The sequence below is a fragment of the Schistocerca americana genome, chromosome 6 (assembly GCF_021461395.2).
Source record: "Schistocerca americana isolate TAMUIC-IGC-003095 chromosome 6, iqSchAmer2.1, whole genome shotgun sequence".
NCBI classification, from domain to species: Eukaryota; Metazoa; Arthropoda; class Insecta; order Orthoptera; family Acrididae; genus Schistocerca; species Schistocerca americana.
In genome coordinates, this window is record NC_060124.1 from 333441136 (window position 1) to 333671758 (window position 230623).

The 230623-nt window shown below is 41.9% G+C and overlaps 1 protein-coding gene across 1 annotated transcript; it reads left to right on the top strand.

The window, feature by feature from the left end:
- The first annotated feature begins 34249 nt into the window (after nt 1–34249).
- Nucleotides 34250–218315, top strand: LOC124619589 (acylphosphatase-2). The gene is made up of 3 exons (XM_047146090.1): nt 34250–34412; nt 121287–121413; nt 217840–218315. The coding sequence occupies exons 1-3, from the start codon at nt 34349–34351 to the stop codon at nt 217952–217954; spliced, it is 306 nt and encodes a 101-aa protein (XP_047002046.1). The 5' UTR covers nt 34250–34348; the 3' UTR covers nt 217955–218315.
- Nucleotides 218316–230623: the final 12308 nt, after the last annotated feature.

Sequence of the window (230623 nt, forward strand, 5' to 3'; positions counted from 1 at the left end):
CTCTGACGAGGCTTTCCCCATGACAAAAAGTTACATTCAAGCGTCTACTCAAGCACCTTAGTGAAAATAACATACTGTCAAAGTCACAGTTTGGGTTTCTTAAGGGTTCTGACATTGAGAAAGCTATTTACACTTACATAGTAAATGTCCTTAATTCATTGGACAACAAATTAGAGGCAACTGACGTATTCTGTGACCTGTCAAAGACGTTTGATTGTGTGAATCACAGCATTCTTTTAAGTAAATTAAAATATTATGGCATCACTGGTGGTGCTGCAAAGTGGTTTCAGTCATATCTTATTAACAGAAAACAAAGGGTGTCATTACATAACACTTCAGGAGTAGGCAATCAGACATCATCTGACTGGGAAGAAATTACATGTGGTGTTCCCCAAGGTTCTGTACTAGGTCCACCACTGTTTCTTGTGTATATTAATGACCTGTCATCTGTTACATTACCAGAAACCAAGTTTGTCTTATTTGAGGAAGAGACGAACATTGCAATACATAGTAAATCAAATATAAATTTTAAAAGGGCAGCTAATCAAATTTTTACTGAAATTAATAAGTGCTTCATAGCCAATTCACTGTCATTAAACTTTGAAAAGACCCACTATATGCAGTTCAGAACTTCCAAGAGACTTTCTTCTGATGTGTGTATAAAATATGACATGGAAATAGGAGAAGCTGAGAGTGTAAAATTCTTGGGATTACAACTTGATAATAAATTCAGTTGGGAGCAACATACTAACGAACTGCTAAAGCGCCTAAACAAGTCTGTGTTTGCAATGCGAATGATGTCAGACATAGGAGATATAAATACAAAAAACTGGCATATTTTGCTTATTTTACTCCATTAAGTAATGTGGTATCATATTTTGGGGCAACTCCACAAACAGAGAAAAAATTTTTAGAGTACAGAAGCGTATAATAAGAGTAATGAGTAGTGTAAATCCAAGAACATCATGTAGAAACCTATTTCAAGAATTGGGCATATTAACCACAACTTCTCAGTATATTTATTCCTTAATGAAGTTTGTTGTAAATAATACATCTCTTTTTCCAACATCTGCTTAGTACACAGTATCAATACTAGGAATAAGAACAATATACATAAAGATTTAAAATCACTTGCTCTTGCCCAGAAAGGAGTCCAGTATTCAGCAACGCATGTTTTCAGTAAGTTACCAGCAACCATTAAGAGTTTAGTTTCAGACAAGGCACAATTTAAACATAATTTAAAAGAATTGTAGGTGGCCAACTCCTTCTATTCCATCCACGAATTTCTCAACAAGTGCGGTAGACAATTTTAATGAAAATTTATTATACTTTAATTTTTGACAATACTTGGTTGTAACAGCCAAGTAACTACCTACTGCGTGAACGATGGATGTATGGAAAGCAGATGTAAGTCTTAAGTCTGTAAACAGTGGAAGTTTATTTTTAAATCTTGTACATAATCTGACTGTTCTTAACTGAGGATCACTGAAATGAATAATTTACTTTAATTTTTGTCTCTGCTTGGCTGTAATAGCCAAGAAACTAGCAAATGTCTGAATGATGGATTTAATGAAAGCAGATTTAAGTATTAAAACTGCAAATATTATAAGTTTAAATTTAATTCATGTACGTAATTTTACTGTTTATTGACTGAGGATCACTAAAATTAATGAAACTCAAGTTTTTCTAATTACATTTTTGTAATGTGTTTATCTGACATGTTCCACACCCAGGAGGATTCCCTCTTTTATGGGTCTATGGAATGATTAATTAATCTAATCTAATCTAAAGACCTGCCGTAAGGCAGAACACAAAGTTTAGTTTTGTAACATCCTGTATGTGTGGCTGTAGATTTAAAGATATTGAGTTGCAGAAACGAACAACAGCGAAGTCTCAGTACGGGATGTAGGCGTGAGAGGTAACGAACACTGCTGGCGCCCGCCACAGGCATTCGGGAAGCGGAAGGCGCCTAGTGTTAGTCCTGGCCAGCGCCGCTCAATTAATCCCAAACGACTTGGCAGCGTCCCGTGCGCTTCTTAGCAGCCCGCGACTGCAGCGCCTGGCGTTTATGCCCGCCTGTCACACACCTGACGTACCGCGGGTGGGTTAAGCGCCGTTAAGAACAGAACGAAGCGCCAGCTGTAGTGTTCGTGTACCAGCGCACTAGATTTACTCGTATAACCGACATGGAGTTATGCCATATATTCCTACGGTGATCTACAGTGGCATTGAATTCTGCGTCTAAAATATCGTTCGCACAAATGGATCATACAGGCATACCATAGTTTTACGGAACCTCGTTTTACCGCCGTGCAAACTCCTTTGCGGAATATTCATAAACAGGCATCCTTTTCGTTGAAAGCAGCTGAAAGAGTAAGTCGTCAGCTCCATTTCAGTTTTACGGAGAGTACTGTTCGGTGTTGGCCCCTTACATAGCTTGCATTTATCGTAAATCTTTCGTCCAGTGTAAAGTTCCGAGCGACTGGAAAAAAGTGCAGTGACTCCCGTATATTAGAAGGGTAAAAGAACAGACCCATAATATTACAGACCAATATCAATGTCAGTTCGCTGTCGGATTCTTGTACATATTCCAAGTTCGAATATAATAAATGTTCTTGAGAGAGAAAAGCTTCTGTCCAGAAATCAACACAGATTTTAAAAGTTTCCTTTTTTCTCCTCCGATATCCAGCGAGCCATGCCTGTGGGCAACAGGCACAAGCCTTATTCATACATTTCCAGAGAGAGTTTGATATAGTGCCACACTGCAGATTGTCAACGAAAGTCGGCGCGTACGGAATAGGTTCTCAGACATGACGCCCGGCTCGAAGACTTCTTAAGTAATAGAACCCAGAACGTTGTCCTGGATGGCGAGCGTTCATCAAAGAGAAAGGTATCGTCGGGAATGCCCTAGGGAAGTTTCATATGGTTCAAATGTCGCTGAGCACTATAGGACTTAACATCTGAGGTCATCGGTTCCCTAGAACTTAGAACTACTTAAGCCTAACTAACCTAAGAACATCACACACATCCATGCCCGACGCAGGATTCGAACCGGCGACCGTAGCGGTGGCGTGGTCCCAGACTTAAGCGGCTAGAACCGCTCGGCCACTACGGCCGGCCCTAGGGAAGTTTGATAGGAGCTTTCTCGCAATCTGTACATATAATTCTCCGTTAATTATTTTGAGTAAGTAATTCAGGAACCCAAACAGTATAAATAGTTGCAACAAAATATGATACCCCTAAGCAATAAACAGTCCTGAGCAAATAGGGAGACATACGAATTTACGACCACAAGGTAACCGTAGTGAGACAATACCGTAATGGCCACGTCCACAAAAAATAAACGTTAAATACATCTCTTTAAAAAATTAGGCAAAAATTTGCTTGACACCTTCCTAAGAGACAGTCTACATTCCTTCCATATTAAATATGTATTTTTCAAAGAGATGTGGCTTAAACTTAAAAAAAGTGTTGAAGACATTTGAGAGTTTCGTGCCAAATAGATTAATAAGAGACGGAACAGATCCACCACTGTACACAAAACAAGCCAGGACAATGTTCCAGACTAAAGGAAAAAAAGAAAAGCATACTAGATTAAATGAAAGCAAAGCCGCCAATATTTGTGATGTTTTGCAGAAACTCGAAACTTAGCACGGACTTCAAAGCGAGATGCTTTTAATAGTCTCCACAACGAAATTCTCATCTCGAAATACGGCATAAAATCAAAAGTGATTCCCATCGTATGTAAAGTATACTAGCAGAGAGAACAATCCGAAATTTCTTCACTGAAGAAAATGCAGTCCATATTGCAGAATTCCAAACAGAATTACTACCAAGAGGAGAAATTTAGACGTACACATCCTCGGTGGAGTCAAGAAATTTAAATCACCTAATAAAGACAAATCTTCTGGTCGAGATTGCATATCAGTATGCTGATGAAATAGCTCCATTTCAGGAAAAATAGATAACCGCTTGCTCTACTAAAACCAGGAAAGTTCCAGAGAAACACATGAGAGGCACCCACATGCCTTGCTCATACTGTGGCATCAAGCAGTCAGGTCTGCAAGATGAGTGGTCTGCCAAGCGAGTGGACTCATTCTTATTTATCGAGTAACATGAACTCTAGTACTCACAATTAAGTTACAAGTTATTCTCCTGTTTGAATATCACGCAACGGAAACGGATAACGCACATCTGACTATTAAAAATTTACACAACTCTGATTGTTCACTACGCACTGGCAATACCACATTTTCTTTATTATTCAACGGCTTCGATCAACACGTGGCCATCGCACTGAATGTGAATAGCGCACACATTATAAATTCTGGATATCATGACTACACACTATTCGAAGAACAAGGCCACCAATCTTTTTCTTTTCACTATCTTTTTTATTCCGATAAAATCTATTATGATTCAAAGAGAACCTAAACACACCATTACATTTTATACAATTACACATGAGAAACTCCGCCCAGTGGGCATGGCTTTACGTTGGTGATTCTCTATCTTATGGTCTCGTAATTATATAACGCTACAGTGCACTTTCTGGATAGGATGGTGGATCTTTTGCTATATCTCACACTTCGACTCTCACACCCATCATCACGAAAATTTACTCCAGAGCGAGCGGTAGAAAAAGAACCTGCATAACCCACTACCTCTGAACCTATCTTGCTACTCTCCCATGCAAACCGTACATACTTAAATTACATGAAATACGTCACACTGGCAACATATAATACATCACAAAGAATAGTCACAACGTTAGAATCACTTCACTTTCAGCTTTCCCACTTCAATTACTATTCATCCCAGTTTCACACGACACTGCCCCACTTCGTAACTTTTCTTTTCTACTACGAACTCTGGAGGATATGTGCACGCCTTCCTGTGCAATGCAAGCCAAGTGGCGTTGCTGGATAGACGGCTGACTCACCTTGCTTCTCTCTCAGAGTATTAGAGTTGGAATCTAGCGTCACATGGAAACATAACACGCAAAGTAATATTAAGATCATATTCGTCACACATGTGAGTCCTCAACTGATACCTTGGACGAGTATTTCCCTTTATCCTTTGTCTCATACATAGATTGAGACTCTCACAGTACTCACCACGTGGAAGTGCTCGTCTCTAATTTCAAGTCCGGCACACGCCATTTCTTAAATATTTCCAACTTATAGTACACACGCCAGTAATACAGCTTAACTTTAGCACTCGGAAGTATTTCAACTTAGTACTAGCACTCGCAAGTATTTCAACTTATTGGTACACGTGGTTTCATTGTGACCGTTGGTCATTTCCAAAGATTACTACGATCCCCTTAATATTACCTGCCTGTCATTTAATTCTCCCCCCAAAAGTTCCTGAAATAGAGAAATAATTATTCCAAACTACTCTTAAGTATTTCACATGCATACCATCTCTCCACTCTTTTGTCTTTAAGGAGCACACCTAAGACAGGTCTTACCAAAACAAGATCCAGCGGCAGAGTGCTGAAACATGGCCGTTCTTCAGGTCATCTCGCACCTCCGCCGACGTGGGGGAGCACCTTGCTACCGTATTGGTCAGCCACATTTCAGGCGCTCAAAGCTCAGGTAAATTTCATCTCTTTGGTTCTACCAAAGGTGACCAAAGGACCATCTCAAAGATGATCATATATTGCACATTCACTATCTGCGGTTAGCAGACGACCATACATTCATTCATATCACAGATCTCACCAAATTGGATGTAGGGATTTATTTTGTGGGAGTGCACATGTGATCAATTAAATAAATAAATTATCCTTCTTTCCTACACTGGTAACTGGCTTCGGTGTATTAAGTGAAATTGAGTTATTATTACAAAAAATATGTTGTTCTGACAAGAATAACAAAGAATGTTGTACCCATTTTCAATGTCGGGCGGGACTGTACCCTTTCACACAAAAAGGAAATAGAAGTAATCCGCTGAATTACACACCCGTATCAATGACATCGATTTGAGCTGGATTTTGAAGCATACTGTGTTTCACTTTATGAAACACCTCGAATAAACGATCTATTTACACATAAACAGCAGGAATACAAAACCCCATGGACTCAGTAAATGTCGTTCTTGTGAGAGACAATTGGCACGAAGTAATGAGTGCCATAGACAGAGGATCACTAGTTGATACTATTACGTCCAGCATAATTGATACTGAACCTAAACTGGAAAAATATTTGCTGTCACAACTGTGTTGAGTGCGCCTAATTCTATGCCTTTAGATAAATATTAACAACAATGCAGAAAACAAGTGTCCTCCAAAATTAATAAATTAATACAATATAAATTAAAATAGTTCTTCAGAAAATTTACTGTTTCAAGAAGAGCTATTCTTGAACACTGTAGTAAACAACACAGTCTTGCAAAACATCAATATGTGGAAAACAAATAATGAAGTCCATTGCTGAATGATGAAAAACGTAGAACAAAAGTTACAAGTTCCGACTAGCCACTAAGGAGCACACTCGTTGTGAATGCTAAGTCCGAGACAGAGTCGTCAAAGCAGAGGCAGGGTGCTGCGGTCTTGGTGACGTCCGAAGCTTCCAACCTCATGGGGGAAAGGTCCCATTGGGACTACTTCTGAGCTACTGGCGGTTGAATGGAGTCCTCCAAGGTTGGCGCCAGATCATTGTCAACTGCTGGCACCGTGGTTTCTGGAACAAATAGTGGTGTCAGATTTTATGCCGGTTGTGGCGTTCCCTGCCATGGGAAAATCTAGTGGCGCCTGTGTCTGGACCCATCAGTACACTATATTTCTACCATGGGCCTTCCTAGGAGGCGCTGTATGGTGGATGGGACCCATTGTGGTCAGCCTCAGGTACATAGATTTGACCAGATCAGATCTGGCAGGGCATATCCGTGACGTTGTGGGGATGAGGGTCGATGTGATGGAAGTGTTGGTTGGGAACATGATGGGTGTCCATGTAGTTCCTTGGCTCGTGACACCCGTTTGTGAAGGTGTTCCAAGTAGGACAGAAAAAGGGAGAGTGCGTCAGTTAATGACTGATGCTGGCAGATTTTAGACATTTGAGTTTTGAAAGTTCTTACAAAACGTTCCGCCAGGTAGTTGCTGAGTAGATGAGGCCGTATGGGTGAATGTGATTCTGTTAACTTTACAAAATTCCTGGAACTCTGTGAATGTAAATTGGCGACCGTCATCCACTGCTATAGTTTGCAGGAGGCTCTCTCAGAAAAACCTTCTGGCTAAAGTCTGGATGATTACAGTGGAAGTGATGGAGGGCATCCGTGAGACAAATGGGTATCTAGAGCCTGCATCTACCACAATGAGCCAAGAGGCTCACAGGAAGGGGCCAGCGAAATCCACATGAATCCTTGACAAAGGTTTGAGGTGGATGACCACAGGAAACATCAATGGGCAGGGGCTGCTTGCTTGTGTTGGCAGAAACCACGTTTGCGATGGCTGTATCCATTCTCCACCAGTTCACATGCTGTCTGGCTGTTTTGTGAGAACTGCCCCCGCCCCCTTCCCCAGCGCCTCTAGTGAAGGAGTTCCCGGACGATCTGTTGGAGCAAGTTGAGGATCATGACATGCGTTCACCCATTTTCCCCTTGTAGAACTACTACTGCCTGTAGTGTAGAGATGGTGACCCTAGAACGCCTAAAGTTGTGGGTTCTATAGTTCCCTTCTGTTGGCTGGCTATCCAAATTGCATACAACTGAAGACTTTGTCAAAGTCTGGGGAGTGAGCTGCATGGTACTTCATGGTGTTGACATCCAGAGGGAGGTTGTTGATAGTTTCCTCCACTGTTACATCCAGGTGGAAGCAGATCTCTGGACCCTCATCGAAGGCAGGATCCAATCCTACAGGTAAACGGGAGAGCATGGTGTGTTATCGAACAAAACTGGTTGTCGTATGGGTAACTTGATAAAAAGAAGGCCCAGCATTGCAAGTATCAAGCAGTGCTTGTGGGAAGAGCTGCCAAAGAGCGCAGGAACGGAAGGAGCAGCTCGTGGTTTGCGAGGTGTATGAACTAGCTGTCATAGATGTGGTCATGGAATTTCTTTACGGCGAATATGATGGCAAGGGCCTCCTTCCCGATATGGCTGTAATTTTTCTGTGTGTGACTCAGTGTCTTGGAAACGAATGATGTATGGCGATCAGCCCTGTTCACAATGTGTGAGAGCGTGGCTCCCACTATGTAATCAGATGCATCAATTGCGAGGATCAACAGCTTTCTTGGATCATACGCTGTTAGGCAGGTAGGTTTGAGGAGAGCTTACTTCAAACTGCGGAAAGTTCTATCACAATGGTTTAGTCATTTTCATGGTACATTTCTTTGTAAGAGCTGATGTAACTGTTCTGCTGTGGCTGCTGCCTGGTGAAAGAGTTGGCTGTAATAATTGATTTGACCTATGATCTACTTCAGTTGAGATATGTTCTGAGGGGTAGGCAGCTTTTGGACCACCTCCAAGTAAGTTGTGATGGGCGGATACCTGAATCACTGAATATTTGTCGCAAATACTTCACTTGATTTACAAAGAGCTAACACTTGTCCAAGTTGTAATGTAAATTACCTTTTTGAAAAATAGTAAATAATTCTTTTAAAATATCAGTGAGGTCTCTGTAGTTTTCTCCACCTTCAAAATATTATCCAGATACTTAGCCATGCTGGGAACTTGCCCATTTAACTGTTCTAGATATCTTTGGAATATGGATAGTGCACACGAAATGCCGAGAGGCAATCGATTATACCGGAAAAGTCCAGACAGCACATTGATCACTAATAATTTCTTAAAAACCATTGTCGAGGGGGGGGGGTTGCAGATAGACGTCCTTTAAGTCAGTCGTGGCAAACATTCTACCCCCAGTTATAAAATCTTCAACTTTGGGTATTGGATATGAGTCGGTGACTGCTTGTGCCTTGATGATGGCTTGGAAGTCCCCAAAAACATTGATCGCCTCTTTGGGTTTCTCGACAAAGACGATGGGGGTTGCCCATCTACTGCTGGGCACTGGGGACAGAAACTTGTCCTCTTGCAAGCGTTGAAGTTCGGCACGGAGCTTTTACCACAGAGCGAGAGGAGCATTTTGCGCTTTACAAAAGATGCGTATTGCCCTTGATAACATGGTAATGTGTGCCACAAAGCTTTTTACCCTCATGTCGTGGAGAACCATTGACTGAAATGTAGCACCTGCAGCGGTCTGTTCACTGTATGCACTGTTGGTGCTATGTCGTGTATCTCCAAACCCAGGGCATGAAAAGGTTCTATACCCAGAAAATTACAGGTGCGCGGGGTAGCATCAGCCAGGATGCGAGGCGTAATTGTTTTGTCCTTACAATATACATAGAAACGTCCCCTTTGAACAATTATACATGACTGTGCTTAAACTGACACACAATATTTTGTTAGCGCAACGCAATCTGACTTTCAAAATTCCCTACAAAAGAATGGCCCTGACTAACATTAAACTATACCTTTCACAAATCACTTACCTCACAAAAATCTTCGCTGCTCAAGCTACTGCAATACAGCGAGCGCCACTACTGCCAGCTAAATAAAAGATTCAAACTATGGAAGGCACTAACTACTGATAGGGATAGTTAGCAAATGAAAGATATTAATAGAGAACAAACAACGTATTTACCTTGATATCATCATATATAAATATAGCAGTTCATGACAAATTTCAAAACTCCGCCATCTCTCTCCCCACATCCACCACTGCTGGCGGCTCACCTACAACTGCGCAACGCTACGCGCTGTTCACATCCAGCTGCCGCTGCCCAACACTACAATGGCAGACAACAATGCAAACTAGCCACAGACTGCACACAGCACAGCCAGTGATTTTCATATTGAGCGCTACGTAACGTTGCCAATAAGAAAACATAAACAGCCTACTTACATAGCCCCCATGCTCCCCACAAAAAATTTTACAAATTTTTTTTGGGCAGTGGCCAATAATGATTTGAAAAATTTTTTCATAATTACAATAACAAAGCTATCAAATGCACACACTTATTTATACAATGTTGGTCAAAAGCTAAAATTTTCTCACAGTCCATAAAGACAGCCCAGATTGTTCATCACAGTAAAACTGCCGTTTCTTTTATCAAAGTCTGAGCAGTAAAAGACAATGCACACGGAAGTAGTGGATTTCCATGCAGTCTTGAAGAGGTAGTGTTGTCCTTCCAACGGAAAGACAGTGCTGACTCGACATGCAGACAGGTAATGGGCCACAACAGAGTAAACCCACAGCAGAGTCAGTCGACGTTTTGAAGAATATTGGTAGTTAGGTCATCACAGAGCAGACCCACTGTAGTCCTGGTAGAAATTACGGTGCTGGTGGGCCACCAGAGGTGCAGACCCACTGCAGTCCTTGTAGCAATTGGTGGGCCATCAAAGATGCTGACCCACTGTAGTCCTGGTAGAGACGGCCAGCAGCCATCTGTTGCAAATGTGCAGGTGCACAATCACCATCGAAGAGTCTTGCGGACAATATAGCAAGTCCATAAACCACCACTTGTGCACTCACAAAGTTTCTGGAATTGTCCTTAGATCCAGCAATGTTGTTATCCAGTCCCTTGCTGAATCATTAACACACGTGCAAACACTATCAGTCCCTACTTCTCACATATTGTCCATGTACTATGACCAACAGAAACGTGTGCAGTGAAATGTTACTTAATTTGAAGAACTGGTAACAATTACAATTTGGTAACATAAAAATACAATAACAAAGGTACAAAATACATCATTAAAGAACATAATAATACAGATAACATTTGTAGTACAGTCTTTACAAAAGAATCGAACTAACATATACATCAGTGGAATTATGACATGAGTACATACATAAAAGATCACAATAACTTTTGAAACATCAACTTCACACATGAGCATTAAACAGAACGGAATTAATAATGTCTAACATCTTTACAAAGTAAATAACATATTATTAATGCCAATTATATTCGAGGATAACAGTATTCCTCATCATAGTGAATGTAGCTTAATATTAAAAGAAGAAAAAATTCTATGAAACTACACAGAGACAGGAAGAAAACAAATACACAAGGGTACACAAACATATAGTGGGATAACACAAAAGGGAAAGGACAGGGTTTGTTTTACTGCAGTATTTTGCATGGAGATCTCCCTTTGTTCATCATTATTCCCAAAAAGTCCTATCTAAGCCTGCTTTCTGTATTCTGTTCATATCCTCTTTCAAAAATATTTTTCTCCACTATACACTACTTCTTTTATTTGGCCAAACCATTTTCCTATAGATTCTCAATGCACTTCTTCCAGTTCATCATAGTTAGTTTCTTATATAGTCTACCCCCTCTTAAGCTAACTTAAATCTACTGAGCTTAGATGCTAAACTAAGGGACGAGGCAATGCAGCAGCACAAAATAAGTAACACAAACAGCAATGACCAAAGAAATGGAAAATTGCAAAGCAAGCTACAGTAAATCTAAATTGCCAAGCAATTCAACATTACAACTAATATGAGGCAATGCGCAGCAAACAAAAAATAAATCTGGCTTAGCAGAGTAACACAAAGTAAAGTTCAGTAGCACTATGCCTGGCAAACAGCAGCTTATATCTAAACATGACATAGCTCAAGCAAAAAAAATAGCACACTAAAGATAACAATGCAGATAAGGGAAATGTATAATCACATCTTAATGTCTAAGTAATTAAAGTGGTGCACCACAACAACTTATTGTAAAAAAAATATTACCATGTACTTGAAAAGAAAATTATGTGTTCAGTTACTGTTACTAGTCCCTTCTTATTGTTCTTTCCTTTCGAAGTGCTCCTTTTTTAAAGAATGTGGATTACAAAATTATCATTTAATAGATCTGTTGACAGAAAGTGTTCACATTAGCAAATGCATCTAAGTTTATTTTATAAAACTAATGCTGTAACACAGCTGGAAAACAGGTATCAAATGAAATAAGCAATTACGCAAACCAAAGCATACAAATATCATTCAATAGTCATGTGACATTTCATAAGTCAGTAGCTCTCAACTCTCGTAGAAAGACACTTGTCATTATCAGGTTTGCAGATGTAAGAATATTTCCCATCAATTCATAAGCATTTCAGTAAATATCATAAATTACGAGCTCCACAGTATGCTTTCGACAAGGAAATGTCAATAGCGAGTATAATGGCTCCCCCTTTTGTTTTTTTTTTTTACCTGTGCCGCTGAAAGGCTAATGGCTTTTTTTTCGGGCGGCTGTCGCCCAGGTGGGTGCCGGCGACGCATTATGTGCAGGAGGTCACTTAACTTTCTTACGGAAATATTTACGACAGCAGTTTCCGCTACAGTGACAGTCATATATACAAAATTTCACAGGTCGAGAATTTACGTTGCAAATGTGTAGAAACAAAATCCTATGAATATAACAGTGTCCAAAAAAATTTTCAGTGGCATTGTGATACATTCACACATGATTCACACATGTACACACATTTCATAATTCTAAAGCATGATTCTTGGTTTCCAACATCCTTTTCCATAAGTCAGAGTCCCTAATCACTATTCATTACTCCTTACCTTATTACACATATACGTATCCATCGACACTCGTCAATATTTAGTCATTATAAATATGAAGCATAATCAAATAACTCATATAGCCTCAGCCTATTAATCATAAACATACCTCAGCAGCATAATACACATCGTCGTCGTAAAAATAACATCATAACACCTCAGTCAAATCTCAAAATCGTAGTAGCTTCCTCCAATAATTAAAAAAATTCTCTGCTCATGTCAAAAGTGTCATCTGCCACAAACGTACTTTAAAAATCATGAATCCATACCAAATACATCATTCAAAGCTCTCATAGTATCACAATGCTTCCGAAAAAATATGAAGAGTTCACACAGTACAGACAAAATACAATTTCATAAGTGTGAAGTTATCCAACTGTGTAATTGCGTAAACATCTGTCACTGATGTAATAAAAAAAGTTTATCTCTCAGTTAAATGATCAGATAGCTGTGTAATTTGTGTGTTAGAGAAATATGGTACCGATGTGTAAAGTTGTATAAGCAAATACCATATTAGCTAGGGTTCCTTGTGGTTGCCACACACATGGTACACAAAGTAAGCATGTACCCCCCTGAGGATTAATGTAATTATACCCTCAGGTGTTACAGATTACAGCAATGGAATGAAATGTATCACGGAAAACCTTTGTATCATTGTACTTCAAATATCTTTAAAAATTAATCTTTTAAGTACAAAATTAATCACTCAAATACGTGTACTGTAGCGCTAAACTGTGCGTCCTGTTGTAAGATAATCTCTGTGGAAGTGTCGTAGTTATTGTCCTCCGAAAGCTAAGTTCCGCAAAAGTCAACGTACTTACCTCATGATAAACAAAAGTGAAATGCTTTGCGTATAGATATCTTAGTTATTACGCTTATTGTCGTGATGAAGAAAGTACTGTGCTGTAACGTATTGTGGTGCTACGGAAAAGGTTGTCTCATTGTTGCTATACCACAAAAGTTACTACTAAAACCTGTTTTACTTTCCAGAATAATTCAGAAAAACTGTGCAGATATAAAACAGATATAGCGCAAAAGCAACATTGTAAATTGTCACTCATTAGTAGCGTCGTGATAAAATCGTGTATCTGTCACATAAACTAATCACTCTGTCGTCTGGTATATCACAGAAAGTACTTTAAACCCAGAATGTATTTTCAAGTAAACCAAAATGTTGCATTAGAATCTCATTAGCACTACTGGTAAATGTTCTAAGTATGTGAGCCTTATAGTCGTTATGTAATCGTGCAACTAACAAGCAAGAATGTACACACACAATAACACTGTGTCGTCTGTTCACAATAACAATGCATTCGTAATTTCTGTTTCAATAAGTTCTCTTGGTTCTTGACTGGATATTTAACTTCAAACATTGTTGCATGTTAACAGATTCTAAGTCTGACAAAGCATACTAGTAGCGTCAATTGAAAAGTTTTATGGCAAAGAAAAAATTAAAAAGCAGATTATCTTTCAATAATCGGTTTTACATGTGAAATGTGGTACAATCTTTTACTCTTCAAAGTACTCAGAATTTCAGCTTGAACGCAATTATCATGCAGTATACGTCAGTAATTTCCTGAATGAATATTTCGATGATCGTGTGATTGCTTTGGGCTATCCGAAACATACAGGAGGCGGCGTGGATTGGCCTCCCTATTCGCCAAACATGAACCCCTGTGGCTTCTTTCTGTGGGGACACTTGAAAGACCAGGTGTACCGCCAGAATCCAGAAACAATTGAACAGCTGAAGCAGTACATCTCATCTGCATGTGAAGCCATTCCGCCAGACACGTTGTCAAAGGTTTCGGGTAATTTCATTCAGAGACTACGCCATATTATTGCTACGCATGGTGGATAAGTGGAAAATATCGTACTATAGAGTTTCCCAGACCGCAGCGCCATCTGTTGTTGACAATTGTAACTACTGTAATTTCGAAAGTTTGTCTGCCTGAAAATGTACTGTTGTCCCAAGCATATTGCAACAATCGGTGTATTTCTATCGCTGCTCGTTTAGTTTTTATTGCCGTTTCAAATATACCGGTCATTTTTGAAACACCCTGTATATATATTTCAGATGCTGAAACTTTCCTTGAGTGGTCGTCGATTAACGATAATGCCACTTTGCAATACTAGTGTAATAAACAATATGCTGCTCGAATACCTCAAGCGCTGGACTGTAATATTTCGGCAGATACTATAGTCATGTGGTTTCTGTTAGTGCAGAACAACGTCTGAAAAGCGAAATCGTGTTGTGCTGACTTGTACAGCAGAAACTGGAAATAACACACGTACTCGAAGAAGGCAGTATTAATACGCAGAATTTGGCACTAATTTACAATGCGGATGAAACTACGATCCGTGATATTCGGAAAAACGAAGACAAAATAGTTCAATTTCCTAACAGATCTAATGCATCAAAAGGCTTGTCAAATCAAAAGGCTACAAAAATGCCTGCGTACGCAGGACTGGATAAAGCCACGTTGGAATGGCTTCAGCAGAAAAGAGCTGAGGGCACATAAGTATGGGATGTTTTACAACCTCTATGGCCTCTCTGTATAACCTTTCATGGTATCCACTTGTGGCTGCAGTACTTGAGTCCTACAAAAATAAATGTGGTGGTCTCCTGGCTGCAAAGAACATTCCGCAACAACTGATCTGTCAGTATCCCCTCTTCTGAGGCAGTAGAGATCTTAAAACACCCCAGGAATTTCAGTAGGAAGGAGGAGGGCGTGATATTGAATGACATGTGGATTCCGGTGCTAAAGAAGACGTGTGCTAATCTTCTACCATGGTGTGATAGCAACAGCGGACGACGGCAGTCGACAACGGCCAATTGCGCTAGCGCATTCAAAACGTGTGACGTCACACCGCTGCGCGGTAGCGAAATTTTGCCGTAGTCAGTAGCGACCCAGGGTGTGAATCGGACATTGAAAGAAGCTACGATACGCCTCGAAAATATCCTTCGCAGATGGAGTTTTCAGGTGAAATACATTCGACAACGGCATAATAACTCGGAACATTTTATTATTGTGAGTACTGTATTCCCACACATAATACGATGAATAAAGTAGAATTTTTTATAAATATTACCTAAGTGATTTTAATTAAGACATTTTAATTAATTTTTGCTTTTGAACAACTCTAGTACATTACCATTACAGCTGTTTAAGTCTTCAATTACCATGGGCATTACGTTGTAGTTTGAAACGCTAGCCTTGAGGGTATATCTATAATAGGGAAGGGTTTGGGGCTCTGCTTCAGGGCGTAATTGTTTCACTAACTGAAACAGGACAGGACCAGTATGACCCAGGAGGAAACCCCGACACTGCGTGTCACCTGTCACCTCATAGCTTCAGAAGTGTGGTCCCAGTCGGGTGACGTAGCCGTCCCATGGTTCCAACTTGCAATGGAAGATGGGGACAGTGAGCTCGCGTTGGTGCCATTGCTAGGTTGGGATCGTGTAATAGGGATAGTGGCGTCTCTTTTTCTTCTTGTGTTTACTGGCGCCGCTACGTTTGCTAGTGTTGTTGTCCACGAGTGGCGGCAGCAGCGTTTATCGATATCTAGTACCGTGGTACTATCTTTGGAAGGACGTCAAGTGTTTACCGGGTCGGGTGTGTCGGTAGTTCGGTTGGGACAGAACTGGAGGGAGGTCCGGCAGCACATGCTCGCACCGCTGGCGGCATGCAGGCACTGCCGGATCGGGGGGTTGTAGTTGCGAGGGTCACGACTTCGTTGTCCATCGGATCCAGGACGTTTGAGATGAGTGAGCGTCAACCCAGTAGTGAAACCTCCACTATTTTGAGATCACGCCGTTTGTTCGTGCATTGCTGCTTGCTGAGAGAAAGAGCAATGAGTGGAGTGTTTGAAGTTGGTGAAATTAATTAGCCATCCTCCACTTCTTATTATTAATCATTGAATTCTTTGTGTTTATTCATGAAGTTCAACTAGTGGTATTTTTCTGCCTAGTGGCCGTTAACGCCCCAGTTACCTGCCCTGGAGGTTAGCGTATTTTCGCGGCAGTGTATTTTTCCTTGTCTTGCCGCTGCTGCGCGCTAAGGCTTGTAGTTCGACAGCCTCCTTGATTGTGGTTCGGATGTTTTGTTCTTTTGGACTACTTTGGTCGTAGTGGTTCCTTCTGCTTCTGGATGTTCTAAACACTGGATTCTGAAGACGCAGTGCTGTCCGCCGGTTCCGCCTTGCCTGGGTTATTCCATCGTTGTGTTGGTTACCAGACATTAGGTAGATTTTGCAAGAGTGTTGGTAGGCGTTTAAACTGTCATTAGTTTGAGTTGCCATACGGTTAAGTGAATACAACTCTTGGCTGCCTGTCTCGTCGGTTACGAAGTTGAGCGACTTTTCCCAGGCCGATCCTTGGAGCACTGTCTGAGGCCCACTTCACTCTTGGTTTGATCACATTGTGATGCTTTTGCTTTTAAAAAAAAAAAATATTTTAGTGTCCCTTGTAGAAGTTTAACTGTTCTTAAGAAGTGCCATCTAGGCCTTCAGCCGTTAAATTGTTTTTTGAGTTATTACCATTGGGTTCGAATGGTTCAAATGGCTCTGAGCACTATGGGACTCAACTGCTGAGGTCATTAGTCCCCTAGAAGTTAGAACTAGTTAAACCTAACTAACCTAAGGACATCACAAACATCCATGCCCGAGGTCTTGCGGTTCCAGACTGCAGCGCCTTTAACCGCACGGCCACTTCGGCCGGCTTTACCATTGGGGCCTTCAGCCGGCAAATACTTGAATTTCTGGTCAATGAGGCATTCAGCCGTGAATGCAATTTGTCTAGAGAATTTTTAATTAGATATTGTCTCTTAATAGTGAAATTTTAAAGATTGTGTGTTTTTTTTAAATATTTTAATACCTCTTGGAAAAGTTGAACTGTTCTTAAGAATTGTGTATCCAGGGCTTCAGCCGCCAAATAATTTGAATTTCTGGTCAATAAGGCCTTCAACCGTGAGTGAAATTTGTTTAAGAATTTTTTATCAGACATTGTGTCTTAATAGTCAAATTTGATAATTGTTCCTTATTTTCAACCTCATTTGCAATTAGTTTCAAATAAAGTGTACATGACTTAATAAAAGAAAAACTGAGCACCCAATAATAACTGAGTAAGGCCCGCTCACACCAAATCCTGCCTTCCTTAAGTCCCATGTTTCAGACAGTTGCATGTATTCCGCAACGATGAATCTATCTGTGTTAGTTGGCCAGACACCAGTGGTGCAGACTAGGATATAACATCCAGCCTCACCATCAACATCTCTTTGGTCTGCTATTTCTGCTGGAGGAGCATCAGTACAGGGCGTGTGATGTCCACTGTTTCTGGTCGAGGTACCGTGGAGAATGGAAAATCACTAGGTCACTTTCTACAACAAGAAGTGTAAAACACAAACTCGTCGCCATTATTATGCCTGACATAACTGATGCATGGAGCCTATCCTGGAAAAAATATTTACTGACACAATGGTGTTGAATAGCACAGGTCTATGCCTTTAGCTAAATATTAACAACAAAGCAGAAAACAATGCTTCTTAAAGTTTTTACGTCCGTAGACCAAAGTGGCAAGTGAAAATTCGTACCAAGGCCGGGAATCGAAGCAGGGTCTTCTGCTTACTAAGCAGGTGCGTTCGCCACTAAGCTACCTTGGCACAGCGGTTCACACACCTGCACGGATTACCCTGACGCGCCTCCCTCCTTGGTTCAAATTCTTGCTGCAGCCTCAGTCTACTTTAGATTCCCCATTACACGCGAACAGAATTTCCGAGGCTCTGCATGTTCTGGAATAGTACCTCAGCATCGAACGTGAATGGGGAATCCAGCCTGAAACCCAGGATCAGGTACTTCCGCAAATGAAATAGGCTGTCAATTCAACTAAGTACCTGGGTGTTAAAATTACGAACTACTTCAGTTGGGAAGACCACATAGATAATATTGTGGGGAAGGCGAGCCAAAGGTTGCGTTTCATTGGCAGGACACTTAGAAGATGCAACAAGTCCACTAAAGAGACAGCTTACACTACACTCGTTCGTCTTCTGTTAGAATATTGCTGCGCAGTGTGGGATCCTTACCAGGTGGGATTGACGGAGGACATCGAAAGGGTGCAAAAAAGGGCAGCTCGTTTTGTATTATTACGTAGTAGGGGAGAGAGTGTGGCAGAAATGATACGCGAATTGGGATGGAAGTCATTACAGCAAAGACGTTTTTCGTCGCGGCGAGATCTATTTACGAAATTTCAGTCACCAACTTTCTCTTCCGAATGTTTTGTTGAGCCCAACCTACATAGGTAGGAATGATCATCAAAATAAAATAAGAGAAATCAGAGCTCGAACAGAAAGGTTTAGGTGTTCGTTTCTCCCGCGCGCTGTTCGGGAGTGGAATGGTAGAGAGATAGTATGATTGTGGTTCGACGAACCCTCTGCCAAGCACTTAAATGTGAATTGCAGAGTAGTCATGTAGATGTAGATGTAGATGTAGAAATGACACCATCTCATAGACTTCAGTGGTCTAGTACACGAGACCCGGGTTCGATTTCCGGCCTTGGCACAAAGTTTCACTCGACGCTTTGGCCTGTATACATAAAACATATCTGTATGAGAAAGTTTCTGAATTTGTATCATTTCATTTGTATAAGAACCTGCAACTGGGTTTCACGCTGGATCACCCATTTACGTTCGATGCTGAGGTTCTATTCCAGAAGATGGAGAGCCTCGGCAATTCTATTCGTGTGTAAGGGGAAATTTATAGCAGACTGGGGCGGCAGTGAGAATTTGAATAGAGGCGGGAGTTGTGCCAGGGTAATCCGTGCAGTTGTGTGAGTCGCTGTGCCAAGTGGCTGTCCAGTAAGCAGGAGACCCGAGTTCCACTCCCGGCCTTGGTACAAATTTTCACGCGCCGCTTTGTTCCACACACATAAAATCGTATCTGTATGAGATCAGTAAAGTCTCTGAATTTGTGTCATTTCATTTGCTTCTTCAGGTGTCTCCCAAAATTGATCAATTAACACCACAAAACTTAAATATCTCTTCAGAAAGTTTACTTTGGCAAAAAGAGCTATTCTTGAAGTAAACAACACAGTCTTGCAAAACTTCAATAATGGGAAACAAATAAGTCCATTGCTGGACGATATGACTAGTAAAACGAAAGTTAAAATTATGACAAGCCACTATGGAGCACACTCATCGTGAATGCTAAGTCCGTGCCGGTCACAAGTAATGAAAATGTTAATGTTGCTAATTACAGTCACTAAAATGATGACAACGTCTAGGTGCACCGTCCATCGGGGTGCGACGTCTTGTCTGAAGAACGGCGTGGACGGCACGCTGGACGGCTACAGTGGAGGCGGGTCTGGTGAAATTCATCCGTTCCGGGCTGCCGATGTCACTGCCTTTGCTGCCCCAGCGCGAGCTTAAATGCTCGATGTGCGGAGTACTATAGCTTTGTGATTGTCTGCTTGGCTGGGTCGCGGAAGCAGAATATAGTGCTGATCGGCGCACGCCGATGCTTGCTGCGCACGGTGGTTTTGGTGCAGCCGCCGGCGTCGACCTGTCATGGTCTACTCACTGACTTCTTGGCTCTGCCGCGGTTTGTCCACCGGCGCCCGGCGTTAGGCGCGCCACAGCATATTCCATATTTCTAGATTTTCAGAAGGGTAATGACTCCGTTTCTGACAAGCTCCTTCTAATCAGACTACGTGACTATGGAATATCGTCATCAGAAAAAACAAAACTGGCACTCTACTGATCGGACGTAGAATGTTAGATCAAATGGTTCAAATGGCTCTGAGCACTATGGGACTTAACTTCTGAGGTCAACAGTCCCCTAGAACTTAGAACTACTTAAACCTAACTAACCTAAGGACATCACACACACCCATGGCTGGTGCAGGATTCGAACCTGCGACCGTAGCAGTCGCGTGGTTCCGGACTGAAGCGCGTAGAACCGCTCGGCCACAGCGGCCGGCAATGTTAGATCCCTTAATTGGGTGAGGAGGTAGGAGAATTTAGAAAGCAAAATGTTGAAGGTGGATATAGCGGGAATTAGTGAAGTGTGATGGCAGGTAGGACAGGATTTTTGGTCAGGTTAGTATAGGGTAATCAATACTAAATCAAATAAGAGTAATGTAGAAGTTGGTTTATTAATGAATAATAAAATAGGAATGTAGGTAAGCTATAACGATTTTTTTTAGTCATAAGTCTTCTGACCGGTTTGACGTGGCCTGCCACGATTTCCACTCCTGTGCTAACCTCTTCATCTCAGAGTAGCACTTGGAACCTAAGCCCTCAATTATTCATTCGCTGGAAGTATTCCAATCTCTGCCCTTTACAGTTTTTTCTAGCATCATGCAAGTTATTCCCTAATGTCTTAACAGATGTCCTAACATCCCATCCCTTCTTCGCCCGGGTTCGATTCCCGGCTGGGTCGGAGATTTTCCCAGCTCAGAGACTGGTGTTGTCCTAATCATCATCATTTCATCCCCATCGACGCGCAAGTCGTCAAAGTGGCGTCAAATCGAAAGACTTGCACCCGGCGAATGGTCTACTCGACGGGAAGCTCTAGTCACACAATATTTACATTTATCCCTTCTTCTTGTCAGTGTTTCCCATATATTCCTTTCCTCTCCGATTCTTCACAGAATCTTCTCATTCCTTATTTTATCAAACCACCTAATTTTCATCATTCTTCTGTATCACCATATCTCAAGTGCTCCGATTCTCTTCTGCTACGGTATAAATATAGTGAACACGAAAGCAAATCAAGCGTAACGGAATGCAGTCGAATTAAGTTAGGTGATTCAGAAGGAATTACGTTAGGAAAGAAGATACTAAAAGTAGTATGTGTATTACGATTAGCCGGCCGCTGTGACCGAGCGGTTCTAGGCGCTGCAGTCGGGAACCACGCGGCTGCTACGGTCTCAGGTTCGAATCCTGCCTCGGGCATGGATGTGTGTGATGTCCTTAGGTTAGTTAGGTTTAGGTAGTTCTAAGTCTAGGGGACTGATGACCTCAGATATTAAGTCGCATAGTGCTTAGAACAATTTGAATTTCGTGTTACGATTTAGGCATCAAAATAACTGACGATGACTGAAATAGACACGATAGAAATTGCTAACTGGCAATAGCACGAAAAGCTTTTCTGAAAAAGAGGAGACCGTTAACATCCGTTATCAATTGAACTGTCAGGAAGTCTCTTCTTGGAAGTATTTATTTGGAGTGTAGCCAAATTTGAAAGTGAAATGTGGTCCATAACCAGTTCAGATAGTCGGAGAATAGAAGCTTTTGATATTGAACGGTACAGAAGGATGCCGAAGATTAGATGGCAGGATCTAATAAGAAATGATGAAGTGGATCTAACTGGAGAAAAAAGAAATTTATGTCACGACTTGAGTAAAAGAAGTAACTGGTTGATAGGATACACCTTTAGGCACCAAGGAATATTTAGTTTGATAATGGAAGGAAGTGTGGATGTGTGTTGTGGTGGGGGGGTGGGGGGGAGGGAGGAGGGGAGAGGGGAATTTAAAAGTTGCAGAGGGAGACCAAGATTTGAATGCAGTAAGCAGGTTGAAATGGATGAATGTTGCGCTTTTTATGAAGAGGCTTGCACGGAATAGACTAGCATACAGTGCTGCATCAAACTAGTCTTCGGATTAAAGACCACAGCAACAAATGGTGGGCTTGAGGGAACAGTTTTACAAATAACTGGACGTAAGATGTGAGTTGCCTACGGGCGGTCTGTCTTATCTTCTTAAGAACCGTACGGTAGTGGATCACTGTGTTACATGAGCAGACATTTCCCAAGACGAGATGAAATAAACTTATTTTCACGCACGGGATCGTAACGAACTGCATGCTGGAATCTGTGGAATGGACAAGCGTGCATTAACAAGCTTACTTGTCGCATTTCGTCATCGTGCCTTGGCTCGACGCTTCGTAAGTGATAAATAGTGTACTGGTATTTGGTGATGAGCGCAGAATCTGCTATGATGTAACAAACAGTCATTTTCGAATTTCAGGGACGTTGTGGAGAGGAGGTTGCAACACGATAATGCCCTGCAGTTGTCATGCGAGAGTGTTGTTGTTGTTGTGGTCTTCAGTCCTGAGACTGGTTTAATGCAGCTCTCCATGCTACTCTATCCTGTGCAAGCTTTTTCATCTCCCAGTACCTACTGCAACCTACATCCTTCTGAATCTGCTTAGTGTATTCATCTCTTGGTCTCCCTCTACGATTTTTACCCTCCACGCTGCCCTCCAATACTAAATTGGTGATCCCTTGATGCCTCAGAACATGTCCTACCAACCGATCCCTTCTTCTGGTCAAGTTGTGCCACAAACTTCTCTTCTCCCCAATCCTATTCAATACTTCCTCATTAGTTATGTGATCTACCCATCTAATCTTCAGCATTCTTCTGTAGCACCACATTTCGAAAGCTTCTATTCTCTTCTTGTCCAAACTATTTATCGTCCATGTTTCACTTCCATACATGGCTACACTCCATACGAATACTTTCAGAAATGACTTCCTGACACTTAAATCAATACTGGATGTTAACAAATTTCTCTTCTTCAGAAACGCTTTCCTTGCCATTGCCAGCCTACATTTTATATCCTCTCTACTTCGACCATCATCAGTTATTTTGCTCCCCAAATAGCAAAACTCCTTTACTACTTTAAGTGCCTCATTTCCTAATCCAATTCCCTCAGCATCACCCGACTTAATTAGACTACATTCCATTATCATTGTTTTGCTTTTGTTGATGTTCATCTTATATCCTCCTTTCAAGACACTGTCCATTCCATTCAACTGCTCTTCCAAGTCCTTTGCTGTCTCTGACAGAATTACAATGTCATCGGCGAACCTCAAAGTTTTTATTTCTTCTCCATGAATTTTAATACCTACTCCAAATTTTTCTTTTGTTTCCTTTACTGCTTGCTCAATATACAGATTGAACAACATCGGGGAGAGGCTACAACCCTGTCTTACTCCCTTCCCAATCACTGCTTCCCTTTCATGTCCCTCGACTCTTATAACTGCCATCTGGTTTCTGTACAAATTGTAAATAGCCTTTCGCTCCCTGTATTTTACCCCTGCCACCTTTAGAATTTGAAAGAGAGTATTCCAGTCAACATTGTCAAAAGCTTTCTGTAAGTCTACAAATGCTAGAAACGTAGTTTTGCCTTTCCTTAATCTTTCTTCTAAGATAAGTCGTAAGGTCAGTATTGCCTCACGTGTTCCAGTGTTTCTACGGAATCCAAACTGTTCTTCCCCGAGGTTGGCTTCTACTAGTTTTTCCATTCGTCTGTAAAGAATTCGTGTTAGTATTTTGCAGCTGTGACTTATTAAGCTGATAGTTCGGTAATTTTCACATCTGTCAACACCTGCTTTCTTTGGGATTGGAATTATTATATTCTTCCTGAAGTCGAGGGTATTTCGCCTGTTTCATACATCTTGCTCACCAGATGGTAGAGTTTTGTCATGACTGGCTCTCCCACGGCCGTCAGTAGTTCCAATGGAATATTGTCTACTCCGGGGGCCTTGTTTCGACTCAGGTCTTTCAGTGCTCCGTCAAACTCTTCACGCAGTATCATATCTCCCACTTCATCTTCATCTACATCCTCTTCCATTTCCATAATATTGTCCTCAAGTACATCGCCCTTGTATAGACCCTCTATATACTCCTTCCACCTTTCTGCTTTCCCTTATTTGCTTAGAACTGGGTTTCCATTTGAGCTGCGAGAGTATAATTACAAAATTAATTTCACATATGATGGCAAAACAGAGACAGTGACAATATCAAGTACGTCAGAAATATCACAGTGCACTAACAACCAGACAAGTAAAATGAAGATCGACAAACAGAGACAATAGCATAGCTAGAGTGGCCGTCATGAAATCAGACAGCTCAAGGTCGCACCCGCTACCCTGCGGTCCACAGGTGCTAAGCGCTGTGATTTGCCCACCTTACAGCTTTGTTGCGGCATGCACACTGTTAAGACTGCAGTAAGTCACCGCCAGCTGAATCCTCAATGTTTCCGTCGAGTATCGTGTGTCTACGTGTGGTTACAGTCTTTTGTCGGACGGTACTTTGACGTGTATTCGGTAGTGAGTGACATGCAGGAGCAAGGGCCTATGTGTAGTGCTACTCCCGTCGGTGTACGTTAAGGGCGAACAGGCATTCGAAAACGATCCAGAATTATAGTACCGAATGCACTGCAGTTTTGTTTTACTGATCTGGCCAAGAGTGAGGAAACCAGGAATAATATAAACTTTGCGCAATTTCACTAAATGACAACAAAACCTTGTGGTACTTCGGAACCTACTGCATTTCTTATTAAAAGTACAGTAACGTCGACAGTATGTATAGGTGTGACCATGTGTTTCGTTTCTACAAGAAAGAGATAGAAATTAAAACGGAAATTATGGAATCGGACGGTTGTTACAAAAAGTTAGTGTGTAGAACTGTGCTTAGATACTGCGACAGAAGAGAGTATCAGACCGCTAGAAAAATACATACTAATCACGTCTTTTTTTTTAAAAAAAAAAAAAAAGAACCTATTCTGGCTCAGGGACATCCGTCCTTTGTCTTCTCCGCTCACCTGATTTTTGATTCAGAAAGTCTAATGATGGACGAAAATTTTGAATGAAATGCAGAGACACTGCACCAACAAGAACTAAGTTTTGTGTACGATACACTTATTCCGTGCAGACGATACAGTATTGTAGTATATTTCGATAAAACTTGGGTTTCACAGAACTATACGCACAAATACACACCGAAGAGCCGAAACATTATCACCACCTGTTTAATAGCGTATTGTTCCACTTTTCAAACACAGTACAACAGAGACTCTGCTTGGCATTGATTACACAAGTCCTTTTCAGGATTCCAGACGATGTGGCATCAGATGTCTACACACGAGTCAAGCAGTTCCCGCAAATTAGAGGATGGTAGTTTACGGACGTGCAGGTAGCTCTCGATATGTGTTCCAATGGGTACAGATCAGGCATATTTGGTGTCAAAGACATAAATGTCAGTTCACTATAGTACTCCTAAAATGCTCTAGCATGATTCTGACCTTGCAACACGGATGTTATCCTACTGGAAGATGTCTTGGTCGTAGGAGGAGACTTCAAGCATGAAGCGATGCGGGTGATCCGCAATAATTTTCACGTCGTTCTCTGCTCTCATGATGTCTTCGATTACACTACGGATCCCATGGAAGCCCAACTCAATGCACCCCATATCATAATTCTGCCTCCTCCGGCCTGCATCTGTGGTGCGGTGCATGTTTCGTCCTTGCGATTCACCTGGATTTCGGCGTTTAAGGACCCTACCATCGACATGGCGTAGCAAGAAATGCGACAGGTGACAAGTTTCTGTTGATCGACAGTGAAAACTCAGTGATACTGTACGCACTGCGATCATAACTGATGATGTCCTTGGATCAACACAGGAACACGTAGGGTCGTGTGATATAGAGCTCCATGTTCAACAATGGCCTTTGAACGGAGTGCTCCGAAACAGCTGCGCCTATTCTGTCGTCAGATCTTCCACAAATCGCTGTCTATTCTGCTTTACACGTTGGGGAATCCTCCGACCTCTACGTTTTCTGATGAGATGTGGTCGTCCAATACCATACGCTCTACTCGTTATTTCACCATCCTTCAACCACTTTCCATATGTGCTCACGACAACAGTACGCGAATAACCGACATGCTTCGATATTTCAGAGATTCTCGTATCCAGTCGCAGATCCACAACAATGTGCCGTTTGTCAAAACCGCTTACATCAGTGGATTTCCGCATTTGCGACCCGTATCTTCGCTATAATGACTGCCCATCCGTCTCTTTTCCTCTTACATTCTTTCCTTATTGCGTCACGTGGGTGCAACACCACCAGGAGATATCCAGCCTCGCCGTGGGCAGTGGAATAATGTTTTGGCTCGTCAGTGTATTTTGTTCGACTTTAACGGAAATATAGCCTGAAGGTATCTACAGTTACTTTTTATAGGGTATATCCGCGATCTGGGTGATTGGTGCAGTGACGCACGGTCAGTAAGAGCTACAAATAAAAAAAAATTCGGGAGGTAGGGAGTATTCTGGGTCGTAGTAAGGAACTAAAATCCTGGCGGCGAAATAAAAGTACCCGCGAGCTGCCGCGCATGGAGTCTCTCGCAAATGAAATAATTTCATAGGTGACAAGATGTGATAAAGATGTCTCATACATTATTAAAATTCATTTTATATTTTTGGTAACAACTTTCTCTCGCTGGAAGTTTCTAGAAGGTCCAACAGAGCGAAAATTAATCAGCGATTACATTTTTCGTAGCCCAGGCGGAATAGTTTCACATCTCTTATGGTATTTTATTTTTTATCTCGGAATATTTTATGTTTTCACGATGAAATATGCATCACATACATCTATAAACTTTCAAAATATCCGTATTTTTTCCAGTGCAAATGTGTGAGTGGTTCTATTTTCTCAACATTTTGAAGTAAAAAAGTATTTTTCTTCAAAATTTCTTGTAACTTTAGTTTCATTTCTTAGCAGCTGTCAAGAATTACATTTTGTGAAATAATCCACCATATTCTAGATTGAAAATAGAGACATCTAATATTTTTTCGGAATTTTTACTAAGCCGGCCGCTGTGACCGAGCGGTACTAGGCGCTTCAGTCCGGAACCACGCTACTGCTACGATCGCAGGTTCGAATCCTGCCTCGGGCTTGGATGTGTGTATGTCCTTAGGTTAGTTAGGTTTAAGTAGTTGTAAGTTTTAGGGGACTGATGACCTCAGATGTTGAGTCCCATAGTGCTCAGAGCTATTTTGAACCACTAATTACAGACTTTTTCGATGAAAGAATACAGCTTTTAAGGGCCATCGATAGCTGGTGGAATGAGAAATGCTATGGGTTTTGGAATAACGTAAGATATCCAGCTTATCCAGCAACTTTCACATGCTGGATTTGGACGGGTTACTCCTGTAACTGAAATATCAGATCTGAAGATGGTTCTGAATGATCCGAAACCCGTCATATGAATAAAAAAATTTAGCAACCAAGACGGATTATAAGTAACATTTTCCAAAAGATATTGGAAATATTGGCGATAACTTTCTCACCGACATATCGATATCGAAATGACGATATCGAGTGACGATATTTTTATTTTATATTACATGTTTTCGCAATTTTTGATAAATATTTGAAACTGTTCTTTAGAAATTCTAGTAGAACATAAGTTTACTTTCACTGTGTGAAGGAGTGTTAACACTATGTGAGGCTTTCGTCACGTCCAGTCTTCTCTTTGACTGTATGAAGCAAGTATAGGTGTCACAAAGAAGAAGTCCAAATGCACTAGGGGATGGCAATGTGAATGGAATAACAATATATCCGATGTGAAGAAATAGCACCCAAGTTACGTTGTTGTTGTTGTTGTGGTCTTCAGTCCTGATACTGGTTTGATGCAGCTCTCCATGCTACTCTATCCTGTGCAAGCCTCTTCATCTCCCAGTACTTACTGCAAAATACATCTTTCTGAATCTGCTTAGTGTATTCATCTCTTGGTCTCCCTCTACGATTTTTACCCTCCACGCTGCCCTCCAATGCTAAATTTGTGATCCCTTGATGCCTCAGAACATGCTCTACCAACCGGTCCGTTCTTCTTGTCAAGTTGTGCCACAAACTCCTCTTTTCCCCTATTCTGTTCAGTACCTCCTCATTAGTTACGTGATCTACCCATCTAACCTTCAGCGTTCTTCTGTAGCACCACATTTCGAAAGCTTCTATTTTCATCTTGTCCAAACTATTTATCGTCCATGTTTCACTTCCATACATGGCTACACTCCACACGAATACTTTCAGAAACGATTTCCTGACACTTAAATCTATACTCGATGTTACCAAATTCCTCTTCTTCAGAAACGCTTTCCTTGCCATTGCCAGTCTACATTTTATATCCTCTCTACTTCGACCATCGTCAGTTATTTTGCTCCCCAAATAGCAAAACTCCTTTACTACTTTAAGTGTCTCATTTCCTAATCTAATTCCCTCAGCATCACCCGACTTAATTCGACTGCATTCCATTATCCTCGTTTTGCTTTTGTTGATGTTCATCTCATATCCTCCTTTCAAGACACTGTCCATTCCGTTCAACTGCTCTTCCAAGTCCTTTGCTGTCTCTGACAGAATTACAATGTCATCGGCGAACCTCAAGGTTTTTATTTCTTCTCCAAGGATTTTAATACCCACTCCGAATTTTTCTTTTGCTTCCTTAACTGCTTGCTGAATATACAGATTGAATAACATCGGGGAGAGGCTACAACCCTGTCTAACTCCCTTCCCAACCACAGCTTCCCTTTCATGTCCCTCGACTCTTATAACTGCCATCTGGTTTCTGTACAAATTGTAAATAGCCTTTCGCTCCCTGTATTTAACCCCTGCCACCTTTAGAATTTGAAAGAGAGTATACCAGTCAACATTGTCAAAAGCTTTCTCTAAGTCTACAAATCTTAGGAACGTAGGTTTGCCTTTCCTTAATCTTTCTTCTAAGATAAGGCGTAAGGTCAGTATTGCCTCACGTGTTCCAACATTTCTACGGAATCCAAACTAATCTTCCCCGAGGTCGGCTTCTACCAGTTTTTCCATTCGTCTGTAAAGAATTCGCGTTAGTATTTTGCAGCTGTGACTTATTAAACTGATAGTTCGGTAATTTTCACATCTGTCAACACGTGCATTCTTTGGGATTGGAATTATTATATTCTTCCTGAAGTCTGAGGGTATTTCGCCTGTTTCATACATCTTGCTCACCAGATGGTAGAGTTTTGTCATGACTGGCTCTCCCAAGGCCGTCAGTAGTTCTAACGGAATGTTGTCTACTCCCGGGCCCTTGTTTCGACTCAGGTCTTTCAGTGCTCTGTCAAACTCTTCACGCAGTATCGTATCTCCCATTTCATCTTCATCTACATCCTCTTCCATTTCCATAATATTGTTCTCAAGTACATCGCCCTTGTGTAGACCCTCTATATACTCCTTCCACCTTTCTGCTTTCCCTTCTTTGCTTAGAACTGGGTTTCCATCTGAGCTCTTGATATTCATACAAGTGGTTCTCTTTTCTCTAAAGGTATCTATCTTACCCCTAGTGAGATAAGCCTCTACATCCTTACATTTGTCCTCTAGCCATCCCTGCTTAGCAGTTTTGCACTTCCTGTCGATCTCATTTTTGAGACGTTTGTATTCCTTTTTGCGTGCTTCATTTACTGCATTTTTATATTTTCTCCTTTCATCAATTAAATTCAATATTTCTTCTGTTACCCAAGGATTTCTGCCAGGCCTCGTCTTTTTACCTACTTGATCCTCTGCTGGCTTCACTACTTCATCCCTCAAAGCTACCCATTCTTCTTCTACTGTATTTCTTTCCTCCATTATTGTCAATTGTTCCATTATGCTCTCCCTGAAACTCTCGACAACCTCTGGTTTAGTCACTTTATCCAGATCGTATCTCCTTAAATTTCCAACTTTTTGCAGTTTCTTCAGTTTTAATCTACAGTTCACAACCAATAGAATGTGGTCAGAGTCCACATATGCTCCTGGAAATGTCTTACAATTTAAAACCTGGTTCTAAATCTCTGTCTTACCATTATATAATCTATCTGATACCTTTTAGTATCTCCAGGGTTCTTCCATGTATACAACCTTCTTTCATGATTCTTGAACCAAGTGTTAGCTATGATTAATTTATGCTCTGTGCACAATTCTACCAGACGGCTTCCTCTTTCATTTCTTGCCCCCAATCCATATTCACCTACTATGTTTCCTTCTCTCCCTTTTCCTACTCTCGAATTCCAGTCACTCATGATTATTAAATTTTCGTCCCCCTTCACTATCTGAATAATTTCTTTTATCTCGTCATACACTTCATCAATTTCTTCATCATCTGGAGAGCTAGTTGGCATATAAACTTGTACTACTGTAGTAGGCGTGGGCTTCGTGTCTATCTTGGCCACAATAATGCGTTCACTATGCTGTTTGTAGTAGCTTACCCACATTCCTATTTTCCTATTCATTATTAAACCTACTCCTGCATTACCTCGTATTTGATTTTGTGTTTATAACCCTGTAGTCACCTGACCAGAAGTCTTGTTCCTCCCTCCACCGAAGTTCACTAATTCCCACTATTCTAACTTTAACCTATCCATTTCCCTTTTTAAATTTTCTAACCTACCTGCCCGATTAAGGGATCCGACATTCCACGTTCCGATCCGTTGAACGCCAGTTTTCTTTCACCTGATAACGACGTCCTCCTGAGTAGTCCCCGCCCGGAGATCCGAATGGGGGACTCTTTTACCTCCGTAATATTTTACCCAAGAGGACGCCATCATCATTTAACCATACAGTAAAGCTGCATGCCCTAGGGAAAAATTACGGCTGTAGTTTCCCCTTGCTTTCAGCCGTTCGCAGTACCACAACAGCAAGGCTGTTTTGGTTAGTGTTACAAGGCCAGATCAGTCAATCATCCAGAGTGTTGCCCCTGCAACTACTGAAAAGGCTGCTGCCCCTCTTCAGGAACCCCACGTTTTTCTGGCCTCTCAACAGATACCCCTCCGTTGTGGTTGCACCTACGGTACGGCTGAGGCACGCAAGCCTCCCCAACAACGGCAAGGTCCATGGTTCAATTTTCAACGCAACTAGTGTGCTAGGTATTAAAATTCATGGAGAAGAAATAAAAACTTTGAGGTTCGCCGATGACATTGTAATTCTGTCAGAGACAGCAAAGGACTTGGAAGAGCAGTTGAATGGAATGGACAGTGTCTTGAAAGGAGGATATAAGATGAACATCAACAAAAGCAAAACAAGGATAATGGAATGTGGTCGAATTAAGTCAGGTGATACTGAGGGAATTAGATTAGGAAATGAGGCACTTAAAGTAGTAAAGGAGTTTTGCTATTTGGGGAGCAAAATAACTGATGATGGTCGAAGTAGAGAGGATATAAAATGTAGGCTGGCAATGGCAAGGAAAGCGTTTCTGAAGAAGAGAAATTTGTTAACATCCAGTATTGATTTAAGTGTCACGAAGTCATTTCTGAAAGTATTCGTGTGGAGTGTAGCCATGTATGGAAGTGAAACATGGACGATAAATAGTTTGGACAAGAAGAGAATAGCAGCTTTCGAAATGTGGTGCTACAGAAGAATGCTGAAGATTAGATGGGTAGATCACATAACTAATGAGGAAGTATTGAATAGGATTGGGGAGAAGAGAAGTTTGTGGCACAACTTGACCAGAAGAAGGGATCGGTTGGTAGGACATGTTCTGAGGCATCAAGGGATCACCAATTTAGTATTGGAGGGCAGCGTGGAGGGTAAGAATCGTAGAGGGAGACCAAGAGATGAATACACTAAGCAGATTCAGAAGGATGTAGGTTGCAGTAGGTACTGGGAGATGAAAAAGCTTGCACAGGATAGAGTAGCATGGAGAGCTGCATCAAACCAGTCTCAGGACTGAAGACCACAACAACAACAACTAGTGTGCTATTTCTTTACATCGGCATTCTTCAAAAACAGTTGCTGAAACTGGTAAATAAAAATGGTAAGCTTGGTCTTAGCGGTGGGCGGAGACGTGTGAGGGGGTATGCTGACGTAATCGGCGCTCGGCGCTACCAACGGAAACTGCAACGTTCAACTGCACCACGCAGTTTTGACACTACGACTGCTAGGTCGCTGGCGTTTGCAGAAATGAAGAATACAGGGAACAAATCCGATATGTTACGAAACCGAACGGCGGACCTATCAGACACCTTTCATTGTGCCACTTACATGTAGTTACTATTGTTAGCAAAGTGGTTATCGTCAAGTTTGAACGTGCATCGTTTTCTTCTCAGTTCTTGCTCTGAGGGGGATAGGCAGGCTGCTAGCTTGTTGATGTACAGAATATTTAATAATAAATCAATACTTAAATATACAGCTCTAAAACAGGCGGTATATTTACAATGTGCAGCCGATATTTTTTTGGTCGGTACGTCGACATTTTTTCTGGAAATATAGCGATATATCAATTTTTTTTTCGATACATCTTCGGCCTGTAGATTTTTTAAATATCGATATATGCGATTCCCGATACTTTTAAAAGGTTGGAGCTATGGTTCCTTTCCAACATAGCTACGACAGGTTATAACTGTCATCCGATTTTTTGGTGGGTCTACTTTCGTGTGTTTGTCCTGCACCCTTTTAGACTGACACCCTTCCTGTAGTTTCCCGAAACCTCTAACCTAAGAAACCGCCCAGTAGCCTCACAGAGAGACCGCTATCCGTGTATCCGCTTCCTGTGTATGAAGTTTCCCTGTCTGTCATTCGAGATCAGTTTAACACGATGCCCAGCTCGGTTACAGCTGTTCTTAGTGCCAGAGATAATAACTCTATGTAATAAACTTTGCACTCTATACAGGGTGTTACAAAAAGGTACGGCCAAACTTTCAGGAAACATTCCTCACACACAAATAAAGAAAAGATGTTATGTGGACATGTGTCCGGAAACGCTTAATTTCCATGTTAGAGCTCATTTCAGTTTCGTCAGTATGTACTGTACTTCCTCGGTTCACCGCCAGTTGGCCCAATTGAAGGAAGGTAATGTTGACTTCGGTGCTTGTGTTGACATGCGACTCATTGCTCTACAGTACTAGCATCAAGCACATCAGTATGTAGCATCAACAGAGGCCCCATGTTCTTCCACCTACGCTCAATGGAGCACGTTATCATGATTTCATACGGGATACTCTACCTGTGCTGCTAGAACATGTGCCTTTACAAGTACGACACAACATGTGGTTCATGCACGATGGAGCTCCTGCATATTTCAGTCGAAGTGTTCGTACGCTTCTCAACAACAGATTCGGCGACCGATGGATTGGCAGAGGCGGACCAATTCCATGGCCTCCACGCTCTCCTGACCTCAACCCTCTTGACTTTCATTTATGGGGGCATTTGAAAGCTCTTGTCTACGCAACCCCGGTAACAAATGTAGAGACTCTCCGTGCTCGTATTGTGGACGGCTGTGATACAATACGCCATTCTCCAGGGCTGCATCAGCGCATCTGGGATTCCATGCGACGGAGGGTGGATGCATGTATCCTCGCTAACGGAGGACATTTTGAACATTTCCTGTAACAAAGTGTTTGAAGTCACGATGGTACGTTCTGTTGCTGTGTGTTTCCATTCCATGATTAATGTGATTTGAAGAGAAGTAATAAAATGAGCTCTAACATGGAAAGTAAGCGTTTCCGAATATATGTACACATAACATATTTTCTTTCTTTGTGTGTGAGGAATGTTTCCTGAAAGTTTGGCCGTACCTTTTGTAACAGCCTGTACACTCCCGAATTACCTACAAATATAATCGTGTGTTTGTCAACCTGCTTTGGTATCTACATGACTTAATTTTTCGTTAATCGCTGTCTGTCAGGCAACACGTTTACCATCGTCCGATAGTCGAGCAGTGCGCGTACTTGAGCCACGAAGTAGTGCAGTGTTGCAAAGTAAAGGTCCGGCCTTGCCTGCTGTTTACTGGGCAACGGCGACAGCCAAGGGTCAGCGTCTGTGGCAGGCGCAGAGCGTCTCGGCGCCAGGAATAGACCGTCGGACACGGCGGCGGCGGCGGCGGTGGCGGCGGAGACGACGGAGGCGGCGTCGGCGTGCAGCGAGGGCAGTACAGGCCGGGCGGCCGCCACGGGAAGACAAGCAGTCAGCGGCAGAAGCAGCAGTCAGCACGGCGAACCCGTACCCCATCAGCATGGGCGTGCAGGACGGACCAGCCATCGTGTCCGTCGAGTTTGAGGTCTTCGGACAGGTGCAAGGTACGCTGGCCGGAGGCTGGAGGACGTGACCCTCCCTGCGCCGCAGGTGACGCGACCAGCACGTGTCGTTCGCAACAGGTTACTTGCATTTAAAGTCAACTGACTTCGAAGTAGTCCAAAAAGTATCAAGCAGCTGACAAATACGAACGCAAAACGAGTATGGTGATAGTAGACGAATATCTTTATTTTATTTTATTTTCACGTCAAGTTCCGTAGGACCAAATTGAGGAGCAAATCTCCGAGGTCATGGAACGTGTTAGTACATGAAATTACAACATAAAAGTAATAACAGTTCAATGTTCATGAACCCGAAAAATGTCAGTCCATGACTTTAAGAAAACACTATCAGCAATACAATAAGAATCAGTTTAATTTTTCAAGGAACTCCTCGACAGAATAGAAGGAGTGACCCGTGAGGAAACTTTTCAGTTTCGATTTGAAAGCGCGTGGATTACTGCTAAGATTTTTGAATTCGAGTGGCAGCTTATTGAAAATGGGTGCAGCAGTATACTGTACACCTTTTTGCGCAAGAGTTAAGGAAGACCGATCCAAATGCGGGTTTGATTTCTGTCGAGTATTAACCGACTGAAAGCTGCTTATTCTTGGGAATAAACTAATATTGGTAACAAGAAGCGACAATAAGGAATATACATATTGAGAGGCCAATGTCAAAATATCCAGACTCGTGAACAGAGGTCGACAAGAGGTTCGTAAACTCACACCACTTATTGCCCCGAACCGCATCCTTTTAGAATGGGAAGAGTTACCCCAAAAAACCACACAACATAAGCGAATGAAAATAAGCGAAGCAGACTAATTTTTGTGTCGAACGATCACTCACTTCTGATAGTGTTCGAATAGTAACAATGGCAGTATTAAATCTTTGAACAAGGTCCTGAACGTGGGATTTCCGCGATAGCTTGTTATCTATCTGAACACCTAGACATTTGAACTGTTCAGTTTCACTAATCATATGCCCGTTCTGTGAAATCAAAACATCAGGTTTTGTTGAATTGTGTGTTAGAAACTGTAAAAACTGAGTCTTACTGTGATTTAGCGTTAGTTTATTTTCTACAAGCCATGAACTGAGGTCATGTACTGCACTTTTTGCAAACGAGCCAATGTTGCACACGACATCCTTTACTATCAAGCTAGTGTATCAGCAAACAGAAATATTTTAGAGTTACACATAATACTAGAGGGCATATCATTTATATAAATAAGTAACAGGAGTGGCCCCAACACTGATCCCTGGGGCACCCCCCCCCCACCCCCACTTGACAGTACCCCTATCAGACCCCACATCACAGCCATTCTCAAAATTGTGAATGATGTCCTTTTGCTGTCTGTTGCTAAACTAAGAGGTGAACCAATTGTGAGATACTCCCCGTATTCCGTAATGGTCCAATTTCTGGAGCAATATTTTGTGATGAACACAATCAAATGCCTTATTTAAATCAAAAAATATGCCAAGCGTTCGAAACCTTTTGTTTAGCCCATCAAGTACCTCACAGAGAAAAGAGAGTATAACATTTTCAGTTGTTAAGCGACTTCTAAAGCCGAACTGCACATCTGACAGCAAATCGTGTGATATAAAATGATCAATTAACCTTACATACACAGCCTTTCCAATAACTTTTGCAAACACTGATGGTGTAGAAATAGGTCTAAAATTATCTACATTATCCATTTCTCTCTTTTTATAAAGCGGCTTTACTGGTTCAAATGGCTCTAAGCACTATGGGACTTAACTTCTGAGGTCATTAGTTCCCTAGAACTTAGAACTACTTAAACCTAACTAACCTAAGGAGATCACACACATCCATACCAGAGGCAGGCTTCGAACCTGCGACCGTGGCGCGGCTTTACTACTGAGTACTTTAATCGCTCAGGAAAATGACCATTCCTAAAGGAAAAATTACAAATATGGCTAAATACAGGGCTAACATGTGCAGCACAGTACTTTAATATTCTGCTAGACACTCTCTGCTATGGATTTATGCAGCAATCGGAATTTACACCAGAAAGTAAGCTAGAAGCTGATGTCAAGGTCACCTGGACCGTGTCATGAGCTCGGATAGGACGAGGGTGATACAGAAAGTCGACAAATTTCAAGAAAATGAGAGAAACCCAAATCAAGAAGATAGGGCGGGAAAGCGAATCTTGCTCTTCCGGACTATGAGGCTTCTATAATAACTACTGTGCTATCCAACTATCTTAAAGTACGCTGCGCGACTAGCGCTATTCAGACTCCCAGCTGAAACTCAAATGCAGCTTCCTCTCTCTGGCGACCGATCTCCACACTAGGTCGTCCATAATGACTTCGTTGTCGACTGGACCGTAAACTCTAAATTTTCCGTCTCCCACACTAAGGTCAAGCCTTGCACCAAGAAAGAGCGACATCTCTAATCCACAGTCCGCGATTCAAATTAAGGTTTTCGTGGCTTCTCCATTTCAGTTTAAGCCAGCGCCTTCAACTTGTCCAAGGTCGTTTCAGTCTGATCGTTTCCGTCTCGATCAGTGTCCCGCTCGGCTAGCATTCCCTACCGAATTTTTCCATTGTCGACGAGGCATTTTATGCTGCCCACTCTCTCAGGGATCATGGCAGTGGAGCATGATATTTTTTAAAAAATTATCATACGAGTCATACAGGTTCAAGCTCGTCTCATGAAGTTAAATTATCGCACGAAAATAACTGCACAAAAGGTATATTTCGGAACGTAGCATGTCTTCAACTGGTGTGGACTTGACGTTTCCATCGGTGCCAGCGGCGAGTCTCCAGCGTAGAGGTGCGACGGCGGTCTAAGATATTCCAGTAGTCATATATCGTATGTATTTCTATTTGCATGTCACTGAAGCTTTTGAGGTGGTCCTCGTACAAGCAGTTAAACGCAGGGAAACATTTGGGGCGACAGAAGATCAAGCTCAGTGGAAAGCGCCAATGAATCCAAGCAGTGATGTATGTTAACTGCTTTATGCGTAACTTTCTCGATTAAATTTCATACATCTCAGGACAATGATCTCACTGAGAGAAAGATTTATTGTGAACTTTCCTGTCCAAATTAATGTTTTATCAAGTTTTCGAATGTGTTTTCTTTTTCATGTTGTAATTCTAACAGCAAGTTATGACTAGTTCTGAGGTGGCAGTCGACACAGGACCTGTTCGAGATGTCCTTGTATCAATGTACCTAACATTAACACACACACACACACACACACACACACACACACACACACACACACACACACACACAAACACACTTCCTTGTGTCATTAGTGGGTCAGTTTTTTTAACTGTGAGCTCTCCCTGTACAACTCTGTTCATCCATTTGAACCAGCTGACGGTAGCCAAGCCTCGCATTTCTCTTCAACTTTGATCCCCCATACTTCCCTGTGTCATTTGCCTGATTAATTCTGGGATCTCAGAGTTTCCAATAAACTACAAAATAGAAATCAACAAATTAGGTTCCGTTCGGGACGACTGAAACCTACGAGTCTGATTTACTGCAGTGGGTGCCATGTTGTTGTTGTGGTCTTCAGTCCAGAGACTGGTTTGATGCAGCTCTCCATGCTACTCTATCCTGTGCAAGCTTCTTCATCTCCCAGTAACTACTGCAACCTACATCCTTCTGAATCTGCTTAGTGTATTCATCTCTTGATCTCCGTCTACGATTTTTACCCTCCACGCTGCCCTCCAGTACTAAATTGGTGATCCCTTGATGCCTCAGAACATGTCCTACCAACCGATCCCTTCTTCTGGTCAAGTTGTGCCACAAACTCCTCTTCTCCCCAATTCTATTCAACACCTCCTCATTAGTTATGTGATCTAGCCATCCAATCTTCAGCATTCTTCTGTAGCACCACATTTCGAAAGCTTCTATTGTCTTCTTGTCTAAACTATTTATCGTCCATGTTTCACTTCCATACATGGCTACACTCCATACAAATATGTTCAGAAACGACTTCCTGACACTTAAATCTATACTCGATGTTAACAAATTTGTCTTTTTCAAAAACGCTTTCCTTGCCGTTGCCAGTCTACATTTTATATCCTCTCTACTTCAACCATCGTCAGTTATTTTGCTCCCCAAATAGCAAAACTTCTTTACTACTTTAAGTGTCTCATTTCCTAATCTAATTCCCTCAGCATCACCCGACTTAATTCGACTACATTCCATTATACTCGTTTTGCTTTTGTTGATGTTCATCTTATACGCTCCTTTCAAGGCACTGTCCATTCCGTTCAATTGCTTTTCCAAGTCCTTTGCTGTCTCTGACTGAATTACAATGTCATCGGCGAACCTCAAAGTTTTTATTTCTTCTCCATGGATTTTAGTACCTACTCCGAACTTTTCTTTTGTTTCCTTTACTGCTTGCTCAATATACAGATTGAATAGCACCGGGGAGAGGCTACAACCCTGTCTCACTCCCTTCCCAGCCACTGCTTCCCTTTCATGTCCCTCGACTCTTATAACTACCATCTGGTTTCTGTACAAATTGTAAATAGCCTTTCGCTCCTTGTATTTTACCCCTGCCACCTTCAGAATTTGAAAGAGAGTATTCCAGTCAACATTGTCAAAAACTTTCTCTAAGTCTACAAATGCTAGAAACGTAGGTTTGCCTTTCCTTAATCTTTCTTCTAAGATAAGTCATGGGGTCAGTATTGCCTCACGTGTTCCAACATTTCTACGGAATCCAAACTGCTCTTCCCCGAGGTCGGATTTTACCAGTTTTTCCATTCGTCTGTAAAGGATTCGCGTTAGTATTTTGCTGCTGTGACTTATTAAACTGATAGTTCGGTTGCCATAAGTCACTGAAAATAACCCACTGGTTAAGATACTCCCGTGAGGAGCACTGTTCAAATCAGCCACTGGTTCTTGACTGTTCCTCTAAATCAATCAAGGCGAATTCCGTGAAGATTACTGTCCAAAAGAAACACAGTCGGTTGCCTCCCTAGTCGCCACCTGACCCCTTGGTTGGACCTTCATATCTGTAGTGACCTCATTGTCGATAGTAGGTTTAACTCTAACCCTGTTTCTTTCATTTTTCTTGCAATAACGAGGTTGTACTGGAAATTTAGCACGTCCACGGATCGGGACCTGTAATTTTCTCGTGTTTTCTTGAAGCTGTTGCCAACGCTATCTGTACATTTCCTACGGCAGGTGACGAGGGGCTACCTGACAGCTGGCCGGAGCGGCCGAGCGGTTCTAGGCGCTACAGTCTGGAACCGCGCGACCACTACGGTCGCAGGTTCGAATCCTGCCTCGGGCATGGATGTGTGTGATATCCTTAGGTCGGTTAGGTTTAAGTAGTTCTTAATTATAGGGGACTGATGAGCTCGGAAGTAAAGTCCAATAGTGCTCAGAGCCATTTGAACCATTTTCTACCTGACACACTCAGTTTGCCTGGTATTCGAATATATGCAACAAAACAGTGCATAAATCTAACAGACAGATCTGTCTCAGTGCAAACTTTATTGCACGTACAGTTCTCACTTAATTTATTTACTCGTAGTGATTTACTTTTTTCACTGACAATTAAAAATCGGTCAGTTTTGAGGTCGTTAACAACGAGTCAAATTCCTTAGAAGCTTCCAACAAAAGAAACATATTCCACTAATTCACAATAACGATTGTACTTGTACATCTGCAGACAGAGCAGAGAGATTCGAAATCGGAGCCAGTTTAGCATTTCGTTGGAAGAATATCAATTGGCATGGCAATGTCTCAAATATGGAACAGATATGTCATAGCAATACCTTATGCTCTTGTACTCCATATGATCTGTTAAACATGATGATGTCTCCCGATGCAGACGAATTAAGAGAATTGGGGCACCACACACTTGGCTCGTTCCATCACCAATGCGTATCATGGTCGAAGAGGAGGAGACGAGTGAGTGACGCAACCGGAACTATACTTCTTCAAATAGTTATAAACGTGATGTAACTCACTTTAGTACCGCTATTAAGAATCACTTTTTTCACAGACCTATACAAAACTCCTTCCTAGAAAGAATTACTGTTTTAAACAACCTAAGACCAAATGTTCTTTCCGAAAATTTCTCACACCGAAGTCAATAATTTTTGTTCGAAATCTTCTTTTGACGAGTTTTTACATTTCTTCATAGATCTATAATCAAAAGAAAGTCAAATTTTCAGGATGTTGGCGCCATGAGATCCTTGCAATAATTTATTATGAAGATTCCTTGCACAAAGTATGCTGTTTATAAGCTATATATCTCACTGTAGTATTTTAGCACTATTCACTTTTGAGTAAAACGTGTACAAAGATTCCATGAATCAAAAGCGTGTCAATGTTCATAACAGTTCTAACCGTACTATTGCGAACTATGTAGACACTATCATGTATTCGGAACTGTCTATTATTGAGCTGAAGTATTCGAATAAACTTTTTCTACATTTAATAACTCCAGTCTGAGCTCAAAAAATTCGCGTACTGCTGATGTCACTCAATACTGAGAGTATGAAAGACCCAGGATGAAAGTATAACTTTTTTTAGAAAAGGTGAGAAAAGAATATTAGGTTCTAACACTTTATCGATGACGGGTTCATTAGAGATGGAGCAGAAGCTCAGGGAGTGAATCAGTCGAGCTATTTTCAAAGGAATCATCCCAGTATTTCCCTTGAGTAACTTAGGGAAATTTCGGAAAACTTTAATCTGGATGACTGGAGGAGGGTTTGAACCACCACTCCCCCTAAACGCGAGTCGAGTGTATAAATCTCTAGACGTCTTGTACGGAACCGTTATGGAAGTCTGCTACTGTCTACATTATTATAGTTAAAAACTTTAATCACCTTCATTACCTATTTTACAACTTCTTTTTAAAGAAGCTTTGGCTTGTAGCACTGTTTCAAAATCAAGAGTTTGTAACATTCATTTCGTGTTGTGTGCTCTTGTACCCTTGTTTAGAAGGAGTGAATGTGCTGAGTACCAGAATGTGGGCTTTATTATGTTCAATACAAGTGTCAGTATTCCCATCACTTTCGTCACTTCCCGATTTATGTCATGAGGTATTGTGCAATACACAAATCACGAAAATAAATAGACTACAATGTTTTTTTGAAACTCTCACAATCACCTACTATGAGCTTGTCATCACATATTTCTAAGGAAAAAATTCTCTGTATGTAAGTCTCCCAGAATCCCGAAACGCTTGGCATCCTATAAGTTTTGAGCCTTCATTTCATTCTTTTTAGTTTTAAACGATATCGTCCTTCCATGTATTCCAAAACCTGACCAACATTTCTCAGCTGACCCATACTAATTAGAACTATATGGTTTCCTCTTCAAAACGGCCTTAAATGAAACTGAGTTATCATCTATAAAATAGCTGTGGTACCTCACATTACACTGCTACTCCGTATTATAAAATTAAAAGAAATGGTTCAAATGGCTCTGAGCACTATGGGACTTCACTGCTGTGGTCATCAGTCCCCTAGAACTTAGAACTACTTAAACCTAACTAAGGACATCACACACATCCATGCCCGAGGCAGGATTCGAACCTGCGATCGTAGCGGTCGCGCGGTTCCAGACTGTAGCGCCTAGAACCGCTCGGCCACTCCGGCCGCCTATAAAAAAAAGCTTAAAGACTCAGGATACATTCTGGCACAAAAACTTGAATAATTTCTATATCTCACTATACTGTGTACAATAATTCATTGCCCTCTTTCCTTTCTGTCGCACACTTTTTCCTGAGTGCATAGACATGGAAGAACTTAGTAAATGAATCACTACTTTTTTCCAGGTTTCACACCAATAATGAAGGCCATGCATACGATGATGAATGGCCACACTGCGCCAACGTATCCTCACACAAAAAATGTTTGTCGTGTCTATTGTCTTATCCTCTTGTGTATTCCGTTCACTTCCTACGTTCACAGCATCGCTGAGATTTACAAATATTCTTCCGCTTCCTTTCGAAGACCAGTTCAACTCTATTATTTTTCTTGGTGTATTTAACAATTTTATGGGTAGCATGCATAAAATTTCTCAAAACAGTTTGATATCTTCCCTGCTCGCCTGCAACACACACATATTCGGTTTGGCCGTACAGTTATTTACTATTTCTGTTTGACACTTGTCACAAATAATTTGTATGGTAGACCCAGAGCGATTCATTTGTTGTATAGTAATTTTATTCACAGTCATAATATCGCATGATTTACTCTGCTGCATCTATATTTTGGACTTCTTCAAATAAACTTGTTCTATGGCACCTTATACAACCCATAAGTCAGCGAGTATATCTTCTGGCAAGGTATTCAAGAACTGACATTACAGCTGCTGGTCACATTCTGAATACATCCAGACAAGTTCTCCAGGCGAATTATGGAATGTATGAGGTGAGCTAAGATGTCGAAACTGATCATATCTGGATGTATCACCCTTTATGTTGACCGTAAACAGAGTTCCAATATTGTCTGAAAAAGATGAAACTTAAATATCTCAAAGTTCCCGCGCAAAAATTAACATAACAGTAGCAGAGGCATAACTGCGGATAGAGTTTTTAAATCAAAATATATATAACCACCTGCGTGTCAAAGACACAATCGTCAAGTAATACACAACCATCAATTTTCATCTTCGAAGCACTTAGACACAACGGTCACTCACTTATTCAGAGCGTTTTCATATGCGAAGGACTCCGTCAACGATAGGAACAAATCCTAGAATCGAGCACTGTATCTCTGGTAGTGTAGTCTGTCTCGCACTCACTCAGCCACCGAGAGAAATTACGGAGACGTTCACGGGCACACTGTCCAGTCCAGTGGCGGATACAGAAAAACCTCAAGGAGGGGGCGCTAATGATTTCCTGAACTACGTTTACTTTTACCGTAGTAAAAAATAATCAAGTCACATGCAAAGTTTTATTTAAACTGATTATACACATATACAAGACAATGCCTTCTTATGATATAAAACATTTACGATTGTGGTTCTCTTCCTTAAATGATGAATTCTACGCGCCTATTCTTCCTTGCAAATTGGTTAAATGCATCGTCAATAGTCAATCAATGTCAGGGTGAGTGTTCAACAGAGCTAATCCATTAAGTCGATCCTCCTTCATTGTCGACCTCAGCCATGCCCCCATGTCCTTGTACGCCGCAATGTTGAAAAGCTTATTTCTACTGTAGCAATAGATGTAGGTAGACATGCAAATATTTTGTACAGCGTGTGCAAACTAGGATAGTCAGATCTAGGACAAACAGACAACTCTTACGCAACAGAATCATCATCATTAAGGGCGTTTATGCTCGTTTGCTTGTGTTGAAGAATCTCTCCCATTAGTCTCTTTTTAATCACAAAGAGTGATTCTTCTTCAAAGAACGGTAGTTCGGTTAAGCACTGATTCAATTTATGTGGCAGATCATTACCGTCATGTTTCAGTAGTTGTGAGGGCAAACGTATGTTGAATTTAAGTGATAAATATTTTCTTCAGCAAAACGGTCTCTCATGTCAGTGGTAACTTGGTTCAGTGTTGGAATAAAAAGAGTTCTTTTCCAATATGCCAGAGTATCATCATTATGATCGCAGTTTTCCCTGTGTCTTTGCCTGCCTGTAAGACGAGGAACACTCATCTCCACGTATAACACTTCCATAACTGCCTTCGTCTCTTCACCAATACGAGCAAATTGGCTATCAGCATTAGCTCTCATGCCGTCGTACACCTTGAGCGTCGAACCTAACTTTGCTTTTGCCATCATTGCGTAAGATTTTGCTGACTGGATATGTTATGCTCATAATGTGCTTAATGTAAACAGAGTGACAATAAACGAGCGGACTGATTGGCGGGAAGGATGCGGGTGGTAATGCGGGCGGCCCCGCAAATGGGGCTTGTCTACCTGCATCTATTGCTACAGTAGAAAGAAGTTTTTCACCACTGCGGCGTACAAAGACATAGCTGAGGTCGACAATGAAAAGGAGGATCGACTTAATGACTTAGCTCTGTTGAACAACCCCCTTCCCCCGCCCGCCCCCCCCCCCCCCCCCCCCGCCTCGCCCATAGGTAACCGCCACTGATCCAGTGACATTAATGTGTAATGTGGCCACCTGTCAGAACCTTGAATAACCACCTATTGCAGCGTGGACGGTTGCGAGACGTGTAGGTAGAAAGTCAATGAGGTTTTGGAAGGTACCGACAGGCATGTGCAGCCATACCAACTCGTGCCGTGGCCATCTGCGCTGGGTTTCCCGGTTGAGGACCCATGGCGCGAATAGCTCGACCAAGGCGGTCCCACAGATTCTCCATTAGGTTTAAATCCGGGGAGTTTGGTGGCCAGGGGATTACAGTAAACTCATAATAGTGCTCTTCGAAGCATGCACGTACACTGCAAGTTGTGTTACACGTTGCATTGTCCTGCTGGTAGATGCCATAGTGTTGAGGAAAAAACAAACCGCATGTATGGGTGGGCAAGGTTCCCTAGGTTAGGTGCATACTTGTGTTGATCCATTGTGCCTTCTAGAATGCCGAGATCACGCAGAGAATGTCACAAAAACGTTCACCAGACCATAATGCTCCCTCCTGCGACCTGGAGCCTTACGACGATGGTTGCAGGGCTATACACACCAATGGCAATCGGTCCGATGGAGCATAAAACGTGATTCATCTGGAAAGGCCTCCTGTCGCCACTCAGTGGATGTCCAGATGCGGGCTGGCGTGCAAATTGTAGCCTCTGTCGTCGATGAACAGCAGTCAGCTTGGGTGCATGAACCAGGCACCGGCTGCGGAAGCCCATCCACAGCAACATCGCTCAACGGTCGTTGTCGAGACACTGTTGGTAGCCCCTTGGTTCATAGTGGCCGTCAGTTGCTCAGCAGTAGTAAGTCTAATAGCCCGTATATGTCTTCGCAGCCGTTTTTCACCCCCGTCATCTATGACCTATGGTGACCACAGTTGCCTCGGCGCCGGTTTTGGATAGCACCATTTTGCCATGCACAGTATACTTTAGCCACGGCCACACGCGAACAATTCACAAACTTAGCCGTTTCGAAAATGCTTCCACACTTGGCGCAGTGCCAATGATCATGCCCTTTTGAATGTCAGATAAACCACTCCACTTCCTGCCGGCCGCAGTGGCCGAGTGGTTCTAGGCGCTCCGGAACCGTGCGACTGCTTTGGTCGCAGGTTCGAATCCTGCCTCGGGCATGGATGTGTGTGATGTTCTTAGGTTAGTTAGGATTAAGTAGTTCTAAGTTCTAAGGGAATGATGACCTCAGATGCTTAAGTCCCATAGTGCTCAGAGCCATTTGAAACATTTTGAACTCCGCTTCCGCAATACGGCAACGACTACACTGTTTTCCGCGTCCTCCCAATACGCGCTATAGCGGGCGTCTCTCCTAGAAGTCGGAAGGCGCGTTTTCTTTGGTGTTTCAGCAGATATCTGCAATATCTTTTTTGCATTGTTTAACTGGAGTCAACCCAAACAATTAATGGTCGTCATGCGTTTCATGCGACGCTCAGTGTCAACAGGTAGCGTCGGTTTGTTTCCCTTTACAAACAAAATAATTTTAAATCGGAATTTTTCGTGCTCATTGCATAGAGCGCTCCCGAATTAGTAAAACACGAAGAATAAACAGCAAATCATCAGCGGCTCAGTCCGCCCCGATAGCTGAGTGGTCAGCGCGACGGACTGTCATGCCAAAGGCCCCGGGTTCGAATAGAGATTTTCTCCGTTCAGGGACTGGATGTTGTGTTGCCTCTACCATCATCATTTCATCCCCATCGACAAGCAAGTCGCCGAACTGGCGTACACTCTAAAGACTTGCGCCAGGCGACAGGTCTACCCAACGGGAGGCCCTAGACGCACGACATTTCCATTTCCATCAGCGACTCAATAGCGTTGCATGCTTGGCGGCAGCAGTCAGCTTGAGCCAGGGCAGTGCTGTCGCAACTGGAGTACTGATTGTTCTTCGAGTTTTACTGTCCCTGTTATATCGATAAATCAAATATAGCAGTAATTTGGGAGCGCTCTTAGAATGGACACGTGAACTTCCACTTTAAAAATCATTTTGTTTGTAATGGGAAACAGACCCACTATTTCTGTCGAAAATGGGCGTCGCACGAGAAACGCGATGAGCAGTACTGTTTACACTACTGGCCATTAAAATTGCTACACCAAGGAGAAATGCAGATGATAAACGGGTGTTCATTGGACAAATATATTACACTAGAACTGACATGTGATTACATTTTCACGCAATTTCGGTGCATAGATCCTGAGAAATCAGTACCCAGAACAACCACCTCTGGCAGTAATAACGGCCTTGATACGCCTGGGCATTGAGTCAAACGGAGCTTGGATGGCGTGTACAGGTACAGTTGCCCATGCAGCTTTAACACGATACCACAGTTCATCAGGAGTACTGACTGGCGTATTGCGACGAGCCAGTTGCTCGACCACCATTGACCAGACGTTTTCAATTGGTGAGAGATCTGGAGAATGTGCTGGCCAAGGCAGCAGTCGAACATTTTCTGTATCCAGAAAGGCCTCTTACAGGACCTGCAACATGCAGTCGTGCATTATCCTAATGGAATGTAGCGTTTTGCAGGGATCGAATGAAGGGTAGAGCCACGGGTCGTAACACATCTGAAATGTAAGATCCACTGTTCAAAGTGCCGTCAATGCGAACAAGAGGTGACCGAGACGTGTAACCAATGGCACCCCATACCATCACGCCATGGTCTCCGAACTGAAAGTCCATGCTGCTGCAAACGTGATCGAACTGTTCGTGCATATGGTTGTTGTCTTGCAAACGTCCCCATCTGTTGACTCAGGGATCGAGGCGTGGCTGCACGATCCGTTAGAGCCATGCGGATAACGTGCCTGTCATCTCGACCGCTAGTGATACGAGGCCGTTGGGATCCAGCACAGCGTTCCGTATTACCCTCCTGAACCCACTGATTCCGTATTCTGCTAAAAGTCATTGGATCTCGATCAACGCGAGCAGCAATGTCGCGATACGATAAACCGCAATCGCGATAGGCTACAATCCGACCTTTATCAAAGTCGGCAACGTGATGGTACGCATTTCTCCTCCTTACACGAGGCAACGCCGGTCAACTGCTGTTTGTGTATGAGAAATCGGTTGGAAGCTTTCCTCATGTCAGCACGTTGTAGGTGTCGCCACTGGCGCCAACCTTGTGTGAATGCTCTGAAAAGCTAATCATTTGCATATCACAGCATTCTTCTTCTTGTCGGTTAAATTTCGCGTCTGTAGCACGTCATCTTCGTGGTGTAGCAATTTTAATGGCCAGTAGTGAATATTTGGGTTGACTCCACCTGCACAATGCTAAAACGAAATATCACATTATCTGCTGAAACACCAAAGAAAATATACCTGACTACTGTTAGGAGAGACGCACTGCGTACCCTTCCACTGTTACTGCTACTACCTGCCGTCTGTGAATGGTTATTGCGCTTTGCCGTCGAACATGGACGATGGTCACATTGATGTGACTGGACCGCACGTAATGACATTACACATACGTTATATGCGCGCCAATGGCCAAGATGTCGAGCGAGCAAATAAAGCTGCATCACATTTTGACACAAAATCATGAGTCAAAACATTATGATCACTGTCTATCGCGAGCCTGAATGCTGCCTGGTGGCGTTGCGGGCGCTTGATGCCGTAAGGGAAGTATACAGGGTAGGTCACCAAAACTTGCACCGAAAAACCAGCCGGGTTGGCCAAGCGGTTCTAGGCGCAACAGTCTGGAAACGCGCGACCGCAACGGTCGCAGTTTCGAATCCTGCCTCGGGCATGGATGTGTGTGCTGTCCTTAGGTTAGTTAGTTTTAAGTAGTTCTAAGTTCTAGGGGACTGAAGGACTCATAAGTTAAGTCCCATAGTGCTCAGAGCCATTTGAACCACTTCTTTTTTTTTCTTTTTTTTTTTTGCACCGAAAATATTGCGGAAATGGAAAGTGCAATTGATGGCCGCTTTTCACAGAATGGATTGGTAGTCAGGGGCTCGTATTGTTATCCAGTAAACAGATTGCAGTAGCACTTAGAAAGGGTATTTCTTGCGCAAACATACATTATTTTATATGGGAGAATGCCCACTAATATTAACAAACTGAGCCGGCCGAAGTGGCCGTGCGGTTAAAGGCGCTGCAGTCTGGAACCGCAAGACCGCTACGGTCGCGGGTTCGAATCCTGCCTCGGGCATGGATGTTTGTGATGTCCTTAGGTTAGTTGGGTTTAACTAGTTCTAAGTTCTAGGGGACTGATGACCTCAGCAGTTGAGTCCCATAGTGCTCAGAGCCATTTGAACCATTAACAAACTGAAAGTACGATAAATTAGAATATCAGTGGTGATTGTTGCAAGATTCTAGTGGAGTCGTTTACGAGATATCGTATTGTGCAGTTTCCACACCGACTCTTGTTTGTTCCATTCAACCTGCGTAGTTCAAAAAATGGCTCTGAACACTATGGGACTTACCTTCTGAGGTCATCAGTCCCCTAGAACTTAGAATTACTTAAACCTAAGTAACCTAAGGACATCACACACATCCATGCCCGAGGCAGGATTCGAACCTGCGACCGTAGCGGTCGCGCGGTTCCAGACTGTAGCGCCTAGAACCGCTCGGCCATCCCAGCCGGCAAGCGTAGTTGATAGGATCAAAAATGCTTTGCTTAAGCATGATTGTCTGTTTCTTATGACCATTGGGACTTGCTAGTCAGTGTGCCACAGTCCAAGCAGTACGTAGTGAGTGGACGATGGGATTTACAAATACAGAAAACGCCGACATGCTTGTGGTGTATGCAGAGTTTCGGAAGAATGCAGTTCATTCTTGTATAGTGTATGAGGCAAGATATTCCAATAGACGTCAACCACCTTGGCAATTGTTTATCAACCAATTACGCGAAAGTGGTATAGTGTAACAGCTAGACAACGCTACAGAAGGGAAGAAGTGACGATGGAAGAAGGGGAAACTAATGTTCTTGTTGCTGTTGCAGTTGAACCACATATCAGCTTCTGCACAATCGCACGAGCAAGCGGCATGAGTCAGGCTAGTGCGCTACGCATTCTCCATCGACGTAGCTTCCATCCCTATCGTATCTCTTCATCAAGCGCTGCATGGAAACGATTATGACAATCGTGTTAGCTTCTGCACACAGACATTACGACAGGATACTCCAGATGTATCATGTATCTTGTTTAGTGATGAAGCCCTATTTACCAATAACGGTCAGGTGGAAATGAAATGAGCGTTTGGCGTCATTGACCGGGAGGCCCCTTGCGGGGCAGGTCCGGCCGCCTTGGTGCAGGTCTTATTACATTCGACGCCACATTGGGCGACCTGCACGCCGGATGGGGATGAAATGATGATGAAGACAGCGCATCACCCAGTCCCAAGCGGAGAAAATCCCCGACCCAGCCGCGAATCGAACCCGAGCCGTAGGACGGTAATCCGTCATACTGACCACTCTGCTATCGGGGCGGACAACGGTCTGGTAAACAGCCGAAACATGCACTGTCGGTGTGTGGACAATCCTCGTTGACCTCGTCAGGTAGAACGTCAGCGTGCAGTGAATGTAAGCGTCTTCTGTGGGATAATGAACCATCAGCTCATTGGCCCGACTTTCATAGGCGGAACACTAACGAGCACAACTATCGCAGCCTCCTAAGACACCATCTTCCACGGATGCTAGAAGACATTCCGCTGCAGACTAGGAGGAACCTGTGGTACCAATATGATAGTTGCCCAGCTCATAGTGCACAAAGTACTATAACGTGTCTTCACGAATTGTTTCCACATCATTGGACTGGACGCGGAGGACCTTACCTTGGCCGGTCCGTTCCCCGGATTTGACGCCTGTAGACTTTTTTCTGTGGGAAAAGCTGGGTCTCTGTCTACAAGGACATACCAACTACACCCGATGATATGCAACAACGTATTACTGTAGCCTGCTCTGACATCTCCGTTGAAATGCTGGCACGTGTACAGCAGTTGTTCCACACCAGACTGGAAGCATGAATTGCCGGTGATCATTTTGAACACAACCTGTGACAGTCAGTTGTCTTATTACTGATCAGAATCCACATAACTAACGTATGCACTTGTGTTGTTCTTTATTGTGTGCTACCGCAAGTATTGTGCAAGTGTCGGTGTGGGAACTTTCCAAAATACGATATCTCGTAAACGATTTGGACTAGAAGCCTGCAACAGCGTCATAAACGAACAGTTGCACATTACTGTTCACCCTATGCGTCAGATCATTTATGTATGGGAAACAAGAGAGAGAGAACAAAAGCGGTCCTCCAGGTTTACGCGGAACACAGTCTAACAACCGCTGATGTAGAAGACACAGTCTTGTGAAATCGGAGTTGCATCATCTGCCAAGAGAAATTGTGCACTTGGATGCAGTTTGCTTTAGCCTTTGGACTGGTAGGATAATTATATCGGTGCAGCAGATAAAAGATTCAAAACAATGCATGGGCTACCAGCTGGAAGGCCTCTCTACAAGGCACGAAAGAAGAAGCTATCACTGTTTCACATAGCTTACAGTCCAAGGACGAAGACAACCGCCTTGTTTGTCGTTCGTTGTAAAGGGAACGAAAACAAATGGAGCATTGTCGAAGTCTCTGGCAAGAGTTCAGCAGGTGCAAGGCCGTTACCTTTAAGAGGCGTCCAATTGTACTGCTGGCGGTAGTAACTCATGCTCCAAGTATCCACATCTACGTATACGTCTGTGCTAGGCACGGTACTTTGAGGCACTCGGCAGAGGGTGCTTGTTCATACTATCATTCCTCCCTTCCCTACCATAAGGGAAAAAATTATTGACGTCCTTCAAAAATGGTTCAAATGGCTCTGAGCACTATGGGACTTAACATCTGTGGTCATCAGTCCCCCAGAACTTAGAACTACTTAAACCTAACTAACCTAAGGACATCACACACATCCATGCCCGAGGCAGGATTCGACCCTGAGACCGTAGCGGTCACGCGCTTCCAGACTGAAGCGCCTAGAACCGCACGGCCACACCGGCCGGCTTCTTGACGTACTCATAAAGTTCTCGCAGCTAGAATTCACAACCCTATACAATGTTTTAGAGTACATCTGGGTCACCTTTGACTGTAAAATTGGTTGTTTATGAAACCCACTATTGCAGTTTCGGCCGTGTGACCATTATCGAGTAGAGTACTGAAAAAAATGGAGTACATATATCGAAAGCCACTCCCATCATGTCATCCATACGGCAGTTATATGCCGGAGCACAATGCGAGTAATACGTATTTTATTTTTATTCCATAACTGCCGCTTGCATGGCATGAGTGCCATTCTATAAGGGGCGATCAAAAAGTTTCTGTTCCAAGCCCACACTAACCCCTCGCATACATGTCGGCGCTTATGTAGGCTGGTCAGAAACAGTCTGAAAAGTATTTTAGGGTGTCGCAGGGTACGTTGTGCTGATAAATAATTCCTAAAAAAGTTCGATAAGTCGCGCCATTTCCGAGTTATTTAGCACTGAAATTAGCCAATAATGTCGAGCGTGCAAATTCAAGGAGCCTGCCAGAGACAGTGTTGCCAAATGCGTACTTCGTTTGGTTTTCTCAAACCGAACAGACGTAGCTTTTGTTCACCTAGCTTCCGGTTATCACCTCCGAAAAGGGCATATTTTAACTGGTAATGAGCATTTGAACAAGTGGTAACTCGCAGTTCCACATATGTCTGTGCATTACCGCATTTTAGCACCTGCAAGTGCTTGAATTTGTGCGCGCGACTACCTGATTGGAGAACTTCAGTGATAAAGGACTCGGAAAAGATGCAGCGTATCGAATTTTGTTCTTAAAAGTTATTTCTCAGTACATCCCTCCCCAGCATTCTTACAAGCTTCTCAGATACTTTTTGACCATCCAGTATAAACGCATCGGAGTCATGCTGAATGGGATATAAGCTGCAGCAACGCCCTCAAACGTCGACTATTTGGTCGCACCTAAGTGTATGCGCTCTGTTTTTGCACTTCACAATACTGCACTTAATAACTCCCACACGGCCGAAGTTGTAATACTGGGTTTTATGAATAAATAATTTTACAGTCAAAGGCGGTCATGACGTGCTTTAAAAGTGTCTGGCTGTACATTTCCGTAAACGTAAACAGTACATCACTCGGCGAGAAGCTTTAACTCCACGACGGTTTAGTAAAACTGCATAGGTAAAAATACTCTTAAAATCCCGGAAAGCTTTTAAAGGAATAAAGAATTAATTATTCCATCCAGATATATTCTGTGCAATGAGATATGCAATTAAAGTATAAAAATCAGTGCGAGTACGAAGTTTATTTATTACTTGCTTTATTACATACGACTAGAACTCTACTACTTAAACCTAACTAACCTATGGACATCACACACATCCATGCCCGAGGCAGGATTCTATCTACTACAGGCCTTGTCTCAGACTAATTATTATGCTATTATTATCACAGTTTCTACCATCTTCAGTTCATTAATAACATTTTTGCTCTTGTTTTAGGAATGTTTTACTGTCCAGTCCCAAAAGCCCCAACACGGCTTACACAATGTCGCACCGACAGTCATTCTTGCCGCCCCGTCTGCGAATGAAGCAGGCCGGGGGAGAAACTGATTCTCACGTCGAGCACTGTTTTGGAACACAGGCCCGCTTCACTGCAGCTTAGGAACGGTTTTTCACACGTTCAATAAAATCCTTGACCTCCAACTCAGTTTCCCTTTACATATACTGTAAGGTTTGGAGGTCAGAACAACAACTGTGTAATCTGTAAATATTTTTGGTTTAATGTTGCAATCTTATCACAGAAATACACGCATTTACACAGTTTACAATGTGACAATGTTACGACAGTTGTCAAACGAACGTATCTCGTCCTCAGAAAGTGAAATAATCCTAAACACAACAATGGTAAATTATAATTAGAAGTTTCTTTACATAATTATTTTTACAACTTCCGGTTCAAAGTTCGGTACTATTTAGGATGACAATCAAGTCTACGGAGGATGGTTAGTTTTGTGACAAGTTGAGCAAAAGATTACCCAAGGTCGCTCGAGTTTACAGTGGACGCAAGCTGGTGAAACAACAAGTTTACGGTTCTGCTAATGGTACTTACCTTAGCTGCGATGAGCTGTCATCTGCATGGCTGCTCTCGTCCTCTGAAATTCCTATAAAAACTAATTAAGCCTTTGCTGATTTTTCCAGCAGAAACTCTCCCTATGTTTCTCGTTATGAGAGAAAACATGTACTCATCCCTAGTCTTGGAATATGGCGACATGCACGCACATGGCTCGAGCAGCGTGCATATTAAAATGTCCTCTCAGTCCCTGCAAGGACAATTAACTAACTGGCTGGTTCGTTTCTCCACAGCTGGCGCTCAACAACGCTACAGCTGATATCTAGCTGAATGTGAGCCGCAGTGAACGCAGTGTTCACACAAATTACTCCTCCGCCTCGTACAAGTGTTATCTGCCCCGTTGTGCACTTGACGCCAGTTCAGAGAGAAGTCCGCGATAATTTCGCTCTTGTCTTTCTCGTAGCCGAACTGTCTCCCCAGCTGGGTTCTTTGGTTCTCCACGTCACGGCTTTTTTCGACCTATAGAAGCGTTCCTCTTATTTTGTGGAAACTTTCTCTGCCAATTGCAAGGGCCCTACCATTGAACTGCGTCGAAATCTCTGCACTTTACTCCTTCCTAGTTCGTTTCCGCTAATCGGACGTTTTGTACCCGCTCCAGACACCTAAAAGTTACGTGCATACATCACATGTGTACCATTCGTTGTTCACGTGATCAACTGCATCACTAGGTTTGTTCTCATCCATTTGAAATTCCGAAACACAGTTTTCTAAAGCTTCTTTCTGTCGTACTTCTGGTGGGCCATTACTTGCTCTCCAGTATGCGTCACCTGTCCAGTCGCTGACTCCCGCTGCGGGACACCCTGTAAGAGGTTTTCGTGGTGCCTCCCGTTGTGCGGCCTCTGCTTCTGCCCACGCTTGCTTCCACACAAAACGTTTCCTCTCACTGCTTGTTTCACCTTCTGCTCACTGACATGCATTATATAGGAGCGGTGCGTTAATACTGTCGATTGTCATCTGTTTTGCATTACATACTTATAGGCAAACCTGCTCATTACCGCCAAAGTAAATTATCTGTCATGCTCACTTTCCCATTACGATGTACAAAACTCTTATGTAAGGTGCGAAACTGACCTCCATTTATTCAGCCACCTTACAGTACTATACATAAACAGTTAAGATTTGATAACACAAACGACTTTACACGATTTTTCTTGAGTGTGGAATTCCACTGGATGTATTAATGGCTGTTGAAACATCTTAGCACCGTACTACATAACAGATGATTATAATTAAAGTGCAATTGCTCACGGGGGTCCAATGTGGGCTGTGATTATCGTACAGCAGTGAAACTCGGTAGATATACTAATGTGTTAATGTGGAAACGATTTGCGCAGGAAAAATATTAGTTCCAATTTTGGCCACCAGGTGCAAATCTGGCGCTGTACACTGTATGATATCCACGCTGTCTTTTGACAAGCCATCTTTTCTTTCTTCTTTCTTTCGCTTACGCCATAGTCCCACAGCGATGGCAGGGTCGGCGTGGTTACAACGTATTTGGCAGTGTTAATGTTAGGGAAGGCTGGATGCCCTTCCTGCCGCCACCCCATACCCTCCAGGGTGGAATCAGTCTACCCCAACTGTCTGCATCTAGCGTAAATCGTGAAATAGTGCGGACGTGTTTCACATGTCTGCGACGCGAGTAACTAAGGCGGAACGTGGGGACCAGCCCGGTATTCACCTAGCGCGATGTGGAAAACCGCCTAAAAACCACATCCAGGCTGGCCGGCACACCAGCCCTGTCGTTAATCCGTCGGGCGGATTCGATCTGGGGCCGGCGCGCCTACCCGAGTCCAGGAAGCAGCGCGTTAGCGCACTCGGCTATCCTGACGGGTTGTCTTTAGACACGCCATAACGTGGGTGAAGAGTATAGCTACGAGGAGAGGGAGAGTGCGCTGTTAGTGAAACTGTTTTATGCGAATGGCAGCAATTATAGAGCTGCAATGGTACAGTATTGCCGTCTGAAAGGTTTGAGGAGAAGCCCGATGTCATTAAATGGTTTAAAGAAGATGATAATGAAATTCGGAAACACAGGTGAACTTGGTGGTGCACACCTGGAACAGGAATGTTTCCAATGCCAGTGCAAGCTATTGACGAGGTTGCTGTTGCTGTAACTGACCCTGCAGCACGTAACCTTCACAGCGTTACTGCTCGCGCGGTGTCGCGTGTATGGTAAAAGCATGGAAAGTTTTGCGGTTTAGTGCTCGAACTACAGCCAGACGGTGCAGAAACTGAAACCTCACGATCCGTAGCAACGTTCTGAATTTATTTGGTTCCTGGCACGTCTGGAAGTTGGTGAGATTCGGCCAGACAATATTCTATGGAGTGAAGAGGTACAGCTTACATTACAGTGTACAGTGAACATACAGAACTGTTAAACCGTGTGTTCTGCACGAAGAGCCTTTTCACTGGCCGTTCTTCTTTGAAGAGAATACACCCAGAGGACCTCTTAGGCATACCGTGACGTCTACAATTTATCGAGACGTCCTTGTACAGCATGTGATACCTGCTCTGGAAGATCCGATCTGTGTGGAAATCAGTGTTTTCGTGCAAGATGGGGAACACTTTATGTCGCTCGCCCGGTGAAAAATCTGCTTAACTCAACCTTCAACTACATCTACATCTACCTCCAGAGGTTTTCCAGAAACATGGCCTGCAAGATCACCTGATCTGAATCTACGTGTTTATCAACTCCACGTTCGGCCTTTACCTCATCTGAAGGCTAGTATGCGGGAACGAGTTGCTTAGATTCCACTGTAACTGTTGAGCAACTGTTGATCATATAGTTTTTCGGCCTCATCGACGTCCCCGGCGCTCATATTGAACAAACTGTATTAGCAGCGGTTAACAATAAAATCAGCATTATGCCTTTCTCACTTGTTTGACGGTTTCTGCCCGCGTTCCATTACTAATCCATAACATACAGAAACATTATATTCTTTCTTGTGTTCACAGTGCCAGATTTGCACCTGGTGGCCAGAACTGGAACTAGTTTTTTTTTTCAAGGTTAATCGGTTCTGCGTTAACGCATTAGAATATCTACGTTTCGCTGCCATACGATAATCACAGCCAATTCTGAGCCTGTATGAAAAACTACAGTACAAAATTAATGTTAACAAAGGAAATTAATTTTCTGTATGGGGCCACGATCATTGTAAATGAAACCGTCGTCTAGATCGCTTAATAAATTTGAATATTACGCCGTTTCGGGTACAGTCATAATCAGATACCAAAAACTTAGAACTTGCAAAAGAGGGTTCCATGTCAGTATTAATTACCTGTACTTACCCTTACGTTCCTTTGCAAGTACTTAGTCATTTATATCTGATGATGGCAGAAGCCTAAACGGCGTATTAAAGAAACTTCTTAAGCAGTCTAGACGGTTTTATCCACAAAACATACCACAGTCAGCATGCGTAAATTGGGGCTAGTTATCAAACTTTCGAGCACCTTGCAGAAAGAAACTAATACATTGCGCTCCTAGAAATTGAGAATAAACTTCTTAAAACCAAAAAGCACCAGAAAGGAAAATATCATGTGGTTATAATAGTTTTAAGTGCATCTACTCGTAGAAGGCCAGTGTGGGCTGTAATTATCGAATGGCAACGAATCTTACCAGATATTCTAATGCGTTAAGGCGAAACCGATTTACGCTGAAAAAAAATTAGTTGCAATGCTGTGCACCAGGTGGAAACCTGGCGTTGTGAAAGCAAGAAAGGCATATAGAAATGCATCCATGTGTAATGGATTAGCAATGGGACGTGGGCAGAGAAGTTCAAACAGGTAAGAAAGGCATAATGATGATTTTATTATTAGCTGCCGCTTATACAGTTTGTTAGTTTGTTCAACATGATCAACGGAGACATCCACAAGATACTATACTGCACCAAATTTTCACCTGGTGGCCAAAATGGGAACTAATTTTTTTCTAGCGTATACCGGTTCAGCTGCGCCGAGTGGCTGTGCGGTTTGAGGCGCCATATCACAGACTGCGCGACCCCTCCCGCCGGAGGTTCGAGTCCTCCCTCGGGCATGGGTGTGTGTGTTGTTCTTAGCGTAAGTTAGTTTAAGGGAGCGAAAGGCTATTTACAACTTGTACAGAAACCAGATGGCAGTTATAAGAGTTGAGGGGCATGAAAGGGAAGCAGTGGTTGGGAAGGGAATGAGACAGGGTTGTAGCCTATCCCCGATGTTATTCAATCTGTACATTGAGCAAGCAGCAAAGGAAACAAAATAAAAATTCGGAGTAGGAATTAAAATCCACGGAGAAGAAATAAAAACTTTGAGGTTCGCCGATGACATTGTAATTCTGTCAGAGGCAGCAAAGGACTTGGAAGAGCAGCTGAACGGAATAGACAGTGTCTTCAAAGGAGGATATAAGATGAACATCAACAAAAGCAAAACGGGGATAATGGAATGTAGTCGAATTAAATCGGATGATGCTGCGGCAATTAGATTAGGAAATGAGACGCTTAAAGTAGTAAATAAGTTTTGCTACTTGGGGAGGAAAATTACTGATGATGGTCGGAGTAGAGAGGATATAAAATGTTGACTGGCAATGGCAAGGAAAGCGTTTCTGAAGAAGAGAAATTTGTTAACATCGAGTATATATTTAAGTGTCAGGAAGTCGTTTCTGAAAGTATCTGTATGGAGTGTAGCCATGTATGGAAGTGAAACATGGACGATAAATAGTTTAGACAAGAAGAGAATAGAAGCTTTCGAAATGTGGTGCTACAGAAGAATGCTGAAGATTAGATGGGTAGATCACATAACTAACGAGGAGGTATTGAATAGAACTGGAGAGAAGAGAAATTTGTGGCACAACTTGACTGGAAGAAGGGATCGGTTGGTAGGGCTATTCTGAGGCATCAAGGGATCGATCACCAATTTTGTATTGGAGGGCAGCGTGGAGGGTAAAAATCGTAGAGGGAAACCAAGAGATAAATACACTAAACAGATTCAGAAGGATGTAGGCTGCAGTAGTTGCTGGGAGATGAAGAAGCTTGCACAGGATAGAGCAGCATGGAGAGCTGCATCAAACCAGTCTCTGGACTGAAGACCACAACAACAACACAAGTTAGTTTAGGTAGTGAGTAAGTCTAGGCACCGATGAGCTCAGCAGTTTGGTCCCTTAAGAATTCACACACATTTGAACATTTATATCGATTCAGCATTAACGCCTTAGCATACCTACCAACGCTGTCATACGGTAATACAGCCGATACTGGATGTCTGTGAGTATCTGCACTTTAATAATAAACACGCAGTATAAACGAAATGTGCGTATCTGGAGTATAGGAGAAATGCAGTTGCGCGGCCGTGTGCGGGACAGGTGGAGCCCGTGACATTGACAGCAGGCCGTGAGCTGGTGTGGCCGGCGCCTTGTGCAACGGCGTGCCACGAGGATCAGCTGATGGGCACAACACTGCGGTGCAAATGTCACGCTCATGGCGCGCATAGTCTGGCAGCGGCGTCGCGTTGACCGCAATCCGATACATCGCCTCATCCTGCGACAGCGATAGCTGCTGCGCTCACCAATCGCTGCGACACTCCTACCTACCGTAAACACACGACGAGCGGTACAGAGGAACTTTCAAGGGTACCCTCCAAGAGTCAGAAACGGCATCGGGTCACAGAAATAAACTCGCGGGACAACAAATTAGTCACCCCAGTGCGCAAGCACGGATGAATCGTCAGGCCTTTACAGATGGCGCAGTGATCGAGTCACGTGCCCAAATTCACGCGCGATACCTCTACGTGAACATAAGGCAGCAACGCTGAGTGACACATTTAAACTGAGGTGACAGAAGTCATTGGATGGCGATATGCTCACATACAGATGGTGGTGATATCACGAACACGAGGTATTTGGCGGAGCTGTCGTTTGTACTCAGGTGATTCATGTGAGAAGATTTCCGCCGTGATTATGGCCGCAAGACGGGAATTAACAGACTTTGAGCGCGGAATGATAGTTGAAACTAGACGCGTGCGACATTCCATTTCGGAAATCGTTAGGGAATTCAATATTCCGCGATCAACAGTGTCAAGAGTGTGCCGAGAAACCAAATTCCAGGCATTAACTCTCACCACGGATAGCGAGTGACCGATGTACTTCACTTAACGACCAAGAAAAAAAGGAAGAAGCAAAATTGGGTTTAACGTCCCGTCGACAACAAGGTCATTAGAGACGGAGCACATGGTCAGATTGTAGCAGGAGAGGGGAATGAAATTGGCTGTGCTCTTTAAAAGAACCATCCCGCTATTTGCCTGGAGCGAATTAGGAAAATCTAAATCTGTATGGCCAGATGGGGATTTGAACCGTCGCCATGCCGAATGGGAATCCAGTGTGCTAACCACTGCGCCACCTTTAGCGAGCGAGAGCACCGGCCTTTGCGTAGAGTCGTCAGTGCTAACAGACAATACGTAAGATAATCACAGAAATTAATGTGGGACGTACGACGAACTTATACGTTAGAATAGTGTGACGAAATCTGGCGTTAATGGGCTCTGGCAGAGGATGACCGACGCGAGTGCCTTGGTTAACAGCACGACTTTGCCTGCAGCGCTTCTCCTGGGATGCTGACGACTTCAGTTGGATCCTAGACAACTGGAAAAGGTGGCCTGCTCAGATGAGTCCCGATTTCAATTGTTGAACGCTGATGGTAGGGTTCAAGTGTGGCGCAGATCCTACGTAGCCATGGAGCTAGGTTATCAACAAGGCACTGTGCAAGCTGGTGGTGGATCCATAATGGTGTAGGCCGTGTTTACATGGAATGGACTGGGTCCTCTGGTCCAATTGAACCGATTATTGACTGTAAATGGTTATGTTCGGCTGCTTGGAGACCATTTGCAGCCATTCATGGACTTCGTGTACCCAAATAACGACATTTTTTATGAATGACAATGCGCTAGATCTGTGAGAAACAACTGTTCGCATTTGATTAGGATATTTTGGACAATTCGAACGCTATGCATGAATCCCATCGAAAATTTATGGGAAGTAATAGAGAGATCAGTTCATGCACAAAACCCTGCACCGGCAACATTTCTGCTATTATGGAAGGCTATAGAGCCAGCACGGCTCAATATTACTGTAGGGGACTTCCAATGACTTGTTGAATCCATGGTATGTCGAGATGCTCCACTATACCGGACAAAAGAAGGTCCGACACGTAATTAAGAGATATCCCTCGATCTTTATCATCCATCGTATGTCTGAAGCGGACATCGTTCGTTCAAAATGGTTCAAATGGCGCTGAGCACTATGGAACTTAACATCTGAGGTCATCAGTCCCCTAGAACTTAGAACTACTTAAACCTAACTAACCTAAGGGCATCACACACATCCATACCCGAGGCAGGATTGGAACCTGCGACCGTAGCGATCACGCGGTTCCAGACTGAAGCACTAGAACTGCTCGATCACAGCGGCCGGCGACATCATACGTAAACATGGGTAAATGTAGGAACAGGACAAAGTGGAAAAATGAGGAAATCGTGTTTGGCGGAGCCAATGGCCATACGGTGCATGAAGTTGCTGGATTTATTGGTGATTCGCAGCGTACAGTTCAACATGCCTACAAGCAGTAGTGGTCACGAAATACGACGTCAGAACTGTGGTCGGAAGAAGATCCTCACTGAGAAGGACTGGAAACGCTTTTCATGGCCTTTAATACAATTTCGCTTTCAAACCAGACGATAACTGCTGCAGGCAGTGAATGAAGGTCCATTCCAGCATGTTAGCTAGAGAACATTGCACTGCATGCAATGGAGTCAGTCCCCTCGCAAGAGGCCACTGATACCCATATTTTTCAAAAGGACAACAGCAAAGTTCATCGGCCTGGAAGAATATATGAAATTTTGTTTTCTGGACACTCCTCCACCCTCTTACATCTCGACTGGCCTGTATAATCATGCGACTTGAACCTGTTAGAAAATCTGCTGAACATGTTGGAACAGTGGGTAAAACGCCGACATCAGCATTTCCGCAACTTGGCGGACTTGAGCAAGCAAATCCTCAGCGAGCGGCTTGACCTGAAAAGATGTACTTGTACAACATGGTGAACTTACACCCCAACCGAATCCAGTCGGCAATCAAGTCCAGAGGTGGAATTACACGATATTAGATTGTGCTTGTAATTGTTTGCCTGCGAACTTATGATAGTAATTCTGAATACAGGAATTCTGAATACCGTTCATGTACAGACCTCAATACTTGGGAAGAACTCCGCCAAAGAAGGAAGGAATGAATGAATATCTAATTTATTAACAAGTTTCAAGGCAGTAGACGTCAGATCTTATAGAGGAGCCCAGTGTGGATCAGACTACTATCTAGTAAAAATGAAGTCTTCTTGGCCATGGATGAATGCAAGGAATGAACAAGTAATATAAATAAAACGAACCAGATGGAGAAGGATGAAAATTCAGCTTTCATATTAACAGCCTACAAGACGAAAGTATCAGAACACTCTTTGCGGCCAGGATGGAAAGGAAACTGGTTGAATCATTTGAAGGAAGTACAGAGGAAATATATGGCTATATAAAAAGTAATATGAAAATCATAGCAACAGAGGTGTTGGGTAAAAAAGATAGCAACCACAACTGTGCAGCAGAGTTGTGGTCAGGGGAACTAGAGGTCCTCATTAGAGAAAAACGAAATGCGTTCCTTCAGTGGTGACTTTTACACATATTTTTTGCCAGTGGTGGCTTGCCCAAGCAGTCTTCTCATTGGGGCGTTCCAGGGCCCTCTTGGCCTTCTGTGTTCTGTCCCAGCAGGGATCTGCCACTCTGTGGTTCCGCTTAGCAGCAGATTTACTGCCCACTGCGGCTACAAGGGCCCTCTGTTGTCTTGCTGTCCTTTCCCTTCTCTCGCCGCTTCTGCCTAGTAGGAATCGGGTCTTGCTAATTACGTCCTTTTCTTTCTTGATACTTCTCACGTTGCAACTTGTGGGTCATTGCATCTGGTCCTTGCTGGAGTTTTTACAATGGTTCTTACAAAAAGTTTTACTTGTAATCATCTAACGTATGTCTAGTGCCTACATTGTTTTATGCCTTCTTAAAAAGCTTTACAAACTTTGGCGCCCTTTCCATGTTACAATTCTAAGATATTTTGAGTCTTAACTTCTACAAGAATCCTCAAATTCGTTTTTTATTTTTGTTTAGTGTCATGGTGTATAGCATTTTAGTATTTCATGCTGTTAGACTATCTACACTTTATCCCTTCACCTTAATCTATGGCACTATTGGTGTCATTTTTGTTTTTGTTTTTATTGAAACTACTTTGTTTTTCCCACCTTCCTCTCTCTTCATTCTTCTTTCTCCTGACGATCGTATCTGCAACATAAACTTGAAATATTGTGCTGATTATTTACCAGTAATAAAATTAATCTTCAAACTTTTTGATATGGCTCACATGGTGAAGTCCTAAGGTTTTGCGTGTTTTTGGGTTCATTAGTTCCACAGCATTATCATGAGCAATTCGACTAATTATGACAGGTCCTTTGTATGCAGCGTAAAACTTATGTATTTTGTGTTTCTGTTTGCTGGAGAGATGGTGTGTTTTTACAAATACTTTCAGACCTACTGAGAATGTTCTTTTAATTGCTGTTCTATCTCCTCTTTCTTTTCTTTTAATGGCTGCCTTTCTGATGATGGAGAGTGCTGTTGCTATGACTTGTTTGTGCTGTCTATGTGGTACAATAGGTTCAAAATGGTTCAAATGGCTCTGAGCACTATGGGACTTAACATCTATGGTCATCAGTCCCCTAGAACTTAGAACTACTTAAACCTAACTAACCTAAGGACAGCACATAACACCCAGCCATCACGAGGCAGAGAAAATCCCTGACCCCGCCGGGATTCGAACCCGGGAACCCGGGTACAATAGGAAATCTTAACATTTTCTCTGGTTAAGTTTGGGGGTTCAATATTTTTAAGTACAGTAACTGGAGGTAGTAGTGTAGTGTTATGTGGCATTTCATTTATTAGTTCTTGAAAATCTTTAAGGTATATATATCCCAAGTGTTGTGTCTTTTGCCTGCATATAATCAGCATAAAGTGCCTATGTCCTTCATAGATCGTTCTGCTGGATTTACGCTAGGTTTGTGCTTAGATATGTAGATGGGTTTTATTTTGTGTTGTTTTAACGTGTTCTGCCATCGCACTGATTTATATTGTGGGCCATTATCCGATATTATTCGTTCCACGCGACCTACTTGTCTGAGAAAATCTTGTCTAAATGCTTTACTTATATTAAGACCTGTTGCCCGTTTTAATGGTGACAAGGTAACATATTTAGAAGTAAGTTCCAAAACGACAAATATGAAAATATATCCACTTTTTGTGCGTGGGAGGGGCCCCATCAAACCTGTTGCAGCTATTTATTTTAATTTTTTAGGGATTATTGGAAACATAGGTGGTTTGGTTTGGAAAGTGACGTGTTTAGCCCTCATACATTTTTTTTTTTTTTTTTTGCATTTGACTAATACTGTTCTAATTCGTCTTTCCATATTAGGAAAATGGCTTGTTTGTTTTATTTTTAAAAAGCATTTCTTTGGTCCAAAGTGGCCATTACTTAAATGTGTATACCATATATACTTATTAATTAGTTCATCTGGGATATAAATTAACCATTCATTCGTTGCAACATTTCGTCTAAAAAATAAAACATTGTTTTTTACGAGATAGTGCTGTCGAATGTCTGGAAAATACTTACTTCTCCACTTGTGTTTGATTCCTAGTATTTCGGGATCCTTGTCCTGTTCTTTGCCTATGTTTTTCAATGCTGTCGTAATGTAGTTTTCGAAAGGTACTTGTTTCATATAGTACATTGTAAACTGGTCTTCTGCTGCTTCCAAACCTATGTTATTGGATGCACCCTGTGGACATCGTGATAAAGCATCTGCTAATACATTCGCTGGTCCTGGTATGTGTGTAATAGTGAAGTCAAATTCTTGTAGTATTAACATCCATCTGGCTAACCTCCCATGAGTTAGTTTGGCGGATAACAGAAATTCTAATGCTTTGTGGTCAGTGTATACTTTTGTTTTTCTTCCGAATAGGAAGTGTCGAAAACGTTGGAAGCCCCATACAATGGCCAATGCTTCCAGCTCCGTGACTGAATAGTTTTTCTCGCTTTTTGTGAGTACACGACTGGCAAATGCAATTGTTCTACATGATCTTAGCCCTGCCTGTTCATATTCTTGGAATAAAACAACTCCTAAACCTGTTTTCGTGCTATCAGTGGCCATACAAAAATTTTGTGTTAGATCAGGATGTGCTAAAATCGGTGCTGTTGTTATGCGTTTTTCACTTTTAAAAATTCTTCATTGGCTTGTTGATACCATACCCATGGCGTGTTTTTTCCAGTCAATGCACATAGGCATGGTGTTGTGAGAGAGTCGATCCAAATAAATTTTTATAGAATCCGGTGAGACCTAGGAATCCCCAGAGAGTTTTCTTACTATATGGAGTACAGAATTCTTTGATTGCCTTTAGTTTTTCTGGGTCGGGCATTACCCCTTTCTCTGAAATTATGTGTCCTAGAAATTTGACCTCTCGCCTTCCAAATTTGGATTTTGTTATATTTACTGTGACCCCATGCTCTTTCATGATCTGTAAAACCTGATTTAATCTGTCATTGTGATGTTCCCAAGAGGGTTCTGCTATAATCACATCATCAACATAACAAGTATTTTTTTGTAAAATTTCAGGACTGAGTATGGTATTAAATCCCCTAATAAACGCTGCTGATGATATGTTTAAACCAAATGTCAATCCTTTAAATTGGTAACATCTACCGAATACGATAAATGCTGTAAATTTTCTACATTCTGGGGCCAATTCTATTTGCCAGAAATTACTCCGTAAATCAATTGATGAAAATATCTTAGCACCGTGGAAGTTTTGTATCAATTCCTCTAATTGTTCTGGGCGATCTGTCTCAGTGATTATGATTGTGTTGATCTGTCTGGAATCAAGCACTAACCTGATGCCCCCATCTCGTTTTTGTACAATATGGAGCGGGCTGTTATATGTCGAGGTAACTGGTTCAATAATATCATCATCTAACATTTTAGATATCTCCTGGAATACTTTATTCCTGTAGCTTAATGGGATTGTATAGGGTGGCACTCTAAATGGTTTGTGCTGTTTTACTTCAAACTTGTACTGAAAGTGTTTAATACTGCCAGTCTTAGGTAAAAATAACTCTGCTTTATCTCGTAAAATACCCTCTAATTCTCTTTTACTGTGTTCCGAAATACCTTGAACTTCTTGCAATTTTTCGTTGATTTCTTTATGGACTTCTAACATGAGTTGAGGCGATTCCCCCTTTTGTGCATACCATTCTAATTCTTCATCCTCTTTATCTCGCATCATTCTTAATTGTTTGTTTATAACTGGTATTTCTTCTAATTTTAGCTTTTGCTCAAAGAGAAGTGTGACATTCCCGAATGTTACGCTACCTTTCCCCATATCTATTATCGCTCGTCTCTCATTTAAAAAATCTGCACCTATAATCAAATCTACAGTTAGTTTGGGTATAATCGCGAAGTTGGCTTCGATCTTTTGACCTTGACACGAAAGAGTTAGCCTTGTTTGTCTCGTAACTTCCGCAGCATTGTTTCTAATAGGACCTCTTACATTAATCTTGCGTGTTTTCAGAACTGGCAATTCCTCATTGGCATTACACTGCATGAATAAATTTCCTGAGATCGCGGTCAGTTCACTTCCGCTATGAATTACAATATTGACTGGGATATGCTTTAGCATGGCCTTCACAATTGGTTGAATTTGAAAGGGTTGGTTCTGTTCTTCTTCTTGCATCAACGAATCCTCCACTGAATCATACATGAGTCTTTTCCGGAATTTCCCTTGTGAATTCGAGCTTTCTGTAGGATAAGCTTCGACTGCTACTTCTCTCGCTTTTATTTCCTCTTCTCTATTTCTTCCTTCATTTACGCTTTCTTCAACATCCTCTACTTTTTCCTCATCCTCGTCTATCTTCTCCTTCTTCGTCGCTTCTTCCACATAATCGCATTTAAATGCTCTAATTATCGCTTCATAACTTCCTTCATTATATATGTTGGGTTGTGTGCCCACTAGTAACTTATTTTCAACTTCTGTCGGCTGTGCATTATCCTCATTGAATTTGCTTTCCCTGGTTTCCATTTAAAATTGCTCTGCAATACTCATTACTTCGTCCTTTCCTCCTACATTCGTTGTGCATGCCTCTGGTAACTCATCTTCCTCGTCAGTATTCTCCCAATTAATTTCGTCCCAACACGATATTGTTATTTTCCTGTCTTCGTTTTCATTTGGTACCTGCGGCTTTGTTTCTTCCTTCTTCTCTTCTCGTGATAAGGTATTTACTTCTCCGTTCAAGGTGCTGCAATTGTCCTGGGGCGGTGCGTCATTCTCTTTGGCATGGGCGCTTAGCTGTCAATTCGAACGTTTATCGGGGTTTGGTGGTCTTACCTCCACCTCTTCTATATGTATTCTCTTTTCTTGCTCCGCTTGTTGATATTGGTTTCTTTGTTAATAATTTGTCGGTCTATTGGTTCTTAAATACCCGTTCCGGTTGTCGTTATTCCCTCTGTAATAGTTGTTGCCGTTCCTGGGTGAATTATAGTTATTGCCATATTCTCTTCTAAATCCATAACCGTTTTTTTGTTGAAATCTGTTATCGTTTCTTGGTGCGAATTTATCACGTGGTTCGTAATTATTGTTTCTTCGTACTGTGTCTTGTGGATTCCACTGCTTTTTGCTTTCGTTTTCAAGTGCGCTTCGTCTTTTTCTTGCGTCATCTTCCGAAAATATGAACTCTAGTTCCCTTAGAATACCTTCAAATGCTTCGACGTCATTGCCTCCGCGACCTACTAATGACTGCTGGTATTTCAATGGTAACTTCATCGCGCATAATTTAATCAACTCTCCGTCACTGTATGGTACATCTAAGCATTGTTTTTCTTTGTCATTACTTCGAAAAATTTCACGGGACTCTTCTCTCCTGAAATCTTCGTACAATCGGCATGTCGCTGCAACATTCTGCATGGTTTCTGCAACTGTTCCTGACATGTGTGCACATATAAAATCTAATTTGTGTGCTAGCGTGCAGTGTTCTGGTAATCCTACTCGGAATTGATCAATAAAAGTTCGTGGATGTAATGAGTTTCCTTCTCGAAAGTGTTGAAATTTTCTGACTGTGAGGAAATGATCGTTGTCGTATTTCGTCATAGTTCCATATGAAATTCGCGATTCTTCGCCACTTTTGTTTCTGATCATTTCTCCCGTCGTTCTTTCCGGTTGTGGTAGATCCATTGGATATTGTCCACTGTAACTTTCGCCTACCCTTGCGTAGTATCGTTGGAGTGGTACGCAATAATTTTCTTCCATCGGTTGTGAACGTGTAGCTGAATGCATTGCACTGCACTCTTCGCGACCTGGCTTACCATTGTCAGGTATTGGTTCGGCATCTTGTCTGGCTAACCTTGCTGCTTCATTGCACGATCCAAACTGTCTTGAAACATACATTTGTGGTTCCGCATGTGTTTGTGGTGCCGTTTGTTCATCAAGAATTTCGAAACGTGTTTGTTGCTGTGCAGGCTGTCTGATTTCACGTATGTTACTTTGCGCCTGTGATTGGAATCGCAAATGCGTAATATCTTCGTTAATTGCTTGTTTTTCCGGTGCTCTTACAGATACGGATGTGGTTGCAGACTCGGTGCATGTTCGATCCTGTTCACTGCACTCTTCAATAGTTTGCAACAACTCTGCTCGCAATTTCTGAAATTGTTGCTTCGTTTGCGCTTCTATTTTGACTATGCGATTATCATATCTTTTCGGCGCTGCTTTTGTGATACGTTTGTGTAACACACTGTTTTCAACAATTTCACGCGCTGTACCTGCTGCTTGTCTAGTAATTACGTTTATCTGTTTCTCTAGTTTCTTGACTTCTCCCTGGATGTTGTTACGTAAAGTTTTGATCTCGTCCTGAGTGTCATTACGCAATGTTTATACGTCCGCTTGTACCTTGTCAATGTCTGTTCTCAACTGATTGTGACCTGTTATTAAGTTTCCTATCACTTCTCGAGATTATTTTGCCTCGTCTTCAATATGACTTAGGTGTAACTGAATTTTTTTGTTTAGTTCTTTAATCTCACGCATTTATCTCGTGGTTTCTGCATTCTGAATTTGAATTTGGTTCGCTATTTCTTTATTTTGCCTTGTCATGGTTTCCGTAATTTGTTGTAATAATTCAGCCAGATTGGTGGGTCCTATTGCGTTTTCTTCCGACGTCCTACGCTCTGTGTTTTCGCCCAAGTGTTGGTTTGCAACCGATTGCATTGAACTGTGCGGTGACACGTTTCTGCTCGCATTCCTTGTACTCTGTGGTGAGGGAGCTCTGATTACTTGCACTATGGGTTCTACGTATTCAAGACGCAAGTTAGAATCCTCATCGACTGTCTCTCTACTTTCCTGCTCCTCTGTCGTATGCTGACTTACGTTTTCTATGCCTTGGCGTGCATTATCCTCGTTATAGTGCGTTATCTGTCCTATTTCTCGCGATACTGCATCGTCTGTTGTACTGTCCTCTATTCTCTGTCCGTCTTCATGCTGGGTCTCTACCTCAATTCGGTCAATGTCTCGATCTGCCATTGCTAATCTTTCCGAATCCCTTATTTTCTGTTTTAAAAGCAATTCACGCGCCCTACTTCGCGTCAACATGCGCACATACGATCTCACGCGTTTCATAAACTTTTTGTTCACACGACTTGACGCTTATTATATCCAACACTGACAATCTATGCACTTACTTGTTGGGTCAGAACCAACTTGCCAACGATGTATCCACCTCCCGTGCGCTTGCATTGGAGAGAAAACTTAATTCTAACAATATTAAAATTCATAACTTAATTATGCTATTGTCTCTGCTAGAATGTCTCACTTTCTATTGAATACTTTCTTACTATCTATCACTGCAGCTACTGTTTCCAACTATTTATGCCTTTCAAGAAAAAATTTTATTACGAAAATTTTTTAACAGGATATTTTTCTGACCTAGTTGGGCATGTGGTCGACCTTCAATCATGGTATTTTACTATTCTGGCAGAGTCGCCATTCTCTAACATTCTGCGTGGTGTCTGTTTGTTCTAAGTCGTGTCTTCCTACCACTTTAGCACAACGACGCTCTGAGCGTGTTTTTTAGGGAATTGACTAGTTTGAATCTGGGACCTGTTGCTGGTAAGGAGACGCCAGACCACACATGACATGTAGAGTTCAGAAGAGTTCAGTGAGACTAGCGATGATATAACCAAATACTTAATGATTTCAGCGTCAGCTCCACTGCACTCCCTGTAAAAGAATCTTAATACTAACTAAATTTAGTGGAAGGGGTTCAAGGCTTTCCTATTTTTAGATAGCTGGTAAAATAACGTCGAAAAAGCAGTTAAGTTTACCATTGGAAATTTTATTCTACTCACAAAACATTGTTTATAAATTGCACTATTGATAAAAGGAAATGTTTTAATACAGTATGATAAAAACCAACTGTGTTCAACAAAAATGTGAACGAATATTCCCTGAATGGGTTTCCAAGTTCTACAATGGATCGAAGGATGACCTATGCCATATCACATCTATAATCTAGGTTTAAATTAAGTTTCACAAAAGAGGAAACTATCAAAATGGTCTACAGTGACCCTCAATTATCTTTAATTACTTATTTAACTTGTTGTAAATTACACTGGTGATGTGGCTTCTCAATAATTATATAACAGAAAAATCATCGCGTTTCAGATTTTTACTTCACGTAGCAAATGTGAATACCATGAGCTTTAATTGACGATCGACACTAGTATTACGCAAAACTGGGGTGTAACAGATGAGATTTCTGCAGTTCTGAGTGAAGTTTTATGCACTGTAATGCGGCATTGCGTGCATTCATTACCTTGTCGTTGGTTAGGCAGCGTCAGGGGGTGGCTGGCGGCGCAGCTCCATACAGCTCGCCGTCTCGGAAGCAACTCTCTCCTAACTTCTCCTTACTACAATTTACCGAAGTTGGTTTAAAAAAAAACTATGTGGCTGTGCTTTCATCTGACCAATCAGGGTCTCAATGTTAACCTTAAGCTCCACCTACAAAAATTCTGTCTATCCAATGAGAAACGTTATACTTTTCGTGGTGGGGCAATGTTTTTAACGTTTCCAACGTAACAGAGACGCGAAAAAGTCTCACGCTAAAACTTGCAGCTGGTGTGGCCCTTTTAGTGTTATCGTAAGATCTATACTGTTCTTCTGGAGGGCTCTATCTTTTAACATGGGCTGGAGGGTGGTCCTGGCGGTTGGCTGGCGACGTGGGTGTCCATCCTTTATCGTAGGGTCTTCTAGCTTAACACGGTTCTGCTCTCGGCTTCTGTTCTCGTTTCTCCCCTCGGAACTGCGTCTGTTTCACGGTGGGAAGGTATGACAAGCATTTAGGCATTCTTGTGTTAGTCTGTGGTATTCCATTTGCTCACTCGTTAATCGTATTACTTTGGTTAATTTAACATCACGATTTCTTCGGAGCTATGTGACATACTGCTGGATTTGCTTATCATGCCAGGGTTTTCGTGGAAGGTGTTGGATATGCCTGACACCTTACACAATCTCCTACTGATAACACAAAAGGAATGGGAAGAGTATTTCCAAATATTATTAAATGAGGACAGAGAAGAATATCTAAAAGAAGGAACAGTGGAAGAAAGAGGACGTGAAGATGATGAGATCCAGATTTTAGAAAGTGAAGTACTTCAGGCGTTGAGAACAGGAAAGAATGGTAAATCACCAGGACCAGGCAATATCAATCTGGAGTGTCTGAAATACGGTGGTGACAAAATTGTGAAAATGATAACACAGCTCTTCAACAAAATGATACATGGAGATTCAATACCCAACGAGATGAAGCTAGGTTACATTAATACCATCTTTAAGACAGGGGATCGCAAAATTTGTTCAAACTGCCGAGGAATTTGTGTTACAAACACATTAATGAGAATTTTTGCGAAAGTAATTATAAACTAACTGGAAAAAATTTTAGAACCCAAGAGGAACAATGTGGATTCATGGCTGGGAGATCATGTGTAGACCATATTTTCACTTTACGACAGATTTTGGAGAGACATAAGGAAAAATAAAAAAATATAGGATTAATTTTCATAGATCTCGAAAAAGCGTATGATACTGTTCCAAGAAAATTATTTTGATGAGCACTATATATGGCAAACATAAACCCTTCCTTGATTAAAATAATACAACAGATGTATAAAGATAACATTTGCCAAGTGAAAGTTGGTAATAAACTTTCACAGAAATTTAGAGCAAGCAAAGGGCTTTTATAGGGCTGTCCCATGTCACCATCATTATTTAAAACCTATATAGATATTAGCCTTAGAACATGGTCTCGTAAATGTAATAGTATGGGATTAGGATTTTAGGGAGAGGATTTTAATGTGCTGCTGGGTGACTGGCTCACCCAGGCTTTAGGTAAGAGGTCCGCCAGTCACGATTACCTACTTGTTTCACTTCGATTTCTGTTCTCTTTTCCTTGTGTTTCCTTTCCTTTTTTAGTGCGTTTCTTCTCCTCTCGTTTTGCCTCTGTACGTGAGGATTTGTAACTGCGTCAGGTCTGTGTCTTTTGGCCGTTCTCCTTGTTCGCTTTCCCTCTTCGTCCCTTCACTGCACGTGTTCCTGTTTCTATGAGTTTGGGCGCTGATGACCACGCTGTTTAGCGCCCGAAAACCTCAAACCACACACACACACACACACACACACACACACACACAGGAATAAGAGATGGAGTTTACCTACATCATTTTTGCTGATTATCAAGTAGGAGTAGCACAATATGGGGAGGATACTAACTATATGTGCAATCAATTAGCAGTAGCATACAAAACTTGGGGTTTGAAGATTAATTACCAAAAAACAGAATACTTGACTAATGATTTAGATGAGCTATACATTGAAGGAAAGAAAATCAAAAACATAAAAACTTTCTGTTATTTGCGATCCATTTTAGAAATCGAGGGAAAATCAGACATAAATCAATAAAAGAATTAGTAGCGGATAGAAGGTCATTGGGATGCTTAACTTAGTCTTATGGAGCAGGAATGTAATGAGCAGAACTTAAAAATTAACACACAAATCCATACTAGAGAGTGTGGTTCTATATGGAACGGAGACCTGGAGAATTAACCTGAAGCACATTAAAAAATTACAAACTCTAGAGATGGACTTCTGGAGACGATCGGCAAGAATCTCCAGGAAAGAAAAGATAAGGAACACCGAAATAATAAGGAGAACGGAAATAAAAGAAAGAATATATGACGTAATGAATAGGAAGAAATTACAGGGGTACAGGCATGCAGGACGAATGGAGAAAGACAGAACATCAAAATTGATACTGGAGTGGGAACCGGAGGGGAGAAGAAGAAGACGACCTATGACCACCTGGCTCCAAAATGTACAGCACACTATGAGGAGAGTGGGCGCAGAGGAAGAGGACACACAATGTCGAAACACCGGGGGGAATATTTTGAAAATATAGTTTAAGAACGTTTATTCTTTGTATTATAATTTCCGAGTTAATTATTATGTTGGAGATAAGCCTCTGTAATGAGGAAAAGCTCAAAATGATAAAAATAATTAACAAGGTAAGAAATACAGCATTAACACCACGAGCCACTGCACACTCTAATGAGATGACTCTGTACGTCTCCGTGGCTGGATGTTTAGAGCAAGTGGCTGCCGCAAAGGAGGCTAGGGCATAAGCAGCTGTACAGTCATAGTTTCCCTTTGTAGGGATGACTGGAACGGAGCCACTCAGCCTCCTAAGCACATCTCAGAGTCTGCTGTAAGAGTTATAACAGTCCTGCTTCATAAGGCAGAATTAACGACTTCATTGCTGCCATCGATTGAAGCCTAATACTCGGGATGAAATATTGGCTGACAAGCAGGACCATGTTATTTACGAACTGTAACGCCAAGGAGGTTAGGTTTTATGAAGTGAAAGTATATTTCACAATAGGTTTGTTTATAAATAAATACTTCTGCTACCAGTCACGATTTTCTTTATTTTACTATTTGCACGACGCGTTTCGAGAAATAATTCCCATTTTCAAGTGCGTTTTTATGATGTGTGTTAAGCCATTTCTTTTGATGTTGTCAGTGTGTGTGAGTCTGCTTCACTTTGTTGACTTTTACTGTAATACATAAGAAACGCGATTTTTAGTTGGGTGTCAATATTTTCTGTGAGGTTAGTGGCTAAAGTTTGAGAACAATTTGTACTTACAATTTTCTAATGGTCCATTTGTGTAGAGAGTCACACACACTTAACATCACACACAACTTGTACATTTTACACATCGAACATATCTGATATAAACAAAACAGTTGCAAAGATCTTCTTATAGGTAGTTCACAGAGATAACATTATAGGTCTTCCACAGATTATGATATGCTTTTGTACAGAGGTTAATTTATCTTTACAATTTGGCTCATGAATTACTTATACTGATTTTACATTTTTGCTTATTTCAATGTTTTACTATTTTTATTTAAGTATATTATCAAAACATCTGAAGAAATTCACTGATTCATTTTCAAGTTTTTCATTTAATATTTTATCTTCATATTTTCTATAATGTGAATATATCTCCAGTTCTTCAAGCAAATCCATTTTATGTCCTTTATCTAGTCGGTGGAGTACTTTGACATTTTGCTCTATTTTTCCAAATGGGTGTCCTGTATTATGTATGTGTGTTGCTATTGCTGATGTAGCGTGTTTGTTGTGGGTGTATGCTCTAATGTGCTCTGTGTACCTGGTGTTGATATTTCGGCCTGTTTGTCCTATGTAGAACTTGGAGCATTCCTGGCATGTTACCTTGTATATTCCAGAGTCTGAATATGGATCATGATTACACTTTATATTATGTATTAGTTTTTGGTGTAGTTTATTGGATGTAGAAAACCCAATTTTTACTCTGTGATTTTTGAAAATATTTGCAATCTTCTGTGATACATTGCCTATGTATGGAATGCTAGATATATATTTGTTTTTCTCTTTTTCTTCTGTGGTGCAGTTTGTACCTGGGTTTCTCTTCATTTTGTCTAAGATTGTGTCAACCATGGAAGCATTGTAACCATTGGCAACTGCAATCTTCTTCACTGTGTTTATTTCTTGTTGCATATTTTCTTGGTCCAATGGTATTTTTGTTGCCCTATGCAGCATTGACCTGTAAGCTGCCTGTTTATGAATATTTGGGTGACATGAGGTTGCAGGGATTGTGGTGTCAGTCATTGTGTTTTTCCTATAAATTTTGAATGTGCATGTGTTGTTGTGTCTTGTAATATTTAGGTCCAGAAAGTTGATATTTTTATTTTGCTCATGTTCCACTGTAAATTTGATTTTCTCATTTAGATTATTGAAATGATTAAGAATGTCTGTGATGTCTTTGGTATCTCCTTTCACTAACAGTAGTGTGTCATCTACATATCTCCTATAAAATTCTATTTTCTTTAGGCAGGGTTCTTGGCTGTCAAATAATTTTTGTTCTAAGTGATTTAAGTATATGTCAGCTATGGTACCGGATATACATGATCCCATTGCTAGGCCATCTGGTTGCTTATAAATGTTGTCATTAAAGGTAAAGTAGTTGTAACATGAGCAAAATAAAAATATCAACTTTCTGGACCTAAATATTACAAGACACAACAACACATGCACATTCAAAATTTATAGGAAAAACACAATGACTGACACCACAATCCCTGCAACCTCATGTCACCCAAATATTCATAAACAGGCAGCTTACAGGTCAATGCTGCATAGGGCAACAAAAATACCATTGGACCAAGAAAATATGCAACAAGAAATAAACACAGTGAAGAAGATTGCAGTTGCCAATGGTTACAATGCTTCCATGGTTGACACAATCTTAGACAAAATGAAGAGAAACCCAGGTACAAACTGCACCACAGAAGAAAAAGAGAAAAACAAATATATATCTAGCATTCCATACATAGGCAATGTATCACAGAAGATTGCAAATATTTTCAAAAATCACAGAGTAAAAATTGGGTTTTCTACATCCAATAAACTACACCAAAAACTAATACATAATATAAAGTGTAATCATGATCCATATTCAGACTCTGGAATATACAAGGTAACATGCCAGGAATGCTCCAAGTTCTACATAGGACAAACAGGCCGAAATATCAACACCAGGTACACAGAGCACATTAGAGCATACACCCACAACAAACACGCTACATCAGCAATAGCAACACACATACATAATACAGGACACCCATTTGGAAAAATAGAGCAAAATGTCAAAGTACTCCACCGACTAGATAAAGGACATAAAATGGATTTGCTTGAAGAACTGGAGATATATTCACATTATAGAAAATATGAAGATAAAATATTAAATGAAAAACTTGAAAATGAATCAGTGAATTTCTTCAGATGTTTTGATAATATACTTAAATAAAAATAGTAAAACATTGAAATAAGCAAAAATGTAAAATCAGTATAAGTAATTCATGAGCCAAATTGTAAAGATAAATTAACCTCTGTACAAAAGCATATCATAATCTGTGGAAGACCTATAATGTTATCTCTGTGAACTACCTATAAGAAGATCTTTGCAACTGTTTTGTTTATATCAGATATGTTCGATGTGTAAAATGTACAAGTTGTGTGTGATGTTAAGTGTGTGTGACTCTCTACACAAATGGACCATTAGAAAATTGTAAGTACAAATTATTCTCAAACTTTAGCCACTAACCTCACAGAAAATATTGACACCCAACTAAAAATCGCGTTTCTTATGTATTACAGTAAAAGTCAACAAAGTGAAGCAGACTCACACACACTGACAACATCAAAAGAAATGGCTTAACACACATCATAAAAACGCACTTGAAAATGGGAATTATTTCTCGAAACGCGTCGTGCAAATAGTAAAATAAAGAAAATCGTGACTGGTAGCAGAAGTATTTATTTATAAACAAACCTATTGTATCTACAGTCGCAGGCTTTCAAAAACCATTTATAATGGATCAAATCAGATTATTAGTGCCAAGCCAGGCAATGAAAGCTATATATAAATACAAAAACCTCAAAATGAAAGTACTAAAAACAGTTGCACACATAAGATTCAACAAGCACTGTCAACAACTAGGCATAATTCCGAAATATATAAAAGTGAAAATATGTTCTAGCAGCAACATAGCAAAACTTATAAAACATAAAGCAGAAAAACTCTGGCTGAAAACCGAAATAAGGCAGTTACATAAGAAAAAGGACTTACTAAACAGAAAGCTACTCAACATGCAGATAGAAGCAGCAAACAACATGGAACCTACAGTTTATGACAGAATTTGCAGGCATATCCAGGAAGTAGTCGACAAAGAGTACTTGACGATTTGCAACACACATAACAAGAAACTACAGACCTTGACATCCAAACAAGACAAGAGATCCAACCTTGAGACAACTGACAAAAACAAACACACATTTTACAGTAGAGTGGTAAACAACACTGACATAAAGTTCAACCAAAGAGAAAACGATCTACTCCAAAAAGGACTAAAATACAACATAGAACCTAACCTCAACAACCATACACTGAAACAGGTTATAGCTGCAACTAAAAGTGCAGCAGATGCTGCAAAATTAAATTCAAATACAAAAGCAGCAATAGGACACAAAGTAAGCAAGCTTCTTGAGAAAGAAATGAATAAAGATAAGTTTAGATCTAAATATACAATAAATGATACAAAAACTTTAAAATCTATAAACAATAAACTGGAAAACAACCAATCCATAGTTGTAAAGTCAGACAAAAGTAATACATTAGTTGTGATGAAAGAAAAAGAATACATAGACAAAACAAATGAATTTTTTGCTGCTAATAACATTCAGCACATTGAAAAAGACCCAACCAAACAATTCCAAAGTAAAATTAAGGAACAATTAAAGAACACACATTTCCTGTTGACAGAAAATGAAAAGAAATACCTTACATGTATGAATCCAAAAGCACCACGCCTAAGAGCACAACCAAAAATACACAAAAATGGATACCCAATACGTCCTGTGGTCAACTCTATAAACAGCCCAGCATACAAACTGTCTCAAAAACTGAACAACATACTGGTGAAAAATTATACATATGAAACAACATATGCCATAAAAAACAGCATGATTCTAGCCAAAGAACTAAGAACCAGAAAGCTCCCCCAAGATGCACAGTTTATATCACTTGACATCACCAACCTTTATTCAAACATACCCATACAAGAAGCTCTAACAGTAATACAAAAGAACCTTATGCAACACAAGAAACTTTCATACACAGAGATTGTAGAATTTATGGAACTCCTTCAGCTAACCCTAAGTTACAACTACTTTACCTTTAATGACAACATTTATAAGCAACCAGATGGCCTAGCAATGGGATCATGTATATCCGGTACCATAGCTGACATATACTTAAATCACTTAGAACAAAAATTATTTGACAGCCAAGAACCCTGCCTAAAGAAAATAGAATTTTATAGGAGATATGTAGATGACACACTACTGTTAGTGAAAGGAGATACCAAAGACATCACAGACATTCTTAATCATTTCAATAATCTAAATGAGAAAATCAAATTTACAGTGGAACATGAGCAAAATAAAAATATCAACTTTCTGGACCTAAATATTACAAGACACAACAACACATGCACATTCAAAATTTATAGGAAAAACACAATGACTGACACCACAATCCCTGCAACCTCATGTCACCCAAATATTCATAAACAGGCAGCTTACAGGTCAATGCTGCATAGGGCAACAAAAATACCATTGGACCAAGAAAATATGCAACAAGAAATAAACACAGTGAAGAAGATTGCAGTTGCCAATGGTTACAATGCTTCCATGGTTGACACAATCTTAGACAAAATGAAGAGAAACCCAGGTACAAACTGCACCACAGAAGAAAAAGAGAAAAACAAATATATATCTAGCATTCCATACATAGGCAATGTATCACAGAAGATTGCAAATATTTTCAAAAATCACAGAGTAAAAATTGGGTTTTCTACATCCAATAAACTACACCAAAAACTAATACATAATATAAAGTGTAATCATGATCCATATTCAGACTCTGGAATATACAAGGTAACATGCCAGGAATGCTCCAAGTTCTACATAGGACAAACAGGCCGAAATATCAACACCAGGTACACAGAGCACATTAGAGCATACACCCACAACAAACACGCTACATCAGCAATAGCAACACACATACATAATACAGGACACCCATTTGGAAAAATAGAGCAAAATGTCAAAGTACTCCACCGACTAGATAAAGGACATAAAATGGATTTGCTTGAAGAACTGGAGATATATTCACATTATAGAAAATATGAAGATAAAATATTAAATGAAAAACTTGAAAATGAATCAGTGAATTTCTTCAGATGTTTTGTTTGCAACACACATAACAAGAAACTACAGACCTTGACATCCAAACAAGACAAGAGATCCAACCTTGAGATAACTGACAAAAACAAACACACATTTTACAGTAGAGTGGTAAACAACACTGACATAAAGTTCAACCAAAGAGAAAACGATCTACTCCAAAAAGGACTAAAATACAACATAGAACCTAACCTCAACAACCATACACTGAAACAGGTTATAGCTGCAACTAAAAGTGCAGCAGATGCTGCAAAATTAAATTCAAATACAAAAGCAGCAATAGGACACAAAGTAAGCAAGCTTCTTGAGAAAGAAATGAATAAAGATAAGTTTAGATCTAAATATACAATAAATGATACAAAAACTTTAAAATCTATAAACAATAAACTGGAAAACAACCAATCCATAGTTGTAAAGTCAGACAAAAGTAATACATTAGTTGTGATGAAAGAAAAAGAATACATAGACAAAACAAATGAATTTTTTGCTGCTAATAACATTCAGCACATTGAAAAAGACCCAACCAAACAATTCCAAAGTAAAATTAAGGAACAATTAAAGAACACACATTTCCTGTTGACAGAAAATGAAAAGAAATACCTTACATGTATGAATCCAAAAGCACCACGCCTAAGAGCACAACCAAAAATACACAAAAATGGATACCCAATACGTCCTGTGGTCAACTCTATAAACAGCCCAGCATACAAACTGTCTCAAAAACTGAACAACATACTGGTGAAAAATTATACATATGAAACAACATATGCCATAAAAAACAGCATGATTCTAGCCAAAGAACTAAGAACCAGAAAGCTCCCCCAAGATGCACAGTTTATATCACTTGACATCACCAACCTTTATTCAAACATACCCATACAAGAAGCTCTAACAGTAATACAAAAGAACCTTATGCAACACAAGAAACTTTCATACACAGAGATTGTAGAATTTATGGAACTCCTTCAGCTAACCCTAAGTTACAACTACTTTACCTTTAATGACAACATTTATAAGCAACCAGATGGCCTAGCAATGGGATCATGTATATCCGGTACCATAGCTGACATATACTTAAATCACTTAGAACAAAAATTATTTGACAGCCAAGAACCCTGCCTAAAGAAAATAGAATTTTATAGGAGATATGTAGATGACACACTACTGTTAGTGAAAGGAGATACCAAAGACATCACAGACATTCTTAATCATTTCAATAATCTAAATGAGAAAATCAAATTTACAGTGGAACATGAGCAAAATAAAAATATCAACTTTCTGGACCTAAATATTACAAGACACAACAACACATGCACATTCAAAATTTATAGGAAAAACACAATGACTGACACCACAATCCCTGCAACCTCATGTCACCCAAATATTCATAAACAGGCAGCTTACAGGTCAATGCTGCATAGGGCAACAAAAATACCATTGGACCAAGAAAATATGCAACAAGAAATAAACACAGTGAAGAAGATTGCAGTTGCCAATGGTTACAATGCTTCCATGGTTGACACAATCTTAGACAAAATGAAGAGAAACCCAGGTACAAACTGCACCACAGAAGAAAAAGAGAAAAACAAATATATATCTAGCATTCCATACATAGGCAATGTATCACAGAAGATTGCAAATATTTTCAAAAATCACAGAGTAAAAATTGGGTTTTCTACATCCAATAAACTACACCAAAAACTAATACATAATATAAAGTGTAATCATGATCCATATTCAGACTCTGGAATATACAAGGTAACATGCCAGGAATGCTCCAAGTTCTACATAGGACAAACAGGCCGAAATATCAACACCAGGTACACAGAGCACATTAGAGCATACACCCACAACAAACACGCTACATCAGCAATAGCAACACACATACATAATACAGGACACCCATTTGGAAAAATAGAGCAAAATGTCAAAGTACTCCACCGACTAGATAAAGGACATAAAATGGATTTGCTTGAAGAACTGGAGATATATTCACATTATAGAAAATATGAAGATAAAATATTAAATGAAAAACTTGAAAATGAATCAGTGAATTTCTTCAGATGTTTTGATAATATACTTAAATAAAAATAGTAAAACATTGAAATAAGCAAAAATGTAAAATCAGTATAAGTAATTCATGAGCCAAATTGTAAAGATAAATTAACCTCTGTACAAAAGCATATCATAATCTGTGGAAGACCTATAATGTTATCTCTGTGAACTACCTATAAGAAGATCTTTGCAACTGTTTTGTTTATATCAGATATGTTCGATGTGTAAAATGTACAAGTTGTGTGTGATGTTAAGTGTGTGTGACTCTCTACACAAATGGACCATTAGAAAATTGTAAGTACAAATTGTTCTCAAACTTTAGCCACTAACCTCACAGAAAATATTGACACCCAACTAAAAATCGCGTTTCTTATGTATTACAGTAAAAGTCAACAAAGTGAAGCAGACTCACACACACTGACAACATCAAAAGAAATGGCTTAACACACATCATAAAAACGCACTTGAAAATGGGAATTATTTCTCGAAACGCGTCGTGCAAATAGTAAAATAAAGAAAATCGTGACTGGTAGCAGAAGTATTTATTTATAAACAAACCTATTGTATCTACAGTCGCAGGCTTTCAAAAACCATTTATAATGGATCAAATCAGATTATTAGTGCCAAGCCAGGCAATGAAAGCTATATATAAATACAAAAACCTCAAAATGAAAGTACTAAAAACAGTTGCACACATAAGATTCAACAAGCACTGTCAACAACTAGGCATAATTCCGAAATATATAAAAGTGAAAATATGTTCTAGCAGCAACATAGCAAAACTTATAAAACATAAAGCAGAAAAACTCTGGCTGAAAACCGAAATAAGGCAGTTACATAAGAAAAAGGACTTACTAAACAGAAAGCTACTCAACATGCAGATAGAAGCAGCAAACAACATGGAACCTACAGTTTATGACAGAATTTGCAGGCATATCCAGGAAGTAGTCGACAAAGAGTACTTGACGATTTGCAACACACATAACAAGAAACTACAGACCTTGACATCCAAACAAGACAAGAGATCCAACCTTGAGATAACTGACAAAAACAAACACACATTTTACAGTAGAGTGGTAAACAACACTGACATAAAGTTCAACCAAAGAGAAAACGATCTACTCCAAAAAGGACTAAAATACAACATAGAACCTAACCTCAACAACCATACACTGAAACAGGTTATAGCTGCAACTAAAAGTGCAGCAGATGCTGCAAAATTAAATTCAAATACAAAAGCAGCAATAGGACACAAAGTAAGCAAGCTTCTTGAGAAAGAAATGAATAAAGATAAGTTTAGATCTAAATATACAATAAATGATACAAAAACTTTAAAATCTATAAACAATAAACTGGAAAACAACCAATCCATAGTTGTAAAGTCAGACAAAAGTAATACATTAGTTGTGATGAAAGAAAAAGAATACATAGACAAAACAAATGAATTTTTTGCTGCTAATAACATTCAGCACATTGAAAAAGACCCAACCAAACAATTCCAAAGTAAAATTAAGGAACAATTAAAGAACACACATTTCCTGTTGACAGAAAATGAAAAGAAATACCTTACATGTATGAATCCAAAAGCACCACGCCTAAGAGCACAACCAAAAATACACAAAAATGGATACCCAATACGTCCTGTGGTCAACTCTATAAACAGCCCAGCATACAAACTGTCTCAAAAACTGAACAACATACTGGTGAAAAATTATACATATGAAACAACATATGCCATAAAAAACAGCATGATTCTAGCCAAAGAACTAAGAACCAGAAAGCTCCCCCAAGATGCACAGTTTATATCACTTGACATCACCAACCTTTATTCAAACATACCCATACAAGAAGCTCTAACAGTAATACAAAAGAACCTTATGCAACACAAGAAACTTTCATACACAGAGATTGTAGAATTTATGGAACTCCTTCAGCTAACCCTAAGTTACAACTACTTTACCTTTAATGACAACATTTATAAGCAACCAGATGGCCTAGCAATGGGATCATGTATATCCGGTACCATAGCTGACATATACTTAAATCACTTAGAACAAAAATTATTTGACAGCCAAGAACCCTGCCTAAAGAAAATAGAATTTTATAGGAGATATGTAGATGACACACTACTGTTAGTGAAAGGAGATACCAAAGACATCACAGACATTCTTAATCATTTCAATAATCTAAATGAGAAAATCAAATTTACAGTGGAACATGAGCAAAATAAAAATATCAACTTTCTGGACCTAAATATTACAAGACACAACAACACATGCACATTCAAAATTTATAGGAAAAACACAATGACTGACACCACAATCCCTGCAACCTCATGTCACCCAAATATTCATAAACAGGCAGCTTACAGGTCAATGCTGCATAGGGCAACAAAAATACCATTGGACCAAGAAAATATGCAACAAGAAATAAACACAGTGAAGAAGATTGCAGTTGCCAATGGTTACAATGCTTCCATGGTTGACACAATCTTAGACAAAATGAAGAGAAACCCAGGTACAAACTGCACCACAGAAGAAAAAGAGAAAAACAAATATATATCTAGCATTCCATACATAGGCAATGTATCACAGAAGATTGCAAATATTTTCAAAAATCACAGAGTAAAAATTGGGTTTTCTACATCCAATAAACTACACCAAAAACTAATACATAATATAAAGTGTAATCATGATCCATATTCAGACTCTGGAATATACAAGGTAACATGCCAGGAATGCTCCAAGTTCTACATAGGACAAACAGGCCGAAATATCAACACCAGGTACACAGAGCACATTAGAGCATACACCCACAACAAACACGCTACATCAGCAATAGCAACACACATACATAATACAGGACACCCATTTGGAAAAATAGAGCAAAATGTCAAAGTACTCCACCGACTAGATAAAGGACATAAAATGGATTTGCTTGAAGAACTGGAGATATATTCACATTATAGAAAATATGAAGATAAAATATTAAATGAAAAACTTGAAAATGAATCAGTGAATTTCTTCAGATGTTTTGATAATATACTTAAATAAAAATAGTAAAACATTGAAATAAGCAAAAATGTAAAATCAGTATAAGTAATTCATGAGCCAAATTGTAAAGATAAATTAACCTCTGTACAAAAGCATATCATAATCTGTGGAAGACCTATAATGTTATCTCTGTGAACTACCTATAAGAAGATCTTTGCAACTGTTTTGTTTATATCAGATATGTTCGATGTGTAAAATGTACAAGTTGTGTGTGATGTTAAGTGTGTGTGACTCTCTACACAAATGGACCATTAGAAAATTGTAAGTACAAATTGTTCTCAAACTTTAGCCACTAACCTCACAGAAAATATTGACACCCAACTAAAAATCGCGTTTCTTATGTATTACAGTAAAAGTCAACAAAGTGAAGCAGACTCACACACACTGACAACATCAAAAGAAATGGCTTAACACACATCATAAAAACGCACTTGAAAATGGGAATTATTTCTCGAAACGCGTCGTGCAAATAGTAAAATAAAGAAAATCGTGACTGGTAGCAGAAGTATTTATTTATAAACAAACCTATTGTATCTACAGTCGCAGGCTTTCAAAAACCATTTATAATGGATCAAATCAGATTATTAGTGCCAAGCCAGGCAATGAAAGCTATATATAAATACAAAAACCTCAAAATGAAAGTACTAAAAACAGTTGCACACATAAGATTCAACAAGCACTGTCAACAACTAGGCATAATTCCGAAATATATAAAAGTGAAAATATGTTCTAGCAGCAACATAGCAAAACTTATAAAACATAAAGCAGAAAAACTCTGGCTGAAAACCGAAATAAGGCAGTTACATAAGAAAAAGGACTTACTAAACAGAAAGCTACTCAACATGCAGATAGAAGCAGCAAACAACATGGAACCTACAGTTTATGACAGAATTTGCAGGCATATCCAGGAAGTAGTCGACAAAGAGTACTTGACGATTTGCAACACACATAACAAGAAACTACAGACCTTGACATCCAAACAAGACAAGAGATCCAACCTTGAGATAACTGACAAAAACAAACACACATTTTACAGTAGAGTGGTAAACAACACTGACATAAAGTTCAACCAAAGAGAAAACGATCTACTCCAAAAAGGACTAAAATACAACATAGAACCTAACCTCAACAACCATACACTGAAACAGGTTATAGCTGCAACTAAAAGTGCAGCAGATGCTGCAAAATTAAATTCAAATACAAAAGCAGCAATAGGACACAAAGTAAGCAAGCTTCTTGAGAAAGAAATGAATAAAGATAAGTTTAGATCTAAATATACAATAAATGATACAAAAACTTTAAAATCTATAAACAATAAACTGGAAAACAACCAATCCATAGTTGTAAAGTCAGACAAAAGTAATACATTAGTTGTGATGAAAGAAAAAGAATACATAGACAAAACAAATGAATTTTTTGCTGCTAATAACATTCAGCACATTGAAAAAGACCCAACCAAACAATTCCAAAGTAAAATTAAGGAACAATTAAAGAACACACATTTCCTGTTGACAGAAAATGAAAAGAAATACCTTACATGTATGAATCCAAAAGCACCACGCCTAAGAGCACAACCAAAAATACACAAAAATGGATACCCAATACGTCCTGTGGTCAACTCTATAAACAGCCCAGCATACAAACTGTCTCAAAAACTGAACAACATACTGGTGAAAAATTATACATATGAAACAACATATGCCATAAAAAACAGCATGATTCTAGCCAAAGAACTAAGAACCAGAAAGCTCCCCCAAGATGCACAGTTTATATCACTTGACATCACCAACCTTTATTCAAACATACCCATACAAGAAGCTCTAACAGTAATACAAAAGAACCTTATGCAACACAAGAAACTTTCATACACAGAGATTGTAGAATTTATGGAACTCCTTCAGCTAACCCTAAGTTACAACTACTTTACCTTTAATGACAACATTTATAAGCAACCAGATGGCCTAGCAATGGGATCATGTATATCCGGTACCATAGCTGACATATACTTAAATCACTTAGAACAAAAATTATTTGACAGCCAAGAACCCTGCCTAAAGAAAATAGAATTTTATAGGAGATATGTAGATGACACACTACTGTTAGTGAAAGGAGATACCAAAGACATCACAGACATTCTTAATCATTTCAATAATCTAAATGAGAAAATCAAATTTACAGTGGAACATGAGCAAAATAAAAATATCAACTTTCTGGACCTAAATATTACAAGACACAACAACACATGCACATTCAAAATTTATAGGAAAAACACAATGACTGACACCACAATCCCTGCAACCTCATGTCACCCAAATATTCATAAACAGGCAGCTTACAGGTCAATGCTGCATAGGGCAACAAAAATACCATTGGACCAAGAAAATATGCAACAAGAAATAAACACAGTGAAGAAGATTGCAGTTGCCAATGGTTACAATGCTTCCATGGTTGACACAATCTTAGACAAAATGAAGAGAAACCCAGGTACAAACTGCACCACAGAAGAAAAAGAGAAAAACAAATATATATCTAGCATTCCATACATAGGCAATGTATCACAGAAGATTGCAAATATTTTCAAAAATCACAGAGTAAAAATTGGGTTTTCTACATCCAATAAACTACACCAAAAACTAATACATAATATAAAGTGTAATCATGATCCATATTCAGACTCTGGAATATACAAGGTAACATGCCAGGAATGCTCCAAGTTCTACATAGGACAAACAGGCCGAAATATCAACACCAGGTACACAGAGCACATTAGAGCATACACCCACAACAAACACGCTACATCAGCAATAGCAACACACATACATAATACAGGACACCCATTTGGAAAAATAGAGCAAAATGTCAAAGTACTCCACCGACTAGATAAAGGACATAAAATGGATTTGCTTGAAGAACTGGAGATATATTCACATTATAGAAAATATGAAGATAAAATATTAAATGAAAAACTTGAAAATGAATCAGTGAATTTCTTCAGATGTTTTGATAATATACTTAAATAAAAATAGTAAAACATTGAAATAAGCAAAAATGTAAAATCAGTATAAGTAATTCATGAGCCAAATTGTAAAGATAAATTAACCTCTGTACAAAAGCATATCATAATCTGTGGAAGACCTATAATGTTATCTCTGTGAACTACCTATAAGAAGATCTTTGCAACTGTTTTGTTTATATCAGATATGTTCGATGTGTAAAATGTACAAGTTGTGTGTGATGTTAAGTGTGTGTGACTCTCTACACAAATGGACCATTAGAAAATTGTAAGTACAAATTGTTCTCAAACTTTAGCCACTAACCTCACAGAAAATATTGACACCCAACTAAAAATCGCGTTTCTTATGTATTACAGTAAAAGTCAACAAAGTGAAGCAGACTCACACACACTGACAACATCAAAAGAAATGGCTTAACACACATCATAAAAACGCACTTGAAAATGGGAATTATTTCTCGAAACGCGTCGTGCAAATAGTAAAATAAAGAAAATCGTGACTGGTAGCAGAAGTATTTATTTATAAACAAACCTATTGTATCTACAGTCGCAGGCTTTCAAAAACCATTTATAATGGATCAAATCAGATTATTAGTGCCAAGCCAGGCAATGAAAGCTATATATAAATACAAAAACCTCAAAATGAAAGTACTAAAAACAGTTGCACACATAAGATTCAACAAGCACTGTCAACAACTAGGCATAATTCCGAAATATATAAAAGTGAAAATATGTTCTAGCAGCAACATAGCAAAACTTATAAAACATAAAGCAGAAAAACTCTGGCTGAAAACCGAAATAAGGCAGTTACATAAGAAAAAGGACTTACTAAACAGAAAGCTACTCAACATGCAGATAGAAGCAGCAAACAACATGGAACCTACAGTTTATGACAGAATTTGCAGGCATATCCAGGAAGTAGTCGACAAAGAGTACTTGACGATTTGCAACACACATAACAAGAAACTACAGACCTTGACATCCAAACAAGACAAGAGATCCAACCTTGAGATAACTGACAAAAACAAACACACATTTTACAGTAGAGTGGTAAACAACACTGACATAAAGTTCAACCAAAGAGAAAACGATCTACTCCAAAAAGGACTAAAATACAACATAGAACCTAACCTCAACAACCATACACTGAAACAGGTTATAGCTGCAACTAAAAGTGCAGCAGATGCTGCAAAATTAAATTCAAATACAAAAGCAGCAATAGGACACAAAGTAAGCAAGCTTCTTGAGAAAGAAATGAATAAAGATAAGTTTAGATCTAAATATACAATAAATGATACAAAAACTTTAAAATCTATAAACAATAAACTGGAAAACAACCAATCCATAGTTGTAAAGTCAGACAAAAGTAATACATTAGTTGTGATGAAAGAAAAAGAATACATAGACAAAACAAATGAATTTTTTGCTGCTAATAACATTCAGCACATTGAAAAAGACCCAACCAAACAATTCCAAAGTAAAATTAAGGAACAATTAAAGAACACACATTTCCTGTTGACAGAAAATGAAAAGAAATACCTTACATGTATGAATCCAAAAGCACCACGCCTAAGAGCACAACCAAAAATACACAAAAATGGATACCCAATACGTCCTGTGGTCAACTCTATAAACAGCCCAGCATACAAACTGTCTCAAAAACTGAACAACATACTGGTGAAAAATTATACATATGAAACAACATATGCCATAAAAAACAGCATGATTCTAGCCAAAGAACTAAGAACCAGAAAGCTCCCCCAAGATGCACAGTTTATATCACTTGACATCACCAACCTTTATTCAAACATACCCATACAAGAAGCTCTAACAGTAATACAAAAGAACCTTATGCAACACAAGAAACTTTCATACACAGAGATTGTAGAATTTATGGAACTCCTTCAGCTAACCCTAAGTTACAACTACTTTACCTTTAATGACAACATTTATAAGCAACCAGATGGCCTAGCAATGGGATCATGTATATCCGGTACCATAGCTGACATATACTTAAATCACTTAGAACAAAAATTATTTGACAGCCAAGAACCCTGCCTAAAGAAAATAGAATTTTATAGGAGATATGTAGATGACACACTACTGTTAGTGAAAGGAGATACCAAAGACATCACAGACATTCTTAATCATTTCAATAATCTAAATGAGAAAATCAAATTTACAGTGGAACATGAGCAAAATAAAAATATCAACTTTCTGGACCTAAATATTACAAGACACAACAACACATGCACATTCAAAATTTATAGGAAAAACACAATGACTGACACCACAATCCCTGCAACCTCATGTCACCCAAATATTCATAAACAGGCAGCTTACAGGTCAATGCTGCATAGGGCAACAAAAATACCATTGGACCAAGAAAATATGCAACAAGAAATAAACACAGTGAAGAAGATTGCAGTTGCCAATGGTTACAATGCTTCCATGGTTGACACAATCTTAGACAAAATGAAGAGAAACCCAGGTACAAACTGCACCACAGAAGAAAAAGAGAAAAACAAATATATATCTAGCATTCCATACATAGGCAATGTATCACAGAAGATTGCAAATATTTTCAAAAATCACAGAGTAAAAATTGGGTTTTCTACATCCAATAAACTACACCAAAAACTAATACATAATATAAAGTGTAATCATGATCCATATTCAGACTCTGGAATATACAAGGTAACATGCCAGGAATGCTCCAAGTTCTACATAGGACAAACAGGCCGAAATATCAACACCAGGTACACAGAGCACATTAGAGCATACACCCACAACAAACACGCTACATCAGCAATAGCAACACACATACATAATACAGGACACCCATTTGGAAAAATAGAGCAAAATGTCAAAGTACTCCACCGACTAGATAAAGGACATAAAATGGATTTGCTTGAAGAACTGGAGATATATTCACATTATAGAAAATATGAAGATAAAATATTAAATGAAAAACTTGAAAATGAATCAGTGAATTTCTTCAGATGTTTTGATAATATACTTAAATAAAAATAGTAAAACATTGAAATAAGCAAAAATGTAAAATCAGTATAAGTAATTCATGAGCCAAATTGTAAAGATAAATTAACCTCTGTACAAAAGCATATCATAATCTGTGGAAGACCTATAATGTTATCTCTGTGAACTACCTATAAGAAGATCTTTGCAACTGTTTTGTTTATATCAGATATGTTCGATGTGTAAAATGTACAAGTTGTGTGTGATGTTAAGTGTGTGTGACTCTCTACACAAATGGACCATTAGAAAATTGTAAGTACAAATTGTTCTCAAACTTTAGCCACTAACCTCACAGAAAATATTGACACCCAACTAAAAATCGCGTTTCTTATGTATTACAGTAAAAGTCAACAAAGTGAAGCAGACTCACACACACTGACAACATCAAAAGAAATGGCTTAACACACATCATAAAAACGCACTTGAAAATGGGAATTATTTCTCGAAACGCGTCGTGCAAATAGTAAAATAAAGAAAATCGTGACTGGTAGCAGAAGTATTTATTTATAAACAAACCTATTGTATCTACAGTCGCAGGCTTTCAAAAACCATTTATAATGGATCAAATCAGATTATTAGTGCCAAGCCAGGCAATGAAAGCTATATATAAATACAAAAACCTCAAAATGAAAGTACTAAAAACAGTTGCACACATAAGATTCAACAAGCACTGTCAACAACTAGGCATAATTCCGAAATATATAAAAGTGAAAATATGTTCTAGCAGCAACATAGCAAAACTTATAAAACATAAAGCAGAAAAACTCTGGCTGAAAACCGAAATAAGGCAGTTACATAAGAAAAAGGACTTACTAAACAGAAAGCTACTCAACATGCAGATAGAAGCAGCAAACAACATGGAACCTACAGTTTATGACAGAATTTGCAGGCATATCCAGGAAGTAGTCGACAAAGAGTACTTGACGATTTGCAACACACATAACAAGAAACTACAGACCTTGACATCCAAACAAGACAAGAGATCCAACCTTGAGATAACTGACAAAAACAAACACACATTTTACAGTAGAGTGGTAAACAACACTGACATAAAGTTCAACCAAAGAGAAAACGATCTACTCCAAAAAGGACTAAAATACAACATAGAACCTAACCTCAACAACCATACACTGAAACAGGTTATAGCTGCAACTAAAAGTGCAGCAGATGCTGCAAAATTAAATTCAAATACAAAAGCAGCAATAGGACACAAAGTAAGCAAGCTTCTTGAGAAAGAAATGAATAAAGATAAGTTTAGATCTAAATATACAATAAATGATACAAAAACTTTAAAATCTATAAACAATAAACTGGAAAACAACCAATCCATAGTTGTAAAGTCAGACAAAAGTAATACATTAGTTGTGATGAAAGAAAAAGAATACATAGACAAAACAAATGAATTTTTTGCTGCTAATAACATTCAGCACATTGAAAAAGACCCAACCAAACAATTCCAAAGTAAAATTAAGGAACAATTAAAGAACACACATTTCCTGTTGACAGAAAATGAAAAGAAATACCTTACATGTATGAATCCAAAAGCACCACGCCTAAGAGCACAACCAAAAATACACAAAAATGGATACCCAATACGTCCTGTGGTCAACTCTATAAACAGCCCAGCATACAAACTGTCTCAAAAACTGAACAACATACTGGTGAAAAATTATACATATGAAACAACATATGCCATAAAAAACAGCATGATTCTAGCCAAAGAACTAAGAACCAGAAAGCTCCCCCAAGATGCACAGTTTATATCACTTGACATCACCAACCTTTATTCAAACATACCCATACAAGAAGCTCTAACAGTAATACAAAAGAACCTTATGCAACACAAGAAACTTTCATACACAGAGATTGTAGAATTTATGGAACTCCTTCAGCTAACCCTAAGTTACAACTACTTTACCTTTAATGACAACATTTATAAGCAACCAGATGGCCTAGCAATGGGATCATGTATATCCGGTACCATAGCTGACATATACTTAAATCACTTAGAACAAAAATTATTTGACAGCCAAGAACCCTGCCTAAAGAAAATAGAATTTTATAGGAGATATGTAGATGACACACTACTGTTAGTGAAAGGAGATACCAAAGACATCACAGACATTCTTAATCATTTCAATAATCTAAATGAGAAAATCAAATTTACAGTGGAACATGAGCAAAATAAAAATATCAACTTTCTGGACCTAAATATTACAAGACACAACAACACATGCACATTCAAAATTTATAGGAAAAACACAATGACTGACACCACAATCCCTGCAACCTCATGTCACCCAAATATTCATAAACAGGCAGCTTACAGGTCAATGCTGCATAGGGCAACAAAAATACCATTGGACCAAGAAAATATGCAACAAGAAATAAACACAGTGAAGAAGATTGCAGTTGCCAATGGTTACAATGCTTCCATGGTTGACACAATCTTAGACAAAATGAAGAGAAACCCAGGTACAAACTGCACCACAGAAGAAAAAGAGAAAAACAAATATATATCTAGCATTCCATACATAGGCAATGTATCACAGAAGATTGCAAATATTTTCAAAAATCACAGAGTAAAAATTGGGTTTTCTACATCCAATAAACTACACCAAAAACTAATACATAATATAAAGTGTAATCATGATCCATATTCAGACTCTGGAATATACAAGGTAACATGCCAGGAATGCTCCAAGTTCTACATAGGACAAACAGGCCGAAATATCAACACCAGGTACACAGAGCACATTAGAGCATACACCCACAACAAACACGCTACATCAGCAATAGCAACACACATACATAATACAGGACACCCATTTGGAAAAATAGAGCAAAATGTCAAAGTACTCCACCGACTAGATAAAGGACATAAAATGGATTTGCTTGAAGAACTGGAGATATATTCACATTATAGAAAATATGAAGATAAAATATTAAATGAAAAACTTGAAAATGAATCAGTGAATTTCTTCAGATGTTTTGATAATATACTTAAATAAAAATAGTAAAACATTGAAATAAGCAAAAATGTAAAATCAGTATAAGTAATTCATGAGCCAAATTGTAAAGATAAATTAACCTCTGTACAAAAGCATATCATAATCTGTGGAAGACCTATAATGTTATCTCTGTGAACTACCTATAAGAAGATCTTTGCAACTGTTTTGTTTATATCAGATATGTTCGATGTGTAAAATGTACAAGTTGTGTGTGATGTTAAGTGTGTGTGACTCTCTACACAAATGGACCATTAGAAAATTGTAAGTACAAATTGTTCTCAAACTTTAGCCACTAACCTCACAGAAAATATTGACACCCAACTAAAAATCGCGTTTCTTATGTATTACAGTAAAAGTCAACAAAGTGAAGCAGACTCACACACACTGACAACATCAAAAGAAATGGCTTAACACACATCATAAAAACGCACTTGAAAATGGGAATTATTTCTCGAAACGCGTCGTGCAAATAGTAAAATAAAGAAAATCGTGACTGGTAGCAGAAGTATTTATTTATAAACAAACCTATTGTATCTACAGTCGCAGGCTTTCAAAAACCATTTATAATGGATCAAATCAGATATTTCACAATCTTCTTCGACAGAGTGCCAGATGTGGTACCCCATAATTTGCACCACCGTTTGCAGCCTTACCTCTGATCAGAAGCCGCCTGAGAGCTTATTGTGTGGGGCATAATAAAGGAGTGACTGGCCGGACATTAGGCGCGCCGTCGCTGCCAGTTAAGCGTGTCTGCCAGGCATTGTCCGACGCTTTTTCGGGAGCCAAACCACCTCCCCCCGCCCACCACACCCCCGCCAGGCTCCTACCAGCCAGTGGCCCTCCATCATTCGGGACGCAGGCCGTCTGCCTCTTACCAGCATCCAAATGTGCACCAGCATCGCAGAAGCATCACTGTGGCCTTGGTTTCTCAGTGGCGATGTCCACTACAGAACAGTACAATGAATGTGATTCACACCCACCTACGTATTTATTGCAGAAATTAAACGGCTGCATGCCTTCTAAGGTACATTGCTTTGTGTGCGTACTCGTCTACACAGCGACATTCATCTCTCAGCGTACGTTACATAACTGCAGGGTGAAAAGTATGTAAACCGACAAACTCTGGGAGGTTGTAGGGGACATCAAAACAAATATTTTTCCCTAATGTCATTTTTTCCTATGAGGATTATTTACATCGGCGAAGGCCGTATTACGATCTTCAGTTGTTAGAGGGCGTATTACGCTCTTCAGTTGTAGGCAACTGCTGTCCACCAGTGTAGTAGTGCATTGTCTCTGTTTACTAATGGAGCGACACACCTGGAGTGAGTACACTGATATGGTTAGTGCGTACTACGTAGCGCACCACAACGGACGAGCTGCACAGCAGGTTTATCAACTACAATATCCTAATCGCCGTATCCCGCTTCATACGACCTTTGCTGCTGTGTGCCAACGTCTGCGTGAGACCGGGTCATTTAGCAGTTGAGGAAGCTGTCTTGCAGCATGTAGAGAGGGATCCTTCAATCAGCACTCGTGAAATTGCGCGCAACATGGGGACGAATCAGACATTATGGAAAACTATTTGTTTTGAAGTCTCCTACAACCTCCCAGAGTTGGTCGGTTTAAATACTTTTCACCCTGCATATCACACTGAGGTGACAAAAGTCATGCGATAGCGATAAGCACATACAGGGTGGCGCGAAAGTCACTGGACACTGGGGACGTGATTTAAACAAAAGATCGAATTTATATTTCATTACAAGTACAAACAAGAACAGTCCTTCGAGAGCAATTGTTACGTCCATTTGACTTACAGCGTGTCCACAACCTGGAACCAGTTGGTTATCCACCCAGAGCACAGTTTTCGCAGTGGTACCTGGAACAGTGTGAAATACATCCTACATTTCCATCCTCTGTGTTGCTTACCGATGAAGCAGCGTTCGGGCGTGATGGAGTCTTCAAAATGCACAATTCGCATGTTTGGAGTGAGGATAACCCACATGCCACAGTTACTAGCGCTCATCAAGTGCGGTTCTTCGTTAATGCGTGGGTCGGTGTTGTTGGGGACTGTTTAATTGGGCCGTATCTGCTACCTAGGCCATTAAATCAGGCACTATTACAATTTTCTCTCCAGAGCATTGCCAGAATTGCTGGAAGACGTCCCAATCCCTACAAGACAGCGCATGTGGTTCCAACATGACGGGGCGCCGGCACATTTAAGTCGTCGTGTGCGTCGATTTCTGGACCGACGGTTTCCAGAAACGTGGATTGGCAGAGGTGGTCCTGTACCATGGCCTGCTCGATCCCCAGATATGTCCCCTCTGGACTTTTTTGTGTGGGGAGAGATGCGCAACCTTGTTTACGCAACTCCTGTTGCATCAGAAGAGGATCTGGTTGCCCGGATAGTAGCAGCAGCAGAAACAATTCAGGATACTCCTGGGGTTTTTGCCCGTGTCAGACAGAACATGATCCGACGGTGTAACCTTTGTTTACGTGTCAATGGAGGCATTTTTGAAAATCTACTGTAATTGAAATTGGGTAGTGTTAACGTGTTGTCTATTTGTCATAAAACAATTGAAAAGTGTTTGTTGGTTTAATTCATTTGCCGCCAGAGAAATCTTCCTCTACCGGTTTAAATACATTATGGAAAACTATTTGTTTTGAAGTCTCCTACAACCTCCCAGAGTTTGTCGGTTTAAATACTTTTCACCCTGCATATCACACTGAGGTGACAAAAGTCATGCGATAGCGATAAGCACATAAAGGGTGGCGCGAAAGTCACTGGACACTGGGGACGTGATTTCAACAAAAGATCGAATTTATGTTTCATTACAAGTACAAACAATACTTACAATTATTTTTGATGTTAAAACTGTTTTCCGTCTTCATTAATACAGCTTTGAAGTTTTTTTGAAACACTGTTACATATCCTGTGGCATTGTGTGATACCACTGTCCAAAGCATGAAATGCGTCGCGTATGTAGTCTTTCAGTGCAGCGATGGTCTGACGTTTTTGAGAATAAACAGAGTCCTTGACGATACTCCGTCGGAAAGAAATCCATGGACGTGATATCTGCTGAGCCTGGAGGCATGTCAATATCTGCCCTTCGACCAATCACTTTTCTTTGGAAAGTTTCGCTTAAATAACAATGGACAGTAGTGGCATAATCTGATGGAGCACCATCGTGTTGAAAGTAAATTTCTTGAAAGTTTTCAGCACACGACAGAAGTCCTGGTACCACGTAATTCTGAAGCACATCCAAATAGTTATCTCTTATCACCGTTCGTTCCAAGTACTCCAAATGATAATATTGCCCCCCAAGCCCTCACACCAGGTTGATTCAGTGGTTGTTCTAACAAAAGATTTTGATGGTCACTGTACCAGTAAGTGCAGTTATGTCTGTTAACTTGTCCGCTTAACATAAATCGTTTTGGTCTTTCTGTTTGTACATTCTTAAACTCAGTTGTCTGCTAAGTAACCTCGCAGCTCCACACATCAAATCTGGCCCTACCTTCCTTTCGCCCATGGAGGTTATCTGACGTCAGAGCATTAATATTTGTTAACTCGCATTATACACTTACTTATGTTGTGAAATGTTCTTTCACCCACTTGTTTCTTCCACAGAGATTTCAAATTGTACTGGCTATAAAGTGTAAATCTATATCATGCAAGTTTTAAAATAAACTTATCTTTTCTAATTTTGTTACTCCCAGATAGTTTTTGTATAATTTCTATGTAATTTTTTTGTTTTTTTGTATTGTATCCCATTTCTTCTCATGATTTTAAAATCCTTATTCCCTCTTACATTATTGAAGGCTTTGTCTACGTCTACAAATGACGCAAAAGTACACTGGTGTTTCTTTCTCATCTCCATCACTGAGCAGAGCACATTGTCATAGCACATTCTCATGTACCTTCATAGTTTATGAACCAGTCTTCAATATATTAATCTAGTCATTAGTTCATGAGAGGGAAAATTGATCGTCTTTTAGTTTTCATACTTGGGCACTCGAACATTCTACGGTAATGTTACAGTAACATATTCTAGGAAATCTGATGATAAACTTTTTGTTTGACAAACCATGGAAATTACATCAAATAACCCATTAATTTCTGTGCCTCTCACTGATTGTAATCTCCTGCTGACGCGTTTCGTTTCAAGTTAATCATTAATCCGTGCGCACTACTAGTTCACCTTTCCTGCACAATAGCTTCCTCCTCTTCTTCATCTTACACGATGGAGGACGACTCTTACCTGCTGTATAGATTTTCGTGTACTCCCAGGTGCCCTCTCTTTTGCACTTGACGGATGGAATCTATATATATACCACCAAGGTTGGCCTACTTTTTGCATCTTCAGCTCCGTAACAGCTCTCTCTCTCGTCCATTTTTCGGCTCCGTCTTTGTTGTATATGTGGTGATCTCGCTAACGTTAATTGCTTTCTTATTTACGAGGGCGTGTTGAAAAGTAATGCCTCCGATTTTTTTGTGAAACTTTTAAAGTTTTTTTAAAATAAAACAGACGTTTTTAATATTCTACAGATTTATTCTTCATGTCTATATATTTATTTCTCAACACTGGCAGACGACAAACACATTTCTTCCAACGAGAGACCAACTTGTTGATACCGTCAGTGTATAATGATTGACTTTGTTGACGGAGCCACGACCTCACTTCTGCTTGCACCGCTTCATCATATCGAAGTGAAGTCCTCGAAGGTGTGCATTAAGTTTTGGAAACAGATGAAAGTTAGTGAGGGCCATGTCGGGAAGGCATTGCCGCAGTGGGTACACCGGTTCCCGTGAGATCACCGAAGTTAAGCGCTGTCGGGCGTGGTGGGCACTTGGATGGGTGACCATCCAGGCCGTCATGTGCTTTTGCCATTTTTCGGGGTGCACTCAGCCTCGTGATGCCAATTGAGGAGCTATTAGACCGAATAGTAGCGGATTCGGTCAAGAATACCATCATAACGACCGGGAGAGTGGTGTGCTAACCCCACGTCCCTCCTATCCGCATCCTGCACTGAGGATGACACGGCGGTCGGATGGTCCCGGTAGGCTACTCGTGGCCTGAAGACGGAGTTTTTCATGTCGGAACTGTACGGAGGATGATTGATAACAGTGAACCCAAGGCGTGCGACTGTTGCAAATGTAGCGCTCGTGTTTGGTCTGGCATTGTCGTGCTAAAGGAGAGGCTGCTCCATGTGTAGACGAACTCTTCTGTGGTAAGAAACTGTTTCTCGCGCATCGATATACACTCATGTTCAGAAAAAAAACAGAACACTTTGAACGACTAGAAGTACGACGTTCATATTCACAGGACACGTATATTAGTATCTTCTGCAGAAATGATTACCACTTCAGTCATCTCGGTTCAGCATGTGTCCTGTTGCCTAGTGGGCACAGAGTAGGCCATGGACCCTGATAACTTGCTCCTGTGGCACAGCCAGCCATCCATACTGCATTCACGTGGTTCCAAAGTTCTTCTGTGGCGGTTGGCATTGGGTCACAGTGCCGCACCATCGTTTCGCCGTATCCCACACATTTTCGACCGGCGACAGGTCTGATGAGCTGGCGGGCCAGGGAAAAAGGCTTACATCCTGTGGCACAAAGAACGCACGTGTTTGTGGAGCGACATGTGATCATGCATTGTCTTGCTGAAAAATGGCGCCTGGTTTGTTGTACAGGAAGGGTACGGTTTCTGATCGCAAATTGGCTCTCACGTAGGTCACAATGTTCCCATTGCCCTGGACACCCACCAACAGTGATTTGTGGTTGTACCCAATAGCACACCATGCTACAAGGCCTTGAGTTGGCGCTGTATGTCTTGTGCGAATCCAGTCACTGTGACGCCACTCCCCCCTGTCTGCAGCGAACAAAAATGCGGCATCATTTTTAAACAAACAAAACCTGGATTCGTCCGAAAACACTATCTGATGTCATTCCTGTCCCCAGTGTCGTCGATCCATACTCCATTGCCGCCTAGCATACTTCTTCACATTCGTCAAAGGTAGACGGAGTTGTGGACGACGCGCACGTAACTCACGCCATAATAAACGACGACGGACTGCCACCCCTGATGTGTAAGACGTGCTACAGTGTTCCGCTGTTGCGCCAGAGCCGAGGAGGAGGCAGATCAGTCCTGCAATGGCATTCGGATGAGATGTCGATCTTCTCGGGGACTGGTCTGGGTGGTGCGACCTGGTCAATCTCGTACGGCCTTCCGTTACCCATTCCGCACGTACCCGTTGCATTACCGAAACACTTCGTCCCACATGAGTAGCAGTTTCTCGGGTGGATGCATCACATTCTCTCATGCCAATTATGTGCCCTCTTTGAAAGTCACTGATTTGACGGTACGGTTCGCGGATACGTCTGCGAGGCATCCTGCACGTCTGCTCAGTTCACTACGTTCTATTTATAGGGACAATGAGATCACCAGGTACATTTTACCGGTAGGTGGTACTGAGCCGCGATATCACTGTTGACCTTGACCAGTGGGCTGACATGATTCAAATGCTACTCATTTCTGTAGAATATACTAATGTAGATGTTCTGTGAATATGAGCGTCCTATTTCTAGTCTACATCTACATCCATACTACGCAAGCCACCTGACGGCATGTGGCGGAGGGTACCTTGAGTATCTCTTTTGGCTCTCCCTTCTATTCCAATCTCGTATTGTTCGTGGACAGAAAGATTGTCAGTATGCCTCTGTGTGGGCTGTAATCTCTCTGATTTTATCCTCATGGTCTCTTCGCGAGATATTCGTAGGAGAGAGCAATATACTGTTTGACTCCTCGGTGAAGGTATGTTCCCGAAACTTCAACAAAATCCCGTACCAAGTTACTGAGTGTCTCTCTTGCAGAGTCTTCCACTGGAGTTTATCTATCATCTCCGTAACGCTTTCGCGATTACTAAATGATCCTGTAACGAAGCGTGCTGCTCTCCGTTGGATCATCTCTATCTCTTCCAACAACCCTATCTGGTACGGAATCCACACTGGTGAGCAGTATTCAAGCAGTGGGCGAACAAGTATACTGTAACCTACTTCCTTTGATTTCGGACTGCGTTTCCTTAAGATTCTTCCAATGAATCTCAGTCTGGTATCTGCTTTACCGACGATTAATTTTATATGGTCATTCCATTTTAAATCACTCCTAATGCGTACTCCCAGATAATTTATGGAATTAACTGCTTCCAGTTGCTGACCTGCTATATTGTAGCTAAATGATAAAGGATCTTTCTTTCTACGTATTCGCAGCACATTACACCTGTCTACATTGAGATTCAATTGCCATTCCCTGCACCATGCGTCAACTCGTTGCAGATCCTCCTGCAGTTCAGTACAATTTTCCATTGTTACAACCTCTCGATATATCACAGCATCATCCGCAAAAAGCCTCAGTGAACTTCTGATGTTATCCACAAGAATAGCAACGGTTCTACGACACTCCCCTGCGGCACACCTGAAATCACTCTTACTTCGGAAGACTTCTCTCCATTGAGAATGACATGCTGCGTTCTGTTATCTAGGAACTCTTCAATCCAATCAGACAATTGGTCTGATAGTCCATATGCTCTTACTTTGTTCATTAAACGACTGTGGGGAACTGTATCGAACGCCTTGCGGAAGTCAAGAAACACGGCATCTACCTGGGAACCCATGTCTATGGCCTCTGAGACTCGTGGACGAATAGCGCGAGCTGGATTTCACACGATCGTCTTTTTCGAAACCCATGCTGATTCCTACAGAGTAGATTTCTAGTCTCCAGAAAAGTCATTATACTCGAAGATAATACGTGTTCCAAAATTCTACAACTGATCGACGTTAGAGTTCTGCACATCTGTTCGACGTCCCTTCTTGAAAACGGGGATGACCTGTGCCCTTTTCCAATGTTTTGGAACGCTACGCTGTTCTAGAGACCTACGGTACACAGCTGCAAGAAGGGGGGCAAGTTCCTTCGCGTACTCTGTGTAAAATCGAACTGGTATCTCATGAGGTCCAGCGGTCTTTCCTCTTTTGAGCGATTTTAATTGTTTTTCTATCCCTCTGTAATCTATTTCGATATCTACCATTTTGTCATCTGAGCGACACTCTACAGAAGGAACTACAGTGCAGTCTTCTACTGTGAAACAGCCTTGGAAAAAGACAGACAACGCGATCTGTTTTTTACGAACATTAGTGTAGTTAAATTACACACTGCCATGCTAATCGCTACAATTCGCAGCCCTCTAGCGACAGAGGATTGCAGCTTGCGTCAGCGATGCAGGAAAGTCGACCGAGTAGTGTGCATGACATGAACCACCTCAATCGATATTATATTGGGAACAGAATAAAAAATTCAGAGGCGTTACTTTTCAGCACTTTCTTGAATTACATTCCTCCTCTCTCCAACGTATTGGGAGGCTACTCGCAGAGGTCTAGTATGGACTGTTATTATTGTATGGCAGAAAAACTTGATAGATAATGCAATGCGTTAATGAGAACCTGATTTACGCTGAAAAAAATTAATTCCAGTTTTGGTCACCAGGTACAAATCCGACGCTGTGAATGCAAGAAAGACGTTTAGAAATGATTCATATGTAACGGTATGGGGATGGGGCATGGTAGGAAAAGATCAAACAAGTGAGAAAGGCAGGATGTTGATTTTAAAATTAACCGCCGCTTACACAATTTCTTCAATATGAGCACTGGAGACGTAGACGAGATGCTGTACAGCTCCAGATAAGCACCTGGTGGCCAAAATTGGAACTAATATTTTCCAGGGTAAATCTGTTCTGCATTAACGCATTAGCATATCTACCAAGTTTCTCTGCCATACGATAGTTACAGCTCACATTGAACACATTGCGAATAGCTGCACTCTAATTGTAACCACCCGATACTTATATCTTCGTTGTTCGCTCCTCCACAAAACTGCAGTTGCTGCTCGTTCTTGCCTAATTTTCATTTCCGTTTTTCCTCTATACTCTTGAATTTCTGGCCGCGAATTACCACTACCATCTGTATCCGTATCAGAGCGTGAATGAACACATCGACAATAGGGTTAGTATTGAATCCCAGTATTTTTTATGTCAGTATGATATAGTCCACTTGTTTCATTACCGTCCCTCCTGCTTTCATACGTAGGCATATTATTTTTCCTGTGAATTTTGAAGACTGTCTTCGCAAAAACCAGCCGGACCCCTATCATTCCCTCGCTCTCACAATTTTTTCGTCATTCGAGCTCTTAATTAGTCCCTCGATTTCCTCAGTGTTCCTTGATTTTCTCAGTGTTAACATCAGCTACTTGAGATAAGAGTATATAAATATTAAAATGACTGTTGGTGATGGCTACGTTTCTGTCACGAGAAGAATAAATGTCACTGCGTTATAGGTTGTTTGATATCTGATATATTATAATACTCGTGCACTTCCTAACAAAAGAATTGAAGCACACAGGAGAAAACAAAACGATGATCTGTGATGTGCGGGCTTTAAAATTAAAGATGATGTGATGGTGTGGTGAGGCCCTCAACTACGTACCCTCAGACTCAGAGTTGAAATATTAAAAGTTTTGGCTGATTTCGTTGTCTAGGAGCTGGGATACGTAGTTGCCGCATTACAAGCCAAATACTGCTGAGTCTACAGTACACAATACGAATATACACATGAATCGAAGGTTGCGAATGTAACGTAGAAATTTATAAATGAAAGAGTGCAATTAAATAAAATCTGCAGGTACTATCTTAACAACTTTAAATGACGAGTACGATAGTAGAAGTACTTTTGAGAATGTGGTATATTTCTGCAAAACACTTATTGGTGTCGACGGTCCAGCAATTAAATAAAATATAGGTTGAATAACAGGGAAGCAATAGATTCCTACTTCACGTAATTAGTTATGAACAACAACATAGCTCACGAGATATTCACTTCTAAAAGCATACTACGTCTTCACTGCCGAAGCCAAGGAAATCACACAAGAGCACAAGTTGGCACTCCGAAATATTTCTATCTCTCGCGACCACGCGCAAACTGCTCCAGTGTCCAAGTCTTTCCCCGCGACCGTGCGTCCGTCGCACCGTCGTGTCCTGCACTCTTCAGGACTCCTTATGTCCTCTCCGGAAACGATGCTCTTCGCCCACTTCCATCCAGTCTCCCCATTCACGAGCGCTGTGATCGGCTAGAGTACTCCCTCCATGTCTCCAAGCCAACGCATACTCACAAACGTATTGAAACACATACGAAATGCTGGATTTACATTCAAACAACTTGAAATTAAATAAATATTCCTACTGCTGGACCATAAACACGCTCTAAGACACATTATTAAATACATGAACAAATCAGATAAAGGAATAGAAACAAAAGGTAGGCCAGTAGCCTAATGTCTTTGTGCTTTCTAAAACACAGTAAATATTTAACCAATTTCTTCATCAATAGTATATATCGGATATAAACAAAGACATAGACGAATAAATATATTTATAAGCATGCTGCTACCGTTTTTTCGTGTCACTGTGGAGTGTTTATGGCCTGACGCGATCGACAGTAGTCGGCCACTTTGACCTCCAGTAACTCATGTACTATTCAAGATACATACCTGTAATTTACACCAATTTAGGTTTAGACTAATAGCTTTCTAAAGACACGTCGATCGACGAAATCGGATGAGCCGTTTGGATTTTGGAAATTCGTTGCTGGGTGTTACTTGTAGGCTATAATTTATCGTCAGATACTAAATTTTAAACTAATAAAGATATTGAAAATCTGATCACACCATCAGAATCGTCGTGCAAATAATGGTAATGTACATGTTTCTTTTTGAGGTATCATGATTCATCTGGCTACTATTAATTTCTATACGAACTGTGAAATGTGTGCCATTAAGGTTTCACAAAGTCTGCTACCTTTGGCACTCCCTGCACGTCTCCTTCACCGACACTGCGTCAGCATGGAATTCCCAGCCACGCGGCCGCTGGACCCCGGCTACCGTTCGGCACCACGTGGTCACGGACGAGCCGCGGCCAGTCGAAAGGCCCCAGTGCAGCCACGCCAACTCCGAGTTTAGAATATTTCCAGGGCGCCACAACTCGCCCTTTGACTCACAGATGTCATTCCAGTGACTGCAAAACAGAGTCAAATTTACAAAGAACTAGGTAGTACGACCCGCGTATCAGAGTGACGTTGATCCCCTTGTGGTGTGGATGCATGCACTGAGCCGGCTGGGAAGGGTATCATAAAGCCTTTGTGTCCTCATCTGAGGCAAGCGGGACCACAATCATTGTAACTGATCCGTGGTATCATGAATACTGGGACAGGATCATAGCTCGCGCCGAAGTTCTGTTGGGAACAGATATCGGGGTCTCGCTGGCTACAGGAGTACCTCGACATCACGCTAACAGTTTATACACACGTGTGCCCTATGTGGACGAGCACTGTACTGTTGAAAAATGGCATACAATACTCCTACTTGAGACCTAGCACGCGAGGACGTATAATATCCGTCACAACCCGTCAGATATCCTCTGCCACCATCAGCCGTGACCTGGAGTCATACCCGATGGCTCCCCACACCATGACTACAGAAGCCGCTGTGTCTCTGCAAAACATTGCAAGAATGGAACGTCTCCATAGTTCACCGCCAGTCTCGCCGACGACGGTCTTCTGGGGAAGAGGAAGACTGAGGTTCATCGCTACACGCGTTGCATTTGCATTCATCAGCAGTCCATGCCTCTCGGGTACGATGCCAATACAAATGTAGCAGTTTGTGTGTCAGTATTAAAGGCAGCCTACGCCTGGGACGGTAATTCCCCAATATGGCTGCTGTTAGTATGATCAGTGGTACAGGATGACGTAGAATGCATGCTCGTTTTCAGATGGCAGGCGCAGATTTGAAGCGGTTCGATCAGCCTGGTGCAGACGTGGTCGACCGCAACCATGACGACGAATACGCCTGCTCTCACGTTCCCGCACACTCCAAAATCGGGATGAGGAGGAGGAGGAGATTAGTGTTGAACGCCCTGTCGGCAACGAGGTCATTAGAGACGGAGCGCAAGCTCGGATTAGGGAATAATGGTGAAGGAAATCGGCCGTGCCCTTTCATAGGACTCATCCCGGCATTTGCCTGAAGCAATTTAGGGAAATCACGGGAAACCTAAATCAGGATGGCCGGACGCGGGTTTTAACTGTCGTCCTCCCGAATGTGAGTCCAGTGTGCTAAACTGATGGCTCTCGATCTTCCACCATAACCGAGACCATCAACATGAGGTAGCAAATACACTCCTGGAAATGGAGAAAAGAACACATTGACACCGGTGTGTCAGACCCACCATACTTGCTCCGGACACTGCGAGAGGGCTGTACAAGCAATGATCACACGCACGGCACAGCGGACACACCAGGAACCGCGGTGTAGGCCGTCGAATGGCGCTAGCTGCGCAGCATTTGTGCACCGCCGCCGTCAGTGTCAGCCAGTTTGCCGTGGCATACGGAGCTCCATCGCAGTCTTTAACACTGGTAGCATGCCGCGACAGCGTGGACGTGAACCGTATGTGCAGTTGACGGACTTTGAGCGAGGGCGTATAGTGGGCATGCGGGAGGCCGGGTGGACGTACCGCCGAATTGCTCAACACGTGGGGCGTGAGGTCTCCACAGTACATCGATGTTGTCGCCAGTGGTCGGCGGAAGGTGCACGTGCCCATCGACCTGGGACCGGACCGCAGCGACGCACGGATGCACGCCAAGACCGTAGGATCCTACGCAGTGCCGTAGGGGACCGCACCGCCACTTCCCAGCAAATTAGGGACACTGTTGCTCCTGGGGTATCGGCGAGGACCATTCGCAACCGTCTCCATGAAGCTCCGCTACGGTCCCGCACACCGTTAGGCCGTCTTCCGCTCACGCCCCAACATCGTGCACCCCCCCTCCAGTGGTGTCGCGACAGGCGTGAATGGAGGGACGAATGGAGACGTGTCGTCTTCAGCGATGAGAGTCGCTTCTGCCTTGGTGCCAATGATGGTCGTATGCGTGTTTGGCGCCGTGCAGGTGAGCGCCACAATCAGGACTGCATACGACCGAGGCACACAGGGCCAACACCCGGCATCATGGTGTGGGGAGCGATCTCCTACACTGGCCGTACACCACTGGTGATCGTCGAGGGGACACTGAATAGTGCACGGTACATCCAAACCGTCATCGAACCCATCGTTCTACCATTCCTAGACCGGCAAGGGAACTTGCTGTTCCAACAGGACAATGCACGTCCGCATGTATCCCGTGCCACCCAACGTGCTCTAGAAGGTGTAAGTCAACTACCCTGGCCAGCAAGATCTCCGGATCTGTCCCCCATTGAGCATGTTTGGGACTGGATGAAGCGTCGTCTCACGTGGTCTGCACGTACAGCACGAACGCTGGTCCAACTGAGGCGCCAGGTGGAAATGGCATGGCAAGCCGTTCCACAGGACTACATCCAGCATCTCTACGATCGTCTCCATGGGAGAATAGCAGCCTGCATTGCTGCGAAAGGTGGATATACACTGTACTAGTGCCGACATTGTGCATGCTCTGTTGCCTGTGTCTATGTGCCTGTGGTTCTGTCAGTGTGATCATGTGATGTATCTGACCCCAGGAATGTGTCAATAAAGTTTCCCCTTCCTGGGACAATGAATTCACGGTGTTCTTATTTCAATTTCCAGGAGTGTATGAGGTAGCCAATGAGGTGGAAACGTGGGTTCTGCTATGCCAGGACTGTTTGGTAGCTACAACAGGAAAACACAATTAATTAGCAGGAGTACAAAATGAGAAAGTATTTATTACTTTGTTGTAGTCCATGATCTGTTGGTTGACAATTACAGTAGACGCGAATAGACTAAGCGTCTGTAGAACGACATAATTTACAAGTCACAAATATTGCAGTGACGAATTAATCTCTCGTAATTTCGAATGTCGAATCCGGTGAATTTGAAGACTAACTTGGAACTGGGCTACTAAGACTTGATGGCAGCAATGACTAAGCTGCAGACCATGACTGACTAACATCGGCGCTGGCTACGAACTGCAGACTGGCACAACTGCACTACACTCCTGCTACACATGAAGTGGCCTAGCGTCGCCTCGCTGCGAGCACAAGTACTGCGAATGGCTGCGTACTCTTTGGCTAGCACAGCCGTTCTTCTGTTTGTTTATGGAGAGAATCGCTGATCGATCTCTCAGGCGGCGGTGTGGTCGTATGACTAATGACATCACATAAACACTGTGTCATCTTGTTCGGTCGGGATGAGTACACGGCGACTTCGTGTCTTCACAGTGATCACTCAACATTCGATTCTGTTCACGCCTCTTACACGGGGTGGTTCATCTGCCACTACCACTGGGATTTATGCAGCCTGAAACACCTTTAAATACCACTCGCAAGATTTTAAAATTGTTTCACTCGCTATGTGCAAACTATTAGTCCTACAAAAAAAATTAACAGGGCCTTTTTGTAGGAAATTTAATGTAGCTACATTTTTTACTGGGTTACATTTCCGCTGGAGGCCAAGGTTTTCGAGTTATTCGAGAAAAACGCATCTGAAGGTCACTTTTGTACGTTTTACTTCAATCATTCGACAATTACGGACTCTAGCGGAAATACACCCCACAGCAAAATTTAAGTACATTAAATCCTCTTCTCCTTCTTCAGTTTGGACCTTCCTACATCCCTACTTCCTCTGGGTGGTACACTCATTATTTGTAGTGATGGTTTTTATTTATTTACTCGGGTCCAGAACATAATATACACATACAGCTGATAAACAGCAATTTACAAACAATATAAATACACGTTTAAATTCCATATGACATCAATTTACAAAAAGTATAGGTACATGATTAAATTCCATATAACATCCAAAATTCCGACGTTTGAACTGCTGTATCATTGGCGATAACCAGATCGTCCATCGGGAATGGGGCTGGGAGGTTTCTACTGTTGAGCAGGTGTTGATGATCTTGCTGTTCGCCACATTCGATTAGTTCATCTCCTGGAGAGAAGCCCCATTTCTTCAAATTGACCTTGCATCAGGATACACCAGTTCTCAGCCTGTTGAGGACCTTCCATGTTTTATATGGGAGGTGACGTCCTTTAGCAAGCTCTTCTTTAGGGTTGTTCCAGTACCTCTCTGATGGTGAGTTACGCCAAAGCTGTATTCGACAATTTGCAGGTGACGTTAAAAGTGGCTCTGTTGAACGGAGGAAACTCTTTCTTGATCTTAATCCTGGATGCTGGTGTCTTGGATCTGTCTCCTGTTTCCTAAATAATGTTTTATTTTGATCAGTCTTTCCATTAATGTTATAAATATGTAATTCATTCCCAATATCTTCATTTCTAACACAGTCTTCTCCGATAACATCTTTCACTTTCTTAAGGGGGAACGACAGAGTGACCGTCGAAAAAACTCGACATTTTTTTATTACGGAATTCGAATGTAAATACATTGAAGAAGTATTCCCCAAAATGTTATGCGCGAACTCCAAAAACTAACGATTCTGCAAGCGTTTTAATCGGAGCGTGCACGCCAGGCCTCTGCCGTTAGAGAACCAGTTGCCACAAGTCGTTATCGATGCCATCACTCCTATTTATACCGATCTGAGTAAACCTGATTTCCTGGAGCATTGTTTAGGCGGTTTTATTCAAAATGTGAACGAAAGTTTCAATAGCCTCATTCGAGATACGCTCCAAAAATAACATTCTTTCAAATTTGGCCGCATGTTTGTTCAACGTAGGCCATACTGCGTTAATGCACGGCTCAAATGCCTTTCAAATCAAAATTGGCGAAGAAATGCGCCGATTCTGTGAAGACAGAGACGCCAGCGGCTATGCGCTCAGTGACGAAAAGGGCTCTGAGGACCGAAAATGAGGGCTTATCAGATCAAAGTAGCAGAATGTGGCCATCCACTAGCCGGGGCGATTGCTATTATGGACCAGGTATCGATGATATCCTATGTTCCAACCTTTATCCCTTTTTTTTATACTTGTGAAAATGTAAACGCGTTTTTCTCAATACCATGTGTTTCGGCATGGTTGTCGTCGCCCACGGTACAATTTTCATCCGATTTTAATGATTTGGTCTCCCTTGAAGCAAACCAAATTCTCTTCAGTTCAACGTAGTCGATTTTTTTTATGTTGATATTTAGTATTTTTTTTCGACCAAAAAAGAGGGGTCCAAGAAATGCTCATTTCTTCAGATATCTATAATTTTGCAAAATAAATTTTTTTTGCATACCCCTATGTTAATTTCATGTTTCAGATAACCACAACCAGGGTTTCAGCGACAACCGTCGATCTATCTCCTGTCAGAGATGCCTCGGAAAAATCCCAATTACACAGGGAAGATATTCATATGTTTCAATTTTAAAAAACAACAAAAACTGAAATATATGCTTTATTCATTGCAGCAAACCCCATTTGTCTACTACATTCCAGTATCGAGAAAAAAAAAATCCTGAATTTGATCAATATTTTCGTCCATCACCCTGTCATTCTTTCTTTCTTTTGCTACTGCCTTTATCCTGCATTGTGAGCAGGGTCGGCAGGGGTAAGTACGGATTTGGCATGGTTAAGTTTTAAGGGGTGGCTGGATACCCTTCCTGCCGCCATCCCATACCCCCCCCCCCCCCCCCCCCTGGACGGAATTAGTGTACCCCAGCTGTCTGCGTCTAGTGTAAATCGTGAAATAGTGTGAATGTGTTTCAAATGTCTAGGGGTCGTGTAACTGAGGCGGGACGTGGGGACCAGCCCGGTATTCACCTAGTAGGATGTGGAAAACCGCCTAAAAACCACATCCAGGCTGGCTGGCACACTGGCCATCGTCGTTAATCCGCCGGGCGGATTCGATCTGGGGCCAGCGCGCCTACCCGAGTCCAGAAGCAGCGCATTAGCGCTGTCGGCTACCCTGGCGGGTGTCCATCACCCTGTCGTTCCATCTTAAGAAATCTGATTTTACCTAAGCAGCACTCGTAACGTGGCCAGAGGATTTTATACACACTGGTTCTCTTTACAGTTCACAGCCTCAGATGAAAAGTACATTAAACGTCCTAGAAAAAAAGTTCTGTCGTTCTTTCCCATAGGATTACTGTTTGCATGTGGTGAGCGAGAGAGTATGAAAATCTTGTGCGTGGTACTTGAAGGCGTTGTGGGTTGCATAAAACGCAGCGGTATGTTCTGCTACGCTTGATGACAACACTAAACACAAACAATTCTAATGCCCTCTGGTGGCTGTTCTACATGTCACAGAGAATTGCAGCTTTAACCATTTACATACCAGCCGATGTCGTGTGCGTGCAAAAATTTACGTTTACGTCCCACCACGTCCTCTGGGTGCTTCACGTTTCTTGTCAGGCAGTGTTTTTAGTTTTTCAGCCGAATACCAGCGAGGTAATAGTGAAGGAAAAGGGCTACCAATCAGGAATTTTCGTGGGAGGATTTTCAGCTTCAGCATTTGCCTCACTGCGAAGTGAAACCTCTTAAAACCCTTGGTCGGCAACAGAAGATTGGAGGCACTGTACTTTTATTTTTACGTTAACATGTCCAATGAGAAATATTATATATAGGCCTACTACATGTTTGAGCGTTTGCGTAAGTGAGTGAAGTCGATGATTTGACCGAAGTGTGCAGCCAACTGCTACCTGAATGTGCTAGTTATTATTTGAAGCGTAACTGATTATCCAATTAATGTGTAGTTTGACGTGAGCATACCCAGCTGGTGGACAGGAAAGGTGAGAAGGTGAGGGATTGGGTGGCAAATTTCCCCTCCCCCTGCAAAAAAATTAAATTCACAAACCAAACTGCTTCATGCCCTGCCGCAATGATATATCAGCTCAGTATGAGAAAGAAGAACGGTGCAATATATAATGGGTACCGAGTAGTAGCAAGCGTACCATTTGGCGTGAAATTTCAAAAATATATTTGCATAAAGGACACGCGTTCACGTGTACTAGATTTCTGTTTCGCTTGGTTAGCGGACAGCTGTTCCATATATCCGTGTGGTATGCTCACCAAAGCTTTAATTTTGGTTTCTTGAGGTGGGACGACAGATGTCAGCAGCGGCTCTTGTTTATAGAATGGAGACAGCTGCCGACACATGGTGGAAGTAAAAGTCTCGTTAGAGAGACAGCGGAGCGCTTCTGGTGGTGAAGAAGGCGCCCATTCATTGTGGAATATAACGGCCGGGCTGCTCGTCTTGCGAACAGCCAAAACGGCCCCCTTCAAGAAGACGCCGTAGCTCTGACGTCGGCACCGTCTGGCAGGCGGATGTTCTGACGTCGAAGAAAGGGTGGGGAAGGGGGGGGGGGAGGGGACTGCGATAACAGCACGCCAGCACAGCTGCTCCCCTTACACAATAACAGCGCGCGTCTCAAAGGCATTCTAGTAAAACCTCGTACAAAAAACGACCTTTCTCTCTCCCGAAGTATTCTACACAGTTCAGCACAGTCCAGCTTTCTAAATAAATCTGGAATCTGCAAATTACTGTAACATACGTACCATATGTTAAGTTACCGGGTGGTTATAATTAAAGCGCGGTTACTCGCGGACATCCAGTTTGAGCTGTTATTGTCGAATGGCAACGAAACATACACTATCTGATCAAAAATATCCGGACACCCCCAAAAACAAACGTTTTTCATATTAGGTGCATTGTGCTGCCGCCTACTGCCAGGTACACCATATCAGCGACCTCAGTAGTCAATAGACATCGTGAGAGAGCAGAATGGGGCGCTCCGCGGAACTCACGGACCTCGAAAGTGGTCAGGTGACTGGGTGCAACTTGTGTCATACGTCTGTACGAGGATTTCCACACTCCTAAACATCCCTAGGTCCACTGTTTCCGATGTGACAGTGCAGTGGAAACGTAAAGGGACACTGCCGACAGGTGAAGTGGGTCGTAATGTGTAATAGCACACATCTATCCAGACCATCATACAGGAATTTCAAACTGCATCAGTATCCACTGCAAGCACTATGACAGTTAGGCGGGAGGTAGAAAACTTGGTTTTAATGATCGAGCGGTTGCTCATAAGTCACACATCACGCCGGTAATTGCCAAACTAGGCCTCGCTTGGTGTAAGGAGCGTAAACACTGAACGATTGAATAGGGGAAAAACGTTGTGTGGAGTGACGAATCGCGGTACACAATGTGGCGATCCGATGGCTGGGTGTGGGTGTGGCGAATGCCCAGTGAACGTCATCTGCCAGCGTGTGTAGTGCCAATAGTAAAATTCGGAGGCGGTGGTGTTATGGTGTGATCGTTTTTTTCATGGAGGGGGCTTCCACTCCTTGTTGTTTTGCATGGCACCATCACAGCATAGGGCTACATTGATGTTTTAAGCACCTTCTTGCTTCCCACTGTTGAAGAGCAATTTGGGGATGGCGATTGCATCTTTCTACACGATCGAGCACCTGTTCATAATGCACGGCCTGTGGCGGATTCGTAATGAACTGGCCTGCACAGAGTCCTGACCTGAATCCTATGGAGTACCTTTGGAATGTTTTGGAACGCCGACTTCGTGCCGGACCTCACCGACCGACATCGGTACTTCTCCTCAGTGCAGCTCTCCGTGAAGAATGGGCTGCCATTCCTCAAGAAACCTCGCAGCACTTGACTGAACGTATGCCTGCGAGAGTGGAAGCTGTCATCAAGGCTAAGGGCGGGCCAACACCATATTGAATTCCAGCGTTACCGATGGAGGGCGCCACGAACTTCTAAGTCATTTTCAGCCCGGTGTCCGGATACTTTTGATCGTATAGTGTAGTAGGTACGCTAATGCGTTAATGCGGAACCGATTTACGCTGGAAGAAATTAGTTACAGTTTCGGCCACCGTGTACAAATATGACGATGTGCGAAATATTTCTATACGTCTTTCTTGTATTCATAGCGGCACATTTGTCATAAATGCAGCTAGTCTGCTTTCTGTTAAAACCGACTGCGAGTAATAAAACAAAACAGCACATTGTTATGTAAACAAATTTTTCTGAATAAAGTTCGGTCCTCAGTTGTAAGTACATTTTTATTTCGCTTTATCGGTTTCGGCAACTTAGTCAGCTTCAGAAGCTTAGTAGTTATTTTACCAGGTATCAGCACAATGATATGTCCAAAAATGTGCATATTATTGCATCTGACGAAGGAATTTTATTCTGTAATATATAGGAAAGTTGCTGAAAACTACAGCCATGAATAAAATAATATACAAATTTTGTTTAAAATCATATACACACATCAAAAAAAGTTTTGCATCACCCCGGATCCCAAACTCCTGAAGATAGACCTCGATTGTGGATATTGTATCACAGACACAGTCCATTTGACTGTTCAGAGATGTCACTAAACCCGCCCAAAGATCTAAACAACCATGCATGAGCAGCGCCTATTAGATGGAGATACCTTCTGAACAGCACGTTGCGAGGCATCCCAGATTTTTCGAAGTGCAGGATGGATGTACAGGCTGTCTGATAAGTCACTCTCTATATTTAAACAGTTATAATTTCTTTATTTATGAACCAATTTTCTTAGAACTAGTTTTGTTAGAGGTAGCATTCGTTGAGGTTATGTTTAATATCATTTTAAACCTCCACGTAAGCTCCAGGATTCTCTACGCATTTTTTTAAACGAACTGGTACGTACGATGTTGCTGCCTGAAACATGTTAGGTGGAATATTGGCCAACACATCAGATATTACTGCTTCCAATTCATTCACGTTGCATTCTTTTCTCTTGTAAACCTCCTACGTAGCCCACCAGCAGAGAAAAACATCGCTAGGCATTAAATCAGGGCTGAAGGTAGGCCATTTATATGCAGCACGTCTGCCACTCCAACTACCTGGAAAATGATCACGCAGCCATTCGCGGACATCATCTGCAAAATGTGCAAGTGCTCCGTTCTGCATGAAGCGAAGCTGTGGGTTGTTCCATTGTGAAATTACTGGTCAAACATGATCTTGCAGCAATTTCCAGATGTCTTGCGCCATTCATTGTGTTCCGCAGAAAGAAAGGACCAGCAACTTCGGATGGCGTGATACAGCATCATACTCTCACCTTCGGATGCCCCTGTGGTTTTTCAACTCGTTCGTGTGGGTTTTCGGCTGCCAAGTAATTGTAATTCTGCCTGTTTACAGATCCTCCAATGTGGAAAATTGGCTCATCAGTCCACAGAATGTTCTCAAAAAGTTCATGACAATCATCATTCCAAACGAAGAAAATTTCTCCAAAATCAATTCTTCTGTCACTGTCATCAGGAAACAATTGCTGCATACAATGTGGCTTCCATGGCGTAAAAGTGAGATCTTTCTTAAGAATCGTTGGAAGTGGGTAATGTGAAAGACCACTTTCACGAGATACATGACGCAGTGATTTTTTTAGGGCTCCTTGTAAACATTTCACAAACTCTATCAACATTCTCTGGTGTCCTCGAAGTTGATGGTCTTCCTGATATTCTTGCATCGACGACACTCCCTGTTGTTAGTAATTTGGAATGACAGTTTTAACTGGCTTTGCATCCAGAGTTGCATGGATCCCTGGTTCACCCTTCCCCCATCGTTGTGCCCTCACTACAGATCTCCAGCTCTCATAAAAAACTGCTATTTTGGCCCTTTCTCCCACAGTCAACATAGGTCACTATTCCGAACTGAAACAAAAGAAAAAAATGATGTTACACACAACCTCAAGGAGTACTATTTCTAACAGAAGTAGTTCTAGGAAGATTGGTTCATAAATAAAAAACTATAACTGTTTAAAAATAGGGAGTGACTTATCAAACATCCTGTGTTTTACGAACGGGTCGGAGCGGATGGACGGGTTCTCGAAAATGGAAGAAATGACGGCTGTAGTATAAAAGAAAAAATGTACAGTGTCTCGTTTCGGGCATTATTTTTTTCGATTTTCCGTTCAATTTGAATGCTTGTATCATTTAAGTATAAAATTCGCCAAATGTATGCTAGTTACCAGGACTACATCTAAAGCGCGTCTTCTTATTTCTAAATATATACTGTACACAAAAACCCAGTTTGCATTGCAAACAAAAATTGTTAATTAATGGTCTTTTATAAAAGATTGTTAACCAAGATTGGGCAATTTAGAAAACCGAAAACTGGTTTTCCTTTCTATCTTCTTGTGTTTTACGCTTCATGGAAATGCTCCTAGAACATGCAGCTTTCTTTAAAATAGTTGAATCCACCCGGAATCGAACCCAGGCTGCGCACCCAATGAGTAGGCACCGCATCACACAGCCATTGTGGCTCTCGACAAAATTATAGTGTATTAAACATGCTTGGAAACTTCGTAAGTTGTTCTCGAGAATTTTTGAGGCTTGCATCGAACTGCTTTGGGAGAGGTATATCCGAGTTTTGAAGTTCACATGCCATAAATACAAAAAATACTAAAAAACGATAGTCATGTTTCCCTTGTTAGAGAAAAACTGGCGATTTGGTCACATGTGTAGGCACATTTTAATTCTTCTGGTGTTAAGTTTAATTCATAAATTAACAAACTCTCTGGGTTCATCTTAAGTACAGGGTGCGGTCTATGATACCTTCAGTCGGTCTCACTATATCGAAACGCGCCGCCATCTTAATACCGTACGCTTATTAGGCCCTGGTCATCTTGTGAAAACCAGGCGTAAGCCACGGTCAAATTTAACCTCGGTCAGCTGTCATGTTTCACTTTGATTGAGGTCGGTGCACCAGAATTTTGCCTTGAACAGGGTTAAATATCAACTTTACCACGGTTAACTTTTAAACTAGGTTGCTGCATTCAGCTGTGAAAGTGCAGGTCTCCAGTTGGGTACTGCTGATTGTAGCGTAGACGAGAGCATGAGTGTCCAAGACGTAGCTCTGTCAGTCATGTTTACGGTACGATAGCAGGCACAGCTGGGGTTCTATTCCGCCCCGCACAGATATTCCTGAGGATATAGCGGCAGGAAGCTCGACGCAGCTTCTCGACATTCCTGCCCTGCACATAGCTGTGAATCGCGTGCGGCGCCGCCCCGCCGCCCACTCCTCTGGCCGGCCTCCAAGCGGCGCCACAGCCAGGGACACGTGCTGTGCTCCTCCCCCTCCCACCCCCGCGGTTGGCGCACACGTTTCACGGCCCAGCCCAGCCCGGCCCGTCTCGATACGTAACCGCCACATTTTTGGGCCGCTGCCAGCAGACACTTAGGTTTCTCCACACGCGTGACCTCACACTACTCCACTAACGTCAGTCACGGCTCCTCAACCAAACTGGGTGACCCCTCGGCTGTAGAATGGATCTTTCACTCTGCAGAGGGTTGTCAGCATTTGTCAAACTTCCTGAAGATTAAAACTGTGCTCTGAGGCGGGCAGCGTCTGGGACTCAGACGCTTGCCCGACGTAGACAACACCTTAACCGCATTGGTAATCCTTTCTTCCTAGGCATGCTACTCCATCACAGAGGAGCTTCTGTACAATTTCTAAAGTACGAGGAACATTCAACGAGTAGTGCAACACATAGTTTTCTGTAAGCGGGATGGTTGTATTCAGGATTCCAAAACACCAAATTATTCCCCAGTCGTTTGGCTACAAAACCCAATTTTCAATATAATATACGTCCTGCGCGTTGGCCTTACGCCAACTCCCTGGGAGGGCCTGTATTCCCAGATAGTATCAGTCTGATGGTTGACGTCGGATCCACGTCTTGCTGCATCGATAACCTCCCCATCATCCAAAGAAGAGCGGCGCGTTTCGTCACAGGGTTATTTGGTAAGCGTGATAGCGTTACGGAGATGTTTAGCAAACTCAAGTGGCAGACTCTGCAAGAGAGGCGCTCTGCATCGCGGTGTAGCTTGCTGTCCAGGTTTCGAGAGGGTGCGTTTCTGGATGAGGTATGCTTCCCCCTACTTATATCTCCCGAGGAGATCACGAATGTAAAATTAGAGAGATTCGAGCGCGCACGGAGGCTTTCCGGCAGCCGTTCTTCCCGCGAACAATACGCGACTGGGCCGGCCGGTGTGGCCGTGCGGTTCTAAGCGCGTCAGTTTGGAACCGCGTGACCGCTACGGTCGCAGGTTCGAATCCTGCCTCGGGCAGGGATGTGTGATGTCCTTAGGTTAGTTAGGTTTAAGTAGTTCTAAGTTCTAGGGGACTGATGACCTCAGTAGTTAAGTCCCATAGTGCTCAGAGCCATTTGAACCATTTTTTACGCGACTGGAACAGGAAAGGGAGGTAGTGACAGTGGCACGTTAAGTGCCCTCCGCCACACACCGTTGGATGGCTTGCGGAGTATAAATTTAGATATAGATGCAGATGTACTGCTTCCCGCGGAGTGCATCCGACATTGGGCCAAACAGATGGAGGCTGGAAGGTGCGAGATCCGGGCTGTACGGTGGATGAGGATGAACAGTCCGAGCAAGTTTTACGAGCTCCTCTCAGGCTCACAGACTTGTGTCATGCCTTGCATTATCGTAGAGAAGTTTGCTTGCTTTTTTGTGGAGACAAACATGCTGAAGTTCAAAAATGGTTCAAATGACTCTGAGCATTGTGGGACTTAACATCTGAGGTCATCAGTCCCCTAGAACTTAGAACTACTTAAACCTAACTAACCTAAGGACATCACACACATCCATGCCTGAGCCAGGATTCGAACCTGCGACCGTAGCGGTCGCGCGGTTCCAGACTGAAGCGCCTAGAACCGCTTGGCCACACCGGCCGGCCATGCTGAAGTCGTTGCTTCTGTTTCGTGAGGGTAGCACAGTACACTTCAAGAGTTGATCGTTGCACTATGAGGGAGGACACGAAACAGAATAAAACCTTCAGAGACCTAGAAGGCCGTCGCCCTGACTTTACCAGCTGACGTAGCGAATTTGAACTCTTCGGAGGAAGCGCCACTTCATGGATCGTCTGTTTGTTTTCGGTTAAAAGTGATGAACCCATGTTTCATCGCCTGTGACGCTGTTCGACAAAAACCGATCAGCCTCGTAACGTGCAAGCTATTCCGCACAGACCATCCTTTGTTGCTCTTTATGGTCTTCTGTTAGGCGTCGAGGGACCAATCGGTCACACTCCTATGAGTATCCCAAGTGGTGGACAAATGAAATCCAGTCGATCAGCGAGCTTTTGATTGTAATACATCGATTACCTCGAATGAGACTGTCCGCACGTTCCAGGAGTCACAGCTGTGTGCGGCCGGTTGACACGCGGTTTGCGCCACCTTGTGCGACTCATCGTGCTTTTCCTCACTACCTGGTTTCTATAGACTTTCTGTAAGCGGCCATGAATATCTGCGATGCTCTGGTTTTCCACCAAAAGTATCTCAGCTCTCTGCTTGGAATGTACCTCCGTTACAAACGCGATTTTGAAGGCTACGCATAGCGTCGTCAGCTATCGGAACTTCATGAAACTATAGGAGGTAAAATAAATGTCGTGCGACTAGGACCTCCCATCGGGTAGACCGTTCGCCGCGTGCAAGTCTTTCGATTTGACGCCACTTCGGCGACTTGCGCGTCGATGGGGATGAAAAGATGATGATTAGGACAACACAACACCCAGTCCCTGAGCGGAGAAAATCTACAACCCAGCCCGGAATCGAACCCGGGCCCTTACGACTGACATTCTGCCGCGCTAACCACTCAGCTACCGGGGGCGGACAATATAGGATCTGAAGCGGGAATATTCTTCGATATCTCACAACAAATTCCCCATTTTTTTTCAACTGAAACTGGCTGAGAAAAAATGTGGCACATTACTTATTCAGTGACTGGTAGAATTGGAGCTGTGAAGACTGGACATAAGTGCTCTCTGGGTAGCTGATTCGGCAAGAGCATTAGCTGGGATAAGGAAGGATTCGGATCTTGGTACCGTACAGGTGCACAGTTTTAACGTTACAGGAAGATGGATTACCCATATTCAACAATTCATTTACAAATACGAGGGTTGTCCAGAAAGTAAGTTCCGGTCGGTCACTAAATTGAAACCACAGTGAAAATCATAAACATTTTATCTGCAAGAGTTAGCTACATTTTCCAGATACTTCTCTACATAGTCGACGCTCCGACTTAGACATTTGTCGGAGCGTTATACCAAATTTCCATTACCATCGTCATAGAAGGCAGCCGTCTGTGCTTTCCGGTATTTCTCTACGCTGGTCTGTAGCGTGTAGCCTGCACCCAAGTGTTGTCTTTGTATCCAGCGTTTCATGGGAAGAGATGATACTCAGGACGAGCTAATTAGGGCCGTGTTGTGGGTGATCGAACACTTCCCATCGAAAAGGCTGCAGCAGCATTTTCACTGCCCCTGCAGAGCGCGGCTGAGAATTACCATCAAGAAGGAAGTGCGTGGCAGTTGTATTAGGTGGGCTGCATTCGTTAAGACGAAGCCTCTCAGTGGGCCCTCCTACTTGGCAGCAGACATCGTTTTTTAGGCATCTTCACTCGCTCACATCTGAAAAGTGTGTCTTGATGCGATCGACGGTCATACTAGAGACACTACCCAACACTCTGTGCAAAGCTTCATCGGGTTTTCACCATGGTGTCCATTTCGCGACCGTCGGAACTTACTTTCTGGACAACCCTCGTACGGTACATAAAATTAACAGTTAACGTCAGACTCTTTTTTAATATGTTGGGGAGGCACTTCTGAATAATTTCCTACAACGACTGAAATCACGAGAGTTATAGTAAGATCTGCCACGCAGACATAGTTACTAACAAAAAATGCTATCCTCACATATGAAATCGCTTTTAAATATGTATCAAACAAGTTGTACTCGGGCACGCGTTATTGTGGCGCAGTCTGGTTAGATGGAAAAGAAGTAAAAGAGAAAGCACAGGTTTATAATGTCATTGGGAACTTGATATACGACCTAATCCCCTGCCGCTGTCTCTCTCCTGCTTCCCCTGTCCCTGCCCTCCTTCCTCTCTCTGTCCACCCTCTCCTACCCCCTCTCTTGTCCATCTACTCGTTTCCGCTTTCTATGTCTATTTCCTTCCACCCCTCTGTCCGTCTCCTCTCTCTCCACACTCTGACTTTGAGACTTGCTTTATTGTTATTGAAAATTCAGATTTCATAGTAGTATTCCAATCATAAGCTGATAAGATAGAAATGCAACTTTCATGTTTTGTGTGAATACCGTCTCTGAGGTAGAAAAACAGCAGATGGTTGTATATACAATTAATGCTTAAAATATGTACAATGAGAAAGAATATACGTGGAAGAAACAATTTGGATAATGGTTTAAACGCACCGCTATGGTAGTTAAATTTCCTGTCAGAAGGGGAACAAGCCGGCCGGTGTAGCCGTGCGGTTCTAGGCGCTTCAGTCTGGAACCACGTGACTGCTACGGTCGCAGGTTCGAATCCTGCTATATAAAAACAAACTTGTGGTCGAATGCAACATTATGTCGAAATTTCAAGTCAATCGACAGACTACTTCTCGAGTTTTGCGAGCAGAAACATATGCAGGCTGAACATTTATGTACAAGATGGTCATAAACAGTCTGAAACGCCTTTAAATGCGTTGCAGGGTAGTTTGCGTTGAGAAATAATTATTTAGAAAAAAATTCGATACGTTGGTCTGTTTCGGAGTGAAATAGCTTTATAGTTTGCCAATCATGTCGTTGCGTGCGCAAATTCAAATGGTCTGTCAGATACAATTTGTTTTTCTTACAGAGTAGGTGATAGCTCACGAGACTGCTCAGCCTTTGGCTCGGGTTCAGTCATTACTACCATCCTATGTCCAATTTATATATCGCCCACTTATTCGGTTTTAGGAAACCAAACCAAAAACACATTTCGCGACACCGTCTCTGGCGGTCGCTTGAATTTGCAAGTGCAACGACCTTATTGGCTAACTTCAATACTAATTAACTCGAAAACGGTGCAACGTATCCAATTTTTTTAACAATTATTTCTCAGCTCAGCCTACACTACAACACCCTTACAAGGTTTTCAGACTGTTTCTGGCCACCCTACGTATGTGAAAGCTGTGCTTGTACAACTAAAGATAAGCTATTAGAACATTAAGGCAAGAGGAGCGGCTGCTGATGATATGGCTTGTTTGTGTGTGCAGGTGTCTACTTCACCAAATACTGCCGCGACATGTGCGTGCAGTTGGGGATCGGTGGCTGGGTGAAGAACACCAAAAACGGAACCATCGTTGGCAAAATACAGGGTCCGCGGATTGCTGTGGAACATATGTGAGTAGCAAGGCGCTGTACATATACCATCCCACGTTGCAGTAACAGCTTTATTTTATTGATTTCCTGAATTCGGTTGTGAGTATGTGGTTGCTCTTTGAGGCTAACAGTGTTCCTTATACAACACCGGGCTCCATTTTTTCTACTTTAGTGATTAGAATGCAATGTCCACTCTTCTTTGTCAAATGTATTCTGTGTTCCTATGCGATGAAATGCTGTATCCCTTGCTATTTCCATTTAGGAGGTCCATTGTTTTGTGAAGATGAATCGAAAGAAGTTCGTGAGGCCTTTGTATTTAAGCCATCGCCTCTTCGTGGCCGTGGTGGTCTAGCTCATAGAGCACTCGACTCCGGCCTGGATGTGTCGGATTCAGTCCCAGTGAGGGGATGGGTTCTCCCTAGTTCCAGTTCCCCGAAGACGGTTCCCGATCTACTCAGCCTGCTATCAGATGAGTATTGGGGATCTGTTCGGGGGGTAAGGGACCAGGTCGATGGTCCCGCCATCCTCTCCATCCTCGTGCCGTGGAAGAGAGAGAGCGTACTCCTCTTACAGCCAGGCCAATATCCCTGTCACGAGCTTTATTTTACTTACTTCTTCTTTCCGTTGACGGGCTGCTATTTTCCTATTTGCTATATCTCCCACGGGGAGATGCTTGATAAGAAATAAACAAGAACAAGGACTTATTACGACCACAGTAGAGATATTTAATAAAAAAAGGGAAACTCTTATCAATAAAAAAATAATACAACTTCTCAGACACCAACAGGTATATGCCCGGAACATAAAGTGAATAAACGTGGTGGGACGTGAAGACTATGCCACTGACAATCCATAACGACGAGAGTTGGCCGACAGGTACGTCTCGGGATATCGCAGGGAAGTCCTAAGACCCCCTGCGGTGGCTTCCGACTTGGCTCTGACTGATGGACTGCTAAAAGCCAGCACATGAATTGGCCCAGAGCTCCGCTGGAGCCAACTGCCGGCATGTTGGCTTGAGCCGCCTTATATAACCGGGACGCGGAGGAATTCGTGCAGATCCAGTTCTGCTCACGTGACACAGCGTAGGAAATAGGTCCCTGATGCGAAGCACCTCTGATGGCTCTTTTTCTGCCGTCTATCTTCCTTGCGATCGAGCTCGTGGTCTCACGGTCGCCTTCTCGCTTCCCGAGCACGGGGTCCCGGGTTCGATTCCCGGCGGGGTCAGGGATTTTCACCTGCCTCGAGATGATTGAGTGTTTGTGTTGTCCTCATCATTTCATCATCATTCATGAAAGTGGCGAAATTGGACTGAGCAAAGGTTGGGAATTTGTACGGGCGCTGATAACCGCGCAGCTGAGCGCCCCACAAACCAAACGTCATCATCGTCATCGTCCTTGCGATCGAAGCAGTCCGAGGAGGCAGCGCCTTGTACTTATGCAAACCCGTGATGCTTCAGTGTCCGACGGTTTGCCGATACCGTTAGCCGAAATGCGGGTACATGGTACTCTTCTTGTCGGCTACTCTGTTCATGTGTGGTTATTGAGCATCATCATCTGTTGCTCGGCCGAAGCTTTCTGTTTTTCGGTGGCAACTAAAAGAACATCCGGCCACACCTTAGATTAACCACGCCAAATCCATTAATAACCACGCTGATCTTTCGCCGATGCTAAAGAAAGACACAAGGAAAAAAAGGGAGAGAGCCTTCTGTTTTTTCTTAAACACTTTCTTCCTCGGAAAACGAGCACCCTCACAACTTCGCCGTTTTTTCTCGTGGTATGAAACTGTTTGTTCTTTGAACGTAAATTTCAAATTGTGTTCTCTCTCAGCCACGTCTACGTCTCCATGTTGTGTTGTCCTGCCAGTTCTTCAAGTTTCAAGCTCATCGTTGTGCCTTTCTACAGATGAGATAGTGCAGATTCTTCTGGTCCCTCCGTCTAAGAGGCACTACTTCCAGTAAGCGACCTCACGTACAGGATCCGCATTGCCCATGACTCATCGAACTGCAATAACATCGAAAAAAACAGAATATATTATTGCACAGTTATGGTTGTGGGAAAAGTCGTATTATGTGTTTTTTTATTGTTTAAACTCTATAAAAAACGAATATCTCAAAACTTTTGAAATAAGCAGAAGCTTCCTACTATTAATAACTGAATAAAATTCAGTGAATGAATAACACTAAATCGAAGAAAAGAAGAAAGGAGAAATAGTTTTCACGAAAATAAACTCAAAACATTATGTTTGTCCCTATACCTGAAGACTTGCGTACTAGTTTTTCTAGTTCCTTGTTTTTCAGTGTGAGTCTTGCAGGAACTTCGAGTCTTAAATTTTCGAAACGGTTCTCTCATTTCGGTATGCATCTGCAGACTATATCAGTTCCCCAGTCTGTCTCGTCAAGAGTACACTCAGATATTCCCGTGAGATTCGATACTGCAATATGTATTTGTCTATATTTTAGCAGTACTGTGACACGTTAACAATGAACACACAACTTATATGTATTATGTTATACAATGGTCGGATGAATAAAGAAATAATGATCATCAGTAGCTGTTCTGCTTTGCGTCAAGTCTAGGTATGGTATTTCACCACATCCCCCTCTTAAGTTTCACACATAGTCGCCTTCCACACAGTTGATATTTCTTCCTCTTCCTCTCATTCCCTTAAATTGGCTGCTAGAGTAAGCACCGGCGTCTCAGGATGTATCGTAGCCAATTTTTCATTCTTTTTCTTACGACAATTTTTCTTTCTTTTTACTTATTGCAATACCTCCAACATTCATTCATCTTTTCTCAATGTCCACGTCTCTGCACTATATAAAACTTTGCTTCCTAAATAGTATTTGGCGTACTGTTTCGTCAGTTGTCGGCATAGTAATTTGCTCTTTTTGTTGAATTCAACCATGATATTCTCGATCTTATATCTGTGTCACGTTTTAGGTCCTCCGTTATAGTATTTCCCTAGTACTACTTGTCCATCTGTCGTGATGTTGACCATCTCTCTTTTCCCTTTCCGTACTATGCTTTTGGTCTTTCATTTCCATTACTTTTGCCTCCTATACGCACTCCGCCCATTCCATCTCTGGACTCTCCTATAATCTTTTCCACACACACTAAAAAAGCATCGGACAGACATCCTTGACTGACCTTTCTATATGTTCATATTCCCTCTGTTACTTCACCACGTGGCACAGTGGTTAGCACACTGGTCTCGCATTCAGAACGACGCACAGTCTTCCTGCTTTAGGTTTCCCGTGATTTCCATAAATCTCTCCAGGCAATGGCCAGGATGGTTCCTCTGAAAGGGCACGGCCGATTTCCACCCCCATTCTTGGAACATTCCGAACTTATGCTCCGTTTGTAACGATTGCGACGCCGACGAGACAGACCATAATTTCCTTACTGCTCCACCAGTTTTGACTCAGCTGCGCATCCAGTGAAACTCCTTCTCTCCCCTGTCTCTATCCGTCTCCTCCGCTTTCGCTTCTCTGTTCATGTCCTCCGTCCCCTCTCTCTATTCATCTCCTCCTCTGCCCTTTCTCTGTCCATTTCCTGCTCCCCTCTCTCTGTCCATCTCTTCCTCCACACTGTCTCTGTCGTACTCTTCCCTTTCACCATCCATCTCATCCACTCTCCTCTCTATCTGTCCATTTCCTCGTTGCACCTTCTCTCTCCACTTTATCATCCCTATCCCAATAGGAGGTTGCTGGTTCTTACGTCTACAGTCTTTATTTCCAGATAGTAAGTGCTCGTAATATTTGTATCAAATTTGTTTGAAATTGATGCAAGGGTTTAAGAGGAGCTTTTTACACGTGGTTTTGCACACTTACGCACATGTCACATATATTTCACATATACTGAATTTATTTCCCGTATATTTATACACATACTTCACCTGCATCTCTAGCGAATTTAGCCCTGCAGTTTCGTTTTCATGCATCTCAATGTTTATGACGTCACAACTGCCGAACTATGTGTCATACAATGACATTATTTTGTAGGTACATTCTGCCAACGGCCTTGCCGCAGTGGTAACACCAGTTACCGTCAGATAACCGAAGTTAACCACTGTCGGTCTGGGCTAACTCTGGGATGGGTGACGGCCGCTGTGGCCGAGCGGTTCTAGGTGCTTCAGTCCGGAACAGCGCTGCTGCTACGGTCGCAGGTTCGAATCCTGCCTCGGGCCTGGATGTGTGTGATGTCCTTAGGTTAGGTTTAAGTAGTCATACGTCTAGAGGACTGATGACCTCAGTCCCATAGTGCTTAGAGCCATTTGAACCATTTGAACTTGGATGGGTGACCATCCGGTCTGCCACGCGCTGTTGGCAAACGAGGTGCACTCAACCCTTGTGAGGTAAATTGAGGAGCTACTTGATTGAGAAGTAGCGGCTCCGATCTCGTAAACTGACATACGGCCGGGAGAACGGTGTGCTGACCACATGCCCTTCCATATCAGCATCCAGTGACGCATGTGGATGAGGACGACACGGCGGCCGGTCGGTGACGTTGGCCTTCCAAGGCCTGTTCAGACGGAGTTTAGTTTAGGTACATTCTGCGGCACACGTGGATATTGTCTGCGACGTGTATTGGGCATTAGCAGCAAACACGTTATAAAGTTAAACGTCATGCATTTGCGGCTGTTTTTGACGCTTGTCAGCGTTCATAACGTCATATCTGTTGAACTATGTGTCACATAATGATATAATGTTTCTGGTACATTCAGTGGTCTACATGAATATTGTTTGCGCGCTGTGTCGTGAATGCAGTTAGTGGTAAAGAAGTAATAAATTAAAACATCAAGGACTGTTAGGCAGTTTGACTGCATGAGCAACAAAAAAGGTAGTAAGCGACAAACATTTGCCTTTCAGTATTTTGTGGCGGTTCTCAGAGAGAAATAGTTTCGTAAAGGTTTGGAATTATGTGTGAAGTTGGGTGCAAGCCACTACTCTTAAATAACGGATCAATAAAGTCCGGGTACTCGCGTCGTGAGCTACGTTCCTTTTTTACCTCCACCTCCATCCCTTTGACAGGTAGGTGGTTCATTCCCTACAGGGATTATTTCCAGACAGTAAGTGATATGTGTACTGAGTTTGGTTGAAATCAGCCCAAATGTAGAACATACATACTTCCATTCATATACAGTGTGGTCAGAAACAGTCTGAAAAACTTGTAAGAGTGTTGCACGGGAGACTGTGCTGTGTACGTTGCGCCGTTTTCGAGTTGTTTAGCATTTACGTTAGCCAAGCAGGTCGTCGCGCGCGTAAATTCAAGCAGTCTGCCAGAGACAGTGTCGCCAAACGTATTTTCGTTCGTTTCCCTCAAACCGAACAAAGGTAGCTTTTGCTTACCTAGCTTAAATTTGTCACTTCGAAAAAAGGCATATTTTAACTGGTAATGAGCATTTGAAGACATGGTAACTCAGGAATCCACAGATATCTGTGCATTAACGTATTTTAGCGCGTGCAAGTGATTGAATTTGCACCCGAAACTCCTCATTAGCCTACTTCAATGTTAAATAACTCGGAAACGGTAAAATGCATGGATTTTTTTCTTTACAAGTTCTTCCCAGCACAACCTTCGCTGCAAAACCTTTGCAAGCTTTTCAGACTGTTACTGTCCACCCTGTACACGTACATCTATTTTTATTATATGTATATATAACAATACAATAGATACACTGTTTTATACAATAATAATAAATTGCTTAGTTACGATGAACTACTTTATTATTATTATTCACGTTTGGGCCCTACTGGACCACGCGAAGTACAATCACGGGGCATTCAGTTATTTTCTTTTAGACTTTCTCTCTGCCCAAATTGTTTTCATTCTCTCGGAATGAGCTCTTTTCCTTTCATCAGACCATGTGGTTCCAGTTTTCTTTGGTTTTTCAGCTTGAACTACTTTAATATAATAATAATAATAATAATAATAGTTCGTTAACAACAGTGAGCAGTAGATTGTTTTAACGTAACTTCCAAGACATTGCAATTCAGAAAAATATAGCCTTTGAAAAGAACGTTTCCAAGAAATTTGAGAAGTACGTGTGTCGCGTAATTACTTTAAGAACTATGACAGAATAAATTCTCACGACATCGTTGATATCATAATGTACACAATATAATGTGGACGTGTGAATTCACACGGTTCTAGACGCTACAGTCTGGAACCGGGCGACCGCTACGGTCGCCGGTTCGAATCCTGCCTCGGGCATGGATGTGTGTGATGTCCTTAGGTTAGTTAGGTTTCAGTAGTTCTAAGTTCTAGGGGACTGATGACCTAAGAAGTTGAGTCCCATAGTACTCAGAGCCATTTGAACAATTTTTTTGAATTCGCAATTACCAGTATTTTACGATGCACTACGACTGTAAACACTGAGCTGTAAGCAATGGCTATAAAAGCGTGCAAATGACTACCTACGACCGCGAAGTGAGTTATTTTCGTAGCTGTGTGCCTTTCCCTGTCTTACTCAGTTTCCTGTTCTATCTGCGAACTCGAACTCGAGAACCGTGTCAGATTTTTTGCTGGCAACGGGTGAGTCAGTCTGTGAACGTGCACCTCATTCTGGTTGGAATGTTACCCATCAGGACGGAATCCCATTCACAAGGGCAGCTGCTCACGCAAGCATCTGGAAAGTATCCTGTGTTAGAGGGAGCTTGTAATTTCTGGAATTCCACAACATTTTCGACATTATTAGTTTCCATGCCACTTTATTCTCCGAAATTTAGCTATGAAATCTGGAAAGTGATATATGTAAAAGCATAAATGCACCTACAATTTAGCGGGATGGGAGAGGCTGTCATGACCCTCTTGGCTGCACCACCTTTTGGGTCCAAGGTTGCTCTGACTCTGGACTTTTGCTTGAGGTACAATCCCCAAGTTGGACATCCGGAAACTCTGTCAATCAATGTCAAGCCAAATATCTGCTTAGATAAGGGCCAGGGGTGGAACAAGGCGTTATTGACTTGCTCAATTTGTGAAGCTCTTTCTACTGAACAAATCATCCAATTTTTCTCAAATATTAATAGTTTGACTGGCCGTACATGTACATCACATCTACCGATTTTCGTCCCATTCGGATAATACATTCGTGGTACGGCTTTTTTCCCCCAAGAGTGTATTACGAGTGCGCCCTGAAAAAGTAATGCCTCTGAAATTTTTATGTGGAAATTCTTGAAGCTTTTTAAATAAAACATATTTTATTAACATTCTACATCTTTATTCTTCATGTATACATATTTATTTCTCATCGTAGTCACTCTGGCGACGAAGACATTTGTCCCAAAGAAAGACCTGTTTGCGGAAAACCGTCACCACAGAATGTTTGACTCTGTTGACGGAGCCGTAGCTTCACCTCTGCTTGCAAGGTATCATTACCATCATATATGCTATACAGAAAACGACTTTTTATACAGTAATGCAGAATGAAAGAAATAAACCTGTAACGTGACGTTCAAACGCTACATTTGCACTAAGACACCGACAGGTGGATGTAAAGGCAATAATTCAAAATGCATGCTGGGGATGTAGAAAGAGTACAGCAATTACAGACTATAGCAACTGTATCCATCTTTGCTACGTGAATAATCTGTCAATTGGAGATTCGTCTTGAATCGGTAAACACTGCAGACGCACAAGGACTCGGCGCAGAAAGTAATTAACGCTGAAAAACTTCGTGAGGGAAATAATGAGCTCTGAAGATTGAGGCACATAACTGAGTGTCAAGTAAGGGTAAATTAACCAGTTAGAATTTCCTACGCTTCGTTTCGTTAATTTGAGCTGGCGACTGTTTCTCGTGAAAAGTGAGCAGCAAGTGTCATCATGACCTGGGTGCTCCTTGTAAAGGGGAGAAGCGTTGACATAGTATTAACTGCCAGGAAAATCTTAGGAAGACTGGTGTTCTCCCATCGCTCTGCTGTCCGACAACGAGGAATCCTGCAGCACAGTTTCGGTAGCGAGCGTTCTTCTTAGTAGGCTTCAGTTATGTAATGGAATTCGCTCGCGGTGACTAAATACAAACTCCTCTTGACAAATGCTGCTAACAACTGTAAGCACCTCCCCCCATGAACCATGGACCTTGCCGTTGGTGGGGAGGCTTGCGTGCCTCAACGATACAGATAGCCGTACCGTAGGTGCAACCACAACGGAGGGGTATCTGTTGAGAGGCCAGACAAACGTGTAGTTCCTGAAGAGGGGCAGCAGCCTTTTCAATAGTTGCAGGGGCAACAGTCTGGTTGATTGACTGATCTGGCCTTGTAACACTGCGAACGGCTGAAAGCAAGGGGAAACTACAGCCGTAATTTTTCCCGAGGGCATGCAGCTTTACTGTATGGTTAAATGATGATGGCGTCCTCTTGGGTAAAATATTCCGGAGATAAAATAGTCCCCCATTCGGATCTCCGGGCGGGGACTACTCAAGAGGACATCGTTATCAGGAGAAAGAAAACTGGCATTCTACGGATCGGAGCGTGGAATGTCAGATCCCTTAATCGGGCAGGTAGGTTAGAAAATTTAAAAAGGGAAATGGATAGGTTAAAGTTAGATATAGTGGGAATTAGTGAAGTTCGGTGGAAGGAGGAACAAGACTTCTGGTCAGGTGAATACAGGGTTATAAATACAAAATCAAATAGGAGTAATGCAGGAGTAGGTTTAATAATGAATAAAAAAATTGGAGTGCGGGTAAGCTACTACAAACAGCATAGTGAACGTATTATAGTGGCCAAGATAGACACGAAGCCCATGCCTACTACAGTAGTACAAGTTTATATGCCAACTAGCTCTGCAGATGACGAAGAAATTGAAGAAATGTATGATGAGATAAAAGAAATTATTCAGGTGGTGAAGGGAGATGAAAATTAATATTCATGGGTGACTGGAATTCGACAGTAGGAAAAGGGAGAGAAGGAAACATAGTAGGTTAATATGGATTGAGGCTAAGAAATGAAAGAGGAAGCCGTCTGGTAGAATTTTGCACAGAGCATAACTTAATCATAGCTAACACTTGGTTCAAGAATCATAAAAGAAGGTTGTATACATGGAAGAATCCTGGAGATACTAAAAGGTATCAGATAGATTATATAATGGTACGACAGAGATTTAGGAACCAGGTTTTAAATTGTAGGACATTTCCAGGGGCAGATGTGAACTCTGACCACAATCTATTGGTAATGAACTGTAGATTAAAACTGAAGAAATTGCAAAAAGGTGGGAATTTAAGGAGATGGGACCTGGATAAATTGACTAAACCAGAGGTTGTACAGAGTTTCTGGGAGAACATAAGGGAACAACTGACAGAAATGGGGGAAAGAAATACAGTAGAAGACGAATGGGTAGCTATGAGGGATGAAGTAGTGAAGGCAGCAGAGGATCAAGTAGGTAAAAAGACGAGGGCTAGTAGAAATCCTTGGGTAACAGAAGAAATATTGAATTTAATCGATTAAAGGAGAAAATATAAAAATGCAGTAAATGAAGCAGGCAAAAAGGAATTTAAACGTCTCAAAAATGAGATCTACAGGAAGTGCAAAATGGCTAAGCAGGCATGGCTAGAGGACAAATGTAAGGATGTAGAGGCTTATCTCACTAGGGCTAAGGTAGATACTGCCTACAGGAAAATTAAAGAGACCTTTGGAGAAAAGAGAACCACTTGTATGAATATCAAGAGCTCAGATGAAAACACAGTTCTAAGCAAAGAGGGGAAAGCAGAAAGGTGGAAGGAGTATATAGAGGGTCTATACAAGGGCGATGTACTTGAGGACAATATTATGAAAATGGAAGAGGATATAGAGGAAGGTGAAATGGGAGATACGATACTGCGTGAAGAGTTTGACAGAACACTGAAAGACCTGAGTCGAAACAAGGCCCCAGGAGTAGACAACATCCCATTAGAACTACTGACGGCCTTGGGAGAGCCAGTCCTGACAAAACTCTACCATCTGGTGAGCAAGATATACGAGACAGGCGAAATACCCTCAGACTTCAAGAAGAATATAATAATTCCAATCCCAAAGAAAGCAGGTGTTGACAGATGTGAAAATTACCGAACTATCAGTTTAATAAGCCACAGCTGCAAAATACTAACACGAATTATTTACAGACGAATGGAAAAACTGGTAGAAGCCGACCTCGGGGAAGATCAGTTTGGATTCCGTAGAAATGTTGGAACACGTGAGGCAATACTGACCTTACGACTTGTCTTAGAAGAAAGATTAAGGAAAGGCAAACCTACGTTTCTAGCACTTGTAGACTTAGAGAAAGCTTTTGACAATGTTGACTGGAATACTCTCTGTCACATTCTAAAGGTGGCAGGGGTAAAATACAGGGAGCGAAAGGCTATTTACAATTTGTACAGAAACCAGATGGCAGTTATAAGAGTCGAGGGGCATGAAAGGGAAGCAGTGGTTGGGAAGGGAGTAAGACAGGGTTGTAGCCTCTCCCCGATGTTATTCAATCTGAATATTGAGCAAGCAGTAAAGGAAACAAAAGAAAAATTCGGAGTAGGTATTAAAATTCATGGAGAAAAAATAAAAACTTTGAGGTTCGCCGATGACATTGTAATTCTGTCAGAGACAGCAAAGGTCTTGGAAGAGCAGTTGAACGGAATGGACAGTGTCTTGAAAGGAGGATATAAGATGAACATCAACAAAAGTAAAACGAGGATAATGGAATGTAGTCGAATTAAATCGGGTGATGCTGAGGGAATTAGATTAGGAAATGAGACACTTAAAGTAGTAAAGGAGGTTTGCTATTTGGGGAGCAAATAACTGATGATGGTCGAAGTAGAGAGGATATAAAATGTAGACTGGCAATGGCAAGGAAAGCATTTCTGAAGAAGAGAAATTTGTTAACATCGAGTATAGATTTAAGTGTCAGGAAGTCGTTTCTGAAAGTATTTGTATGGAAGTGAAACATGGACAATAAATAGTTTGGACAAGAAGAGAATAGAAGCTTTCGAAATGTGGTGCTACAGAAGAATTTTGAAGATTAGGTGGGTAGATCACGTAACTAATGATGAGGTATTGAATAGGATTGGGGAGAAGAGAAGTTTGTGGCACAACTTGGCTAGAAGAAGGGATCGGTTGGTAGGACATGTCCTGAGGCATCAAGTGATCACAAATTTAGCATTGGAGGGCAGCGTGGAGGGTAAAAATCGTAGAGGGAGACCAAGAGATGAATACACTAAGCAGATTCAGAAGGATGTACGTTGCAGTAGGTACTGGGAGATGAAGGAGCTTGCACAGGATAGATTAGCATGGAGAGCTGCATCAAACCAGTCTCAGGACTGAAGACCACAACAGCAACAACTGTAAGCACTCCCATATACCAACTAAATGTCTGTACCCAAGAATGCAACAAAATAAGGTTGGTTCGTCAGAAGTCGCCATACATCGAAGGCATCCCCATATGTCTATGTATCTGGCCTTCCTGAAATTTCCCTTTCACCACAGTATTGTTTACCGTTCAGCGTGGTCTTTCATGTTTGCCTACATTTCGAAAGCGGAAGTAGAAGACAACTGACGAACATATCACTTCCAGCACGATTTGTTATGTCATAATCAGATAGTATCCGCTTATAAGCTCTATAAATATTTCCATGTTGCCGTAATTATACCCTCACTGGCATTCTTTTTCCCCAGATTATAGTAGAGTTGAAAACTTAAGTGTTGTGCCCTCTTTTCTGCTTACATTAATCTCTGTCCGGCAAACTACCTAGAACATTAACGCGCGAAAGGTGTTGACAGTCTCTCGGATGGTGACCACTTCAAATTGTGCGGATGGTGACCACTTCCAGTTTTCGTGGTGGAGCAAATTTTCAAGACACAGATTTCCCCACTAAAGAGAGAGAGGTGGTGACGCACAGTTGCAGCTGATCACATTACGCTTCCATATCCTGGCTGATATTCCAAAACTATCGGCAGTGTCTCATTAAGAGAGAACTATCACACTTGATGATGGGTCGCCCTTTTCATGAGGACGCTAAAGCACACGGCCATGTCGATTCAAAAATGGCTCTGAGCACTATGGGACTTATTATCTGAGGTCATCAGTCCCCTGGAACTTAGAACTACTAAAAACCTAATTAACCTAAGGACATCACACACATCCATGCCCGAGGCAGGATTCGAACATGCGACCGTAGCGGTCGCCGGCCATCTTGGTTCTGGTCGAGAGGAACAGCCCATGTCTTAGACGTCTACAATAAACCGCACACTGTTAGCGGCCTTAACGAGTGTGACAGAATAATTTTTGTACCACTAAAATTCCCCCGCCACTTATTCTGTTCTATATGCATACTGTAAACCTAAGTATTATCTCAGATAATTTTAATTTTCTTGTAGTTGTCATTCAGCGAGACGTATGTGTGAGGAAGTTGCCATAATTTCGTGTGGCTGAATAGCTTGGTGCAGTTCTTTCAATTGGACCACATTTCGACGACTTGTGTGTCCCTGAACTACCCCAGTTATCCAACCGGGGAAAGGAGACCTACAGATTCAGAAATGGTTCAAATGGTTCTAAGCACTATGTGACTTAACATCTGAGGTCATCATTCCACTAGAACTTAGAACTACTTAAACCTAACTAACCTAAGGACATCACACACATCCATGCCCGAGGCAGGATTCGAACCTGCGACCGTAGCGGTCGCGAGGTTCCAGACTGCAGCGCCTAGAACCGCTCGGCCACACCGGCCGGCACCAACAGATTAACGTGGGATCCGAACCACGTGTGGTTTCTGGTAAATCTCCAAATCATTAAGAGGTGAAAGCTTGGTTAAAGGGAGACTCAAAGGTCCGTGGTCCGACCGGAATTCGAACCCTCGACCTTTCGGTTTTCAGGCATGCGCTTTACCGATAGGCCACCAGGGTCGACGTGGGAGGAAGTAATACGTCACCAAACACATGTTTGAACGTATGCTCTCAGAATTTCAGTTAGAAACCTCTTCGGGATATAGAATGCATCTTATGTAGCGTCTACCACTAGAATTTGGTGAGCATTTCCGTCACCCACACTAAGCGATCCTGTGACGAAATATACTGCTCTCCGTTGGATCTTTTCTATTTAACCATCCTGGTAAGAGTCCCACAAAGAGGACTCGGTCGAACGAATGTTTTGTACGTAATTTGTTTCTTGGATGAATTAACAATCAGTCTCAGGCTGGTACCAGCATTTCTTACAACTAGTTTCATGTGGTCTTCCGACTTTAGGTCGTTCCGGACCATTATTTCTAGTTCTTTTACGGTTGTTATTGATCCGCCAGGACAATCGAGTGCATTAGCACACCTCTTGTGGGATGTGGGTAGGTGCGCCGCTGCCCGGATAGAATCCAGCTAGCGGATTAACGACGACGGTCACCCTGGGTGTGTTTTTTTATACTGTTTCCCACAGCCGATTATGTGAATGCTGGGCTGGTATCCACGTCCAGTCTCAGTTACACGATTCACGAGCATTTCGAAAGCGTTATCACAGTTTCACGTAGGATGATACTGGATGCATATAGATGGGGTACACAAATCCCGTCCACGGTGGCAAGGCGGGGGAGTGGGGAGGGAGGAGGTGCAGGATGTTGTGACAGGAAGGACACTCGGTCATCCTCTACCGTTAACATGACAAAATCCAGGTTAACACCCCGTGGAGATGCGTAAGAAGGCCAGGAAAAAGAAGAATATTTTTAGTCTTCTGTTGCTGCAGGCCCCTTATAGACAACGGCATTGTCTGCGAAAAGCTTCACTGGGCTCCAGACTTCAACAACTTTACATCCATACACACCAATGACTCAAAACATTATGACCACCTGCTATAGCTTATCTGTCCATCTCTACAACAAAATACGTCAATCATTCTGCGTATCAGGGACCTGACACTTCGATGGCAGGTTTGTGGAGCTATGTGGCATTAGATGTCTACGCACAGATCATGTAATTAGCATAAATAACGGGCTGTTGATTTGCGTACGCGGTGATGGCGCCCTAGAGCGACAAGATGGGATCCATAGGATTTGGCCACCGAGACATCAATGTGAGTTCACTATAATGCTCCTGAAACCACTGTAGCGCTGTTATGGCTCCGAGACACGAACAATTATACTGCTGTTAGATAAGATCGCCGTCGGGGAAGACATTAAGCATGAAGGGCTGATAGAGAGCATCATGACTGATACAGGGATTAGTGATCACAAGGTCCTAAAATGTAAACTTTCACGGCCGGAAATATCATGTCCATTATAATTATCCGGGCTGTTATGCCGTGGTCGGTTGATGAATTCTGATGTGATTCCCAACGTTCCGTCTCCGACTGCGGGAGACATCTTCAAGGGGGTCCGTAGCTTGATGGAAGGTCCAACACACACACTGGCTCGCTACTGACTGCCGATAAATTCCGTGTCCGCGCGCCCCCGCGCCGCGGCGTGACGTCACGTGTTTTGAAAACGTCAGTGCAATTGGCCGCTGTCCGTCGCCTTCGATCGCCGTTGCCATCACCCAGTAGTGGACGAGTGGTACACATCTTCTTTAACACCGTTAAGACCGATACTAAGTGCCATTGGTTCGCCCACCTACTCGTTAGCCAAGTTTTTGACTACGCTGTTAAAACCACATGTGGGCCGTTCGGACTCGTATATAAAGAATTCGACACATTTCATCAGCAGATTGAATGGCATAGTGGTCCAGCCGGAGGACATATTGGTCAGCTTCGATGTGGTATCGCTGTTTACCATGGTTCCACTTAATGATGTATTGGAACAGCTGGATCGAATTTTTCCTGCCGATATTTTACAGCTGTTTAAGTGTTGTTTGACGACCACATACTTCAAGTGGAATGAACAGTTTTATGAGCAAACGGATGGCGTGGCTATGGGAAGCCCCCTAAGTCCCGTAATTGCAAACTTCTTTATGGAGAAATTCGAAGAACAGGCCTTAGGTACTGCCAGCAAGAAACCAAATATATGTTTCCGATACGTGGATGACACGTTTGTGTTGTGGAGACATGGTAGGGAGGAACTAAGCCGGTTCCACGAACATCTGAACAGTATAAACTCAAGAATTCAGTTTACTATGGAGGAGGAGGTAGACGGAAAACTACATTTCCTCGATGTGCTTGTGTTTAGAAACGAAAATGGTAGTTTGGGCCACTCAGTGTACCGCAAACCCACGCACACGGACCGTTATTTGCACCGGGATTCGAACCACCACCCACAACAGAAGCGGGGTGTTATCAAGACGTTAGCGGACAGAGCTAGATATATTTGTGAACCTGAGTTGCTCGACGCTGAGATGGAACATCTCCACAATGCACTAACGAAGAATGGATATTCGTCCGCCGAAATAAAACGTGCGTTGAGGCACCCACGCAGAAATCACACTGACGTACAGGCTACTGCAAAATCTAAGGTTTTCCTGCCGTTTGTTAAAAATGTAACGGAAAGAATAGGGAGGATCTTGACGAAGCGGAATAGTACCGTAATTTACAAGCCCACCAGGAAGATACAGGAATACCTTAGGCCTGCCAAGGACGCTCGCAAACCATTGGAAAAATCTGGAGTGTATAGGATCCCATGCAGCTGTGGTGATGTTTATGTGGGTACCACCAAAAGAACTGTTTCTAAACGTTTGGAAGAGCACAAGGGAAATTGTAGAAGAGGAGAAACGGAACGATCAGCTGTTGCGGAGCATGCTTTCCAGCCAGGGAACCACAATATTCGTTTCGAGGAGACGCAAGTACTAGCGGCCACGAGCGGATACTACGAAAGGCTCTACAGGGAGGCAATCGAAATCGCTAAACACCCAAATAATTCCAACCGAAAGGAGGAGGGCGTCAAATTAAACGGTATATGGATGCCGGTGTTAAAGAAGATGTGTACCACTCGTCCACTACTGGGTGATGGCAACGGCGATCGACGGCGACGGACAGCGGCCAATTGCACTGACGTTTTCAAAACACGTGACGTCACGCCGCGGCGCGGGGGCGTGCGGACACAGAATTTAGCGGCAGTCAGTAGCGAGCCAGTGTGTGTGTTGGACCTTCCATCAAGCTACGGACCCCCTTGAAGATGTCTCCCGCAGTCGGAGACGAAACGTTGGGAATCACCTCAGAATTCCCAACCGACCACGGCATAACAGCCCGGATAATTATAATGGACACGATCACAAGGTCGTTGTAGCTAGGCTCAATACCGTTTCTTCCAAATCCACCAGAAACAAACGCAAAATAATTTTATTTAAAAAAGCGGATAAAGTGTCACTAGAAGCCTTCCTAAGAGACAATCTCCATTCCTTCCGAACTGACTATGCAAATGTAGACGAGATGTGGCTCAAATTCAAAGATATAGTAGCAACAGCAATTGAGAGATTCATACCTGATAAATTTGTAAGAGATGGAACTGATCCCCCATGGTACACAAAACAGGTCCGAACGCTGTTGCAGAGGCAACGGAAAAAGCATGCGAAGTTCAGAAGAACGCGAAATCCCGAAGACTGGCTAAAATTTACAGACGCGCAAAATTCGGCACGGACTTCAATGCGAGATGCCTTTAATAGGTTCCACAACTAAACATTGTCTCGAAATTTGGTAGAAAATCCGAAGAAATTCTGGTCGTATGTAAAGTACACAAGTGGCAAGACGCAGTCAATACCTTCGCTGCACAGTGCCGATGGTACTGTTACCAACGACTGTGCCGCTAAAGCGGAGTTATTTAACGCAGTTTTCCGAAATTCCTTCACCAGGCAAGATGAATGGAATATTTCAGAATTTGAAACACGAACGGCTGCTAGCATGAGTTTCTTAGAAGTAGATACCTTAGGGGTTGCGAAGCAACTCAAATCGCTTGATACGGGCAAGTCTTCAGGTCCAGATTGTATACCGATTAGGTTCCTTTCAGATTACGCTGATACAATAGCTCCCTACTTAGCACTCATATACAACCGCTCGCTCACCGATAGATCTGTACCTACAGATTGGAAAATTGCGCAGGTCGCACCAGTGTTTAAGAAGGGTAGTAGGAGTAGTCCATCTAACTACAGACCTATATCATTGACGTCGGTTTGCAGTAGGGTTTTGGAGCACATACTGTATTCAAACATTATGAATCACCTCGAAGGGAACGATCTATTGATACGTAATCAGCATGGTTTCAGAAAACATCGTTTTTGTGCAACGCTGCTAGCTCTTTATTCGCACGAAGTAATGGCCGCTATCGACAGGGGATCTCAAGTTGATTCCGTATTTCTAGATTTCTGGAAAGCTTTTGACACCGTTCCTCACAAGCGACTTCTAATCAAGCTGCGGGCCTATGGGGTATCGTCTCAGTTGTGCAACTGGATTCGTAATTTCCTGTCAGGAAGGTCGCAGTTCGTAGTAATAGACGGCAAATCATCGAGTAAAACTGAAGTGATATCAGGTGTTCCCCAGGGAAGTGTCCTGGGACCTCTGCTGTTCCTGATCTATATAAATGACCTGGGTGACAATCTGAGCAGTTCTCTTAGGTTGTTCGCAGATGATGCTGTAATTTACCGTCTACTAAGGTCATCCGAAGACCAGTATCAGTTGCAAAGCGATTTAGAAAAAATTGCTGTATGGTGTGGCAGGTGGCAGTTGACGCTTAATAACGAAAAGTGTGAGGTGATCCACATGAGTTCCATAAGAAATCCGTTGGAATTCGATTACTCGATAAATAGTACAATTCTCAAGGCTGTCAATTCAACTAAGTACCTGGGTGTTAAAATTACGAACAACTTCAGTTGGAAAGACCACATAGATAATATTGCGGGGAAGGCGAGCCAAAGGTTGCGTTTCATAGGCAGGACACTTAGAAGATGCAACAAGTCCACTAAAGAGACAGCTTATACTACACTCGTTCGTCCTCTGTTAGAATATTGCTGCGCGGTGTGGGATCCTTACCAGGTGGGATTGACGGAGGACATCGAAAGGGTGCAAAAAAGGGCAGCTCGTTTTGTATTATCACGTAGTAGGGGAGAGAGTGTGGCAGATATGATACGCGAATTGGGATGGAAGTTATTAAAGCAAAGACGTTTTTCGTCGCGGCGAGATCTACTTACGAAATTTCAGTCACCAACTTTCTCTTCCGAATGCGAAAATATTTTGTTGAGCCCAACCTACATACATAGGAATGATCATCAAAATAAAATAAGAGAAATCAGAGCTCGAACAGAGAGGTTTAGGTGTTCGTTTTTCCCGCGCGCTGTTCGGGAGTGGAATGGTAGAGAGATAGTATGATTGTGGTTCGACGAACCCTCTGCCAAGCACTTAAATGTGAATTGCAGAGTAGTCATGTAGATGTAGATGTAGATGAAGGGATGCAAGTGGTTCGTAGTGGTTCGCAGCTGTGAGCATCTCTTCGATTACTACTACAGGTCCCATGCAAACGCAGGAGAATGTCTCCTATAACATGATACCACTCCCACCAGCCTGCGTCCGTGGCGCGCTGCACGTTTCATTCACACGATGACGGCGTTTGTGGAGACGACCATCGAACTGGTGGCGCAAAAATTGTGATTCACCCGAAGAGCCGACACGTTTCCATTGTTCGACGGTCGAATTCCCATGGTCTCGTGCCCACTGCTATCGACATTTACGGTGTCCTTTGGGTGAACATGTGAACAGTTAGAGGTGTTCTCCTGCGGAGCTCCATGTTCAACAATGCACGACGAACAGTGTCATCCTAAACACTTGCGCGTGCACCAACGTTGTGCTCATTCCCCAGAGATGCCACAGATCACCATCTATCCTACTTTACAGCGCAGACAAACCTCCTTACCCCACGTTCTGTGAAGAGCTTGGACATCCAACCGTTTAGTGCCCAATGGTAGTTGCCTGTCCTACCTCTTTCCGTAAATACTCAAGACAGTAGCACGTGAACATTCGACCAGCTTCACCGTTTTCGAGATACTCGTTCACAGGCTCTACGTAATAACAGCAAGTCCTTTGTCAACGTCGCTTATCTCAATGTACGAGGTGTATTCCAGTTCTAAGGCCTCCGATTTTTTTTCTAATTAACTACTCACCCGAAATCGATGAAACTGGCGTTACTTCTCGACGTAATCGTCCTGCAGACGTACACATTTTTCACAACGCTGACGCCATGATTCCATGGCAGCGGCGAAGGCTTCTTCAGGAGTCTGTTTTCACCACTGGAAAATCGCTGAGGCAATAGCAGCACGGCTGGTGAATGTGTGGCCACGGAGAGTGTCTTTCATTGTTGGAAAAAGCCAGGTCAGGTGAGTAGGGAGCATGAGGAATCACTTCAAAGTTGTTATCACGAAGAAACTGTTGCGTAACTTTAGCTCGATGTGCGGGTGCGTTGTCTTGGTGAAACAGCATACGCGCAGCCCTTCCCGGACGTTTTTGTTGCAGTGCAGGAAGGAATTTGTTCTTAAAAATATTTTCGTAGGATGCACCTGTTACCGTAGTGCCCTTTGGAACGCAATGGGTAAGGATTACGCCCTCGCTGTCCCAGAACATGGACACCATCATTATTTCAGCACTGGCGGTTACCCGAAATTTTTTTGGTGGCGGTGAATCTGTGTGCTTCCATTGAGCTGACTGGCGCTTTGTTTCTGGATCGAAAAATGGCATTCACGTCTCATCCATTGTCACAACCGACGAAAAGAAAGTCCCATTGATGCTGTCATTGCGCGTCAACATTGCTTGGCAACATACCACACGGGCAGCCGTGTGGTCGTCCGTCAGCATTCGTGGCACCCACCTGGATGACACTTTTCGCATTTTCAGGTCGTCATGCAGGACTGTGTGTCCAGAACCCACAGAAATGCCAACTCTGGAGGCGATCTGTTCAACAGTCATTCGGCGATCCCCCAAAACAATTCTCTCCACTTTCTCGATCATGTCGTCAGACCGGCTTGTGCGAGCCCGAGGTTGTTTCGGTTTGTTGTCACACGATGTTCTGCCTTCATTAAACTGTCGCACCCACGAACACACTTTCGACACATCCATAACTCCATCACCACATGTCTCCTTCAACTGTCGATGAATTTCAGTTGGTTTCACACCACGCAAATTCAGAAAACGAATGATTGTACGCTGTTCAAGTAAGGAAAACGTCGCCATTTTAAGTATTTGAAACAGTTCTCATTCTCGCCGCTGGCGGTAAAATTCCATCTGCCGTACGGTGCTGACATCTCTGGGACGTATTGACAATGAACGCAGCCTCATTTTAAAACAATGCGCATGTTTCTATCTCTTTCCAGTCCGGAGAAAAAAATCGGCGGCCTTAGAACTTGAATGCACCTCGTATTACGCCATTAGCAGCCCATATCTTCTCTAGGGTACTCCCCCGTCCGTGTCTGCTCCACTTACATACTTCTGTTACCGCGTCACGTGCCCGCAGCGTCACCAGGCAGTATCCAACGTCGCTGTTGACAGTAGTCATAATGTTTTGGCTGATGAGTGTAGCTGTGAACATTAACGGCCCAATAAACATTCCTTTGGAGAACTCGCGGAAATACTTTTGCATGTCTCGATTTCGTCACGTTCATAATGACGTATTGAGGTCTGCTTACAACGAAGCCGCGGTTCCAGATGTAAATCTGGTCCAGTTCTCGGTAAGCTTGTATTTTACTCACTAAACAACGGTGTGGAACTGTATCGAACATGGCATCAACCTGGGCGCCATTGTCTACAGCGCTCTTGGTTTCATTTTCTCCACTCACAACTGACAATACATACACTACACCAGACTCTATATGCAGTCTGCCGTCGACTTCGGTGTCGAGCGCTTCAAGTTGCAACGAGACTTGAAACATACAAAGGATACTCATCAGCACAGAACAGATGCGCGTTAAGATACATCAAACACACGTCCAGTAGAAGAAATGAAAGCTAATGCATGGAAGTAGGAAATTTGTTTCCCACAAGAATAGTCGGAAGACCTTCTGTGTCTCATAATCAGTAGCTTTGTTTTGATTCTTCTTCTGTCTGGCAATCTATTCATAGCCAGCCCCTTACTTTCATAATATTTTATAGCACTTCGATTACTTGCATGTTGGTTTCCAGGTTGCAACTTTTGTGGTAATTAAGAGTGTAAATGAGGTAGATGAAAACATGTGAGTGTATTGTTTTGTGACGAGCTATCACGAACGGGAATGAAATTAAACGGTTAAGTGGCGCCCCATAACCCATTACTTTCAAAACAAATGTGTGGATTGTTTTTTGTCATCGTCAACAGTGTCATTGTTGACTGTCTACAAGAAAACCGTAGAGAGCTTCGTAACTAACCCAGGCTTTCTAGCAGAATCTTGTGATAAGGGCTATGCACTGTCGTCTTCCATAAAGTTTTTGCAAGCATCTCCTCGATCTGCGGAACTAAAGTTGAAGGTTAGCTCAAAAACGAATTTACGGTTTCTAGCACTGAGTGAACTGTCACGTGAGAGGAAAAACAGTTGTCAGTGGTGCACGGATCAGGCTCCGCCTGAGTCAGGGCGCTAGCAGGTAAACGCGGCCAGAAGTCGTGCTATGCGGGGTGACACTGAAGTTAATTAGGCACCGCCATTTGCCTGACAGTCCAAATCTGGACTCACCGCCAAGTAAGTTACTCTATGAGGCAGAATAAAAGAAGCCAACTTTAGAAAGCCTCTAGTATTGCTGCAGGCAGCTCTGAATTCATTTCCGTATTTTTCTTTGGCTTATTCTTTGGCTCAGTTTGATCGGAGTTCACAATCCAGCTTGGCAATCTTTATAATCTCAGTCAAACTCTGAAGTATCGGGGCAGTAGGGACGGACAGGATGCGCAAGTTTTATTTTTTCTTCGGTCCTCTTAGAGACAAATATGTAAGAGTCTAAGAGGGCAGGCAACTCCTTCCACACACCTTCAGAGTCCGCACTCCCGCAGGCAGGAGCTTGAACGGCAACGGAGCGCCATTCACTGAATGGATATTGAAGACTCTGTACAGGGACATTTTTAAAGTGCTCGATAAAGGAGCGCGAATGGCACCGAAAGCATTGTAGAACGGAGGAGTCTTAGAGTGACCATTTTCTGTTTGTCACGGTATAAGTGTATATATGTGTCCACTTATCACGTGATAATTACATATTTTTATTTTTATAATTATATTTTTTTATGATTTTGGCTGTGATGGCTTTAAATATTGTGGGCAAGCATGAGACTTTTAATTAACTTATGCCACGATAACACTCGTACGGACATCGGTTGCCCAGAAGTACGTACAATATAATATTTTTTAAACACAAGGAGCGACTCACAGCCTTCTAATAAATAGTTTGCGTGAGCGCTGCTATTTAGAAAAGAAAATATGCGCATTCTTACGCAAACTGTAATTATTAATATGGGTCTCAGGGGCTACTGGTTATTTATGTACCAAACTATACAAAGATTAATTGAGATAATGTAATGATTTTCAATATTTCTTGTTCATTATTTGCAAGGCAAAACTGGAGAGAATCTCATCTGCCGTTAGGCGGTCAAAATGAAACATACCTAACTCATTCAGTGCTAAGAATTTTTGTAAATGAAATTTATCACTACGCCTTTTAACTTTGAAATTAATGAAAGGTCAAAATTGAGAAGTCTCTCGCGTTTGCATTTAATATTACGACATGAAATTTTAATTAAATAATACAGTCAGCGTAATGGCCGATTAAATCCTGCTAGGGGAGATGAGCTCCCTGCACTACGAAGTTCTGCAAAAATTTTGTTAATTATAATTAATGGTTGATGAGAAGTGACAACTAAGTCAATAATACACACTTTCTAATAACAATTCATATTATTTTTTTCAAAAATACAGATAAAACTTACGTTAATTATCAGACAGCACTACAATGGCGGCCTACCGCTAGACGAAACAAAACAGGAGAGCTGGTTCAGTTAAACCATTGTCTCTGATCTTCATGGCCTTTGTTACACAGAGATTATACCAAAAAACTGTGTTTTGTTAATTACATCGGTATTTGGGTTTTGATAATAACTTACGTTCTTTACTATTTGTTATACATCGCGCTGACGTACTTAACCCTTAGATAATTTATGTTTCACACTTCTCATAGCAAAAACTTCTTTTCCCTTTCTCCAAATTTCCATTTATGTGACGTACCGTCACATGTTTTATTCACGCACATATCGTTGTTGCACCGACCACCCCCTCTTGATCACGCCATAGGTGGGCATGGAACGGTAGCTCTGAGAAATGGTAAATACCTTTTGCTGCTTCGTATCACATTCAGAGTTCATCAAGTGGTTTTGAAGAATCCCTAGTGGTTCCATGCTGTGTATCTAGCTCCGTCCGAACAAGTCTCACAAGGTCTAACTGTACCGAGCGACCGCCGTGTCATTCTCAGCTGACAGGCATCAATGCGGAGGAGCATGTGGTCAGCACACCGCTGTCCCGGCCGTTTTCAGTTTTCGTGACTGGAATCGCTACTTCCCAATCAAGCTGCCCAATTGGCCTCACAAGTGCTGAGTGCACCCAGTTTGCCAAGAGCGCTCGGCAGACCCAGACGGTAACCCCCCCCCCCCCTAAGTTAGCCAACCCCGACAGAGCCTAACTTCCGTGATCCGACGGAAGCCTGTGTAACCACTGTATATCATGGCAAAAATTGTAATCGCAGTGTGGTCCAAAGGGGTCAGGTCACTTTCAATTCGTTTTCAGACCTACAATTCTTTAGAGGAGGATTGAATCGTCTGGAGGGTGTCAGCAGTCTCAAAGGATGTCGCAAGCATCGCTCTGTTGTGCACACACTACAACCTCTTGCTTTCGAATACAAAATGTATGGAAATGAACGCCCCAAGGAAAGGGATGGTTTCATTCACACAATTTATGCCACTTCCTCAGTCCTTTTCGTATCTTTTCTGAGCCGGTGGGCGTGAAATTTTCTCCTCAGCCGCCCATAAGTAAACCGCGTGATTTAAACTGTGAGCGTCGCGGTTCTGACTTACATCGGAGAGTCGTCAAAAGAAGTGGGTGGTGTGTGGGTAAGAGGGAGTGTGACCCCCTTCCCATCGTGTGACACGTCCATGGTAGCGTTGCGCATAATTGTGGTGAAATTTGGTGCCCATGCCAAATCATTAACCTACCTTACACCTCCCATGAACTTCTCTGCTCTGGAATTTTTTCAAATGTGTCGACACCCTGCTGTTTGAAACAACGCCGAGCCCGACGGTGATGTCGCAGGGCGCCACGTTTTCGCTTCAGTACAGACGGAAGGTTGTAGGCACCTTTGAGTCAAATTTCAAACTCCAGGATCGCAATGGGAGACGATTATGGGATTTCAAAACGTGATCCTTTAATTGTATTGCACAATGTATACACTCCTGGAAATTGAAATAAGAACACCGTGAATTCATTGTCCCAGGAAGGGGAAACTTTATTGACACATTCCTGGGGTCAGATACATCACATGATCACACTGACAGAACCACAGGCACATAGACACAGGCAACAGAGCATGCACAATGTCGGCACTAGTACAGTGTATATCCACCTTTCGCAGCAATGCAGGCTGCTATTCTCCCATGGAGACGATCGTAGAGATGCTGGATGTAGTCCTGTGGAACGGCTTGCCATGCCATTTCCACCTGGCGTCTCAGTTGGACCAGCGTTCGTGCTGGACGTGCAGACCGCGTGAGACGACGCTTCATCCAGTCCCAAACATGCTCAATGGGGGACAGATCCGGAGATCTTGCTGGCCAGGGTAGTTGACTTACACCTTCTAGAGCACGTTGGGTGGCACGGGATACATGCGGACGTGCATTGTCCTGTTGGAACAGCAAGTTCCCTTGCCTGTCTAGGAATGGCAGAACGATGGGTTCGATGACGGTTTGGATGTACCGTGCACTATTCAGTGTCCCCTCGACGATCACCAGTGGTGTACGGCCAGTGAAGGAGATCGCTCCCCACACCATGATGCCGGGTGTTGGCCCTGTGTGCCTCGGTCGTATCAGTCCTGATTGTGGCGCTCACCTGCACGGCGCCAAACACGCATACGACCATCATTGGCACCAAGGCAGAAGCGACTCTCATCGCTGAAGACGACACGTCTCCATTCGTCCCTCCATTCACGCCTGTCGCGACACCACTGGAGGCGGGCTGCACGATGTTGGGGCGTGAGCGGAAGACGGCCTAACGGTGTGCGGGACCGTAGCCCAGCTTCATGGAGACGGTTGCGAATGGTCCTCGCCGATACCCCAGGAGCAACAGTGTCCCTAATTTGCTGGGAAGTGGCGGTGCGGTCCCCTACGGCACTGCGTAGGATCCTACGGTCTTGGCGTGCATCCGTGCGTCGCTGCGGTCCGGTCCCAGGTCGACGGGCACGTGCACCTTCTGCCGACCACTGGCGACAACATCGATGTACTGTGGAGACCTCACGCCCCACGTGTTGAGCAATTCGGCGGTACGTCCACCCGGCCTCCCGCATGCCCACTATACGCCCTCGCTCAAAGTCCGTCAACTGCACATACGGTTCACGTCCACGCTGTCGCGGCATGCTACCAGTATTAAAGACTGCGATGGAGCTCCGTATGCCACGGCAAACTGGCTGACACTGACGGCGGCGGTGCACAAATGCTGCGCAGCTAGCGCCATTCGACGGCCAACACCGCGGTTCCTGGTGTGTCCGCTGTGCCGTGCGTGTGATCATTGTTTGTACAGCCCTCTCGCAGTGTCCGGAGCAAGTATGGTGGGTCTGACACACCGGTGTCAATGTGTTCTTTTTTCCATTTCCAGGAGTGTATTTACGTACCTAATTTTCATCTGCTAATGCTGGAGATATCATCAGAGACTACTATAACGCCCCAGATAGCCATTTCGAAATTAAACAAGCTCAGCAGGCCGTTTATACTTACTCTCGCAACAACAGACTTGTCACCTCATCAGACCGCTGCCTAAGATCGCGGAGTCATGCCGACGTTTCTTATAGAGCACTGTACTGGGGACGAGTTGCGCTTTTTTATTTAAACTCATTAGCCAAAACATTATGACCACCTGCTTAATAGATTGTCTGCCCGTGTTTGGAACGTACATCACTGATTCTGCGTATCAGGGATCCGACAGCTTGTGGAGGCACGTGACATTAGATGCCTACGCACAGATAAGGCAATTAGCGTAAATAACGGGCCGCTGACTTGCGTATGCGTGATGACGTCCGGTAGCCATCCAGATGGGTTCCATAGGATGTACATCAGGCGAATTTGGTCGCCGAGACGTCAAAGTGCGTTCACTATAATGCTCCTCAAACCACTGTAGCACGGTTCTGGCTCCGAGATACGGACAATTATACTACCGAAAGGTGGCATTGCCGTCGGGGAAGACACTGAGCATGAAGGGATCCAGGTGGTTTCCAGCTGTCAGCGTTTCTTTGAAGACTACACGGGTCCCACGCAAGCGCTCCCACCAGCCTGCGTCCGTGGCTGTCTGCACGTTTCGAGCCACCGTTCACATCGATACGGCGTTTGCGGAGACAAACATCGACCTAGTGTAGCAAACTTGTGATTCACCCGAAGACCCGACACGTTTCAACTGATCGACAGTCGAGTCCCGATGGTCCCGTTTCCACTGCAGTCGTAATTAACGATGTCGTTGGGTCAACATGTGAACATGTAGGGGTGGTCTGCTGCACAGCTCCATGTTCAACAAGGTACGATGAACAGCGACCTCCTAAACACTTGTGCGTGCACCAGCATTGTGCTCTTTTGGCACAGATCACCACTTATCCTATTTTATAGAGCAGACAATCCTCCGAACCCCACGTTTTGTGAAGAGTCTTGGACATCCAACCGTTTAGTATCTAGTAGAAGATGTTTTTTTTTCTTTATTGTTAATTCATGCTCTTCCGCCAATAGATACAACAGATAGACATAGAAGACAGAGAACATAAAAAGCATGGTAATACATGATGAACATTACATGATAAATTAGAAGCCATTCGGAGGAAGGCACGGTACACAAAGGGTGTCGCCATTAGAACAGACGAAGATATACAGTTGGAGCTGCGAACGTAGGAGAACACCGATGAAAACACTGTAGCACACAACGGAGAAACACTGACGCACGTAAAAACACTGTTGACAATCGTCTGTGAAGCACTCATAAACACACTAATGAATGATGAAGGGGGGGGGGGGGGCTGCCTCCAGGTGGAAGGGACAGATAGGAGGGTGGGAAGGAGGGGGTGTACCCAGTGGGAGAAACAAGGGAGAGTGGAGGGAGGGGGGAGGGGAGGGGTTGGAAGCCTGGGGACGGGGTGGAAGCGGGAGGCGTGGGATAGAGGAGGGGGGAAAAGGAAGGTGAGGAGGGAGAGAGGAAGCCCTGGGGGAAAAGGGGGGGAACGAGAGGGGAGAGTCATAGCTGGTAGGTGGGGTAGATGGACGGAACAAGGACATCATCAGTGAGGGGGAGTTGGCAGAAGCCACCTCGGGCAAGGGTATGGAGGGTGTGAAGATGGAGAGCAGGTGGGATGCAAGAATACAGGCGTGGCAGCGGGCTGGGATGGGCGAGGATGGGAGAGACAAGCTGGTGTGGGGGATCGAGTTTGCGGGAGGTGTAAAGGATCCGTACCCATTCGAGGAAAAGGAGAAGGTGTGGGAAGGCAGTCAAGTCGTATGGGATCCGTGTGGGGGATGAGAGACGGATGAGATAGGCGAGGCAAAGTGCGTGGTGTTCAAGGATTTGGAGGGACTTATAGTGGGTGAGAGGGGCGGAAATCCAGGCGGGATGGGCATAGCAGAGGATGGGGTGGGTGAGGGATTTATAGGCATGGAAGACGATGGAGGGGTCCAGACCCAATGTGCGGCCAGAGAAGAGTTTGAGGAGGTGGAGTCAGGCACGTGCCTTGGCTTAGATTGTCTGGAGTTGGGGGGTCCAGGAAAGGCGATGGTCAAGGGTGACACCAAGGTACTTGAGGGTGGGGGTGGGGTGAAAAGGACAGCCATAGATGGTGACATAAAAATCAAGGAGGCGGAAGAAAGTGGTGGTTTTTCCTACAATGATTGCCTGGGTTTTGGAAAGAGTGACCTTGAGCAGACACTGGTTACACCAAGTGGTGAACCGGTCAAGATGGGATTGGAGAAGGTGCTGGGAGCGTTGCACGGTGGGGGCAAGGGCAAGGAAGGTGGTGTCATCGGCACTGGAGAAGGTGGATGGGGGGGGGGGGGTGAAGGCGGCGGCATGTCCGCCGTATATAGAAGGTAGAGAAGAGGGGAGAGGACAGAACCTTGGGGCACACTGGCGAAAGGTGGGTGGGTGGAAAGTGTAGGAATCTGTGTTATGGATTGTGACATAGGAAAGACTATGAGAAAGGAAGGAGGCGATCAGACAGACGTAGTTAACAGGAAGGGTGAAGATTTGGAGCTTGAAGAGGAGGCCGGAATGCCATACACAGTCGTAGGCACGCTCAAGGTCGAGAGAGAGGAAGATGGCGGAGCGACGGGAATTTAGTTGTTCGGAGAGGAGGTGAGTGAGTTGAAGGAGAAGTTCATCAGCAGACAAGGATGGTCGAAAGCCACATTGAGTAGTGCTGGTGGAGGTGTCGGTCCATGCATTGGATGAGGATGGATTCCAGGACCTTGCTGAAGACCGAGGTAAGGTTGATGGGGCGGTAGGACGAGACAGCAGTAGGCGGTTTGTCGGGTTTGAGGAACATCAGGATCCTGGAGGTTTTCCACAGGCCGATAGTAGTTGCACTGTCCTTCTACCTCTTTCTGTAGATGCTCAAGACGGTATCACGTGAAACATTCGACCAGCTTCGCCGTTTTAGAGATACTCATTAACAGGCCCTGTGAAATAATAATCTGTCCTTTGTCAAAGTCGCTTGTCTCAATGTATTTCCCCGTTTGCAGCCCATATCTTCGCTAGGGTGATCCCCCGTCCGCGTCTGCCCCGCTTACATGCTTTTGTTAACGCCTGACGTGTCGGCAACGCTAACAGGTGGCATTCGACGTTGGTGTGGGCAGAGGTCAGAATGTTTTGGCTTATCAGGCTGTGGCGCTATGTCCTTCCACTTTCCTACTGCAGTTGTTTTATCAAGATTCAATCATTAATATGATACACAAAGCGCTCACAGAAATTCCAAAACATAAAAGGAACTTTAACAGCAGAAAATAAGAAATGAAATTAGCCAAGTTGTAGGCCTTCTTACTAAATAAAGCAAAGAGCGCTCTAGCTGGTGTAGCGAATAAACAAGAGCCGATATCAACAGTAAAAATTGTACTGGTTGAAAGAAAGGTAATCTAAGTTGTAATTACCTCCTCGAATAAGTCAAGTTACATATTCAGTTTTCAGTCTGTTTGCGGGTAAATGTTCGCAGTCGTGGTACACATGGAAATCACAGCGCAACAGGACTGAATCAGTCAGCAAGAGAAGGCAAAACAAAGTGGCCGCACCGAGCGAGGTGGCGCAGTGGCTAGCACACTGGACTCACATTCGGGAGGACGACGATTCAATCCCGCGTCCGGCCATCCTGGTTTAGGTTTTCCGTGATTTCACTAAATCGCTCCAGGCAAATGTCGGGATGGTTCCTTTGAAAGGGCACGGCCGACTTCCTTCCCCGTCCTTCCCTTATCCGATGAGACCGATGACCTCGCTGTCTGGTCTCTTCTCTCAAAGACAACCTAACGTAGTGGCCCAAACTCGTCTGCATTTTATCGACGGTCTGTGCGATTTTGTTTTTGCTACTTTAGCGGCGTGCTATATTACTGTCACGCTGGGATTTCGGTGTGTACCAGGACTGCAGGCATGTACTTGCAAATGGAATAAAAACTACTTACGTGACTTTATTTTTGCGATGGGATGATCAGAACTTTATAACTGACCCTTGTAAGCTGCGGTCCACACGTGACGTCCAAGAGGCGCAATGGAAGCGGCACATGTGACGGCGTCCATAGTCTCATACTATGGTTGAGTCGGCCTAAGTTGATCCCTGGCAAGTGCAGCGGGCTGGGCGCGGCAGCTTTGCGCCCCTGCCTCAATCAATAATGTAACGCGAGTATGTAAACGTCTCTGTAACAACACCGCAGCTCTATAGACGGCTATTGTTTTCTCCTGCAGCCGTTTGTGTTTCGCAGTGGAAAGCTGACTACAACGTTGCGAGCCGTGAGGGATCTTCTTAGACTGTCTCGACTATTATCGCACCTTGAATAGTGCGAGCTCCATACCACTGTCTAGCGCGGATACCAGATCGGGCGTTTTCATTTCAAAGGGACGAACCGTGAATTCGCGTTATGTATTCTAGGAAAGCCACGGAAAATCTGAATCTCGATGGCTGAACATCCGCAGCTCGTGGTCTAACGGCTAGCGTTGCTGCCTCTGGATCATGAGGTCATGGGTTCGATTCCCAGCCGGGTGCAGGGACTGGGTGTTTGTGTTGTCCTCAATATTTCATCATTATCATCATTCGTGCCAGTGGCTAGATTGTACTGTGAAAAAAGTTGGACTATGTGAAAATTGGGGCTATGTACGGACGCTGATGACCGCACAGTTGAGCGCCCCCTAACCAAACGTCATCATCGATGGCTGGACAGGGATTTGAAATCGTCTCCTCCAAAAGTGATTCCAGTACTTTAAGCACTGTGGCATCCGCCCCCGGTAGCTGAGTGGTCATCACGACAGAATGTCAATCCAAAGGGCCCGGGTTCGATTCCCGGCTGGATAGGAGATTTTCTCCGCTCAGGGACTGGGTGTTGTGTTGTCCCAATCATCATCATTTCATCCCCATCGACGCGCAGGTTGCCGAAGTGGCGTCAACTCAAAAGACTTGCACCCGGCGAACGGTCTACCCGACGGGAGGCCCTAGCCACACCACAACATTGTGGCAACTCGCTCGATCTCGACAAAGGCCATAATTGGCTTACGAAAATTGGAAATTTGTGGTAAGTTCCTATGGGACCGAATTACTGAGGTCATCGGTCCCTAGGCTTACACACTACTTAATCTAACTTAAACTAACTTACGCGAAGGAAACACACACACCCATGCGCGGGGGAGGACTCGGATCTCCGACGGGGACAGCCGCGCGAACTGTGGCAAGGCGCATGAGAACGTGCGGCTATCCCGCGCGGCAGTTGACTTAGGTTCAAAAATGGTAGAAATGGCTCTGAGCACTCTGGGACCTAACATCTGAGGTAATCAGTCCCCTAAAACTTAGAACTACTTAAACCTAACTAACCTAAGCACATCACACACATCCATGCCTGAGGCAGGATTCGAACCTGCGCCCGTAGCAGTCGCGAATTGGCTTAGGCCTTAGTGGAAAAATGTCTTACTGCAACCCTATTTTGCTGACAAAATTAGGACAGGTGATAGGGTACTATTCTTGAATTCATTTGGTCAGTTACTAACTTTCAAGACTGTAGCAAGTGTCGTTGGTAAGTTACAGTCAAAGTATTTCTGAGAAACTAGTATAAGGCTATACAGCTAAACTCTCCTCTATAGGAATGAATATGGATTCGAAAAACAGCCCTCTTGTGAAACCCAGCTCGCTCCGTCTGCCCAAGGGATGCAGATGGCAACAGATACTGGCGTGCTGATAGATGCCATGTTCCTTGAATTTAAGGAGACCTTCGCAATGCTGCCCAATTAACAACTAATGAACAAAACACGAGCGTGCAGTAGACCTATATTAGCTCTGTGATTTGACTGAAGAGTTTCTAGGAGACAGAGCACGGCATGTCTTCCTCAACAGAGGGTAATCTTCAGACATAAAAGTAACTTCAGGCGTACACCAAGGACCATTATTTTCACACTAGATATAAACGACGCGGTGGATCGTATGAAAAGTTATATGAGGCTTTTCACGGACGTGCTGTTATATACAGAGAAGTGGCAACGCTTGAAAACTGTAGCGAAATGCTAGAAGACTTGCAGATGATGATGAGGTGAGGATGATGATATTGGTTTGTGGGGCGCTCAACTGCTTCGTTATTAGCGTCCGTACAAATTCCCAAACTTTTCACTGTCTGGCCTCGCATTTTCCTGAATGATGACGAAATGATGAGGACAGCACCTAGTCCTCAGGAGAAAAAAATCTTCGACCCAGCCGGTAATCGAACCAAGGACCCAGTAATCCAGAGGCAGCAACTGGATCACAAGCTGCCCTCATGTTCCCTTGTAGTCCAACATCGGGTCACTGTCGCTTCCGAATTCCCTGGATATACACGATCCAACCAAACAGCCAAATGGAGATCTAAAATGAAGTCCCCCTGAAATTCTGTGAAGTGCTGATAACGCTGTCTCATACTAGTACACAGCATCTCCTTTCCTTCACAGTGATCATTCAACATGTGACGCTGTTAACACCCCTAATATTTCCTATGAAGCTTGATAACAACACTAACCATGAACAACGCTAAAGCGATCTGGTGGCTGTTCCAAAAGTCACAGAGAATTGCAAATCTAGTCAATTACATACCCGCCGATGTTGGACAGAAGTTACACCGACATACGACCATGTCTTCTGGATGCTTCACATTTTTTTGTCAGACAGTGTATCGGTGCGATTTGAAGTGGAACGGTGACATGAAACTAAAAACAGATGTCAGACTGAAATTTATCGGGAGAATCCCCGTGAAGTGTAGTCCATCCACGAAAGACGTCGCTTACAAAAAGCTCGTTCGTCCAGTACCCTTCTGTGGTCGGTATCAGGTACGCTTGATAGAGAACGCAGAGAAGATCCAGAGAAGAGCAGCACGTTCGGGTCCAAGTTCGTTCAGCAAACGCGAAAGCGTCAAGGAGATACTCAAGCAACACCAGTGACAGACGATACCAGAGAGACGTTCTGCATCACGGTGTGGTTCACTGTTGAAATCCAAAGAACATTCATTCCTAGAAACGTCAACCTATATATTGCTTCTTCCTATCCCTGTCATGCCATGAAGGTAAAATCAGAGAGATTCCTGCTCACACGGAAGCTTACCAATAATCGTTCTTTTGTGGACGATTCGCTACTGGAACAGGAAAAATGGGTTGTGGCAGTGGTACACAAAGTACTCTACGACAAACACCGTAAGGTGGCTTACTGAATACGAATGTAGATGTAGACGATAGATTCTCAGTTGCTGCAGGAAGAGGCGATTTGTCCACGTAGAGTGTCACACCCTCATGGGTCCAGCAGCCGTACTATCCCGTTTTTCGGAAGATGGTTAACCTTTAGTAGTTTTGAAATGAAAACAGTGGGGAATAATACGGTGTATTGTAATCCTGAATAAAACCAACCTGCTTGCCAAAAAAGAATATTGCATTACTTATTGAACGCCCCTCGTACGTACAACTGGATTTCCGACGTTTATTAGATTATTGTGTTCGAAGAGCATTACAGGCAGGGTCGGGTGAGGTCACGTGGTGGTTGTAACAACGGTGAAATGTAGAAATCCTATTCATCAATATGTCATCATCAAAAATTGAAAAACATTAGTCAAGACACTAAAATTACCTGTTTCAGTGCAGTATTTTTAAAGCGGGATAAATAATACACTAGATTATTGCCACAAACGCGTGTGTTTTCGAACGTTTGAAGGGTTTTCGTCTTCTGTTCGTCTCTGGCCTGCTGGTGTATTATTCCGAATTAAACTGCTTAACAAAGAAAATGAAGCACTCAGAAGACGTAGTCAGATATTAAGATTATTTTTTTACAGTTTTTACAGCTACACACCATCTGCAGGTATGTAGATTAGTTGCAATTCTCTGTGACAGGTAGATCTGCCACAGGGTGCATTAGTGTTGTTCGTGTTTAGTGTTGTTACGAGGACTGGTAAGATATATAAGAAGCATGAGCGGATTAGATGTTGAGTGATCAATGTGAAGGACACAGCGATGCTGCCGGCCGGAGTGGCCGCGCGGTTCTGGCGCTGCAGTCTGGAACCGCGAGACCGGTACGGTCGCAGGTTCGAATCCTGCCTCTGGCATGGATGTGTGTGATGTCCTTAGGTTAGTTAGGTTTAACTAGTTCTAAGATATAGGGGACTAATGACCTCAGCAGTTGAGTCCCATAGTGCTCAGAGCCATTTGAACCTTTTGAACAGCGATGCTGCTTATTCGTGTGAGATAGCGTTGTCATCCAGTGAGGGAGTTTGAAAGAGAGTCTCATTGTACAAATCTGTCAAGGCTTTCGTGGCCATTTGTTGACAAACGGCCTATTGGCTTCTGTCTCGGGTTCTGATGATTTTAGTGACGTTTCGTCAGTGCGAGTGGCTCGCGTTGTCAGAGCTTCACCCTCCACTGCCGGTGATGAACTGGAGCCGAGCTCGCGGCCACACACTATGTGTACCTGGCACGCCAGCCTCGGAGGGCTTCTCCGCAGTCTTTTCCGGTACGGTTTTCCTCTTGCTACCTGCGACGGTCGTTCGCTGCAGCGCGGGAAGCCAGGATCCGTTGAGCTTAAGGCTTTCTTCTTTCTTGTTGAGGCTATTCCCGTGTTTTTGTATTTCAATAATTTCTCTGGACAAGAGGGTGTGATAGTGCTTAACTATAGCCATAACTTCCGTGTCGGCTAATTTTACTACATGGTCGGTCTCACATAGTGCGCGCCCTGCCACGGCCGGTTTCTCCACCTGCCCCAACCTGCAATGTCGCTTAGGTTCTTTGATCCTGATGTTGATTGATCGTCGAGTCATTCCGACATAAACTTTTCCCATGAACCCATTGCTCCTCAGAACATATTCCAGGTGTTGCATTTCGCGTCTGAGTCGCAGCACCTCAGACGCAGTGTTTCTCCTGTGAGTGACTGGTTATACAGGTCGCAGCTGGTACTGACTGAGGTTACTTTAAGGGCACACCGGTACATCACGGACATCTTGCGTCTTCACTTGTTACCTCTCATGTGACAGTATTGTGGTGCCATTTTCCAACAGAACAATGCTCGTCAACGCTGCAAGGTGTCTCTATGAACTATATGCGTGATGGGACACTCCTGTGTCGCCTGTAGAATATGGACGCTGTTTCAATAAGAGCGTGCAAAAATCTAACAGGACATAGAGGAGGAGGCTCCGCTGAACAGTTTGAGGTAACCTATGGTCGGAGAAGCCAGCTTAAGGAGATAATAGGAATAAAATCGCAGTACTGTGTCCTTTTTTATTTACATTAGTTACACTTAACTGCAAGTACCATCACTGACACAATGAATTATCATATGTATTGTATCTCACAAAATGTACTGAAACTGACGGCCACCAACCTCAATGCAAGCCAAGACATCGGTGAACAAGATTCTGAACCACCCTGACAATTATCCCTGGTGTGTTTCGAATAACTTCACAGGTAGCTACAATTCTGGCTACTACTTCCATCTGCGTATCCACTGGGGCCTCATACACAATTGACTTTAGATATCCCCATAGGAAATAATCGAGGGGATTAAGGTCAAATGACCTCGCAGGTCATGGAATAGGTGGCCTTCCCTTCCAATCTAGCGACCAGTAAATACAGCATTAAGATGATTGTGGAAATCCACACTGCAGTGAGGCGGTGCACCGTCTCGTTGATTCATAGCACGTTCTGTCATGGGACAATATAAATACGATATAACAGAGCCACCTTATGGACAAGTAAGGTTTTGTTAAAAACTGCACCATGACTTCCTTGTAATCAGACTCGTCCTCCTTGTTTTCTTGCAGGAAATAAAGAATGTACATTCAAATAAACAGCACAATACATGTGAATTTCTACGCATGTTAGTTGAGAATAAATTGAAAAACAGTAGTGCTAGACAAAGCGATAGACAAGTTTACTTTCATATCTCCTTAAGCTGGCTTCTCCGACCCCAAGTTCCCCGCCTGAAATTGTTCAGTGGAGTATTCTCTATGTCCTGTTACATTTTTGAGCGCTCTCACGGAAACGCCCTGAATGTGGCATTGTTAATAATATCCAGAATGTCCATGGCAGCCACTCGCAGTGGCCGAGTGGTTCTAGGCGCTTCAGTCCGGACCCACGCGGCTGCTACGGTCGCAGGTTCGAATCCTGCCTCGGGCATGCATGTATGTGACGTCCTTAGGTTAGTTAGGTTTAAGTAGTTCTAATTCTAGGGGACTCATGATCTCAGATGTTAAGTCCCATAGTACTTAGAGCCATTTGAACCATTTGTCCACGGCAAGTTACCAGCTTAGAACAGTTATGGCCCAACTTGCCACCGGAGAGGGTACAATGATTTCCTGACACCCTTCCTGAACAAATGAGCCTCTGTATCCCAGGCCAGAGGAGGTGTAACTTTGTACTGACAAGTGGGCTTATACTGCCAAGAGGTTTGTAAATTTGACTCTATTCACTCCCTCTTAAACCACGAAGTTTCACTTATTTTCTTCCTCCACTTCAGTGCGTTTGGCATTTTTGGTCCAGCAGTGTATTACATACTCACGCCACAGCAATCTTGACAGAAACTTTTGCTTTCCGTTGTTTCCAGAACTCCCCAAAAAATTTTTATTGCTATACTTTCGCATCAAGCGACAAAGACCACTACGCAACATAGTTAGACAACCACAACACTCCCGAAGACTGGCAGTTATTCCATTCAGTTGCCGTTAATAATACTCTGCCTCACTTAGTGCTGCTTTTTGCGAACCAGTTTTACCTTCGTTTCACTCATTTGGAGATCACCCTCAGGGCGCCTTTACAATAATTGTCGACATATTTCTACGCTATTTCTTAAAATTTCCATGTCTCCTTTAACGCTTAACCTATTCAGATATGCCAATGTGTCCAGTCACTCTGGCCAAATGTTGCATTATTAGGTTTACATCTTCCACCATTAAGGATAACGACGATCAAGCTTTCCTGACTGTGTGTCGAGACGTTTCACTGTGTGTCGTAGCCCTCTAAGGTGTACTGCGAAATTTTGTTTCATCCAGACGTATAAACTTTATTAAACGTTTCATTTTACTTTTTAAGGCGAGCTGTAATAATTCTGAGAGATTCCGTACAAGTCAACGCTTGAAACGATGGGCAGCTGTTAGTTTTGCTTGCCTGGAAATTCTAGGCGTGGAATAAACCTGGAACTATGATCACCCTCTCATCCCAAGCAGTGAAAACAAGACTAAGAACAACCTGGTCACTTGGTCGGCTTCACTGGGGAGTTGTCCTAAAATTTCATTTCAATCTTAAGATGGAGAGAGTTATTTGTAAATAATGACTTTCCTTTTACGTTTCAATGTAATTACTAAAAGGCAACTGTAGCAGGTAATTTTAATGTCTTGATTAATGTTTTTCATTTTTGTTAATGACAGCATATTGCCGAACGGGTTTCCCACATTTCACCGCTGCCACCGCAGCCGCCAGGTGACCACACCCTACCCTGCCTGTAATGTTCTTCGTACAAAATAATCTAATAAAGGTCGCGGACCAACGTGTATGTACGAGGAGCGTTCAATAAGAAATGCAACACATATTTTTTTCTGAAAGCAGGTTGGTTTTATTCAGCATTCCAATACACCACATTACTCCTCAATCTTTTGGCTACAAACCCTATTTTTCAACATAATCTCCGTTCAGTGCAGCAGCCTTACGCCGCCTTACTGGGAAGGCCTATATGTCCACTTGGTATCATTCTACTGGTCGACGTCGGAACCAACGTCTTGCTGCTCAATAATCTTCCCGTCTACTGGAACAAACGTGCCAGCCGCTGTGGCCGAACGGTTCTAAGCGCTTCAGTCTGGAACCGCTTGACCACTACGGTCGCAGGTTCGAATCCTGCCTCGGGCATGGATGTGTGTGATGTCTTTAGGTTAGTTAGGTTTAAGTGGTTCTAATAAGGGGAGGCCGCCAATTGTGAAATTCAGATTCGTTTCATACTGCGCATAATAAAAGATCATGGCCAGAGGTGTAATGTGTCAAAGCACCAAGATGCACTTCTCAGCCGTTGTCGAGAAAATCGACAGTTAAAAGAAACCGTTGCGGTGAAATTCTCTCTACGATTTATAGTTTCCTACAGCGTCGTGGCGCAGCGGTAACCGCTCGGGTTCGTAATCCGAAGGTCGGTGGATCGAATCTCGCGCCATGCAACTTTTTTTTTAGTATTTGTTTTTTGTAATTCATATATATATATATATATATATATATATATATATATATATATATATATATATAATATTTATATTATATATATTTATATTATATATATATTCCAGGCAATCAGTTGCAACAATTATGCATATAATAAGTTGTTGAAAGTCGTTTGTCGTGGAAAAACTGGCGACTTCGAACATGATTATGTTTTCCGCAAATAAAGTTGTATTTCACAAATGTTATTAATTGTGTTCATAATGTTTACACGTGTAGTTAACGGAAGACGTAGAAACGATATTCCGAAACGAGTACGTATGGCGTAAGTCAAACGTTCGAATTAGAGTAGAGACCCCACGATATATATATATATATATATATGAATTACAAAAAACAAATACAAAAAAAAAAGGCTGCATGGCGTGAGATTCGATCCGGTGCTCTTCGGATTACGAACCCGATCGCTTCCGCTGCGCCACGACGCTGTAGGAAATTATAAATCGTAGAGAGTATTTCACCGCAACGGTTTCTATTAACTGTCGATTTTCTCGACAACAGCTGAGAAGTGCATCTTGGTGCTTTGACACATTACACCTCTGGCCATGAGCTTTTATTATGTGCAGTATGAATCGAATCTGAATTTCACAATTGACGGCCTCCCCTTGTAAGTTCTATGGCACTGATGACCTCAGATGTTAAGTCCTATAGCCTTAGAGCCATTTTTACTGGACCAAACAGATGGAAGTCGAAAGGTGCGAGCTTCGAGCTGTAGGGTGGATGAGGAAGAACATACAATACGCTTCAGAGTTGATCGTTGCACCATGAGAGAGGACATTAAACCCCTTCATAGTTCCAGAAGACGGTCGCCATGACTTCGCCAGCTGAGATACCGGCTTTGATCGTTTTCTTAGGAGGAGGCGTGGTGTGGTGCCACTCCATAGATTGCCGTTTTGTTTCCGGTTCGAAGTGATGAACCTATGTTTCGTCTCCTGTGACGATGTTCCACAAATAATTGGCACGAATAGCCTCCTAACGCCTTATGGTCTTCTGCTAGGCAGCGTGGAACTCAGCGGACACACACCTGTCAGTATCCCAACTGGAAGACGACTGTGTCAGCACTACTAACAGAGACATCCAGTTGTGCAGGGAGGTGTTTCATTGTGATCCGTCGACTAACATTGCAGGAGTCACAGCTGTGTGTGGCCGGCCGGCATGAGGGAGATCGGACACGTTTTCCGATTAGATTAGATTAGATTAGATTAATACTAGTTCCATGGATCATGAATACGATATTTCGTAATGATGTGGAACGAGTCGAATTTTCCAATACATGACATAATTAGGTTAATTTAACAACATACTTAAGTTAATATAACAATATTTTTTTGTGTTTTTTGTTTTTCTTTATTTTTTATTTTTATTTTTTTTATTTTTATTATTATTATTATTTTTTAATATTTTTGTTTTTTTTTCTTTTTTTTCTTAATTTATATCTAAACATTCCTCTATGGAGTAGAAGGAGTTGTCATTCAGAAATTCTTTTAATTTCTTCTTAAATACTTGTTGGTTATCTGTCAGACTTTTGATACTATTTGGTAAGTGACCAAAGACTTTAGTGCCAGTATAATTCACCCCTTTCTGTGCCAAAGTTAGATTTAATCTTGAATAGTGAAGATCGTCCTTTCTCCTAGTATTGTAGTTATGCACACTGCTATTACTTTTGAATTGGGTTTGGTTGTTAATAACAAATTTCATAAGAGAGTATATATACTGAGAAGCTACTGTGAATATCCCTAGATCCTTAAATAAATGTCTGCAGGATGATCTTGGGTGGACTCCAGCTATTATTCTGATTACACGCTTTTGTGCAATAAATACTTTATTCCTCAGTGATGAATTCCCCCAAAATATGATGCCATATGAAAGCAATGAGTGAAAATAGGCGTAGTAAGCTAATTTACTAAGATGTTTATCACCAAAATTTGCAATGACCCTTATTGCATAAGTAGCTGAACTCAAACGTTTCAGCAGATCATCAATGTGTTTCTTCCAATTTAATCTCTCATCAATGGACATACCTAAAAATTTGGAATATTCTACCTTAGCTATATGCTTCTGATTAAGGTCTATATTTATTAATGGCGTCATACCATTAATACTGACAGACGCCTCGCCCAACGACTCACTGTGCTTTTTAACATTACCAGATGTCCGCAGACATTCTACTGGCGCCTATGAATATCTGTGATGGTTTGGTTTTCCTCCCAAAGAAACTCAATGACAGCTCTCTGCTTCGAACGCACCTCCGTTACAGACGCCATTTTGAAGTTTACATACACAGCCGCACCTACCGGAATCTAACGCAACTATAGGGGTTAAAACGAGAATATTCTACGATCTCCCAAAATCCGTATTTTTTCAACCGAAATTGGCGGAGAAAAAAAAGTGTTGCATTAGTTACTGAATGCCCATCGTATTAGATGTTGTCGTTACGTGCCAGCTAGTGTGACATTTCTCGCCCACTGTGCGTGGCTCCTTGAAGCTGTGATTAGTAGCGAGTGGTTGGTTCTTTACAACATTACGTTATGAACCGGCTCTCTTCCTGACTGATCAGCTATGACGGACGGCTTCCCTAGCCGTATGCACGCCCGGCGCCGCCCGTGGTGGGTGGGTAAATTTAAAGCGCGCTTTGCCCTGCCGCCAGTTGGCACGCAGACAACAATCTGGGGGAGGGTGAGGCACAATACAACTGTTGCTGCGTCCCTGGCGGCTTCAGTCTTTCTCAGCAAGCAAAATATGCCGAGCTCGTCCCAGCGACAGGACACGACGTGGCTGGCTTCTTCTACACCCAGTATTACGCAGGCAACGATGGGAAAACGTTTTTGCTGAAAATACCTTCTTATGTTTTTTATGGTGAAAAATCCGAATATGATACTTAAAGAACTTTATCACCCACCATTTATTCACATTTTACAGTTAAATTTATTGAATTAAGCGATTTTTTAAAGAATTTAACAGCTTTTATGTAGTTAAAATAATTTAGAAAGGAGGTGTAATGAATGTAGATGACGTTGGTATCACTGCTCTAAAACATTTGCTGGCAAAAAAAGGTCGATTCTATTTTTGTGTTAACAGATAGTGTTTTGTTTACTGTCAACCTAACCTCACTTTCCCGTTTCCTGTACATGTGCTAAGTACAATGTCTAATCGTGGGTGTAAAAACTCTGCTGACAGTTTTTGTTATATTTGTGGTGAATTTGTGATTAAAAACACCAAAGAAATATTACAGATTTTATGAAAAAGGTTTATCTATCATACTTTGGATCTAAACTTGGTGATCAACATAAATCTCAGGCGCCGCATAAGGTATGTTATGTGTGTGTGTTGAAGATCTGAGAAAATGGTCAAAAACGAGAAAAAAGCCTTTATATTTGCTTTACTGTGATATGGAGGGAGCCAAGAAATCATTTCGATGATTGCCACTTTTGCAGTGTTGATATTACTGGTCATAATTCGAAAAACAAGAAAGTAAGCTACCCTAACCTTCTGTCCACCATCCAACCAGTAGGGCATGGTGTAGATTTACCAGTTCCTAAACCACCAGATCATTTAAATTCTATTCAAACAGAAGTATTTTCTGATGTACAGTGTGATTTAGATGAACCAGATGATGATGAATTCCATTGTAATACAGAAAGTTTAGAGCCCAAATTGTTTACTAAGACCGAGCTTAACGATTTCGTTAGGGACCTGGGTTTAACGAAAGAAAAAGCTGCATTGCTTGGCTCCAGGTCAAAAGAAAAGAACTTCTTTGTAGTTGGAACCAGCATATACATGTATAGAAAGAGAGAGCAGCAATTTTCCAAGTTTTTTCAACAAGAAGGTGATTTAGCGTAGTGCTCAGATATTCCCAGTCTGATGAATGAGTTTGGTATTGAATACAAAAAGGAAGACTGGAGGCTGTTTATACATTCATCCAAAACTAGTTTAAAGGCTGTTTTAATACACAATGGTAACATGTATGCACCTATACCTGTTGGATATTCTGTATATATGAAAGACAGCTATGAAAACCTAGAAATAGTGCTAAATAAAATAGGTTATTCTGCTCATGGTTGGATGATATGTGGCGATCTAAAAGTAACATGCATGCTCCTTGGTTTTAGCAAATTTCCACGTTTCTTGTGTGAATGGGACAATATGGCTAGGGATCAACACTGGCGCAGAAAGAACTGGCGTGTGAGGGAGTCTTTAAAACCTGGTGAGAAGAACATTTTACGCAAAAACCTTGTAGATCCAAAAAGCGTACTCCTGCCACCTCTACATATAAAGTTAGGCTTAACGAAACAGATTGTAAAGGCTTTGCCTAAAGATGCACCATGTTTTAAGTGTCTCTGCCAAAAGATTCCACACCTTTCAGAAGTTAAACTAAAAGAAGGCGTCTTTGTCTGACCGACATTCGAATATTGATGTTTGATGTTAACTTTGAATCCACAATTACCTTAAATGAGAAAGCAGCATGAGTATCATTCAAGCAAGTCGTTACAAAGTTCTTAGGGCATGAAAGAGGCCCAGAATATGTTTCTATTATAGCTACAATGTTAAATAAGTTAAAAACTTTAGAATATTTAATGGGCCTGAAAGTTCACTTTTTGAACAGTCACCTTGATTACTTTACGGACAATATGGGAAGGGTTAGTGAGGAGCAAGGAGAGTGTTTTCACCAGGACTTTAAAGTGATGGAAGAACCGTACCAAGGCCACTGGAACACCAACATGATGGGGGACTACTGTTGGTCACTTCACCGAGAAGTTCAGCAAGCGACTCATCGTAGAGAAAGCTACACAAGAAGCTTCAATGGAAAAAGAGAAAGAAAATACAAACCAATTCCAGCTGACAAGTGAAACCTCTATTAAGTAGCTTACTTCTTCTTATGTTTTAACAAAGCGTCTCATTAATTTCCCTGTTTACCGTATAGCATAGGATTTTTAGACTATGGGTGATACAAAAAAACTAAGGCTAGATTTGGATTCAGCTCATAAAAACCTGTGAAGATCATCTATCAAAGTAAAGAAAGTTTTTCAAAAAAAATTTTCGTTGGCCTGTGTTGTTAACGCAGTGAATCAAGAAGATAAATAACTAGACTCTCTCAGTACTTGACTGGAAGCACCAAACGCTACCCCTGACGATTTTCAACTTTTTGTTAACAGTATTTTACCATTTAGTTTAGCTGTTACGGAACGTGTGTATGAAGATTAGTGATAAACTTAAAATTATCACATCAAAAAAGTAATGTTATGTGATTGATTTTTTGAACGTTTGCAGATACATGTATCTAGTCACAGTACAGTAGCACGTCACTTGGGGAGCCAAAACAAAACGGCACCGCCACATTTTAGCAGTGTGTTACCGTCCTGTGGTACGGTGATTGAACGTGTTTCAGAGCTAGATACATGTAGCTGCAAACAACTAATCAAATAATTACCTAAAATAATCTTACTGATGTGATAATTATAGCTTTATGACTAGGCTCGTAGTGCCACAAGAGCTCACGGAGGTAGAAATGGTGAAAAAAACAAGCTCATCAGCAGATTTTTTTGTTCCTTGAAATTAGTAGATGATATAATACACACTTCCTGACAAAAAGTGAATGGCCAAAAGGGCAGGAGGAAACGAAATGGAATTTCTCGGGTTAAGAGGGTATTTGATGGTATTTCAGTAATTAGAAAATTTGACTCAATTTTACAAAGAACTTGGCAGCATGAACCCACTTAGTATGACGTCACATCCTTCCTGACCTAGATCATGCACTTATTCAGTCGGGAAGGCCTTATTGCTGTCGTATCCTCTCTTGAAAGAAGCTGGCCCACAATGGTAACTGGTCCTTGATATCCTGAGTACTGACCCTGGGACAGAATTGACATCCAAGATAGTCCCACACATTTTCTGTGGTATTGTCCAGAGATCGCGGTGCCACACCAAAGTCATCAACGCGAATTGATACCACAGACAACAGCGAGGCCTCCCTGCAATCCGCAACAACCAATGGGAGACACTCCAGTAAATATACCCTGCCTCTTAGTACACCAGCGCCCCCGTACTGAGGTCAGTATAGTGTACGGCAAGAACTAAGTTCGGTTCGAGACCTCGGCAAGAGCAGTCACCGTCAAGTGTAGGACCAACGAGCTGTTAAGGTTTCAGATAAACTTGTACTGTTGTAAATGTCGAACATTGTATTTCAAGTTTACAGTTCGTTAATTAGAGCATCAGACGATGCTTTCATAATCACTGACAGCTGTAAGTTATCAAGCACACCTGCGGCACAAAAATTTGTCATAGTTAAGTAAATCTTCTATTCATTCATATAATAAAGTGAACTAATATTTGATGTGTTCTAGGTTGATGAGCCTTCTCTCAGAGCAGTCAAAGAACCCACAATTATGGCACATGGTGGGCAAATAAAAGTAGCCAGAGGACTGAGTTCCAGTGTACAAAGAAACAAACCAGAGGAAAGGAAATGTAGTACTAACTTGACTATAGCAGGTGTTGAAAGCGACTACCATTCATCTCTTGCTATGTTTGGGTCCTGGCCAGCTGGCTGCTGAACGCAGATCGAAGCCGGACTGTTGGAATTGCTGCAGTGTCATACGAAATGTTCTGCTACAGTTCTCAAACGCTATGAGGGTTGCTGCGATGTATCTTAGACTTGAGGTTCCCCACACGAAGTAGGGGTGCATGTGTAGCTCCAGGTGGAGTATTCGCCGTACGATTGACGTGATACGCCGTCGGGTTGATTCGGCAGGACTCTGAAGCATTTTCTGGTGAACTGTAGCCACATTTTCTAGTGTGCCGGCACGTTTCCGAATTTATTGTGACTTGTTCAAAACAGATCCCACACATTGACAGATCAGGTGATCCGGGTGGTCCGCTAAGGCCGCGACTAGACTGACCTCTGCTATCAACTCTTGTCAGGCCTGAAGATGGGTGTAAAAGTGCTCTAAGGTTCGGCTGGCTGTACATGCAGTTGCTCCATCCTGTTCGAGGTAACTGTAGATCTTTTCCTCCCCTGTTAACGTTGCCACAAAGGGTTTCAAAATGATCGCAATGTAATGCGCGAAGAAGAACTTCTGTGAAGTTTGGAAGGTAGGAGACGAGGTACTGGCGGAAGTAAAATTGTGAAGAGGTCGTGAGTCGTGCTTGGGTAGCTCAGTTGGTAGAGCAGTTGCCCGCAAAAGGCAAAGGTCCCGAGTTCGAGTGTCGGTCTGGCAGACAGTTTTAATCTGCAAGGAATTTTCATACGGTAACTCAATTTATTCATTCTGTTTAATTGCTTCTTCAAATTAATCAGATTGCCCTATATCTGTTACCAACTGTACCCCGCCACGCGTTGTTGTGGCTCTGGTTGAATGGAAAATTGATAAATATGTATGGGAAGTGGATATACGTCCCAGTCTCCTCCCTCCTGTGTCTGTTCATCTCCTGCTCCCCTTCTCTTTGTCCATCTTCCCCTCCTTCCCCCTCTCTCTGTCCATCACCTTCTGCCCCCTCTCATCTTCTCTTCCTCTCTCTCTGTCTCCATCTCCTCCTGCCCCCCCCCCTCTCTCTCTCTCTCTCTCTCTCTCCCTCATTGCCCACACCTCGTCCTGTCTTTCTCTGTCCATCTTCTCCTCCCACTCTCTTTCTCTTATCTCCTCCTGCCCCCTCTCTCTGTCCATCTCCTCCTTTCCGTCCTCTATGTCCATTTCCTCTCACCCTTCTGTCCATCTTCTCCTTCCCCCTCTCTCTAAAATTGGACGCAAATTCAGACTCTGAAGTAGTATTCTGGCCATAAGTCGATAAAGCAGAAATACGGCTTTTTGTTTGCTAACAACGTCTACTTATATTTGTTTTTTATTTATTTTCATATATTATATATTTAAATATGTAGCCTATATGTGTCCAAACGTTAATTACTGTAACAAGCAAAAATTCGAAGTAAATCGGTCGAGTACTTTTTAGATTTTTTCTAACAATGTCTCCCCTTTATATATTACATATATATTATATACACTATGTGATCAAAAGTATCTGGACAACCCTATTAGGTGCATTGTGCTGACACCTGCAGCCAGGTACTCCATATCAGCGACCTCAGTAGTCATTAGACATCGTGAGAAGGCAGAATGGGACGCTCTGCGGAACTAACAGACTTCGAACGTGGTCAAGTGACTGGGTGTCACTTGTGTCATACGTCTGTACGCGAGATTTCCACACTCCTAAACATCCCTAGGCCCACTGCTTCCGATGTGACAGTGAAGTGGAAACGTGAAGGGACACGTACAGCATAGAAGCGTACAGGCCGACCTCGTCTGTTGACTGTCAGAGACTGCCGACACTTGAAGAGGATCGTAATGTGTAATAGGTAGACATCTATCCAGATCATCACACAAGAATTCCAAACTGCATCTGGATCCACTGCAAGTACTATGACAGTTAGGCGGGAGGTGAGAAAACTTGGTTTTCATGGTCGAACAGCTGCTCATAAGCCACACATCACGCCGACAAATGCCAAACGACGCCTCACTTTGTGTAAGGACTATTGGACAGTGGACTATTGAACAGTGGAAAAAAGTTGCTTGGAGTGAAGAATCACGATACACAATGTGGCGATCTGATGGCAGGGTGTGGGTATGGTGAATGCCCGGTGAACCTCATCTGCCAGCGTGTGTAGTGCCAACAGTAAAATTCGGAGGCGGTGATGTTATGTTGTGGTCGTGTTTCTCATGGAGGGGGCTTGCACCCCTTATTGTTTTGCGTGGCACTATCACAGCACAGGCCTACATTGATGTTTTAAACACCTTCTTGCTTCCCACTGTTGAAGAGCAATTTGGGGATGGCGATTGCATCTTTCTACACGATCGAGTACCTGTTCATAATGCACGGCCTGTGGTGGAGTGGTTGCAGGACAAAAACATCCCTGTAATGGACTGACCTGCACAGAGTCCTGACCTGAATCCTATAGAACACCTTTGGGATGTTTAGGAACCCCGACTTCGTGTCAGGCCTTACCGACCGTCATCGATACCTCTCCTCAGTGTAGCACTCCGTGAAGAATGGACTGCCATTACCCAAGAAACCTTCCAACATCTGACTGAACGTATGCCTGCGAGAGTGGAAGCTGTCATCAAGGCCAAGGGAGGCCCAACACCTTACTGAATTCCAGCATTACCGACAGAGGGCGCTACGACCTTGTAAGTTATTTTCAGCCAGGTGTCCGGATAATTTTGATTACATAGTGTATATTAAAAATATATAGCTTATGTCTGAATGGTCATTAGAGTATTGTGTAAAATTTTAAGTAAATCCCTTAAGAACTCTTCAAGATTTTTGGTAATAACGTTTCTTCTTACACTTCACGCGAGCGAACCATCGGGTGATAAGCTAGTATAAAGATAAATATGTATGTTTACTTTTACACTAGCTTAGCACCCGCTTCTTCGCTCGCGTAGAGTGCGTGGTTTCACAGATTTTTTTTCTTTTTCTTTAATCTAGTTATTATGTTGTTCACAAACTGCAACACTTTCGAAACTTTTCTCGTCAATTAAGGCCGTAGTAGCACGGTCTTTCCCGAATGTACTTCTGACCAAACAGTGATTCTGGTAGCAGGAGTCCAAGATTTTGTTAATCACGCCTCTTGCGTTCTTGTGGAGATATTTCCATAAGGACTTTATTCCCTCAGACGTAGTTCTTTGTATCTAACCGAGAAGTGAAATAACAGTTTACATACAATTACCTTTAAAAAGTTTGCAGTATACCGGTAAAGAAACATTTTCTTAAAAGTTTTCATTCTTTATTTCACACCCATTGGGGGTATTCGAAAACAATGCAACACGTACTTTTTATTTCTGATTGAGAAGCCAAATTTAAATTTCGATAGATTTGGCTTTAAAACTACTTTCATAATGAAATATTTTACAAAAATACTTCATCCTCTATTACACCCCCTTATGGGTTGCAATTCCAAAAACACTGAAACATGTATTTTTTTTTATTGTTAACTGAGATCTCAAATACCAGTTTTCATATATGTAGCTTTAAAAACACCTTAGAAGTCCTTTAACAACGATTTATTTTCAAAGAAAAAAACACTTTCGCTCACTGTTTAACCTCTATATGGATTAAATTTACAACAATACTGAAACACATCCTTCTTTATGTCACAGCGAGAAACCAAATACCAATTTCTGCAGGTCTAGCTTCAAAATTGCCTTGTTGTTGTTGTTGTGGTCTTCAGTCCTGAGACTGGTTTGATGCAGCTCTCCATGCTACTCTATCCTATCCCAGTACCTACTGCATCCTACATCCTTCTGAATCTGCTTAGTGTATTGATCTCTTGGTCTCCCTCTACGATTTTTACCCTCCACGCTGCCCTCCAGTGCTAAATTTGTGATCCCTTGATGCCTCAAAACATGTCCTACCAACCGATCCCTTCTTCTAGTCAAGTTGTGCCACAAACTTCTCCTCTCCCCAATCCTATTCAACACCTCCTCATTAGTTATGTGATCTACCCACCCTATCTTCAGCATTCTTCTGTAGCACTACATTTCGAAAGCTTCTATTCTCTTCTTGTCCAAACTGGTTATCGTCCATGTTTCACTTCCATACATGGCTACACTCCATACAAATACTTCCAGAAACGACTTCCTGACACTTAAATCTATACTCAATGTTAACAAATTTCTCTTCTTCAGAAACGATTTCCTTGCCATTGCCAGTCTGCATTTTATATCCTCTCTACTTCGAATATCATCAGTTATTTTACTCCCTAAATAGCAAAACTTCTTTACTACTTTAAGTGTCTCATTTCCTAATCTAATCCCTTCAGCATCACCCGATTTAATTTGACTACATTCCATTATCCTCGTTTTGCTTTTGTTGATGTTCATCTTATATCCTCCTTTCAAGACACTGTCCATTCCGTTCAACTGCTCTTCCAAGTCCTTTGCTGTCTCTGACAGAATTACAATGTCATCGGCGAACCTCAAAGTTTTTATTTCTTCTCCATGGATTTTAATACCTACTCCGAATTTTTCTTTTGTTTCCTTTACTGCTTGCTCAATATACAGATTGAATAACATCGGGGAGAGGCTACAACCCTGTCTCACTCCTTTCCCAACCACTGCTTCCCTTTCATGCCCCTCGACTCTTATAACTGCCATCTGGTTTCTGTACAAATTGTAAATAGCCTTTCGCTCCCTGTATTTTACCCCTGCCACCTTCAGAATTTGAAAGAGAGTATTCCAGTTAACGTTGTCAAAAGCTTTCTCTAAGTCTACAAATGCTAGAAACGTAGGTTTGCCTTTTCTTAATCTTTCTTCTAAGATAAGTCGTAAGGTTAGTATTGCCTCACGTGTTCCAACATTTCTACGGAATCCAAACTGATCTTCCCCGAGGTCGGCTTCTACCAGTTTTTCCATTCGTCTGTAAAGAATTTGCGTTAGTATTTTGCAGCTGTGACTTATTAAACTGACAGTTCGGTAATTTTCACATCTGTCAACACCTACTTTCTTTGGGATTGGAATTATTATATTCTTCTTGAAGTCTGTGGGTATTTCGCCCGTCTCATAGATCTTGCTCAACAGATGGTAGAGTTTTGTCAGGACTGGCTCTCCCAAGGCCATCAGTAGTTCTAATGGAATGTTGTCTACTCCCAGGGCCTTGTTTCAACTCAGGTCTTTCAGTGCTCTGTCAAACTCTTCACGCAGTATCTTATCTCCCATTTCATCTTCATCTACATCCTCTTCCATTTCCATAATATTGTCCTCAAGTACATCGCCCTTGTATAAACCCTCTATATACTCCTTCCACCTTTCTGCCTTCCCTTCTTTGCTTAGAACTGGGTTGCCATCTGAGCTCTTGATATTCATACAAGTGGTTCTCTTCTCTCCAAAGGTCTCTTTAATTTTCCTGTAGGCAGTATCTATCTTACCCCTAGTGAGACAAGCCTCTACATCCTTACATTTGTCCTCTAGCCATCCCTGCTTAGCCATTTTGCACTTCCTGTCGATCTCATTTTTGAGACGTTTGTATTCCTTTTTGCCTGCTTCATTTACTGCATTTTTATATTTTCTCCTTTCATCAATTAAATTCAATATTTCTTCTGTTACCCAAGGATTTCTATTAGCCCTCGTCTTTTTACCTACTTGATCCTCTGCTGCCTTCACTACTTCATCCCTCAGAGCTACCCATTCTTCTTCTACTGTATTTCTTTCCCACATTCCTGTCAATTGTTCCCTTATGCTCTCCCTGAAACTCTGTACAACCTCTGGTTCTTTCAGTTTATCCAGGTCCCATCTCCTTAAATTCCCGCCTTTTTGCAGTTTCTTCAGTTTCAATCTGCAGTTCATAACCAATAGATTGTGGTCAGAATCCACATTTGCCCCAGGAAATGTCTTACAATTTAAAACCTGGTTCCTAAATCTCTGTCTTACCATTATGTAATCTATCTGATACATTTTAGTATCTCCAGGATTCTTCCAGGTATACAACCTTCTTTCATGATTCTTGAACCAAGTGTTAGCTATGATTAAGTTATGCTCTGTGCAAATTTCTACAAGGCGGCTTCCTCTTTCGTTTCTTCCCCCCAATCCATATTCACCTACTATGTTCCCTTCTCTCCCTTTTCCTACTGACGAATTCCAGTCACCCATGACTATTAAATTTTCGTCTCCCTTCACTACCTGAATAATTTCTTTTATCTCGTCATACATTTCATCAATTTCTTCTTCATCTGCAGAGCTAGTTGGCATATAAAGTTGTACTACTGTAGTAGGCATGGGCTTTGTGTCTATCTTGGCCACAATAATGCGTTCACTATGCTGTTTGTAGTAGCTAACCCGCACTCCTATTTTTTTATTCATTATTAAACCTACCCCTGCATTACCCCTATTTGATTTTGTATTTATAACCCTGTAATCACCTGACCAAAAGTCTTGTTCCTCCTGCCACCGAACTTCATTAATTCCCACTACATCTAACTTTAACCTATCCATTTCCCTTTTTAAATTTTCTAACCTACCTGCCCGATTAAGGGATCTGACATTCCACGCTCCGATCCGTAGAATGCCAGTTTTCTTTCTCCTGATAACGATGTCCTCTTGAGTAGTCCCCGCCCGGAGATCCGAATGGGGGACTCTTTTTCCTCCGGAATATTTTACCCAAGAGGACGCCATCATCATTTAATCATACAGTAAAGCTGCATGTCCTCGGGAAAAATTACGGCTGTAGTTTCCCCTTGCTTTCAGCCGTTCGCAGTACCAGCACAGCAAGGCCGTTTTGGTTAATGTTACAAGGCCAAATCAGTCAATCATCCAGACTGTTGCCCCTGCAACTACTGAAAAGGATGCTGCCCCTCTTCAGGAACCACATGTTTGTCTGGCCTCTCAACAGATACCCCTCCGATGTGGTTGCACCTACGGTACGGCCATCTGTATCGCTGGGGCACGCAAGCCTCCCCACCAACGGCAAGGTCCATGGTTCATGGGGGGGAAAATTGCCTTAATAGCGATATATTTTCGAAAAACCTTTCATCCCCTTGGTTCATCCCTTTGGGGTGGAATAATCAAAAAGCCCTTCTTAAACTACACCTACAGTTACAAGATAAACACACTCTCCAAATTTCAAGTTTCTGTCCTTAGCTGTTCGGGCTGGGCGATGACGAGTAAGTGAGTAAATCAGTCAGTCGGGACATCGTCTTTTATACACTCCTGGAAATGGAAAAAAGAACACATTGACACCGGTGTGTCAGACCCACCATACTTGCTCCGGACACTGCGAGAGGGCTGTACAAGCAATGATCACACGCACTGCACAGCGGACACACCAGGAACCGCGGTGTTGGCCGTCGAATGGCGCTAGCTGCGCATTTGCCGTGGCATACGGAGCTCCATCGCAGTCTTTAACACTGGTAGCATGCCGCGACAGCGTGGACGTGAACCGTATGTGCAGTTGACGGACTTTGAGCGAGGGCGTATAGCGGGCATGCGGGAGGCCGGGTGGACGTACCGCCGAATTGCTCAACACGTGGGGCGTGAGGTCTCCACAGTGCATCGATGTTGTCGCCAGTGGTCGGCGGAAGGTGCACGTGCCCGTCGACCTGGGACCGGACCGCAGCGACGCACGGATGCACGCCAAGACCGTAGGATCCTACGCAGTGCCGTAGGGGACCGCATCGCCACTTCCCAGCAAATTAGGGACACTGTTGCTCCTGGGGTATCGGCGAGGACCATTCGCAACCGTCTCCATGAAGCTGGGCTACGGTCCCGAACACCGTTAGGCCGTCTTCCGCTCACGCCCCAACATCGTGCAGCCCGCCTCCAGTGGTGTTGCGACAGGCGTGAATGGAGGGACGAATGGAGACGTGTCGTCTTCAGCGATGAGAGTCGCTTCTGCCTTGGTGCCAATGATGGTCGTATGCGTGTTTGGCGCCGTGCAGGTGAGCGCCACAATCAGGACTGCATACGACCGAGGCACACAGGGCCAACACCCGGCATCATGGTGTGGGGAGCGATCTCCTACACTGGCCGTACACCACTGGTGATCGTCGAGGGGACACTGAATAGTGCACGGTACATCCAAACCGTCATCGAACCCATCGTTGTACCATTCCTAGACCGGCAAGGGAACTTGCTGTTCCAACAGGACAATGCACGTCCGCATGTATCCCGTGCCACCCAACGTGCTCTAGAAGGTGTAAGGCAACTACCCTGGCCAGCAAGATCTCCGGATTTGTCCCCCATTGAGCATGTTTGGGACTGGATGAAGCGTCGTCTCACGCGGTCTGCACGTCCAGCACGAACGCTGGTCCAACTGAGGTGCCAGGTGGAAATGGCATGGCAAGCCGTTCCACAGGACTACATCCAGCATCTCTACGATCGTCTCCATGGGAGAATAGCGGCCTGCATTGCTGCGAAAGGTGGATATACACTGTACTAGTGCCGACATTGTGCAAGCTCTGTTGCCTGTGTCTATGTGCCTGTGGTTCTGTCAGTGTGATCATGTGATGTATCTGACCCCAGGAATGTGTCAATAAAGTTTCCCCTTCCTGGGACAATGAATTCACGGTGTTCTTATTTCAATTTCCAGGAGTGTATATAGAGATTAATTGCAATTCTGATGGAGTACTACTCGGCAGATTTTCCCACACTATGCTCTGTAAAGTAATATAACGCATAGGATACAATTTTTTAAATGAATTTGCTCTCTAATTATTTGCATCGTTCAATTTATGGAATCAGTTAATTGTAAGCCAAAAATTTTAATTTACCTACAGTTAACATACATTCCTTAGCGAATAGAGAAGAAATGTTGCAGATTTGGTTATAAAAATATTAAATAACATTTTACAAATGATTTCGCGATGCACGAGAAACATAGTCCTCATTTGGCGAAATCAAAGAAATATGCTACGCTGTGTGAGTTCCAGTAAAATAATGCTTTCAGACTTCAGTTTGCTGGATATATCCCTGTTATGATATTTCTCTTCCTCATGACGCCACAAACTTATTTCTTGTACTAAATTTATGAGTTCCTCACAATCCATATTTTGCATGTGGTGACGTCACCCGATTCGACTGAAGAAAACAAACTGATTTAAATCCCGCCAACCGTCGTCAAAAGTCTGTACGTCCGGGCACTTGGATCGGCTACACAGAGGCCACGCACGTACTTGCATACTGATTTGAAAAGTTCTTTCGATGTCGGTCGCCAGCGAAATGTCAGTGTCACTGAGGCGCAGCCTACCGCAAATACCAGCATGGTCCCTTCTCCATTCTTCCTCAGTCTGAAGTTGCGTTCCCTATCTTATGACCTCATTCTCAATGGGACGTTAACCCTAACCTTCCAGATCCTCTAGAATTTGCGTAGGGATTCTGAACACAAACTACGGGACACGATCTCAGAGAGAATGACGAACAACTAAGAGGTAAGGAAAATAATTTCTGTTTGTGGCACATTTCCGTACAAGAAATAAATCGCTGTTCCTTACCGGACTTCCCTATGACAGCTGAGACCTCGTCGTACTTTCGTGTCGGTATTGTTGACTGTCTCTTTTACGTAAACAGACGTCGACCTCAGGCATTGATCCATGGTCGTTGTTATCTTTCCTCCCCCCCCCCCCTCCCCCCTCTTCCCGAAAATAGAACTTGCAGTCATCTCAGTCTTCTCTGCAATTAATGTGCCACGCATGAGTTTAATAATCTGCACTTATGCTGTCTGTGCGTGCGTACTGAACCGACCCAAACTTCCACATGCCACACTGTCTGCATCCCTATACCACAGTCCCCTACATCTGTCGCTTTATGCTCGCAGGTTTACTCTGTATACCTGCACCAGTGAGAACGAGACTACGATATTATCGTCCTTTTACCGCCTCGTCATCTAATATTTACTTGTATGGTGAACAGGCATTAACGAGGACTGATCACCGTCCGAAATTAATTCTAAATAAACTCGCTGACTGCAAATATCTTGGCATCAGCTGTGTTACGGATAGATTACCCATTAGTCTCATACTCTCTGGCGCGGCAATACAGAGGAAAGCTGCGAACATTAAGTGATGAATGTAGGAACTATGGTATAGGAATGTAGACAGTGTGATATGCGGAAGTTTGGGTCGGCCAGAGGGCTGTGAACAGATAGTCGAAGTGCCGATAGTTTCGCTTGAGGAGCGAATCACTTATCTTGGTCCAAAGAGGGGTCCAGTATTCAGGAAAACACATTTTCAATAAATCGACAGCAACGATTAAAAACTTGGTTTCAGATAAAGCACGGTTTAAGCAGAGTTTGAAAGACTTTTTTATAGGCAATTCCTTTTACTCTATAGATGAATATCTTAACAGGAACTGTTAGACCAGCTTAAATAAAAATGTGTGTTAGATTTCAGTTTTGACATAATTTGGTCACAACAGTCAAGATTACGCATATAATAAATTACGTGTATAATAAATTTATTAAAAGTCCATAACAATGTTTCATTCTGATAGCGTATTAATTCTGCAAATATTAGCAGTTCCAATTTAACGTAATGTGTTCACCTATTGTGACGATCTCCTGACAAATGACCAGGATAGTAAGTATTACATTCAAATGTTCTATGTCTTTTATGTTATACTTTTTGACATGTTCCACACCCACGAGAATCATTTCATTTTTTTGGTCCATGGAACGAAAACTGAATCTAATCTAATCTATTCTTCCAGGGGAGCTGTAGTGAGAAAAAACTGTAGAGGGTAGCACTTACAACCTGTGTCTTCAATTATCTGCTGGATGTATTCCAAAAACATTCTGGAAATTTAAAAATATGGAATCAATTTGATGACTCCTGTTGATCTCATTCATTACTTCATGAGGATAAAGAGCTAGTTGTGATTCACAAAAACGGTATTTCCTGAATCAGTGTTGGCTGTTTGTCAATAAATCATTTTCTTCGAGGTGATTCATAATGTTCAAGCACAGTATATGATTCAGAATCCTACTGCAAATCGACTTAGTGATATGGGTCAGTAAGTCATTCGATTACTCCTATTTCCTTCCTTGGGTATTTGTTCGACTTGTGCAACTTTCCAGTCTCTTGGTACGGATCTTTCTATGAATGTGCAGTTGTATACATTTGCTAAGTACGGAGCTACTGTATCAGCATGCTCTGAACACATTGCCACCATGAGCCATGATTAACAACACTAAAAAGTTATAATATTCCAGTGATTGTTTTAACAAGCAATCTATCTCTCATTTTTTGAATTCCTTGACATTTTAAAGTGGGTTCTATTCCCACTGCAATGTCATAGTGTCGGACTTAGCTTGGGCAGTCATGGTTGATTGTGACATAATGTATACTAATTAAGATCATGTTGTCGTGGAAAAGCACCCTGTAGCTAGGCTGAGCCATAGATTATAGCAATAAAGATAAGTTTAGCAGAAATGTAGAGGCAAGCATCTTGGATCGTAAATTATAGTGATATGAATAATTAACAGGATAATAAATTAAATCCTTAATAAACGCCAACATATGCCCACCAACCAATCGGATAAAACCACAGGATCATAAGTTAGGTCCTAAACCATAATGGAATTCCAATGTATAAAAAAAGCTGCAAATGTTTGATTACTTTACAAATAAGTTAATGAGTTAAATGTTTGACATTAAGCATGTAAGCGAGAAAAAGCTTAGAAAAGGTTGACAAGTTTGTTGGAAGTCACTAAGTGCTCTCATTCTGAAATACTGGACGAATAAAGTGCAAGTATGAGTGCAACATTAGTTATACTGGCTCAAGACAAGCAAGCAGTTTTTAACTGCAACATTAGCCTTATTGTGTTAAACTTTGAGCATACGATTGAACCTCTTAATGAGTAGATTATGACAGCAGTTTAAATCTTCAAATTCAGCCAACAGTTATGCAAAATGCTAACAAATTTTTATTGCCCGTGGAAGCCTTTAGACAGGTAATCTGCAACTGGTGTCAGTTTCCAGGTTCCAGGATGCTTGCTTAGTAATATAGTGAAACACAGAATAACAACCCAAGTGGCTTGCTGAGAGTGGGAAGGGAACGACCTTGAAAGTGATAGGTGAAGTTTCTTTTTATGTAAGGCTCATAGATTATTGGCCCTGGAAACACATAGTTCCCATATTGACCATTAATTTGCACAAAATAGATAAACAACCACACGAAGCTTTTTGCAGATAATGTTGACACATACAGAGAACTCACAGCATTAGAAAACTGTCGTCAAATGCAAGAACATCTGTAAAGTATTAACACTTGGTGTGAGGATTGGCAGTTGACTCTCAATATAAACAAATGTAGTGCATTGTATATAAATAGACAGGAAGTTCAATTATTGTATAATCATAAAATAGCAGAACGATTACTGTAAACAGTCACATCTCACAAATATTTGGGAGTATGCATATGGTGCAGATTAAGGTAGAGCAACAACATTAAACTAATCACTGATAAGGCAGGTGCCAGACTGAGATTCATCCAAAGTATCCTCCACCCACAAAATAGGTAGCTTACAAAAGCCTCATTCGATCAATACTTGAATATTGCTTGTCAGTTAGGTATCTGTACCAGGTAGGACTGACAGAGGAAACAGATGAGGTCCAAAGAAAAGCAATGTGTTTCGTCACAGATTTATCTATTGAGTGCAAAAGCTCCACAGAGATGCTCACAATTTCAGTCACAGACGTTACAAGACAGACATTGTACATCACAGTGTGGTTCATTGTTGAAATTCTGACACTTGAATTCCTAGAGGAGTCAACCAATATATTGCTTCCTCCCATATTCACCTCACAAAAACCTATGAAGGTAATGTTAGACTGATTCGAGATAACGTAGGAGCTTACCAACAATTGTTCTTTCCATGGACAATTCTGGGTTGGAATAGAAAAGGAGGTCCAGTGTGCATTGCTCTTGTACAAAGATCGAATTTTACTCATTGCCAAGTGTAGCTTAACTTGTCAGTTAGATTATTAGTGGCACGTATATTTTAATAAATAACATGGACGGTTTGGATACGGAAACATTTATTGGTTCTTGTGTACCAAGTAGGCTACAAATATCAAAGTTTAAAACTCAGGTGTACATATTGATTGGCTGTTTCTTTTTAATGGCAAGTAAAATGTTGGGCTGATGCGCTGTTTCTTTTTTGAGGACTGGTAAAACGCATGTATTGGCTTAGATGCTCTCTGACTGGCTTGTTCTGAAGATTGTGACATTGCTTAAGAAGAAGCTGTGTGTGTTTTGTATTGTTACGGAACAAATCTTTACATATTTTCATAAATAATACAAACAATTTTTTTGTTTTCTTCAAAATTCTATTTAGCTTTGGTACAAAGATTCAACCACAGTCAAGTTTTGGCACCAGGTGGGAAGTGCAGAGAACAAGATCACAGCTGTGGGTACATATTGACTGAATGTTTCATTTTAATGGTTGGAAAAATACTGGGCTTGCCCCTGACTCTTTATGCAGGCAATCCAAAAGTCAAATTTTACCCAAAGTTACTACAACTTGAAAAATGCCAGCAGGATTACCAGTTTTTTCTGACTTTTCCTTGTTATGTAGTCAAGCAGGCACTCTCTTAACTTCCATCATATTACTATACTAATTATTGTAGTCTTGAAGTATTTGACTCCTTATCAATGCCATATGAGAGTGGATATTGTGGATATTGCTTAGAACATCCTGAGTGTTGCTTAGTCAGTCTCTCCCACCGTGCTATCTGTGTTCCTAATCTTCTCTCTAGATGATTACATTTTCGGTATATGTACCACTGCATCGAGTATGGACTGATAGCGTATTTTTTCTGATGTATTACATATGGCTGCACTTTTTGTATATTTTAACCATATATTTGGTTACAATATTTCTATTCTTTGACATAATTTTCTCCCAAAAATATCCAAAGAAAAAAATTTTGTGAGATAATTTTTGTCTTGCTGGTAAGCAAAGGATTGAACTGGCGCATATTCAATCTTTCTTGACCATTATAATGAATTTAATTAAGAAATGCCCGACACTGTGACAGTACAGTAGATACTAACATGTATGGTTTCTTGTTGAATCTGGAACGAGATTTAAAAGCTGGTAATTATGAAACAGATTCAGACCTGCACAATTTGACTTCGTATATTAAATTTATTGAAGTGACCATGACCTGTTAATGGTTATTCGCATGGTGGCGTTAGTCAGTACGTATAACACCCTTTGTGCACAGACGTCTTGCAACTGCTGCTTTACTTTCATAAACTGTCTCATGTTGAACATCATCAGATCAGTGCTTTCATTTAGTGATAACAGCCTCAAGTGCATCTCTCAAATGTATACCATTCCATATACATTTTTCACTTGCTTTTTCAGTACCGTACCCGTAATAAGGTTAATCGATGGATTCAGATATTTTCAAACAATGAAAATTCCAGTTGTTGTGAGTTGACCAAAATGGTTAGAGCATTTATTACCAGCTGACAAAACCCGGATATTCATTATGCCAATTTTCTGTTACAAATAAAAATAAAAAATGTTTGTAGCGTAAAACCGAAAAAATTTCGCTTCCTTGTATTTGTGAAAACAATAGATGCAACTGCTTCGCGTGTCTACAAAGCGGTTTCGTATGTCTCTAGGGCAACGCTTCTTCATAACTTCTACAGCCATTTGCGCTTCGCAGTTGAAAGCTGTTTCAGGGGCTGCAAAGTTGACAAGACTGTAGGAATGGCGGATAAATTATAAATTCTAGTCTCCGATTCCACTCGTCGGCTTTGACCAATGACGTCATATCTAAGGCAAAGCTGCTTCACAGAGGCAAGCTATGAAAGGAACGGATCATATTCGTGAACAAACGAATGTAGCATGCGATAAAATTTCACTCACATTTAATGCGAATATTATTTACGAACGAATTACATCTAACCGATATGAAGGTACCCGAAATAATTAAGAACAACAGGGAAAAAAATATGTCTGCGTGGAATTATTATCATAATTCAAGCGAATAGATGGGCACGGAGGACCATTAAACTGCATTACAGTACAGCGCGTGGTGAATTGTGCTATTATAAAATTGCGTTAATTTTAATATTAATTACTCATTCAAATAGGAGAAGCGCCGGAAAGTTGGGGTTTTGGGCGGGGAGAAACTAAATTACAACAGAAGAACGGAAAAATATAGCTAGTGATAACAAATAAGAATTACTAACATGAAATGTGGAGAAACAAATACCCTAAGTCCTAAAAATAAAGCATGTACACAAGAAAGGAAAATCCATAAAAAGTAACAGATATTGGAATCGACAACTAGAATTGGCCAATGTATAATGTCAATTCTAGTTACCGATTCCAATATTGCTAATTTTTTGGCCATCGTTCAGAGAGCAGTTACGACCTGGAAAAACGATCTAATTAATCCGCGGTCGCTCGCATATATTGTCACGCGATAACTCCCGTGTTATATTTTTTCTAACAATGATATCTTGCATCTTTTTTATCTCTTTATGCCAGCCGAAGACACGTTTATGCAATAAATCATTTCTTTCTTTATTATTACCAAAGCATTATAAATTAGTATAAACATGATATGGAACATGTAATTTGCTAAACTTTAAAATATTTCAACATGCAAAGATTTCACAAACTTTTTTTATTACAATTACAACACCTGTGTGAACAGCAGTTCGTAATATTTATAGCAACTTATGAATTAAGGTTAACCACACTCCCTTTTTACTCGTCAGATTCAGATATGGCTTCTTGTGACATACACTCCTGACAAATAAGAACACTCGATGCTGTATGTTCTTTACAGATAGGGCTGGAACAATGATGGCAGCGATGCTGTCTGAATCTGTTTTTCCTTTTAGGGCAGTAGTAACATCTTGTTTTTTCTCTTGATTCATTTTCTTCTTTAGCTGTCGGTAGGTTACAAATGTGTACAACACCTTTTATTTTCTCCTTCAAGCAACGTGATATCCTCGGAATCGACGTGCGTTTGATCATTTGGGTTTTTGTAAGCTTCATACTCGATTCTGTGATGAATCTTCTCCGTGGAATTAAGTCATTTGTATTTACCTTATATATTATTTGGGCATTTATTGCTCCGATGTTCAACAAGCTGAAAAACAGTGTAAGAGGCCAGCGGTTGCCTATTCTTGAAACAGAATATTCTGATTTCAAACGGTCGACAACATCTACACCTCCCTTTGTGAGATTGTAAAATGTAATGACTTCAGGTTTGTTCGCTTCGCCACTGTCAGCGTCTATAGCATCGTCGCTGTGCATGGTGAATAACATTATAACATTCTTTTTCTGTCACTTTTTTGGTACGTATGAGCAAATCAAGCAGTTGTTGCTTCGTTTTTCTCCAAATGCGAATATGCTGCTGTTTAGTTGCCTACACTTTACGTCCAGAAGTTCGGGTGGAATTTCTCCTTTATTCTTCCATAGAGTACCTACTACTGTGAGTCGATGATTGGCATACATTTTGTTAGCCAGTAGTATAGATGTAAAATAATTGTCCATCGTCACGTTTCTGCCTGTTTTGTCAATCGGTCGAATCAATCGTCACACCACATTCTCTGCATCATTGGGTACGTGATATGGCCCAATACGCTGTTTGTCTGTATATACTTCCATATTTAGCGTATAAAACGTTCTGGCATCACAGAGCACATATGCCTTGATGCCATATTTTTCAGGCTGTTTGCTATATACTGCAGGAATCTGCAACGTCCACGGAATGGTTGTAACATCTCGTCTATCGCTGTCAATGCACCGGCACTATAGCTCTTCTTGCAAACATTCACAAATTCGTCAAATGTTTCTCTAATAGGCGCCAGATTATGTTTCCTTTCTCTGAGCTCTCGTAGATTTGACGTCAAAATGTATAGCTTGCAGAAGTGTGTGAAACCTTCCTTTGCTCATCGGTGCAATAAAGAAATCTGGTGCAATCCCATCAGTGGCCCCATAGCTCATTAAGTATTGAGACGCTGTGACTTTTTCACTCCTGCGAGATATAATACACCAAAGAAAGCAGATAATTCAAAATCTGTTCGTGGGCAGTCTCGAGCACTCCGTGAATAAGGTGCTGCCATTCCGTCAAGTTACACTATCTGAAAAAAATAATTTCCAGCATTCCAAAATTATTTTCGAATTTTGTGAAACACCCTTCACACCTGGAAGCTGTGTTACAGTTTTCTGAAGCCAGTTTTTGCTGCTGGAGCGTGTTGCTTCAACCATTCTGTTATTCCATGCTTACCAAGAAAGTTTCACGATCTATATATTGATTGAGAAACAGCTGTAGCAGAAGTATCAGATACACTATCTGACTGATCTGTTGCGGTATTGATCTCTTCATGCTCAGAGGGTGCGCCAGTATCTGATGACAGACCTTCTATGTAAATACCCTCGTCTGGTGGTTCAATAGCCACATCAGTATCTGTTCCTCTGACATGACTTCTTCCCTGAAAAGTTTTATATATTTTCATATCCGACATAGAATATCATGTATTCTGTATAAACAGTTGCATCATTCAATTCGTAAAACCCAACAAGAACACTTACTTTTCTTCTAAAAGACGTAACATACGCTGAACACCTTTAGGAGAAAACAAACGAACACGGCCACACGTTACAAGTACAAGAAACAGACTAAAAGTGAAGTAAGGCGGTATTCCACGAAAGGAGAAGTATAAGTAAAGACTCCCGCGTTAGAAAAAATCGAACACTGCTCATCACTTCAAATAATGGCACAACTAGCAAGCTATTGTTGAAATTTGAGTGTCGAGTCACAGATGAATTGAAACATGGGATATGAAAGAAGGCATTTCTAGATCGTCAGTTCATTAGCTTTGAATTGTGCTGGAAAATTTAACTAAAATCATAAATGTTAGATTTTTCTAACGACACAAGTGATCGCTGGTTAACGAACTACACTCCTGAAAATTGAAATAAGAACACCGTGAATTCATTGTCCCAGGAAGGGGAAACTTTATTGACACATTCCTGGGGTCAGATACATCACATGATCACACTGACAGAACCACAGGCACATAGACACAGGCAACAGAGCATGCACAATGTCGGCACTAGTACAGTGTATATCCACCTTTCGCAGCAATGCAGGCTGCTATTCTCCCATGGAGACGATCGTAGAGATGCTGGATGTAGTCCTGTGGAACGGCTTGCCATGCCATTTCCACCTGGCGCCTCAGTTGGACCAGCGTTCGTGCTGGACGTGCAGACCGCGTGAGACGACGCTTCATCCAGTCCCAAACATGCTCAATGGGGGACAGATCCGGAGATCTTGCTGGCCAGGGTAGTTGACTTACACCTTCTAGAGCACGTTGGGTGGCACGGGATACATGCGGACGTGCATTGTCCTGTTGGAACAGCAAGTTCCCTTGCCGGTCTAGGAATGGTAGAACGATGGGTTCGATGACGGTTTGGATGTACCGTGCACTATTCAGTGTCCCCTCGACGATCACCAGTGGTGTACGGCCAGTGTAGGAGATCGCTCCCCACACCATGATGCCGGGTGTTGGCCCTGTGTGCCTCGGTCGTATGCAGTCCTGATTGTGGCGCTCACCTGCACGGCGCCAAACACGCATACGACCATCATTGGCACTAAGGCAGAAGCGACTCTCATCGCTGAAGACGACACGTCTCCATTCGTCCCTCCATTCACGCCTGTCGCGACACCACTGGAGGCGGGCTGCACGATGTTGGGGCGTGAGCGGAAGACGGCCTAACGGTGTGCGGGACCGTAGTCCAGCTTCATGGAGACGGTTGCGAATGGTCCTCGCCGATACCCCAGGAGCAACAGTGTCCCTCATTTGCTGGGAAGTGGCGGTGCGGTCCCCTACGGCACTGCGTAGGATCCTACGGTCTTGGCGTGCATCCGTGCGTCGCTGCGGTCCGGTCCCAGGTCGACGGGCACGTGCACCTTCCGCCGACCACTGGCGACAACATCGATGTACTGTGGAGACCTCACGCCCACGTGTTGAGCAATTCGGCGGTACGTCCACCCTGCCTCCCGCATGCTTACTATACGCCCTCGCTCAAAGTCCGTCAACTGCACATACGGTTCACGTCCACGCTGTCGCGGCATGCTACCAGTGTTAAAGACTGCGATGGAGCTCCGTATGCCACGGCAAACTGGCTGACACTGACGGCGGCGGTGCACAAATGCTGCGCAGCTAGCGCCATTCGACGGCCAACACCGCGGTTCCTGGTGTGTCCGCTGTGCCGTGCGTGTGATCATTGCTTGTACAGCCCTCTCGCAGTGTCCGGAGCAAGTATGGTGGGTCTGACACACCGGTGTCAATGTGTTCTTTTTTGCATTTCCAGGAGTGTATTTAATAGGTGGAATCGGTAACTGGAATTGACCTATATAGGAGGTCACTTCTACACTACTGACCATTAAAATTGCTACGCCAAGAATTAATGCAGATGATAAACGGGTATTCATTGGACAAATATATTATACTAGAACTGACATGTGATTACATTTTCACGCAATTTGGTGCATAGATCCTGAGAAATCAATACCCAGAACAACCACCTCTGGCCGTAATAACAGCCTTGATACGCCTGGGCATTGAGTCAAACAGAGCTTGGACGGAGTGTACAGGAACAGCTGCCCATGAAGCTTCAACACGATACCATAGTCCATCAAGAGTAGTGACTGGCGTATTGTGATGAGCCAGTTGCTTGGCCACCATTGACCAGACGTTTTCAGTTGGTGAGAGATCTGGAGAATATGCTGGCCAGGGCAACAGTCGAACATTTTCTGTATCCAGAAAGGTTCGTACAGGTCCTGCAACATGTGATCGTGTATTATCCTGCTGAAATGTAGGGTTTCGCAGGGATCGAATGAAGGCTACAGCCCCGGGTCGTAACACATCTGAAATGTAACGTCCACTGTTCAATGTGCCGTCAATAGGAACGAGAGGTGACCGAGACGTGTAACCAATGGCACCCCATACCATCACGCCGGGTGATACGCCAGTATGACGACGTTTTGCCTTCGTGCACCCAGGTTCGTCGTTGAGTACTCCGTCGCAGGCGCTTCTGTCTGTGATGCAGTGTCAAGGGTAACTGCAGACATGGTCTCCGAGCTGATAGTCCATGCTGCTGCAAACGTCGTCGAATTGTTCGTGCAGATGATTGTTGTCTTGCAAACGTCCCTATCTGTTGATCATGCGGATAAGATGTCTGTCATTTCGACTGTTAGTGATACGAGGCCGTTGGGATCCAGCGCGGCTTTCCGTATTAACCTCCTGAACCCACCGATTCCGTATTCTGCTAACAGTCATTGGATCTCGACCAACGCGAGCAGCAATGTCGCGATACGATAAACCGCAATCTCAATAGGCTACAATCCGACCTTTATCAAAGTCGTAAACGTGATGGTACGCATTTCTCCTCCTTCCACATGGCATCACAACAACGTTTCACCAGGCAACGCTAGTCAACTGCTCTTTGTGTATGAGAAATCGGTTGGAAACTTTCCTCATGTCAGCACGTTGTAGGTGTCGCCACCGGCGCCAACCTTGTGTGAATGCTCTGAAAAGCTAATCATTTGCGTATCACAGCATCTTCTTCCTGTCGGTTAAATTTTGCGTCTGCAGCACGTCATCTTCGTGGTGTAGCAATTTTAATGGCCAGTAGTGTAGTTACCGATTCCAATGTTCGTAGCTGTTGCGCAGTAGTCAGAGAGCAATTACAAGCGCTAATGTCTTATTACAGTTGACAAACCTGCTTAAAGAACGAACTTGTTAATGAATTATTGAATATGACTAGAGCTGACCTACATAAGACGTCGGTTCTAGTTACCGATTCCAACTGTTCAACCATAAAATGTTAGGAATCGGTAACTAGAATTGAGTATATATGGAAAAATGATGTGCATAATAAACCAGGGAATGTTTGGAATCGGTAACTACAACTGACCTTTATACCTAAAATCTAGTTATCAGTTCCACGCATTCCATTGTAAATAATATATCATTATAGGCTAGTTGTAGTTATCGATTCCACAAATCATTATTTTTCAACGTCTTTGCAGTAATTATGTGCAGTAGTATGTTGTAGGATTCCTATTTCGCTGTAACTTTCTGTACTACTGCAATTAATAAATTGTTTATTTGTCACTTAACTACAAAGAGGAAAGACGCTTTGGAAATACTGAAAAAAAACACTGCGAACACATATTGTAAAAACGCAAAACTTGTATACCTTGGAATCGACAGAAGTATTCGCCTATGTAGTACAAATTTATTAATCCATTTCAAAGAACAGTATTGTCCAAAGTAGTAAAGAAAACATTTCGAAAAATGAAAATCTTTAACTACATCACTTCACATTCAAAAAAATAAAATGCAAAAATGACAAAATCTTGGAACCAATAACTATATTACACGTAAGCCACGCCAACTACAATAGCTCGAAAATAAGAAATGGTAGAATTTATACCTCAGGAATGAAAGTAAAATTAACAGAAGTATAGCAAAAACATCAAAAGGAAAACAAAATTGGCTACATAAAAAGAAACGTACCACGTATGAACGCCCAAAGGAGTGAAAGATCGAGGTTGACTAGAAGAACAAAAAAAGGACGTAACAATAACTAATCAAAAAATTAATAAGAAATACAAACTGCAAGACACGAAAGAGGCACCAACCAAATCAATTCTTCCCTACCAACAGCCCCCAAAATTTTAAAATAAAAAAATGATATAACAAGTCAATCGAATAAACCCACTGTACAAGCCACAGCAACCAACCCCTCGCCCCACCATTGTACTCAAAAAATATTAAAACGAAAGAAAAATCTCCTCCCAGAAAATCAAAAAAACGTACCAAACGCACAGGCCACAGTAATAGAAAAAAAACATAAAACACGAAAAATATGAAACCTACTCACAGCTAACTAACAAAACAGAACTTGAACATTTTGCTGACTATTTTCAGAAATGCTTGAAATACACAATAAAATTTAGGAATACCCTTCCTCCAATAGTATTCATCCAAAAGGCCTTGCAACATTGAAATCCTTCTCTTTCCCCACCCAACAATAGATTTTACTGTCCCCCAATACCCCTCGATAGTGTTGGTACATGCCCCCGTCTCATAACCTTTAAACTGAATATTGTGATTTACAATCAAATGATGATAACCCACGTCACTCAACCTCTCGAAGGAAGCAAACCCATCCGACTTTACTATTGAACCTTCTTCAACATATTCTTGTGTTAAATACATTAATACTTCTTTCGTACGATTTGGAACGACCCTCAATACAACATCGGCACAATCCCCCGCAGAAACTATTGCCCCAATAACCAAAAGCCCAGCCCCCTCATGTCTCCTTTCATACTTTCCCTTTCCAAAGTGCGACTAGTCTACTTCAACTACAACCCATCACTCCCCCCCTGCCGCCCCCATCCCCCCCCCCCCCCAAATGATCAAAAATGAAAATCAGTCAACTGCATGGCCACACACAACCCCTGTTTATATTCATAGCAAAAATACTAAGTTAACCTGACTACAACCTCTAAATTCAGCATGGATCTTTCAAACCAGGCCCCTCTGGGTATAGACCTCGATATAATATTTTTTCTGCTATGGGAAGCATTCCCCTTTTGCCGTAACCTTGGTAGATGTCAAGCAAAAGTAAGGGTAGAGTGTCACACTTAAGACAAAAATTCAAACAATTTTCTACATTGCATAAGCATGGAGTTAGATTCTTGCACGTGAGGCAATCAGCCGAAGAAACGTCTACAATACCAGACATCCCACTCACTACCTTCATAAATCGTTTGGGTTTTCCTAGAATCTCACAAATAATTTATCATAACGCCAGCCATCACGGTAGCGTGATCGATTTAGAATCGCACATTCGATATCCAGCGTTTGGAGCCCGCGGCTTCGATAGGCAAATATTCTTGGAGATTACCAAATCTTATAGTAAAGTTATGGTCAGTCATTCCATCAAGGAGAACTTTCGTTGTAAACACAACTGGCTCATCCATAGTGAAAAGCAATTGCGTGAGAAATCAGAAGCTTATAAATCACGAACACTTTTATCAACAAAATATATCGAAAACAAAATACGATATGAAAACTAAAAAATTTACATCGGATTTTTAATATACCCGCATTACGAAGAAATCCAGAGAAATCATTTAACATTCATAACTACAATCTGCGACATAAACAAAGTAACATCACACATTACGTCATTGGTCAAAGCCAACGGGTGGAATCGGGCACTAGAACCTACTCGGAATAGCTTAGTATAGGGTGTCCATTCGTCCTATTTTTCCCGGGACAGTCCCGTTTTTTACCAAAATGTCCCGCTGTCCCGAAATTTTTTTTGGGGACGCTCAAATGTCCCGTTTTTTATGATTCCGCTTGGCTAGAGTATTTTACGCTACTGGTTGTTTGACTTGCTATTAACTGCTCAATTATTTACGTTAGGAAGCGTGTGATGACTTTCAGCATACCCCAAACATGTACCGAACTGTCAAAAATCGCAAGTAATTTTAAACGCACTATAGGTTACGAATAACAACGAAGATTCTTCTCTTCTAAATCGATCCCCTGAATCCGTCCTTTCGGTACAGAGATACTCTACACCACTAATACTTGCTCTCTGGCTTCCGTCAGCACACTTTTAATGTTTTGCACTGTGCAATCACTGTTTCATTATGCCAAAACGAAAGTGCAATTTTAACAGCAATATAAAAAGCAAGTTTCCTCTTATCACTGGTAGTGGAGAAACTGTAGAATGTACGTTGTGCATAAAAAAATTTCTATTGGTCATGATGGAAGGTCTGACATCGTGAATCACATTAAGACGAAGAAACATCGCATGAGTGATCAAACGAAAAGGGCAAATAAATGCGTGAGTGACTACTATGTAAACTTAAAATCAGTAACAGAAATGGATAGGCAGTTGGCAGCACAACAAACTACGTTTGCATACCACAGTGCAATGCATAACCATGGCTTTAAGTCAATGGACTGTACTACAACAGTTGTTAAAAAACTTTTCAATCCTAAATTCACATGTGGACACACAAAATGTAATGCAAACATTTCAAATGTTATTGCATCGTATACATTTCAGCAGGTTTTAAATGAACTGAAAAGTTCTCGATTCATTTCTGTAATGATTGATACATCGAATCATCTGGATTTGAAGTTGGTTCCTCTCCTTATCAGGTATTTTCACCCTGAAAATGGCATCACGGTGAAAGTGCTCGAATTGGTTAATTTAGCTGGAGAAACTTCACATTTACTTCAGAATTATGTGCTGAAGGTTTTAAAGAAATACGATCTTGAGGGAAAGGTGATTGCAGTTTCTACAGACAACACTAACACCAATTTTGTTGGTAAGCAGAGGAAAGGAAAATACAATTTGTTCTATAAACTGCAACGTAAGACAGTGAATAATATAGTAGGTGTAGCCTGTCCAGCACTAGTGGTGCACAATTCCTTACAAACTGGCTCAGATTGCCTACCCATCGACTGCCAATTAACTGTAAACAAAATCTACCAGCATTTCCACATATATACAGTGAGGGTTGAATCTCTGAAGTAATTCTGTAAGTTTACTTAAACTGAACACAAAACTATGCTTGGGTACAGCAAGACAAGGTGACTATCTCTGCTGCCAGTATTGGAATGAATTGTAGAGATATTTCCTGCTTTGCAATCATATTTCATTTCCCTTGATAAGTGTCCTGTTATCCTTAAACAATTCTTTGATAACCTTGTGTCTATTCTTCTCCTACATTTTCTTGTTAGCCAGCTAAAACCTTTCTCCACAACAATTGAATGTATTGAGAAACAAGAAATCACAATAGTGGAAGTTTATCAAGAAATAAACAAGTTATTGGGCAAATTACAATGTAGAAAATCTGAAAGATTTCTCACATCCTTTGTACACGAGACTGTAAGAAAGCTGGAAGAAGAGGGTGAAATTACTGTAGAACAATTTCATATTTATGGTGACATCTTCTATGATTCTTGCATTGAGTATATTAAAGAATGGTGTTTACCATTTCTCACACCTTTTAAACCATTTGGCTGGGTTAATACTGAAAAGGAGCAACTACAGTGGAAGGATATTCAGGATTGTTGTGTTTTTGTTAAAAGTAGTGTACCAAATTTTCCTGTTGATGAAGACGAACTGTTTGATGAGTTTTCATATGCACAGAACTTCATAAAAAGTGAAGAAGGAGACAAAGAAAGTGTTAGTGCAACGTGGTGTAAAATATTTACTTATTTCAAAAATAAAAACATAAACATGAAAAACATGATTCATTTGGTGGAGTTTTGTCTGGCAATTCCTGGTTCAAATGCTGCTGTGGAACGTGTGTTTTCGTTAGTGAACTCTTTGTGGTCAGATGAAAAAAAAAACAGAATGAAACTTGAAACAGTGAGGCTCTTGATCATTGTTAAAACACACTTTAATGGTATGTCGTGTACTGCCTTTTATGATACAATTTCAAACGAAAATACGCTTCTTGATAAAGTACATAAAAGTGGAAAGTACGGTGATAGTGTGGCAGAATAATTGTAAAAAGTGATTTGGGGTCATCTGAGTGCACGTTGTAAAGGTAAACTTGGACGTGTATTAAATTTACTCAATACAATATTTATGTCTTGTTTTTTTCTTCATTGTCCCACGTTTTTCTCTAATTTATTTTAAATGTCTCCTTTTTCAATGAAAATCAAATGGACACCCTAGCTTAGTAGTAAAGAATAAATGTATTATAACTTCACACAAGATACGGCATTTTTTCACACATCTCAGTGCTTATGACTTCCTATCTCTTAAATTATCTGTCGTACGGGTGTAGCAGTCGGCTTTGACCTTTGACGTAATAGCTGCTGCGACATCACGTTTTGGTTCTTATTTGGAATTGAATTTCTGTGTAGCCCATAGAACATGTGTTATCTATGGTCTATGATGCAGCCTAACATTCTGTATCGTAATTCCGTTGGTTTATACAGAAAGTAATTTGTTAATCTTTGCAAGGGATTTGAAATTCCTTTTGAAGTATTGGTATCAATGCAAATTATGAGGCAAGTGCAGGGCCAAGTTCTGCTGCTGATGTTGAAGATGTGAAAGATAGCAGAAACAGTGAACAACATATTCCTTAAGAGTGTTTCACTGTTGTGAAATTGGCCGATGAATTGAGGGAACGGCAGACAGTGCAATTTAACTACTTGCTATCGTATAGCATACTTTGTGGCAACGACATAACGTTTTCCAAGGTTTCGAAGAAACGCACGAGCGATTTATTTATGTGGCCCTGTGCAAAAGATAGTGTGTGGCAATCTATTTGTTGAAGGGACGTGGTCTGAGAAATAAAGGCTTCCTATGAAAAGTTTTTTATGACTGTCTTACTTTTTCGTTTATTTTGTTTAAAATCTCCTACTTGCTGCTTATGAGACAGAAACAAATCGTAAAACTTTTATAGATTGTTATTTGTTTTGCTGGGAAGTTGGATTTTGTTATGAGAAGAGGCAAAATTGGTGGGCTGGTGCTCCGGTAGAAACTGACAAATCGCAATTTGCCAAAAAAAGAGGGATGGTGCGATGTTCGACCATGGGTGCAGCGGGCACTCTCTTCTCCAGACATGATTTTTAAGGTAATTAAAGATAGGACAGCTTGTACTGTATTTCACTAAGTAAAAAGTTATAAGCAGATGGGATAATCATAACGTCAGACGGGTGGGCTAGTTATAAGATTAGATGACACTGGATTTATGCATTTAGTTGTGAATCATTCTGTTGAACAGGGGCATGTACAAACACAATTGAAGGGTATTGCGGGCAGGCAATAAAAAGTATTATTGGGCGAGGGAAAAGGAGAATTTTACTACTACATAGTAATTTAAATGAGTATCTCTCAAGGAAGATAGTTTCACAAAATCTTGAATTATGGCGCACTTTTCGTTTTTTTGTTTGTTTTGAAGTGTTAGTATGGTTATTTTTAATAGTTTCATAGATAGCCTTGATTTCTTGAACGTCGCGCTATTAGAGATCTTAATCTGCTATTGGTAAGTACTGGTACTTACCCTAATACCATAATTTTCATTTCCATACTAGTTTTGACTAACTGTGACTTGCTGTGTGATGGTTCTTGCATTGTGATGATGTCGGCAGTTGTTTTACGTTGGTGTTAGCGAATTTGTAGATAACAATTGATGGGGAGGTAGAGTGCAAAGAGAGATAGATGCATTCTTTTGGAGTTACTGAAGAAGTGTCGAATTTGTGGGAGAGTGGTTACAATGTGAGTCAGTAGAACAGCTTAATGTCACAATAATGGACTGTTTTAGCCGAACGTCTAGATTAGGATGGAACATGGCGATTTGAACTTGAGTCGGCAAAACCAACGAATCTGACAGCGCAAAAGATTTCTATGGTGACAGGTTGATCTGTAGCGTAGCCTGAGGTCTATGTTAGGTTATAATTCAACAGTTAACTCATTAAATCCAAGGAAACTACATGTGGTAAGAGAGTCAAGTGTGATGTAGCAAGAGATCTGTGCTAGGCATAATGTGAAAATTTCGTTGAGTTGTCAAAAGAAATGAATGCCAGCGCGGATGTCCAGTGCTTGGTTGATCCGTATCATATGCCTTCGCAATATTCCATCTGTTTTTATGACTTTGGCGATTATTTGGGCTATGTGGTTCAATTACGAGTTATTAGTAGAAAACAGCAGCTGATATTATCTATGAACGAGTGTCATTGACTGACAACATACTAACGCTTTAACATTATGAGTTTGTTTGTTGTGTGCGATTCGATTTATGAGAATCTGAGAGATCCTCATTGCCTTTGTTCATTGTCTGTGTGACAAATTACGCCGGGAGGCTAATAGCTTCACCATAGAGGAGCTCTGCTAGCTAGGCATCAAAGTCTTCTTTGTGGGCCCTTCTGATACCCAGCAGCACCCAGGGTAGGGCCTCTGACCATTCGTTATCGTGGGACACTAGTGCTGTTTTCAGCGTGTGGAGCGACAGTTTCACTAGGCCGTTCGACTGAGGATGGTAGGTTGTGGTACAGAATCGGTGGCAGCCGCAGAGGCAGCACACTTCCGCAAACAGGGTCGGTTCGAATTGTCTGCCCTGATCGGTTGTTAGCGGCTCAGAACAGTCGAATCTCACTACCCATGGGTCAATGAACGATCTCGCCACTGTCTCTGCTGATGTGTCCCTGAGTGGAAAGGTCACCACCCATCGAGTTGATTGGTTGATGATCGATAGGATATAACAAAGTCCGTTAGATTCAGGTAGCGGCCCCACTAAATCTATATGTGCGGGGCAAAAGCGGCCCTTCGTGACAGGGAAGTCCCCTAAAGGCGGCTGGTTGTGTCGTCCTGTCTTTGCTCTCTGACAAGGAATGCACACTTGTGTCCAAGTGGCACAATCGCTCTTCATATTCGGCCAATCATAAATCTCTGAAACTAGTTTCGTCGTGGGGCACACTCCATGTTGAGATAAATTATGGAGCAAGTCGAATATTGTTCAACGATAGTTGGCAGGAACGAAAGTTCGTTGCCTCCCCATTGACACGTCGCACCAAACTAGTTTGTTAGTTCCGAGCACTGGACATTTTCGTCGTCGTAATCCCATGTCGCCACCTGACAAGAATCGTTCCAGGTCCCTATTTGTTGCCTGTGCGTCCGCGAGGTTATCGATATCCAGTTCAGTGGTCACAGCCGCTAGATGGGACAGGTAGTCCGCAACCATATTGTCCGCTCCACGCTTGTGGCGAAAGTCTGTTGTGAACTGTAAACTTGCATGGCATAGCATTGACAAATGGATTCTTCACTATTCCAGCTAATGGTCGATGGTCTGTATAGATAGTAAGCTGTCTCCCTTCAATATCATTACCGAAGTAGTGCACCACTTCATACGTAGCCAGTAGTTCCCAGTCAAAGGTTGACCACTTCCTCTGGGAGTCTGTCAGTTTCCTTGAGAAAAAACGGAGAGGATGTGTCATCCCTGGCACTTCCTGCTGTAATACAGCGCCTATCACTTGGTCGCCTGTGTCTGATGTAATGATAAAACGAGCATCTGGTGAAGGTAGTGTGAGTGTGATGGTGTGAGCTAGTTGAGCTTTAATGTTGTCGAATGCACTTTGCATCTCTGTTGGCCATTTAGCTTCCTCTCCCCTATGTATTTTTCCCCCGTAGAACTTTTGCGATGGGAAGTAGAGTTTCAGCGGCATGGGATAGGTGTCGTCAGTAGAAATTGACAATTCCAAGAAATTTACGTAGTTTTTGGTAATTTGTGGGCCGTATGCCGGTTCCGTCGACTAGGTGGCTGACGAACGTGACCCAAGGCTGTCGCAGTTGGCATTTGTCAATATTAATTACCACCCCCTGTTCTGACAGCTTGTCGTTTAGTCCATGCAGGTCTCATTCGCGTTCGTCTGAGGATTTTGAGAATATAATTAAATCGTCTAAATAGCAGTAACATTTTGGCACATTGAAAAAAAAAAAAAACATCAATGAATCTTTGCCATATCTGTGTGGCATTTTTCAACCCAAACAGCATGAATAAGAATTCATTTAAATCGAATGGAGTGATAATAACCATTTTGTGAACATCCTCCGGGGCCATAGGTATTTGGGAGTACGCTCTTTTACAGTCCAGTACACTAAAGGTGGCTGCCCCTGCCAACTCGTGTGCAAGATCTTGGATATTCAGGACCGGGTAGCTATCTATAATCGTTCTGGCATTGAGGTACCGGTAGTCACTGCACCGGAGGAGGCATGTACCGTCTTTCTTTGGCTGCACAGTGATAGGTGATGCCCTTTCCCTGTCTGAAGGTCGGATCATATCATCCTGGAGAAATTTTTCAATGGCTGCCTTGAGTTTGTGGGAGGCTAGGCGGTGCGGGGAGTGGGGGGAGGGGGGGGGGTCAGTTGCGTACGGCGGTCCTGGAGTCATATTAATTCTGTGGATGGTGCCATGTGTAACAATGATAACTGTTTTGTTTGGTAGGGGTGGTCCAGGGGGCGGAATCATATTGTTTGATCTGTCTCCAGGGGTGTTAGCCTTGTCGGTGGGTAACCCACTCACAAGAGCAGAAAAACTGTCATTGTTCAACCTGCTCACGAGAGCTGCGCCATTAAGTATAATAGGTACTGTACTAACCCGTGTTAGTGGTTTTAAAGTTATCCTGTGGCTCTCAGGTGCGCCAGGCCGTCTGTAGTTGCTGCCGGATTCGTTACAGTTGGTTGTCCAGTTCGTGATGGCGGCTGCTGAGCTGCTCATTCTCTATACGTTTTATTGTTCTCTTTGTAGATGTTCTCATAGGCTGTAGTCATTTTGTGGAGTTCATCACACAGGGTTGCACATTGTAATGCAAGGTCCATTGCGGTCACCATGTCTAGCAGTGTAGGGGGAGGGTCTGAGGTACAAAGCGGACTGTCGCTGCAGACGCCCCCTATATGGTGTAGTCTGTCACCTTGTAATAACAGTCCCCTGCTGAGATCCAGGATGAGGCAGTAATGATGGAGGATGTCCACTCTGAGCACTGGTTCCATCGTTTTGGCCACAAAGAAAGTCTATGGAGGTGGTGTGTGGTTGTCTGGCCAGAGCATCATGGAGGTTGTCCCCATCACCAGTACTACTGAATCATTTGCCACTCAGAGTTGTATGATTGAGGGCTTCTTATCTCCTGTGGTCAGATGTGGGGGTAGCGTGCTGATGTCTACACCTGTATGAACCAGCAGCTTCTGGTGTAGCCGGCACATTGCAAACAAATAGTTGTGCGCTGCCTGCCCGTGTGTGAGTGGCATGTTATGTGCTTTGGTATCTCCAGTACGCAAATGGGCTGGTGCACCTAGGCCAGTCTGCCGGTGTACTTTGGTTAGCCACACGGTAGTCACCAGTGGAGTGCATTGGCCCCAAATCGCGCGTAGCATGTAGCCGGTAGTAGCTGCTTGTCATTTTGTTTTGGCTGGGCTGTGGCGACCCGGGCGTCAGCTGTCTCCCTTGTTTGTTTATTCCCTTTAGGAGCCAGGTCCATGTGCTGTGACTGTTGTGGCGCTGCAGCAGTCGTGGTTTGCAAGGCAGCTAGGGTCCAGTTGTGAGGGAGGAGGAGGTTACCGAGGATCTGCATACAGTCTTTTGCACCATGTCTTCACTGCTGCCATCGTTGTCTGTTGTGAACCATATCCGTCGCTGGCATGGCGGTCATAGATAGGTGTCCTGACACTGATCAGTGTCCTGTGGCATCCTATAGGCCAGCATCCTATAGGCCAGTTGTAGGCGTGTTTCCAGTGGCATCTCTGCATGTACTAGAAGTGCTTTCTGTATTTGCTCTGGGAGATTGAGTAACCATAATGATAACCATAATGACCATAGTGACTGGTCTGGTAGTAAGTTGTTATCAATTTTCAGGTGCAGTTTGCCCTATAACACTGGTGTGTCGTCGCCCAGCATCGTCTCATTTATGGCGAGGAGCAGTTGTTGCTCCAGTGTGCATAATAATCGTTGCAATATTAGTGACTTCACCATTTCATACTTGTGCACAGTCGGAGTATTTAGCAGTAGACCACTGATGAGATCCACTTGTTCACCGAGATTGTTGAGAAGTATTGAAAGTTTGCTCTGGTTTTTCTGGATTCCTGCTGTTCTCATCATACATTTGCTTAAAGCAAACCCCACTTCTGGTGATTCTGTGTGAATGGGTGGCAGGTGGAGTTTGATAGATGGTGTGTAGTTCTTTTGTGTTGGTCCCACTGAGTTGTCACTGTGCAGTAGTTGCATGGTGTTGCTCGGACTGGTTGTGGTGGCCTGATGAGGTATGACCACTGTTTGTTGCACCTGTTGGCATGGTGTAGTGTGATATTCTGGATGGAGCCGTGGTCCAGTGTGCAGCGCGGCTGGCCTTGTGGTGACATCACACCCGTGGAATGGCGAGTGTCGCAGTGCAGCTGATATTTCTGTGCTGTCACCCGTGTGACATATAGAAGCATTGGCGGATTGCGGAGAAATATAGTTCTGTGGGATACCACAGTTTTCTGCTGTTTGTCCTTGTGTCCATTGTTCCTTTAGTCACATCGTGGCCATCGTGGTTGCTGTGGTTGCATCAGTGTAATGAAATGTAGCGCGCAGTTTGGGTGGTGCAGCAAGTAAGTCTGTGTTAATGGCGTCACCCCCTCTGTCGTAATGTATGTCACAGTAGGTGGGGTGAAGTCACGGTGGGTCGGAGGCTGTCGCGACATGGGTGGTCCGTGCAGTGCGCCCATAGGATCAGTGGCATGTCATGTAATCATCACTGGTTGGATAAATTCGTGGTAGATCATCAGCCGACGTGGTATGGGGTTCACTGTAGATGCGGCGGTGATGTGTGGCTCGAACTTGACGACATTTGCTGTCAGTGCGGGTGGTGTAGTAGTCAAGTTGTAATTCTGATATCCATCTTGTGGTTGTAGTGCTGTTGATATGTCTGTTGTGGCATCCTGGTAGCTGTTGATGTGTGGTCATGGTAAAACAGTCATATCATGGGTCCGTACCAGCATGCAGCAGGCATCAGCGTATCCCAGTGTGAGCTGGGGTGTGGGGAGTGGTGCGACTCGAGAACGGCGGGGTCGGCTGGTTAGGCAGCAGGATAGCGCCATTGTTGATTACTGCAGATCATCGTCGTCCCTGCATTATGTGATCTGACTAGGTTAGTGTCCACATAAGCACTCGTAGCACTATTTTCAGCGCTGATGTGACAATGGTTGCATTGTTGTGAGACTATTAAACACACAAGTGTTGCAATTACTGTCTTGTAGTGCTGAAAAGTCGTTAGGTAAACACTCGCAACATTTGCTATTGTCGGCTGTAGCAGGCTGACCGTCGGTGTGTGTAGGATCCACGTCGGCAAGGTGTTGGATTCTCATGTGAGGTGGAGGTGGAGCAATGTGTCACATGAAAAAGGTCATGGTGCAGTTATCGAAAAACTCGGGGTCACCAATGCAGGATTTGGGTAATGAATATGATGTTCATGATGTGTAATGACTGTCAACATTACCGATTCAGATACATGATATTTATTTACACACATTATACATACACATACAACTTAAAACACTTGGTGTCTCAGAACACATTGTCCAAGGTCCAGAGGTACTGTTTTTGCAGCAATAGTCTTGGGGAAAGGAGTCCATAGAGCTTGTGTACCCACAAATATTACTGTGGCAATAAAACATAAATGCGAAAAAAAAGCTACTTTAGTTGAACAGGAAATGCGCTGTTAACAACAACAAAACACCATGCACATGTCTGACAACAGCAAAATGTGTCAAACGCCTTAGGCTGAAGACCATGCAACACTGTGTAACAACAAACTGCTTCCAATGTGCGTGACGTCACAATGTTTACACTTGTGCGTTTGAGCAGTTGCCAGTGGGCTCATGCATATGTGCAGTTCAGTCGCATGTGAGCTTCCTGCTCCTGGCTTCTTGAAATCAGATGCCCAAGCTGCCAGATTCGCGCATGCACAGACCAGTCTGAGTTGCAATGGGGTAGGGGGGGGGGGGGGGGTTGTCTCCATGTGATCCATGTTTACAGTTAGTGATTTTGCTGTTTCCTCTTCATTTATGCCCCCCATGTCAAATGAAAAAAAAATGGATTTCTGTGGCCAGGGGCTATCAAGTGAATTAAAATAGATTCACGTAATTAAGAAAGGCTGAAATGTATTATTAGTTTCGGTTATCTAAAGTCATTTTATTGCCACGTTCGTGGCAGTCAAGCAATAATCGGCTTGCAGTACAATGAAGTGATTTTTGTCGATTTGATAAGGAAATTTAGTTTTTATTTATCTTTTCCTCTGAGGCAGTCAATTTATTTGAAACAAAGCGTTTCATCACAGTAAAGGCGTGATCCAAGTGTTCCCTGAATTTCAAGTACACGTTTTCATCTTCTGGCAGGTATGGCATTTTGCCATAATAAAGAACGAAACATGAGATAGTACAGTACAGTATTGCAAGAAAATTTACATCTCGAAAACCACACTGAAAAGCTTAATATCAGGTTGGGGCACTTCACGCCGAATTATACACTTTAGTACGGTTTACGAAATTCTGGTGCTCTTGGAGCATCCCCAGAAATCCTATTTAGTTTGTGACATTCACATGTAAGAACATACAGACGTCCTACGCCATCGTAGCTGCACATGCACAATAACACCTGTTTTCTGGCGCTCTATGGCAACTGCTGAAACGAACTTATTTCTAACAGGTCTTGCGAAAGTATTGCGAATATTAGTTTGTAAACTGTTACTTTCAAAGTAAATTTTCTTTTACGCCAAGATGAATGAGAATGTGCAATGAATTGCTCAAATCACAGAGTGTTTTTGACTCTTGTTGAAAACTTTTAGCACATGAGCACTGTCCACTTATTCCCCATCAGACCTCCTCCTCCCCCCCCCCCCCCCCCCTCCGATTTTGTGGTTCAAGGGCCCAGTGGACAACCCATCAAAACCTGAACACAGATCAAACATGAAAAAAGGAAGAAGGTGCACTACACTGTGCAAAAAATAGAAACAGTAAACGGTCCAAGGAAAAGAAATAAAATATATAGAACGACCCCAAACTGCGACGGCCTCATGGTTAGGTGGTTACAGTGTTGGACTACCAAGCAGGCGAGCCGTTTTTAAGGATACAGGGTACTTTTCTGGCTCAATATTACGTAAAAATCAACACCTATTTCTTTAAGGCACTGTTTATAATGTATATGTTTTACAGATTTTTTTGTTGATATTAGGTAATGCAGCACACTTTCTAAATAAACTAGAAGTATTTTGAATATTTTTGAATATGCTTTATTAAAAAAAAAATACAAAGAAATTGATGCAATTTTTTTCCAAAATGCTTCCTCAAACTGAGGTTCTATTTAATCCAATGTTATGCATTTGACGGAGACCAAATTTTTACCAGATATGCATGCCATGATGGCTAAGACACCAGGCCTATTTAATTCCAACTATTATATGTATTACAAGGATAAAAAAATCACATCTTACATTTTAATTTTTATAATTTTTTTCCTAATAAAAACGTTGTTTCTTCTATAATTTAGTTGGTTCTGCAATAAAGGTCTACTACATAAGTGTTGACTATTGCAAGTTACAGAAAAAAATTAGGACAATGCTATATATACTTTAGGAAATATTTGTATCTGAATTCTAAAAAATACACATTGCGGGTATTTGCAAATGAAGATCTGAAGCATAGTCTTCATCATGCAGCATTTCTTCAGCTCCAAGCTTCCTCTTGGCATTCCTTTTAGCACTTCTTGCTTCTTTGGTAACTTGAAGATCGAATTTTTCAGCTTCATACACCCATTGTCTGTCACATGCAAGCAATTGATTTTCCATATTAGAGCCACATTTTATGCCTAAATTTCTCTGTACTTCCAACCTTCCTATCACTCCATCACTGAAACATATCACTGCATTTAGTACACCAACTATTAATGTATTTAGTCCTACAAAAACATTCTTGGGTAATCTTTTCCATATACAAAGGTTGAAACTTTCATTTGTATTCTGAGTGCCCCATGAACACATTTACTAAGGAAAACAGGATCACTCAGGTATCCAAAAATTGGTTTCATTTCATTCATAACAGGCTCAGGAAGAGAATTGTTATCATGGTATATTTGACCACTTTCCTTTTCTTTTTGGTAACAACAAGAATCTGATCCTTTAGGGCAAAGTTGGTGAACAGAGTGGTCATCTGTGTACGACTCATGAAAATAGGTGGCCCATACAGATTTTGTCATTGCTGTAGCATCATTCAGAGGTGAAGTACGTCTAACAGCCAGTCCATAATAACTCTGAAGAAGGTCTATTTCCGTTTCTGTCAATCTGCCTCAGCCAGACAGTGATTTTTCCATCAGATAGCAACCCCCCCTTTATTTCTCTTGGTAGCTTCCTCAATCTAGAGCCCATCATCTTTTACACATGTCCACAACACTCCAGTTTTGTTACCAAGCAATCAACATAAACATTGAACTCATTAATTTTATTCAAAGCTTTAGAGTCCCCACTGCCTTGGTACTTCGTATATATAAAGTTATAAATGGGCACTGACCTTTCAAATATTTTTAGAGCTCCCTCACACTCCATACTTCCACTGTAACTATCATAATTCTTAGAACACTGATGTACAATATGTCCTTCAGTGTTACCATGGTAGGTACGGCAGTACTTAGACACACACTCACCATCAATAACTTTTCCATTCTTCGGAGACGTAGCACTTACAACAAAATTCAAGGAATGATGTCCTCGATGTTGCCGTGTCCCATCAAGAGCAATAGTAATGTCCCTGGTTCCACCAATATTTACAGTATCGTCTACTGCACATTTCACAGATGCTTTAGACACAACTGTCACGGCACCTAAAAAGTATTTTTATGTACTTGCTGAACCTACTGGGAGTAAGGTCCATCAAACCACAAAACGTTTGAGCAGCCTTTTTTCCTTTTTGTTTGCATACATTGCATACACTAACTTCTAATTCACATAACATGAATTATGCACAATGTTCAAAATCGTTTTCGAGGTAGGTTTGTTTCAGGTTGTACACAGAACAATTAATTTTGACGCTAAACCCTTTCTGCTACTTTGTTGTTCAGTTATTTCCAGATAGCCTACACCATCACATTGTTTACATTTGCCACTTCCTTTATTAAAGAAGATGAGATGCCCAATTCAACAACAAATCCACTACAAACAGCGACATTGTTAACACAAAAATTTGAATCGCCAGGGGTCCCGCCATGTGGGAGTTTCTTCCCTGAAGAACTGATACATAGGTTACTTTCAACAATGTGGCTTGATTTTTTTTGTGAACTGGTTACCACGGAATTTGCTTTTATTGAATTTCTTGATGCATAGCATACTTCGTATTTATTGCACACTAAAGGATGTTTACTTCCACAAATATATGTAGCGCTTGAGCAACAAACATTCAGTAACACATGGACCAACTTCTTCAGCGAAACAAAAGCAAATACTAGCAAAGATAATCCTTTACAGACACTATAAACCTGCACTGTTACCAACATATACGTATAATCGCTAGAAACAAAGCTCACAGTTATTTTCGAAATAATACTGGTTTCTGTAACAGAAAAAAAGGTGGCGTGATGGCATACATGACTGTAACTTTAAAATTTGGTATTATAGTGTTTATTAAAGTCATAAAAAATTCGACTTTTCCACCATTTATAAGTACCCTGTATCCTACGTGAGGTATAAGGACCTATAATGACAGCTGATTCTGCGCAACTATTAGCAGCCGAAAGGAATTGGCTTTCGAAAGGGAACTGCAAATGTTTGATAACAAGGCGACAAGTCAACTAAATCCTCCACAGGTAAATATGTCTGTTGTGTCATACACGGCATTAGTGACAGTACGTGTATCATATGATAGGAATCTGTGTGTGTGTGTGTGTGTGTGTGTGTGTGTGTGTGTGTGTGTGTTTTATTTTATGTACTTATTTTTATTTATTTATTTCATTCATGTTCTGTAGTCCCATTAGCGATAAATCGCTTGGATGTAGGACGTGTCATTTACATAGATTTGAGACATTTGCTTATAATAATAGGTTGTACAATGAATAATATATTACATAGAAAAAATGTTTACAAGAATTGTTTTTGTAAAAAGTTACAAATTATATTGAACAGACTTACAATAGGTCAAAATCAATTCACATATATAAATTCGTCCAGTGAGTTAATGGTTTTACTTAGAAGATATTGTTTAAGATGATCTTTAAAAGTAGGTGGATCAGTAACTGACATTTTTATTGCCTGAGGGAGAGCATTAAATATTTTTATACAAGAGTAGTGTACTCCTTTTTGTACCATACTTCGATTCTTTTGTTCAAGATGTAGATAATTTTTTTTTAGCCTAGTGTCATAGTTACGATACATGCTATTCTTTTAAAAAAGGGAATGCTTTTTACACAAGAAACACTAGAGAGAAAATGTACTGAGATACTGTTGTGAGTATTCTCAGCTCTTGGAAGAGTTTCCTGCAGGAATGACTGTAATTGACACCACACAGAATCCTAATGACTCTTTTCTGGGCTATGAGGATTTTATTTGCCTTTGGCTGGTTTCCCCAGAATATAATTCTATAGGCCATCAGGGTATGAAAATAACCAAAATAGGCAGCTTTCGAACTATTTAAGTCACGGAATGAAGTAATCGCACAAATAGCGTAAATTGCTGAGCTTAGTTTTTTTTTATATAGGTAAGGAATGTGTAAGGCCCAGTTAAGATTGCTATTAACAAGTAGACCAAGGAACTTTGTTGACTCCACTCTTGCTAAATTTCCATCATTGTATTTAACATTAATCTCACCTTCAATATTTTGGCTTGTGTGGAATTGAATCAATTGAGTTTTTTCAATATTTAGTGATAATCCATTCGAGGTAAACCAGTTAAAGGTCTCCTGAAAAATTGCATTTACAGTGATCTCAAGATTAGTATTTCTTGAATTGTCTACCAGAATAGTGGTGTCATCGGCAAACGAAGTAAATTTTACCTTAGCCCTTGTACACATTGGAAGGTCATTTATTAAAATAAGGAAAATTAGAGGACCCAGAATAGAGCCCTGTGGGACTCCACAGTTTATTGTGCCCCAAGAAGAGGACACTGGTTCCCCATTAGTGTCGTTTACCATGACTTTTTATTTCCAGTCCTTTAAATATGAGGCAAATCACATCCCTGCTTATCCAGTTAACCCATAAAATTCTGCCTTTCTCAGAAAAATCTCATGGTTCACGCAGTCGAATGCCTTAGGAAGGTCACAAAAAATTCCAGTTGGAGACATTTTATTATTAATGTTTGATTCAAGAATTGCGTTGGTGAAAGAATATATTGCATCTTCTGTTGAGATGTTTTTCTGGAAACCGAATTGACTTTTATTGAGAATATTGTATTTACTAAGATGTTCAAGAATCCTTCTGTGTACAAGTTTCTCTAGAATCTTGGAGAAACAAGTTAAGAGTGGCTGGTATGGCTCTAGTACTTGTTCTTTGCAGTTCTTAGATGGAAGACAGCTTCAAAGTAGCACATAAATTTGTTTATAAATCGGTTAAATTAGTCATTCACTTTCAGTGCTCTATAAATTGGACTCAGTCAATGAGTTGAAGATAACTGTTGAAGATCATGAGATTTTCATTATTAATTACCCTAAATGACCTTTTACAGAGAGAGAGAGAGAGAGAGAGAGAGAGAGAGAGAGAGACAGAGAGAGAGAGAGAGAGAGAGAGAGATTTTGGTGTTCCTGTTTCGTATGAATGTGATCATTCCCAAAGAAATGATGAAAATGTAAGTTTGTCACGCAAGCTGCAAAAAATAAATGTAACAGTTTCACAATCACACAGTTTCTCTGTGTTCTATCAAAATATATGTTTTTAACATTTCTTAAGTTGCGTTCCGTTTTGGAAGTTTTGACTCTAATTTCTTTGTTGTTACATAATTCACTTTCTTATTGTTTTCATTTCTGTGTGATGACTATGTGGTATCTCCTCACCTGCTCTCACTATTCATCACGTTAACTTGCGGCGGTACCGTATTCTTACCACATGACTCGCATTCTACAAACAGTGTATAATATAACAACTGTCAAGACTACAGAAAGAGAACAGACATTTCAATGGCCAGACGGACAGTTCATAATACTGGGGAATAAAATAAAAACAAGTGGTGTAAGAAATTTTTGAAAACGGCGCCTCCACTTCAACACCATGACCACTTAACTACGACGGCGCACCTGTTTATCTGCGCTGAATACTGCACTTGTTAAGCTTGGTCGTTCACTATTTCTAGTTTGCTTTTTTTATAGTTCAGTACACATTCTTCCTGTTTCCATGCTTGATCTGCGTTCAGTTTTTCGCGGACTATCCACTGGGCCACCTTACCACTAAATCTGAGGGGGGTGCGATGCAGAGTTTCCCTTGTTAGAAGAATTTCGGACTCATAAGAGCAGACACTAATGTCAATGTTTTAAATTTTACTGGCACTTTGTGTGATGTATACTGTAGTGTAACACTCACACATGAGATGTGAAAGCTTAGCTTCTCTTGTAGCTACACTATGTACATTTATATATGAGTGCAGGCTTTCTCGGGGAATTTCACACATTAAGTCTTCACGAGTAGTCAGCCGAGTAGCGTCGTCGTCTCGTAGCCTAAAGACGCATTCCATCGAAACTTTGCTACGAGACGACGACGCCACTCGGCTGACAACCGGTGAAGTCTTCATGTAACTATAAACATTAATTTAAACCATTAACTTTTCCTATAGTGACTGGCTGACTACATCACGTGTCCTATGCTCATATATATACAGGGTGGTCCATTGATCGTGACCGGGCCAAATATCTCACGAAATAAGCGTCAAACGAAAAAAACTACAGACAACGAAACTTGTCTAGCTTGAAGGGGAAACCAGATGGCACTATGGTTGGCCCGCTAGATGGTGCTGCCATAGGTCAAACGGATATCAACTGCGTTTTTTTTAATAGGAGCCCCCATTTTTTATTACATATTCGTGTAGTACGTAAAGAAATATGAATGTTTTAGTTCGACCACTTTTTTCACTTTGTGTTAGATGGCGCTGTAATAGTCACAGACATATGGCTCACAATTTTAAACGAACAGTTGGTGACACGTAGGGTTGTTAAATTAAAATACAGAACGTAGGCAAGTTTGAACATTTTATTTCGGTTGTTCCAATGTGATACATGTACCTTTGTGTACTTATCATTTCTGAGAACGCATGCTGTTACAGCGTGATTATCTGTAAATACCACATTAATGCAATAAATGCTCAAAATGATGTCCGTCAACCTCAATGCATTTGGCGATACGTGTAACAACATTCCTCTAAACAGCGAGTAGTTCGCCTTCTGTAATGTTCGCACATGCACTGACAATGCGCTGACGCATGTTGTCAGGCGTTGTCGGTGGATCACGATAGCAAATATTCTTCACCTTTCCCCATAGAGAGAAATCCGGGGACGTCAGATCCGGTAAACGTGCGAGCCATGCTTCGACGACCAATCCACCTGTCATGAAATATGTCATTCAATACCGCTTCAATGTCACGCGAGCTACGTGCCAGACATCCATCATGTTGGAAGTACATCGCCATTCTGTCATGCCGTGAAACATCTTGTAGTAACATCGATAGAACATTACGTAGGAAATCAGCATACATTGCACCATATAGATTGCCATCGATAAAATGGGGGCCAATTATCCTTCCTCCCATAATGCCGCACCATACATTAACCCGCCAAGGTCGTTGATGTTCCACTTGTCGCAGCCATCGTGGATTTTCCGTTGCCTGATAGTGAATATTATGCCGGTTTACGTTACCGCTGTTGGTGAATGATGCTTCGTCGCTAAATAGAACGCGTGCAAAAAAATCTGTCATCGTCCCGTAATTTCCTCTTGTGCCCAGTGGCAGAACTGTACACGACGTTCAAAGTCGTTGCCATGCAATTCCTGGTGCATAGAAATATGGTACGGGTGCAATCGATGCTGATGTAACATTTTCAACACCGACGTTTTTGAGATTCCCGATTCTCGCGCAATTTGTTTGCTACTGATGTGCGGATTAGCTGCGACAGCAGTTAAAACACCTACTTGGGCATCAACATTTGTTGCAGGTCGTGGTTGACGTTTCACATGTGGCTGAACACTTCCTGTTTCCTTAAATAACGGAACTATCCGGCGAAGGTCCGGACACTTGGATGATGTCGTCCAGGATACCGAGCAGCATACATAGCACACGCCCGTTGGGCATTTTGATCACAATAGCCACACATCAACACGATATCGACCTTTTCCGCAATTGGTAAACGGTCCATTTTAACATGGGTAATGTATCACGAAGCAAATACCGTCCGCACTGGCGGAATGTTACGTGATACCACGTACTTATACGTTTGTGACTATTACAGCGCCATCTATCACAAAGCGAAAAAAATGGTCCAACTAAAACATTCATATTTCTTTACGTACTACACGAATATGTAATAAAAAATGGGGGTTCCTATTTTAAAAAACGCAGTTGACATCCGTTTGACCTATGGCACCTCCATCTAACGGGCCAACCATAGCGTCATCTGGTTTCCCCCATCAAGCTAACGAGTTTCGTTCGTGTAGTTTTTCCATTTCATGCTTATTTCGTGAGATATTAGGCCCTGTCACTATCAATGGACCACCCTGTATATATCCTGTCATCGGATGGCAAGATCACGTGACATGAGCTATGATCGGCTTACAAAAGGGCATTGCAATCTCGATTTCAAAGCTTCAGAAACGAAGGTGCTGTGTTTGGTGGAATTCAAATTTATACTTTCGTAACTACGAAAATATGGAGCCGACATGTTGCTACACATCAAAGACCTTTCATTGGGTTTGGTTTTCTAAAGCGCCGGGAAGTTTTACGCCAGTGTATAAAACGTTAACCATTCCAAGGATCGATAAGTTTTACCGTTCCGTGGGAAAGTATACTGTACTGTCATTTAACATGGAAAAGTGTATTTTCACCCAGGAAAAGTGAATTTTTTAACTGGCAAAATTCCAGAAATGTTTTCCCTTCTCCATGTATACACCATGACTTGATATCTCTCATGTCTGTTTTTATAAATTATGCAGTGATGATACTGTAAAATGGTTTCCAGGTTTGCCAAAGTGAAAATACCCTGAAAACATCGAATTTGGAGCTATCACATGCAGCAGAAAATTAACAATTTATAAAGCTTTATTTTTTGAGGAAGAAATTATCTTGTTTTTACTTTCTTGTACCGTTAAGTTTAATCTTTGTATATTGTTAGGGAAACTAAAATATTGACATGTGGAAAAATCGGGTCTACTGCCGGATGTTTGTGTCGCTCTGGCACAACATTTCGGCCACGTAACTCGTTGCCTTCTTCAGGTGCTACCTAAGACTGCCGTGTTGGAGGATCTTGTCCAGTATTTATGCCCAGAGGGCGCTGGGTGCTCTCTTTGCTGTTCGGAACGCCACATGCGGGTCCAGCCCCAGACAACTGCCACGACCACAGATGGTGGACGAGCCGGGCGCGGACGTCCGTGGGAGCACCAGGGAGGGGTTAAAACCTCAGGAGCAGCACCTGGCGGGCGCGGACCGTCAATGGAACGCCCGACACAGGACAGGCCTCAGAGAGCTGCCACAGATGGCGCCCAAGTCGGGCGCGGACGTCCGAGGGAACACCGGGGAAGAGACAACACATTACAAGCAGCGCCAGGCGGGCGCGGACAGCAAAGAGAGCACCCAGCGCCCTCTGGGCATAAATACTGGACAAGATCCTCCAACGCGGCAGTCTCAGGTAGCACCTGGAGAAGGCAACGAGTTACGTGGCCGAAATATTGTGCCAGAGCGACACAAACAACCGGCAGTAGACCCGAATTTTCCACATGTCAAGATCTCGCCAGGAAAGCCTGAAGAGTTACAACTAAAATATTAATTACACAGACTTTTTGACAAAGTCATAGGTACAGGTTTTATATCGGGGCTATTAGAAATTTTAAAATGAGCTCAATCGTTTTAACATAATAAGTCACACTGTCATATACAATACAGAGTGGTCAGAATAGCTCATAATGATGTTGCACGGGAGATTGTGCTGAGAAATAACTGTTAAGAAAAAAAAAACTGATACGCTACAAGCATTGAAATTAGCCAGTTAGTTCATTTCACGTGCAGATGCAAGCTATTGCATGCGCCAAAATGCAGACACATCTTTGGATCCATGAGTTACCAGTTGTGATCAAAAGCCATGTGGTTCGGCTTGAGGAAATCAAATGAAGACCAAGTTTAGCTACACTGTCTCTGGAGGGCAGTTGAATTTGCATGCACGACGACCTGATTGGCTAATTTCAGTGTTAAATGACTTTGAAACAGAGCAACACATCATTTTCTTCCTTAACAGTTATTTCTCAGCACAACCTCCCCTGTAACACCCTTACAAGTTATTCCGACTGTTTCCGCCCACCCTGTATAAATGTTATCTGCAGATGAAAATCACTGTGTGTATGCATTCAAATGATTGACTCTCGACACACACTCACATTACTGAATTTACAAGCATTTAACACTTGTCTCGTAAATACAGATCAATAAATTAGCCCAACATTATAGTCACTTTATTACACCAAGTTTCAACACTAAGTGGCTTTTACTAGAATGATAACTACAGGTACAAGTTTGAATGGCATTCACTGATGAACATTACCTTTTCCTTCTTTTAATCTCCCTGTATGTTCTTTCTGCTGGTTGCCTTCTAATAGAGATCAGCTCCTAACTTAAGAAAATGCAGAGAGAGAGGTTTTGACAAGTTATACTGCCATCTTGAGGTGGTTTGAGCTCTTCTGTCCGTGTCAGCTAACACACAGATTTGTTTTTGGAGAAGATCCGCCTTGGGCAAAATACAGTGGGGGATAAAAAGAAAAATTGTGCTTTGCTCAAGGCAGATCCTCTCCAAAAACAAATCTACTTAGACCACTAGATTCGGATCATCTACATACATAGAACACTGTGCCACTCTATGTTGTCCATGGTGATAGTCATGGATATATCGTTCCAAAGTGTGTCCATGACTAAAGGATTATGCACTACATACAGTGGCAAAATGTTCTATGTATTTGGATGAAACCACCAATGTGTGTGCTGTGATTAGAATAATCTTGTCTTCGTGATCTCTCTGGGAGCAATACATGTATGTCCATATTTAGGACTTCTAATGCCCCAAGGCCAAAAATATCTCTACTGTCTGTCCCATCCCCTCCCTGCCGAGACTTGAAATACAGATATTTATTAAAGTTTTCCTAACAAATGGGAATGTTTATCTACCTGTTTAATATTGATCTGCAAATGTTCTTTTATTATTTACTTTTTAGAAGGTACCAACGTGCACAAAATAATGTTCCCCAACTTTCTGAATACGGAGCACAAAATAATCTCTATTAATAGTTTCACTATGATTCTTCAGTTTCATATCTGTTGATCAAACAGTCGATAGGTGCACTGCCAGTCCGTAGTGTCCATCGGGCTCAACATTTCGGCGATTAGACATGTGACCATTGTCTGGTACTCTACCTAACTAATCTCCTAAGGGCATGCAGAAGACTTTATATTCCGCCCACTGCAAGCTGTTCCCTCCATGTCAACAGTTATGGAGACGCTAGCATCGGCATATGTGGCAACATTAATGCTGCTGCTCTGTCAGCCCTTTGGCTATAAATCCGTGCAAGACTTTGGAACCAGCACTGGATCTAATTAAGAAGAGGGTCAATAAACACATCAATCTGGTGACCAGGGCGAACAGAGGAACTACATCAATGCTACAACAGACACCAATGCAAATGTCTCCACGACTACCGACACGTAGGTAATGGCTTGCAGTGGGAGGGTATATAAAATGACCACACGCCAGCTGTCTCTCATAGAAGATTGTGCCCACATCAGGGCAACAAAATAGGTGGCAAAACCAGCAGTTCTGACCAGTTTTTGTAGGCTTTACTTGGTTGTAAGGTGAAAACCGTAACTGTCTCCACAAGTTTCTCCAAATAAATTCCCAATTTGGGGACATAAGTCCCCATCCTCTTACCCAAGGCATCAGTGATCAAGCAAAATGAACGTGCAAAACAGCATAAAATTTCCTCTACCATGGCTGCAATCAGCCCACCTTTCTCCATAAGGAGGAGAGGGGACCACAGAGCTCAGTTGGTCAGTGCACCTGATCATAGGAGCATGAATGATCACCGAAGTATTATGCCCACTGGACACTAGGGACTGGCAGTACAGTTAAGACTGTTCAATCAATAATTTCGTTGTTTACCAGCTTTCTCTGAAGAAATGTGCTAGTACAGTCTTTTGTGGTATCATCTTCAAACTGATGTTTTGACTTTGAAAACTCACTTTTTTATTTTGTTGCATCCAATTCACTGCAATCGGTCTTCCACAATTTCACATGGGGAAGGTGCTTGTTCCCTACTTGCATTTCTTGAGGATTTTTTAAAAACATCAAGATGCACAAGTTTCTTCAGTGCTTCTTCTGGTACTTTCCTTTGGCCAGATATCAAGACCAAGCCCCACTCAGCCACTTTCTTCAGTGATCGAAACACAGCAAATCAACATCCATTAGCAGCAGAGTAGGAATTATATCTGAAGTCAGTGCCAACTGAGTTAACAAACTAAAGCGAATTGTATTAAGTAATCTATATGAAAATGATACAGAGGGCACCTGCTATTACATGTAGCTGCATGCGCGAAGTAAGAAAAGTTAACAGAAAGGTGATGGTAAGATAACTCATATTCAACTGATAGAAGTTGAAAAAATTCTATTAATCAAACATGCTTGAAAGTTTAAAAAATATATTGTTTTGTTTATGAACCAGAAAAAAGTGCACAAATATTTTTCATTAAGTTAACAAAACCATGTCAGTGTTGACCTACCTTAACGCCATTTTAACCACACTATAACAATTATCCGGCAAAAATGAAACATGGCCCTGGATACATATGTCAGACCGATATCAAATAGGACTACAGATGACACTGAATGGATAAAAAGGAGGGCAAGGTCACAGGTTTGTTTGAACTATGGGAGGGTGTCATGCAGATGCTGACAGATGCATACTGTCATCTGAAAATCTACTCAGAAAGTTTCTAGAAGACGTGATGAATTTAGAAATATTTTACAACTCCCTATTTATCACTCCCAAATGCATCACAAAGACAAGATTAGACTAATTACAGCATGCACAGATGCATATAAGTGATCATTCTTCATGCAGTGCGTAAGTGAATGGAAAGAGAGAAAGCTCTAATTAATGGTACAATGAGACATACCCTCTGCCTTGCATTTAAAAGTGGTATGCAGAATGTATATGTATATGTAGGGGTTTCTAATAGATTTCTGGATTCATCACATAAAGCTGGTTCTAGAAAATTTCTTAGCAAGCTTCCACAGGATAGTTTGCATCTACAAGCATCAGCCAATTCAGGTCTTTCAGCATCTTCAGGACACTCTCCAATGGGTTGAAGAAACCTTTGACAATTCGTATGCCTTTCTTTGTATCAGTTCAGTGCCCCCTGTTAGTTCTGGTTTGTCCAGATCCCACAAACTTGAATAGTATTCTAGGATGCAAGATATGACTGAATGTTTATGCAGCTACTTCCACACAGTACTTCATTATAGAGAGCTGCATTATCTGCAAAATGTCTGAGGTTATTAATGTACTATAAGGACAGCAACAGATACACTTCCTTGAGGCACACCTGAAGTTACTTCAACATCTGTCAATGACTCTCCATCCAAAATAAGATCCTGTGTGGTCTCCAACATGGTATTGTCTCTCCAGTCACAAATCTGGGTTGATACTCCATATGAATACACTACCAAGAATAAGTGTATGGTGATACTACCTTTTGGAACTCGAGGACCACTACATCTATCCGATTGCCTTGATTCATGGGCTTCAGGTTGTTATGTGAGAAAAGTGTGAGTCGGTTTTCACATGACTGATGTGCTGGTTAACATGGAGGAGGTTATTCTGTTCCGGGTACCTCATTATATTTGACCTCAGATTCTGTTCTAAGATTCTACAACAACTGGATGTCAAGGATAGTGAACAGAAGATTTGTGGATCACTTCAGCTGCCCATCTTGTCACTGGACATAATTATTTGGTTGAGAGATCTTCGGTATGTTATGTACTGTAATTAGATACGCAAAAAATGTACTCACCAAGTGGCGGCACGAGAACACACTTGACAAATGTATTATTTACATAAACTTTCGGAGCCAGTGGCTCCTCTTCCTGGCAGAAGGCTTGAAGGGGAAAGAGAGGGATGAAGGAAAAGAACTGGTGATGTTTAGGGAAATGGGTAGAGTTCGGAGAAGTGCACTGTATGTGATAGAGGTGGGAGGGAAATAGTGAAAAGTTGACAGGCCAGAAAATGAAAGATGTAGGTGGCAAGAACCCTGGGGGAAGAATCCAGATGACACATGTGCATGCTCTGCAATAGGATTTTGTGTTTTGCCATTATATTAGTGTATCTGTGCCCATTCATGCTAACTGACAACTTGGTGGTAGTGTAAAAGGCTGAAGAGTTTTTACATAACAGCAAGTATATGACACGTTGTTTCACAGGTGACTCTCTCTTTCATGGTCTATGTTTTTCCAGTTACAGGGCTGGTATAGATGGTGGTAGAAGGGTGAATAGGACAAGTCTTTGGTGCGGACGGTCACAGGGGGAGCCATAGCATAGGGAGAATGGTGCCGAAGGAGCACACAGGGTCTGACATGGATACTGTAGTGGTTGAGAGGGCGACAAAAAACTGTTCTACGTGTGGTGGGCAAAGTCTCAGATAGAATGAACCCCATTTCAGGGAAAGGTTTTAGCAAGTCATAGCCAGGTCCATGCTACTGGCTGCATGGTTTGTATATCAAAGCTGATAAATAAATGGAAAAATTATTCATTTTGCTCTCCACTTTTTCACCTAATGTGACATTCCTGCCTGAGCTTTGAATAGCCCAATTTCATCAAACTTGGCTTCTCCTATACTGTGTGATGGAAGCTGTGCTTCTCAAAGATAAAATTTCTGTTTACACCATTCTGCTACTACCTGACCAATGGCAGCATGTTCTATTACTATCTGCTTGTTGTTTGCAATGTGGTTGGCCACATTAGTTCTACAGTAACACAAGAGTGTGACGATCATCAACCTACGAAAATCATAGCAATTTCTTTCTATTAATTATGATTGAGCAGTTCTAACAACCACCCAATAGTGCTGATGTGGTTAAATAAAAATCATGAAGACAAAGAACAGTTAAAGGGATTATTATTTCATGACTGGAATTTAGGCTCTCAAACACTATATCCTTCTTAACAAAGAGTTCTAGGAAAAAAACTGCACTTTAATCATGTGCTTTTTTCTCTCTCCATGAATTCAAAATTTAGCAGCAATTTGTAACCAAACAAAGCTTCAGAGTAATGTTTTTCAATTCACATTCGTCTAATGCACTATATACTATTTTCTGACAGATATACTGTGGTAATGGTGGTGGTTGCAGTGGTGGTGGGAGCAATAATACCTGCATATAGATATATTCACTCTGTTAAGATTACACTAGACATTATAATAGTCTATCATGTGTCAGGTGACTGCCTCTTTTGTTTCAGACATGTTAAGTCGTCATTATATTAGAGCAGTCCAGTAACCAAGAAAGACCACAAACCATCTGTCTCATTAAGTGTAGCTTAAAAGTTTCTGGAAGTGTCAATTCTGAGCAAAATAGTTCCTGTGATTTAACATTCTATGCTAGTTAAGAAAGCTGGCTCTTGGCATGATCAAAACTGCATTGACCAGACATTAATGTCTTGGAAAATGGACTGTAGAAGATAGATGGAAAGTTTGTCTGCAATCCTTGATGTGGTTGCTTACAATTCCATTTAGAAAGGAGGCTCTCAACATAAACTCATCGAGGGCATATATGTCACAAGATTTTCAATCTGATATATAAAAAAAAAAAACACACATTTGGCGATAGATTTTTTAAAATTTGTACAGAACATGCTTATAATAGATTCTTCCAACTTAAATATGGCTGGCCACAGGGTTCAGTACTGTCTCCAATTCTCTACTAATACTCTTGCAACCTTAAACAATCTCACAAATATATCTATGCTGATGACATCATTCTCATTACTCAAAGAGGAAATTTCAGTGAAGTGGGGGACACACAGGCCAAAGATTTCCAGAAGATTATTACTTCTTAGAAATGGTGCCTGTGATTTGGTCTGGAAATAGCTACAAGGGTAAGCACCTGCACTTTTGTTTCAATTGTCTTTAGGTTCGTAACAAAGTCTGATGTGCTCGCCAGTCATTAAATACCACCATCATCTACATTCATGGCAGATTTCAGTACCGTCACATCAATTCACTTTGTATCCTTACGAAGTAAACATGGAAGCACTACCCTCCGTTTGCACCAAGAATAGCATTCTATTTTTTGTCTGAAAGTGCCTGAGGATCATAAATAAGCAGAAGTCTAAACACAATTTGGGGACAACATTTACTGTGGAAAATTTTTTACCTACAGACTGAATAATTCAAAAATGGCTGAGCAAGTGTGCGGGGCAATAAGATAGCAGAACGTCCATTCACACCAACTATTTACACACATTAAGAAAGTCTTGTGGCATGATTTTGAATAACAGATAAGTGACTGTCAAAGTGGCAAACCAAATGCACATTAGTTTTAGTTGTTTTTATAAAGTCTGCGCAAGATGGGTCCAAAACCAACTCACGAGTGCAAGCACAATTGTGTGAGAATGTGCTACTGGACTGTCATATTAATGAAGGTGAAATGTTTTTAAAACAAATCACTGGAGACTAAACATAGTTTCATCACTTTGAATGAGAAAGCAAATGCCAGACAATGAAAGTCAGAGTCGCTCCCATGCAGGAAAACTGATGCTCACAGTATTTTGGGATGCCAAGAGCCAGTCCGGAATATTACTTGGAAGAGGGCTCAACAGTAAATTGTCAACATAACAGTGATATATTTTGCAACGAATTGAATGCAACAGTTCTAAACAAACACCATGGTCCCGTCAAACAGCATTATGATTCCCCCTCCCTGCCATAGAACATTCACATGGCACTGCCAACACTTTTCAAGTTTTTCAGCATATGGATTTCGAGGTGTTGGAGCATCCTGCAAACATTCTCACCACCCACCATAATTCCATTTCTTTGTTGCACTTAAACATAGTGCATGAGGCCGACAATTCACCTGTGCTGAAGTAAATCGTGCATAGAAGGCTTGCTAAACCGAAAAACTTTTCTTCGGAGGATATGGAAAGCTTGCTAATGATGAACCAAGTACATTTAAAAGCTAGGTGACTATGATGAAAAATGATATTGTACATTTTTGACTGTTGTTGTAATAAATTAGAAATACGTTTTGCAGATACTTTTTGACTTATCCTCAAACATTACATGTCAGCAATACGAAGGTCAGGCTCAAGAGCAACTCGTTCTGATACACTCATATTTCCAAATACCTGGGTGTAACCTAGATTTTTAACCTACCACTACCATCCTGAAAAAGTGGCAGCTAAAGTTCAAACAGTTCCCAAACTTAACTGTTTGATAGCCAACTACACCACAAAATGAGAATCTAATCTGCAACTCGGCGCTCTACTCCTGTCCAAGGGTTCCTCATACCGAGTAGCACCCAGCCTCCTGATATCCACGACAAACACCAATGTGAGAGATCAATGGAGAGCCCGAAGCCTTCTAAGATCACTGTGTCTAGTTTTCTACTTTGTAAATACATTTGTATGTACAACATATGTTACGAATCAATTGGTAATCTATCATCAAATGAGAGAAGAGCGATACAAACAGCTCTCATAAGAAAGTCTTACATAAATGTAAAATTAGTTAAGCAAATTATTAAATCAACCACAGCTGCTCCAAATTTTTACAAAACCTCTTTTATATCACTTCTACTTAAAACTTTGATTAAGATGTTTCATGACACTTTTTTCGGTATGCACATCTGCCAGATGATAGTCATCTCAGACTAGTAACAAAAATAAAATCAGTATATAATATAGTGCCAATCAGTGGTTTTCAAGATTTCTTTCGTTAGTCCATGCAAACAAAAAAATCTTTACATGATTCAGATGCTTCTTCAAATATTATGTCATTCGTGGTATACAAATGGAGCATTAAAACAATGCTTCTTCCAATATTATGTTTGTGGTATACAAATGGAGCACTAAAATTTGCTTCTTATGTGTCAAATTCCTGACAATTCTAAACATTAAAAACCTATACTTTCTCTCATTTCAGGGTTCAATGGTTATCTAAGACTGGTAGTCCCGGAGCAAAGATTGACCGCTGTGAATTCAAAAACTGGGAGTTCCTGGCAAGACAAGATTTCAGAGGATTTAGTATCAGATTCTGAGTGTTTTAAAATCACACCAAGAAGAAAAATATGCAAAACTTCTGTTTGCATGTCTAAATTCCTTTCTTTTCACAGTGCTGATGTCTTAATTTTACATCAACAGAAACATTAATTCATGCATATTTACACGTCATCCTCCAACTTCATGCTTGACCTGAACCATTCACACCACGTACGTGTACACAAATATAAATAAAACTTTCTTGATGATTAAATCAAAAATACACACAACTTATGCAAGAAGTATCTTTACTTGCAAACATGATATGCAGAAAAGACATCAGCAGACCAATAGTACATGTAACTGCCAAATTGTACCTTAATTTTTGAGAATTAAAGTATTTTATGTGTTTTTGTTAAATGTTTCTTATATTTTGTGATTGTATGTATGTTTATGCACCACCTTTACTGATTTTGTAAGGACAGAGAAATATAAAAGATGAACACAAGCATAACTTATATTTGTGTGTTTGCACTGCTGGAAACTTCATTTCCTTGGTTCTACCATGCAGAGGAGTAACACAATACAGGTGCCTTTGCTGGAATTTACAGCTACATTCATAATCCACATGTTATGTATGGTGTCTCACTGACCTCAATTCTATGTTGAAAGATAAAGGTAAGACAATAACCCACAGGTTGGTTTAAACACAACAGTGTTTTGTTGTGCATGGTCCCACTGGAGCTGTTATGCATGTATTACTGACCTGAATAAACATCCACAGGAAGATACGACCACAATCATGTCAAACATCGTTTTTGTGATACAGATGTCAAGGTGTGGCGAGAAACAATGTTGCATGGGTATACTGACCTCAAATCTTTCAACACCGTACGCTCACTGTTCAATGTTATTGTGACAGAGTGTCTTTTCAGGAGTGCAGTTGGCTCTGACTGCAACTGTATCAAACTGTGCAAATGAAGGAGCTCTTGGAATGAGAGGATATTCGGCAAATGGACTGGCCTAATTTGGCCTGCCCATTTCCCCCCGGACTTAAATAGTAGCATCAAGTAAGTTTAGGATGCACTGGGGAGACATTTGCAGCACATCCACTCATACAGCAGTTGTCAACTGTACTGGTTGAATGAATGGAATGTCCTACCACAAGAACTTCTTACCAGTTTTGTGGGTAGCATGGGGACACCTTGCAAAGCAAGCATTCTCATCCTTGTAGCCAGCATGGGAGAACGTTGCGGAGTACACATTGTCATATGTGATGATCACACACCCTATTAAGAACCATGTCCCATGTTTTGTAATGTCCAGGGGACATCATAAATATTGGTGACTTTGGTGTAACTGTTGTCTTCGAATAAAAGTTTCATTTATGCTTGTCTCATTCCATATTTCTTTCAGTTAGCTTCTGTACTACACTACAGCAGTTTTTTCTATGCATAGTCTAAGTTAATTGTGCTACAGAGGTTGGACAAAAAATAGGAAAACATCATGAGAAATGCATGCTTGAATGTAAATGTAGATCCTAGACTAGCCTGCACATTGCACTGTTGTCTTTGACAACATACTGAACCTGTTGAAGAAGCATATCTAAGACGTATACTGCATGTGACTACGTAGGCTTTCCCGGCGTAATAAGTCTTGAAAGTCTTTTCGGGTTTGCTGCCGGATCCTAAAATCAACTTGACTCGATATTTCGGCGATCCAACTGTTCGCCATCTTCAGGAAATGCTGCTTCTGCTGATGAGTCCCGCTGAGAACTGACGCAAGATTGCAATTTGACGTCCTATATAGGCCACCGTTCAGTACACGGCGCATGCGCCGCCCATCACGGTTTCTGACTTCCAAAACAGGGAGGTGGCGCCGCCCTTAGTGAAACACTGCTGGCAACGATATATCGCAATCAAGGCCGCATCGAAGAACGTTCAGTTTTGATGCGAGATAATACAGGATTCCACGTTTTGCTAAGAGGAAACCCATTGTCCCTGTTGATTAAATTATCAGCCAACCCAATTTCGATCGCCTCTTTATACACACTATTCCAAAAACCGGAAATGTTGGCAATTACAACAGTTTCCTCAAATTTCATTTTATGTCTCTCATTCAGGCAGTGTTCTGCTACGGCCGATTTTTCCGGCTGTTGTAGCCTCGTGTGACGGCGATGTTCCACACACCTGTCATTCACTGTGCGAATAGAACGGCCAACGTAAGCTTTCCCACATTGACACGGGATTTTGTACACCCCGGGTTTCTTAAGTCCCAAATCATCCTTCACAGAGCCGAGCAGAGCCCTAATCTTAGAGGGTGGACGGAACACACTCTTAATGTTAAAACTCCTTAAAACTCGTCCAATCTTAAACGATAAGCCTCTAGCATAAGGAAGAAAGGCCACAGATCTATGTTCCTCTTCGGACACCTCCGGAGACGGTCCAAATTCCATAGCCCGACGAATCTGTTTCTCGGTGTATCCATTTTCCTTAAAAACAGTCATCAAATGCTCAAGTTCTTGGGTTAAGCTGTCTGCGTCGGAAATGGCATATGCTCTCCGTACCAAAGTCCTAAGGACGCCACTACGTTGGTGTGGTGGATGACAACTCTTAGGGTGCAGATACAAATCTGTGTGTGTCGGCTTTCGGTAAAGGCTGTGTCCCAAAGTTCCATCTGGTTTTTTATAAACCATAACGTCTAAAAATGGAAGCATCCCATCATTTTCAACCTCCATAGTAAATTTGATACGGGGATGAAGACAGTTGAAGTGGTCCAAAAACCTGTTAAGAGCATCACGTCCATGCGGCCATACGAAGAAGGTATCGTCCACGTATCTCCAGAAGCACGTTGGTTGCAAAGCTGAAGTCCTCAGTGCCATAGCCTCGAAGTCCTCCATAAATAAATTGGCGACTATGGGTGACAAAGGACTACCCATAGCCACTCCGTCATTCTGTTCAAAAATGTTACCGTTAAATAAAAAATACGTGGAGGTCAGCACATGACGACAAAGCTTCACCCGCTCTTCATCCAGTTTTTCACTGATCAAACTAAGGGACTCTTCCAGAGGAACTCGTGTAAATAGGGATACCACATCGAAACTCACTAACAGATCTGAAGGACTCAACTTCAAAGATCCCAATCGTCGAATAAAATCCACTGAACTGGATATATGGTATTTAATCAACAGGGACAATGGGTTTCCTCTTAGCAAAACGTGGAATCCTGTATTATCTCGCATCAAAACTGAACGTTCTTCGATGCGGCCTTGATTGCGATATATCGTTGCCAGCAGTGTTTCACTAAGGGCGGCGCCACCTCCCTGTTTTGGAAGTCAGAAACCGTGATGGGCGGTGCATGCGCCGTGTACTGAACGGTGGCCTATATAGGACGTCGAATTGCAATCTTGCGTCAGTTCTCAGCGGGACTCATCAGCAGAAGCAGCATTTCCTGAAGATGGCGAACAGTTGGATCGCCGAAATATCGAGTGAAGTTGATTTTAGGATCCGGCAGCAAACCCGAAAAGACTTTCAAGACGTATACTGCATACATGAAAAGCATAAAAATATCATCCATTAACAAGGAGAAGTCCCAACGATGATATCAACTTTTTGAAACACTCTATATTGTGATGTAGATTAAAATCCCAGATATCACACACTGCAGCCATTCACCCTGGTGGACCCTAATTTGCAAGTAATTCAGAAGGGGGGGGGGGGGGGGGGGGGAGACGACTTGGAATTTTGTATGATACTCAATAGCGTTAACAGTTACATTATGTGATCTGTTTGCGTGGTTTAATGTGTTGAACAGCAGCTTTAACGCAGGAGGTTGTGAGTTCGAGTCTTGTCAAAGGCACAATGTTTTTCTATTTTTAAATCTTTATCAAATTGTCATCATTTTTATTCAATTAATTAATTGAAATGCAATTTCTAATCACATTTCTTTGTCACACAATTTTAATCATAATATCAACTTCATTTGCTCTCATTTTTCTTCCTATCACTCTTTCTCCATCTGCATGTGTTTTTAACTAAATTTATGAATTAATTTCGATTTAATTCCTATTGTTTTATCACAGTTTTTTTGTCCACATTATTGTGTTCATTATATCTATTTCTAATTTTGCTTGAATTTTGTTTTACTTACAAACCTGCGTTATTTTATCCATAGCACATTAGGTATTTAGGTTATGCACAGTAGTGCAAAAAAATTGCACTTCTGGTAACAAAAAGAAAGGTAGGAAGGTATACTTGCCCTGCAATGGTGACAGGATACAAATTTCAGAGTATCTCAGCAGTTGGCATAGTCGATGATGAGGACAAAGATGTGGAGAACAAATGGAAAAAATCTAAGGCATTGTTCAATATGCCCCAGACAAGTATGTTCTGAGTAAGGTTTTATGGGATGGGAAAGATCCACTATGGTTTAATAGCCATGTTAGAGAAGGGCTATGTAAACAAAGAGCACTTCACCTCAGATTCAAGAGAAGTAAAAACCTAGCTCACAAACAAAAGCTGAGTGAAGTGAAAATGAGTGTAAGGAGAGCAATGAGAGAAGCATTCAATGATTTTGAAGGTAAGACGTTGTCAACAGACCTGAGTAAGAACCCAAAGAGATTTTGGTCATATGTAAAATCAGTAAGTGGGTCAAAATCATCTATTCATTCTCTCAGTGACCACACTGGCACCAAAACGGAAGATAACAGAGAGAAGGCTCAAATACTGAATTCGGTCTTCCGAAGTTGTTTCACTGTGGACGATCGTAACACTGATCCTCCTTTCAATTGTTGTACGAACGTTGAAATCACAGATATTGAGATAACCAACTGCTGAATTGAAAAGCAGCTATAGTCGCTTAGTAGTGGAAAGGCGTCAGGACCAGATGAGATACCTATAAGATTCTATAAAGATTATGCAAAAGAACTTGTTCCCCTTCTAGCATTAATTTATTGTAGATCACTTGAGCAACGAAAGGCACCTAACAACTGGAAAAAAGCGCTGGCCATGCCTGTTTTTAAGAAAGGCCGTAAGACAGATCCACACAATTATAGACCTATACTGTTGACGTCAATCTGTCGTAGAATTATGTAACATATTGAGCATACATAGGAAAAGAAATCCACTACTCTAGTGATGACAAACAGCGGGAGACAGCATCTGTCGTAAAATATCTAGGCTTAACTATCCAGAGCAATCTTAAGTGGAATGGCCACATAAAACAGATAGTGGGAAAAGCAGACACCAGACTCAGATTCATCAGAAGAATCTTGAGGAAATGTAACTCATCCATGAAAGAAGTGTCTCATAACGCGCTTGTTCACCCGATTTTTGAGTATTGTTCATCTATCTGGAATCCCTATCAGGTAGGACTGATAGAGAAGATCCAACGAAGAGCGGTGCTTTTCATCACAGGATCGTTTAACTGGCGAGAAGGCGTTATGGACATGCTAAACAAACTCCACTGGCAGACATTACAAATAAGGCTTTGTGCATCACGGAGAGATTTACTATTGAAATTTTGGAACAGCATTTTTCAGGAGGAGTCTAACAACATATTACTTCCCACCACGCGTATTGACCACAAGGAGAAAATTCAAGAAATTAGAGCCAATACAGAGGCTTACCGACAATCATTCTTCCCATGCACTATTCGCGAATGGAACAGGGTTGGAGGGATCATATAGTGGTACCGAAGATATCCTGCAGCACACATCATTAGGTGGCCTGAGGAGTATGATCATATGATGCAACTTTTCCAACGCTATTAAGTGTCACACACAATTACGACTTTTTTTCCCAACGACTACTCGTGAACAAGGGCCCAGCAGGTTGAATGGCTGCAGTGTATGATACCTGGGATCTTAACCTGCATCACTGTATAGATAGTTTCAAAAAGTCGATCGCACTGTACCTCTCCTTGTAACTAAAAATGTGGACCCAAGTGCCAAGAGCATGTTGAGTGATTGTGTCAGATGGTCATTAAATAGGATTGTGATGAAAAACAAGGACAAGAGCCGCAAACATCACTGCAGGACTGAAGGTCACACTCGCAAAACCTGCCAGAACGAAAACAACACGAAGAGAGTTCAATAATCTGGGAATTGCAGCTTGAGCTGGTTCCAGAACCATGCACAAGTGACGTAAACGCCTATAACAGGAAAATGTGGTGCTGAAGCCAAAAATCCATGACAATGGAGTGAGCAATGGAATAAAGTAATTTGAATCTTGTTGCACAGTCTCCAACTTCTGGCCAAGTTTATCTCCTGAAAGTGAAACATGGTGGAAGTTCAGTGAACATTTGGGCAGCCAAGACACAGAATTCCGTAGACGCCGTGGATACTGCACAAGGTCGCATTACTGCCAATAACTATGTGACCAACTTTGCGACTCAGCTCCATCCCATAGTACAATGTTTAATCCCCAATGGTGATGCTGTGTTCTAAGACAACAGGGCCCCTGGCCTCACAGCTCACACTGTCCAGGACTAGTTTTGTGAGCACAAGGACAAATTATTATTCCATCTCCCCTGGCCACCACATTGACTAGATTCACTATCATTATTCAACCTTTGTGGTCTACTTTGGAGAGAAGTGCGCGTGATCGCTGGCCACATCCATCGTTGTTACCTGAACTTGCCACTATTTGGTAGGAAGAATGGTTTAAGATTCCCTTGGAAACCATGCAGGACCTGTATTTATCCATTCCGAGGCGACTGGAAGCTGTTTCGAATGTCAACAATTTTCCTACAACATATTAAGGCATGGTAATGTGTTACAAGGGTAATCCCAAAAGTAAGGTCTCCTATTTTTTTTGTAAGTACATAGGCCTGTTTATTTCTACAATGGTTTACATCAGTTTACAGCATGAACATTTAGCTACTTTTCGACAATCACCATTTCTGTCGACGCATTTTTGTAGACGTTGTGGCAGTTTTTGTATACCAATGTCATACCAGCTCACCACCATGCTGTTCACAAAAAGTTATGAACCTCTTCTTTCACCTCGTCGTCTGAGCTGAATCGCTTTCCGGCCAAATGTTCTTTTAACCTAGGGAACAGGTGATAGTCACTGGGCGCCAAGTCAGGGCTATAGGGTGGGTGGGTGATAATGTTCCACTGAAACTATTGCAGGAGAGCAACAGTTTGCCGAGCGGTGTGTGGGCGAGCACTGACATGGAGAATGTGTACGCCCTTGCTCAACATTCCTCTTCTCCGGGTCTGAATTGCCCGTTTGAGATTTTTCAGAGTCTCACAGTACCTGTCAGCTTTAATTGTGGTCCCAGCGATTCAGCTTCAACGACGAGGTGAAAGAAGAGATTCATAACTTTCTGAACAGCATGGCGGCAAGCTGGTATGACATGGGCATACAAAAACTGCCACAGCGTCTACAAAAATGTGTCGATAGAAATGGTGATTATGTTGAATAATAGCTAAATGTTCAAGCTGTAAACTGATGTAAACCATTGTAGAAATAAACAGGTCTATGTATTTATAAAAATAGGAGACCTAACTTTTGCGATTATCCTCGTATGTTTTTGGTGTTTTCATATTTTTGTCCAACTTATGTATCTTACCTAGGATGCGAAAGTTAGTTTATTTGTTAAGTTTCACCCACCAGTTTATTCTGTACAGTGACAGTTATTTACAGGATAAATATTATTCACAAAGGGTTATATTCACATGATGTGTAAGAGTAGTTATACAAGTTGATTAATGAAGATCATAAAATAGATGAAAAGGTTTGCTGCTACAGAAACTTAGACTAGCTTAGCGCAAAACCCACTACTTAAATAAGTCAAGTCATAGTAACCTGGACTGTCTGTCTGTATTCAAGAAATGGATTCAACAAACACTGATGTGGCACAAAACTAGTCAGATAAATATATTAATAATTTTATCAAAACTACAAGTTAATACTGTTTGACTGGGTTGCTGCAGTGTAACACACAGTATCTCCTAGGTACAGGTATGCCAACACTGCTACAGCTGTTAATGAACTTAACTTCTTAAACAATGAAACTGAGAAACAGCAGCATGTAGACAACTACACTGTACTTCCAGGATCACTCAAGTTTTTATATGCAAACAGCTTTCAGCAATAATGGTGTCCCAATTCATTGTATACAATGTATGGTTCATTTATGGCACTGACTTGTTTCAGACCTATTTTAGTTGTCAATAAGGAAATAATTCTGAATAGTTTTTAAGGAAAAAGTGTACAGTTCCCTTTTGGATCCATGAGCAAATTTTGGGAATATTTGACCCTGAAATGCATTTCACAGAATACTGCAAAATAAATGTTTACAACTGCTTCATATGGCTCAAAACACTTTTTTTAGAAACAATTTTTCTGTTTATGACAACAGATGGAAGTCAGCATGTTAAATCCAATAAACAGGGACCCTGTTCCCACAGTTTGCACTTCAGATTTTTGTTTCCCATTTTCAAGTGGGCAAGCGCACTGTCTTGAAGAAAACAATCATCAATACACCCCCCCCCCCCCCCCCCCACACACACACAAAAACCATTTGTCATTCAATGAGTTGGTCAAGAATACCTGCCAATTATTTATCTATTGCACTCTGCAAGGCAAGCAATTAAAGCAAACACCTTTGCTTCCCAGAAAACATTGGTTATTATCTTTCCACCAAGTGAAATCTATTTCATCTTTTCTGATACATGGTTACTAACAACCACATACTGCTTTTTTCCGCTGACAATGGGTGGACCCACGTCTGAGCTACAGTAGCAAATGTGGAAATAAAATCCGTTTAGAATCACTTCAGAACTGTCACAACACTAATGAAAATTTTATTTCTGTACCTACTTTTGCTCAGTAAATACAGCTCCCAGCTTTTTCTTTTGATTTACCTACAGTGCCAGCAATTTAACACACCTTTAAACATTAAACAGCAAAGTGTGCAATTTATTTAGGCTCTGTTGTGGTTATAGTTACATCTTGTCATCGGAGTAGTGGCCTGTATGTCTCAGTGATACAGATTGTCATATCATATGTGCAATCACAATAGAGAGTATCTGTTGAGAGGCCAGACAAACATGTCGTTCCTGAAGAAGAGTTAGCAGCCTTTTCAGTAGCTGGAATGGCAACAGTCTGGATGATTGACTGATGTGGCCTTGTAACATCAACCAAAAAGGCCTTGCCGCACTGGTACTGCAAACGGCAGAAGCACACATCTCTACTGAATGGATAAACGAGGATGGCATCCTCTTGGGAAAAATATTCTGGGGGTAAAATAGTTCCCCATTCGGATCTCTGGGTGTGGACTACTCAATAGGATGTAGACAACAGGAGAAATAAAACTTGTGATCTACGGATCGGAGTGTGGAATGTTAGATCCTTTAATTGCACACGTAGGTTAGAAAACTTAAAAAAGAAAATGGATAGGAGCTAGATATAGTGGGAATTAGAGAAGTTCTGTGGCAGGAGGAACAGGACTTCTGGTCAGGTGAATACAGTGTTATAAACAAAGTTAAATAGGGCTAACACAGGAGTATGAACAGCTTAGAAAATAGAAAGAAGTGCACACCTTCCATAATAGACCAAGTTTATATGCCAACTAGCTACGCAGATGATGATGATGAGATTGAATAAATGTATTATGAGATAAAAGAAACTATTCAGATGGTTAAGGGGATGAAAATTTAATTGTGACGGGGGACTGGAATTCAACAGTTCGAAAAGGAAGAGAATGAAAATTTTAGGTGGGGAAAAGAATGAAAGAGGAAGCTTCCTAGCAAAATTTTGTACAGAGCATAGTTTGATTATCAATAACACTTTGTTTAAGAATCATGAAAGGAGACTGCATACGTGGGAAAGACCTGAAGACACTGGGAGGTTTCAGACTGATTATATAATGTAAGACAGGGATTTCACAACCAGATTTTAAACTGCAATACATTTACAGCAGCAGATGTGTATTCTGCCTACAATTCAGAAATTACAAAAAGGTAGGATATTAAGGTGATGGGACTTGGATAAGGTGAAAGAACCAGAGATTGGTAAGAGTTTCAGAGGGAACTTTAGGCAATTGTTGACTAGAACAGGGGAAAGGAATACACCACACGACGAATGGTTAGCTTTGAGAGATGAAACGTGGAAGGCAGCAGAGGATCAAACAGGTAAAAGAACGAGGCCTAGTTTGGATAACACAAGAGATATTGAATTTATTGATGAAAGGAGCAAATATAAAAGCTGAGCAAATGAAACAGGCAAAAGGGAATACAAATGTCTAAAAAATGAGTGTGACAGGAAGTGAAAAATGGCTAAGAAGGAAAGGCTAGAGGACAAATGTAAGGATTCAGAATTCACTTGGAGAAAGATAGGTACCACCGACAGAAAAATTGAGGAGGCATTTGGAGAAATGAGAAGCATGTGATAAATATCAAGAACTCAGATGTTAAACCAGACCTTAGGAAAGAAGGGAAAGGTGGAAGGAGTATGTATAGAGAGTATACAAGGGAGGTGAACTTTTAAGGCATTATAGAAATTAATGAGGAAGTAGATAAAGATGAGTTGGGAGATATGGTACTGTTAAAAGAAATCAACAGAGCACTGAAAGACGTAAGTCAAAACACAGCACCAAGAGTATACAACATTCTGTCAGAACTGCTTTGTGACAGCCAGCCATGGCAAAATGCTTCCATATGGCGCACAAGATGTATGAGACAGATGAAATACATTCAGACTTTCATAAGAATGTAATAAACCCCGTTCAAAAGAAAGCACTTGGTGATGGAAATTATCGAACTATTAATTTAATAAGTCATGATCACAAAATACTAACACATTCTCCTTCACAGAAGAAGCAGAAGGATGGAAAAAATGGAAAAACCAATCTTGGGGAAGATCAGTTCGGATTCTGGAGAAATGTGGAACACTGACCCTATGACTTACTAGGTTATGGAAAGGCAAACCTACATTTACAGCATTTGTTGACTTGGCAAAAATTTCTGACAATGTTAACTAGAACACACTCTTTGAAATTCTGAAGGTGGCAGGGGTAAAATACAGGGAGCAAAAGGCTATTTATAATTTATACAGAAACCAGACGGCCACCACAAGGGTCAAGGAGCATGAAAGGGAAGCAGTGCCTAAGAAGGGTGTAAGACAGGGACCTAGCCTATCCCCAACATTATTCAATGTGCACATTCAGCAAGCATTAAAGGAAACCAAAGAAAAATTTGGAGTAGGAATTGAAATTCTGGGACAAGAAAAAAATTTTTAAGTTAGTAGATGGCATTGTAATTTTGACAGATACAACAAGACCTTTGAAGAGCAGTTGAATGGAATGGACAGTGCCTTGGAATGACGATATAGGATGAACATAAAAAAGCACAACATGAATATAGTGGAATGAAGTTGAATTAAATCAAGTGATGCTGAGGGAAAACATCAGTTTATTTCCTGTAACAAACATAATTAATTTTGAAGGGAAATTTTACGTGTCCATTCGATAGTGTGTCCCCAAATTATTTTAGTGTGATACTTTTGTTATAGATAAATACTAATAGGAACAATAAAACACAAAGAATAAGCAGTAATCATGCAGCAACAGTACTGTCCTGGCCCGTGCTTCCTGCTACCGTCAAGCACGAAGCGCTGCTCAGTTGCTGCTGAACAGTTGCTTATTCTTCGTGTTCTACTAGTACTGTTAATATATATCGATAAAACATATCGGACTACACCAATTTGGGAGTTCTCTATCTAATGTACACATAACATTCCAATTTAAAAATAATTTTGTTTGTACCTAGAATCAAACTGACCCTTTCTGTTGACAATGGGTGTTGCATGAGCAGTAATTGTGTGGGGCAACTCCAGCTACACACAGCAAAAATGAAATTGCAAATATCTGAGAAAACACCAGAGAAAAAGCACCTGATGACTCTTAGGAGACACACCTGGTACCACACTGTGCCAAATATGGAAAAAAAATTAGCTTGTAAGTTCCTGAAGAAGGTTCATGTCTCAAAATATTTTAAACCTGTGAAAAATTACTGACACTTGCAACATACTGAGGACATTGCGCAGGTGCTGTTTGTCGCCAAGTACAACATTGTAACCTGCAGGCTCAGCTAACATCTGCATTTATGTTCAAGCCTGCATTTCTCGCACTGTTTCCATATTTTCGTCTAACCCCTGTACATTCTTTGGTTGTTTCAGTTTCAACTACTGAAACAGATAATAATAACGATAACTTGCTAGTGACAAATTAACAGTTACTTATGCAAGTATGCTTCAGAACAGCCATACCTCTCCATATGAAAATACACATTGCTTTCTTATTACATACCTGGTTTGTTTAAAGAGAACATCCCTGATGTTTCCACTGAAACATAGAGGAAGAAAGCACAGAATGGCTTACAAAGAAAATTCCTCTTTGGTTTTCTCCAGTTCTGTGAAGAATATACTTTTAGTTCCAAAAGATTAGAATTTTATACTTATTTCCAGTTTTGGATTGGTTTTAAATTATAGTGGCAATTCCCTGACTAATGCACCCAGTACGTGTAACTGAGCCATACATTACAATGTCTGTAAAAAATATATATTCATGATATTTTCACCAAAGAATAGGTGATGTTAACTGACGCATTGGATGGTGTGTGTAATATTAAAATTAATTCTTATTAAATCTAATATTTAACTCTCATTGTCACACTGTACCAAACAGCTAACTTATTACAAAAGAAAGAAAAATAATTCTGT

Bases quoted from the DNA above. Each gene is read 5' to 3' on its own strand.
- LOC124619589 (XM_047146090.1), top strand. From the start codon at position 34,349: ATGGGCGTGCAGGACGGACCAGCCATCGTGTCCGTCGAGTTTGAGGTC. The intron at 34,413-121,286 runs GTACGCTGGCCG...TTGTGTGTGCAG, and splicing joins GGTCTTCGGACAGGTGCAAG to GTGTCTACTTCACCAAATAC. The intron at 121,414-217,839 runs GTGAGTAGCAAG...CTCTCATTTCAG, and splicing joins CGGATTGCTGTGGAACATAT to GGTTCAATGGTTATCTAAGA.